The sequence below is a fragment of the Psittacula echo genome, assembly GCF_963264785.1.
Source record: "Psittacula echo genome assembly, chromosome: Z".
In the NCBI taxonomy this organism is placed as follows: Eukaryota; Metazoa; Chordata; class Aves; order Psittaciformes; family Psittacidae; genus Psittacula; species Psittacula echo.
The window spans coordinates 64,847,060-65,135,417 of record NC_137742.1 but is presented as its reverse complement, the minus strand read 5'-3'; the positions used below and the strand labels follow the sequence as shown (position 1 = coordinate 65,135,417).

General features: G+C 38.4%; 4 protein-coding genes across 13 annotated transcripts in view; 1 reads left to right on the top strand and 3 right to left on the bottom strand.

Moving 5' to 3' along the window:
* Window positions 1–7,895: 7,895 nt before the first annotated feature.
* On the bottom strand, window positions 7,896–73,262 carry HSD17B4 (hydroxysteroid 17-beta dehydrogenase 4). 2 transcript variants are annotated; one of them, XM_080636928.1, is made up of 24 exons: window positions 73,153–73,262; window positions 70,446–70,499; window positions 66,038–66,145; window positions 65,451–65,510; window positions 64,411–64,432; window positions 64,249–64,295; window positions 63,396–63,480; window positions 61,277–61,464; window positions 59,154–59,245; window positions 58,541–58,565; window positions 56,821–56,949; window positions 48,385–48,491; window positions 47,491–47,724; window positions 47,006–47,057; window positions 45,760–45,831; window positions 44,184–44,287; window positions 40,403–40,468; window positions 26,348–26,417; window positions 22,911–23,017; window positions 22,516–22,602; window positions 20,041–20,130; window positions 17,985–18,123; window positions 10,230–10,357; window positions 7,896–8,318 (listed from the first exon to the last, which is right to left on the bottom strand). In XM_080636928.1, the coding sequence occupies exons 1-24, from the start codon at window positions 73,208–73,210 to the stop codon at window positions 8,229–8,231; spliced, it is 2,214 nt and encodes a 737-aa protein (XP_080493054.1). In that variant the 5' UTR covers window positions 73,211–73,262; the 3' UTR covers window positions 7,896–8,228. The 2 variants fall into 2 exon arrangements, with proteins under 2 accessions (XP_080493054.1, XP_080493055.1); XM_080636929.1 differs by lacking the exons at window positions 7,896–8,318; window positions 10,230–10,357 and adding an exon at window positions 12,986–13,079.
* Window positions 73,263–86,890: 13,628 nt separating this feature from the next.
* On the bottom strand, window positions 86,891–150,611 carry TNFAIP8 (TNF alpha induced protein 8; the record flags this gene model as incomplete). Its single annotated transcript, XM_080637606.1, has 2 exons — window positions 150,514–150,611; window positions 86,891–87,456 (listed from the first exon to the last, which is right to left on the bottom strand). Coding segments are annotated over exons 1-2 (567 nt in total). The 5' UTR covers window positions 150,515–150,611.
* Window positions 150,612–151,842: 1,231 nt separating this feature from the next.
* DMXL1 (Dmx like 1) lies at window positions 151,843–229,399 on the bottom strand. 9 transcript variants are annotated; one of them, XM_080637794.1, is made up of 45 exons: window positions 229,265–229,399; window positions 220,391–220,516; window positions 215,831–215,908; window positions 213,781–213,859; window positions 213,055–213,187; window positions 210,610–210,676; window positions 208,836–209,011; window positions 207,496–207,685; window positions 205,725–205,893; window positions 202,369–202,581; window positions 201,499–201,752; window positions 200,722–201,406; window positions 200,061–200,182; window positions 199,499–199,588; window positions 199,090–199,192; window positions 196,976–197,092; window positions 195,593–195,814; window positions 193,241–194,929; window positions 192,575–192,685; window positions 191,091–191,260; window positions 189,496–189,593; window positions 188,986–189,151; window positions 187,927–188,179; window positions 185,210–186,297; window positions 184,762–184,953; window positions 183,578–183,654; window positions 183,244–183,371; window positions 181,195–181,443; window positions 180,731–180,844; window positions 173,543–173,706; window positions 171,912–172,051; window positions 171,497–171,582; window positions 169,496–169,697; window positions 168,106–168,223; window positions 166,757–166,819; window positions 165,663–165,749; window positions 164,920–165,041; window positions 164,666–164,807; window positions 160,085–160,145; window positions 159,360–159,487; window positions 158,649–158,741; window positions 158,101–158,192; window positions 157,116–157,168; window positions 155,924–156,141; window positions 151,843–155,547 (listed from the first exon to the last, which is right to left on the bottom strand). In XM_080637794.1, exons 1-45 carry the CDS (start codon window positions 229,349–229,351, stop codon window positions 155,323–155,325), a joined length of 9,240 nt encoding a protein of 3,079 aa, XP_080493920.1. In that variant the 5' UTR covers window positions 229,352–229,399; the 3' UTR covers window positions 151,843–155,322. The 9 variants fall into 9 exon arrangements, with proteins under 9 accessions (XP_080493920.1, XP_080493912.1, XP_080493913.1 ...); XM_080637786.1 differs by lacking the exon at window positions 180,731–180,844; XM_080637787.1 differs by lacking the exon at window positions 180,731–180,844 and having other exon boundaries at window positions 164,669–164,807.
* Window positions 229,400–257,947: 28,548 nt separating this feature from the next.
* DTWD2 (DTW domain containing 2) overlaps window positions 257,948–288,358 on the top strand; it is a gene marked incomplete at its 5' end in the record, with an annotated part of 94,441 nt that continues 64,030 nt past the window's right edge. The window contains 3 exons of the mRNA XM_080638335.1: window positions 257,948–258,043; window positions 258,172–258,300; window positions 287,158–287,195. Coding sequence (XP_080494461.1) covers window positions 257,948–258,043; window positions 258,172–258,300; window positions 287,158–287,195 — 263 coding nt within the window. The remainder of the gene's footprint in view (window positions 258,044–258,171; window positions 258,301–287,157; window positions 287,196–288,358) is intronic.

Sequence of the window (288,358 nt, the reverse complement as noted above, 5' to 3'; positions counted from 1 at the left end):
ACAGCTCTGAAGAGTTCAAACACACTTTTATATACTTTGTTACAAGCTGCAGAGTCCAAAGCTAACTGATGTCTCCATTTTATGAGCGCTATTAAGTATCAGATACATCACAGCCTCTGCTGTCTAAGCCACTGGGAAGAAAAAAAAAAAATAAAATAAAAAAGTTAATTTTTTTGGGTCTCCTTGACCTTCCTGAGAAAGTTCCCCCAAACACATGTGTGCTGCAGGCTCTCAAAGCCTGGCTTAGTAAGTCTGGCTACTATGCTTACAGGAACTGCCATAAACAATCACAAAAACCCTTCACTAATCACAATCCTGCTAGGAAATAGCAAGAGGCCATCGTATGATCTCACGCCACAAGCAGGCACTTGTTCAACAGAGCACTTGACTTCAGAAGTGCAGTTTCACCAGTCCTTTGGGATAGTGAAAAATTAAATAAATGCATGCCATTCTGACTGTAAATGGGTATTCCCTTAGACATCTGAATAGTAAAGATACCTGGATAACAAACAACCTCAGCTCCAGATTTTAGGCTGACCATGAAAACAACAGAAATCGCAGACTCATTAAGTGGCTTGGAATTAATCACCAAGCTTGAAGCTGCAAAAGGCATACCAATAAACACATCTTCTGAAAACACAACAACCCTTCTTCCCCAAAAGTCCAGGCTAACTTTGAATGAATGCAATTGATCAGACATTTGATTTTACTTCAGATGTGAATAAGATTATCAGAAGAAATTCCTAAACCCAAAGTGGAGCTTTGTCAGTGTTGACCATTACCAGCCTCCCTGAAACATGACTTGTGAGCGTTTGCTTAACCCAGCTGAACTGGTGATGTTGCTCACAAACACAAAAGGAGCATATTTCCTGATTTAAAGCTTTTCTTTTTCTCCTCAGAAAATGAATAATACCAGACAGGTCTGATAGCTTCTTTTTTTTTTTTTTTTTTTTTTTTTTTTTTTCACCTTCTTTCCTATATTTATAGATTACCCTGCTGTGCTTGGTCACATATGTGAAAAACAGCACTGAAGAACCAAGTAATCAAAAATTCATTTAAAATACGTTTTGAGCTAGGAAGGTTATATTTTCCCTGATGTAGTCCTCAGGTGGCCTCATTTTATCTTTGTGAAAAAAGAATCACCTAAAACCCCACATGTATTACATTCAGTCAGAAACTCTGCCACCTTTTATTATCATTTCCAACAGGATTATGATGCTCTCAGCACCATAGCTATTACGAGCTCTGATAAGGTTGCAGCAGATATCCAGGACTGCATTGACCATTGTTCACAAAAATGAGGCTGAGCTTCACAGAGCAGAGGGCTGAACTGTGCAGAGCACAGAGCAGTTTAGACCAGGACCGAAACAGACACAAGGGAGCAGAAAACAGGAGGGTCAGGCAACTTCATGAAAAGGTTGGGCAGCTTCATGAATCTTACGGACTCCATCTAAATGGAAAGACTAGTACAAGTAAAGAACAGTACACAAAAAAGCAACAGGCACTGTAGTGACAGGACAAGGGGTAACGGATTAAAACTCAAACAGGGGAAGTTTAGATTGGATATAAGGAGGAAGTTCTTTACTGTGAGGGTGGTGAGGCACTGGAATGGGTTGCCTGAGGAAGTTGTGAATGCTCCATCCTTGGCAGTGTTCAAGGCCAGGTTGGACAAAGCCTTGGGTGGCATGGTTTAGTGTGAGGTGTCCCTGCCCATGGCAGGGCGGTTGGAACTGCATGATCTTAAGGTCCTTTCCAACCCTAACTATTCTATGATTCTAACATAAGAGAAAAATACTTGTACAGTGTTTTGAGATTTAAACTAGGCATGTTGATTGATACAAGCAGCAATTAGTTTTCTATTTCATAAGGCAACCTACTGTTCTAATAACATTGGAAACACAAACCAGACTGCAGACACTTAAGACTCTAGTATGAAATTAATGTATTCTTCTTGTTGTTTTTTTTTTTTTTTCTAATCCTGTAGGAACAGGAAATTATTTGTGTGAAGTTAGAGGACACAATCAAACCTCAGCAATTCACTGAGGTTTTTTAGCATTTATAGGAACATGCTTTTTTGTGTGGGCTGCGTAAAGAAACATAAACTTGGAAAGAAACACAAACTTGGAAAGAAACACAAACTTACATCTACTTATTCTGTTTTTTACTTAATTCACAAAAGTCCTGGAATCTCAACTGTAAGCTTCTTTTAGGGCAGCTTCATTTCTGTCCTGACTGAAGGTTGAGTAAGATCCAGACAAAACCTAGGTGCCACAGTAGACAGCTCATTTGAAATTCAAGCCTTCATAAACTACTGATTTGCTATGCTAACTTATGCTTGTGCTCCTTACGACATGCCTTCACAAACGAACTGGCAAAATAGGAGTCCTGATTTCAGCTGGGATAGAGTTAGTTTTCTTCCTAGTAGCTGGTGCAGTGCTGTTTCAGCTTTAGTCTGTGAACAATGCTGATAACACACAGATGTTTTAGTTGTTGCTGGGCAGCACTTACCCTGATCAAGGACTTTGCAGTCTCATGTTCTGGGAGGAAGCAGAGACAGGACACCTGACCCAAACTAGCTAAAGGGGTATTCCATACCACAGCACATCATGCCCAGTATATTAACTGGGTGAGTCACCTGGAAAGTAATCTCAGGCCAAGCTGGGTAGTGGTCAGCAGGTGCATCACTATTGTGGGTTTTATTGAGTTTTATCTACCTCTTTGTTATCTCCCTCTTCGTTATTACTTAGTGTTACATTGTACTTTAATTATTAAACTGTTCTCACAGGTTTTACCTTTTTTTCACGTCCTCCCCATCCCACTGGCACAGAAGGGGATGGTGAGTGGCTGCATTGTGCTTAGTTGCCAGCTGAGCTTAAACCATGAGAGACTTTTTTGGTGCCCAGCACAGGACACCAAAGGATTGCTGTGGTTTAACCTCAGCTGGCAACTAAGCCCCACAAAGCCATTCATTCACTTCCCTACCAGTGGGACTGGGGAGAGAATCAGAAGGGTAAAAGTGAGAAAATTCATGGGTCAAGATAAAGACCCATGGGTAAAGCAAAAGCCACGTGTGCAAGCTGAGCAGAACAAGGAATTCATTCACCACTTCCCATGGGCAGGCACGTGTTCAGCCATCTCCAGGACAGCACAGCTCCATCACACACAACAGTTACTCGGGAAGACAAATGGCTTAACTGTGAACGTCCCCTCCTTCCTTCTTCTTCCCCAGCTTTCTATGCTGCTCATGAAACCATATGGTATGGGATATTCCCTGGGTCAGCTGGGGTCAGCTGTCCTGGCTGTGTTCCCTCAACTCCTTGTGCACCTCCAGCCTCTTTGCTGGTAGAGTGGGTGAGAGGCAGAAAAGGCCTTGGCTCTGTGTAAGCACTGCTCAGCAGTAATGAAAGCATCCCAGCACAAACTCAGAACATAGCCCCTTACCAGTTACTATGAAGAAAATTAACTCTATCCTAGCCAAAACCAGCACAATGGGAGAGAGCCTAGGTAGAGAAGGGGAAAGAGGAAGCATTGATGGATTCAATACACTGTTTTGCTGAAACTTTAAAAAAATGTTTGAAGATTATATAAGATTATATACTTCTATAATAACTGGAAACTCAAAAAAGTTTAATCTTAAATATTACTTTAAATTTGGGTACTCTCTATTCTTTAAGCTTACATGATGCCCATTTTTTGCTTAAAATAGTATTAATTCTAGCGAAAAAAAAAGATACTTTACAACTTCCTTACGTAGCATAAGGAAACATAAAAGGAATAATGTTCTAAAATAGCCCTTAGCAAGACGCATATGCCTTACACCACGTGATTTGGACAACATTACATATTATTGTAGCTTGCTTGATCCTATCATTAAGACACATTGATTTTAGAACATGTCATTTAAATCTTGCAGACTATGGAAAGTTCAATAGTACTCCGTGAGAGACTTGAAGAAATCCACCTCTTACAGAGCTCAGTCTATCCACCGAGCTAAGATCCTATCATGCTACTCCAATGCACTCATTTTTAGAGATGAAACACTTGAATTATATCATGAGGGTAATCTAGAAGTCACATGCGTGCAACCACATTCATAGTCTAATATACTTTTCCTAATTGACTTCAGACATGCTGATGTCCAATGCTGTCCAGGTCAGTCTGCTGGAGATACAGACAATGGCCTAAAGGATGGAATTTCTTACTGCAGATGAGCCACTGTGGAAAACTCAATGTCACAAGAGAGGAAAAATATCCCACCAAGGAAGTAGAAGGAAAAAAAACCCCATACTGCAGGAATTGAAAGACATCAGTATTTCCTTTCCCCATTTACCCTTTCAAAGATCATGATTGGAAAGAAAACATTTCAGTGAGACTCATCCTTTCTTTACACAAATCTTTGTCAATGCTAGAAGGAGGCAATGTTATGTAAAGACAAATTCAGCACCTTCCAGATGCTGCTTTAACCCCAAGGCTTGTGGACAACAATAGAAGATATAACTTCAGTGACACTGACCTCTCTCAGGGTATATTACATTATATTAAAATACCCTTATGAAAAAAGTACATTAAACTATTAAAAATGCTTATTTATTCATCTTAGAAGACTTTGTTATATCACTGTTATTCCTCCATTTTACAAAGCATTTTAAATTTATCATGGTGACTCTTGTGTGATGAAGTACAGATGCTTTTGCAAGCAGCACAGCCAATGGCTAGAATATAAATAACCCTTAGGAGTATGGTGCTTGTAGGGAGGTGCGAATAAGGCTTAGAGGAGATGGCATGCAAGTTTCTCTGTCTGAAGCTGCTCAAGTTTATCTCTCTCCCATCTCCACTCCTCCCCTCATTTTAATATTCTCTGGCTACGAACATGCCTGTCAACATTTAAAGAGCTGTTATCTGTAGTTACTGATGACAGCCGAAAAGTGTACTGATCTCCTCTGAAATAAACTAATTAAGAACAATTCCAGTGACTAGAAAGTATAAAATTCAGCATAGGCTTTTCTGAAGCCAGACAGAAAGCTTATGTAGCTTTCCCCACCGTTTTTACTGTTCTGCTTTAATTAGAGGACCCATAAGTGGCTGAAGAGGATGTATGTCTGTGGAACTACAATTTAGTTTCTGGAGGATGGACATAATTTCAATCATGCAGGAAGACTGTAATAAATGTAAGGAGAAGAAAAAAGAAATAATACAATACTATGCCCCAATTAAAAAACACACCAATTTACATGACCAGGTTTAGTACTAACCTTATTATTCCAGAAACACAAACAACTGAATTCTTACCTCCAACTGCTACGAAGTCTGATGCCCAGACTTTACACTGATGTTCCAACAGCACCTTTGTTACATGTATAATCAACCAAAACACTATAAAACACACATTGCAATAAACAGCAGATAATCTTGCTTTCCTCTGCATTAAAGTATATGCACCATTAAGGATTTTACTGCTAAGGTGCTTGAAAAAGCCTCCTTATTTGCTAGAGAATTCAGCAATTTCACTGGAGAGCTATCTGAGATGTTTGGCAATGCAAAGTAAAGGTGCTAATCCCTGGCAGAGAAAAAAACATTCAAAGAAGTAGTTACCCCCCCCAAAAAAACCCTGGGGTGCTGCTGTTGCATGCCTCTAGCTCCTCTGTGGAAATGGATGCAACACTATACTGTTACTGGTGCGACTGGATGACAAGAAATGTCCCCAGAAATGCTTCAGACGAAAGATACAAATCTGAGATGAGAGCACCAAAACCAGAATGACACCGTTCTAGTAGCTGAAAATCATCAAGAATGAACCACCACCTTCCAAACTCGCTATGGTCCCTTGCATGAATTCTCCTAAAGATACTTGGGTTTATCCCCTATTTCTGATACAATGCTACCCTTTTAACTACTATGAACAGAAGGTTTTCACGTACTAGGAAGAAAACAAAACCCAAAACTGCCAAATCACAACAAAGTGACCTTACCTTCAAGAGTAACGAAGTTACTAGTTAGTGTGAACTAAATAGAACATTCTGAAGGTAAATACATTGGGATGGAGAGGAAACTAACATGCCAAAATCATTAATAATGGCTATTCAGGACAGAAAGCAGATGAAAGAATCAATAATCTGAATTTTGCTCCTGGGAAGAGTCTGCTACAACACTGAGAGGTGTGCTCCATTAGCCTCAGTAAGGAGAGCAAAAGGAAGAGCCTTTCAATTAAGGCCAGTATCTGGGATGCAACTGAAGCATGTGGATTTTGTGTCCAACTGAAACTCTGCAGGATAGAAATCATCGCAAGAGTACCTATAATTGACATGGTTCTTGGTATATTCTTTGATTCTCACACAACACATTTATTAAATTGATGTTATTTAGTAGACTGAACTCCAGCACGTTAAATCACAATAGGTTTGAACAGCACCAGCTTCCCTTCCTGAATATTTTTGATTCTCAGTTCCAAAAGTGAGGTGAAATAAACCTTAATAACAGTCTGTTCCCTCCTTGCAGAGCACTGCTTTAAGGTTTGAGACAATCTCTGGGACTGCGAAAAAAAATCACCTGTTGTGAATTTTGGAGACCATGTGATCTCAAGTAATTGTCATATTCTTAAATGGATGTATTGATAATTGCTTTCCTAGACTCAAAGTTAGTTCCTCACGGTTCCTTTTCCTTAATACACGATTTTTATGGTATTATATATATAGATTTATAGACAGGTAAGAGATATTTGGTCTAGCACACGCAAGCATAAACATACAAGGCTACAATTAATGTTTCTCATACAATTTCTTAAGAGAAAGTAATAGAAAAGAACTTAATCTATTTGTCACAAAGTTGTTTGGTGAATAGAAGCTGGGTAGTACAGGCAACTATTAGGTCCTACTTATATACAGAATTGACTGCTGTGAAAAAGGTAAATGTTACACAGGTAAAGGACATTTTCAAATACTTGCTGACATAGTTCAGATTCATATTTCTCTGTCTGAATCATGGCAGATGGTACAGATGTGAAGAAATAAATTTTTGGAGAATTTGACTCAGTATTACAACATGTAGAATTTATCCTCAAGCTGTCAAACCCATTGGCAGCTGCAGAAGTCTCTTTAATGGCTACAGTCTACTCACACAGTCAGGGCAGTGATGTATCTCACAAGGTTTTTTTTTTGGGGGGGTTGGGGGGAAAGAGAGGAAATCCATCCTTTAAGATAAAGCAAAATGACTCTGTCATTCTGACTAGGAGACAAGCTTTGTAAGGCCTGAATTTTCAAAAGGTACCAACACAGAACAAGTCTGAACAAGAAAGAAAAAAAAAAAGATACTGAGCACACCAAATGTTGGTCACATTGGTGAAATAAAATTTCCAGGTGTTCATGTGACAATCAGTGATTAAGAGCACACTTTTTTTCAGGAAAACATATGGCCACAGCTGCTATCTCTGTTCTAACCATAGGTACAAAATGACAAATTCACTCTTAGATCCTTCCCTGCTGTCACAGCGCTGGCCCTCGCAAGAATGAATCTACATGAAGAACAACTTGGCTACAGTGACAGCCTTTGGTGCAGTGCTAATACCTCTTAGATGAAAAAACTTTTCCTAAGCAATTAATTCTTACAATTTTCCATGTAATTTATAAGAGTAACTTATATAAAAATGACTGTCTAACTAAGGTGGGCAGAGGCAAAGTTGAAGAGTTTTTTCCTATACAGAAAAAAACCCCATAATGATAAGACATAAATAAATGGAACTGATGGAACTGACCTGGATCTTCCAGTTGTTCTAATGGAATCATGAGAAGTCAAGGCAAAAGATAATGTTAATTTTAATAATAAACCAGCCAGATTCAAAGAAGTTAGACAGTCTGCTTAAGGCGATATAGATGAAGACTGACAGACACACAGAAGGAGATACCAAAGAGGTGTATTGGTTTAATTTTCTTCGTAATTAGTACAGAAATATATGCATCTTTGTAAGAACTACATACATTTTACTCAGATTAAGGTATGTAATGAGAAAAGTATGATTCTCTATCACAGCTGAGATATAAGAAAAGGACAATATTAACAGTTATGTTCATTTCAAAACCTTCTGTCTACAGCAATTAAAACACTTGTATATTAGCAGTATAATAAATCAGTATATTGATGTTAAGTAGCTTGCAATGTTTCAATCATTGGTTTTGAACTAACTGAAGTTTCTGTCTTCTGAAGTTCTTCACTGCTGTGGTAGACGATCAAGCAGTTCAGAGTTTGGCATAATCTTTCAGGATCATTTCCAGTTTCTGGCTCAGCATGATGTTCCCCTTCACTTTTAGTTTACCAGAAAAGAATGCCTACAAAAAGCAGAGAAGGCGAAAAAAAAAGTATTCAACTGTTCACCCACAGAACACCAAACAAGAAGCCAAAGATAGGTGCGACTATTCAGTGCTCAGAAGAAAGCCTTCTGTTCACAATGCTCACTGGATTTTTAACAGAAAACCATCCAAGTTCAATTTTGATAGCATCCAGGATGACAGTTTTCTATCCAGAGTGCAAGATGTAGTCTACCACTTAGGGAAAGAAACCAAATACAAAGCAACTTCATTGGCCTCCACTTCTTTCGTACGTATAGCACAGAAGACTTCTCCTGGTGTAAAAGAAACTTCTTCACAGAAGCTGATGGCAAAACTTCACAAGGGCAGGATAAAAAGCTCTCATTCCTCCCCTCCCTATGCTGTATATATCCACATATCCTTATATGAAAGGAGAAAATGGAAAGCAAAGGTCAGTTACTGAAAATAAAAGCCTTAATGAAAAGGTCAGCTACTCAGTCAAATTCATAACAAATCCAAATATGTACACACATGTTGCAAATAAATGCACCAGCCTTATACATGGCATATTGCTACAAACTGGAACTAAAAAAGACTTCCTTGTGTCTGCAGAATCAAAGATCAACCAGTACTTTCACTGAAATGCTGGTATATTACATTTTTATTGTCCCTGCTTCAAAGAGCTGTATACCCTGTTTGAACCTAGTTCAGTATTTTTTTAAAAATAGTTTTGCTTTGCTGTGGCTTTGCAGTTTGAAAGCTCTTTGAAAGTTGTGAAACAATGTGCTTTTGCATAGTTCCATTAACTTGAAATACATTCATATAAGGAATAGAGAGAGCCAGCATAAAAGAATTTGAATAGATGCTTTGAGCTTCTTTAGATGAAGAACTTCACAGGAACTCAGAGGAAATACTAATGCCTAATAATAGACAATGTTCTTGAATTGCAGTCACTTTTCTTTAGCATTCTGAAGATTACACATCAACAGCTTGTTTGTTTACACTTTATGCCTGCTACATACAGAAGGTCACAAAGGATTTTACTCATGTGGTACGCAGGACTTCTAACAAACAATTGCCATCATTATTAGTCTCAAATTTTACAATCAAAGTCTTCAACAACTTCTGCTTGGGATCAAAGAAAGGGAACTGTTTGATATATGATGAGCTTAATTAATGTTTTCATTTTCTCAAGCTTTAATCTGTAAGCTGACAAATTTATGGCAGTTTAATTTACTTTTACACAAGGCAGTTTTATTAGTAAAATTAGTATTTTCAAGTAGTTGATTAAGCCAAGAAGCTAGAAGTGCAAACCCAGATTATGTAACTTTCTTAAATTGTTCTATCCCTTAAAAATCTACCCAGTTTGGGTGAATTTTGACCATTTTCAATGGATCTACATGCCTGCATTGTCCTAGACTTCTCTTTGCTTCAGTATTAGCAGTAAATCAGAATACTGCAATACCAACTTCCTGCAACATGACCAATCAAAACAGGCTCAATGATCAAACTGACAAACCCTACCCTTGCAAATCACGTATTGTGAAGTGCCAGGAAACAAACAAACAACTAACTTTGTACTGCTGGGCTTTATGTCATTTGAGGTATCTTTGTCTCAAGATGATAAATTCCTCATCCTGTCTTCTGACCTATTCAGTAAAAGGTAATGGATGTGGCTTTGAGTAACCTGGACTAGTGGAAGGTGTCCCTGACCATGGCAGGGAGTTGGAACTAGACAATCTTTAAGGTTCCTTCCAACCCAAACCACTCTATGATTCTACAAATGATGTGCTTATACCTCATCTGATTCTGGTTTGCACTGCCAAACAGCACTGCAGATTTCAGAATGCCAACATTCAGAATCAGAGCTTGATTTAAGGGAAATAGTATGACCCCATGTAAACAAGTATGACTGTGATGCACAGGTTTTACCTTCTGGGGGTTGGTCTTTTGTTGTATCACATCCATGAAATCCTCATCTGACAGTGTGAAGGTGGTATCAGCAGAACTTCTTGCAGGTCCTTGATACACTGCTCCAGAGCCATTCTTTAAGTCAATTGCTGAGAAGAAGCAACAAAGACAGTTTTATTCCAAAATAAAGATAAAATTTTCAGTCTAAAGAACACTACTCTCCTTATCGACTATTATAAAGCATCCAATGTGAACATAAATCTTGAGCTAATAGCCACTTAGAAAATAAAAAGGCTTTAATTTTTCTTCGTTAATGAAAGAAAATAATTGACACTAGAATAGGAAAAAAAAAATTCCATACTAAGGGAGAGGGGGTTTACAGCAAAGACTGACATTTCAAAAAGATTGCAGAGATGGCAAAAACTTTTTAAACAAAACTTGGGATGCACAAGATATTAATTGGTGTAATTACTGCAAAAATGCTATTTAGTAACAAAGCTCTAATGTTTTAAAACAGCACCCTATATTCCGAGAAGACAAATGTGATGTTCAGACATACTGATGCATTTTCTCTGTTCTGCCCCACAGGCAACATAGCCTGTTCTGCTTTACGCAAAGTGCATTTAAAGCCTTGCCAAATAACTGTCTTTCTCTTCTGGAAAGCCAAAAATTCCTCAAAGTGTCTGGAGACTTAGAGTGTTCTTTTCCCACACTCAAATGACCTGCCTAAATAATCTCTTACAAAACTAACACTATCAGGTATTGTGTCATTTAATTAGAAGAGTATTAGAAGGATATTTTGACAGGATGTGCTCTGCCAAATAATTCTCAGATTTGCAAATTCCCAGTCTTTCCCTTTCCTCTGGATGTTCCTGTCTTGATGGCTTCCTCACCCCCCACCTACCCACCCCTGGCTTCTTACACACAAACCAAAATCATTATTCATGTGGATGTTCCCATAAGGACATGGCAACTCTCATCACAGAATCACTGCTGCCTAGCCAGTACTAATACTGTCAGCTGATGTCTCTTTACTGACAAAGACGCTGGCCTAACTGTGGAGACTTATTTCTGCATAAACGATCTTGTATTTTTTTCAAATAATTTTTCTGAAAGGCTAAGGTGAACTACCAGACTGGGAATAGCTTTTGTCTGTTGAAGTCATTCATTTTCTGAAATCTGTTCTAAGTAATATTTATCCAATTATAACAAAACTAGAATCTGGAAATCTCATGTCCCCAATATAAAAAGCCTTCTAGTATCCGCAGGAGGTCTACAAGGATGCCAGAGAGGGTCTCTTCATCAAGGAATGTAGCGATAGGACAAGGGGTAATGGGTTCAAACTTAAACAGGGGAGATTTAGGTTAGATATAAGGAAGAATTTTTTTGCTGTGAGAGTGGTGAGGCACTGGAACAAGCAGCCCAAGGAAACTGTGGCTGCCCCATTCCTGGCAGTGTTCAAGCCCAGGTTGGACAGGGCTGGAAGGCTGGAACCACATGATCTTTAACGTCCTTTCAAACCCAAACCATTCTATGATTCTACAATTCTAATTAAGTATACAATGATGCTCAGACATACTGGATTATTACCCACTTGATTTTAAGGTAAATTTTAATTTCAGGAACAGGTTTAACAGACATCACAAACTTGACGCAATAACAGCAGAAGAAAGAAAAATAAGTACTGATCACCAGATGAACAACCTATACCTTCTGTGTTTGTGGGTAGGAGCTGTGTAACATTCTTTTTACCCAAGCCAGCTACTATATATAGTCTAGGTTATGCAGGCACAGTCTATTATTAAAAAAAAACAAACCAAAACATATATATATAATCTACTGAATCATGAAATGCAAGCTTCACAGTGGATACAAGCTAATCAGATTGAGTTAACCAAGATTAACTGTCAATATGCTTTTAAAATATACCCCTACTCAAATGCTAGATATGTTATGAACCATTCTGGTGTAGCCAAACTTAGCTCCCTTTAAGCCAAACACCACTGGTCAGCAAGCCCCACAAAATGTGACCCAGGCAAATTCTGATAACTCCAATATTTTAATCTAAATATTATAGTACCTACTCAATATCAGTACAATCCCTGTTCTTCTCCTCCATTTCCTATCCCAGTCTCAAAAGCATTGCTTATCAATTCACGTCTGTAACTAACGGCAAACTCTCAAAGTGCTAATACGCCTGTAAATATTGCATAATCATGGTACCATAGGCAAAACTTGCGTTTAATCAAATCCTTAACCCATCTGAAATTAGAACTTATTAGAAATTCTAACAAAAAAACAACAGAGGACCAACCTAACAGTATGTTCTTTACACAAATATATGAGAATACTATTTCCATTTGCTCCTTATTGTTTTCAAAGAGCATTCATATTTTTTCTAAGGAAGAAAAAAAGAAAAAAAGAAAAAAGAACAGAGCAGCCACAAAAGAGAAGAGCACTGTGACAACAAATACTGTCTTTTTTACAAAAACATGATGGACTTTCGACTGTTACTTGACCCATCCTTTTTTTAATTTTTTTAAGCTTTATCGTAAATGTGCTACGAAGAGAAAAAAGACACACAAACCCCCAAAGGAACTAGCAGGAGGAAATGAAAGAAATGAAATCCCTAAACTTGATATGTAAGCCCTACTGGGTTAATTCTGGTGAATCACAAGGGAGAGTGATCCAAAATATACCATATGTTGGTATGTAAAAGAGGGAAAGGAACTTGCCTTGTTATAGAGAGTGGAAAATTTCCCCAAAACATGTTCATTCTTTTTCTTTGCAGGGGGAGCGAGGGGTGGGAATGGGGATGGGAAGGATCAGAAACACATCATTCAATCATTTTTCTTGCCTCTTGATGTATACCTAGCATAGAATAGTCAGATGACAACTGAGACTAAAGTACAGCACTCGCACACAGACAAATGAATATAATCTAGCACTGAAAGAAATGATCCAAACACCAGAACAGATTCCAACCTTCAGAGGAGAAAACTTCTAGCTTTCCAAAATGATCAGTGGATGAAACAGTAAGTATCCTTCAAATTTTTGTTTTTACTTTTATACATGTTACAATACAGTAATTAAATGCCTATGAATTCTTATCATCTGTAAGTGTCCTGTTGTCAGAGATATAATAAAAAGGGCAAAAATTATATATATGCAGGCTAAAACACTAGACTTTGACATGCTATAGCCGGTAGCCAAATAGCCTAAAAATCTAAGATTTGGGGCACAGGTTTTGCTTTGCTTTTGAAGATTGCTTTACAATTTCTAGGAGAGAAATATTAACAGGTCAGACTATTTTCCGTTTTGGTTTGGTTTTAATCCTGCTTTACAGGGGGTAACTGCAAGACAAGACTCATCCTCAATCAAATGAACAAAGTGTCATTCGCTCTTCATTGCCTGAAGTCATATCACATTATAAATTATTAAGCAGTTTGGCTGTAATTTGTCAGATGATCACAATCAACTGCACATAACAATTTCTCTCCAGTTCTCCTTACAAAGTTTTGTTCTTCTGAGAATTGTAAAGGAAGAGAAGTATCTTCTGCCTTCAGCAGTGTCTTCAGAAGCATGATGAAAAGCAGCAGATGGGTACTGCTCTAGACAGCCATTAACTATCAACTAACAAATTTCAGTGGCCAAGTCTTTTCTCTATGGAAAGAGAAGCTGAAATGAAGTAACTTAATTCTAAGGAAAAGATAAATATTTTATAACTATTGAAAACAATGGCATTTCTTGCACAGTGAGAAAGATGCAGAAGAGAGCAAAGCATGCTTTAGATAGTTAAGCAACTGGAGAGGTAAAAGCTGGGGGTTCTCAAGTAAGAATTTTGTTTACAAATAAAAAAGATAGCTCCAGTACTGCTAAACTTACTCCTTAAGTTTTGATAATGCCAAAATCTGTATTACTTTATATTCTTAAAAGGACTGTCAGCATCCTCTTAAATTAGAGCATCTTGTTTCTATAAAGAAACACCACTAAATAAAACCAGTTGTTAGTGGCTATAGTTCAACATTGTTCACACAGCAGATGAGCTGCCCAAAATTTCACATTCTGAGTGCAAGATCAATTGTTCTACACTTCCCCATGGCTTCATACCACCCACACAGAACTACATAAAAGGAAAGGTCATCACTAGGTTAAAAGATTAGCGTTACTGATATTCCTGCTACCATCAAGAAGTGTCTTTGTAACAAAAAAAAGGCTAAATTCAATTCACAAATCCCACTTCATTTAAAGTAACAAACACAAACCTCGGCTTACTGCCAAGATCAAAGGGTTACAGCTGCAATTAAAGCAAAACACTACGAAAAATATTAAATAAATAAAAAGAACCACAAACAAAACAAACAAAAAACCCCCAACCAAACAAAACCCCCAAATATTCTGGTTCCTGAAAGCTTGGAAAGGACCAGAATGACTGCAATGAGAACAAATTTCACAGCGGCCCTTAATACTGCTGCTTTCTCTTCCAACCTCCTCCCAGATACTAAGAGACTCAAGGACATTAGCAGAAGATGCTGGAGCTACAATCATTGAGTAAGACAGCAATGAGCTGCAGGGCCCAGATTGTTTCTAGGACTGTCAATTGCTGCAGTTTTCACAACAGCACAAGCTGTGCAGAAGTGACAAGTCAAAAAATTAAAAGATAAGCCAGCACAACTATGTAACAAATTTAATAAGGGAAAGAGGCTTAGCAGGTAGCCCAAGAGAACCACAAACACCGCCTGTAAAGGCCTGGGAGGCCCTTAAAAAAAGAGATCTAAAAAGAAGATAGAGAATAAAAAAATTATCATCAGCTCAAGGCTTAAAAAAATCCTCCCCAAAATAAACTACTTCCTTACATTTCAGCTGTTTCAATGACAACACGTCAAGAATTCTGATCACACATTGAAGGAGTATGTAATATTTATCCACTGGAACTGAATTCTAAATAAATTTTAATGTTGTCTTTTCCTCCTTGCTTTACTATAGATATGTACGGTATGGGATCTCACTCTCAAAGCAGTAATTTTACTTTAAGAAAAAAAAGATAATTCAAAATTGTTACAATCTAATTTACCATAACATTTACAAAACTGATTCAAAATTATTCTACCCAGAATTTTAGTAATAATCAAGTCACAAATAATTTAGCTATAAGATCAAGTAATAATCAGTGGGCAAAATTTAAATGTAGTGGAGACTGCAATTTCACCATCAGAGTTGACGAATATCAAAATCTGAAGCAGGTTGGAAACTGGTCAAAATAGTGACATAGAATTAAATTTAAGCTATAGCAAAGGTAACATATTACTGTCACCCTCAGTTTTTGAAGTAAAAAAATATATTTTGAAGGCTAAAGTTTCTAATTGTGTACAGAACTTCCATTCCTTTAACAACAGAAAGAGTCAAGCTTTCAAGTCAGCAAATGTCAGTGTTACATATCTAAATTGGTTGTCTAAATCTAATTCTAATCTAAATTGTTCATGTGCATTACAAAAGTCTTGAACATATGAAGATCTGTCAGAAATCTTTTGCAGTTAAGATATTGTCGATAACCCAAGAAAGCTATCTTCCTTTGAACATACTACTCTCTTCTTCCACATTCACCATGCAAAATGAATTATGCTAGCATCTGGTAGAAGAGACAGTACACGATGATGCTCTTGAACACTGAATAATAATGTATGCAAATAAGCAAAAAGAATTAAGTTGGCAATTGCTTAAAGATCTTCAATGCTTGCCTCTGGAAGGTCTTTCTTCTGCTTTGTGTTTCTTTGCATTTTTTGTAATGACCAAAACATGTTCAAGAAAATCCCCAAAATAAAAATTCCATCATGTACATATATATATATACACACACACCTCTCTCATCATTAGAAATTTAACATCAGGGTTAAATAAAAAGCAACAGTAGTATGCTACTAATCAACATAAGGACAAACTGTGAGAGTTGTCACAACTGCTAACACTCTGGTTTTGAGTTTACATAACTATTTTAATATTACAATATTTAGATTATTATGGCCATCACTTATATTACATTTAGTTACACATGTACATGTGACTGATGTCATGTACAAAGTGATCTCTAACAAACACAAGTATCCACTTTGTTTGGAGTTTCATCTATGTGCTTCTAATATATCTGCTAAAAGTTTAAGCAACAACAGAGCAAAGACTATATAAGCCTTCTGCCCAAGTTCTAAGCATGGCCATCACAGCACTGAGTGTTAAAGTGGAAAACTGCAGACATTAGGAATAATTAAGAGCATTAAGAAGTTTTAAGACAGATATTCTGAGTTAAATTATGCAGTATTTGGCCTCCTTCTCATTCTGATGTATAGGTACTCAGCCTGCATAATCTGCACAGGTATACTCAATATATTGATAAACTGCTATCCAAGTGGAAATCCCCCTTTATCCCTCAGAAATTGCTTATGCTATAATTATTATAAATATTATAATAATTATTATTATGCTTATTATTGTTACAATACAGGTAGAACTTATCTTGATAAATCTACATATGGAATTTTCATAGAACTTAACAGCAGTTTTGCTACTCAGAATCACTGCTGGTTAACATTAGGAAAAAAGAAAGTGGAATTATATGTTTCTAAACCTCTCTGTAAAAGAAAGAACAGTTTCTTAACCATAATAATCACTTATTGAGAACAGACATTGCAAAGACTTAACAATAGTTAAAACAAGTCACAGTCTATGGGACAAAGCACTACACAGACCTGTGGACTTACCAAAGTCAGTCTCTTCCCTTAGCTCATCAATGGGCAGCCCACCTCATCTGCATCTACCTCAAAACTATTCTTTTGACTAGATCCAACCATTCAGACCAATCAAAATGAAGCAGTCTCAGTGACACACCTGACCCCAAGACTTGCACTTTTCCACAAATTAAAGGCCTGGTAGTTACAACCTGACTCTACTTAATTCCTTAGGAAAAGCTTTACATTCTACTAACAGATCTTTCAGGACACCTCTGGGGGAAAAAAAATAAATCCCAAAGACAATTAGATTTATTTCATCACTAAAATTAAACTGCTTTTTTCAAAAATACCTGTCCTTAGAAACTGAGCACAGGAGAATTTAAAACAATTTTTGAGGAAGTAATTTTGCCCCCATCAGTACACTTAACTTGTATGATCCATTTCAACAGAACCCCCCCCCCCACAACCCATTGCTATTACAAGCTTCATCATCAGTTCATCAACACAGTTGCATGCTTAAATTATGGGTAAGCATCACTATACCTTCATTAACCCTGATCTCAAAATACTTTATGGGAAGAAACTGGGCTATATTTTAACTGAAATTAGAAAAACAATGCAGTAAAAATAAACACTTTTTTATTAAGATTAGTCAGCATGTACATCACCAGCAGACTGGTTACTGCAACACAGAGCTTCAAGTAGGTTAATTCAGCCTGCTTATCTAAGTGCAGTGATAATGTATTCTGGAAAATGTAAACAGAAATGCACTGAAGTTCTAGAGGATGGTTTGACTCTGCCTACATCTAGATAGGCAAGTTACAGAAGAATGTTCCTACCTAGAAAGGTTAGCAACTGCCATTATAGAACTTTATCTACCTCTTTGTCCCCTGTGCTTTCAGGGTGCATTCAGATTTTTAAGTCCTAGTGAATATTCATCCACTATCTTATGCTTATTTTCAAGGTATCAGCTTAATTAGAATGAGTATTATTACTCTCATGTCATTAAAAAAAAAAAAAGGCATCAGGGTATTATAAAAAATCTACAACTTACTCCACTGCATTGCTGTTTTTCCATCTTTAGTGATGTCCCATTGGAATATGGCATTTACTTTCTTTACCAATTCATTTCCAAGCTCTTTTACACGACGACCGATTTCTTCAAACACAAGGTCACTCTGCAGTCCTGTAGTCTTAAAAAGAGAGTATGAATCATTTAAAATTGAAACTCTGTTTAAACGTACTAAATAGGTTTATTAGTTCAAGCACTGTGTCCATGAAAGTCTTTACTGCAGAATTACTAAATGCAATTGAGATTTCTTCCACCCTAAATAATCACCTCTAGCAACTGCCCGCATTAAAGAAAACATTTAAGCAGAAAATGCTTCATGGACTCTTCTTGAGAATTACTGCAAATCTTGCAGTTCTTGTCATTTGTCACTACAATTTAAGACATGTTTAATAATTAGGGCTCTAAGGGCTTCTATATTGTCCTTTATTCCCCCTGGAGGATAACCATTGCCACTTTTTTCCATGGTGGATGCCATGTTAGTTTTTAGAAACAAAAATGTTTTTATCAGTACACGACTTTAACTTGACATGGAACATGTTGAAAATGTACTGCATTATGAACACAGTCAGAACTCCAGTGTAGACACTGTTTAAGAGTAGGATTAGCTACAGTTACATTTGCATGTATTATTTATTTGCAATGTATTATTTTTCAAGCCTTTCATGTCTTAACAAGTATTTGTACTGGATAAAATGCTACACTTTAAGAAGCTGCTCCAGTGAAGTTTTTCATCTAATTGGAATCGGACAAAAAAGCTCCCACAGCTTTAGTTGCTCCGCTGCACCTACATGTACTCTAACGTGCAATACTCCTCACACTGCTACCTTGCCACCTCTTCGGTTAAGCCTAACATTTTTCCATTACATAACAGAGTTTCCAATGACATCTAAATTTGCCGATCTTCACTCACTCAGGCTCATTTTCCCTGGTTAATGTCTGCCTCTGCCAGCAAACTTTTGCCAAAGCACTTTTTTTTCAGAGTAAGCTTGATGAAAAAAACACCCATGTTAAAAAAAAAAAAAAATCTCTGTAATTATTTCACAAAAAAGCTGTAATGCTTACATGTTTGAACTTCAAATGAAGATCTGGCAACAGTTCAGAATGTTAGAGGACTAAACACAACCAGCAAAAAAACAGAGATTCCAGGAATATATCAGCAGCTTTCTATGAATGTCACTATCTTAGTACCTCATAAACTTCAATCCACTAAAGTTCCATCCTTTGCAGGCAGGAATGAATAGGGGGAAAATGACAGTTTATTAAGGCAATGCATTGTGCACCCCCATCTTTTAGACCACATTAAGAACCCAGCACATCCTTGGCATTACTTGTACCATACCGTCTGTTGTCTCAAATCCCATACCTGAGGCTTAATGAAGGCATGCAGAGGGGTTTTTTAAATATATACAGCATAAAGTGTGTATCATGTGTTAGGCCTATCCCTGTGCACGAACAGCTGTCAGAGTCTTCTTTCAAAGTGATTCAATGACAAAACTGTTCTCTTCTATGGGTACACTAGCTCATTTTCATTTGTTCTGTTATTCTAATGCCTTCCTGCCACTCTCCCCATGTCTCTCTGAAAAAATTAAAAAAAGACCACATGCTGTCACAAGTTACATTGAGTTTGATACTCAACATCTATAAAACAAAACCAAAATGCTCTTTTTACAGGTAGAACCCCAAATTATAGAGACTAATTTCAGTCTTAAGTTATGCCAGTGCTCAAAACTCTCACTGGTGCATGACCTCATTAATTTTGTCACATACATCACAATGCTTATCCTAACAGTTCAACTGGCATCAAGCACTTCAAACATCAACCAACCTGTGTACCTTAAAACATAACTATTTTTCCCAAAGCAGATCTTTCAGCTTCTGTATATACAACCACATGTGTGTTTACATCTCTGAACTTGTATACTCATCTAATTACTGCAAATAAGACTAGAGATCTAAGTATTTTTTAACATGTTTTTTCACGAAAATAAACCTTAACTATTCTGCTTTGCAAGTCAAGACTTTTATTGCTTCTCCCTACCTTCAGAGGCTCCCAAGCAGAAGTTTTATTCATGGCTGGTACTATATCCACATAGCCTCCTGCAATAGCAACTTCTCCAGTCTCTTTGACCTGTGGTGGGGGCAAAAATGCCATTAAAGAGGTAATATATTTGCAAAAAATCACAACAGAATGACAACCAAGGAGTTTGCCTTACATTTTAAAATCGAAGATGAAGACAAGAGCAAACACAAAAGTTCCAGAGTGAAAAAAATCCACACATAAATGTGTTTTAGGCTTCAAGCCAGTCAGTCTACTATGCTTTACAACAGCTCTTCAATGTAATTATTTGCTTCATGAGAAATTATACCAAAATACATTTCTGCTTTTATGTTCACAAAATGGTAGAAAAAAACCTTATTTATCTGAAAATTTACCTCCAGTGTAATAAGTTACTGTTAATGTTATTTCATAAACAGTTTTGAGAAAAATATCGTTTTCCTTGAGGTAAATATGAACTTGTCAAGAGTTCATCTAGACAGTTGCACTATCTCCAGGTGCCTTACACTGCAACTTGCACTAGAAACAATTTTTTAAGCTTTGTAAAAATAGAAATAACAAGAAGATGAAAAATAGCTGAATTAACTTCTGTTTTAATTTTTTAAAATAGTCAAGTCAGAGGAGAAAATGAGTTTCATTTTGGCAGTCATTTTAAAGGGTCTGACAAACCATTCTGACTTACGGCAGCAAAAAGACGATAGCAAAATGATTCATTCACAACACATAGTTACATGATAAATAGCCAAAGCAGATAAATATCCAGTATCACAGCTGACCTTATTGCACAAGTGAAATTAACACAGAAAGACTACATAGTAACAATTACTCAAATAGTGCCTAACAGTTGTCACCTGCTGCCACTGCGCTTCAGACAACAGTGAAAATGCATTTAGACCTGCATATTGAAGTCATGTGTCTACCTGTAGCTTGATTTAACTTGAGTTTATTGCAACTACAATGATAGCTTTACTTCAGACTAATCCAACACGCAGTAAGAAACATTATTCTGAACAATTCATAACTGCTGAAACAAGGCAGTTTTCCATAATCCTGTTTAACATTGCCATTTCTCTCCACCCTTGTGGAAAAAAAAAAAAAAAGTACAAAAATCCTACCGAACTCTACATATTAGCAATTACTAACCAAATCCAGCTTTTAAACACAACAAAACATCCCACTCTTGTTTACAAATTCCAAAGGGCTTGGAATTATATAATGAATTCTGTTAATTTAAACTTCATATGCAAAGCCTCTAAAATAAATACCTGAAGGCTAGAAATTTTGTTAGGACTGAATATGGATATGCCATCTCCAATATACTAATCTCCAAATTTCATTTGAGGCACCAAACTGTCATGTTTACTACTAGTACAGAGAGACAAAAGCTTGTACGCAGCAGCCTTGATGTTACTGTCATTCTGAAATTCTATAGCTGCTAACAATCACCAGGTCTGCAAAGAAAATTTACCTCCTTCAGTCAATCTTATTCTTCAAAGCTGTATTGTCGTGGAAACAGCAACCCCATGTCATTGCAATGACTCTCCTCATTTGATTTTGTCTTCCCAAATCCTGCCTGCAGCTGCAACTATAGCTGCTGCTATACTCATCAACAGCTGGCTAAATTTTTACAGACATAGGGCTGCAAACATTGGCACTCCAAAGCAATGTAAACTGCATCTGCATAAGCCCACACATATTGGCGAATACCCATAGCAAACATAGTTTAAGAAACTGACAGTTTCATAGAATGCTACAACAGAAGCAAAGGGTATTTAACTTTTACTCTGCACAGAGTATTTTACCCTTAGCTTCCAGAAAGTATCCTACTAAATGTAAAAGAGGATTACAGATACCCACACAAAATGCTAACAGCAATGCCAAAAAAACAGAAAAATAAAAAACTGAATTTATAAAACTGTTAATTCTGTTTTCTTGTAGTTACTATATCTAACTGTTATGAAACTTCAATTTTTACGTAGGTTGTTCTGTATCAAGAAGCTTAAGTTTAATTCAATCTAAGCTAAATTTGTAGAAGTTAACCTGGGTAAATTAACTGTCAGGAAATATTTAAGAGAAACAAATATTAAAAAGTATGTATATCCATGGTTATGATTAACTGTAGAAATCAAGTACGAACTATGCTGACCTAGGAATGACTGCTTTTCGCTCATCCACAGGGGAAAATACAGAAAATGCAATATAATAAGTAATATGAGAGCTCATTTCATTGTAAGGAGTGTATGAGTTGTAAGTCGTATGAGTATCATGGTATTTTTATTGGAATCGCAGTGACACCAAAAATAAGTAAGAGTATTTCCCTCTATCCACATAATGTCTTTACAAAACCTTCTCCAATGGTGTCCTTGATAAGCCACTATTTTTGTTTCCCTTCATGCCCCCAAGTCTTTCGACCGGCACATCTTTCTCTTAAACCCACAATGGTGAGTGTGTTCTGACCTTGGTCTGAAAATGGATTCTATTTCCTTCCTTCCACATTTCCGTTTGTAAAGTTTGCCCTGGAAAGACTGGCTTTGCAAAGCGAACCTAAAGAAAGAAACAGAAGTGTGGATGTGAACAAAACTACAATATGCACATGCAAAGGTTAAAAGCACAGGCTCTGCTGAAATGAGAAAAAAGAAAGAGAAAAATCAGGTAACTAGTCAATGTAGAAAACCTAAATATCTAAGTAACCATACTAGAAAGAGGCATTAAAATGCAAGCAGCAATAAATAAAAGCAATTGTGACAGTTAAGACAGTGCAAAAGCCTTTTCCCACCCTGAAGATCTTTTTTTTTTTTTTACACTAAAACCAGAAAAATAAAGAAAATTAACTGCAAAGAATGAACACAGACCTTGATCGCCTTGAATCTATTCACATCATTATTTGCAAACTGCTTCAAAATGTTTCTAGCAGCAAACCCAAAGGAGCATAATCCATGAAGTATAGGTTTCTTAAATCCTATTGAAGAAAAAGTAACATTTGGCATTCTTAATGTTAGGAGTTTGCATGTTGCTTCTCAAACACGAATATTGTATTCATAGTATTTTCCTCCAATAAAGTTCTTAATACTTTTTAACCTAATTTATCTCACTGGAAAAATATCTGTTACCATTTATTGTCTCCTCTACTTTGTGTCAAAGTAAAGTGCTCACTGAGAACTGGCACCCCAATGCTTTGTAAGACTCAGAAGTAGGATTAGGCCCTGTCTATAGAGGTGAGAAAATGGAAAATAAGGAGATTGACCTTTTTAGTATACATGCATAGGCACACCAGATACACAGTTACATGGAAGTATGCATTTCAAGGGTTAAGAGGCACAGTAATGATCAGAAAGTGGTGATACTAAGATTATTTGATGCTTCCCATTTTTAATTCCTATTTATGGTTGCCAAAATTCTTCAAATGTTGTGCACACTTCAGGGTTAACTTTATTAAGGAGTAGAAAGCTTACAAGATTTCAAACATTTTGAACACATCTAATGACAATAAGAAATTTACAGTGTTTATTTATACTGGCATTTTTGGTCAGGTTTTGTTGCAGTTCTGTGCTTTGGAACTGGAGCTGAACCTTGACAGAAGATAATCTTTGTATTAGTGCTGAATCTTTCTCTAGTCCCGTCAAAGTCTGGAACAATAAACCTTTGAAAACTGCCCCGATATTTGCTAAAGTGAAGTGGTTAAATTTTAAAGATTTTGTTGTACAGAGTATGTTCTGATCCCTTAACAGGTTGCTCTGACCTGACAAGGCACATGAACAGTAACTGATCATACTTTCAACAGCCCAGGGATTCAAGACAGGTCTGTTCAGGTTTGGTTCTGAAAGCAGTTCTTTTGCCTGAAACTCATCTGCCACTCTCGGCTGCCAGTCCAACTTTTTCTGAGCTCCAAACAGTACCTCACAACATCTACACAGCATGAAAAGCTGTTCCAAGGGACAACAGCTGGGTGAGAAAAAAGCAGAACCAAAACCAAACCCAAAGAAACAAAAAAGAGGAGACAAGAGAAAGTCTAGCCTGCAGAAAATCAGAAGATGTAGAAGAAGAAAGCACCTTCAAGACAGACCCAAAAACCCACTAGACTTCAGAGCCAGGAAAGATGAGAATTCTGAGACACAGCCCAAAGGGAAGACAAGACTAGCAGGAGAGTAAGGATGAGAAACGAGTATGGGAGAGAAACAGGAATTTTGACTCGTTAGATTAGGATACACAACAGAAGACAGGCTAAAAGAAACATAACTCTGTTTTCTTGCTTTAACTATTCCATTCTGATAATTCTGCCATTTCTCTCCTGCAAGAAATATTTGAATATACACACTTTTAATAGCACTCTGTTTTCTGAACACTGTGCAGAAAGTATTTCTGAAAGCACAAAGGTACCGTGCAGTCAATCTTAAAACAGCTTAGTGGTATTGCTGTAACAATATCACTACTCACTATCTTTCTTACAGAATGTTATAGAGACATTTAGTTCTTTAAAAACCTTTGTTCAATTCACCACGAAGGAACCAAAACCCACCACTATTTCCAGAACTCAGACAAATGCATACAGTCCTATTCTCCCCTCTATTTTCTTTATAAAACTAATGCATACTCAAAGAAAAATCCATAAGGCAATCAAGTTACTTTTTATCTAGACTGACAAGAGAACAAAGTAAATGTTGCCTTCACTTTCTAGTATCTCAGAAATACTCAGAAGCTACAGGCATAAAAGCACAAGAATATAAACAGATGTTTTCATGCAGCGTATCTCCTCTGAAACATTACCCACAGGAAGGCTGAACCGTAATCCGCGAACAACCTGTGTGCATTACACTGATTGGTTGCTTCCAGTGCATGCTGGTGAAAGCCAATCAAAGAGAACATACACAGAGATTAAAGACAAGAAGGTGTGTGAATATGCCCAAAGAAAACAGCTTTTCTATAACTACAAAATATTTGTGGAACATCTTTATAGTAATTGTCTTTCTTTGAACCTACAGTTGGTACAGATATTTGAATAGGATATTGCCAGAGCTCCTATTCCACAAAATCCAGTGCAGCAGTTTTCTGTTCGGACAAAGAGACTACCTCGTCTACAGAGTTAGTTTAATTTTTCACAATGTCTAAGCGCCGGTGCTCTTTGTGTGAGCAGGCAGAAGTTTTCTACTTTTCCTCTTTTATAACATTTTTATAGGATTATCATCATTATTTTATACTCTGCGGTTTCAAATATAATCGTGTATTTTTCTCCTCTACCATCTTCAAGACTAATTGGGTGATTCCATCTAACTATTTACCCAAAATCATCAGATGAACAAACAAATAGAAAGGTTTAATAAACCATGGAAAGCTCTTTACTGACACTCTGGTATTTGGTTATCATTATTTAGTAACACAAATTTACATAGAACTATACAAAACAGTTAACCAAACAATTAGTATGTATTCATGAAAGGAGACTATTTGGGGAAGTACATTAAGCATGATATGAATAAAGAAGCATAACTCTGCTCTATTTATCTTAGTAAGAACATCATACAGTGATAATTCTGTTTTAAAAAGAAGTCAATGGAAAACTGCAGACCAGTTATTACAGATCAGTATTTTCATGTAAAGATTATGATGATAGCACACTTATTCAGGGAAATTTCTTAAGCAAATAAAATTGCTGTCTGCCTGGAGTAATCACACTATACTACTAGCACGGCCTGAAAAGAACTCTGAAAAATACCTTTACAACAGAAATTTGAGAAAACAGACCCTTCTGTAGCAACTAGCAACTCTTCTCGGCAAGAATCAGGTAATGTAGTCTATAGTCAATTGCTCTGGCATGTACAATTACATAAATGACTAAGCTACTGCACTAGCAAGAGAGGCAGCTAAGCAAGCTAAGCATCTAAGACCAACATACTCTCAAAATTATTTACTTAGAATTATCTATCAAATACTCATGCAATTCCATCTGAAGCTTTTGATAGGCAATTATTTCTGCTTATAGGTATTTGAATATTTCTTAAAAAATTAATTTCTTATGAAAGAGAGACTGTAAAGATGGGATAGTGGTAACAAGAAAGGTCTAAAAGGAAAATAGGGTAGGAGGCTGGTTTTCACTGTAGGTAGTGCTTACAGTAAAGTGTCACACAGAACTCTGAAGACATCTAATGGTGACTCTAAGAACAGCTACAGAAAAATCACTGTTTTTTCCAGCTTGTTAAAAGTCATACAGATTAAGTGGGGAAAAAACCAAACTGAAAATAAATTTACATCATCCTTCATCCAAACATTAATGCAATGGTATCCCTCAGCTCACCTCCAAGAGCAGCAAAACTTGGATCAACATGTAAAGGATTCCAATCCCCACTCAGCCGATATAAGGCAGCCTGCAGAAACAGAGAAATAAAAATGAGAGGCTAGCTGTGTTTGGCAGAAATAAGCAAGAGTCACTCAAAAAATAAGGACAGATTAACAAACATCACAATTTACTAGCCCTTAGATAACTTAACCCTAAACCAAAGCAGGTAAAATAGAAATTACTTGTTATTGTGTAGACAAACTGCCAAAACTCCAGGGAAATGTGCCAAGAACTGTGTATGGACTTTGTACACAAGAAAATAATACAACTGCTTAGTGGGAGTTAAAAAATCACCTACTCTGCGGGCATACAAATCCAGCTTCACTAAAATTTGGCAACAGCAAAGTACCGCATTTTCTAGAATTTGCCCACAGGTTCTTTAGCTTGAAAGGTAATTTAAAGGAGTCTTTTACCATGACAGATCCATCCACGGTTTAAATAAAAAATAACAAAAATTTATTTATTTTTTTTTAAACACACATGCAACCATCCTTTTTCAACATGTGATTCATGTTACAGAGATCAGAAATATCCTTATCCCTTGGCAGAGTAACGTGATTGAGCAACATACTTCTCTCATAGCAGTTTCATGGGTAGCTGGTCCCAATATTAAAAACAAACAAACAAAACCTCCAAGTAACAGGCCAAGCTTTCTAGAGGACTTTTGCTTCATGTTAAGTATTCTGTTTCACTAGTAAAAAGTAGAGAAACACAACTTCAGTGTCTTGTATGTACTGTGAATGTGAATAAATCTGAGAAATTATGAAGATTATGGCTACTGTACTTCAGTTTTCTTTGTGTGGTGTTAACATTTTCATTACCGAATTACATTTGCTGTAACAGTGATCAACAGACCACTGGTGTGGCAAGCCACCCTGTGGTTGTCTTTCTGGACTAAAGGCTTATTCATCAGATGCTGTGAAATCCAGTGAATTAATGATTGTAGAGTACTCTCTAGTGTGACATTCCTAAAAGTACAGAGAAAATCAGAACACATTACTAACACTTGTGAAGATTTAAAGAATTTAGTATTTTTGCATGATGGCATATATAAATTGAATGTGAATTTAACCAAAATGAACTTTTAAACTCTTAGTTTAATTGAGTACATTACTGGCCTTTGGAACCACTTATCACTAAAGATTTTCTTCCAGGATTTCAGACTGGGATTGTAAATTATTTTTTATTCTTTTTGCATCATTTTTCCTTTTGAAAAGTAAGATGGCACCACTAGATCTGAAATTTCTAACTGTAATTCTACGTTCACCCAAAACTTTTTTTTTTTTTTTTTTTGTAATTACCTTTCAATTGATCCTATACATTCTTAGGAAAATAGTGAAGTCTGGAAATTTTACATTAATGTAAGACTACAGTTCAAATGGGTCCAAGTTTTCTCCTCCAAATGGGACAAAGAGAGGGAAAATAATTGGCTGAATTAACAGTTAACTTAAATCAATCTTACAACATCACCAAGAAGTAGAAATAGCTAAGGTATCTCACCTGGTGAGAAGAATAAAGTCAAAATCTCCTTAAGGCAGTATCGTCCAGTGCTAGGACTCTACAGCTAGCAATCTACAAGGAAAATCAAGTACAAAAGAGCAAGCCAAACTGACTGGCAAGCAATCCTACGCCACAGAGGACATTCTATGAGGGGCATCCAGGTAGTGTGTGGTGAAACCCAATGCTGGTTGAGGGTGGAACAGGAAAGCTAACTGAGACAATGTAAATATTTACACCCTTGTTGCCACTAAGGCAGCTGGAGCGAAATGATGAGTGGGAAGAGACAGCTACCAATATCAAAGTTATAGCACCATGAAAGAGACTTTTAGCGAGGAACAGACCCTTAGCTCCTTAGGGAAAAAAGAAAAAAAAAAGTAAACTGACAATTTAAAGAGTTGCTCTTGACAGAATTCTGCAAAGTAGAGCTCATTACTGAAGTACTTCATCACTGAAGTTTTCTTTCAAGAGACTCTAAATTTTAACAGCAAATTACCTGTCTTGAGAATGAGAAAATAAAAATTGCCATATATGAAAAAAATAATTAAACGACTTTTAACTAAATTAAAATTCTTAGGTCTTACATTCATTCTTCCATTAATTTTAACTTTTACAAAAGCTGTCAGCAGGCTATTTTCACAAAGAAGCTGTTGCAATAACTTTTAATTCAAACTAGGTATCATTTTGTTTAGTACTGAAAAATTTTATTTATGTTTAACAAAAAAAGGCAAATTTCTGTTTTAAGCTCAAATCTCAACTTAGATCTAGCTATGTAGCTGTTGCTTACTAACTGGCCACTTCTTTGGGAGACAATACTATCAAAAGCTTTTCTAAATTACTGTAGTAAAAAATACTTGTGATTTATTGCTAACAAAATAAACAGCATTTTGGGAAATTATTAAGCTCAGATGACTAAATGTGATCAATGTATTTAACTGAATGTCTGACGTATGAATATGGGAGACAGTATTCGTCTTTTTGTACTTTCAATACTTAGAGTGGCACTGGTCACAGCTAGAAAACACGTAGGCTAAACTGAATTAGCAGTTACGCAGCACATTATTTCAGATTCAGAGCAGCCAAGTCAGGTCTGCCAACAAGCTTCTTTTCATTTACCACAGTCTTTGGTATTATTTCATTATATACATTACATTTCACATGAGAACAGAACTGTTTCAAAGCCTCATTGGCTCTACTTTCTATATTTCTTGAATAAGAACATTTCCTGAAGTCCCGAGTGACAGCATTAAATATAAAAAAATAATTTTTTTTTTTTTTTAAAAAAAAAAAAGGGATGCATCCTTAGAGGTTGACAAGAGTCAATTAATGTGAGATTGTCCTAGGTGCAGCAGTAGCAGTCATTTTTCTCCTTCTCAGCAGCTGGTGCAGTGCTGTGGTTTTGACTTTCAGCCTGGGAACAACGCTGACAACACTGATGTTTTTAGGTGTTGCTAAGTAATGTTTACTCTGACCAAAGACTTTCTGAGTCTCATGCTCTGCCAGGGATGAGGGGAAGCCAGGAGAAAGCAGAGACAAGACACCTGACCCAGACTAGCCAAATGGGTATTCCACACCACAGCATGTTATGCCCAGTATATAAACTGGGGGCAGTTACCCAGAAGGTGTAGATAGCTGCTCAGGTCTGGCTGGGTATCGGTCAGAGGGTGGTGAGCGGTTGTATTCTCTTCCTTTATCATTTTTATTATTGGTGGTAGCAGTAGTGATTTGTGTTATACCTTAGTTACTGGACTGTTGTTATCTCAACCCTTGAGAGTTACATTCTTTCCATTCTCCTGCTCATCCCTCTGGGAGTGGGGGGGGAGAAAGGAGCGGGGAGAGCGAGTGAGCAGCTGCGTGGGTCTGAGTTACCAGCTGGGCTTACACTACAACAGAGGTATTAGATTGAAGTCAGTCATAATGTGGTTAGATTGTTTTCCAATTAATAATACAAACTGCCAAGCCTCATTTCCTAACAATTTAGGAATTCTGCCAGACCACAAAAGAAAAGGCACGATCCAACCTGTCCATGCCAATTTTTCAGTCTTGCCTATGGACTGCAATAAAGGTCAGTAGTCAAGCTAATAAAATAGGAAGCCAACTATCCATGTATTTATTTCCCTTTCTAATGGCGGAAAAAAGAGCTCTTTTTAACCTAAGCCCAAGAGCTTATCTTATCAAGTATTTATATATATATTTATATATATATAAAAATATATATATAAATAATATAAATATATTAATATATATAATTTATATATAAATTATATAATATATTATATTATATTATATATATTTATATATATTATATATAAATATATATAATATTTATATATAATATATATAATATATATAAATATATATTTATATTTATATAATTATATATAAATATATATAAAATTTATATATATAAATTTATATATTCATATATATTATATATATATTTATATAAATATATAAAAAAAATAGGTGTGTGTATATGCATGTGTGTATACTTTACCTTATTTAAGTAAAAGCAAGCAGTCAAGCAATCTTGTGAAGAAAAAACAGCCACAAATCTCATCTACACATTTCAATGAGCTCTGGTTTACATTAAGAACAATTAATGTATCCAGTTAAACTGGCAGCGCTGATGCTTCAAAGGCTCAAATACGGCACACTACTTAAGTAATTCCATGTAGTTAAAATTAAGTAGCAACCATTTGACTATCTGAAAACCCCATTTGTCATATCTTCTTTTTTAATCATTGATTTCTGTGAGGATAAGGAGGGATATTAGGAAAAAGTAATTGGTAAAAAACAACACAGAAAGACACAAGGTTTTATCTGTTCTTGCAGATAAGCAACTATTTTTCTCAAAGATGACATGTGGAAAATAAACAAAACAGGCAGTGTAAGTTGTTCATAATGATTTTCAATGCCTAAACACACTGCGTGCAAATCTGGATCACACATGATTCTATTTTTTAACAAGACTGTCATTAAAAACCACAAGTGTATAGTTTCCTGAACTGCCTCAGGTTTGCAATAATAGAATCTTAGTGGTCTCGACTACACAAACACTACCTTTTTCCCCTACATACCACTGACTCCCTCAAGAATAAGAATTACTAAAATGTTCAATTAAAAAACCTTCACATACATAGCTATAAACAAGAATAGGTATAATAGATATAAAACAGCACTACATCTTTTCTCCTTCCATAGCCCACATTATTCACCTCTTTACTGGTTATCCCTATCACATATTTTTTCAAATTCAAAATCAACATTTATATTCTGGCACTGGCTTCACAGAACATTAGGCATTTTTCAGCAGCACAGCAAATGTACATATAGCCTTTCTTTTAACAGTGCCTCTCTTAACCACTTGGGTTTAGGGAACTTCAGGTGGAGTAACAATGTCTATATCCTTTACTAAGACATGCACAGATATGTAGGAAACAAACTCTTGGTGATGAAAAGTTAAACAAAATGAGTGCCAGACTAGTATTTTTTCCTTCTTTTACCACATTACCACAAAAATTCTAGTATAATCCAAGATTTCAACTATTTTTTCAAAATTGCCATGATCAGAAAATTATATACTGATCTTCTCAACAGGAATAAATATGGACGGGTAGGGGATTGTGTATAAATATTGAAATTAGCATCACAACATCTAACAAACTTTTCATTACTATTACAAATACTCACTATACAATTTCAAGGGCTTTGAAAGTATCATCTCTGCACACTGAAATCTCTAGACAAATTGGGAAAACATTATCAAATCCTTGCAATGTCCTCACATCTATTTGCTTTGCTTGTATCATCCTTTGTTGTTAAGCACTTTTTTTCTGGCATGCTGTCTGTATCTGTGAACCTACTGCAGCACTTCCATTTTCTCTATCAGGAAACAAATTATTTATGCTACAAACAGAGAAAAAGAAATAAAAAATCACCTGAGGCTCTCAGGAGGCTCTCTTGTGCTATTCTCTGAAGTTAATTTAAATTCACATGTTTTCAGGCAATGATGTACTACAAGCTTTACAGAGAAGGACATTAAAACCCCCCATTTGTCCTGTAACCATATTTTCCCCACTCCACATGTAGATGTTGTCATCATCTCTCTCATGACTATATTGCACATATTCAAAAAATAATCTTAACACAAAACACTGACCTCCTCATAACATTTTTCTTCTAATCTGTTTAAAATAAGCATAAAATCTCTACATGGAAATAACCAATTGTTTTTCCCATATAATGTTAACAATTACTTATTATATCTACACATATAGAATCACAGAATCATCCAATAGTTAGGTTGAGAAAAACCTTTATGATCATCAAGTCCAACCATAAACCTAGCACTGACAAATCCACCACTAAACCACAGAATCGTTTGAGTTGGAAGGGATCTGCAAAGGTCATCTGGTCCAACCGCCTTGCTATGAGCAGGGACATATTCAACTGTAACAGGTTGCACAGAACCACATTCAGTCTGGCCTTGAATCCCTTAATGCCACATCTACATGGCTTTTAAATACCTTCAGAGATGATGACTCCACCACTTCCCCGGCCAACCTGTTCTAATGCTTGACAACCCTTTTGGTGAAAAGATTTTTCCTAAAATCCAATCCAAACCTGCCCGGTACAATTTGAGATCATTTCTTCTCATCCTATCACTTCTTACTTGGAGGAAGAGATCGACACCCACCTCACTTAACAACCTCCTCTCACATTGTTGTAGAGAGCCATAAGGTTTCCCCTGAGCCTTCTCTTCTCCAGACTAAACACCCTCAGTTCCCTCAGCCATTCCTCATCAGACTTGTGCTCCAGGCCCTTCTTCATCTTCACTACCCTTCTCTGGACCCACTCCAGCATCTCAATGTCTCTCTTTTGGTGAGGGGCCCAGAACTGAACACAGGATTCAAGGTGTAGCCTCATCAGTGCTGAGTACAGATGGATGACCACTGCCCTGGCCCTGCTGGTCATGCTACTGCTGATACAGGCCAGGATGCTGTTTGCCTTCTTGGCTGTCTGGGTACAAGTTGGATCATGTTCAGCTCCGTCAATCAGCACCACCAGGTCCTTTTCCACTGAGCAGCCTTCCAGATACTCTTCCCCAAGCCTGTACCATTGCATGGGGTTGTTGTGGCCCAGTGGCAGGAGCTCCCCCTTGCTGAACGTCACACCATTGGCCTTGGCCCACTGATCCAGCCTGTCTAGACCGCTCTGTAGAACCCTCCTATCCTCCAGCAGATCAACACTCCTGCTCAATTGGTGTCACATGCAACCTTACTGAGGGTGCACTCAACTCCCTCATCCAGACCACTGATAAAGATACTAAACAGAACTGGCCTCAGTACTGAGACCTGGGGAACACCACTTGTGATCGCCTGCCAAATGAGATTAACTCCGTTCACCACCATTCTTTGGACATCTATTATAGCTATGAGCAGCCAATTTCTCCAGGATAATGCTGTGGGAAAAATGGTATCAAAAGCTTTATGAAGTATAGGTAGACAATGTGCACTTAAGCAGGTCACCTGGTCATACCAGGACACTGGGTTAGTCAAGCAGGACCTGCCTTTCATAAACCTGTGCTGACTGGGCCTGATCACTTGGTTGTGCTGCTTGATGGCACTCAAGATGATCTACTCCATAACTTTCCCCAGCACCACGGTCAGACTGACAGGCTTGTAGTTCCCCAGATTCCTCTTGCAGATGGGCATCACATTTGGTAACTTCCAGTCAACTGGGACCTCTCTGGTGAGAACTGCTGAAAAATGACTGAGTGGCTCAGAGAGCACTTCAACCAGCTGCCTCAGTATCCCACTGTCAGACCTAGCCAGCCCCATAGACTTGTATGTGCCTATGTGGTAAAGCAGGTCTCTGACCATTTCCCTTGGGTTATGGGGGCTTAATTCTGCACCCCATCCACGTCTTCCAGAGAACTGGTCTTACTATTAAAGACTGAGGCAAAGAAGCCATTAAGTTCCTCAGCCTCTTCCGCTATGTTTCCCCCGCATTCAATAAAGGGTAGAGATTCACCTTAGCCCTCCTTCTATTGCTGATGTATTTACAGAAACATCTTTTATTGTCTTTTACAGCAGTAGGCAGATTAAGTTCTAATTGGAGTTTGGCCCTTTTAATTTTCTCTCTGTATAGCCTTATGACATGGTTTAGTGGTGGACTTGGCAGAGTAACAGTTGGACTTGATGATCTTAAAGGTCTTTTCCAACCTAGCCAATTCTATCATTAAGCTTCAGACAATCAAAGCCTAACATACAGGGCTACCCCATCACCTCTCCTTCCTTGCCTATATGTTTTGAAGAGTTTACAGCCATCCACTGCAGCACTGTTAGTTGTGAGAGTCATCCCAGCATGTTTCTATGATGGCAACTACATCATAGTTTTCTTGCTACACAAGGGCTTCCAGCTCCTCCTATTTGGTGCCCATGCTGGATGCATTGGTGTAGATGCACTTCAGCTGGGCTACTGATCACACAACTTTTTTGGGGAGAGAAGCCCTGTTCCTACATGACCATTTTCAGGGGCTTCTGTGGTTTCTAACACATCAGTAACTTTTGCCTCTTTGCTGCTGCATGGGTCTCCATCCCCTACCCTCCACTGAGATTGCAGACCAAAGGTCTTTGCTAGCACGCTGTCCTTCAAACGTCAGTGTGCTGCCCCATGCTTACCTCTAGTGAGGCTGGTTTTATTCCTTTTCCCCTTCAAATCTAGTTTAAAGTTTTTTTCAATGAGCCCTGCCAACTCCTGTGTGACGATCCTTCTCCTCCTTTCAAGTAGGTGCACCCTGCTTGTTGCAAGCAGGCCTAGTGTTGTGTAAAGCACTCCCTGATCAAAACCTCCAACATTCTGCTAGTGACACCAGGCTCAAAGCCAGGTATTGATCTGTTGGCTCTTCCTGTTTCTTCCCTCACCATTGCCCACGTTCTTTACAAAGAGACACAAATATTTACACAAGCTTAAAATGAAAACACAAATGAAACCTGTGTAGAATAAAAGATGAATTTCCATAGAGAAGTATCAACATCCCAATTACACAGAAGCTTGCAAGGGTCTTATCACGACATCCTCAAAGTAGAGTACTAACAGTACTGAACCCATTGACAACAGGCAGAAAACATTTCACAGTAGGTTTTAGTTTCATAATTCATTAGGTTAGGAAATGTTTCTCATGAATCTCTTTCCTCCCACAATGTCATTAGTAAGTTTTTATTCCAAAGTCCACTCTTTCACAACAAACTAAATTTGTGTATAATAGTCTTCACAGTTTTTTCCAGTTACATTAAGAATTGTAGCTTTAACTGAACTTGACACAGTGAAAAACTAAACTCAGGTAGCTAGAAGACTAGTATGAGTGAAAGGACTGAAGGACTAGAGAATTACTCAGGAAGGTAAAGATGCTTCTGCAGTTTTAGTCACAGGATGCTGATGACAGTACTTGAAACATGGCAGGTGCCAATTATTTTCTCCTTTCAGAGAAAACAGAAAAGAACTGTATTTTAGGAAAACAAAAAACCAAAACCACTAAAAGGCAACAATTCCTTCACACCCTGTCAGTAGATGCTTGATCTATACCTGGAACAGAAGGCTTTACATAGCCCGTATATTTTCAACCCTACCAGATTATCTAGGTGTGAATTTACTGAATCTCCATAAAAATATCTGAATGAGTAAAGAACCATCATATTCTCTAAACTGTTGGGTTTTGGGTTTTTTTTTGTGGTTTTTTTTTTTTTTTCATGCTGCTTACCCTATCACATTCTCAAAATCAACATTGGATGCTATATGCCACTCCTTTAAACACTCTGTACAATTAAAATATCTCAAGCATTTATAAACATCCTTACTTTATAAACTGGAAATTATAAGGCAGCAGAAATGGTCATAATTTTCAACAGCACAGACCAATTCTGGCTCTCCAATTTAACATTTGAAGGTTCAATTCTTCAAAGTGCATCACATTTTTGAAGTGCACTGTACAAGTTCACAACAGAGCTCTTATGAATTTCAATTTCAGCCTGTGATGCTCAGACACCCTCCTGCTAGTCTGACTCCCAAATTTCTCCTTCAAAATTCATCCACCTCATCCTCTCCTATCAGTCATTGATTACGAAGCACCCACATCTGAGTACTTTGGGATATCTGGGTAACAGCTGCCTGCAAACCATAAGAATTTTAGGGACAAAACAAATAAAATCCATTGTCAAATAACTGCTCCAACCAGTCAATAACCAAGAGATTATTTTCCTCTCATTACTCACTCCCAGAATACAACTTCTTGCAAAAAATAACATAGGAAAACTGACTTCCTACACTATCTCAGCTCATTCCTCTCTTTGCTTGTGGAAGGAGGTCTTGAAGGAGAAGGAACAAACATCTATGCCTGCATGACTGAAAACTATCATAAAGCATTGCATAAAAACGGGATTAAAACTACATATAAAGAAACCTTTATTTGGAATTTTTATCTTTTTAGAGATTTTGCAACATTTAAAACATTATTGTAGTTTACCAAATGAAAGCAACTTAAACATGACAGGATATAAAAAAGCTGCTTCTCCAATGGATCAGTTATGGGTCTCAGTTTCACCAGCTCTAACATGGAATTTAAAATTCTTGAAAGTAAGGACAGCCAATTTTCCTGACCCTTAAAATGACATAGCAAAATGTATCATATGCTTGAGATACCCAGTTTGAAGCTGAAATAGCTCTGATAAAAATTCACATGTGACAGCTCACATGACAGTGCTATGCAGAGACCTATAGGGGCACAGCTGAATGTACACAGCTGGTCCCAAAACACAATAGGCTGAGACGCCATGTTTTTCAAAATCTATCTAAAAGGTGTTTCTCCCTCTTTGTCATGTCTATTTCTCCCTATTAATGTAACTAACAAATACACAGAGTCAGAATTCAAAGCAGAATGACGTTTTAGTGAAATATACAATAGTGTTGCAAGTAAATAAAATTTTTCAATTGGCAACCATTTCTTAAAATTATTAGACATGTTACTGAAATAAGGTGACATTAACAAAAACCTGGAAGTCCTGCAAATTCAGCTTTAATTTTTCTGTATAGGCAAACTGGACAGAGAGTTTTCAGAAGAAAGAGGGAAGAAACACAGAACAATAAAACTGAAACAAATTCTTGAAAAAAATCTGTTTTACAGGCTACTGCTGTAGTGATTATTTATTGTCACAAGATTGTGTATTCTGAGTATTAATTGTGATATTTGAAGACAGAGAACAACAGTTTATTTCTTGGGAGGCAACCTGCACAGTACCAGAATGCTGTGAGATTTTTCACAAGAAAAAAAAAAAAAAAAAAAAAAAAACAACAAAAAAATCCCACAACCCAAGAAAAAACCACAGAAACTCCCTAGAACCTCAAGGCTCCATATTTGCTTCCTTCCTCAAAAATGATTTGCATCACTTGGACATCATCTACTTTAAACACTCACTGCATCTTATTTTGTGTGTCATCAGAAAATTAATTTCCAAGAAATGAACACACATGGGAAGGGAATGTAAAGAAAAGTCTACAGAGATAAAACTCTTCAGAGATAAAACTCTCCAGAGATACATGTAATTCGCTGCTTGTGATTCTTAATTGCATTATGAACCATTCAGCAAAATCTGTTTGATTAATTTAAGGCTTTGGTTTGAAAACTGGAAGGACTAAAGTAGCCTGGTGATACTAAAGCACTGTAACTACATTAAACATTCCCTACAGGGCTGAAATTGAATGATTCATTTCTTGCTAAATGGCTAATAGTCAAACACCCTCAAACTTCTTGATGTTCTGTCAAAAGGTCTATTTTACTAAAAAGATTTATGGCAGTGTATCTAGTAAAGCATAGCTCAGGTTACAGAGAGAGAGCAAGCTATAAAAATACCGCAGCATAGGCACATCTGTACAGGGCAAAATGGAAAAAATGTCAGCTAGTTCTTTGAGAAAAAGTTAACGAACACAGAAGAAATATTCTATGTCCTTCTTCAGCAGGATGCACATTTTAAGCCTTAAAGCCTTTTCAAAAGGTCAGATACTTCTAAATTTTTTTTAACAATTTTTCATCCTTAAGCAGCTTACACCATGGTACTGCAACTCATTCATAAGCCCTGGTTAGTGTTTAAAAAATTTCTTAGGAAAGGGCACAGATTTTAAAGGGATAAACATTTATTAGGCTATCTGCTATTCATCTTTTACCACTAACCAAAAGGATTAGTTTTTTATGTAAGTGACCATTGTTCTGTCAATGATCACTGGCATAACATGATCATTTTTCATAGAACTGTAGGTGGCTGTACCCTCTATTCTGCCAAACACATGATTAAGGGCAAAAATGGTTATTAGCTCTCTGTTCCCAGTACCCTCTTCACTAAGCAGCACTTCCTCCTGTCTGAATGTACATAAAAAACATTCTTTGTCTTGGAAAAAATTTAATCCAGTGTATGAGTTAGAAGTAAACATAACTTTCAAGATAACCACAGTCATTGACTACAGTAAAAGACAGGAGTCATCATTAAACATTTTTAAAATATGCATGATGCACACCCTAAGCATACCTTGCCTATCAGGAAGGTTACTACCTGATTATGCTATGACAAGTTATGGGGGAAAATGCTAATTATGAAGAGCAGTTTAACCACATAACTGTGGTAACACAAAAACTGAGTGGGGAATGTCACAACTGTCATTGGAAATCAACAGAGTTCAAGTTAACTCAAACGCCATCTGCAAATTTGACTCTTTCCATCTGTCTCATACTCTATACTTATTCAATAGCTGAATGGCAACAGTCATTTCTGCCAGCACCTTTTCCATTTAAACACTTAAGGAAAAAAAAAAAATCAGAAACTTCGATGTAATTTCTGTGCCAGCTTCCATTTTCAAAAGGGATTTTAGGCAGTTATGTGTCATTCCACAGACACACAAATGTAAAATCTAGGTGACATTTCTTCAAGCTGTCCTTCACATGAAAGTCTGTATTCCTGCCCACAAAGTTCCCAAGTTCTACACATTCTCCCTCCTGTACACAGGCACCATCACTTAAGCACAGATGCTACTGAATAATTTGGCAGATAAGACTTGCGCTTCTCAAAGTCCGCTGGCTGTGGCTCCTGCAAGATCTAATTGAAGAAGAATTCTCCTGTCAGAGTAGATCTTAAAAACAGTGGTGGCTACTGTGTCACATCCTTTATTTCCAAAAAATCAATTTTTGCAGTAGCAAAGTTTCCTTATTTCTGCATTATACAGCTACTACCATTTTCTTTTGCCTCATGAACTTAGCACTTTATAAACACTAACAACTCTAGACATAAGAGTTTAAGGCTTAGAAGCTAAGATTAGTGCATTAACAAGGGGATCAAAAATGGCATCTGAAAATTGATGGATCTGGAATCAATTCTGATATAACCACCCAGAGGAGAATCTGAACTAGGGTTCCAACACTGAAAGTAAATTAATAGGCCATTATGGTTGCTGTATCTTATCTAATAAAGAGCCAGCTGCTAGAGTGTACCTTCCTCTACATTTAACTATTCCCAGGAACAAAGTGCTCTTTCAACATTCCCTTCTCCTTGCTCAACTTGCCACCTTTCAGTGAAGCCTATTCAAAAGAATTAGACACCTGTACCTCCTAGACCTATGCTGTGAATTTTAGGATGCAGCAAGTACATCAGTGATAGAAACCAAAATGCTGATCTAAGGTGTCTTTCCTGATTTAAGTGGGTAGGGCTAACTTGGACTTCAAGCACGTAAATCAGCTGGATCAGACTTAAGTTTAATTACTCTGTATATAAACACAGGCTAAGCAGACATCACAATGCCCACATTTCAGCTGATGCTCAACATTTTAACAATCTCCAAAAGCTACAGCCTCCTGCCATAACTGAGTTGCTTTTGAAAATTTTGCTGAGTGTCTTAATACTGGTAGCTTCAGACTTCTGGACTTATTTGTCTGACACCTGCATATGTTTACCTTCAGAAGAGGTTGTATGTATTTCCTCGGGTTTTTGCCTATGATGCCTGTGAACCAGTGGGACTGTGGCCAGATGGAAAGACATCTGTCAGTATTTCAGGTTTCCCTGACTACTACTACACTACAGAAATTTACCTTTTTCAAAACTGTGACTTTCAAGCACTTTTTTCTTTTTTTGGTGTGTTTGCTTCCACCATTTGTTATAAGTTTCATAGATTTTGAACCTCTTAACCACAACAGAATATGAACGTTCATTTCCTCCTTCGATGTATAATTTTGCAATCAACAATTATAAAATTGCATAAGCCTTACAAGAAGAATGTTTTACACAGCACACTGAACACATTGTCATAACTCAATAAATAAATATATACGCACACATATATAGATATACACACCAAATATGCATAAATAAATACCTGAGGTATACAATAAAATTTTAACTGTTAGTGAACATCATATAAGACTCTTTTGTCCAAACAAAACAAACATTTCCACACCAAAAGCACATAAAACTTTACCTGATCAGCTGTTGTTTCATCAAAAATTACAGCATCAGGGGGTCTCTTGGGAGGATTCACTGTTACCTAAAGCAAAAGTAGTAGTAGTATTATTTCACTGCAAAAATCTTTTATCCATGCCCGTGAAAGAATACGCCAGGTATGTATAAAAACCAACAGCATTTAAAAAGCTGCTAAGGTTCCTCCTACCTTTTCTATATTTACAGAAAAACAGAAAAAGATTATTAGGCCTGGAAAAGTCTTTTATCAAAGTTAGCTTTACAAAGATTAGCCAGATTTTATACTAAGATCTGGCTAACAGTTACATGTTGTAGCTGATTAGTTTGATTACATTTATTCCAAATGATTCATAAAAGCTTAAGCAAAAATTACTCAGAAAAAATGATTGTCTCATAAAACATTAGTGTTTTGGAACACAAACATTAAAATTAAGCTTTTAAAATACTTTAAAAAATGCAATGGAGTACAAAATTATTTACAACCTCACTCATGGACTATATCACTTTTGGCCTTCAAGAGTTTCCAGTTCTTTCTCTGTTTTGCACATTTTTCTTTTGGTTTGGGTTCAGAATTTTTTTTTTTTTTTTTTTTTTTTTTTTTTTTTTTTTGGGGGGTGGGTCGTTGGTTTGGGTTTTTTGGCCATTGCATGCCACATATTAAGCTCCACATTATTGTAAAAAAGCCATTCCTTGTGCCATCCACAGCTTCATCCTTCAGGTTTGAAGATACAAACTTTATCAACTGAGTGACAGAGAACATCCTAGATCATAATAAACACTGTCATGGCTTAAGCACAAAGAACACCATAACCAATTAAAATCTATTAAAGTAGCTGAAATCTTTTTCCCCTCTCCTTCCTGGGTTTTCAAAATAATCAATCAAACAAAAAGGCCAAAGAAAGAGCTGGCATAAGCTCTAAAACAGAAGGAAGAAACTTGACTCTCATTTGTAATAGTTCTACTTAATCTTAGTTTGCATAAGCTCTTTACCAAACAAAAGAGACATCAAAAGAAACCGAGTGCTATGTAATTTCACATCTAATAACAGCAAAAGCTCTTTCTTGTTTATTAACAGCAAGGCAAAGCCACCCTCTGAGCAGGAGACCTGGTAACATCACTTCTACTTTCGTCACTTGAGCACCACAACGGACCTACACGTTAATCAGGTTCATAACTACTTAACATGCTTTAAAAACAAGAACAGCTTGACAATCTATTTCCAGTTGGTTAACAGAAATTCAAGCTGACCTACTGAGCCATCCAGATGTTAAAATTAATGAATAATTAAGGAAACCCTTCTGCCAGTAATGCATGAAAACCCCAATCAAGAAGAGAGACAAGAATTACACAACGTGTTGCTCATCATAGAGCTCAATTTGGAAATTTGTTCTTAGTCTGCAGCTATAACGTGCCAAGTGACAAAAAGTCACATTATAAAATATGTCTGATTAGCTTGGGATTTCTCTGTGGCACAGAAGGATGTGAAAGTCTTATGATTGGGAAAGTTTGCAAAGATGAAGCAGGAAAATTTATTGTTTAGAACTGGCCTCTGGCATGCAGAGGCCCCTGTTGAATATGCTGTCACTGTATATGTATGTCTTAACTAGACTACCTTTTGTTTTCTCCTATCACAGGCAGAACTGCTGCCTGAAATAGGTATTTGTCATATTTTAAAATGTAAAATTATTGATATAGTATTCTCATATTTCACTAAATATAGTGAAGAAGTTGCAGTTGACTAAAGTGCAGTGTTTAACTAAAAAAAGCTGAAGCACTACACTGCACTCAGTGATGCCACCACTTTAGATAAGCAACATTTCCTGTGAACCACTGGTTTGGGCTTTTTTCACACGTACTATTGTAAAATCTGACTACAGAAGAATTAAGGGCTCCGGCAAAGACCTTTATACACTGTCTCAAATAACATTCTGTGATTTTTTTATACTGCACAGAGGCTTTTCCTATTTCTGTGTGAAGCAGCATGCATTTCAAGATTTGATCTGTAAAGTTACATAGGGGAAGACTTCTATGTGACTGATAGAGATTTAAGTAAAAAAAACTTGTAAGTTTACATCGAAAAATCCCATAAAAATCCTACAGAACATTACCTACAGTATTACATATATGCTACTTCATGTATCTGGACATACACACTAGGTGTTCATGTGATACTGCCTGTCAGTTGGTAACTTTCTCCCAAAATGCAGGAGTTCCACTTCACCGGAAGTAAGAAGCCATAATGCTCCTTCTCTTTTCCAGTTTATGCTTTCCAAACCTCTTTCTTGCAAACACATAGATTTATGAAGAGCTACACCTAGAGATCTCTCTTAGAAATTGCAAGTTCAAATGTAACATCACACATCTGAGTACTTCTCAGCTTTTTACTAAGCTAGTCTTTCTACTAGAGCAAAAACCTGCAACATTAGCATATTATTACAGTTATTTGCACAAACTTAACACATGAAAAACAAGTTACTAAACAAACATTCACGTAAAATTATCACTAGTATCAATTTATTTTTAAACATTAACAGACCTCCAATCCCTTAAACATAAGCAAAGAAAATGTCTGAGGTGGAGCAGCAGAACACATTATAATGCTAATCTGACGACAAACATTCTCAACTAAAGATGTAAGCACTGAGACAGAAACTGAAAAGTGATCATGTCAAAAGAGACGAGATAGGTTTAAATCAGGACTCTGCTGAGTGATCATTCAACAACTCAGTAGTATGCCCCTACACAAAGTACCTAAAATCTCAACTTGTTTGTCACTTTCCTTGCTGTCCATGATCAAACACATGCAGCCAAAAAATCTGCTCCTCAAGTTATATATGAGAGTTAAAGCTCCCCAAATCTGTTTGAGAAAACCAAGACTTACAAATAAAAGCAATTTTCTGTTCTTGTTCTGATCTTAAAGGTCTCTAAAAATGTTTCACATCAAAAGAAGAATGAGGAAATAAAATCTTCCCAACAAATCAGGAACTTTGCTCATGTGCACATTAATGGAGAGCATGATTTGGAGTAACTAAATAAAAAACAAAACACGAAGTTTCATTTGTTTGCAAAGCTTGTATTTGCGTTTCACAAAACCAAGAGTCAGTAAGACTCTTGCCACAGCATCTTCCATCTGACATAAAGAAGTAGGATTTTAATGAATTTGGCATTGCCCAAAATACAACACAGAACAGATTTTACCACTTCTATTGAATTAATTAGGTCAGTCTAAAGCCTGCTACACTGGTGGCTTCAAAAGATCCTTCTAAAAGATCTAATGCAAATCCTCTAGAGGAGCACTCTGGCCACATCATAATGCATTTTATATGAATTTTAATTTTATTTTAACTTCAGACATCATTTTCTACTTCTAAGTCCACAGATTTTAGATTCTAAACATCTTCCAGAGAATCTCCTTTTCTGTCCATTAGGATATTCCATATCTGTAATTTCAAATATTTGAACATAGGAATACCTCATCAGCTGCACATTTAGCACTTGATTTTTCTCCCCAATTGTCAAAACAAAGCCACTAGTCTCTCAGGCCCTTAACGTACCTTTTCACTTGGGGTCTTCAGGGAACAGAAGAATTTAAAGTCCATTTGAGTTTGCATATCCACACTGCCAGCTGATATAGCAAATGTTTTTTCTAGTGCTGACAGAAGTTTTTACGTGTTTGTGGGGATCTGGTTGGTTGTTTTTTGTCGGCTTGTGGTTTTTTTGTTGTTTTGTTGTTGTTGTTTTGGCGTGTTTTTTTTCTTTTATACGAATATGAATGAATTTACCTTGGCCTTTTCTGATGTTCGTTTTCCACCAAATCCTCCAGCTCCAACAAAAAACAAAGAGAACTGATTATAACACACTAGGTCCTTTCCACAATAGGTATTCACTGAAAGACAACAAAAGAAGGAGGTCAGATATTACCTTTCATCTCCTTTTTCAGATAGCTAGCGTGTGTTGTTACAAGAGAAAAGTTCAGCTTCAGACATAACAAAGCTTATTTTAACAACTGAAGGGACAATGCTCACACTCTCATGTCTCCCTGTTGCAAGTCACTTCCTGACTAGTGACAACTAATGATCTGTTTCAAATAACATTATCATGAATTTTATCTATATGAAAGCACCAAAATTAAAAAATGAACTGTCGAAATGTTGATGACATTAAAGGTACTAAAAATACTTCACAACAGAGTGCTGAAGTTAGTATTTCAGCATCTCACACTACATTAGAATTTAATTCAATATGATAGAACTGTGCTATAAAGTATAATGCATCAGAAGCTATTAACAATCCCTAGTGTGTACAGCACATAACCAATGCATAGAAAAAATGGTACTAGTAACTTGTATGAAAAAAGCTTCAGAGTAAGCTTCAGCTTAAGGTCACCTGTTCCTTCTCTTGAAGAACTTCTTTCACTGAATCAAGGTTCAGATGTAATTTCTAGTTCATGCCTATTCCTCTCCCTTACTCCTTTAGACTGAAATTTATAGTATTGTTAATAATGTTCATTTCCATCTCTGGAAGAAATTGAAAAACCACTAAGACTTTGCTCACAAAAAGAACTTTTGTGTGTTGCGGAAACAGACAGGCTTAATATTAGCCCAGTTTGGAAGTAAAACACAGCTAAGGGAAACACAGAGACAGTGAAGACCTTTTTGAAATTTCATCTGTACACTGAAGGAATAAAAACAACGTTTATAGATTCACTGCCTATTAAACTACTCTTGCAGTCTAATTCTCCCAGGGACCCTAAAAGATAGTAAAAATTCTGAAAAAGACAAATTATCAACTTCTGGAGATAATCTGATCTCTTAACTTAGATACAAGACGAATGAAATGGGGGGTTGTTTTGTTCAGAAAAGAATAACGGAGGCTCAAAAAAAGAATGCAGGACATGCTCTTAAAGATGGCTGCTTTGCAGATGAGTCTAAACAATATACACCTATGACTAACTAGCCTCTGTAAAACCACCCCACAAAACACACATACATGCATACACAATCCCTTGCTGAAGAGCAGTAGAATCTAAAAAGACTGCCTTCAGATAGCACTAAGTACTATTATTAAAGAATTCTGTTCAGATTGCATAGTGCACTACTCTGCCTACATAGGAAATAAATAAACTTTCTCTGATTTTTTTTTCCGAGTGTTCTTATTTCAGTACATTAACTGCCCAAGAACAATTACATTATACATTTACACAGCTATTTCTAATTAGCTAATTTCTCAGCTCTCATTGAGACTTAATAAGCTAATAGTCTTTACTCTGGAAAGGCTGGCAGTTATTGGTACAGCTAGTTAAAAACTGAGCCTGTCAAATTTTAATGCACCCTCCTGCAAAAATTATAAATTTCTTACCATCTATAAGTAAGACTGCTCCTGATCCTTTGTCAAGAATATCAGCAATGGTTGAAACTGAAGTTAGTTGCCCTGTAAGAAAAGAACATCATCTACATGTAAGGTTTTCCTCTGGGAATGAAGTCCACATATCACTCTTTACACTTCCTTACTAAAATAATTGTCATAGTATTTGTGATCATAATGATTATAATTGAAGTGCCTGAGAATCTTTGCAAATACTGGTTTGCAGATGTGAGGAATTTTATTTATTTGTTTGGGGAGGGAGGGTTAATAGAATCTTGCTATAGTTTAGGTATTCAGAGCTAAACACAAATCACATTTCAGACTCAAATACATCTCTAACTTCGAATTTAGCTCAACTTACTTAAGGACTGTTCATAGATTTCAAGAGGGATGAGACAACTACAGTTCTACAGAAGAGAAGCTCAGCTCAGGGCACAGGCCTGCAGCTTTTTGAAGTTTGTGCCTAAAGAGGTTATTGCTCTAGAGGGGCACGTAAGCATATAAGTTTACATAAGCAGCCTATGGAATGGAAAAAACAAAAGGCTTTATGAAGTTATGGCAATCCGTTACTATCAGACCTTTGTGAAGTTAACACAACTTTCAGACATATTTTTGTTTCAACAAGAAGTTATGCCATTTAGCTGTTCTTTTTCTCCCTTCTACAGTCTGGAAAAGCTAGTTTTTAAAACCACTAATGAAGAAAAATGGACACATGCATACATATCCTGTATGCATCTAAGGCGCACCTCTCAAGTGGTGCAAACCCAGAAAAAAAGCTTGCTGCTGCCCTAATTATCTTGAGAATTTTGACAAATCTTTTCATTGAGATGCCCATTCCTCCTTTACATACAACATCTTATCTGCTTATAGGCACACAGATGCAATCAATATTTTTAGGTAAACATCCCAAAAGTTCTATGATACAACCTGACAGAAAGAATTATAGTTTTGCTAGTTAGTACCAAATTATACGCGTAATACACCAGCAATTAGTGTATTTGCTTATTAGATCAAAGATTAGGTAGGAGTTTATCATGTAGAAAAGCAACACCTGATTCCAAGAAGGGAGTTTCAGAATTCTGTCTATAATGCAACAGGTTGCCTCTCTTTTCCCCCACCCCTTGTAAAAACAATGTGCAGAAAATCCAGTGGAAACAGAGCTTCCCTATTACCATTTATAGTATGGCTAGAGAAACTTTTGTCTTACTGGAAATCAAATCTGCAATATAAAAGGACTAACCTGAGGTTGGTAATGGTTTATAAAGTTCCAGATATTGCTCACCATGCAGCATCTGTGTAAAAAAGGCAGTGCTATAATAACAAATCATTACATTCTATTGCTTCCCCCACTGCAGTTGCAAGGAAATATAGTCATTTTAGAAAGAGTTCAGAACAAACAAACAAAAAAAAAAAGCAAGTTTTTTATTTTGTTTTTCCAATTTCACCTCCACAGAAAATATTTTCAAAGAAAGTGTTAAACTTTCATGGTTTAATAAAAGCACAGTGAACACAAATTAACAAAAAATTGATCACTGATAACATCTCAGGAAGACATAGGTTACACAAGTAAGGAAATTAGTGTTTTCTTAGGATGTAAGAATACAAAACACTGAATTTTTCTAATCTACAATAAAAGGAATTTACTAGTATTACAAACATACTAGTTAAAATCACCTTACAGTTATATAAAGCACAAACAAAACTAGATACTTAACTCTTCCATACCTTAGCAAGATCAATATTTAGTCCTGGAAGAGAAGGGATACCATCAAACATTGAAGTCTGAGCAGGAATTACTCCAAAGCTAGGTAAACAGCAGAACTCTTCACTTCCTTCAAAGAGAAATTTTAGATGATCTGGATCCTTAGTTGACATTCCCACACCAAGAGCATACAGAATAGGCTCTAAGTGAGTATATTTATACACGTTGGTAGCCAATTCCCGGCCAACAATGCTTGTCTGGAAATTAAGTCAGGATAAAATAAAACTTCATCATACTTAATATTGCACTTGCATTCTTTGTATAACTCTCATATCAAACAAAATTCATAGTTGAACATTTTATTTATAGTCACATGTAAACATAAAGTATGAGTAATAAAGGCATCATAAAATACGAATATATTTGTTGCAGTACAAGCAAACTTAATGTAATTCATTATATCTTACTGCAAAAACAATTTACTTCAAGAGTAAGTAGTATAACTTCATACATCTCCACTCCCAGCAATGCTTAACAATTTTTCTAAAACAAACCATGTAATAAGATTGAAATGAGGAAAACTTTGTCTATAGAGAAGGAGCCAGAGCAAAGCCACACTGCCCAACAAGACCCATACCCTGCTCATTTTCTGAACAACACCCTAAACGAAAAAGCTTATAGAACTTACAAGCACTTGCATTCTACATTACTCAGTCTATTTAGCCTTAAGTTTTCACATCATCAGTAAGAAAAATAAAGAGTGTAGTCAGAAATCCTTCTTATTCTGCATCCTCACTCAGCTTAAAACCGAACTTTCTTTCTGCAGACAGCAAGCCAGAGTAGAAAGTTGATCAGCAACGTCTCTTTGTTCAAGGCTTTCACCTAACTTTGAGTGCATCTGGTATAGAGCTACTTACTGTGTCAACAGATGAAGAGACCACTGATCCAGAGCTTGTTGAATTCATAGTAACATTCCCTTGAGACTCTATCTGACTAAGAGCATCACTCAATACACTTATGGACTCTAGAGAAAGGAATTGAAAAAAAAATATCACTTACAAATAGCTGTAAATGAGACACTCCAGTTAGACACACAACAAACATGCCATAAAATGAGATACAGCCTGGTACTTCAGCAAATATACATCTGCAAGTTGAGGATAATTTTGCATTTTATAGGCATAAACAGTTGATAAGCGATTTCTACACAGGCTCCGTCAGTTCTGCACTCAGCAGTCAACCATGACACATACATAATTCAACTGCCTGAAACACAACTGGTGCTGTACACCATACACGCCAAGAAGAATATATCAGAAAATATTTTTATTCCCTGAAGTTAAGATAAGCATTAAGTTTGAACTGTCTCAGAAATAAACAACTGAAAATTAGTACTGCCTTACTTATCTGAAAATTCTTTGCAAAACAAGTAACAGGTCTCAACTCCTAGTGGTTGCCTTCTTTCCCAAGTCACATAAACAAACAAATAAGTAGAAAAATAAATAGATAAGTCTGAGGCTTGAACAATGCCAAGATTACGAACAAGACGACACATGGCAGAGATGAAGAACTCAGCTATGGTAAAGGCAGGCCATCAAGAACAGCTTGCTCCTTGAAGCTCTATATGGCTAAAATAAACATTAAACATTTTTGTGTTAGAAAGACTCAAACAGGAAGTGGTGACCCAGAGCTGAATACACTACTCCAGGCAGGGTCTTATGAGAGCAGAGGGGAAGAATCACCTTCTTTTGGTGCAGCCCAGCATATGGTCAGCTTTCTGGGCTGTGAGTGCACACTGCCGGCTCATGTCCAACTTTACATCAACCAATACTCTCAAGCCCTTCTCTACAGGGTTGCTATCACCTCATTCCCCCACCTTGTATCGATACTTAGGGGGTTGCCCTAACCCATTTGCAGAATCTTGCATTTGGCCTTATTGAACCTCATAAGGTTCACACAGGTCTACTTCCCAAACTTGTTCAAGTCCCTCTGAAAGGCATCCCATCCCTCAGATGGGCCAACTGCTCCACTCATCTTGGTGTCACCTGCAAAACTGCTGAGGGTGTGCTCAATCCCACTATGTCCTTGATGAAGATATTAAACAGTACTAGACTCTGTACAGACCCCCGAGGGACACCACTCATCACTGATGTCTACATAGACATTGAGCCACTGACCACTACTGTATGGATGTGAGCAGTACACCCATCAAATCTCTATCTCCCGAATTTACAGAGAACGATGTTGTGAGTGACCACGTGAAAGGCTGTCGTGGTTTAAGCCCAGGCCGTAAATTACAACCACGCAGTTTCTACTCCCCGCCCCCCCCCCCCCCCCCAGAGGGATGGGGAGGAGAATCGAAAGAATGTAACTCCCTCGGGTTGAGATAAAAGCAGTCCAGTAACTAAGGTATAACACAAATCACTACTGCTGCCACCAATAATAATAATGATAAGGGAAATAACAAGGAAAGAGAATACGATACCGCCTTTGGCTAGTTTGGGTCAGGTGTCCTGTCCCTGCTTCCTCCCGGCTTCTCCTCCTCCCTAGCTCAGTCGGTAGAGCATGAGACTCACAAAGTCCTTGGTCAGGGTAAATATTCTGACCAGCAACTGAAAACATCGGCTTTATCAGTATTATTCCCAGGCCAAAAGTCAAAACCACAGCACTGCACCAGCCACCAAGAAGGAGAAAAACTGACTGCTGCTGCCGAACCCAGGACAAAGGCCTTACAAAAATACAGACAGATGACATCCATAGCTCTTCCCTTGTCCACTGATACAGTCACTCCATCACAGAAGGCCAGCAGGTTGGTCAGGCAGGACATGCCCTTGGTGAAGCCATGCTGCTGCCTCAAATCACCTCCCTGCCCTCCATGTGCCTTGACATGTCTTCTGGGACGATCTGTTCCATGATCTTCCCATGAGGCCTACAGGTTGGTAGTTCACAGGGTCCTCCTTTATACCTTTTTTATAACATGAGACATGTTGCTGTTCACCCTTAACATCAACAAAATTGGTTTCAGTTTTTGTTTTTGTTTTAAACTGGCCTACTGTTACATTTGTAATCAGCAACAGCTGATTGACTTGCACCAAACCAGAATTTAGTAACACTTTTACTGATGTTCAAAGCATATATAAGACTAAAAAGCTGTCTTTAAGGACTCTGTTCCTTACTTTTTTATTTTTTCGCATCTATGACAGACACCAACCGCATGAGACAATCCAATGGCTACAGGCCCAAATTTCTTGAGAGGTATCAACAGAAAGTATATTATGTTTCATGTTTTCAGGTGGTTTTGATGCTTTAATATCAAAGTCACTTTTAAGATGTTGCCCCTTCAGATTGCCTGAAAAGCTTAAGCAAGCTAACAGAAAATCACAAAATTCAGGCAGCAGAACTTTTGTTTTTTAGTTTTATCTTCTTTTTTTTTTTTAACTGTCCTGGTTTAGCAGTAGCAGTCAGTTTTTCTACTGGTGCAGTGCTGTGTTTTTGACTTTCCGCCTGGGAACAGGGCTGATAACACCGATGTTTAGACTGACCAAGGACTTTGAGAGTCTCATGCTCTGCCAGGGAGGAGGAGAAGCTGGGAGGAAGCAGGGACAGGACGCCTGACCCAAACTAGCCAAAGAGGTATTCCATACCATAGCACGTCATGCCCAGGATGTAGAACGGAGAGTCCCCGGAAGGGCTGGATCATGGCAGGGTGGGGGTGAGGTACCGGTCGGTGAGCGGTTGTATTCTCTTGCTTGTTATTTCCTTTATCATTATTACTATTAGTGGTAGCAGTAGTGATTTGTGTTATACCTTAGTTATTAAACTGTTCTTATCTCAACCTGTGGGAGTTGCATTCTTTTGATTCTCCTCCCTGTCCCTCCAGAAGCGGAGGGAAGAAAAGTGGGGGGGGGGGGAAGTGGACTTTGTGGTTCTGATTTACGGCCTGGGCTTAAACCACGACAGTTCTTTTTGGCGCCCAACGTGGGGCACGAAGGGTTGAGATAACGACAGATCTGACCAAGGCATAATGCTGATTTATTGGCTCTCAAAGTTGTTCTTTTTGATATCACAGTTTCTGTATGCTGTAGCTTACTTAGAGCTGGTATTTGCTGTGTTAGTGTTTATCAAGTGTGGGCCTTGGGCTAAGGTTCTTGTTTCATTGTATTTTATGGTAATGGCTTGCGATACGGGGGGGCTCTGGCAGCAGGGCGGGATAGACGTGGCCGCGGACTTGTACCTGGCCCTCGTCCTCGCGTCCGTGTTCGTGAGGCTGCAGGGAGCTGAGGGGGAGCGGCCCCGGGAGCTGGCGGCGGCCGAAGCGGCCCGGGAGAGCGGCCCCGGGGACCAAGCTGCGGCGGGAGCGGGGCCGGAGGCCGGAAAGGAGGCAGCTGCCGAGCAGCGGGAGGAGGCGGCGGAGGAGCCGAGCGCCGCGGCCGAGCCCAGCCCCGCGGCGGCCGAGAGCATCCCCCAGCAGCCGTCCGCCGAGCCCCATGAGCCTGAGCCGCAGGAGGATGCAGGAGACCCCGCAGCACTTCCCAGCAAGGCAGAGGAGGAAGATCTGGACTCGGAAAAAGAGAAGCTGGTGGTGAGAGAGCCAGCAAGCATAGCAGCATCATTTGAGAGTTCTGAAGGTTTTGAATGGCCTTTGGGTACCCTTGGAACCTGCCTGCTGATTGTGATGGGGATCACCATGTTGGCACACACACAGAGTGTGTTCTACCCACGACCATTTTGTCTGATCCCGAGAGTTAAGCAGAGTCAGGTTTGGGTCTTGCCTGGGGTTAGACGACGATACAGGGGGACCGAGAGGTTTTCCCCAAGGATGCACAGCCATGAGTGTCACGGTGTGTGGGACAGTATGGGCGAGTATCTAATCCACTGGGCCCCTCCAGTGCTTTGGAAGCGTCGGAGATGGAAGGCAGCTGTGTGGAGTCCCCGACGACAAGTTGCAGAGACTGCTGCAGGGGAGGGTGAATTATTTTGAGCCTGATGGGCCCATGGCACTTCAGGCCATCAGGGCAGAGATGCAACATAGAGATGGACTCATGATCGAAGGGTGGACTTTGCAATGGGCCTCTCCTACTCTGAAAGACTGTTACAAGAGATGGAGCCCACCATCATGGACCGAATGGACTCAGTGCTTTATAGGGATTGGTCTGTGCATGACGATAAGAGTGCACTGAGATGAGAGTGAGGGTATATTGAAAATGTGGGATCTGAGCATGACGTGAATGGTATGGAATAAGGGGTGGATACTGTCCTGGTTTAGCAGTAGCAGTCAGTTTTTCTACTGGTGCAGTGCTGTGTTTTTGACTTTCCGCCTGGGAACAGGGCTGATAACACCGATGTTTAGACTGACCAAGGACTTTGAGAGTCTCATGCTCTGCCAGGGAGGAGGAGAAGCTGGGAGGAAGCAGGGACAGGACGCCTGACCCAAACTAGCCAAAGAGGTATTCCATACCATAGCACGTCATGCCCAGGATGTAGAACGGAGAGTCCCCGGAAGGGCTGGATCATGGCAGGGTGGGGGTGAGGTACCGGTCGGTGAGCGGTTGTATTCTCTTGCTTGTTATCTCCTTTATCATTATTACTATTAGTGGTAGCAGTAGTGATTTGTGTTATACCTTAGTTATTAAACTGTTCTTATCTCAACCCGTGGGAGTTACATTCTTTTGATTCTTCTCCCTGTCCCTCCAGAAGCGGAGGGAAGAAAAGTGGGGGGGGGGAAGTGGACTTTGTGGTTCTGATTTACGGCCTGGGCTTAAACCACGACATTAACAAAGGGAAAAAATGTTAATTTCTCTCACTCGCCTCACCCTAAATCACTATGTTATAGGACTTTTCCAGTTAAGAATCACAGTGATAACATATTCCTTTCCTCTTGAGGGCCTGCTAGAACAGCATGCAAATGAAATATATGAATACATTAATTTACGTCAGTCTTCACTGATCTTCTGCTGCCTGGCATAAAAAATACCTGGACTAGCATAGCATTAAATTTACAGCAATACTGTAGCAGTTGATGACATATGAATCTTTCACATGACACAGGGCCACATCTTCAAAGAAAGAGTAAATTAGATTACTGCATCACAAGTACAAAGGTTATGGTCAAATACACTGTTATGAGGTATCAAAGTGATATGAGATTGCCAAAAAAAGAAAGATTAAAACACTAGAAAAATCACTGATAAATGATATTTGGACACTAATAAGAATGATTTCACCAGTCTTCAGTTTGCATTCATTTTGAGTACTGAAAGTAAAAGAGATGGGGAGGGGAGCAGAGAGTGGTACCTAAGTTTTCAGTCATATGAACACACATGGATGTCTGAAATTAACGTTTCAACAGCAGACTTAATTGCGACAATTTGTACTTTTTAATACATGACCCTAAAAGCTGTAGCAAGGTTCTTTTAAGATCCAAAAAATACCTTAAAGGGCATAAATTTGGCAGAAAGAAACCCAGTAGGATAACTTTCCATTAATATAATTATTTTTAAAAAAATACTCCAAACATTTATGAAGTTGTTATATAACTACATGTATAGCCTTAAATGCCCATTACCACAATATGATATGCTACTAAAATATGGTATTAAATATGCTAATATGGTATTAAAATGACATCATGTAGTGAATGCACAAGTAATTGTATCTTTAGCTAGTTAACAGGACCATACCTGAAACAGTATAGGAGTACAGAAGAACTGCAAGAACTTCTCAAAGTACGTTAAGTACTAAGCTTTTAAAGCTTAGGGAATAACTACAGAGAACATTCAGACACCTGAGGCACTAAGAGGGAAGTGAAAAGGCAGGAACAGTTGGTTACTTTGACTGTCAGGTAGCCTTTGGGATAAGGGGATGAGTTTGGGCAAAAGCCTGTACTGCATCTAGAAACATGTAGGACAACTAACAAGAAAGACTGCTTTACTCAGCACATTTTCTTAATATCTGAGGAACTTCATGAAATTATTGAATCAACATCAACTGCCAAATCAAGTGACAATTACCTATTTCCTATAAACTAAAATTGCACAAACCTTATAAAGTCAAATTCTGGTATACAAGCAAGAGTTTTTTAGCTTGATTCAGTTTATGTACCAAGCTGAATAAGTGCCTAAAAAAAAAAAAAAAAAAAGGCAAAACAACAAAAAGGTGGATCTTTCTACTTAAGCTTGTTTTAAGTAAAAGAATTCAATGTTTTTATTTTTTAAAAGACCACCACTAAAACATAAAGACGAGAGAGTACTTCCATTTAGTTTTGAAGAGTTCAGCAACTCCACAGAACAACCTCGGCTAAAACAGATAACTATGAACATGCTCTAGTTAAATATCAAATAAGTGCTTTGCTAGGCAGGGCTCTAAACGCATGATCATTCATACATTACATGTGGAGCATTTGATTTATTTCTCTTCAAGAACTGCTCTTATCACTATGCCCAATTATGAAAAAGATTAACATCTCCGATTATCGGATTTCTACTGTATTACAAGCAAATACTTTATCTAATTGTTGGGGGTTTTTTATAATCATACATAATGGTTGGTACATGCCGGCTCTTCATAGCATCAAATTACTTAATTAAATCTTCTGGGAGAGTTTTAACTTGCAGATATTGGGTATTGTAGCTTTTCATTTTTAATGCGAGTACTCTAATTAGTTCCCCTTATTTAACAGTTGAATACCTTCAAGCAATACAGTGGAGACTCCAGCAGCAGAAAAGAGACTTTAAATATAGAACTGAAAATCCATTCAGCTAACTTCTATATTTTCCTAAACCCTTCTGCTGATTCTCATACAACAAATTTATGCAATAGTTTTCATTCAGACTGGCAGTATCTACGGCTTGATATCACTGAAAGGTCAATGCTGTATTTTGGCTAAATTCATAACAGAAGCTAAGGTACGTACACTACATGGGAGACTTATGCTAATGTAGTATTTTACAGTTTCCTCACTTCAGAAACATGCCGTGTTTTATTGTAAGCACATTTACTTCAGAATTCCAAAATCTTGTCCAATATTCTCTCATGATAGTGTCAAGAGGTGGATGTAAAATATCGTGTGCAATGCTGAAGCAACTTTCAAAATAAATTCCCATCTACAATTTCTTCCTGCAACATTTTTCTGCTACCAACCCATAAAAATAATATAGTATATGTGACAGGTTGGAGAACAGATGAGAAACTATAAGGCTGGAATTATGTTGCTATAAATACCATTCCATAGCAGGACAGAAAACACTGCTATCAACTGACATACATCCGGAAATAGGACATTTGTAAGCCAAAGATCAGTGAAAATAGTAAGTTAGGAGACACACAACTACTGTATGGCTGGTTACATTTCTCTACCAAGATCTGAAGGCAAGGACAGAGTGTCTCCTATTCTGGATTTGGTTTGGGCATCTAAAATGTAGCCCTAATGGATTTCAGAACCAACAGCTTAAACATCTAGTGTGTTTCTACGTATCTTTGAAACTCAACTGGCACTCTGCTTAAGGATGCCTCTTCCCCTCCTCCACGATGTTGGCATTTCCTAATTTGACAAATTCTCAATCTTTGACTTAATTAACAACATGCATAACTACAAAGCATCCATCAATGTTACTAAGCAAATGTAACTCACACTAACAAACTAAAGGTAACATCTTGAGATATCTTGGATAGCAATTGGGAAATGTATGGTTCGTTTATGACCTATGACAGCTATGGATCTAAACAGAGACAACAACAAGAAAGCTTAGAAGATGAAAGAGAAGCAAGTATGGCAGCAGTAAAGATCAAAGTAATTTTGGCAATTATACATTGTGAAGGAACAAAGGAAGTAAACAAAACATTGGAAGAGACAGCCATCTTGGTCACCAGCCAAGGGGGTCATGTTACCCAGGAACATAAGGCAGTAAGGAAGAACTTCTCTGCTGTGTGACTTCACAAGACTTAACCAGAGAGCTTTTTGGTATGGAGATGTTTATGAAAAAAAAAAGATTCCAGGACTGAAAGGAAAACACTATCTCTCTACTACACTGCTATTACCTGCATGTAGGTGCAATCAAATTAAACACTACCATTAGCCTGGCTGTAGTATATAAAGTGACAGTGTTGTCGCCTCCCTAGAAACCCGTAAGAAGATAAAACTCTTAATTCTACACAGAATTAATTCTTAATTCTACGCAAAAGGCTTATTAACAAGATTCGACCATGCTGAAACAGTACATGTTCAATGCTACATGTTTACAAAAGAATTCACTGGTTCTGCAGTCTTGTAAAGTTTCAGCAAATGTCATAGAAGAAAACATTCTCTCCTAAGCTTTGATTGTCCAAACTATCCACATTATCGCAGCCTCATTTACCTTGGATACTTCTGGGTTTGCTGGCATTATCAAAGTCACAGACCTTTTCCCATTTATCTCTCACTGCTTCAGGTGTCATTGGCTGATTCTTTCCTCTCACAATAGCACCCAAGGATCGCTCCCAGCGCACTAATGGGAAACATGAGCCAGAAAGTTCAAGTAACAAACAAAGACACTTTTAGTTTCTTTAGATCATTTTCATCTAGGTCACTACTTTCAAGACAGCGCAAGAAAAGAAAGGTTATAGGTACCCCAATTTAATTCACCAGTATAATTTCAAGCTGGACTAAAAAGTCTCACTGCTAAATTAACATTTAGTAAAGGAATAGCCCAGGGTTTGTATTTCATTAACGCCATGACAGACTAATAGCTCTCTGAAAATATTACATAATTTTTTAATTCTGCCTAGTGAAAAGCTGTAGTTAGTATATACCTACAGACATTCTCTTCTGACATGATTTTGGCTACTAATGCTTACAAAAGTTATGAAAGCCTTGGAAAACTATAGGGAAAATCTGAAAACTACTTGTTACCTACAAAAGAATGTTCATACTAGTAGACAGCATCTCCAAATGGTCCTTGAAGTTGTAATTCAATACCCCAACTTGAGAGAAGCTGGTAAGGCTAATGTGAAGTGAAATCAGTCCTGGCAGGATACAGACTTCCTGGATTACAATTAATCCTTAATCTGTCATGTTGGTTTTGTCTTAATTAGCAATAGACAATGAATAAGGACATACTGCTACCTCATTAACAACCTGGTTTCATTTTTAAGACTTCAACAGTAGCCATTACAATGATGAAAAGTGGTATTTCATTTTAGCTAGAGAGGAGAAGACACAGATTTTCAGCTGTATTAAAACTCAATTTCTTGTGGAGGGATTCCAGGTTTTACACTCTTGCTCTAATTTGTTTAATTTGTCTAATGCGCTACCTGTGAAAAGCGATCTCAGTGTCACCAGAACACTTACAGTTAGTTAGAAATGTACAAAACCTTTATGAAGTGGGAAAAAAAAAATACTTTGGCAAAGGAGGGAACTATTTCTTGAATTAATGGTCTTACTTCCAACCCACTAGTGATATTCACCCAGGCTGAAAAGTCACTGAACAGTTCAGGAAAATAATGCTGGTATTAGTTTCAATATATTTAGAAGTTAAGACACTTCACACACTGAATTCAGCTTCCTTCAGGATTATCTTCAAGTTTTCTTTATGTTCATATTTCAGCTAGTTACTGGTGTCACCTAACACAAATTACTTAGCTAGCATAGCTACTGGTTATTAAGAAGGCTAATTGCCTTGATACATCAATGCATATTGCTAGTATTTTTATAGAAGTATAAACAAAGATGAAAACCAACTGAAAAGCAGACTGTTTATCAGCATCTGCTACTTTCATACCATGAAAAACTGAAGTTATCAAAAATGATTCTTCTTGACTTCAATTATTTGGCATCCAAGAGCTAAGGTTACTCAGTTACTATTAGTTAGCGAAAAGACATAATAAAGCACACACCTAGTTTACCAGTTTTCCCCCATGCTTAGTGAAATTTGTGACTTTTACTTAAAAGCAGTCTCCTCAGAACCCTAGGCTTTTGCTAATCATCTCTTGACATAAAAATTTCTTGAGCAGAGTTTAACTGCAAAGATGATTTGCACGCTTGACTTGTTGTCAATTCAAAAGACAAAAAAAATCAGTCCTGCAACACAAAGTACTTACATTTTCCAATCCATCCAGCTCCCACCTGCCAAGAAAAAAAAAGAGTATCATCAGCTTACCACATGTCACGAAGTGAAGCTTTGATAATGTAGAGAAAAAAACCTACACTTCAGAACAAACTCAACAGAAATTTCTGAACTACTGCTGGTTGTATTCAACAGTTTTGTTAAGCACTGGAATCTGAGCAACATAAAACTCAAAGATAACTCAATTTATAAGCTAGAAGTTTGACAACAATACTTATAATGTATTCCATAACTAAGTAATTCATCCTTTCTGCAAGTTGCTTTCTATGTTTGAATGATTTAGAAGAAAAGAACTTCTTCTGAAGTACTTGCTTTGGTATCTTTTCAAACTTATAAAGGTACAATAAGAATTGTAACAATCAAATCAGTTGTATTTTCAGCACACACCAGAATTTTACAAGGTTCTTACTGCCTGATGTACTTGTCACATACAGCACAAGAGGGTCAGTAATTCTTCTGTCTATGCTGAGTATATGTAGGACCTCACTTGATAGTTTCAGAAAAAAGGTCAAAACTGGACAAGCTAAAGCAAATTACTGATTTTGGAGTAAGGTAGGGAAAGAGAGGGAAGAAAGGGGAAAAATTACCTCAAACAGACTGCCATTCTCTGCACAGCTCTCATGGCAAAGCCAAATAACTAAGGGAGCAACATACTCTGGTTTGAAAGCATCGACAAGATCTAGAGCAAATTGGAAGGAAGAATCATAAAATAAAAATATTATATTATTTCACCAAATTAGTCTAACACCTTCTGACGAACAGCAGAGCCAGGAAGAATTTAACCAACAGTCTTCTGCCATGAAAAGACAAATTAAATGAAATATTTGAAGATTCATTAAATGCATACAACTCACAAGACACGTGCATGGCTCCAAACTCAATGACACTGGTTCTCAGCCAGACAGATGAAAGACTGTCTAAATGATGGGGACACAAAAATGTGCAGACTGAAAAGCAGGTACCTTCCTAAACTTCCATCTGACAGGCAGCCTGAAACAAGCATAAGCCAGCTAGACATAATCCTGATAGAGACGTACCTGAACAATTTCCCATTTCATTTCCTAGTCAGTTAGAAAGATAAGACAATATGAAAAGAATTGAAGCTGCTGAGTATTTGAGAAACATCCCATTTTAAAATACTGGTATTTCCAAATGTGATATTGGGAACTGTCAGCCCTGCAAAATTTATATATCAGTTGTATTTTGTTGTATATTGTAAGATGCATTTTCACTGTCATCTGGTACAAGAGTTTTCTTGAAGCAGTAACTCAGAGCCACACAGCCACTTGCTCACAACCCTCCTTCTTCCTCCCCACTCCTGGAGGGATGGGGAGGAGAATCAAAAGAATTAGAGGGAGGGAGGGAGGTAAGAAAGAAATTATCAGTGCTGTAACTATCTTACAAGGAGACCAAAGGATCTCACTCTTCTTAAAATTACTAAGAAAGACAATTAGGAAGCAGTTTTATCACTCTAGTAAGTATCTCCAGGAAATTCCAGCTACTCCAGGAAATTCCAGCTAAACTCCATGCCATGCTTCAGGAACTCATGGTTACAAGCTTAATGTATTTGACCCTTCTCTAAGTAAGTGCAATAAATCCCTGGAATCTACAACCTACAGAGGTACCAGATTTCCTGATCGCTTGGATTTTTTAGCCTTAAAACAGGATACTTTAAACAGAACTCAATTAGTCAAATCAAATCATGCATTCAATCCATGCGTAACTGTATAAAATATATTACTTTTCAATATCTTGTATATCAGTCTGGAAAGTTTAATGATCCCCCCGGCTTTGAAATCTGCCTATCACTAGGGAAAAAGAAGAGCAAGAAGGAAATGAAACGGGCTGATCACAGCATCATAGAATGGTTTGGGCTGGAACGGACCTTAAGATCATCCAGTTCCAACCCCCCTGCCATGGGCAGGGACAATTTTCACTAGACTAGGTTGCTCAAGGCCCTGTCCAACCTGGTCCTGAAAACTGCCAAGGATGGAGCATTCACGGCTTTCTTGGGCAGCCTCTTTCACTGCTTCACCATTCTCACAGTAAAGAATTGCTTCCTAGAAGACTTTCTGAGAGCTATTTGCTTTTACAGACTTTTATTTCCAAATCCTTTTTGTTTCTTCTCGCCATTTGCCAAAGTAATTCTGTTTATCCTAAATTTACACTTTATACACAGCTGTCTCCTGATATGTTCTTTATACTGACTTCCTAGTGTAGTGCTCTGTTAAAACATTCAAAGATTAGTATATGTGCAATAAAGTAGAACATATTAGGAAACTCAGTTCACTGTCATCTCCTTCTGATCATGTAACAAAGAAGTACACACATAACATGTTATGAAAAAATAGTATTTTGCAATTAGACAATATTATAACAACTGCAGAGACCTTATGCACATACCCGATTCCACGTCTGATGAAACAAAGTCCTGCCACTACAACAGGAGGATCTTGGAAGAGACTCTAATTAAAAGAGCCTTGCCACATAAAACTGTTTTTGTGAAAAACTGCATCTTATCTTGTGGAAGAAAATAAGAATTCCTTAGGCAACGTAAGTAAGTTGACAATTCAGAGACAAAAAGACAGTAGAAATAATGAACTAACAGTGCATGAAATGTAAAGGATTTGCATTATCTAAGAGACAGGAAAGTTAGCTGTGCTCCAATTCACTGAAAAACATCAGTACATGTAGACCTTAAATAATTCACCTTGTGGCATGACAGTCTGGGTCAGTCTGGATCCAGCAGTAGGAGCAATTGTGTTGCAGTGGATGTTATACTTCCGACCTTCAATTGCAATTGTGTTCGAAAGACCCAAAAGGCCAAGTTTTGCAGCACTGTAGTTTGCCTGACCAAAGTTTCCATATATTCCAGCAGCTGAGGAAGTCATAATGATTCTTAGGGAAGGAAAGGGGAGGGGAGGGGGAGGAAGAAAAGTGCTATTATTTCTCCAAGTTTTTCAGTTCTACACAACAGCATTTTCCAGCTTTGGCGTTACATTCTCCACATCTCGCAAAATAAAATTGTGCAAATAAGAAAACATTACATACTGACTCTGCTAACAAACAGATGCCTTTTTTATGTTTGACTGATAGCAAACATCTGACAAATCCTGAAAGCATTATCACAATAGCAGAAAACTGACACAGTCATGAGCCTTTTTGAGTTATAGAATCATAGAGTAGTTAGGGTTGGAAAGGACCTTAAGATCATCAAGTTCCAAACCCCCTGCCATGGGCAGGGACACCCCACACTAAACCATGTCACCCAAGGCCTCATCCAACCTGGCCTTGAACACCACCAAGGATGGACTATTCACAACCTCCCTGGGCAACCCATTCCAGTGCCTCACCAAGAACAGGCATTCTGTGACAAGTGGGTACAGTATAGAGAAAAGTATTTCCTTTTCATGTTCTAACTGCACTTCAAGTGGCATTATTCTTATAACTATCAATTGGCTTGAGCAGTTAGAAGAATTTATTTTATTGAAAATTACTTCACCTTAATGTCTACCTGGTAATATGTGAAGATACATTCTTATAGAATTCACATTCAGAGAATCCTGATGTGTGTTAAAACACATGAAGGAAGCAGATAGCAAAGTCTTGCCATTTGCTGTCCCCTAACATTAATGCTGTGGAGATAAACGAACTCTTCACAAAGAAGCTCTAAAACTACTGCAGTTCATAGCTGGTTTGAGGCAAGAAAACAGTGTGCTGCATGTCTTCTCATAAATTAGAATTCAAAAGAAAAGAGTCTACACCTTCCTTTTAAGAGAAGGCTTATCAGAATCTGATCCATTTTACTATAAACACCTTGTATAGCTGGGGTAAAAAATCTATTTACTTTTTATTCTTATTTGTCTTACTGTCAACAATCCAATGTTTTTAAACTAAATAAAGAGATGTGCTACAAGCTCAATATGATTAAGATGAAAAAAGCTACAAACTCTATACAAAGCAAGCATTTTGTAGACGGCACACACACATACATAAACTGCAGAAGAACTTGCTACCATTCATCCGAGCAAATACAAAAAAGAAGCCATTTCCTAAATGGATGCAACTCCTAGACTTGAACCATGTATTCTGCCTGCTGATCTCTTCGCTTATCCTTACATTTCAGTTCCCTGGATGAGAATGAATGTCAGTTTGGTCACAGAATCACAAAGCTCATACAGCTTTCAACATGTGGGTATGGCTCTTAAGATTAATATAATCATGTCAGTGGTCTGACAAGGAAAAACAGCAAGAAGTAAAAAAACTTAAAGGTCTGAATTCAGCGCACTTTTTCAGTTAACAGTAACACATAACCAAAATAGACTAAGAGTACTTCTTCTGCTTTTAAGACAAGTACATTTGCGCGAAGGGTGAAGAAAAAAACCAAAAAAAACCTCAACCAAAAACAAACCCCAAGACTCACAAGCAAATTCACATGTACTTGTCATTTGAATAAAAACGAGGAGGCCACAAATCCCTCAGACTTACAGCAGCATACGTGTGTGTGTATTACAACAACATACATTGCAGTACCATACATTGTAAACATTTCTAATCACTCCCCATGAGAAGAAATAGTATTCTACAATCCCAGTGCTCCGGTCTGGGATATTTGCATCCACATGGAAAAAGCTTTTTAACATTTGGCTCGGAAAGCCAAAAGGGGAGCAATATTGAAAGGATAAGGCTTACACATTTGGACTGTTTCATCCCAGCGACAGTGAAAGTAAAGGACACAAAACTCCTCCTTCAGTGAGAGGGCATGCATCAGTCTGTTTTACAGAAAAAGTAAAAAAAAAACGAACAACCAAACAAAACCAATTTTTTACCTGCCAAATTTCTGATTTTTCATATGATTCCATGCAGCTCGGGTGACCAGGAAAGATCCCCTCAAATGGACTCTGTGAATTATATCTAGGAACAAATTAATGTCAGTTTAATAATTCCAGGAATTTGCCTCCCAACATGAAATATACCGTTTGTTTTTTCTTCATGACAGAAACTGCACTCTCTTGAGTGTCTCAAACTGTTACTAAAAAAAGTGGTGGGTGGGCTTTTTTTTTTTTTTCCTCCTTCATTTTTATAGATCATTTTGAAGTGCTTGCCTGAAATACACTGATTGCCTCTTCTTCCTTTTGGACTCTTGCGTATAGAATTCACAAGCATTCATAATTCCTGCACTTAAGCACAGTCAAACAAAGACTACAAAAGGTAGACCATCTTTGCAGAAGTCTGTTCAACAGGCTTATAACGACCTACCATCTCATTGAAAGTTCCCCCTGTTCTTCTGTCCCTTGGCACATCAGCTTTTTTTTCTCTGTTAACCAGTTTTGGGTTTTTTAAGCCTGTTTAGTATTCAGGCAGTCACTAGGAATGTGTTCCTCTCACAAACACTATTGTGCGTGATTCAGATGGCTCTTTTTTGCATTCCACTCAGCAACAAGGAGTGGCAGCTACAGCTCTTCTTCCCCTTTGGAACTACATACACCTACCATGCATCCCAGCAGAGATCTGGTTTGCACGCTGAACACGAGCAGCTTACCACTAAACTGTCATTGCAAAAGATAATTCTCTAATCTGTCATGAAGAGCCTTCCTGCCTTCTCTTGTTCCTTGCATCGATGGAAGGGATGTAAATTTCACCTTTCACACAGAAAGTGCATTTCAAAGTTTATGAACTCACCCCAATCTTCATCACTTATCCGAATAAATGAACGGTCTCTTAGGATCCTAAAATGCATCATTAGGAGAACACAACAAACAAACAAACAAAAAGATGAACAGATGTTTACACAAAAGTTGACAGCCCACAATCAAACAGGAAAAAGCCTTTAAGTTTACTCACCCAGCATTGTTTATAACAATATCTGAAAAAAAAAAGAAAAAAAAGAAGAAAAAAAACCAAAAACTAAGTGAATACACTGATAAAACACAAGCTTGTTTCTTTTTCTCCCACTTCCAAACACACACAGTGTCAAAACCATTGCACACATACATCATATTACTATTCTATGGTTCCTTGTACTTAACGATGGAACTCTACCATTGGACAAAATTAGACAAGAGAAAGTACTTCAGTACGGGCAAGTCTCATCCTCCCAGTGGAACAAAGCCTGACAGGAAGTATAGCTGAGAAACGCTGGCTACCTAGGAACACAATACTTGCAGGATGCAGCCATCCTGCACAGCTGTGCACCTTGTTTTGAATTCCAGAGTGCTCCTGATTATGCAGTTTGTGTCACCATCTTTGCTACAGTAAGCCCAAATGATAACTGGAAGAACCACAGAGTCACCAAGCCACTAAAGCAACCTGGATCATAATTTTTTGTCAAATATTTAAGCTTTGACCACAAGTACTTTTAGCCATTTAACACTGAGTTAAAATCACATATACTTCACAATTAAAGAGTGGCAATCATACGGTAAAGAGGAACATTCCTCGTTAGACAAAATACCTCAAGTTTTTTTTTATTTTTGTTAAAGCAATTCAATCTTCACGTATGCAAAAGAGCTTCAAAAACATGACAGAGCATCTCTGACTCTTCACCAACATTATTTATCCTAATTTTATGAAGCTGCTATAATAATTGATGAACTCTATGCATTAAGACATAAAATGTTTACACTTAAGTATAAAATTCTAAAGGGCAGGAAAACAACAATCATATATTGAGCCTTAAACTTCTGCTAAACACTAGCAGAAAGGCAGTAAAGTTGCTCAGGCAGATTAAAAGTGGAAAGCCCCTGATTTAGGTTTCACTAAGGGCATCAAGGATTGGTGAGTTCGCACTATTATCACGATGTACTTCATATTCTTGTGAATTGCACTGTTTATAATGGCTCTGCACCTGCAAACAAGTTACAACAAGAATTAAGCCATTGTACCTATCCTCCCAAATGCATCAAGTGCTGTCTTTACAAGCTTTTCACCATCTTCCACTGAATCTGTAAGAAAAAAAGTATGATTTTTCAGGTAAAATTACCTTGATACATTGCACTTCCAGGATATTAACAACTAATTCCATGAAGCTAAGAGAAATAAATTGGATACAACCCCAATATAAAATAAATTCAAATTCAGCCACTATTTGCATATGGCCTAAAGCATATCCCACACACTAAGTTTAAATGACACAATGTTTGCCATTGCAAAAAAAACAAGAAGCAAAACTAGTCAGAGTCATCCATTCCCATTTTGCCTCTGACAACTGCTGAGGTACTGTTCCTTAGTACGTCCATGTCAAGAAAGCATATAAAAGGGTATTACTAGACAAGTATTAATTAAAAATGCAATTGATGAACTTGCTTTTAGCATCAATGTCTCCCTACTCCACATCACATTTAACTTATTCAATTTATATACTATTGGCAAGCTGGCAGTAGTCCTTCACTAAACAGTGTCAAAAATTAATTCAACAGGTCCACTATTGCTATAGATAAAGCATTATACTAGTCTGGAAAAAACAACATACCATAATTAGGGACTGCTTTCCCTCCTTTTGCTCTGATTTCATCAACAACTTTGTCAGCAGCTGAGGAGCTCTTCCCATACCCCTTGAAATCACCTCCAAGATCATTCACTGTGCATCACAAAGAAATGTATTCTTATTGTTAACACTCAGACTTAATGGTCTCTTCTTACCTCATTATCACACTGGAAGTTAAAAGGAGTATTAATGAAACCTGCTACATGTGGATCATACTGAGAACTGCATGTGATTATTAAAAAAAACAGTAGGTTGCTTTATTTTTATTTAGTACTACAACACACAGTATCAGTTTTTAAAAGCACCATGGGAAACATATCTCACTTTGTTTTTTCTCTCTCCACCATGCATTCAACTTGCTTGCCCTGCCCAAGCTACCTCTCTAATTGTGTTACTGTAGTTCAGAGATTAAGATCAAGATTACACATCAATCATAGGTGATTAATTCTGGTCTCCTGTCAAACTGCTACAGCTAATTCATGAACCCTAAAGAAGACGGAGAAGACTTTGTTCCTGTTCAACAGCGTAGCTAAAATGTTACTAGTAAACTTCACTAAAGAACAGATCGAGTGGTCAAAGTGTACAAAGTGTAAAGAACCTGCTCCAGATCCTGCTCTGTGGGGTAAGGCCACCTGACACAGAGAGCTGCTTTGCTTCCAGGCTGCTCTCTGTACTGCGACATGCATCATTAACCACAGCAGCACAGGATTGATACACTTTGCTGCAGTGCTCTATTTGCTTGCCCCACAGTTTCATAGAATCCACAGGGGAAAAAAAAAAAAAAATCCCCAAAAAATCCATTCACACATTATATTTAGAGAAAGAATTTTAAAAAAATGGTAAGAAGTATGTTTAAATGGGTGTAAAATGAAGTTGTAAGAAAAATATAATTGACTGTGGATTTACATACGATACTGGCATTTTGCTAAACAGTCTTTTGCTCTAGTGAGCCCTAGCTTTTTGCCTTCTTTTAAGTACTTAAGAAGCCAGCAATAGTGAAATCCTCAGAAATATATGAAACATTCTTGCTGGTCCTAATGGTAAACAGCAACTGTAAGTCTGCTGTATCATCACAAAAGGAAATAAACTCATATCATGCCTCCTTTTTCTTCCTTTTTTACTTTTTTTCCCCCCTGTTGGTTTTTTAGGGGTTTTTTTTGTGGGTTTGTGTTTTTTTACTGTCCATGTTAAGACGAACATAACTTGCAGGACACATGAAGAAAACTGTTCTCTATTACTTAAACCAAAAAGTCTCATCTGAAATCCTGTATTCACATGGCGCACTGCAAGAGAAATGAAGAAAAACTGCAGAAAACCCATACAAGTAAATGAAAATGCCAAAGCCCAGAAGAAGAGTGATCCATGTAAAGAATGCGGAAGGTGGGAGGAGACAGCAACAAACCAAAATCAAGAACCACCTAGCCTGAAGCAGGAAAAATTAAGATAGAATATGATGATACGCTCAAGCACATTAACAGACTGATGCAAAAAAGAAAGAAGACAGAATCTCAAAGCTAAATAGATCAATACGTAACAGTTTGAACATGCAGGTATCACAATTCATGTGAGGCACCAGGGAAAATTTCCAAGTGTAGTGAAGCATTAGAATAGGTAGCATGGGCAGACTGCTCCATTTGCAACATCAAACATCTTCAATACGATATTAAAGAAAAGCAAGTCAGGAAGAGCACCAGGACTTCTAATCTGTCCTGGGAAAGAAGAGTGTACAATTTTGTGGTAAACATTTATGAAAAAAAATTCAGTGAAGTCTTCTTAAGCCGTTAAAATTCTCTATCACAGACATGCTTATATACCTTTATCCTTCAATAGTAATTTACTGAAAAAAGCTTCATTAAGTATTTGGGAAAATAAGCCAAGCACCTTAGGCTGAGTGCAAGCAGTAACAGAGTTGAAGCCGAAGTGAGTACGCAAGAATGAAGACAGCTATTCCAGGCTTTGAAAAAGATAAAATAACTCTGCAAGAATAATTAAAACAAAGAAAAACAAACAAAACAACATATAAATGACATTATTTTAAGATCAAGCTTTACATTATATAATTTCCAGCTGAAAACATCCAGTAGAAAAGAGAGACTGGAGCAGTTGTGGTAGAGCACAGTTAATAGTCTGAACCATAGACAAGAATTTCTCTAAGCCTATGAGTGCATTACTAGCAAGCAGTGCAGAACAGCAGAAGCAAACCTGCAGAGTGAAACAGTTGGTGCTGAGGACCTAATATCTACAGTACATAGTTGGGTTTGGTTTGGTGGTGTTTTTTTTTATAAACCACCTAATTTCATGCTGTAGCCTGGTGCCAAACAGACTGTGAACAATCTCGGTGCACTGCTAAACTGTCTCTTCCAGTTTGGTTTTCAAAGGAACATGCACATCAGTACCATCCCACAACACAAAAATACAGATGCGAATCAGGAGAGACGCTTCAAAAGTACGTCTCTAAACTAAAACAGCAACACAGAAGAGACCTCAGGCAGATTGAAAAAATAAAAAATCAAAAAAAACAGTGAGGTCTGGACATAATACAGGTTGCAAGACAAAACCAAAGCATTCCCTTCCTTCTGCTTCCAGCTTTTTAAAAAAGCATAAAAAAAAAAAAAAAAGCATGAAAGCTTTTTTTAAAAAAGCATGAAAGAGCCAAAGCACCACAAAAAAAAAAAAAAAAAAAAAACCAACAGTGGTAGCAGGCAGCCTGTGGGTGACAAGAAAAGGTGAGTGTAACCACACCAACAGCAACTCACTCAACAAAAGCTTGCACACAGAGATATGGAACCAGACAGAGAAAAGCTCCCTTGTAGGGACACACTGGTCTCAACTTCAGCTACAGTATTTGATCACTGTTCTTTCAGTGTACCTTAAATTCCATAACTTAAAAAAGGGAGCTTGTTTTTAAGAGACAAGATGTGAGTCTTATATCTGCTTGAGTTAAAAAAAAAAAAATCTTTACGCAAGTAACTTCTCAACACTTTTAAGTCAGAATCATAAGAGAACAAGAATAATGAATACAAGCACATAGAGCTTCACTACAAGAAGAGGTGAAGTGCGATTTCCAAAGGGAAACAAGGAGCTTCCCTTACCAAGAGTCAATTCTTAACTTACTGATTTAACTATTGTGCAATGAGGCCACAAGATAAATAAGTACTAGCTGTGATCACCCCACACATTTTCTTTCAGATCATTCTGGAATGTCAGAACACCACTAGCTATACAGAGTCAATATAATTAAACATTTGGGCTGCTTTAGTACCTAATTTTTGTTAAACAAGAACTCAGATACAGTATTCATTTCCCGGTAAATAAGGCATCAAAGGTGGCAACCAGCAGTGTCTTTTTCACCATGGAGACTTTCATATTTAATCAATAAAATAAAAACCAACAATTTTTATGAAATTTTGTACACTAAGATTGTGATTTTTCTTAGAAACCTACTGAAAAATCAGCAAGTAGGTCCTTACTCACTGTTTGAACTTGTAACTTTGAACTCATCAACCACACCTGTACAAAGTAATTCATAGACAGTCAAATCACAGAATCATCAAACTGTTTAGGTTGGAAAAGGCCTTTCAAATCAAGTCCAACTGTTAACCTGTCACTGCCAAGTCCACACTAAACCATGTTCCTAGAGTGCCACATCTACACAGTCTTCTAAGCACCTCCAGGGAAGGTTATTCAACAACTTCCCTGGGCAGTCTGTTCCAGCAATTGACAATGCTTTTGGTGAAGAATCTTTTCCTAACATCCTGTCTAAAAATGGCAATGCTAACTGCTGCAGAGTGCCCAGGAAAGTAATTTAACCTTCAAAATTAGCTTGTGATACAGCACTTTGCACACCTAAGTATTCACTGAAGAAGGTTCAACCAAATGACTATGGAACTATCAGAAATCCTTTACTGAGAGCTATCTGGCACTGTCATTGAGACCAGATGGACCTTCTGTGCAACGCACTGCAGAAACAATGCACTGTACTTTCAGTACATTCTGTGCTTTCTACATTTCCGTAACTTCTGTCCTGGAATAAGGTAACAGAAGATAACATACATTTTCAGACGGTGACATTAAAAGTTTCTGAACCGTATTCACCCAAGATAACACCCTCTCTGGCCACAACCCACAGTAAAGATTGGTATACATGGATGAAAGTTAAGTCCAGCAAACTATTTGATTCAAACTGGCTTTCCAGCAAAAATAAGCCTTTGATCAAACTTGGGCAACTTGTTTCACAAGAAAACAAAGCTCAGAAGCAAAATGCAAATGCAAAAGATAAAATAAATATTAAATAGCAAAGGTTACTGTCTAAAAGGGCATGGACTGTTGAATGCAATACAAAAAGCCAAAGGTTATTGTCTAGATCAAGTTAGTTAACATAAATAAAACTTACCAACTACCGAAGCTCCTCTTTCAGCAAAAGCCAGAGCATATGCTCTGCCCAAACCTAGTTCAAAATAACAAAAGAAAAAGAAAAAAAAAAGGTTAAAAAAAAAGAGTCAATTTGTCTCCTGGATCAGAACTCAAGAGAAAAAGCTACACAAAAATGAACCACTTGAGGAAAAATGCACCAAATCAACACAAACACCTTGAACGTTCAAAGTAAAACACTGATTGCCCCAGGAGTTAAAAGTTTCACATAAGCTCAAAACATGAAAGTAAACAAAACAGACAAATTGTACACAAAAGCCACCAGTCAGAAGAAGGAAAAAAAAAATCCCCATGCTTACTCTTTGTTATTGCACTGGACAGAACCATCAGAGAAAGCTGTCTGCTGCTGACTTTGTGCTTGTGATAGAAAAATACACTTGTAAGGCAGAAAGATTAATGTCTTGATGTAACCTTGAAGAAGCAGGGGATGTTTCAAGTTAATTAATACATTCTAAGTGAATAAGATACATCCCTGGTTAAAGTTTGTCTTTAAGATTTGAAGAAGAAACTGAACAAAATTTAACTGTCAGTGAAGATGTACTGACAAAACTCCTCCAATCATTCGGATATAAAGGAACCACTTAATACCACAGTTAACCAGATGTATCCACAGTTTACCTATCTTAACAGAAGACTCTCATTTTTGCCTCACATTCAAAAGCCAGACTTGTGCATCTCTACTCTGGCTTAGATTCTAGGTGTGTTATACATTAGTTAATTTGTTACGAGAAATAATTTTCCACTGTATCATTCAAATCAATGATAATTTTTTCATTCCAAAGAAACTGAGATTTGACTGATCAAAATATGACTGGTCAGAAAAAAGTTTCTCGAAGTGCAACAATATCTCTTTGGCCTTCATCAAAACATTCAAAGCTAGCTCTTAAAAGAAAAAATGGGGGGAAAAATCAGAACTATATAGCTTGCATTGAAACACACTAATCTCACACCAACAAACTGGAATTTTCCTTAAGACTCCAATGAGTTTCTGCAATGGAGTGTACCACGTGATGTCCAGCCACTGCCTGATGTTAACCAAGTCCAAGAAATTTTTTTTGTTTTGTAAAGCCACACAACTGAGAAGTGCACAAAACCCAGACCGTGTTATATATGCAGCTATTCTCAATTAGCAAGCAAGAAATGAATGCTTAAGAACCAAAATGAATCTTAAAATAAAAATTAGCTTGCAGTAGCAATGCTACATGACAGGCGACAATACTTCACGGGGGATTTGCCCAAACGGAAAAGAAACATGCATTTTCAGATGCTTGTTTATGTGAAAAAAGGCCTCAGTTTGAAACAAACTAATGATCAAGATGTTTCAGATAAATTCCAAGCTCTGAGCTGCCCACTAGCATCCAATTCAAAAATCAGTGTTGACAATGTCTTTGTTTTCCTAATACCTAAGGTCTTAACCTGTTCTTCAGTGAGACTTCTTCCATAGAGAAGCACATAACTCATAGGGCTGGTAAAAGCTGAAAATCACCATGCAAAGATCTGGCCTCAATTATTCTCTGGTTTGTCAGCTGCAGGTGACCTGAGTGCTTCCCACAGAATCTCATATTCATGGTCTTTCTCTGCAAAACATCACATAATCTAGGCCTCCAAAGCGACTTCTCTATATGCAGCCCCACAAAAATAGAGCAAAACTTCACTGTGGTAAGAAAGAACCTTCCTAAAGGATGACAGAACAAGCTCCTTTAGCAGTTTATCACACAACCAATTTTGCTGCACTCTTGACCACACTCAGCTTCTATCTTCACTGGAAGTACCAGAGTAGGCCAAGGTCAAAGCATGCATTCAGAGTAAGAGGGGAAAAATAAATAGAATCAAACAAAACATGAGGAGAAAAAAAAAAAAAGAAAAAACCAAAAAGCACACCACAACAAATACAAACCCAACAATTCCTGGCAAAAACAAGCATTCCACTGCAGAACCACCCTCCCTGTTCCCGGGAGAGGCCAGGCCCACAGCCCACCAACAGCCCAACCCAGCCCTCCTGCTGAAGGAAACCTCCCCCATCCCTTGTCCTCTCCGCTGCCTGCTCCCCTGTGCTTCCAGAAGGCTCCCCCAGGAGGTGGCTGGGAAGGCAGAGGCAGGCTGGAGGCTGCTTTGTGCACTGGCACATGTGAAACCCCTCCTGGAACAGCACTGTGTCAGATCACGCAGATTGCAAGCGCCAGTCACTGGGTCCAAAGCGAAACTCGAAGGAATTAGGGTATCAAAACAGTACGTGCGGCATGACATCCACTGTTGCAAGTGGTGTGACTTCTACCGTGTATTTAAACAACAGAGAGCACGCACAGCGACAGTGCTGGCAAGATCATTTTCAGCAGTATGGAGCTCATCTCGAGCTGCAGCAGCTCAAAGCAAGCTAGGCGGTAACCCCTGTACAGCCTTGGCACCGCCGCGGCAAGGGCCGACACCTGACCGGGCCGCGCGGGCCCAGCTCCCTTGCAGCGCGCCCCTTTCCTGCCGACACGCCTCTGCCTTCCCAGGGAAAACACCCTGGTTGGACGAGCGAGGCCCTCACAGACGTTCCCGGCGGCCAACATCGGGCATAGGGGAGCCTATCCGCAGCCCCCGGCCTCCCACTGGAAGCCCCGTTACGCACTCCACCGCTGCCCGCCACACCGCGCCCTGGGACAAGAAGGCACGGCGCTGCTCACCTCCTCCAGCGCCGGTCACCAACACCACCCGCCCGTCAAACCTCAAGCCCGCCGCCATGACTCTCCGCTGCCCCGCGACCGTCTATCCTGCGCGGCCGCTACAACCTTGCTGTCAGACTACAGCTGGGTAGGATAGGGCAGGGCCGGGAGGCAGGGGCGAGGAGGAGCCTCTCCGCACATGCGCCGCCACCGCCCTCTGGGAAACGTAGTCCGGCTTAAGGGGAGAGAGCGGAAGCGTGGCGCTGAGCGGCGGGCGGTGGCTGACCCGGGGAGCGGTCATCGCATTTGCACACCTTTACAGAGACGCTTGTGAAATGCAGGGCTTGAACAGGGAGGTCGTCTGCCCTGACTCACCGCGGGCACGTCTTCAGGGGTGTCTGAAGGGGCCGCAGCTGTGTTGGGTGGGTTTCAAGGTGAGGCTGCCTGAGTGTAAGCATCACCCCTCCATTTGAAACTCATCTTTGTTTTCTTCATAGAATCATAGAATAGTTACAGTTGGAAAGGACCTTAAGATCATCTGTTTACAACCTCCCTGCCATGGGGTTTTTTTTCTTTACTATTTCCCAGTGCAAATCACTGCTTCCAGCTGTTGCTTCCCTGGTTGTGGGAGTTCATTAAATGGAACAATTAATGTGAAATATACTACCTTTGTTTCCCACGCAGATTTTGCCTCTCTGTGTGTTGAAGGCTGTGCTGGTGCAGGTGCCCAGGGGCTGGCAGAAGGTTGCAGGAAGTGCCCTGCACCAGATGCAGCCACTGACCCACCACAGAGAACAGCTGAGTCCCGCAGCCAAGGTGGTAGGGCCTCTGTGAGAAAAAAGGGTAAAACCCCTGTGCAGCAGCTGTGGGAGACAAGAGTGATAAATCTGTGACAGCGGCAGCCCTGCAGACACCAAGGTCAATGAAGGACAGGAGAAGGTGCTCCAGAGGTTCCTCTGCAGCCTGTAGTGCAGCCCATGATGAGGTAGCTGTGCCCCTGCACCCCATGGGGGTCCACACTGGAGCAGATATCCCCCTGCAGTCCATGGAGGTCCACACTGGAGCAGGGGGATGCCCGAAAGAGGCTGTTACCCCATGGGCACCCCATGCTGGAGCAGGGTCTTGGAAGGAGCTATGGAGCCACAGAGAGAGGGGCCCACACTGGAGCAGGTTTGCTGCAGGACTTGTGACCCCACAGGGACTCATGCTGGAGCAGCCTGTTCCTGAAGGGCTGCACCCCATGGAAGGGACCCATTCTGGAGCAGTTAGTGAAGAAATGCAGCTAGTAGTGACACCAGAGTGGAGCAGGGGTACAGTGCAAGGAGAAAAAATTAGCAGAGATTATGTATTTTGTGGAACCAGCTGGTGGGTTAAGTAGGAATTGAATATGCCTATTCATTATATTATATAAGCATGGTGTGATGTGAGACAATGTCATTTACAATATAACTGTAAGGTATGCCCAGAACTCTGAGCAGCTGACTAGCTTATTTTGCTGGGGGAAATCATCTACATACTCCTTCTGTACAGATGAAATTTAATTCATGATTAACCTTTCTTTTACCATTCATACAGTTTGGATTATTTCTGGAGCTAGTAGAAAGAAAATACGGGTTTGCTGCAGATTATTTTCATGGCTGTTAGTGCTTTACTGTCTACACTAAAAGAGCTGATAGTTACCCAAGCTTTAGCTATTTAGAGGCTTGCAAACTAGGAGAAATTGGCATTTATGACCTCAACTGGTCTGTAACATGAGAAAATTAACATGAGCCAGCAGTGTGTGCTCACAGCCCAGAAAGCCAACCGTATACTGAGCTGCATCAAAAGGAGCGTGACCAGAAGGCAGAAGGAGGTGATCCTGCCCCTCTACTCTGCTCTCGTAAGACCTCACTTGGGGTATTGTGTGCAGTTCTGGTGTCCTCAACATAAAAAAAGGACATGGAACTGTTGGAACAAGTCCAGAGGAGGGCCACGAGGATGATCAGGGGACTGGAGCACCTTCTGTATAAAGACAGGCTAAGAAAGTTGGGGTTGTTCAGCCTGGAGAAGAGAAGGCTGCATGGAGACCTCATAGCAGCCTTCCAGTATTTGACGGGGGTCTATAAGGATGCTGGGGACTTCGTTAGGGACTGTAGTGCTAGGACAAGGGGTAACAGGTTCAAACTTAAACAGGGTAAGTTCAGGTTAGATATAAGGAAGAACTTCTTTATTGTGAGGGTGGTAAGGCACTGGAATGGGTTGCCCAAGGAACTTGTGAATGCTCCATCCCTGGCAGCGTTCAAGGCCAGGTTTGACAAAGCCTTTGGTGACATGGTTTACTGCGAGATGTCCCTGCAGGTGACAGGGGGTTGGAACTAGATGATCTTAAGGTCCTTTCCAACCCTAACTATTCTATGATTAGCAACAGAGATGTATTGCCTGTGATTTTATTACATGCAGTTCTTTTTGAACAGAGAAACGGCATTGACTCCTGTAATTGCAATTGACAGTTTGGACACTAGAGGGAGCACTGTGCTATAGTAAAACTGACAGACAACACACCACAAGAAATTATGTGACAAACCTAAAAAAGGCTTATCCAAGTCAAGTCAAAGGGACACAGCTTTTAGTACACGCTGGTTTTACTTAGCCAATAGATTCACTGTTGGGGTAGCATTTCTTCTGACTGTATAGGCACGTTATGTGTATTCACTGGAAACTACAAAAAAATTGTTCTGGAATTAGGTAAGAGAACACAGGGCAGATAATTAGTGAAAAAAAAGAAAGTATGATAATGTTGAATGCATGCAGAAACAATCCCTTGCACTGGAAGTGTGTGTTATTCTATCATTCTATTAATTGGCACAAATTACCCTCACAACAAGTTACACTTTCAAAGTTTGCCTATTTCATTTGAATGCAGCCCAACATGAGCAAATTTCCCAACAGAGAGTCACTGCAGTTGGCTATGTGTTGCAGAGAGAAGTGATTGTGGTTCGTCTGTACGCAGTGTTCTATAGCAGGAGGAAGCTCTTTCCCGGGAGGGCAGGGCTGTGAGTCAGTTTGCAATTGATCTTCCTGAGGAAGTAAGTGTCTGTTCAGCCTCCACACAGTATTTTGTTTGTTGCTGCTATGCTGTGAGCTAGGGCTCCTGCCTGGGAGAAGACAGGGAGGTCTGCAGGATGAGAGCAGTGCTGGCTGCTGTGAGAGCAGCCTGGCAAAAGGTACAGTGCACACGAGAGCATTTTATGGATGCAGTGTGTAGCCATGGTGCTGTCTGGTGAGCACTCCGTACCCTTATTTGTTCCCATGCGTTTGTTAGGAGTGTTAGGGTCTTGCTTCTGTACTGTGCAGTAAGTTTGGATGTAATTTGTTAGGGTAATTTGTTAGCTTAGTCAGCTGTGCATACACTCCTATAAACATCTAGTTTAGAGTGGAAATACAGGAACTAATGTGGTCAACCCTACACTACCAAATTTATTTCCATGATCCTTTATATAATTGTATCTATCTAAAGCAGCATAATTCTGAGTGCATGGCTATAAAGGAGTCCTAGGAGAGCTTGTTTCATTTTCAGTGCTGGTTCCAGCCTCTTACGTCATCTTGAAGTGGCCATTTTAGCTCTCACCTGTCAGGTTCCATAATCTTCTGTGTCCTGGTTTTGAGTTGAGTTTTTTTAGATGATGGTCAATTCAAGGAAAGAACTCTACATGCTCCAGGTCAGGCCCTGAGGTACTTCTATAGCGCAATTTGTTCTTTAGGTAGCTAACAAACAGGCCTTGTTAACAAGTCACTGTCTTTTACAGCTTCCACATTTTGGCGCATAAACTGGGATTAGAATCAGCAAAGCGCCCACACTTCAAAACAATGAATAAAACTGGAGTTTTCTCAACAGATTTCCCTCCCTCCCTCCCCCCGCTCCGAAAACACAACAGGAAGTGCACTGGAGTGAAAGTATATCACTTTTATGTTTTTTAAACTGAAACCTGCCTGTATTAAAAAGATCCAAAATACAAAGAACCACTCAGAATGGAAAGGGGTTTGATGGGTTTTGTTAACAATTTGAAGTGATTTGTTCCAAAAGTTATACAGTTATCAGAAAATATTTGCATCAGTCTGAAACAAGGTATGAGGGCAAAACAGTGGCACTGTTAACCACAGTGGGGTGACATTAGGTGGAAACTTGAATGGAGTAGGTGTCAAGCCACAAATCCATAGCAGGCGCCAAACTGAGTTTTGAATGGGTGAGCCATTGTGAAAGATTAACTGCAGCATATCCAGATTCCAAACTGAGCCAGACAGGGTTTAAAGTGGTTGAAACTGATAAAGAAATAAATGAGTTAAAAACGAAGACCAAATATACTTTATTTTGTTTCTTAGTGAGAGACTAGGTGTGAACTAACAGCTATTTATTATTAACCCTTTCTGCTCAGCAGGCTTTTTACACCAGAAAACCTTCATCAAAAACCCAAAGCAGTACTGAGTATGATGATGTTTTTTTTCTGTTACACTTCAATGCCTATAGCAGTTCTTTTATAAACAGTGTATTTTCATGTTGTGCACTGAACAAATTAGCTACATGTTCTAAAGGCATTCTTTCAATTGACAGACTAGATAACTGTTTGTTTGGGAGAGGATTTTCTCTTGTAAACTTGAGGTTGCATGTGGTGTGAATACTATAGGAGTCTTAACCTTATTTAAGGTGGTTTCTGCCATCTGCTGTAGTAGATGGTGAGCACCTTTGAAACTTTTATCAGCAGGGGATAAAAGAATTGACTGATTTGCTTTACTCTCTAGTTTTTAATAGCACTGTAAGATCTGTTTGGATCATAAGGTTCATTTTCAAGTGCTTTCTTTGCTTTCTAGATGGTTTTGCTTATGGAGATTTGTAGAGGCCTGTTCACTTGGAACAAAGATTTCCCTACAAATGGAAGTGAGTAGGGCAAGGAGATGGTTTTTGCCATGACCAACAGCTGGATACTGAATCCATATGAAAAACTGTGACGCACTTCACTGAATACTACATGGCCTGCAACAGATGGTATCTCCCCACAGCCTTAGTGCTGGGGAGGGTTTTGAAGGTAGGTGGTTTCTGCCATGACGAAAGAGGCCTCCTTTGCAGCCAGGTCATCGTCCCCATTTTCCCTCTCTCTCTGCAGGCACACTCTGTCTGCCAGTGCAGAGAGTTCATTGGAACGTCTTGGCCCTGAGCTGGTCACAAATGTTCATGGCATACAAAACTGTATGGCCCACCACACTCTACTAATTACTCCCTGAGTAAAGTAGTTAAAGAAAACTACATATTTTGATTAGGTATACAATTTATGTGGTAGAAACCCTGGCTGAGGAATTCTTCATAGGTAGCATATAGTGTTTATATTGATTTCTTTCATCTGAAGGAAGAGCAAATAGTATTCCTTGCCTTCCAGTTCACATTCCCCTGTGTTCTTTTGTTTTTCTGTGAGCCTGTAACAGCTAGTAAGGGGGGATTTTCTTGCCAGTGAATCCACTGTCACCCTCAGAACTTGAAAAGCAGCTTTCCTGATATGACACTGAGGATCAGCCCACTGTATAGTTAACAGTGAATGTCTTCTTATGAACCAACTTCAAGTGTGAATACAAACATTTTTATAGCTCTTGTCAACTACCCACATCACAGGAGGTCTCATGTCCCTGTTTTGGCAAGAAACGTTAATTTTGGCATTTGTAGCACATACCACTCAATTAAGTAGAAAATCCATGCTGGGGGCACAAGCAGAGCACAATGGAAGCTCGCCATTTGATTCCATCAGAGACGTAGAGTTTAAGGGAGACTGAAGCCCTGGGTCAGTCAGGGCTTGGTAGACTGCTGAGCTGGTATGTAGTAACATGTTAGCAGAATGAATTCATTAAGAAGAAACTAGTTGCTTGTGCACGTCTACAGCTTTGAAAATATGTCCTGTGGAGAGATGTTAGGGAGGTGCCAGCAAAGGGTTATGGTGTTTCTCCTGTAACACAACCACTCCATTTTATCCAAACAGAATAAAACCCACATGGACTAAAATAAGAAGTAAAAAGACTAACCGAAATAAACGAATAACCATATGTCACAGTCTGTGGAAATCAGATGCATATCGGCACTACTACCGAGTTACGGGTAAATAAATTTTGCAGATGAGCTGAATCTTTAATGAATAGATGGAAGACTTGAAATGTCTCCTGAGAAAACTGATTCAGTGTAGTTGCTTTCTGAGTTAACAGCCATACTAAGCTTTCAAACAGCCAAAAATTCCAAGAGGTTCTGCTCATAGAATAAATTCAGGTGGCTCCTTTAATAAACAAAAAACATGCACAAAAGATAGATAAGCTACTTTTAAATTGTGCCTCCTAAAATGGCTTCTTCCCTCAAGCTGCCACCAACGGCATTCTACAGTGCTGAATCCTGACGTTACAGCAGCTTTCTCTGCACAACAGCACACATTAATTACCCCAAATAAAGAGCAGACTCCTAGTTGTGTCTCTCAGAAATACCCACTTTGCCAGATTCCATTCCAACCACCCCAAAAATGCAAATACAAGGCAAACACCACAGATTCAGATAGACTGTGGCAAGAATTCCTCCCCAGCCTGCAGTAAAGAGCAATTTTATTCAAGAATATATGCATCATGGAGTATCTCACTAACTGAGAAGCAAAATGGAGAACAGCTACTTAACTAAGTAACAAGATAAACACTTTTTCCTGTAGAAGGTTGTACTCCTTTTCAGCATTTGCTTTGCTAATCAGGTGGCAAGTCTGAATTCCCCAGTCACGGTTCTTCCATCTCGAAACAGTACCAAAAACTAGTTTTCATCAATACTGTTCTGTACAGGGCCTCCTTCCCTGTTTCCATATTGTTGAACTGATCTTCTCAGTTCTAGCTTTGGGGTAAACTGTAGATTGCAGTGTCATAGGATACTGGAACTGTAATCTTAAATATATTGTCTGACTTAAAGTCAAATGCCTATGCTTACAGTAGGCAGTAGACCTTATCAGAGTGAGGATGGCAAAGCAAACTTTGTTTGATCACAGCCCTTTCTCCCAGAAAAGTGCTGAAATTTCCTTTTTTCCCTAATAGTTTCTCGTATGATGGCACATCAAAAACACCTTTGGGAGTGTCCATACCACTGAAATCAAATTAGGCAGCCTGTAACTGAGACAGCTTTTCATTTGGGCAAAGAGTCACTTTAGTTGCAAGGGTGAGATAATTTTTCTGTTGCTGAGTTATCAAGATCCTTGAGATACAGAACCAGCTTTCTTGAGAGTAACAGCTGATCTCATGTCATGTCCCAGGTCGCACTCCCCCCACCTCTGCTTAAAGCACTGCCTCAGTCTGTTTTATTTCTGCAATCTCTTAGCAAGCTCAGCAGATGATACACAGTTGTAAGTCTTGACTCTCCACAAAAAGAAACCAAATCCCAAATAAATAAAGAACAAATCCCACAGTATCTCAAGTCCAGTCAGTGAAGTAATCTGAAAGCATCAGCTGAGCACTTCAGGAATGGGGAAAGGCTGGCCTTTCATGTCACAGGAACCCTTAATTAACAATAGTCTATCAACAGCCAGGGGACTTTCTTCTCAGGACTGAAGCCAAGCCCAGCTACTGAAATAGATTCCTGGAGTAAAAGGAGACTAAATTCTGCTCAAGAAAGCCAAATAATTTTTCAACTGTATTTCATAATGCCATAGAACTGTTGCACTGCCATTCCCATCCAAGAAAAGAATGGTTGGTGGTATATGGGCCCTACCTGGACTCACTTATTCCATATATACCACCATGCTCTCCGCATTAAAAAAATTTAACACAACTTAAATGCAACAGTATTTTTCATCCAGTATTAGCTGTGGCTTGGCCTATACAATCAGCTTTAAATGTATTCTGAAAAATGTAATTTGAGTGTACCACAGATGTGTTGCTAATAAAGAGCTATAGGTTGCCATGCTTAAAGACCAGTGGGGCTGATACTCTGGAAAGGTGCCAGCAGGAACTGAAAAACTAGTGGGCGAAAAGCCAACTATTTTATCTTGGAACAACCTGCACTTACCAAACCTTCAGAATTATACCCACCAAGAAGGTTCTTTATAGCATCCAGAAACACTTACTGACTGAAGAAAACAAAAATTATCTAGGAAGAAAGATAGGGTGCACAAGACTAACTTCTATTTTGTTTCAGCTCATATTTATGTGCTTAATAAACACTGAAACAAAATAGAAGTCAGCCTTGTGAACCCTATCTTTCTTCCTACATATTGAATACAGACTGAAATAGGAATTGTCATTAAACCAATTGAAAATATGATTTTAAAATTCAATGTTAAGATTTTCAGAGCAGACAAGTGGAAGGTCTTACATGTGATGGTAAAAAATAATTTATATCTAAATCACAGTAACTGTAGGAAGCTCCACCTTTGTCCTCCACCTACCACACCAAGACTTTCCCACAGGGGAGGACAACAAATAGCAAACAGGTTTCGGTTGCTTGGGAAAGCTGGGCAAGTAATGTGCCTCCTAAATTCCATTATTCTTAATCATTATAGTCTGCTTCTCTGCTTGATACTGTGTAACTATGGGATATCCCAAAGCTGTCAGCTGCTTCTTTTCACTTTGCTCCCTAATAGAAAGAAATGCCGTAAGGTATATTTCTCCAGGAACTAGTTTTGTGTTAGCAAGTAGAAATTTACAGATCGTTAGAAGATATGTCAGTTCCTGTATTTCTCAAGCTCCCAAGAAAAAGTGATTCAGGAATGTCCTGCTCATAAATATCAGCTTTAAGATTGGAAAACAGAACTGTAAATATTAATCTGAGTACTAAGGAATGAAAGCACAGCAATTTGTGGTTTAAAAATTAAGAAATCTTCATATGTGATATAGACCAAGCATTGCTGTAACAGAGGGAGCTCTTAAGCACAGCCTGTAAGAAGATACTACTCCTTTATTTTTGTAGAGGGAAAATAAATCACATGGTAGCTACCAATATGAATGACAAAGCTGCAATATAATTTTAGCTTCACTGTGCAGACTTCAGCACAAATAGATTAATTCAGCATGGATCAGGTTTTTATAACTTCTTTCTCTATAACAACAAATGCAAGGGTGGGGATTTTTTAACAAATTGGAAATAACAACTACATTACTTAGTCTAAACTTTCTGAGTAACAGCCACAGTGTAGGTTTGGGTAGCTTTTTTTGTTTGGTTTTTTTTTTTTTTTTTTTTTTGAAGATAGACAGGAAACTTTCGCAGTATCACATGTTATATGTTAGATAGCACTAATAATAATAGATAACATTAGTATGTTAGAGATTGGAAGGGACCTCAAAAGATCATCTAGTCCAATCCCCCTGCCGGAGCAGGAACACCTAGATAAGGTTACACAGGAATGTGTCCAGGCGGGTTTTGAATTTCCTCTCACAAAAGAATTTTCATTTATGTGCAAAACATAAAAATAAGGTATTACAGAACTTTTCTGGACAGCTATAATCTCCTTTGATGGTTGTTTAATCCAGAGCACAGACTTTTGCCACTTAACCATGCATGTTGGCTGACCTTGCCCAAATCTCAATAAAAAATAGTTGTAAGAAGGTTTCTCTGCAAATGCTTACACAAATGGCAATCTTCATTTCATGTTCATGCTGAAGTACAACCTCGGTAATGCATTCAAAAGCACTATTTTTTTTAAGGTTCAAAAGTACATTTAGCTGGAATCACATTAGTATGAATTAGTATGCTTACTAATACTGATGAGGGTATAGATTATATCCTAAACAGTATTAGCAACTAGATCAGGATATAGATTATTCTTTCAGGTTTAAAATTACATTAAAAAAAAAAAAAAACAAAAACAAACCAAAACCAAAAACTGGTATTTAGCTCTGTTTTAGGTTTTTTGGTTTGTTGTTGGCTTTTTTTTCCCCATTAGGTGAAGTGGGTAACATATTCTATCTACTGCTCTCTTTAGGCGCATATTCAATGTAGTATTATCATGGAAACTAAAATGGTAAGGAGTGGACCTGTCTGAAGAGTAGTTCTGCTATTTGGAAGGGCAAAAAAAGCACATAAGGCCAAAGAAAAACTGTGCCAGCAGGTCACTAGATGCTGAATACTCAGATCATCTATGCCCATGCAATGTGCAGCTTATCCATCCCGCTCATAACACTGGCATCTTTGACAGTGAGGGACTTATGAGTAGTGTGGATTTCTCTTTGCTAGAGCATAAAAACAAGCATGTTCTGGTCCCTTGAAGAGTTACACGCATAATTCCAGTTTACCTTTAAGTAGCCATTTTATAAGTGTTACAGCTGTAACAAGGGGCTGGAAGCAACTGAAGCCAAATGCCATCAAAATCACATCTCTACTTTACTGGACTAATGCAATCTTTGTACAAAGAGATGTAAGAAAGCAATTGGCCATCTCCTCACTCCTTTATTTTATAGGAATTTGCTTTATGGGTGGGGGTTGAATCTTTTTTTAGAAGAAATGTAATTTGCATTTTTTCCTAAAGAAAATAAAATAAAAACCAACCAAAAAAATCAATGAAGACCACACCAGTTGTTGAAAGCCTCCAGTCTCTTGATGATCTCCTACATTCTAACTAGAGGTAAATCTCAAGAGGTCTTAAGGACAAGAATAATGCTCATAACTTACCCAATTGTGTCTTTTTGTTTGTCTATGCACACACACAAATGAATACAAACATAATTAAGGAGTAGCCAAAAGTTCTAGTGAATCTCTTCTAAAGCGGCACAAAGTGGCTGTGAGAACCTCCCTGTTTTTTTCTTTATGTGGCTTATATCACAGCTGTTTAGGTCTTGCAAAAGCTATCCAAAGTCTGACTTTCCATTTTTTCAACCCATCTAGAAGGCTGTAACACTAGTTTTAACTTCCACAACTTCATCAACATACATTCTGATTGCAGTAGATACTACATATTAACTGAACATTGAAAGAACATTACAAATATGAAACACCTAAGGTACTGAGATTAAAAAGCCTATTTTAAAATTAATCCATGATGATTGGACTTTTAACATATTATTAATTTTTACCTTATTAAAACACCGTGTTGCCTCAGTTTTACAGCACAGAATAAGAGCATTACTCTACCTATACTTAAACAGTAATTTTGTAGCCTTTCTGAAACTCTGGACTACATCAAGTTTCTGCTGGAGGGTCAATGTTTTAATACAAGTGTATTACAAAGAAAAATGCTATCAATTTATTTCTGAATTTTTTGAATAAAAGCCACTATTTATGTATGCTGCAGGAAAAATAAACTAACTGCAAAAGTATACAGCTTGAGTCGAGTTACTTATAAAGGTAGGTCTTTGGAAGTCCAATACAGTTCCTTTCTTTGATCATTACAGAAGTCACTTCTTGGACTGAAAATAAATGCCAGAGAAGAACTATTGTTACAGCATCTCAGAAGAATGTAGCTAGATGGTAAGCTAAATATAGCTTCTCCCAGTTTTAAAGTTTTTAGGTTTATAATCAAATCACCATGAGCCGGTTTCACTTTTTAAGAAATGTAAATGGCCAGATAATGCAACTGAGTAAAGTTACTCTGTTACCGAAAATACAGAGTTTGATGACAGTTTGGCTCATATACATGCAAGTAGGTGTTTGTTAACAGTGTACAAAGGCCAGTTAAGCAATTTTTGTCCCACAGAAAATTCAAAGTTGCACAGTCAAAATATTCTGGGCCATGGCTAAAGAAAATCTTTTGTGGTTTACACAGCAAATGTATATATTATACCTGCTTCTAAACAAGATACTGTCCTGTCCTCCATGCAGTAACTGTTACCGTTCATTCTAAACTATGCCATTTTGGAAAATGAGAATATGATTTAGAAACAGGATTTGTAAAGAAAACTGTTTTCAGTTTCTAGAAGTTGTCTCTTAAGAGGTGTGAAAAGAAAAGAAATAGGTGGAGCAAATACATCAGAAACTATACTCTGCAACGTGCAAGATTTTCTTCATGATGTTGTATTCCATATATGACTTTTGAGGGACCCAAGTACAATGAATCTTCCATTTAAGTAAAACATGGGAAAGGATCTTAAATTATATTCCTTCAGATGTCAACCTAATGTTTTCCTTGGCAAATTCTAGTATATTATCCTTACATCAGCTTCCAGTTGTTCCAGCGCAGTAGTACATTAGTCTTCTCCCTCAGCTGGACACTAGAGGCTTGTATAAAATAAAGTCACATTTTGGATACACATTTCTCTGGCATATTGCTGGTAATATTCAGAGCCTAGTGACGAAACAAACATGAAAAAAAGCTTGTGGTTTTTTCTTAAAATATCACAAGTAATGCTGAAGCTGTATGTCAGGGGCTGCAATGCTTTCTTTGCTGGCACAGGCCAAGTCTGCTTTTTTGTAATGCAAAATGTAACAAGGGGGAAAAAAAAAAAAAAAAAAAGACATGGCAAGTTCAGAGTGCAAATATTCTTTGGTTTACTCATTAAAACAAAAGGACACACCAAACAGCAAAAACACTGGCAATTAAATAAACAGCAAATTCCTTATATGCATCCTAACAAAAAGTCTTTGGGTGTTTGAAATGTATTAACTTCATGCTTTTAAGTACATTACAGTGTCTATAAAGTCACATTTTTTTTTTTTATCCCCAAGGGTAAGGCAGGAATGAAGGAGAAAAAGAAGGACAAAAGGTAGGAGGGAAGAAAAGAAGAGGGAAAAAAATCATTAAAAGATTCCATTTTTCTATTAGTTAAATAGTATATAGCACTATGATAAAACTAATCTCTATTTCTAGTTTCATAGTACACAAAGCGAATTGGCCTAGAATTTATTTTCAGATGATCAAGCTTTCTGAATTCACATCATCATACACATTAGCCTAGTGTACAAAATAGACTGACTTGCAGCTTTTCAAAAAAGAATCATGAACCTTCCAAACCAAGTGACTGATTCTGTGATCATATTAGCAGGATTCTAAATACCTAAAGGAATTGCACAGATACGTCACTATGTTTTACCTCATCATAGGCAGAGTTAAAACCACATACCACAAGTGGTTTATAGGGAATATACTTCCCAAGTTAGGCTATCTTACTGTAGCTTATTCCTAAATAATCCCCATATAATCAAAGGAAGCAAGCATCTGTGCAGATCTGTGAGGATCTGGACTTGACAGATCCTTCCTTGCAGACAGGAAGTTTTTACTACTGAGCTGGAGATGAACAAGCCAGTTAAGACTCTAAGTGATGGCATCACTGATCTTATTTAAAACTGAATGCTTCATAAGGGCAACACTAGGAAGCTGTGATCTGTGCAGAGAGCATTAAAGACTATAAATGAGTCAAACATATTTTACAAATAAGTCAAAGAAATTATAGACTGTACCATCACCATAGTAATCTGTTACCAACATTCCTGGACTCTGATAGTTTAGAAATAATTCTATAAATCTATGAAAGATATGGATTGTCTGATAACATACTGTTTTATGTATCTATCTTGCAAGACTCACTCTACTTGGACCATTCTTTTTTATTGCTGTTATCCAGCTGTTTCTGTAGGCAAAGCACAGTAAAAAAAAAAAAAGGCATGTGCAGTATTCTTCCAGGTAGACTGTGAATAGCAACAAATAGCTCATAATAAGGAAGCAATTTAATAAAGATATTTTGGAAATATTTTTCATAAGGTAAAAAACCCTGTTTCACATGCTCCCTTATTCCTTCATAAATCAACAGTGTTCCATCTACAAAATAATGCATAGGCAACCAACTTTAATACACATACTTATATGTTTCCCTCATCTAGCATTTTGTTGACACCATCACAAAGTTTCTGCAAATGGAGTTTATAAGGTCCAAAGGGATTGTACAAGGCAGCCAAAAATTCACAATCAGAGAAGTGATCAAACACATTGTTGACACGTCCATGTGACTTCGCAGTTAGGTGACGCTGAATGATTTCATGAAGCAGCTCTCTACAGTCATTTAACAGTTTGGACAAAAAATTCCTGTCAAAGGTGTAATCCACCTGATGGAAACTGACCACGGTCTTAGCCAGCTGATGAACTTTCTTCTTGAATTTCTCCATCAATGCTATTTCATCCTGATTAAACTGGTTGTTCCTGTAGAGAATGGCCAACTTGAGGACTATCTTAATGAGGTTTTTGATTATTTTCTCTGCTTCCTTTTTATTTTGTGTATATTCCTTTGTCACTCTGTAGAGCTCATCTAAAACATCACTGCTTGTATCATCGATCAAAGTAGTTGCTATTGATTTGGATACCATTTTTCCAAGGATCTTCTTCTGGGCCTGAATGGCCAGGCTTTTGGAGTTGAAGACATCTGTGGCCACTGGAGGGGGAGAAAGAAAAACAGCATGTAGTCAATAGTTCATAACGAACACACCATAGAGAGTAAGTTGAGGAATATTTCCATATCTACCCATTCATGTCAGTCCTACTAAATGCCACAAAAAACCACAAACAACAAAGCACGTTGTTGCAGAATAACCCATTTTTTCAATCCCTAAAATGCTGTTGTCTTTAGGTTTACATTTTTTTAGACCTTTGCCTTTGAGAAAACACAAAATGAGACAGAACTTGCTCAAAAGTGGTTTAAAACATGCCTTCACATATGGATTGATGTGATTTCAAACTAAGGCAATAAACCTGCCCTATTTGATTATACGAATCATAAGCCTGATCCAATTCTCACATTCATAATGAAATCTGAAACCCCGACTATCCTAACATCATGACAATTACCACAGCTACTCAATTAGACACCAATTCCATGAACTGACTGTTGCAAAACTTTCTCCTGCTTAACGTTCACATCCCACACATCATTTTTTTCAATAATAGGAACACAAAAATCTTTTATCAGCAAACAATACAAAGATTCTCTGAATGCAGTCTGAAGTTAGTTTTCGGAAGGGAAGCAAGTATAAATGAACACTTCTATGTCTTACACAGACATGCAGAAATAGCCAAAAATAGGGATTGCCATAATACTTGCTAGCATAATTTCATAAAGAAATCCTCTGTGACCAAAAAAGTAGATTCTAGAACACATTTCCACCTCCAAAACTATGCCTGCTTGCACCAATATACCAAATGACTGGTTTGCAATTTCTTCAAATACTTAAGAAACTTGTTTTGTGGAATGTTTCCGTTCATATTCGGTTTCCAATGACAACTATTTACAGCACATTTCCTTTGCAGCACCTTCTCCACTGAAGCTGATGTGAATTTGTATTTCCATGTTGAACTGCCTGGGAGACAGCTGCCTCAACACTGCAGCTTTCCTGGAGGCTCAGACAGGCTGAAGGAAAGCTTCATCTGTTTATATTCACTTTGCATATGGAAGGTTTGCTTTGCAGACACAGGGCCTGGAAACTTTTTTTTTTCTTTTAATGAAAACATAAACCCTGCAGATGCAAAACAGTGAGACCCTGAATTTGGAAAGGGTTTCCCTTTAACTGTTTGTATTTGGGCAGCTGGGTGTGTTCAAACAATGGGTGCCTCTGGGGTTCCAGCAAATAGAAAGGGCTTGTCCTTCAGGACAGGAGATAAAAATCTGTATTTTTTTTTTCTCTTTAACAGCACTTTTGATAAACTTAGTAACAAGGTCCTTTTCTGTCACCTCAGAAACTTTCAAGCATGTTTGTTTGTTAAAACTTTCAGTGCATTCCTGTATTTTGCTTTGAAGCACGAACTGTCTGAGTGCATTTCTTAAAATCTTTATTACTCAAGGACACTCAAAAACCAAAGAAACCATTGTTAACCATCTTGGGCAAAGCACTCAAGATCACGAGACAGACACACTTCTCAACCACAAAGATACAGGAAGACGTTAAAGATGCTAAGCAGTCAATCTGAACTGAAAATATTCAATTCACTTTGCATTTTTAAGAAAAAAAAACTGCAACTGTTACTAATCAAATAAAGCTAATCAAAGTATTTCACAGACTGGTCAAATACTAGAACTTTGCAGCCAATGCTTTAGAAAAATCTACAGATGATGATAGCTTTTTTCTCCAAGACAGGAATATTGATTGCTCTTTCATATGTTTCATTTCTTAAAGCCGTCCAATATACTAATTGCTCGTGATGTCTTCTTTCTGACACTTCACAAAGATACACAGACGTTCATACTATTAGCAGTTGCTGTATCTTCAGGTACAGTTCTAACAGTTTACACATAACAACCTGCAAAGCATCAACTTCAAGAAACTGAAAACATGGGCATTTTTCTAAAAATTTTAGGTTTTCAACAAAAATCAAAACAAAACAAATACCTTAGAGTATGTAATTTAGTATATGACAAAGCGCAGCTTGACCTGTAATTACCATTGCTAAGCAAAACAGAAATTGTTCACTTACAAGAAGCGTTAAACTCTTAAAGGAATTTCTCTAAAAACTGTCCAAGTTTTGGGACTACTCAGCATGGCCCATTTTCTACCTGCTTTGCAATATGCTTGAAGTCAGCTTCTTTCCCCCTGTGTTATTACATGGCTTCTAACTTAACAGCACATTATGTAAAGTTCATATTTCAGTATTTCAGTCAATCCAAAAAGAAACTTACAAGCTATTTGTATTTTATAATCAGAATTTTTCCTCACTGCTCATGACAGAAAGACCTAAAATGTATTTCACAGCCTACTTCTTGAATAAAACTAAGTTTAAGCAGTAAGATTATAGAACTTCTTCAGATGGAACACACACACTTCATTAAAACACAGTAAAATTACTACTTACTTGTTCATCAAATGGAATTGCAATTGTTAATGCTGACAGCAGAGAGGCAAAGTAACCTGAGCTGAAGACTGGCCTGAGGCTTATTTGTTCCGCTAAATCCAGCGCACACTTTATCATGCACTTTGAAATGCCATCAGAAGCTATCACAGAGTGAACACGGGTTTTTCCCCCTGACCGTAACAGCAGCTCTTCTCGGCTACCTTGCTCTACTGCCTGCAGTGCTTCATTTTGTTTTGGCACCTCAGAATGCAAAAATACATCACAGTGGTTTCACTTCCTTGAAAAGAGAGCTGAAAGGAAATTGCATTGCTGAGCAAGCAGTGCAACACCAATAGCTGTTATCAGACAACTGGAACAATTAGCAGAAGGGGAGAGAGAAGAAGGTCCTGTGATTCTTAAGGGTAGGGGATGTGTCAAGAAGAAGTTAAAACATTAACCTGGTATCTGCAGATGCAGATACTCTAATGTATTGGAGACGCCTGATTCACGGGTCACAGGGTGCCTGCACCTCCAAGCCCCCTGTTCCCAACATGAGGACAGCCCAACATCTGCTTCCAAACTGCTGACCTGAATTTCAGGCACAAGCATCTGAACACAAGCCTGTAAATCAACGTTTAGACAACTACTTAATGCAGCTTCATTTTCTTAGGGTTGATTGTATGTAGTCACTTTTTAAGTGATTACAGTGATTACAGTAACCTTACCAGGATGTATAAATCTCTGACCACACATATGGTATTGACAAGCCCATCCCTGCACTTTAAACTGAAGTAGTGCTGTTTCTCCAGTGGCCTGCATCGACCCAGAATTTGGGCAGGTAATTCCACTAATTTTAAGCATCTCAAATATAGTTTTTCCTCATGACAACTCTTTATAGCTCCTATTTCTTTCCTGTGCAGTTTTACACTTCACTTTTCTAAGGTGTATCATAAAAAAAAATACCCTTCTGAAATCAATGGGATGTCATTTTTCTGTACAAATCTATGCAAATAAACATGATTATGTTTAGTAAAGCTACCCATCCCCAAAGGAGAGGACTCCAAGGGGAAAGTCTCTCAGAGGAAATCCTGCCTCCATTATGTGGAAATTCACAGATCTTAGGAAAGATGAAGACATTTGCAAAGTCTTATAATTTATTATTTAGAAGAGCAAACAAGTTGTTGGAGGCTGCCTCCTGTGAAAGCTGGGAGCTTAGTAATTATGAAACATCTTAATTTTTCCAACCAACAATATGTGTGTTTAACAGTATCTTGTGTTAGAGTCAAACAAACATTGGACACATGAGCATTCTGGGTGTGTTTTCCCCAGAATATTTTACCTTACACGTATTTTCCTTAAAACTGTAGCAGAAGCATAAATTTTCAGCGGAAATTTGGAATTGTGGGGTTAAAAAGCTCTCAGGAGACTAGTATAAAAGAAGGCTACTACTTATGGCTGTGATGCTGTCTTTTCCTTGACATGGCAGCTAGTACACCTCCATTCATATTGTGGCATTTGCCTCTTACCAAATACCCTATTTCTCAAGTCTATTTAAACTAAAAACAAACAAAACAAAACCAAAAAACAACCCACACACAAACCAACCTAAAAAAAAAACCTCAAACAAACAAACAAACAAAAAACCCTACCAAACAAAACAAAAACAAAACAAAAAACCAACAAAACAAGCCAGTAATATGGGAGGGATTGAATCAGGTTAATTCACTGCCTTAAATCAAGGCAAAATGTTTTTTTCTACAAGATAACAGTTGATGGTAGATTCAGTATCACTTGCAGTTGAGTACATTCAATCTCGTGTACATTGACAATGAATACTTGAGTCACTGAGTAGTTTTAAGCTTGTTGAAATAAAGAAGAACCAGGAAAAAAAAAAAATCCAGTAAAAACTTCCATCATAAATGCCATCCGCATATTTCCAGTATGGCATCGTAAATGCCATCAGCAAGTCAAGAGTTGAGCTTTCTGACTATGAGTTGCATTTCTAGTGTACATACTTGGTATGTTGATACAACAGTCCCAGCGGAAGAGAAAATGTGACTGTAGAGCCATTAATAACAATGCTGCTTCATGAGACAGTTCTCATTTTAGTGACTGGCATGCCACATACTGCACCAGTACCTGGTGAGCACAAGGTCCGAAAACGAAAGGGGGATTTGGGCAAGGCACAAAGAATGCTTATATGGGATTAGGAGGAAAGAGACAGCACCGAATGCTCCATGCGGCATTTAACAGACTGGCTCAAAACAGCTTTGAGAAATGTGGCAACCTATTTCCTGCCAGGCATCCTGTGTGGACGAGTGTGTTTGCCTCTCTACAGACTGTGGGTGAGAGCTACAGCTAAAAGCCCACACACTGTATGAACTGCATGTTCAGTCAGACTCAGAGTGAGAGAGAAGAGCGAGAGAGGGAGGCAACCTGAAATGAAGTGGGATTGACAGAACTCTTCACGAGCACGACATACGCTCTCTGAGTGTATGTGACCGTAACCTGTGCACCTTCAAAATCATGAGATCACCCAGATAAAGGGATAAAAAAATTAATGATTTCTTACTTTTTCTTGGGCCCTCTTCTTTCTCAGTCTTTACTGAGCTATCCTAGTTTTCAATACTGATAAAGGACAGAAACTTAAAAAAAAAAAAAAAAAAAAAAAAAAAAAAAATACACTGAGGCCTATAAATATATGACTTCATGTATAAACACATGACTTCAGTAAGGTAAAACTGTGACAGACTGCAAGAGCTAGCACCAGTGAATGAACAAGTCCTGAAGTACAGAACAGGCAAAAATAGTCATAAACCTGTTACCAGGCCTGTAACTATTTTCACAACGTACTTACTACATGACAATAAGATTTTAAAAAAACCAAAAAAACAAAAAAAACCCCAACAAAACACAGTGGTAGGACTCAGACTATGAATTCTTCAGATATGAATAATATCAGCTGATTTTTCTAGCTGCCACCACAATTTATAGCTTCTTCTAAACTGAGTGAATCATGGTTTCAGAGTGGGGTTTGTCGGTATTTTGTTGTTGTGTTTTGTTTTGGGGCTTTTTTAACATAAGTATCAATTTTTCGATTCTTATCTAAGTGTTACAAAGTTTCCTGGGCAAAAGCTGTATTAAATTTAAAGCTTTTAAAAGCACAGATAAAAGTCCTTGCAATGTAGAAATAGTTCCAAAATCACAGCAGTACCCACATGGCCACTTCAGTATACTGGCCAGTCTTTGGGTTTGTGAGTCTTTGTCCATTTGTTGGCTTTTTAGATGGTGATGAAAACCAAAGCTTGTACCAGGCATGCAAGACATGCACTCTGTCAGCTTTCACTCTTCAGCCTCAGACACTGGGACTGCAACTTCTATGCTGGTGAGAAGAGGCCAGGGCAGCCACAGGGTTTGCTGGGAAAAGGACTACAACAGGGCAGATAGCTTGGGCAAGCACCATCAGGCAGTGGAAAACCCAGAGGGCAAACAGCTAAGCACAGAAGGAGGGAAAGAAAAAAAAAAAGGCAACAAACCAACAAAAAACCACAAGAGCGCTATATGGTACTTATTTCTTCCACATATGCCTCAACTTTTTTGATTCAGGTACATAGGGTCCTTATTTGAAGAGCAAATGTTTTATTTGGCACCTTGTTTTTAAAAAGGGAGATTTACGTGAATATAAATTTTAACTACAGAACAGTTTGAACTGAAAGTTTTAATGCATACAAAGCATTCGTTCATGAAGGTAACTAACCTTTTCCTACCATTCTGTTAATGGTTTCAGTAAATTGTACTGAATTCTCACTCACCATAATCTTTACCAACTGAGCTCACTATGAGAAAGTTAATTAGTCAAGCAATGTGTACTAATTTTAACATTCACACTGGAAGACCTTCAAAAGAAAAAATACCCAATCTGAAGCCAAGCCTAATGCATGTCAAATATTACATGAGCAGGATTACTGGATTTGTAAGCCAGCTCTGAGGCTGAAAGTCACTCTGAAGCAACAGTTAATCAAGCAATTTTGGAAAAAAAATCTGGCTAATCACACATTTTTTAAAAAATATAGAGCATGTCTAATTTGCATATTCTTACCCAAAAGCAGCACAAAGCCAACAATAAGATCACAGGACAGATTAAAAGAAAAGCTACCAAGCACCACTGGGAACAGCTTTTTTTACTTAATGAAGTGCTGAAGAAGTAATTCTCAATAGGTTTGCAAAATGCATATGATACTGCTATATGCTTCCTCATTTTGATATTTATTCTAGCTTTAGTGTATTAAAATGTCCAAAATTTGACCATCAGCAAAAGATGACATATATTGTAGCCACAAAACCAAAAACAGACCATGAAAAACACAAAACAAAATACTTTTTTTGATCAAAAGATGAGAAGAATTGCCAAAAAAGTACCTGGAGGTTAAAGCTGTGTAGTGTGGCAAGGAAAGACGCTATTAGCAACAAGAATGTATGAGCAGAGTTTTGTACTCCCATGAGAGCAGCCTGTGCCAACAAGTTATTCTGGTTTTACATGCCTGTGCTTCCCACAGCCACCCTGTGCCTCACATGATACATACTGTAGCTGATTTAGAAATTTTAAAAGCCTTCCGAAAGCCCTTCTTTCTAGAGCCTCTGCATGTATTGTAATTAACAGTGGAGCTTTAATAATAAGGAAAAAAAAATCAAAACAACAGATGAACTTCTAATGGCTTCTTAGAGAAGCATATTTTCAAATGTGTTGAATATTAAACAGAGAAAATGACAGTCACACAGAGCAGGGTCACGAACTTGAATTTCACTGCTTTGCCACCATTTGTTATCATTGCTGGAATGTAACAACAGGTGCTGTGGTATGAAATATGCAGCCTGTGTATTTCAGCTGTTGGCCGCTTCAGGGCTGTATCAAGTTCCTGGTTATCTACCAGGTGTCCATGCACAATCAAGGGTAATACTGCACAAATCTCTTCATAGCAAATTAAGTGTATCTTTGGTCGTTCCTTTGAATCAAACAAATGGAAAGCAGGTACTGCATTTTTTGTCTAGCCCTAGAGACATATTATCAAACTGCAGCAAGACAATAGTGCCAAGCTCTCTAAATCAGGTCACACTTGCAATAAAATAATCGGTCCATTACACCTGAATGTTTTACCGAAAGCTGCACTCTGAAGAGGTATCTAATTGCCCTTACAACCATCCTTACAAACAGAATGTCTCCTCTCCAAAAAAACCTTAGCTGTAGGCACAGGGCCTAGGATAATAATGAAAAAGCTTCTGGCTTGAATGCAGAAGGAAAAGCCCTGAGACCAGCAGCCCTGAGGAACTTTGAATCCATTGGAGAGACTCAAAATTTGACGTGGGGACAGGGTAAGGAAGTTAAAAGGAAGCTTAAGACACATGTGATAAAACTGTAAGGAACTGGAGGGTTGAGACAAGATGGCAATCTGGCATGAAAGGAACAGAGAACTAATTACAAGGACAAGATAGCAACCTGGCTGTCAAAATGCAAAGGACATGTATTTTGAATAGCACATAAAGAAAGCCACAGAAGAGGCTTCAGAGAGCTCAAATCAGAGAGTTCAAGTGGTAGAAGGGTTTGTGAGTGATCTTACAATGGCTTTGAAAGTAGTTAATAATGTTTTTCCCGTATTTCTAGTCCTGTTCTTCTCAGTGCCAATCCGTACACCACCCTGTCTGCTCCCTGCAGACAAGAGAGGAGTCCCTTGGTATCTCAGTGTAATGCTGAAAGAAGGCTAGACTGCTAGTCTACACTTTGTTTATATACATACAAAAGTTTTTTATACATATATATATTTATATATGTATCTTCCACTGGATGCCCTGAGAAACTAAATGAAATGTTCCCCATACACACATAATGCAATTCTGTCTTCTCCTTTCCAAAGAAACTCCTGAGGCACTGAAGATTGCCACAGCTACAGGCCAGATACACAATAAAAATCAGTAGTGATTCTCAGGACACTCAATTCTCACATGTCAGGCCAGCATATTCCTTTTTTCAATATCAGCACTGAAATGCAGATTATAAAACACAAGAAAATATGCCATCTAAGAATTTTACTTATCACTTACTGGCTTTTTCTTTAGGCCTTGAACACTAATGACACCCTTCATCTCTTTTGCAGTTTTTAATATTTCACTACCTTTTTCCTGTTTTATAGCACAAAGGGTAAGTTTACTGGCACTAACAGAATGGCTGTACATAGAATATATGCTTTGTCTATGCTTTTGCACCAACCATTCCTGGTACCATGTATATGCTGGAGGATTACACTTGGTGGCCATAGTGGTCTTTTCCATTGCCACTGCTAACATGCATTTCCCCTACATTCCCCTTCCACAAGGAGCAAATTTTTTTCTCCCAATATTTAGTAGCCACAGCTACTAAAGGCTAGTCTCTGTATCCATGCTACAACTACCAGGACTTTCACCCAAACTTCCAGCCATGAAATAGGATTATAACAACATATCTCTAACTCACTGCTACTGCCTTTTCTTTGTATTCAGTCTGCATGCTAGGTTGGATGGGGCTTTGAGCAACATGGTCTAGTGGAACATGTTCCTGCCCATGGCAGGGGCTTGGAACTAGATGATCTTTAACAATTTTTCCAAACCACACCATTCTATGATTCTAAATCAATGATTGAGAGTATTACCTCTCCTTCATTCCTTTACTCCCTTGCTGTTTGTCCTGAACAAGATTCAAATGCACACTCTGCCTTCTGGGTGCTTTTCTTTGACTCCTGTTTGTTTCCACTTTATTTGCTTTATTCCTGGCATATCCCATTCAAAACCAATGCTCAAAACAGCTGAAAAGTATGAGAAGTATTTCTATACATGACACTTACTGGAAAAAAGAAAACCCACCGATCTTTGACTTGACAACACCCAAACTTTCAAGCACGAACTAAGACTGTCAAAACACAGGTCCACCTTCCCACATATCCAAAAAGTTTGGTTTTCCCTTCAAAGTCAGAAAATTCTAGTCAAATATAAAGCACAAGAGAAAAATTAGGCCTTTAATGCTGTTAGTAACTTGTTCTTCCGTAAAATTAAATCTTCTGGTTAAACACCATTGTGTATGACACTGCCATTTTCTTTTATGTCAGGAAGTAGTATTATTTGGATACAAAACTTTGATACCTAGCAAAGCACTAGCAATCCTATTTATTTTTAAATGTGGCAAATATATTTACTGACTAAAGGTAGGCAGTCTCCAGAGATCCCTCTCAGCCTCAGCTCCTCTTTCGTAGTTCACTCCTTGGGGCAAGGTGTGGGAGACTGAGTACACTGGTTTTTCCAGCTGTTGATTACTGCAGAATTTAAATGTCCATATTCTTTATTTTGCACTGGTATCAAAGGGTACCTTTAAGTAGGCGATTGAGAGCACTGATGAAGGGATTTCCACCATCAGAAAAGGCTGTTTTAGCTTGAAATTTTCAGGACTATTACCCAAAAAAAGTAAGACGGAGGGAATGCAAATCTGAACCTGGAGAAGAAAAGGCCTCATGTGGTGAAAATAAACACCATTAATGCAAATTTCAAATTAGTTAGATTCTGTTTTGGCACGTTTAAAAACGTCAACAGTTTCTCTTCACATTATGGTGATACTGCTCTACTCCCACAACAAACAGGCTGGCATCTAAACGCACTGTAGCTTACATCTGTTTCAACTGATTAGAATACCAGCTGCTTGTTGCAAAGAAAGGTAAGTTTGAACGCACCTACTGGAGAGTGATGCCTTGCATCCCAGACTTCAGCAACTCTAACCTCCAGCACTGAGGACAAGGCTGCAAGCTTGGTGAAGACATCACAGCTGTAGACACCAGAGCTGAACTTTATTCTTACTCCTTCCTGAAACATCCACTACTTCTGATCATAGCTGCTCAAATTCACAATTCACTGTTTCAAATTCTTAGTTTCTGAAGTAAAGTCTATCTCTCTATTTCTCAATGAATATTTTCAATATAAATGCTTGTAAGTGAACAGAAACATTTATTCATTTTCTCTTTTTGCAAGTAGGAAAAAGCAGCCCTTGGAATCAGCAGCTGAAATACTCACCAGCGTCATTTACTTCTTTTTGCTAATATTAAACAAAATTTTTTTCCTTCTACAGATAGTTCTGTCTTGTAGAATAGTTTGGTAAAGTGGACATAGTAAAGGAAAAACCAAATCTCATGAAAGCTTTAAGTTTCAAAACAGTGGCATTTCTGCATATTTCTAAGTCAAAGCTCGCTACACACCTCAATGAAGTTAATGAAGTGGAAGCTTGTCTGTGCATGCAATGATTCAGTGCTTTAATTCCTGTATGAAGTGAAATGCAAACATTTTGAGATCAAGACTCAAAGGTATCACATTTTTAGAGGTCCACTGAAATCACAGCTACCAAGCCCTTAGAGAAACCTTCAAGTACTGACCTTCATAGAGACGTAAAATATACGTCAGAGTGCATCCTTGGATCTCAAATTACAAAATTTTCAGGGATAAACATTTTCAAATAAATAAAATGGTAACTCCCACTTTACTGCAATTTATTCTCATTACTGTAAACTGCCAGCAGGAACAGGACTCCCTGCAGACACCCCAACATTTGTGTGCCATATGTCAAACTGAAATACAGGTTTCCCCTACTGCTATGCAAAACAGATCTCTGATGTTTCATTACTAATCTGTATAATTACAAATACTGATAATACCAAATTCAGCAAAAGGTAGGAAAAATAGATTAACTTATACAGTACGTATTCAAACATTGCTTCTGCTTCTGTGGTGAAGATTCCAGATCTCAAGTTCTCCACACTGAATTTGCCATGCCATGACGTGTGCTCTCTACTTCTCATTGCTAGCCAATCAAGCACTAGAAGTAAACCACAAAATAGAATCCTGACAGGGAATCAACTGATGAAATTGAACCAAGCCACACCTCAACCCAGGCAGGGAATCTTACGAAGCAAAACAAAATTCATGAGAAAACATCCCAAAAGGATGAATGTAGAATAAAATTCTCAGCTGACAGGTTTTCCAGTTTCTATCCTCCTTGCTCAAAACAATGTGCCCAAATGAGAGCAGACTGAAGGCCTGTTCAGTAGTCATGATGGTGATGTGTCCACAAAACTGTGCACCTAACATTAAAAAACACTAGTAACTCAGCAAATCTACTGATGCAGACAGAAAACATGAAGACCTGTGACTTCCAGATTTCCCACAGTACAAAAAGTTAATGTCAATATACATGAGTAATGTTCAGATTGGTGGTATTTATTAATGCAGAAACAGTTTGAGCACTCAAAAGTTCTTACGAAGTCATATACAGCAACTGTTACTGCTAACAGTATGACCACTGAATACTACTAGATCTATGAAATACATATCCAGTACACAAAAATAAAAAATTAATCCTTAAACATGAAAAAAAGTAATTTTTTGCTTTAAAGCCGGTATGAAGTAGATGAAACTATTTTTAGCCTGCTACTTCTTCTATTGAGAATGATGCATGGAAAAACAAAACCAGAAGCTGTTTTATAAAGCAGCAGAAAAATCAGTAGCTCTTTCACACCTCTTTATGAAATGCTCTCCTCTTACCATATTTCGTAATTTAATTGTAATAAAATATCAGTCCAGAAGGCTGAAATAAGACCTCCAGTACAGTTTTTATCTGCTTTATTTTTTTAAATGTGTTTATAGACTCTAAATACCTGAGGAGAGAGGGGGAATGGGAAGCAATTTGCTTTTCAAACTGTCAAAAAAGTGAGAGTTTCCCTTTTAAAACTGTCACATTTAACAGAAGATTTGACCAAAAGAGAAACTGTTGCTGATTAAAAGAACGATGTGTGGTTGTAAATAAAAATTACAAATTACAATTAGTATTTGAGTGTTATATTTTCCTTATCCTTGGGACATGCATTAGAAAATACTCATTATTCTTAGAAGCCATTTGTTTAGCCTTTTGCTATACTTGGAAATAATGCTGATAAAGAATACAGCCTTCCCAAACGTAGGTGCAAGGCCCTTCTCTTACCCAAACAGTTCTTTTGATTCTCCAGAGATTCACAGACCTTTGCTCCCTGATCTCTAACCTCTGCCTCATTTGTAACAGTGCATAGTTTGCAAATTCCTCAAGGAAAGTAACCCGAGGGTCTAAGAAGTACTATAATACAGCAAATGCTGTCATCAACCAATAAAGAGGAGGAAGGCTAGTAAACTAGGTCTTCAGTAAAACAACCAATTCTGTGAGATGAAAAAAAAAGACTGGTAGAATTTGAGAACAAAGCCACCAAGTGAGCTGTAGCACATGACAGAGGCTGAGAGGACTAGGCTGGCTCAACCTGGAGACTAACAGTGGACCCAACCAATACAGCTAACTAGTTACTGGGCAATTACAGAAAAAATAGAGCCAGCTCTTTTTGAGGATACACAGCAAAAGAGCAAAGGGCCACAGACACAAGCAGCAGCAAGGGAAATTCTGATTAGGAATGACCACTTGAAGGTGGTCAAATATTGCAGTATGTTGCTAAAGAAGTTGTGAGACCACCACTCTTAAAGGCACTATTAATTTGACTGTAAAAAGCCTAAGCAACATCATTTAACTTTGGATCCAACTTCAAAGCTGGCTCTGCCTCAAATGGAAGGCTGTGCCCAATGACCTCTAGAAGTTTCCTGCAGCCTCAATTACTCTATGATTCTATCAACTAGATAGCTCAACAGACTGTCTTATTTGAAATTAAATGCACGAGTCTTCTAGTTCACTATGAATTAAAAGATTTGATTGCGTGAGTATAATAAATGGATCAAGCAAGCTAGCATTCAATCCAACAACCGCAGCTAAATGATTAACTTAAGAGTTTTAGTGATTCTCTGAAGTAACCTACCAGCTACAGCTAGCGCTTACTCCATACCCTCTGCTCAAATTACCACCTACCTTCCTGATCTGCTCCAACTGTACGAGGAAGAGATTGCTAAATACAAAGTGTTCTGCTGACGATAATTACTCCATATGGACTTCCAAATGTGGTATACAACAAAAAAAAACAACGGTTCTCCCACTTAATTCTGAGCCTGCAAAAGCAGCAAGGAGAGTAGCCACCTAACACCTTCACAGAGAGGTTATCTCAAATGCAACCCTGATTTTGCCAGGAAAAAGACACCCAAACATTCTTTTGACTTTTTAAGGGGAGAAACAAAGAGCTGCTTCCAGAGTCTTACACTTCAACAGCCTTAAGCCAATGCTCTTATCAAGACAGCCAAGTGCCTGCATCTTGCTGGAGCTCCAGCAGCTGTACTACAAACCATGGTAACTGTATTCCTGTTCTCAAAACGCTTTATTCATTTCCTGTATCTTACTTCATTAGACATACAATCCTACAAACGACATTAAAAATCTAGCAGTTCTGCCTTGCCTGTGTACTGTGGCTGTCTTTCCTCCAGATTTTCCATTGCTCCTTCTTCACTAAAGTGTTAGCTTCTTGCTTTTCCTTCCACCCCTACTATTTGCACCACTGGCAGTGCTTTCTCTGTGCATATGTTCCACAGTATTACAGTATCTGGTTAGTAACAATTCTTCCTTTATGATTTCTCATAAGCTTACTTGATTTTTTTCCTTCCTTCCTGTACTAAAGTGAAATATTTTGCCTTCAACTTGTCCTATTACATGAAATGCAAAATTGTTAAGCATTGCTCTGATTTATAGAGCTGCATACATAGTATGTACAGCCACAGAAATCTTTTGATTCTTTTCATCAGCAGCAAGTTAATTGTGAAATAAAAAAGCCTCAAACTGACTACTCTGGATTTCTGACACATCCACTGAGGCCAGATGCTGCTTCCTGCTCCTTAACTGAACTTTTTAGACTACTCTCAACAAAAGGCTTCTGTTTCACTGGCTTTAATGTTCTATGGAGATTGTTGTTTTGAGAAGGGAGAGCAGACAAAGAGCAGGTGAAACAAAGGAAGCCCACAGCCCATGTTTTGTAGTCTTCGGGGTGAGAGCAGAAGATGGGGTCTCTTATGTGGGGGCAAGTACTAACTGACTGTATGGGTAACTCTCCACTTGCATAGTTTGGATCTCTCTGTTCACTGTCACAAAAGCACAAAAGGTTCTAACAAATGCTAGTTTCAGACACGATGGAGTTCCATCAACGTTTTGGATAAAATAAGTGGCCTGTAGGAGCATGACAGCAGAAAATTTTCTATCTAATGAACGTGAATCCACCCTGGAAAACCTTCACACAATGAGAGGTGACTGAAAAATGTCAAAGCAAATCCATGACTACGTACAGGAGGGAGTACTGACTTCTCAAATCTATGAGCGCTCTGTGATTTTATAACCTCTATGTCTCTGTTCTGAGCTCTAAAAGGAACAAAACAGGTGAGTTCATACCTCAGTACTCTCATTCGGATTAACAAATGCTAATTGTTTCTAAAAAAACTCTGAGCACTTGGTAGGAATGCAGAAATCTCTCTCACTAAATGTGTTACTTAAACCTAAGTATGATAAAGGTGCAATGCAGGCTCTCACTGCTTCCGAGTTCGTAATACAATATCCATCACTTCATAGGCTACTACATTCACTCTGATATCTGCTACTATTTAACTTTTCCTTTTAGACATGAGATTTATCTCCTGTTGTTTTCTAAATATACAACATGAAACCTGTAGAATGAAGCTGAAGTTTTCTAGAGCTTTACATAAATTAACTATTTCCTTCTACTGAAGGAATGCTATGTAAGGAATCCACTACCACCGCAATAATTTTAACCTGCATTGGCATGTACTTAAAAAAGTGTATTTATGACACATTCTTAACATGACAGTATTTCCTTCAGATCTCAGAAACCAAGTAAATCAAATAACAGTTTGAAACAATTCGGTACCTTCCTTGGTACATGACATGCCACCATGGTAATTTCAACACCAAGCTGAAAATACACTGTACAGTTAAATGCTATAACCATCTTCTTGACTTTATCATGCTCTTTGTTTCATCCAGGGCAAAAGTAACTACAGGAAAATGTTCCAGGGTTATTTATATCATGACAGTTGCTGGGATCTGTAAATGCAATACAGATTGATACCATACACACACACGCACATATTTACCACAGCATTGTGGTATACAGATGAATACAGAGATTGTTCTAATGTTACCAAGCAGCATGATGGGAAGAAAAAAAAAAAAAAAAGGGCAAAACTGTTTCATGTTACCATTCTAATACAGACCATGCAGAGATCAAAAGCAGAAGCTGAAAAGCCCTGATACACTGCTGCATACCCCCATATCCACCAATTAGTACAAAATACAGTGAAGTAATGATTATCTTCTAACAACATCCTTTTACTCCCAGTTCCTGCTAAAAAAACTAAGATTAGACTTTAGGTCAAAGACACTAACTTTATTTTATATATATATATATATATATATATATATATATATATATATATAAAATCTTCAGGAGTTGCCATTCAAAATTGACTGATTTTTGGTTTCACTGTAAAAGTGAGTATAGTTTTGATCTTGTTATGCAAATTATTTTAAAATAATCATCCATATTAACCCATAAAATCTACTCTTATAGACATCTCAGTGTTTTTCAGATACTGCGACCAACTTGTGTAATAAAGTGGCTGGAAGTGAAGTATTGCTCACTTCAGCAACAGACCACTGCCAGAACATACATGACATTCTGTGTTACTATGCCCTCAACCTTCCTTTTCATTCCAGCTGACCTTCCAATACATAGTCCAAGAGACATGCCTAGCAGCTGCAACCGGATTTCAGAGCTCCTTATACAAGCCTTCACTATCATCCAGTCAGTGATGCTTCCCTGGCAACCTGAGCATCTCTCTCCTTTAAGGAAAACAGAAAAATTCTGCCTTTGCTTACAAACAACAATAACATAACATTTTTTTTTCCCCTGTAGCTTTCTCTTCTTTTCACTTTTTAATATGCAGATGAACCACTATGCTTTCATCACTAGCCTTGGCCTTGAAATGTACAGAATCACAGATTCTAGTAAAACAAATATGTAGTTGAACTGTACCCTCTACCCCTTCTGCAATCAGTCACAGACCTTTGTCTACTAATTCCCCTGACTAAATCTCATAAACTGTGGGTAATCACTTTTTTTTTTTTTTTTTTTTAGAGTGACATTCAGTGTTGTACCTAAAGGAAAAATAAACCACCCTCCCCTCTGGTAAACCACTTCAAAGTTTACATATCCTTAGTGTCAATAATCTGAGCCTCAAATTCAGTTTGAATAAGTGAAGCATTCATCTTCCTTATGCAAAAACCTTACTTTGTTGATCAAACAGAGACTCTGGATGCCTATTTTATGCCACATACAGTAGACCGCTACTAATCCACAGGTATTTTCCTGTATTTTTCAGTATTTTAATCAGTGATCTTTCATGCCATGTTCAATCAGACAAGACAAAGCTGCAGTTCTACATATTTAACTGTCTTTATTCACCTACACACTAATTCCGTTTTCTCATGCGTCTTCTAAATTATACTTCTGCTGATTGGAGTATATTACCAGGAATACACCTACAGACTGACTAAAAAACATTCTCAATGACATCACTTTCCCATAATGGCTACTGTTTTTATTTGCCATTCTAACCTATTAATAGATTCTCACAGAATCACAGAATGGTTTGAGTTGGAAGAAACCTTGAAGATCATCCAGTTTCAACCCCACTGCCACAGGCAAGGGCACCTTCCACTAGACCAGCATGAAGATCCTGGCATCTCAAATTGTTTCAAAAGAAATTAACAGAAAGATATTATCTTCAGAGAATTTTAAGAATCTGAGTCATCTAAGAAGGTAAGAGGTTTCTTTAAACAAGAAAATCCACATTTCAAATATAACCAACTTGGTAAAATTGTCTGGAGCTTCCTGGATAAAACCAGAGGATCTTTCATGCTATGGCAAGCATCCTGATCTCTCCTGCTGTAAAACTAAGAGAGGACACTCACATTGCCATATTGTTACTCACATACTCTCTTTTCAAACAGTTTCTATAGATTTTTTTTTTTCAGTTCTGTTTTTCAATAAATCTGTCCTACAGAATTTTCTTGGGAAACAGAAAGAAAAGTTGCCTTCTAGCTCATCTGTTCTTTTGATAAGAAGAAATAAAAAAACAGGTATCACTGCTGTAATTCTTATCAAAACTTAGGCTATCATGCTTCATTCCTAATCAGGTTCTATCAGCACTATTAACATTCAGTTTGATTCAGTCCAAGCAGACCTTTCTGCAAAATACTTTTTCACGCAAGTAAGCAGAAAGAGATCCCTGATAATGTTATTCTTCAAATGGGGGAAGTTGTACAGAACGTGAGGGGAAAACCACCTGAAACATTCTGAGTTCTTTTCACCAAATACAGAATGCTTTGGTTGCCTTACACTGCTTGCGTATCTGCTGGGGGCTTTTTTAACTACTTTTCTGAGCCATACTGGACCTCTGTACATTCGAGTCTCCCTAAGGACTATTCGCAACCATGAAACATCAATTCCATTCTAAGAAATCCAGTGTATAACCCCACCGATGCCCCGTTCCCTGTTCAGTATAAATGCTCTTTTGTATATCAGCACTTTCAGGAAATTGCCCTCCTCCTCCCCCGCTTGCTCCCTACTGTCCTGCTCCAGCTCGCACACACACACGCTCCCCCCCCCCATCCACACTAGGGAATAACTGTATTTTTCTTGGAGCGCCGCCAGCTTCTCCACACCTTCCACTCCAGCAGCAGTAAATGAAAACCTGTAGCTCTAGCACACTTCTCGCACACATGCACACACACGCATGCACGGCACACTCATTCGGGCAGGGAAGTAAGTGGCATCAAGCTGATTCCCAAAATAATGGCCTTTCACTTCTCCTCCATGCAGCTTCCTCTTTTGCTGAAAAATACAGTGCTTCCAAATTCAAGAAACCTTCCTCTTTTGATATTCTCCTACTGGTGTTTTGAAACACCGCTCCTTCCACTTATTTGTATTCCACGTGTGAGTAAATTACCACTTGGCGAGGCAGACACATAGCCCTGCGTGCCAACACTTGGGTCATTTCATACCCAGCGAAATCCGGAGGACTTCAGCTGATTTCCCCAAGGCGTTTTCCCCTCCCCTCCGAATACCCAAAAGCTAAAGTGAGCAGAAACTCTCCTCCATGCTCACAAAAGCAGCGCTGGCAATGCGAGCGTGCTCGTTTTCCTCTCCTGTGAAAACAGTTAAAATCCCTACCTTCCTTGGGTTCATCAGCCTCCAAACTCATGGTGTCAGCGCAAGGCACTGGGGACCAGACTGCAGCTGACCTGCACACCAAGTAGCTGCTGCTGTCGAGAACCAGCCGCAAGTTAAGCTCCCAAAAACAAGTAACTAAACCCTGGGGTGGGTCAAGGCGAAGAGTGAGCGAGGGCTGGGATTTTAAGGGGAAAAGTCTACGAATTCAGCAAATCACAACTGAGCTACTTGAAAAGGATCCCGCCCCTTTCTCAGCTGCACACCAGCGGCTGTCTGGAAAACCAGCAGCTTTACAGAAACCCTCATTTTACTCGCCAGCAGTCACCGTTTATGCATTTTATTCTCCCCAGTCCGTAGGAAGGGTGGAGTTTCACTTGTTGCAGCTTGCCAGCGTGGTATGAGAAAGTAAGCAGGGGAGACCGAAAAAGCCCTGAGCGCGGAGCAATGTCTGATTGCGGCAGCCGGCAATCAGATTGGAGCTCTCTTAACTTGCACGAAAATCTAATTTAAACCAATTATTTTTTAAGCCTAAATTGTGCATTTCAACACTGGTTACTATCTGGAATTAGTTCTGTAGGCTGCGTAATTATACTGAGTAATACAGGATGACTAAATACATGCTTAAAGGATGAGAAGCAGCAGCTTTCTTTCAGGTAGTTTAATTTTTTTTTTTTCTTTCACCTTTGCTCAGTGCATACTGCCGCCTTCCCTGAAAGGAGCAATTCACCTTTCCTTCGGAAAAGCTATCCGGTTTCTCTGTGCTACAGACCACCCTTCATCCTAGATTTTTTTAGATAACTATTACACAGCCTTGTTTTACAGCACAGCAAGAGAACAGGGGTCGTTTGCAGCCACCCCACAACTTGCCGTGCATCTTTCATGCATGCCCTCAGAGCAAAATCAGGGGGATTACTTGGAAGCGTCTTCTCAGATTGGCACAGCTTTCAGTAAAATCACCCTCAAAAGGAACCACCTTTTCCTACTTGTTTAATACATTTTTAGCACAGTGAACACGACAAAACCTCCGTGGAAACGTGACTGCTCAGACAAAAGGGAGAGGCGTGATTTCCCTAGAGAAGTCCTGATGGCGCTGCCAGATCTGACATGCAACCAAATTGGCACCGACCTCCCCCTCACAGGGTTACACGTGTGCACCTGAAGGGTTGTGAGGGGCTTTGTGGAAGAAACGCTATTAACAGCTATTAACAGTCAGCAAGCCTGTTACTGGAGTCAAGTAGAAATAAATATCTTTCAAGATTGTCATGGTTTAAACCCACAAAATGACAGAATGACTGCTACTGCTGAACCCAGGACAAAGATGAAGTCAGAAAGAGTCAAAGCTTGTCAGCGGCACAAAATTGGGGCACATAGAAAAAGAAAACAACACAGCCCCCCCAAAAAAAAGCATTTTAGATTGTAGCATTCAGCTGTATTCACTAATGCTCATGGGAAGACTTAAGTTGGTAGAATCGTCTTGTAAGTAAAAGGTACAGAGTCAGGAAACATGGTATGAAATCTTCAGCCCTGGAAAAGTTGTTTTGAGACTGGGGTAAATAATACTTTAGAATGTGAGCAACTTTTGTCCTATTCTGAATGATTTTTTTCATGATAAAGGCTGTCCTTTGCCACATACTTCTCCCATGCCTAAGAAAGACAGATCTCATTTTAGTTAAAGGCTCTTGGTGACACCAGCAGTTTTTTATTTTGCAACATGCGCAATTCCATGAGTCCCTTAAAAACATTCCTCGAGAAGCTAGATACCTTCTACAGGCCTCATCATCTCTTGCAGTGTAGCAAAGCACAGCAGCTGCATCCTTCAAAGAACAGAGTATAAAAGTATTACCCTAATTACAACACTGGACTAGTTAAAGAAGCCACATTTTCAAGTTAAAAAACAAAATAAAATTACTGTTTTAGGGTAATTACTGTTTAGTAGATTGAAACCACTCAAAAAATCCCACACAGAGTAGAGGAACAGGAAGAAACATAATGCTAGTCAAGATGAACTGCGATAGCCTTTGGGGTCCTTTAATCAAAGGGAATGTTGGTAGAGAGATAAAATAGCCAGAATATATTTAAGAATATATATAAGAATACAAAAGCCAGTATCAAGAGAACTGCAGAACAGATTTACACAATAGATGGATTCATTTAGATGACACACAGAGAGAGATTAAAAGCCTTGTGGTTAAATATCAGCAAGTTCTGCAAATTAAGATTTCTCAAATCTCTCAGAAACTTCAGACTTCTCTGGACAGATAAGAAAAACTTGATGATTTTGTATGGTTTCTCCCCTGCAGACTCGAAATTGAATCTCCTCACTCAGCCCTGTTCCTTCTGCACACAGGGTCTCAATTCAGACTCTAGAAATGTTGGTTTATGTTTGATTGTTGTGCTTCTCGAAAACACATGCATCAGCTGAAAAGACTCCAACCAGACCAAAGACTGTTTAGGTAGGTAATTTTCTGATCTTAGGTTAAGCAGTGACTTTTAATGGTATTTAATCATGAGGATATTATCACCTTCTTCAGAGTCTTCACCCAATGAACTCCAATAATTTTACTTCCAATCTAAAACTTGAACAGAGGAAGTTTAGATTGGATATAAGGAGGAGTTCTTTACTGTAAAGGTGGTGAGGCACTGGAATGGGTTGCCTAGGGAAGTTGTGAATGCTCCATCCCTGGTGGTGTTCAAGGCCAGGTTGGACAAAGCCTTGGGTGACATGGTTTAGTGTGAGGTGTCCCTGCCCATGGGAGGGGGTTGGAACTAGATGATCTTGAGGTCCTTTCTATTCTATGATTCTATGATTCTAATTAGAAGGCCAGTAAAAGTAACGGAATAAGGCAGGTGAAAATTAAACGGAGCTCATGGACAACACCAGTGCCCAGTGATGTAAACAGCCTGAAAGTTTAAAAAAATCCTCTTCAATCGTAAATTGCTCATATGATATGGCATAGGAAGGACAAAAAAACAGTGACAAAACCTCTAAAAACAGAATCAGTAGATACAGCTAAATTTCATAGGGCAGATTCTCATAGGGAAAAGTAACTTTGTAAAGTGAAGGGCTTAAAACCCACCCTGCATTTTGGATGGATCCTGTCTCAGAGGGAAGGCCAGACTTCCCAGAGGAAAATTAAATCTTTTGTGTAGCATATACAAAAAAAAAAAAAAGAAAAAAAGAAAAAACAAGTTTTTACATACTAAGTTTCAGCGGCTAAAAGTCACAAAGCTGGGTAGGACCAAGGGGTGGTGTGAAGTATAACCCTTTAGAATCTGAAACAAAAAACTTCTGGTTTTACTTTATGAAAAGTTTTGGTTTTGGTTTGGTTTGGGTTTTAGCACATAATTTATAAATTGTTCTAATTTCTACTAACAGTAAGGCAGGGTTACCATAGAAAGAACAGGCTGTAGTCAGGCCTTGGCTTACTACAGCAACACACAGGACATTGTGAAAGGATGGGCAGCTGTGTCAGCACATCCCAAGCCCAGCTCAGAACCTTGCTCCTGTTTCGTGTCTCATTGCATGCTGAAACAGCTCTGTTTACAGAAGCATTTTCTTATTAGATACACAGGTGACAAATCCTATTATATGTAAGTATTTTAAATAAATAATAACTATAATAGTAGTCAATAAAATGGTGCTAAAATTACTGCCAGCAAGATTCTGAAGCTCAATGCCAAAATGTCAAAAAGGACTAATGTTTTGGTTTACAAAAAAGAGGAAGCAGGACTACTACATGAAAAGTACCAGGAGGAAACTTTCAAGAGGAGGCAGCTGTCATGGAATCAAGAATACATCTCCTACTGAAAAAAACACCAAACCAAAACCTGCACAGCCTTAGAACAGTTCTAGAGAAGAAAGTGATAATGTAAGGCTTCAGACATTACATATTAATAGAGTTTTTCAAAAAAGAAAAAAAATCTCCCCATGTTTGGCTAACATAATTAAAGTTGTCTGGTAATAAGTTCTGCTTTTCCAGGATGTCACATTCAATGGATTGCAAACCTATACACAATAAAAAGAAGGTCCATGATAACTTCATGTATAAGATATGGATTATGTTAACTTTTCTTTTTAGCAATCATTCAGTAATATAAGGAAAGCTTATGCCATCTCTCTTCTCTAGCCCAATCAATTTGTCCCCATTTCTGAAGCAAGGGGTTGGAGTTGACAAATATTCAATTTATGACACTCTTCAGTGGGTGTGGATTACAGGCACACAATGCAAGTTTTCACCCAGGACAAGGAGAACATTGGATACATAGTTATGGCACACTACTCACATGTATTATTTCTTCGCATGTATCATCTGCAAAATGTACTATGATGTGATACACCCATCACTGTAAATGCATTTCACCAATTCACAAATATTTGAGTTTTTATCAAACTAATGTTCTGAAAGGGAACAAGATGTAAGCTTGTTATATTTTAATTTCCCAAGCAGAAATAAGTGCAGCATGTCTGGTCTGCACACTTTCATGGCATCCCCAAATACGCTGCCCTGTCATAAGGTCAATGAGACATTTATACAGTACCTCTGGAAAAAGATATAAAATAATAGTTCATGGAAGAAAGAGGACAAATGGTTAAATTCAAATGCCTGGAAGCCACCTTGAAATAAAGTTGGGAAACTAACTGCAGCTACCTCTTCTGCAGGTGATGCCTTGTTAACTTGTAGGTTTTACCAGAAATACCTTTTTACAAAAGTTACTGTTTGAGTAAACAAAGACAGCATACAAGCCTGCCCCCGATTTGCTCCACTGGTCATTTTCTGCATCTATTCCAGTACCACTACAACCTTTTATTTTTCTTTTAGGAAGGCAGAGCATAACTGTACTGAGTTTCAAGGTGCACAAGTTTATAAAGCAGGAGACAATTTTGTTTTCTAGCCTTTCCCTATTAGTTTAGACAGGTGGATGAGCTCTTTGTCATCTCTACAGAGCACTGAGACCTTGCAGCACAAGGCAAGGAGCCGCTGCCTCCTCCAGCGCTGCTTATGTCCTAGGATGCAGAAATCCACCAGCCAGGCATCCTCCCAGGTGCCAGACAGCACAGCCCTGACCTGCTGAAAGTGCCTTCTGCTGCTGCCACATACAGACAGCACATGCACAGGGACACAAGTGTAGGCAGTGGTGCACAGGGAGAGGAATGGTGTGAAAGAGGGGTACAGAGTCACAGAAAACAGTAAAATACCTGTTTTCTTGCATTGTGTTCAAGTTGTTCTGCTTTCAGTTATGCACTTCAACAGTTACACACAGACATTCAAATTAGCAAACCAAGAAGCTATTTTAAAGTTATTTCCTAACCCAGAGGTAGAGCAACACCATCTGTAGTTGTGTTACTTCAGTTATTGCACAAGAGAGTGCAATAGGCACTGTCTGTGCAGCGAGTGCAGCAAAAACAAACTTGAGCTCTTATGCAACTTTGTTAATTTGGTGCTTAATATTATTTTACAGTAAAAGAGAACTTTTGATTAGCCCTGTGATTTTAATAGTACTGTTTATACAGTTATGTAACTAAAAGGATTAGGTATAACAAGCCCATCTGTTGTTGCTGCAGCCAGACTTCACTCCTGATTACTATTTAATATTTTCTACCATAAAGTGCACAAAGGTCAAGATAACCTAGACAGTGCTTAGGTTTTGATTGATGTCAGAAATACTGTTTTCAGCATACAGCATTCAGGGTTTTCACGTAACAGCATAACTCTAACATCTCAGTTAGAGATGTCATCTACAAATGTAAAGCTTTTATTTATGCAAATGCAGGCACTGTTTTCCACTTAGGAAAATTCAGTCCACTGAAAGCCAGACAGCCAAAATAAACCACAACATTAGCAGGTTGATCTATGAGCTGGACCTGAAAAATACAAGTTTTGGCTGGATTGTCACCACTTGGCATTCCTTATCCTAAAGTCATGTTTTCCCCTTTGCAAAACAAGCTTCAGACTAATCAGACGATAATGCTTGAGGCACTTGTTGAAGCACTCATTGTGCTTCCACCTGTTGGCAGACCCATAAAAGATACTCTAGTGTATACTCTACCTTGTGATTCAAGAATTATAAGAAGTCCAGCCCAAGGGACTGGGTGACCCTCAACTGCTGCTGCGCCATGCTTGGCATCCAGCACTTCATCCTATTCTCCCCCCTTCCTTGTGCTGTCCTTGCCTGTTTCTGTACCCTCCTGTTCAGCATCCATTCTCCACCCTGCCAGTGGTTTATTCAGGCCTGCCCATTTGTTTAATTTCCAAATGGCAAGAGCAATATGTAGGAAATTTAATATTGTAGGAACCTACACCACACTGCCAGTGCAGCCTTCAAAGTAAGCAAAACCTAGGCTTCACCATAGAGTAAGCTGTGCAGAAGTATGTGTAAAGACTTTGTTTCTGGTAATGAACTGGCAGAATAAGCAGCAGTATGGGGTGACAAACAGATTCACTGTGACTCAACCAAGTCAGGGCTAAGAACAAGCAGCATGTAAGGAACAGATCCTCATTTTGGCCTCAAGATAAGCATCCTTTGTCACAGAACCGCACAATGCTGGGAATGGAACGGCTCTCAGCTCAGAATGAGTGTCACAGGCTTACCTTTTTTCTTTCAGAACAGCTCTGCAAATTCACACACAGAGCAACGCCATGACTTCTGAGATGTGAACTGTGATATAACTCTGTTGCCTTGACTGTAGGTATCATGTTGCACAAATCCACTAATAATAACAATGGTTTTATCATACCATGCACTTAGAGGCACTTACTTATCTAGCAGCTACAAGTTACTGAAGACAAGGTTTCAGTGCAGGTGCAAGTATAAAACAATTTCTTATCAGCAAACATGACAAATAAAATTCAAGGATGTGGCTGCTATCCACAAATACATGATAATCAATGATGGTTGCTGAACGTTCAGGAATTCATCAAGGACATGATGGAAGTTAAAGACAGTCAAGGTTAGCTTGTGCTATCTTGCACCAAGGACAGCAACAGATACTGATACAGGCTTATCGCACTGTTTCTCCAGATACCAAAACTTTCACTTTTTTTTTTTTTTTTGGGGGGGGGGGGCAGATGGCCAAATATATAAACATGAAGAAAACCCTGCATCAGAAACAGAACTCGTACAAAAGCATCACACAGAGGACGGGGGCAGTTAATATGCTACACAGAAACTGACAGCATCACCACAGGCCATGGGAAGAGATACCCCAGATCCACTCTCAGCAAGACATAAGAAAAGAGGTATTGCCAGATACTTACGCATCGAAACACAGTGCTGGAGCAATTTCAATTTAAAAGGGGTATTTTAATTAAAACCAGAAAATCTACTATCATATTGCCAAAAAGAGCTTGAAAACAAACAGCATGAACTAATGTTAAATACAGTATGTTTTAAACAGTGCTGCTGGAGATATATGGCTAATAAGGTATGGGGGGGTTTGGTTGGTTGGTTAGTTGGTTGGTTGATTGGTTGGTTGTTTAAAAAGGTATGGCAGTGATGCTGACATAACACAAAATTGAATATTACCTTCAAAAAGGAAGATTTTTATTCATATAAAAGCAGTGTACATATGCAAAAACACGTGTCTCAGTTTGCAAGGGCTGTGTTCCAGTCCCAAGCAAACAATCCAAGTGTTTGGATATAACACATAACAAACTATGCTCTTTTTCTTTAAGACTCCAAAGCCATTAATCATGCAAACAGCCAAACACCACTTGCATATCAAATGCAAACCTTATCTAGATAAAATTTCAAATCAAACAAAGCTAGAAAATACCAAGCTATGAGAATAATCTCCTTTTGTTCAAACTTAATTAAAAGAGATTAAAAGGGGAATTTAAATGGATATTAAACCTAAGCAGAGTTTGCTCTTAAAAATTCAGTTTAGCTATAGTTTACATTCACAAGCCAGATGTACCTAATTATGTGGTGTACATTCAAAGAACCATATTGATTTCTGCATGTTCCAGATAGGTTTTAAATCAGTTTATTATTTGCCTAAAGCTCTGACTTAAGCCACATTAAGACTCTGGAATAGTACTTGCAAGAACTGGATTTCTTTGGGGGAAAATATTAACTAACACTGTGCTAAACAAGTGCTGAAAGTTAGTTCCCAATACCAAAACACATTTAAAAACTCACTGTTTATGTCTTAGATGAAAGATTTTTAGTACTTGCTTTCCCTGGCCTATGGTAACATTTTCGTAATCAAAGCACACTTTGGGGATCAGCACTTGAGGCTGGTGGAAGTGAGAGCAGCAACATCTCGTTTTCCACCTCCAGTGCTAGCACAGGCATGTAGAGTCAGCTTAAGGAAGATCCCAGTTATAGCTAACATTTAATATTTATTTTTTGGCTAGGACAATTTTAACGTAAAATACCTCCAATTCTTTTTTTATTCTTATTTTATAATAAATATCTAATAAATTAATTGCAGCTAAAAGCATTTCCCTGAGAAAATAAGGGCTTGGATGATGTAGTTATGACAACTCAAATCTATACCTTGGTCATTCTCCCCTGTATTAAGCAGGCTTATGCTAGTGAGCAATGCAGGCAAAATCCAGGTGTAAGCTCTTTAGCATTACATTAGAAACTCAGTGCTGGGGTTTTCTTGATTGCTATGAATTCGAATTAAAAATACAAACAAACAGAGAATTTTTGCTGGAGCCCAAATGAGTTTATTTAGTAGAGGCACGTCTAACCTTTCAAGTATTTTATCTACAGGAAATTCTCAGCTCTTAGAATGCTTTAGCAACAGTAACAGCTGAGTCTGTACTCTGAGATAAGGCCAAACTGAATATCACTTCACAGGGTTCAGGGTTGTTGCGAGACTTTCATAAAACTATTTCAAGTATTCATTTTCAAACAAAAAAGGAGGGGAGAGAGAGAAGGAGAGGTGAATATGTGATAAGATCTGAACAAGACTTCTCACTCTTTTTGCTCAGCATCTCGTTTGCTGAAAGCTGAATCATGGCACATGCTTCAGATGATTTATTATTGAGGCTCTGGTCTGCTGGGGCTACTGCAGTTCTCCTAAAGGCTGACAACTCTGCAGTGTTCCAAAATCTGAGGCTCTGTAGGGACAACAGCTAGCACCATCTTTGCCCACTTTAGAAAACAAATGGAGCAAGACAAAAAATAAAGGCTACCAGTGACTCTTCCACCGTTGGCACAGAAGGGATGAGGCACTTTAATCAGAAATCCCACGTAACAAACTTCTTAGAGTTGCACAGAGGCAAAGCCTCAAACGAGATCCCACCCCCCACGCGTCCCATGTCCGTCTCAGCAACGACATCTATCGGCGACTGATGCAAATCACGGCGCATTCGTTGCTTGTTTTGGCCAATGCCACGAGGTGGCAACAGCGCTCTGAGCTAAAAAGAGCAGGTCTGCGGGATGTTTTGCGCAGGACCAGGAGCAGAGGCAGGGGAGCAGAGGCAGAGAAAAAACCAGGGCGGCTACACGTGTGCCCCCCGTGTTAACATTTCATACTGCAATTCACACAAAAAGGTTGAACTCGTGCTTTGTCCGTACGTGCTGTAATGGAGAATCTGGACAAAGAGACGCTTCTGACGCAGTGGCTGTTGCCTGAAATCGGCCATCAACACACAGGCAGCAGCAGAAAATGTCTATCATTTTTTCCAATCCAAACCCAAGATGTGCTTGAAAAAAGGCTTAGATCTACCTAGAAGATGCTTACGTTTTTAAAACAAGTTTTTCTATCTGGAGTCCAGGAAAGCCTGTGGTAAGGGGTTAAACAGAAAAGAATTATTTCGAGTTGAAAGGATGCAGATCAGTGAAAAAATAAAGATACAAAAAAGGTAAAGAGGCTGCTACAACAGTCTGGAATAAAAACAGGAGTCCAGCTTCAGGCTAGACATGAGGAAGAAGTTTTTTACAAGGCGGGTCGTAAAATACTGGCAGATGTGCCACCCCTGGAGACATTCAAGGCCAGGTTGGATGTGGTTCTGGGCAACCCGATCTCGTTGAAGGTGTCCCTGCTCACTGCAGGAGGGTTGGAACTAATGACCTTTGAAGGTCCCTTCCAAACTCTTCTATGATTCTGTATTAAGACAGCAGTATAACGGACGGTATAGTGGTAACAACTTAGCTCCATGAATTAAAGCCATGCTAAAATTTTCAGTATCACTTCAAGGTATGGATACACCTGTGCTGCTCATGATGCTCGGTCCCTGCCCCCAGTTTCTGCCTGCAATGACTTGGTTCAGCCCTGCTATGCCCATATGTTTTTCCCTTCCCTATCTTTCCAATGCCTTGCCAGAAATGGGATAATGCAACCTTCTCTTTCCTTCCCGCACAGAGAGGATATTTTGAGATACCTATAATGCACTTTCCCAGCTCTCAAGTCCATGGCAGCCTTTTTGCTCACCAGACATGCAGGATTGTTTTGTGTGTGGAGAAAGTAGAAAATCAGGGGATAGCAGATAATTCAGGAGAATAGTGGGTGAAAGAGGAATGTGGATATAAGTAAGTCCCCCTAATTTCAGAAATTCAAATAGAATAATGGGGACTCTTGATGCTGTAGTCATCTCTGTGAAGAGGAGGTCATGCCGAAGCAGGTCCAAGGTCCCCAGCAAGGTACAGGCAGGGTGAAAGAGCAGTGGAGAGGTCAGTGTGGGAAGGAAGAGATGAACCCCAGGCCTCAACTAATCATCGGGAATTCTGACAACTTCTCACTTGATGTGTAGCAGTGATACTAGGTCCGATGCAAAGAAGCACAAATACCACTGCCACACAGAGTTAAAATAACCAAGGAATGCCACGGATAAAGACTGCACATAGAATCTGCACTAAGCCTGCAAAATATCCCCAAGCCTGCAAAAAGTACCCCATTTTCTCTGTGTCAGTGTGAAGAAAACACAAAGTCTCAGTAATTCTGTGAGAATTCAGAAATTCAAAAGTTTTTTTTTCTGTTGAAAATTAAAAGCAACTCAAATGGTGGAGAAAGGATAGTTTACCTAAGATTAGATAATATTAGACATTTCTGTGTACACTAAAACAACAATTATCTGGGAACTAACCTTTCCATAATATTTTTTCCCAAGTATTAGTCACTGACATTCTTCTGCATGCCAATTAAAACCTTAGCTGACATTAAAAGAAAATGCAGTTAATATGTAGTAACAGAGATGCAATAGACTAAGAAGGATATTCTAGTTTAATCAGTGTTGGGTAGATATACCTGCCTATCATGTTTTCAAAAGTCTAAAACAATAGAGCAAATACTGAATCTACATTTCTACTTCCTGGTTGCCTTAAAACATTTCATCCTAAATGCATGTACAAATGTGTTCACATTCCTCCTGAAAAAAGATGAAGCAGGAATTGCCACCACTGAAAACATTCTCATTACTCTAATAAATGCTACCTAAGCAGCTAAGATTTCCTCCAACATTCTTGATCCATATTTTGAGCCAATGTACATTTATCAAGTTTTTCATCTCTAAGTGAAATTGAATAAATAAATGTCCATTCTTTCTCAAATACCAAATATAACATGTTTCTCTTAACTATGAAACTAGAAGAATGGTACTAAAGTACACATTAACTGAAAGCAGTAAAACATCAACTCAGAAGAAAGCTCGTATGTATACTTGGCTATAAAGCTGCTCCATCAAAATTTTATTTCCAAACAGGCTTACTTGATCTCAGTGCGGCGGACTGCGGGTAGAAAACAGTAGCAAGTCTGGTCGATGAACGGAAAAGTAGAGGTGAAATGTAGCATTATGAGGTCAGACTACAAATATATTTGACTCAAAGATAATGCAACGCCTTCCCAAAACAGATCGTTTCAGCATCTACATAACATAACTTATTTTTAACATCAGGAAAAAGCCAGCAGAAGCTTACCTCACAGTAAACAGTGAACATGTTTGGGCAACATAATACCAAAGCCATCATGTTTCCCCATTTCCTGAGAGTTTGGTTTCACAATCCTCTGTGGTTTTTACTCCACAGTTTGTACTGTAAGTGCATACTGACCTTCAAGCTTGTGACCAATTCAAGATAGCTCTTCAGCAGTGCAAAAATAATCTAATTTCTTTTCAAAATTCCTATGGAATTCAAACGGCACACACCATGTGGAAATACCTGGAAATCTAGAAAGGTATCAGTCTATCAAAGCAAATCAGGGGTAAAGAAAAGTTCACTGCAAAAAGCACAGGCATGACAAAAAACCACAGGGATAGCCATCTCATCAGTAGTAACTACTGTAGTTACTGACTAGTTTGTCATACTGGGTTTCTGGCATTTATTCCAATACTAATCAGAAATAGGTGAAATACAAATACTTACTAGTGTGTGATTAGGGAAATAATGAAAAGAAATAAAGAACCACTGCACTAAAATACCCAAGTATCTAACACCAATATTGAAATATAAGTTAATATAATGTTTGGGGAAAAAGAGTCATAAGTTTAAAAAAAAAAACAACAAACCAAACAACAGTTGCTAATCAAAACTGGTATTTTTGGTGACAAACACTGCTGCCTTGGCTAGATTAATTTTCTTATTTCTCTAGTTTTTAAGAAGCATGCAAGTACACTCAACATGAAGTGCTGGATCTTTAAGTGATAAGGTATACCAAATGTCAGTATCCCTTGCATGACTGGGAGACATAGGATTCTTGGAGTCTTATCTTAATGATGTATACATTCTTGCACACACAGAGCACCTGTGGCGTACCTACTGTCTACCTGTTTTTCCATATCCTTTGAAATATGGCATTTATGAATATTTAAATTTCAGAAAATGTTACACATCAATGCCACCTCCTTCCTTTAGATACAGCTTAAAAATTCTTTGCAGAACTGCAGATGTACAGAGGCCAATGTGCACATCAAAAACTAGAAACCATAGTTAATAATGTTTGTGCAACAATGATCTGAAAGAAAGTAATGTGTACAACATGACCACAGGGACTTCTGCTGATCTTACCTGATTCCAGCTCAGATCTACTTACAGCTTTTCACCAAATAGTTTCTAAATGAAATTGGAATTGAACTGAGTTTGAGATGCTGAACCTTGACTTGAGAAATAAGAATTTTTCTATCATCTTGAAACTTTACCTAACTTGAGCACATGACACCCACCCCCCAAAAAAATAAACCAACCAAACAAAGCAGCAACAAACCCCACCACAGATATTTAGTCTGAATTCATATATTAGCAACTTCTGTGCATTGAAAGGCCTTGTTTCAGAGATGAAAGCTCCAGGATATGAATTTTGGGGTGAAACAGGTACTGCCTTCCATTTGAAGTAGGGCGTTTCTCTCCAGAGAGGAACTAGTACCTCATGCATGATAGCTTCTCCTACAGATGCTCCAGGAAGCCCTTACCTAACCTACTGGTGGTTGTGAATCCCACATAAGTTAGCCAGCAATCTTCAGCTGTTCTGACGTCTGACCCAGGGCTACATGATGAAATCTTTCAGTGAACGAGACAGCAGCTTTTTCCTCCTCAAATCTCTTATGGTAAAACCCTCAGGTATAAAGCAACAGATTTCACCTAGTACTGGTTTCATAGGGTGTAACCACAAATACCAACTACAGTTGGCTGTACAGGAAAGGTAATTATTTGCAGGTGTTTTATACAAAAACTCAAACTAGATATAAATCTTATTTTGGCTAAATATGACAAATGAAACTGTATCTTCTGTATCTGAGCAGAACTGCCAATCCCAACAAATAAATAGTACCTGTTTCTGCTCTGAACCAGAGACTAGCTGTTGATCAAAGTGTCTGATATGCCTCCATTAAAAACAAGGTTAGCAACATTGTGAAAGATAAAAGTCCATGTAGTGACAAAAATCATCAACAGTTCGCATCTGTGAAGTCACTTGCAAGGCTCTTGCTTACCTGCACTTCTGATGCCTGATACTTCCTCGACATGAAATAGGTATTTCTATTTGTGGTGAGGTGATTCTCCCCGTCTGCTCTGCTCTCATGAGAGCCCACCTGCAGTACTGTGTTCAGCTCTGGGGCCCCCAACACGAAATGGACATAGAGCTGCTCGAGTGAGTCCAGAGGAGGACCACAAAGAGCGCTGGAGCACTTCTCTTCCAGAGACAGGATGAGAGAGCTGGGCTTGTTTAGCCTGGAGAAGAGAAGTTTCCAGAGAGACCTTGTAACAGTCTTCTAGTGCCTAAAAGGGGCCTATAACAAATTTGTAGAGGAACTTTTTATGAGGGCCTGTAGTGACAAGACAAGGAAGAATAGCTTTAAGCTGAAAGAGGGTAGATTTAGACTAGATATAAGGAAGAAATTCTTCGTTTTGAAGGTGATCAGGCACTGGCACAGTTTGCACAGGGAAGCTGCGGATGCCCCATCCCTGGCAGTTTTCAAGGCCAGGTTGGACGGGGCTTTGAGCAACCTGCTCTAGTGGAAGGTATCCCTGCCCATGGCAGGGAGGGTGGAACTAGATGAGCTTTCAGGTCTCTTCCAGCCCGAACCATCCCATGATCCTGTTCTATGATTGTGTTTTTACATGCATTTTAGTGCTTACCGAGTTTTGGGGACCAGTTTCATAGCAAAAATTAAGGAAATTTCTTTTTGGACAAATGCATGTTTTGAATGGTAACATTCAATGAGTATATTCAGCACCCTGTCCCAAGCCTGTGCTATAATTATGGTCTGAATAAACTTTGATTTACTATAAAATGAGACAGAACTGCCTACCTGGTATACAGTTCAAAAATATTCCTAAAACATGCACACTTCATCCACAAATCACAGTGCTTTCCAAATCCAACTCTGCTATATTTCTGAATATGTATGCTACCAGTAACCAATAACTTTAAGAGATACTGTCAGTCACATCATGACTAAGCATGACTGGAGCTGCTGGGACAGATGTGCTCACATGTCCTCCCTCCAGGGGAACACAAACAGCTGGAACATGCTGCCACAGTTTCAGTTGCTTTACAATATTTGAATCTCAAAATCAGTTGACAGCACTTGAGGCAGAAAGATAGAGGATTGTGAATGTGAATACAGAATATATCTGGAATAACCTCTAGTGAATAATAAACAGCCTTCATGTCTCCTTTAGGCAAGTGCTCCTGCGTGTTTGCTCTCCTTGTACTCCAGAAGAAACCAGAGGCCACTTAGGGTTGCAGCCTTGAAAGGCTCCTTTTCAAAAGACATAAGGATGCCCTGTGAAACACTATCCTGATCAAAGGAAAGTACTAAGGAACCCAACTGAGGCCTGATAGGAAGACCTAGGATATCATCTGCATAGACTAACACCACATTTAAAACTGACAAGTGCACCTCATGGGGCTTAGGAACCCACACGTTTATATGGCTGAAACTGTCCAGATGACAAAAGGGGAAGGATTCAGGATGGAAAGCTGTCCCAGCACTCCAGGGATTCCTGAGCTTTTCTGAAGAGGAAGAAATGCTGAGTAGAAACACCCACCTCGAACTGAGAGGGGAGGAAGGCATCCAATTACGATGCTGGGACTCAGGAATGGAAAAGCCATCACTTCTTAAAGTGAAAAGAAAGGTAAGCCTTAGGAATTCTTCACTCAAAATGTGTTATCTTGAACCTTTTGTCCTACGCCTCTCACTAGCAGCCCAGTTGTTTAACCAAACTGAGTTATCTTGTAAGACAACCTCCCAAAAGCCAATGACTTCCTTATATGAGAAAGATCTCATACTTCTGTTTATATGATACATCATGGTTGTTAACTGTTAACACTAAAGCGTGACAGCTCCTGATTCAGCGGGAAAATGCTAGACATCCCTCTGTACCACATGGAGCTCCTGTGCAGAGATATTCAGAAATGCTGTGCCTTAGCCATACAAGCGTGCTACCACGCTGACGAGAACATCTGAGTCTGGATGGATAGTTCCCAAAAAAACTGGTCTAGCTTTGCATTGTTCAGACAGAATTCAAAATTCTCAGAAGGCTGTGATCACAGCTATCTTCAGGGATTGTTGATGTCTTGCATTAGTTTATGTGAAATATGGCATGGAATACTATGTCAGTTGATGGAATCACACATTCCACTATATTTAGGCAGGATATCATAAACCTACCAAGTGATGTTCATGATGATACTGCTGCAGGTGAAGTGGAAAGTGCACATTCTGTGTCCAAATGCAGAAAAGAGGAAGAAGAAAAAAAACCCAACATACTACTTCTGGCAGGTGCTGAAACACTTGTTGGTGAGATACAGTTGGAGGCAAAGACAGGAAGACAGTATCTATAAGCAACAGCACTGCTTCCTTTTCTGAATATATGCATGAGTATGAGTAGTCGCAATGTTAAACCAACAGGCAGAGTTTGCAGTTCTAGAGAAGGTTAAATTCTGTTCTACCTGCCTTCAGACACAGTGCAGGGAAATCAGTTCAAGATGGATAAAGAAGAAACCAGAGTTAAAATAATAAATAAATTTAAAAAAAATTATTTTAAACTTGTGTTTTCCTAGAATTTTGTATAGGTGGAATATGATGATATTCATTGCTTCTGACATCTGGCAGCAGCTGGCCCCCACCTCTGTAGCAATCACATAGATCAGGAGAAAATCTCAGAGCCTTCATCAAGTTCGTCAGACATTCCAACAACTTCAGGAAAGGCCCCAAGATCTTCCATGATAGCAGCAGATGCTGGAGCAGTATGCCACCCTCAACTGAGGCAGCAGGGAGGACACTATTTGAGATACCACTGTAGTGCAGCAGGTGGAGAGCAAAAGCATGGTTACATCCTTTCTTGTCCCTATATAAGGGAAAGCATCTTGAGGTTGTATGAGTAAAACTGAATTAATTTTTTTTTTTTTTTTTTTTTTTACTATTTTTAAACGGAGCAAGGCTGCCATACATCAGTAAGGATCAATCACCTCTGGGCCTGGCTGTTTGGCTGGTTTTCAAACCTTCTCACTATGCACTCATTCAAGTGGTACTTTGTCAGTTTGTCCAGGAGGGTGTTATGGGAGACTGAGTGTCAAAAGCCTTACCAAAGTTGAGGTGAACAACATTCGCTGCTTTTCCCTCACCTACCAAGTCACCCCACTGTAAAAGACCATCAGATTGGGTAAGCATGGTTTCTGCTCTGTAAATCCATGCTGACTGCTCCTCATTCCCTTCTTGTCCTTCATGTGTTTGGAAATGCTTTACAGGATTTCCTCCATCATCTGTCCAGGAACTAAGATGATGATGACCTGCCTGTTTCCCCAGATCTTCCTCCCTGCAGCCAGCAGTGATATTTGCTTTCTTCCAGTCTTCAGGAATCTCTTTGTGTTGCCATGAAAGAAGTTAGGTGAGACTGGCCTCAAAATGGCATTAGCCAGCTTTCTTAGCACGAGTGTGCAAATTCCCAGGTCTCACAGACTTCTGTGCATTCAGTTTGTTTAAGTGCTCCCTAACCTAAGTCTGGAGTGAGAGTACATTACCTCAGCCTTTTCTTTGTCACCAGTTCCTCTGCCCCATTCAGTAGTGGACTCACATATTCCCTGACTTTCCTTTTGCTGTTTAGGTACTTGCAGAAGCCTTTCTTATCGCCTTTCACATCCCTTACCAGATTAAACTCCAGGACAGCCTTGGCTTTCCTAATGCTATCCCTGTATGCTCGCGCAGTAGCTCTGTATACCTCCTGGGTCACCTGTCCCTATTTCCATCTCTTGTACACTTCTTTTTTTAAGTCAGTTTAATCTAGAGCTCTGGGGTCATCTTTGCAGGCCTCCTGCTGTCTCTGCTGATTTCCTGCTTGTTGGGATGGGTCTTCCCTGAGTTTGGAGATGATCCTTGAATATAAGCCAACTTTCCTGGACAGCTTTTCTCTTTATGGCCACATTCTGTGGGAATCCTCCAAGCATATCCTTGAAGAGGCTGAAGTCTGCTCTCCAGAAATACAGGACTATGTTCTTACCTTTTTTCTCTGTTCTTTCTTCTTACGATCCTTAACTCCACCATCTCTCATGGTAACTGCAGCCAAAGCTGCCCCTGACCATGAAGGGGGGATGCCAAATACCCTGAGGTTAGTAAGGATCTCGGGAGCTTTTGGCTGCACGCACTTACCAATTTCTCAGGCAGTTCTTACTTACCACCATCATCTGTAGGACTGACAGGATTTGTAACAAGGTGCTCTAATACAGTTTGCGACATAGGACAAGTCAGGGTACTCTGCTGTCCAAGTTTATCTTGCCTGTCCTTGAAGGAGCTGGAGAATCTTCTTCATGCACAATTTTTATTTTTATTTTCTCTCCTCATGATAGTAAAAGATCCAGTGGTATCTGTCAGTCAGCATCTGTACGACACTGCTAGGAGGCAGGCTTTCCTTCAGAGTTTGCTTACCCAACCTTTAAACCTCAGAATGCATAAGGCTTTTCATTAGAAAAACCAGACATTGCTTACAGTACTAGAAACCTTCCATTTCATGCTCTGTCTCAAGCTGGAGGGTCTGTCTGGGTGATTGAGAAGTTGAGGCTACTAGTGAAGCATATGTATAGTGGCTTTTGCTACTGTGAACTTAACTTTACTTAAAATGCAGCTAAAAGCTTTCCTTGCTTTAAGTAATCACCTGCAAACATAAAGAGCAGCTGCAGCAGACCAGACCGAAGATTTTCTCAGAACTCTGCCTTCAACAGTAGCCAAAATGAGGAGGACCACAAGACATCTGCAGTAGTACTGCCACCAGCCACCCTCCCTACCATCTGCAGGTCAGGACCCACTGGAGGCAGAGACGGCTGGTAGATAATCACATACAACACAAAAGAATTTGATAAAACAGTGGAGTCAATAAAAAAAAAATAGAGTAAAATATAAACAGGAAGGATCACAAACACATTTAAGAGTTCATAAATCTGTAACTTGGGAAATACATTTCATAACTCATACATTTCATAAGCTCATAAGGCTTTTAGCTTGTATAACTAGTGTGTAAATAACAGGACAAAATTATATCGATCACTAAGAATTATGACAACGTTTGCTTAAAGGATTTAGATGGGAACTACTTGTATACTCAAATATCTGCCACCTGCAAATTCGTTGTGTTTTAAAGTTATAAATGCTTTATTTGTTATTTGCTGGATCCAGTCCTAGTGTCAACCTATTTACATTCCTTAAATATTACTCCTTTGTGGAATTAAGCAGAACTACCTATTAGAAGACTAGACCAAATTTATTCTTAGCCTTTACGGACTAGTAGTTAATAATTTGCTTTAATTTCCAGGAATTGAGGGTCCTAAAAAAATAGGAGTTATCACTTTATACTGTAAAAGTAAACCCGAAATTAGAACAAAAGTTATATTAATTCCTAAAGCATTCAAAAGATCTACTTTTGTTCATTTATGTAAGCCAAAAGACAAAGGAAGCTATCAAAACTACTATGGTCTTGACTGGTCCAGACACTATCATGATATTATATATTAACTCAGTTTCTCAGAGGACTGTGCAGCAATTGTTATAATTGTTATATCTAGCTATCTCTCCTAACTACTGATTAAACACTGTGGACCTCCACAGTGTCGCCGTATTTGCCTTGCCCATGCTTCTGAAAGGCTCCAACAACCTTCCATCAACCCTCTTTGATGGGTAACAAACAAACCTGAATCTATTCTGCTCAGATCTACTTTTCAGAAACAGCACTGAAAAATAATTCTGGGTCCCATGAACTTTGGGGTAATTCACTGACAAATCACCTGGGATCTCTGAACCCCTGAAGTAGAGATACATAAATGCTCAACCACCCTACCATGAAAGTGCAGTGAAAAAGCACCACCGACACTCCAAATACATCTTCAGTTGCTAAAAATAACAGGCAAAACATTTTCATTGGATAAGTGGGGGCTTCTGTTTCCCATGAGTTTCAAGGCATCTTGGGGGACAGCAAGTAAACCATCAGATTTCTTTTGAAACTGACTTGGTGCTTCAGCTAGCTCTGGGACTAAAGGCTCCAAAACACGTCCCCATAGACTGAGTATATAGTCTCTTCATAAGAACCAATTGTTAATCACAGAAATCTGTCAACAGCTTGTAAAACAATATGGACTGTACTATTGTAAGACACTTCTCATAGGGCTTGTTAATTCCAGCTTTTGCGCCAAACCAGGCTTACATCCTGTCACTTTGGAGGATGATACGTGCTTGTTTGCTTACAACTGAACCCCTCTATGGAAATCCTTCACGATAGTCAGAGATAAGAGATATTTTATGGAGGTTTTATACTGTCAATCAGATACAAGTTTCCAAAGACACAACTAGAGTTTGGATCCAATTCACAAAGCTGTTGTTTCACTTGCATTTCTGCATTTTCTTTGTATTATGAGACAGCCTACATGAAGGGTTTTGTAATGCAGAAGAAGGTTGAGGGTTCACACTCTAAGAATAATTTTTCCTTTAACAAATTTCAGTTGGTCTGTTTACAGAACAGTACAAAGTGGTAGATAATGGAAGGTTAGTAGTTCAAGCCCTCAGTACAACACTGCATTGGAAAGTCATTAGTTATTTACTCAGAAAAAGGTAAGTAATTTAGAAAGACAGAATGTACTCAACATTTTAAAGAAGAACTTGAACCAGAGAAATAGGTTAAGCTTCTCCAAGAACCATTAATTAATGAGCAAGAAAATAGAAAGTGTAATTTTTAGAAGGAGGATTCAGATACTTCATTCACATCAATTTTCATTGGTTTAATTTCATGAGGCTTCAGATGGGAGGCTTGAGTTTAAGGAGAAATTAACTGGTAATTGATGATAAGCTCTACAGAAATCTACTTTGGGAATTAGAATTTAATCCTTAATTTGGAAAGTAAAATTAAAAAGTTTGTCATACAGAGTGCTACCTTTACCATGAATCTATAGAAGATTTGGGTTACCAGAGCAAAGTTAGCAAACCCATCAAGATGTACTGTTCTTGCTGCCTCACAAGTGAGTCAATACAAGTGTTCTGGATCTGGCTGAGGTGGAGGTAACCTTCTTAGTACCCCTTATGGTGTTTTGGGATTTGTGACCAGAACAGTGTTGATAACACCAATGTTTCAGCTGTTGATGAGCAGCATCAAGGCCTCCTCTGCCTCTCACTCTGCTCCCCTACTGATGTGTGAGTTGGGAGTGGCAAGCGGTCATGAGTTGTCACAGTCTAAACAGCTGACTCCAGGTGACCAGAGGTATTTTCCATACTACATAACACAGTGATCAGCATTAAAACTGGAGTAAGGGGAAAGTTTTTCCAAAGCAGACATTGTTCTGGGACTGGCTGAGCATTGGTATGCTCGCGGTAAATTCCTGGTTTTGCAATACCTGTTTCTTTTTCTCTTCCCTGCCCCGCCCCTCCTTCCCTTTTACCTACTAAACTGACTTCATCTTGACCAGTCAGAGTTTTTTCCACACTTCTGTCCTTCTGGTCCTCTTCCCTCTCACTGGGGAGTGAGCAAGTGACTAGGTGGTGACTCACCTGCTGGCCAGGGTCACCCCACATCAAGACGGAAAGCCCAAAGAGCTCCATTAGTAGGAATTAATTTTATTACTGCTATCTTGATCCACTTCAGCTGCTACAGATCAGATCCTCAAGGCTATGCTTTCTGCACCAAAATTCATCCAGTGGAAATCTCCACTGCTTTCCTTCCAGGGCATATGTCCTCCTTAATATTTTTGACAAATAAGTTTAGGTCAAGGTAGATCAGGATTGTTAAGATAAATTAAGTTTGTAATTTATTTTGTCCCTTTGTAAAAAAGGGGAGAATTTTTTCAGTACAATGTTACGTACTACCAGATAACTGTTCTTAAGAATTAGGAAGAAAAAATCCACAGGACAACACCTAAAAAATCCCAGACTGTTCTAATTATCTAAAACAATTCCTGTTATGTCATTTATTTTTTTATTTTACCTGAGTAGTGATAGATGAGGAAACTAGCAATGCAAGTCTATGCAGCAGCATGAAAAAGTACATACATTAATCCCACTTGTTGTTCTGTACATTACATACTTTCTACCTTCTTTTCTACCCAAGAATATCAGGTCAGAAAACATTAATTCTTGAGTTTGATTACAGATGGTATGACCTAGATATTCACTGTTAGTTACAACTGTGTTTGCAGTCACACACCTCTTTTTTTATGACTATCATCAGCAAATACCTTAGCCTGCTCAATAAAAATGTGTTACAAATCCCTAAACAACACACTCTCCAGCTTTCTCTTGAAGAAGTTGAAAAAATCCTAAACAGTAAAATCAGACATCTACGACTACCAAATTTTCACTACCATGGTTCAGCAAGTAATAAAATACAGCTGTAATAGGGAAAGCAAGTCACAGCATCTTGGCTTCTGTATATTGTCCTGATTTATTCAAGTACCTCTGTCACAACTAGTGCTTTTTTAAGGGATCTTCTGTATTACGGCTTTTAGAGAAGCAGAGAATGCAGCAGATAACTCAAGATTCAGTCTACTGAAAATTATTTCTTTCAGGCTTAAGAAATAATATCATTTCAACTTTTTCAAGTATTTTGAAAAAGGAACTGCAGATTAGGATTAAATACTACCAGTTTTCTTCCCTTAATTAATATTTCAAATATTTTTTTAAATCCCAATGCTTCACTGACTTGCCATTTGCGTTGAAAAGCTATGCAGAAACATACAACTGCTAAAGAAGCAGATTTTTAAAACTCTGTATGGTTACTAGTATAAACATAAGAATATTCTGACTCGCATATGTATGTCAGCTACACATTTATTTACTGAGATGTTTATACAGCAAAGGATTTATCTAAAACACAATACACACACATGTGGATTGCAGATGCTACATCGGCCCTTCTCATATGCATCCTGGAATGCAACCCTGCTGCTGCTGACACACTGAGAAGACAGATATTCATAAGACTTAACCACAACATTAAATCACTGAGTTTAGCTAAAGAAATGCTAAAATTAATGAAAAAATATCTGTCCACCATCTTTTCTTTTCTGTACTGTACTTAAGACATTCCTGAGTCAAATTTCCTTGTGTTCCAAGGAAAATCTCTCACTTTAGTGTGGCAGACTGCACTAACAAATGCCAAACACTACACTGGCACAACATACATGTTATGGATAATAAGCATTACTCAAAGGCAGCTTTTTCAGGTATGCAAGTTTACATTTGAGAAACAAAGCCAAGCTGTTTTTAAATACTCAACGCTCCAACAAAACATAACTTTAAAAACTGTCTTAAAGAGAATGAAACATTTCCTAATTTCTTCTGATCCTAATTTCCTGAGAATATTGCAGAATCTGAACACCCTACAAAATTTCCTAAAAAATTCTTGTACACAGATGTTGATTACATTAAGGCTGAATAAATTACACCTGTAATTTAGGAAAACTGCAAAACAGCAAATAACAAAACGGAGCAGAAAAAGGAAAAAGTGACCTGACTGACTACAAGCCTCATAGTTTACAGCAGCATTCTGGGTTATGGAAAGCTCTTTAAAGAAAGAGAAGTTAAAGAAACTGAAGTGTAATTCAGAAACAGTTATCTCAAAAGTAGATAATGTGAAAATAGCCTGCTACCTTCCTCATCAAGACTTACTATATAGAAAGCTACCAGTGAATGACTGAATGACTATTAGACATTGTTGGGCAATGGACTTGATAAAGGAAAAATGATTAACAGGGAGTACTGGAAGGGTAAACATCAGGCTAAAAGAAGGTTTCTTCAACTCCTCAGGTAAGGCTAATCATTGCAACATATTTAGCCAAAACTTCAGTAATAAAACTTGTCTCAAAAGAATGTGAGAGTTTGTGCGCTGCCTCCCACAAAGCTGAGAGACATCCTTAACCCAGAAACAGTGATCAAATCTGGGCAGGGTTAGTGCCAGTTAAATGGCATACAAACTGGTATTTCTAAGTGCAAAGTCAGACTGATAAAATGCAATGTATAATTCCCAACCCTCAGACACGTTACACCGACTCTGTCTTCTCTTCCCACCCCAGCCTGAGAGGAATCCGTGGTAGCATAAGCATTTGTTCAGCTGTACAGCACACCAGATTGCAGAACTGATTCACAGGAAAAAACTGCTGGGTGGGGGGAACAAAAAAAAAGCTAACTGATCTCATGATCGAGTTCCTCAGTCTGATGAACATGAATGTTTCTGCTGACACAAGGAAGAAAATAGTATGAGCATGGGAGCAGGACTGAATGACATTTTTGGCAGGCAAAATGTGTGTGAAATTTGTGCTTACTCACTTGCAGCCTTCAGCAAAGAGAGGATATCATCAACTGGAAACAAAAGGAAAAGGTACTGTGCCACCAGATCATGACAAATCTGTTACTGTTTGAGAAAAGATAAGACAACAATGGTGGGATCCACACTCTTATCTGCATACAAAGGATGACACAGACACTTGGTATGTAATTAAACAATAAAGCACAGCTTCAGCTCTTCTACAAAAGGGCATGAACTCTGTGGGCTTGAGGATGCCTTGTTTCTTATCCCATACCAGTGATAAGTGAGTATCATAATCTTTTTAACCAAATAAAGACCACATACATCAAAGGACCAAAAGTTTCCAATCATCTCTTTCTGTTCTAGTGTTAAAATTTATTAGCTCGCATTACAGTATTTCCTTCAGTTATTCAGCCCTTGACCACAGCTACCAGTCTCGTGCTTCAGTGGTATCTGTCATGCCTAATCCTTCACTGCTTTGATTACACAGGGACTCCTGCATTTGAAGTGACACTCACACACCACACTTCTCCAAAAATGCCACTCTTGGATAGTCTATTTCTCAGCCCAAATTTCCATTACATTCCCTCAGGATGCTTGCTAAGTAAGGGTCATCACCAACCCTCAATAGCTTTCCTAGGTGTACCACATTCCTTTCTATCTACTCCCCCTGCAGCCAACCTGCCAGCATTTTGACCGCCTCACAACCCAAATTGAGGCCTGCCCTGACAATGCCCCTAGCATGGCTGTCATTGCATCTTACCTGCCTTGTCAGCATTGGTGTCTGATCCCATTTACTCCAGCAACTACCTCTTCATTGCACAGCACCCAGTTCTTGTGGTGGAAAAAGGCAACAAGATGACACCAGAACCACTCCTCACAACAGCCTGGAATCACACCAGCGTGAGGCTCACCCCACAGACTTCATTTGAGGCCCACATACCCACAACCCTGACACCTACTGATGCTTGAAATGTTGTATTTTTCAGTATAACCAAATATCACTGAGCTTTTCTCCTGTTGCCTGTGTATTTATCTTACTGAACTGGGACATCTTCACCCTCAAGCTAGCTCTAGATGAGCAGCTACCTCAGCAGCATGTGCTCAGACCAAATGCTGTTTAACCTTCTTTGCCTGACACAAGGATAACTTCACCTGCCCACAGATTTTCCATCATTCTTGTGATTAGCTCAAATAGATGTATCCTGCCAATGTTTGGTAACGAAGTGGTCTGTACTGCTTCTCACACACAGAAAGAGAAAGGTCCTAGCACAGTGAGTCACTTTTCACGTCATTCAGGACTTCACAGCCTTGAGTGCGCCAGGGCTCATTCAGGACCTCACAGCCCCACATGGCCTTGAACTTGAAAAGCATTAGCTATGCTATCACATGCACTGCACAGGCCGCTTTCACAACTAAGCACAAAGAAAACCATGTCTTGCCATATGTTTGCTAATAAAGTGCACAACAATCCAATTGTAACAGCCAGATGAGCCTCGTATGTTGATGATTAGACTTAGAATCATAGAATCGTTTAGTTTGGAAAAGACCATTAAGAACATTGAGTCCAACCGTCTTCCAAGCTGTACTAGAAATGCTGCCGCAATACAGTGACAGTTAACACTAAGGTGTATCTACATCTGTGGCACCATGAAACCGTGAGCAGAAGAGCGCATCAGTCTGTCTCCAGTAAGAAGAGAAAATTAAGTCGTGAGAGGTAATTCCCACAGTCAGAACTCTATCTAGAGATGCTATTTAGACACGTATGTATGTATATAAACAAAAGTATGTCCCTACACTGTTCAGGAGAGCAGAACTCAAACCAGAGGAAATGCAAAGGAAGAGTGTAGCAGTTGAGGGGAGGGAGTGCCCATCCTGCAGCAGCAGCCAGAAGTTTGGCATATTTACTCTTTCAACAAGGAAGCTTATTACAGAAGACCTCAGTCTGTAAAAACATCCGGGGCTAGACAGCAGGTAACGGAAGGGATTATTTCAGCTCACAGACTGATATGAAAGCAAGTGAGAACAGACCAGCCACAAAACCTCATATAAAACTTTAAACATCAGAAGCCTCCGATGCTGCTGCAGTCCTCCCCCAACCTCTGTAGAGGGTGCAAGCACCTGTGTAGAATTAAAATAAGGTTTGACCGCAACAGGAGATGCAGTTACTAGCTAGGGGGACTGGGAGCCCATTATTAGTTTGTTCCTGATTAACTTAATATTATGAGTATCACCTTTTTAACTTTATCTTCCTACTAAAAATAAATAAATAAATAAATAAAAATAAGAATTTAAAAAAAATCAACATTTAGTAAAGTCATAGACACTCTTCTATGTCTGCCATGTCAAAAAATATTTTAATAGGCTTCAAATATTATAAATTTTGTTTCTTTTTTGGGGAAAGAAGCAAGGGAAGTGATTTTTTTTTTACACTTCCTATTTGCAAAAGAATGGAAGAGAAGAACCTGAGTGAAAGTGGGAGAGGACGGCAGCATGAGAGCTGGTTTCTGTCTGTGACTGGAAAAGCTTATGCTGGTTTTAACATGCATCAGCTGAAGCAGTTTCTTAACAGTTCAGATTCCTGTCTCCAAGCTCTCCAGCAAGGAAAGCAGTATCAGTCACATCATTCGTGTCCTTGCACAGTCTCTACAACAAATGTATTCATTATTTTGCAAGAGGGCAAACAGCTGCACTTCCTGGAATGTGCTGTAACTAGTCACCTTTAATGCCAGGTAACATTAGCAAAGCTCAATAGATCTTAAACAAAAAATTACATTATCCAAAGGACATACTGTAAAATCTCCTTATTATATGGCTATTGACAAATTATGCTCCCTTACAGCTATCTTGTGCCAGATGTTGTAGTTAACACAGGAGGTGCTTTGATTGCTACTCTGAGTTAATGTTAGAATTGCATTCTAGGCTACGCAAACAACTTGTCAGAAGGGTTACAGATTTCCATAATTTTACCTCTGAAAAACAGGTTCCCAATCTACATATGCTACTCAAGCAAGCATGTAAGGACTGGAAACTGCGCACTTCCTATGGCTGACAAACGAAAAAGGCGTCCTTGCAAGGCGAGACAGGTGCATTCCCTGAACCAGCACCTCCCTATCAAGACTATAAAGGAGAACCTGTGAATGTTATACTTCAGGAGTCACTGCCTGTGTTTCTGCAGTCAAGCTGTGCTTTACATGTAAACAGGAATTGCAGAAAAAAACCACATGAAAATAAGTAATACTTATAAAAATACACAGAACTGATCCAAAAATACATTTTCTGAATAGAAATCTAAAAAAACAGTTCCTTTGAAAGTTGTAGTATTCTACACAGAATTGTTTCTTCTAAATTATCTCAGTGGATGACAATTTTCTATTCAAAGTTTCTGGAAGTCTGATGCAGATTTGATCCCCCCCACAAAAGAAAAAAAAAAACAAAAAAAACCCCAACAAAACTCTTAAGCATTGGCATGATACCAGAGGGATCTGGAAATTTTTTAGCTGAATGTTAGATTAATTAATCCTCATTCAACCTCCATCTTCTTTGCATTAGCTAGGAATATCTCTTTTTGGAAATGGGACTCTATTCCACATACAGGTATGTAACTCTAAACAGGTAAAAATCATAAATACGATAAATTTTTCCTTTTAAAATTCTTACAGCACTGGGTTATAGTCAAAGCCATTGGGGCTGTCACCTGGCAGAGTTAAATGCCCACTTTCACTGTTCTTACCTTGTCTTTCCTAGAGGATTAAGGCCATGCATTGCTTTTCATGAAATTAAGCATGCCTTCTCTGAAAATAATGCAGAATGGCAGGTTTTAAAGTAGAGTAACTTGTGACTTTCATTACAGGACCCTTCTTTCTTTCTTTCTTTCTTTTTGGAAACTATGGCCTATCTGTAACATTTTAGCTGCACGGATTAAGGACAGAGGTGGTAACTGCAAATACGTTGATGTGCATGCAAGGGAATCTAAAAAACACTGAATAGGAAAAATGGGGAAATGCAAGCTGGTTTGCACTTTCTTCACTATGATAAAGCAGTTACAAAAACAGCTGAAACAATCAGACAGCTCCTGTGTATTTTGAACTCCAGAATAAACCATCTGTAAGTACCACTTAGTACTGCCACCAGAAATAAGGATGAAGAATTTAAAGGTAACATTATCTACTTACAAATACTAGAAATATGACAAAATGATATTTGGATTTTTAAATACTAAATGAGGATACCTAAAACTACTAAATACTATTAAGGGGATTCCTACCTAAGCTATAGTAGGATAAAAGATAAAGACTTAGGGGCTGAAAAATCGGACATGAGCCAGCAATGTGCACTTGCAGCCCAGAAATACAAATATAGCTGGGCTGCATCGAAAGGATGAGGAGGAGATTCTACCACTCTACTGTGCTTTCATGAGACCCCATCTCCAGTACTGTGTTCAGCTCTGGAGCTCCCAATACGAGAGGGACGCGGACCTGCTCAAGTGAGTCCAGAGGAGGGCCATAAAGATGATGAGATGCCTTGGAGCACCTCTGGTATGAAGGCAGGCTGGGAGAATTGGGCTTGTTCAGCCTGGAGAGAGAAAGCTTCAGAGACAACATTTTGCAGCCTTTCAATTCTTAAAGGGGGCTTAAAAGAAAGACACAGAGAGACTTCTTATCAGAGCCTGTAGTGACAGGACAAGGGGTAACATTTTTAAACTAAAAGAAGGTAGATTTAAAGTAGATATAAGGAAGAAATTTTTTATGACACTGGGACTGGTTGCCCAGAAAAGTGTTCAAGGCCAGGTTGGATAGGGTGGATAGGGCTTCAAGAGCAACCTGGTCAAGTAGAAGGTGTCCCTCCCCTAGTGGCATGGGGATTGGACCTAGATGATCTTTGAAGGTCCCTTCTAGCCCTAACCATTCAATGATTCTGATAAAAATGGAAGCACATGATCAAGTTAAAAAAATATAATAGAATGCTAGGGTGCTGCAATTATCTCTATACTTAAGCATTTCCAAGAAAAATCAGAGTTAAAATTTTGCTAAAAAAAAAAAAAAAAGAGTAAATATATATATATATATATAAAAAAATTAAAGAGTTAAGAATAAAAATGGAGGTCTGGATATCTCTAGCCACTTTCTTCACAGTATCAGAGTATCACAGTATGTTAGAGATTGGAAGGGACCTCAAAAGATCATCTAGTCCAATCAAAAGATCTACTTCAGTCCTGTAGTGCTACATTGAAAGAACAAGAGGGAAAAAATAGGTTTATAGAAGTAATTTAACTTGTGGTCCTAAGCACTGAAAAGCTGTAATCACAGTAATTTCTGTGTATTATTAATGCAGACTAAAACACTGTTCAGACATACTACCCTTACTTAGTGTACGTGTAACTACATGCAGCTGTTAAGAGACAGAGAAACCTGTCTGGATTTGGCACTCTGCAAATAAAATCAAGAGAAAAGATATGAATTGTAGGGAGAAAAACAGCTTTTAAAGTACCTTGCATTAAATGAATCAATTCAGTAAACCAGCATTAAACCCAGGTATCTGATAAACATTCCTGTATATAACAGGGTTTAGCTTTTATGAATTACCTCTTAAACTGTGTACAAAAAGGGATGTGCGTTATGCAAGAAAACCATCCCAAATTATACTCTTGATCAACTATTAAGAGCTACTGAAAACTCCTCATCTAAGTTACTGCACAATGCAGTAAAAGCCAAGTCCTTCTATTTCACAATAGGAAATTAAGTTTTTTATCCAGCTAGGAAAGCCTGAACACTTCCACTCATATTGAGCAAAAGGAGCTTTTAATTTTACAGACAATGCTTTCCTCCACCAGACTTTCTTCAGCTTGGTTAAGATTTATTCAAAACAACACTTCATCATCCACAAATAGATTTAGCCTGGATCACTCTGTAGGGACCAGCAATAACTTGCACACCTCTACTGTCAGTAAGTTTTTGTGTACTCATAGAGGAACCCATTTTCCGTCTGTGATGATTATTTCTTACTGCGTCATCTTGGGCTGCTTTCATCTTGCACTATTCAAATATCCCCAGAGGTTTTCTGAAGAAGAGCAGTACAGGAAAGAAGAATTCACTATGAGTCCTGTATGGAAGGATCACACAAACAAGAGGAACTACAAAACTTGCTAATCAGCGTAAACATCTATATGTATATATGTACACGGATAGTGACAGAGGTACTAGAAGAATAGATGGGTGTAGAACTAATTAGTCTGCTTCCTTTGGAGCATGGGAAAAAAAAAACCCAGGGTACTAAGGGAGCAGGCAAGTTGTTGCCTAGAGTCTTTCCACAGTTTTTTGATTTCATCTTCTTATTTCACTACCTCATGTCAGAATAACTTCATTAGTTTATCTTCCTGTTTTCTCTCGGTTGTTAAGCTGAGTTGTTCAGTTGGGCTGGCAAAATGACATCACTCTTTTTTTCTTAAACTACCCAGTTTTCCGAACAGCCTCAGAATTGCTGTTTTAAGTACCACAACTACTCCATCATTGCCTTTTTGCAGCTAAAAATTAAATTATGCATAAATACCATACCTAGAAATAATTTTAAACAAAAACCCTCAATCTTGCATTGGAAGTTTTATTTCCAGATTCAAATCCAAAACAGGAGTTAGTTTTGGTACAAGCTGCCACACTAAGTATTACAGAGTAACTCCTGCACAAAAACTGTGTTCATATAGACAGCTGTTTCTTATTTCAATCTTTACTGTATTCATCCAAAGTTTTCAGATACAGATGCGTAACTTTCAGGACAAGACTGCTCCGCTCCAGGCCTGGGACATTCCAAGAGTCCCAGAAGTCAGAAGCAACAGGAGTTGTAGGAGTTTGTGACCCTTAGACATACCCCATCGTCTGCTGTTGTCACCTACCATAAACCTCTGTCCGTGTTCAACAGCACATGTCCTAAAACTGTAATCAGACAAAATGGATGCTCCAGCTCTCAAACTAACTACACATACATACAACTTTTGTATAGCAAGTTCAGAGAGCTAATTACTCCACCGCCACACTATCTGGACAGACACAGAAAGGGATGTACCAGCCAGGGAAATACCATCAAACTGTTGTTTGTGAGTTATTTGTTCTTCAGGCAGATCCATTTAAGTGATTTGGTCTCGTAAAGGACTGTATTGCCAAACTAAGGTGCCCAGCACTGGTGACTTGAACAAGCAGTCAAATGGCTCTGTGGCCACATAGGGAGAATAGAGCAGATAATGTCACAATGTGCTTTTTAACTGAAAATTCTATCAGGGTCTGACAGGTCTTTGTATGTTTAATTTTGGAGGAAGTTATTATTTTCCTAGTATTTTGTATCAATAAAAGGGGTTGAGAGTGGGATAGGAGTTGTCCAGGGAACAGGATCTCCCCAGCTCTGAGTGTGAAGGGCTTCTGCTAGCAGGATGCATAGCTTTTAGTAAGCAGCTCTTGCTCCATAGCTTGAAAATCGTAATTACAATACAGTTTTGTTTAAGATATAAACAAGCTTAAGGCATGTTATTTTCATGGTTACACTGCAGCAACGCTAAGCACCTCAACAAACTGCCGCCAAATTAGTCAGGCACAGTAGCGTTGCCCTTGAGGGAACTTCAGCTGAATTTACCTGAGCAGAGAAAATTAGGCAATGGTCACTGCTCTTCATGCCATCTGTGTAGCATAAATTGACAAAATCTTTATTTCCCTCAGTTGTGCAGCATAACCTCAGAAGACTTATCTTTGGTCATCTGCTTGAATAGGGGAGACACAAATACCCATGTCTACCACCGAAGCATTACTGAAGGCAGACGGTTACTCCAGGTAGGTAACCACAATCTTGTGACATAGTAAGGGCTTTGCAAGGCACTTTATATGATGTGCCTGCCCCGCTGCTGGCCATGCCCAGATGTCAGCTGCTCACAACAGTCACTGTATGTGGGGTATTCCTGCTCCACTCGTCTCTGTGCCCCAGTTGTGACCTTCAGTTAATGGTACAGATGGGGTCTGCCAGCTTTTCCTGATGCAAGCGTATGCTCTAAAACCAACAGGCCTTCAACATGTTTTTACTGTGGTGAAATTCCCTGAAGTGTTTTCAGCTCATATCCACCCAAAACAGAAATAATATCTATAAAAGCTTTAGTTCACTGATTCTACCACTTTCACGTCACAAGCCTGAGCACAGAAAAAAACTGCATTGTCAGGCAGTTAACAGACTATCATATTAGGTATCTAAACTGCTTTCTTTGTAGCATAAAGAAGCTTTGAAAAAGACCTCTCTTTTGCCTGGCACTGCTGTCACATGTTTTTGATGACTGTTAGTTTACTTTATCATGATGTTATTCAGCTTTCATATTACTAATAAAAAAAAAAACAACCAAACACCCCAAACACTTTAGCGTACATCAATTCTTTACTTTCAGTCTTTTGGGTTTTAGTCTTAAGCTGATAGGAGCTTCATTTAAGCTCCTATCCCAGTATTTGATCAAGTTCTAAATTTACTCCTGCTAATTATTTAATTATGGCTTTGCCCATCTGTTAACTGCCATTTTTCTCCATCAATGTATTTACTGCCATCAAGACACAGAACACCTATTTCCAGATTTGTGTTGTAACTCTTCACTTCTTATACAGCGTGGTTGTAAGGCAAATAAAGGTAAAATTGGTCATAACTGCATTTTTAGCTTTTCTCATATACAGCTGTAAAACTAACAGATTGTTAAATGATGCATTCTGCATTTAAGCTTGGCCAGTACACAGGTCTGCTTTCCTGTAATTTTAAAACTAAATTTCAAAGTCCACTGTAACGATACACTCTCCTTCATCTATCATCTCTGTCATCTATATATGCTTGAGAAAAAAAAAGGGTTGGTTTTGTGACATGGTTTCCTACGTATGTAACAGTAGCACCTACTTTGGTTTCAGACCCTTGCAGGTTTTATAGGTCTCAGATGCTAACTCCACATCAGTTGGACACAAACACTCTGCAAATGTTTTCAATATATGTTCTATGATCGATCAAAGTACATAACTGGCTTGATATGTAGAACTGGGTACCTGTGGTAAAGCAGAATCTTTACACAAATATGAGGTTTGATTTTTTTAAAGGTCTTGCATTTTAATGCAAGTGATTAGAAAATGAGTATGCTGAAATACTGAGAGACTTCTAAAAAGCTACAGGTAACTAAAATCCCCTAACACAAAGCTTATTTGAAAACACAGGCAAACAAACAGTGTGTAGGAATGCCAGACAAGATGGACAGCGTGGTATAAACTGCAATTAATAGCAAAGGTCTTGTTCTGTGCTTTTCACATTCTGGTATCACCTAGAACATGTTTTCAACACATGGATCTTTTTGTAATAATCAAGACTTCTATTACTCTCTCCTAATCACCCTAATATCTGAAGCAGAAGAAATGTATAGGATGCTAATCATCTGAGATGACATCTGAACACCATGCAGGAATAAATAAATAAAAACGTACACTGTATTTTATCACCCATCATTGACTTCACATTCAGTATTCCTCCTCACACATTCCCCAGTTATCCTCGTGATATTAACAACAAAGTTCACATTTCAAGTGACTTTTAAACTATCCACCTGCATACTCAAAACCACTCATACAGCAAACACTGCTAGCAAAAATGCACAAAAGCATTTGGTCATAATCAGCATACTTTCTGCATCACTGACAAGTGTGGTGTTCCGCAGACCAGTACTACACAAATTCATAGGTTGGATTACACAGATTTCTCTAGAATTGAAAGGTTAATCACATTTCCACTATTATACAGTGCTACATGTAACTTTAAATGTTTCCAAAAGCTCCAAGCAAAAATGTATTTGCAGATTTCTTTATCTTTAGCATGAGGCAAATCTAATACACCAAAGTACTAAAATATTTCAGTGGATAACAAAGTCAGTGGAAGTACCTGGAAATAATCAGTTGAATTCAGATAAAGTAGGAGATTAAGACCTTGATATGAAATTCATGGAAATACAGACATATCACATAAACTGTTTCTAGAATGACATTTTCAAATTAGAAACCATTCCACCTTTCGTCAGTATGCTGTCAACTACTAGGTGAAAAAAAGGCTGGCAACTAAAACAAAATTCTCAAGGTTCCCATTTCACTGTTTATAGTAACAGATATCATTATGTAAGTATTTCATGAGTCAGAAGGCTGAAGAATTCTGTCATTTATCCACATTATTATTAACATTAAACACTACTCAAAGATACAAAAAAAGAAAACTGTAGAAAAACAGAGAAAAAACATTAGGTTCCCCTCAGTGTGTGTAAATTACTCTGAAACTGCTGGAAACCACAGGAAGATGTTCAGAAAAACTTTTCTGCACTCATTCTGAATCCACTTGAGACTTCAGTAGGAGATATGCCTACAAATGAACCTCACTTATTTTGGCACAAGCAACCCAGGAGATTCCTCAACTGTGTGGAAGACAATTTCCTTCTGCAAGTAATAGAGGAGCCAACAAGGAGAGGTGCCATGCTTGACCTCGTGCTCACCAACAGGGAAGGGCTGGTTGGAAATGTAACGATCCAGGGCAGCCTTGGATGCAGCAATCACGAGATGGTCGAGTTTGAGATCCTCAGGACAGTGAGAAGAGCGTGCAGCAAGCTCACTGCCCTGGACTTCAAGAGAGCAGACTTTGGCCTCTTCAGGAGCCTGCTTAGTAAGGTTCCATGGGATACAGCCCTAGAGGGCAGGGGGGCCCAAGGCTGTTGGTTGATATTCAAGGATCACCTACTACAAGCTCAGGAGTGTTGTGTCCTGACTAGAAGAAGTGCAGCAGGAGGGCCAGGAGACCTCCTTGGACAGATAAGGAGCTGCTCAGGAAAATTCAAAGGAAAAAAGGGGCTTATAAAAGGTGGAAGCAGGACCAGGCGGCCTGGGAAGAATACAGGGATGCTGTCCGGGAAGCTAGGGACCAGGTTAGGAAAGCTAAGGCCCAGTTAGAATTGAACTTGGCTAGGGATGTGAAGGATAACAGGAAGGGATTCTATAGGTATGTAGTGAATAAAAGACAGACTAGGGACAACGTAGGCCCCCTCTGGAAGCTATGAGGAGAACTGGCTACCCTGGATTTGGAGAAGGCTGAGGTTCTTCATGACTTCTTTGCCTTGGTCTTCACTGGCAAATGTTTTGACCACACCACCCAATTCTTGGAAGGCGGATGCAGGGACTGTGAGAATTAAGACCTTAGGCCTACTGTAGGAGAGGATCTGGTTCAAAAGCGTCTTAAGAACCTGAACACGCACAAGTCCATGGGACCTGATGAAATCCATCCGTTGGTCCTGAAGGAGCTGGCAAATGAAGTTGCTAAGCCACTGGCCATCATATTTGAAAAATCATGGCAGTCAGGTGAAGTTCCTGATGACTGGAAAAAGGGAAATATAACCCCCATTTTTAAGAAGGGAAAATGGATGACCCAGGGAACTACAGACCAGTCAGTCTCACCTCTGTGCCTGGCAAAATCTTGGAGCAGATTCTCCTGGAAGGCATGCTAAGGCACATGAAAAACAAGGAGGTGCTTGGTGACAGCCAGCATGGCTTGACTAAGGGGAAATCCTGCCTGACCAATTTGGTGGCCTTCTATGATGGGGCTACGAAACTGATGGGACAGAGGTAGAGCAGTTGACGTCATCTACCTGGACTTGTGCAAAGCGTTGGACACTGTCCCACATGACATCCTTGTCTCTAAATTGGAGAGACATCAATTTGATGGGTGGACCACTCGGTGGATAAAGAACTGGCTGGATGGCCGCACACAAAGAGTTGTGATCAATGGCTCAGTGTGCAGCTGAAGACTGGTAACGAGTGGTGTCCCTCAGGGATTGGTGTTGGGACCGGTCTTGTTCAACGTCTTTGTCAGTGACATGGACAGTGAGATTGAGTGTGCTCTCAGCAAGTTTGCCGATGACACCAAGCTGTGTGGTTCAGTTGATATGCTGGAGGGAAGGGATGCCATCCAGAGGGACCTGGACATGCTTGTGAGGTGGGCTGATGCCAACCTTATCAAGTTTAACCATGACAAATGCAAGGTCCTACACCTGGGTCGGAGCAATCCCAGGCACAGCTACAGGTTGGGCAGAGAAGAGATTCAGAGCAGCCCTGCGGAGAAGGACTTGGGGGTGTTGGTCAATGAGAAAATGAACATAAGCCGGCTTCAGTGTGCGCTCGCAGCCCAGAAAGCCAACCATATCCTGGGCTGCATCAAGAGGAGCGTGACCAGCAGGTCGAAGGAGGTGATCCTGCCCCTCTACTCTGCTCTCGTGAGACCTCACTTGGAGTATTGTGTGCAGTTCTGGTGTCCTCAACTTAAAACGGACATGGAGCTGTTGGAACAAGTCCAGAGCAGGGCCACGAGGATGATCAGGGGACTGGAGCACGTTCCGTATGAAGACAGGCTGAGAAAGTTGAGGCTGTTCAGCCTGGAGAAGAGAAGGCTGCGTGGAGACCTCATAGCAGCCTTCCAGTATCTGAAGGGGGCCTACAAGGATGCTGGGGATGGACTATTCATCAGGGACTGTAGTGACAGGACAAGGGGTAACGGGTTAAAACTTAAACAGGGGAAGTTTAGATTGGATATAAGGAAGAAGTTCTTTACTGTGAGGGTGGTGAGGCACTGGAATGGGTTGTCCAGTGAATGCTCCATCCCTGGTGGTGGTGGTGGTGGTTCAGGGCCAGGTTGGACAAAGCCTTGGGTGACATGGTTTAGTGTGGTGTGTCCCTGCCCATGGTGGGGGGGTTGAAACTAGATGATTTTAAGGTCCTTTCCAACCCTAATTATTCTAGGATTCTACAATATAATTGCCTCTATTAATTTGCAAGAAGTTTGGGGGGGAAATATGAAATATTAAAACTGTTATCCCAGCAATGCAGATTTGTCCATTAGCTAAAATGCAAGAGTCAGTTTGCATCACAGTGTTAACAAAACAACACAGATTCTCAATTTTGTTCCAGAAAAACATGGGGATGGTTTTTGTTATGCAATAATTTCAAGAACAGGACAGATCTAAAAAGTCTTTGAGCTGTATTATTCCACCTTTCACTGTAATGATAGCCATAACTAAATTGCTAAAAATATAGGTTATCAACTGCTTTCTTTGAACTTGACTTTCAATGTTTTGGACAGCTAAGCAAAGACTCTTAAAATAAGCTTGGCTTTGTCTCTTGTCCAACCCTCTATTTACATTCTTCTCCTCCCTGTATCTTTCGCAAAAGGCTTTTTGATCTCATAAAGAGCATAATTAAGCTTCACATGCCACAAAACACCACCCCCCCCAAGCTGTTTACAAAATCATTCCAATCATACCAAAAAGATAACAGCTAGAAGTGCTACCAATACTACAAATAAGACCAAGTCTACACTACCTGAGAGACAGGTTTTATGTCTGGAATCCCAAACACTGCAAGCTGGAGGCCCAGAGTAGCAAAATTTTTCTTAATATAAACTCAATTATAAAAAAATATATCAAGGAGATAAACCTCTAAGTGAGTTGGCAAGGTAACCTGAGAAGGAGAATTTCTTTTAAAAATTAAAACAATTCTGCAGCTCACAGTCATAAAGATGCTACTATACACAGGAGGATTAGCTAAAATCTTAATGTCAACATTTGTTCATCTTAAAACATGAAGATGAGCTGGAATTTTAGATATATATATATTTGCTAAACAATATTTGTTGATTATTCCTTCATCTTGGAACAAAGCATGAAATGCAAAATTCAGCTGAAGTACAGCTGATAAAATGCAGTTTGTGTTCCCAGTTGAGGAGAGAAGATGTAGGATAAGCTGAAGGTAGAGAAAGGTTCCTCCACAAGACTTGAAAATCACTTTACTACACTAAAGAAAATAGACTAAGTATATGCAAACCAAACAGTCTTCCACTAAAAAGTGGAAGGATAAAAATGTGTATCTAACTCTGTATTGGCTCAAAAATCAGGGCTTAATTACAGGCTATTCAAGTACTCCTACCTTATCTAAGATTTTTTATGCCTACACACACTTACCACTTGGAGAGTATTTTCTGCAGTAGATGAGTCAGAAGGTCACAGGTACCTTCAAGTACCAACATTGTTTTACCACATTCCAAAAACACGGCATCTAAATAATCCCAAAAGGTACAAAACATTTTGCAAAAGATGGAGAATGGGTTTACAACGTATTTCATATTAGTTAACCAATATACCACAGAGCTCTAAAAACTGACTGCTTCATATAAAACCATGATGCTTTATTAACAGTAATTAACAGAGCAGCAAATTCCTCTTCATTCCTCAGAGCAAAGCAGCAGCAAAACCCCCTTCATAACTATTTGTATAAACACAACACAAGAATGCTTTCAGTAAGTCAAGAGGCATGATTCAACAAAAAAATTGAGTCATATTTTAGGAGCATTTCCCTATTTATGACCACTGGTGATAACACCCATTTATGGATAAAAAGGTGCTGCTGCATAACCCACATTCTGAAATCAGAACCGCACAGTGGAAGATTTATGAGCCCAGACAAATCTTTTGTTAGTGGCCACCTTCCAATATAAATAAAGGTTGACATATTCAATGCCCATGTCCGTAATAAAACAGTACAGATGACTTTATCCACCACACCACACACCCCCCCCCAACAGTATTACAGAGATACTATAACTTGGTTATGCCTTAGATTACTGCAGAACTGGCAAAAGCAGGAAGTTAAGGTTTTGTTTCTTTTAGGACTGACAGCAGCAATATATTTACACACATGTAAAATGCCAGACAGCACACCTACCCAACAGACTTCTGACAAAGAATGTTTCTCATCACCTGAAACCTAATTTTTACTATCTAATTTTCAGGATTTCCAGAGTAACTTCCAGAACTTCAGCTGTACTTGTAAGTAAAAGTTCTACAGGCAAGTATAATATTCTGCAGTAATGCCAACATACTTGTGATAGCTCTGTACTACTTGTCAGATTGGAAGTGGCTGACACTGCTATATGGGAACAGGGTCCAAAGCAACTTACTTCAGCTAGAAACTCAAGAGAATTCATCTTCATGGAGAATCAGAGTAGTCAGAGACATCATATTTCCCAGTCAGTCACTGAAATGTGATGGCATTTTCTTTGATAAACTCCACTTTCACATGCCTTTAAATAAAATAATGGTCTCCTTCTAAACCATTTATTTTTCCCTAACAGATTAGAGATTTTCTTTGCCTTCTCGGATCACTTATTACTTCATTAGTTAAAATGTCTTTCAAAACACCTAGTTTTGTGGCATTATCTGTGTGTTGTACGTATGCTGGAGAGGATAGAGGGCTTGAAAATCAGTTACTGGTAACAAGAGATTTTTATTTCCTTCACAAATTAGGTATTCAACTTCAAAGCTCAAGAGACAAACATATCTGAAGATAACAACATGCAGGTATGCTTTCTCAGTTTAAAGCTTATTTTCCCACTTCCTGGTACCTTACAGGTTAATACACTCTATCTAGTTATGCCTGCCCCATCTCTGGCAGTGTTCAAGGCCAGGTTGGATGGGGCTTTGAGCAACCTGGTGTAGTCCTTGCCCATGGCAGGGGTGTTGGAACTAGATGACCTTTAAGGTCCCTTCCATCCCAAACCATTCTATAATTCTATGATCCTTTTACACACATTTGCCACATAAATTAATAACATGGACTATAGTTACAGGTCTTTATTCATTTCAGCTATTTAGGACAACCAATCCTGAATATATTTGAGCCTCATTAACTTTTACAAACACCAAACAAGAAAAACAATAATGTCTTTATAAAAATATCTGATTAACATATTAGGAGGTATGCTTTTAATTAATGAGAAACCATTTGAAAGAAATGCGTATTTGGTACTGATATCTTCTGGGCTTACTCCTCAACATACATCTTATTAACAATGCCAACTAATGGTTTTATCATCTGAAAGTCATGTTACACCTCTGATGCCCCTATGAGGTTTGCTCAAGAAGCTGAGACATTTACTTTTCACCATCTGGGTTTCTAAACAAAAACAGAATTTAAATTAAATAATAGCTTTAACCTGCATCATTTAAAGGGAACACATGCCTTACTAAATGCAAGGCTGCTGCAGAGATCCCAGGAGCTGCCACAGTGAAATAAAGAAAAATAAAGGAGTGATGTTTTGGCTCCTAGCAATAGTGTCAATAATCAGTTCGGAAAATGGCACCTGAAGCACAGGACTCTCAGCTCCTCATTTAAAGTGGGTAGTCTGTACTCTTACCCTTTTTTCATATGTGTTAAGAGCTGCTAATGAAATGTGCATGTGCTACTGCTCTGCAAATTACATACCTCAGTCTCAGGGTACAGAGCTCACACTTCTCAGTGGGGGTGCGGCCACTCTATCTTCAAGTTATAAAAGGAAATTCTGGTTTGAGCAAAGCATTACTTGATAAAGAGAGTGTAAAAATGTTGAGTGAAACTTCTTGACCGCTTGCCTAATGGACAAATGCCATCTTAAGGTCTACTTGACCCCATATAACATTCATTCTGGGTCTTATGATCTGAAGATGCTGGAGGCAGCAGGGAAAAAAAAAAAGCCAAAACAACCCGGAACTAATTTCAAGCCATACTCACTTTCTCTGAATAAAGACTCTCAAATAAAGAGGACGAGATTTTCCACTACATCACAGTTGAAAAATGCAGTGATCGTTTCTATTACAGATCAAATAATGTGACTGCTCATGGCTGTGAACATATAGACACAAAAACCCCTCCAAAACCCTGAACCAACCCTGAAAAGTCCCTAAGTTACTTTGCTATTAAATCATCAGCTCCTGGAGCAAGACATTCTGTGTAACGATACTCCAAACAGAAGTCAAGACCGCTAGAGCTTGTTGAGATACACATCACTGGAAAATGTCTTGACGCTTGCTCAAGATATATTGTATACTTTCTCTGTGAGAAGGTTATCCCTATGCACTTAATTTTCAGTTAAATTTTGTTTTGTTCATCAGATTAATCTGACCCACAAAACCTAACTTGAAGCAGAAGAAATTTGTCAATGCGGGAAGATGAAAGTAGTTTGAATGATCTGACTAACTGGGAAAATAAACAGAATGGCAAGAAACGTACGTACAAAGGCTCAAAAAGAGACAAAAAGAAAGGAATCAAAGCACAGTCCAATCACCTTGTATAATATATCAGTGCTGTAAGAAGCTTAAACCAAATTTATACAGATAGTAGTTGAAGCTGCTAGAAGGTAATCAGTACAGTAAAAACTATGGAAAATACACTACAAACCATTCAGATTAAGAAAGTAATTCAAGTGGACATATACAATGTTAAGATCACAGCTATCATTTGCTAGCTTTTTTTTCCTCACTGTTTACATATGAGAATTAACAGAAAAATTAAGGGAAATTCTAGACCAAAACCTCTATTAAGAGATAAACTCAAGGGTGAACATCTGCAAGCTGGAAGAAAAATTAACCTGAAGATGTAACTTTCATAGAACATAATCATAGAATCATAGAATAGTTAAGAGTTGGAAAGGACCTTAAGATCATCTAGTTCCAACCGCCCTGCCATGGGCACGGACACCTCACACTAAACCACGCCACCCAAGGCCTCATCCAACCTGGCCTTGAACACCGCCAAGGATGGAGCATTCACAACCTCCCTGGGCAACCCATTCCAGTGCCTCACCACCCTAACAGTAAAGAATTTCTTGAAGCATCTGCTGTTTACATACCATGCTCTGTTCTTCAGTTCTTTTGTTATCTGTATAACAGTAATCTGCAAGGACACATTATCTGCTTTAAAGATCATTAGGTATTTTATGATCTATCACTGGGAGGACTTGATGTATTGAGAGTCTTGATGCACTGAAATAAGAGTTTGACCAAGGCTGAGATTTCTCAACCATTTGATTATTTCCTCAGCCATTTGAAGCAGCAATTATTATTGTTTACCTAGCAGCAATATTTAAAGAAATCTCAAAATAGGCAAATTAAGCCACAAAGTATACTGAAATCTCTGTTTAGTCAGGTTATGCTAGTTACTATTTAACGGAAATGAGCAGCTTCCTGTTGACAGGGGAAATAGCGAGCAATTTCCATTTCAAGCCTCAGTATTTTGTGCTCCTGCAAAGATCTGTGCCACAACTTTTGCTTTTGATAATATTCCACATGAAATTTGCTTCCAGGTGATATAATAATAAGTATGTAAATGTACTGGAACATTTCAGTTCCTTCTTCCTGCTTCTGAGCATATTCCAAATTCACCAAGTTTTGCCTACCAAATAGTGGTCTTGGACTTCCTTCCCCTGCAAAACTCTTCCTCTTTGGTTTCTCTGCCTACCTCCCTGCCCCCTAAAAAAAACCGAAAACCCCAAACAATTCCCGTTTAGAGCCTCATTAAACTTTTACATAGTTCATTTGACAGCAGACGATTCCTACCTCTTAGACCGCTGGGATGAAGCAGTGAGGAACATCAAAACACCTTCTAATGCTCAAGTAGCTGATTCCTTTAAGGATGTTTTTCTCTCCTCCCCATTCTCTTGCTTTAAATGAGGCAAAGGTAAAAATGTATACTGTTTATGTAACATGCAGCCCATGCATGTTTAAGCTAAAACTGAGGTCTGCAAAACACATGATGTTACATTTTTGCACTACTAATACATGGTAACAACAATACAGGCAGCATGATGAGATAAGGAACTTAACCTAAATTCAAGTTACAGTAACTTGCACTGCCTCCAAAGTTTACTGAAGTCACAACTTTAAAAGTTTACTTGAAGTTACAATAACTTGCACTGAGGCTCAAAAGTTTACTGAAATGCTCATAAAACATTACAAGGTCGAAATAATAACCAGAAACTTCCACCACAAAGGAAAAAAGATTCCCTCCAAAAACCAGTAACTGGAAGAGTTATAAGCAATACACAGTGTCAAGGGCTTTTCCTACGTTTTTAAACAGCATTCATGTAATGTAATGTGCTCCCCCACCACGGGAACAGGGACAGCGTGCAGACCAGGACTTTGTCCAGGCAGAGTGCCTTTACGCATCTGGTGCAGCCTGACCTGTGCTGCCCCGGCAACCCCCGCCTTGGGTTTGCCAAAAGACAACAGTTACTGGACCTCGCAAGTGACGAGGTTCAGCCCAAAGGCGCTTTTCAGACCAGACCTGCAGTCTGTGGCAACTGACGGGCTAATCGGCCGTCGCAAGGGCTCCGATACCAGTGCTCTTTCAAAGCAAATATCCTATTCAGAGCTTACAGGAGATAAGCAGCGCTGTTAGGAGCCAGCGAGTGCAACCCACAGCTGCTCATCCGCCGCATCCGGCGGCTGGGAGAGTTCTGGGCGGGCGGTTGGTAACGTGGGCAGTTTCACAAAGCAGTTACACCAAGTGTTTTGCAAAGGAGCACAGCCGAAACCAGACACGTGCAGAGCGGAACATCACTTGGGCTGCGTTTTGCTTTACGGATGCGGATGTGTGCTCAAAACAGTTGTGAGCGTGCACCTCCAGAGACGCACAGACCTCCACCGTGGAAAGCCTGACCATCCTGCCTCCTGAAGGGGAGGAGCCCACCCTGAACCGTGATCCCTCTTGCTCAGCAGTATGTAAGCAAGAAACAAGCTAACTTTGTGGCAGAACTTCTGCTAGTCGTAGTTCAAAACCAAACTCTCAGAGAAGTTTGTCCTTTACCAGCGCCGCGCAACACTCGGCTGCGTCACCACACTTGTCGCCTCTGCCTCAAGAGCTACAGATGTGCTGTGCGGGCTCAAGCACACCCCAGCGACGGCTCGCCCGGACCAAAAGCACCAACATTTCTGAGAAAAGCAGAAATCTGCCCCGCCGCCCGGGGGGAGCGCCCGAGGGAAGACAGGCGGAGCGGCTTCCCGATGGAAACCCCCGTGCAGCTTTCACCCTACTGTCCTCCTACGTGTCGGAGCTCTCAAGGCCGGCGCTTTCGGGCAGCCCCCACGGGGACAGCCGCTCCGAGGCGGGCCGGGACTTCGCAACGACTACACCCGCCGGGGCAGGAGGCGGCAGCGCTCTGACCCCGGCTCCAGCCCCGGCCCGACGGGGACTCCTTGAGCTCCCTCCGCCCCAGCCACCGCACTTCGGCCCCCATGTCGAGCCCTGCGTAACTCGGGGGCAGCCCAGCTCCGCTTCCCACTTGCAGCGCAGGGCCGCTACAGCTGTCCCCTCGGCTGTGAGGCTGCGGGGGCACCGCCAGGCCCCGGTGTTAGCGGTGGCACTTACTGTGTGGGAGCGGGGCGGCGGCGGCGCCTCCTCGGGGCTGGCGGCGGGAGCTGCGGGCGCGGCGATGCTGAGGCGGTGCGGGCGCGGCTGAGGCACCCCGGCTCTCCGCGCCAGGGGGCGGGGCGGTGCGCGGCCCGGGCTAGCAGGATGTGCTCCCGGCCTCCTGCCCCCGGGGCGCACACCGGGGAGAGCATCGGGGAAGGAGAGAGAGTGAACACAACTCTGAGGGAACGCGCGGTCGCGGTGCTGGGCTGCTGGGCCATCTTTTCTTCGCTTCTTTCCCTGCGGTGGAACTTGAGGAGTTCTAACTGTTGCAAGAGCAAGCCCCGAAGAAAACTGTTCCTTCGTTCCAGTGAGCTCAATGTGATAGAATCATGATGTGGTTAGGGTTGGAAAGGACCTTAAGATCAAATAGCCCCAACTCCCTGCCATGGGCAGGGACGCCTCACACCAGACCATGTCACCCAAGGCTCTGTCAAACGTGGCCTTGAACACCGCCAAGGATGGAGCATTTACCATTTCTTTGGGCAACCTGTTCCAGTGCCTCACCAGCCTCACAGTGAAGAATTTCCATATATGAAACCTGAATCTACCCTCTTTCAGCATAAAACCATTCCTTCTTGTCCTATTCCTGTAGCCTCCACTGAAGAGTCCCTCTTTGGTATCCTTATAGCCCCCCTTCAGATACTGGAAGGCTGCTATGAGGTCTCCACGCAGCCTTCTCTTCTCCAGGCTGAACAGCCTCAACTTTCTCAGCCTGTCTTCATATGGGAGGTGCTCCAGTCCCCTGATCATCCTCGTGGCCCTGCTCTGGACTTGTTCCAACAGTTCCATGTCCTTTTTATGCTGAGGACACCAGAACTGTACACAATACCCCAAGTGAGGTCTCACAAGAGCAGAGGGGAAGGATCACCTCCTTTGACCTGCTGGTTACACATTGTAGTGTTAATTTTGGCAGCAGGCTGCTGCTTGGTGTATGAGTAGGGGCACCCATCTTTGTGCCTCTTCTAGAGGTGGGACAGTTAAGAGGTGAGGTTCCCAATAACTATCACAGGCTTTCAAGTTTAGAAAAGCAGAAAAGGGTTAAAAGTTAGTTGTGGAAGAAAATAACAGAAACATCAGCCTTATTCCCATGAGAAATGACTTGGAACTGACTACAACTGATATGCATTGAACAAAAAGAACAATAAAAAAAACTCCAAACTCAGAACCACACTACACACCACTCCCCAAAAAAAACCCTAAAAAAAACCCAAAACCAACCAAAGACCAAAAAAACATTGTTAAAGCTAATTTACTTAAAATAAAATAAGAAAAGACAGAAAAGGAGAAAGGCCAAACCCATGCAGATTTTATAGCTAGAAATAGGGAGGAATAAGACACGCCAAGAAACTTAGTAAATCAATCTTTTTATTTTATAGAAAGTAGTTTGATCAGTGTGCTGAACCTGCCATTAGAGGTGGTTTTGCTATTTTTAGTAAAAATAAACATTTGAAAAAATTACCTTGGAGAAGATACCATCTCCAAGCTTATTTCCTTTTAATCACTTTTTTTTATACCTATTGCAACTAATCTAATACTCAGTGCTCTTAAGAGGGAGAGAGCGGTACCTAATGTAGCATATCTCAACAAGTTTATTTCCTGTAACTGGTAGTGAGGTTTCTAAAATGCAGTAGAACATGTATAAGCTCACCTTGCGCCACAGCAGCATGGTACAAAATCTGCATCTATTCCACTATCCATCTTTGTCCATAAACATCACACAACATCAGCTGTCAGCTGAGAATTTTCTGGTTGAAAGTCACACAGCAAGCCAGTTTAAGTACCCAGATGGCCAGTTTTAACTCTCACAGGTTATGAAGTAATCGTAAAGAACTGGGACAGTATACCTGTTTGAGATAACTGAATTGGCAACACAAGAATGACACGCTCTGATTGTATTATGTATTGCTACATAGACAAACACATCACAGCTGCTAATCTATGATATTTTGAAAGGGACATTATCAACTACAAGCTATTTTGCCTGGACATGGAATTACTGTTGACTAAGCACTGGCAAACAAAAAGTTTAAGCTCAGTTTGTGCACATGGCTACTTCAAGCACACAATCCAATCCCTCTGCGCAGCTGCTGTTACCCTTCTGTTTGAGTAACCTGCATAGCAACAGGGAGAATGCATTAACTGCTGGAGGACAGAAGTCACTGGAAAAGTTTAAGGGCTGCAGCTGAAAGACTGCTGAGTTTAGTTTCTCCCCAATGACTAGATTTAAAGTTGAGAGTGTCCCTTTAAAAGTTTCATATGCAACAGAAGTTAACTAATTGATTCCATCATTACAAGAAAGTTACCAGTAATTTGACTTACAATAATTGTTAAACACCAATAAACATTATACAAGCAAACAACTAATTTTTAAATGAAGTAGCAGCAACATGGAACTCTAGAAGGTTGAGTTTCTGCAGGATTTATTGGGTAGATTAGGAAGGTGTGGCAAATACATCTTGATTTTACATAATTTCATTTTGAGAGTAGCTTATGGCAACTATAAACATTATTGAAAAATGCCTGCTCACCGTCAGTACTTTTCTGGTATAAGCCTAAGTTTGCCAGGATTATTCACAGTGCAGCTCTACTCAGAAAAAATGACAACATTGTATGTCTTGGCAAACTACATATAAAATCTGCTTAGTTAGCAGATGATAAGACAGCTTTTTGTGATTGCCAGTACAATAAACTGAGCTTGAAATACTAAAGCTAATGAGATATAAATATTTAAGGACAAAACATTAGGACATCATAATTATATAATATTGCCATGATTTTTGCACATTTTTTTCTTGTTTTGAATGTAACTTTATTAGTTCAGTAGGTGCATAAAACTAATGCATGTAAATAAGCAGCAATATAGTCAGGGTTTCAGTCGATTCTCAAGGAGTGTGCTAGTGTTAATTCCATTGTTTTCCTTCTTTGATAAGAATAAGGAATATTAGAAACTCAGCCACTGAGCAGATATGACATACACATTGGGCAAGTCTGGTAAGGTGGTATCACTTTTAGTCAGTCACTTTTCTGGTCCACCACTGTACTTAAACTGCTTTGATATCAATATTTATTTCAATGTGTAATTGTGGTAGAACAATTACAATTACACTGAACAGCTGTACCAGTTTGAAATGCTGTCACATGTTTCTTCATGGCAAAATATTCACATTCTTTTTATTGCACAATCTGAAAATTTAGGTTATGTGCATAAAAACCTTCATAGTGTTTGCACTGCAACTTGTGAAACATACATTTAAAATGACCTTAATACATTTTACAAAATCTTTTTAAACAATTTTATATTCTTAAGAGAAAAGCATCCTGAGAATGTTACAAAGTTCGGTTTGCAAGCCCTTCATTTCTGCTATGCTTTATTTATCCCCATAGTTTCTAATTTGACAAGTTTATTTTACAGTTAATATCTTGGTGCTATATTTCACAAAATATCTTTTAGCAAAAAGTACACCATCGGCATTCAAGTAATCCAGCCTCACATGTAATTTACAAATTAAACCTTTGTCAGGCTCTCAAGTCAGGAAAAGTAAACCAAAATACTTACAGAAACAGTTTTAAGCTAATAAAACAAAAAATAAAAGGCTTTGTGCATTAATAATTTGGTCAAACATTTAAGTTATGCAGTTTAATATTTTGGCAAAAAAAACCCCAAAAAACAAAAAACAACCCATCTATCCTTTCCAAACTATTTTGTCTTTCATTTTACACCAGATGTAAACATACAGTACAGAGACAGTATTAAAGTACTTTGCTGTTGAAGTTTTTTACTTTTTCCTTTTTTGTAAAGTACTTAGGAAAAGCAGACAAACAAAAACGTAAGTGCTAAGTATGAACTGAGTATCTTTGGGCTAAATAAAAGTCTTACTGGAAAAAAATGTAAAAATAAATTATTATTTTATTCCCCATCTACAGACATGTAAATAAATAGTCTTTGAAGAAATTCTAGTGACATATCCTAAAGCGTATCTTCCTGCATCTTTTCGATCAAGACTGAAACTTCACACAATCTTGACTATTTTACTAGGAAGATATACGTTAATATTTACAGATATTTGTAAAGGGAGTGTTCAGGGTAAAAAATATATTTCTTTTTAAAAGGTAAGCCTGCCATCCTGATGGCAGTGATTCAAGCTATAGAACAGAAGACAAGTTACAGAACATCCTTCAGTTTCTTATACCCTAGATCAGAGGAAGGAGATCAGGCAAGTTAGAGAGGTAAACAGCCTGGATTCCAGGAATGGGGACAGATAGTGGCTTATTATATGAATGCTTGCATGGCCAGGACTATCTATTCATACAGGCTTTCTCTTCTACACATAGGTAAAATTTTTTAACGTCAGCTGACTAGAGTTGAGAAGAGAGACAATTGTTAATAGTTGCCACAGTGAAAGAGTAACATTTTCTGGTTTCCGTCTGGACAGAGGCCATGCCCAAGGTGGGAGTGTAACTACCTCAAAAGGAAGAGTAAACTACTTCAGCAACATCTTAATAGTATTATAACTATATAATTTGGAGCCATATATAGTTTTTATTTTAGGCAACAATCAAAATCTGAAGAACTTTGTTAATCCTTAAGGCATCAGTGCAGAAGGGACTAAAGTTTCAGGGTAATAAATATGGGGGCAAAAAACCCAAAAAGTGCATCTTTGTGGCACAAGCTATCATTGTGTATCTGCTTTGTTGGCTAGTTCCAGGGAAAGTATTTTCAGGGATGGTAGAAGGGGAATGTTATACACTGTTCTGAGAAAAATATTACATCATAAATTTCACATCATTTTTTACCACATCATTTAAAGGGCTTAATCTATCAGGCAAGATCCTCATCTTTACTGTTCCATCAGCACCACAAGAGAATATGTGATTTGCTGGTCCTGTCTCAATTTGCATGACTCCCGTCCCAATGTTTCTGAAGAGAGACTGTCGAGCATGCTCATTGACGAAAGTGTGAAGAAGATTAAATGTAGACAGACTCCATACCTGAAAAAGCATCAAAACATCAACTTCTTATAAGAATAATTACTGTGATCTTAAAATTCACCAGTAATGAGTCATACAGAAATTGGTCTACATTTTGCATTAATTTTTCTGACACTAACTGTAAATGAAAAGAGAGGTAGCAATCTGTAATGACACAGTTATAGAATATTAATACTCATTTCCTTTAATGAGTATATATAAGAACTAAAGTAAGACTAACAAGGGGGACTGTGAGATTAAAATTTCATAATTACATTAGCAATAGTGAAAAGTCAGAGTTGAGAAGACATGACATATCTGATTATTCCACACCTATGCAAGACTCTTTTTGAATTTACACCTCCATCACCATCTGTTCTCTTCCCCTCATTAATACCTTTATGTTGCCTTCAGCAGATCCTGTGACAAAATACTCTTCTGTGGGATCAACAGCAATTGCTTTGACTGGAGAATCATGACTCTGGAGTAACTGTTGCTGCTGTTTTTGTCGAAGATCAATTATACATGTAAAGCCTTTTCTGCCTCCAGAGATTAACAGCTGATGTTTTGGAGCATATGCTAGCACAGTCGCTCCACTATCATGACAGATAAAAGCTGAAAACCAAAGCAAAGTAATTTAAATAAAACACACAGTACTAACTTCAATTTTCTATCAAGCTGCAATGTTTCAAGACAGTAGCAACAGTTACTTTGGTAATCCAATTGACCACAACCAGTCCATTAATTGTAGTACTGTATATATTAAAACCTAGGTTTCACGTCAGACATCTTGAAGTTTCAGTATTCTCAAGCAGTTGCAAACTGTATGAAAAAAAAAATTATATCCTTTTCTCTATCCCTATGTAATCATAAATTATTAAGCCTTGACCAGAAACAGATACTTTTCAAACTCTCTAATGCTTGATAATTTAAGGCATATGTTTCCCGTAAAAGATGTCCTCCTAAATCACTTGTCCAAGTATCTTGTAAGTTTCAAACGTCTGTTTTAGGTTCATAAAAAACAAGTCCTCACACATTTTCCAAACACATAATGTAACTGCAAGTGCTCAATGCTATCTTTATAGTACCAGTATTCGGTCTAACACTTAACTAATAAAATTTGAGTGGGGCCTCTCTCACTTATGAATACAGAGACAGCCATAGGAACCTTAAATTGAAGGGTGTGAATGCATATCCTGAAAATACGTATCTCATAACTATGCTAAAAACTATAGCTTCTACAATGTTACAGCTATTGTCTTCTCAACATGCTAGTCACTACAAGCAGGAGTTGCTCACAATCCTTTAAAAAGGAACAGAAGTCACAGATGTCTGGTTGTCAGGGGCTGCAATTGTGGTGCAAATGTACAAGCTATGCAAAGGAAGGTGCACATGTCCATAAAACTAACCACTTGCATAAAGCACTGTTTCTCAAAAATCTGTTTTTATATTCCTGCTGGTACACTCAGGACTGTGAAAGATGTTTCACTTCCAATATTAAAATTACTTTCTACAATAACTTTTCCATAAATACAGACACAATCACAGTGTGATTAAATATTTTGATGGCTTTATTTAGTTTTACTTACCATGCACCAAGCTATTTGTAGGCGAAACCAAAGTATCCCAAAGGCAAATATTTCTGCAGGAAAAGAAAAAAAAAACAACAAACCCCAAACAAAAAAATCAACAAGAAAAAACCAAAACATTTTAATTCAGGAACAAATGCTCTGAAGTATTTTAACACTCTAAAAGTCATTTGAACCTTAAAGATTGTTTCAGGCATAAAAGCACTGTAAGCAGACTTTCAATAATAACTTTTGAGCAGACTCCAAAATACTTTCGTAGTTGTACAAATACTGCAAGAGCATGCACCGTACACAATCATTCCAGGACTAATTTTTCTCATAAAGGATTCATACTGAGACTACAATTTTTTTGTAGCTGAATTCACCTGAATGTTAGCAGGTTTTGCCATTTCTTGATCAAAACTTACTTAGTAAGTGTGAAATGTAAACCTATGCCAACTCTCTACATCTATAAAAGTACTTTAAGACAGGCTTGTATGAATAGAACAGTTCAGTTGGAAGGGACCTATAATTATCCAACTGCCTAACCCTTTCAGGGCTTACCAGAAGTTACAGCCTGTTATTAAGGACATTGTCCAAATGCGTCTTAGACACTGACAGGCTTGGCACATAGTCCTTGACCACCCTCTCAGTAAAGAAATTCTTCCTGAAGTCCAGTCTGAACCTTCCTGGCACAGCTTTGAACCAGTTCCACATGTCCTGTCACTGGATACCAGCAAAAGAGATCAGCACCTCCTCTCTACTTTCCCTACTCATATGGCACATGTACGGAGGATTTGTGCTTCCCTATGGAACCTCCTTTAACAGGCACATGGAATTTAGCTGCAAACATTGCTTCTCTCCCCCTCCCACAAAAAAGTAAAAAGAGCAGGAGTATTCATATTTCTTTTAAACTGCTTAAGCAGAGTCATCAAATAAAAAAAAGAAGGAAGAAGAAAAAACATAGTACCACTTAATTTTTATGCATTATCACAGCAGTTCTTACCTGTTGTCAGAAGATGATCCTGCTGTGGCTATCAGAGATGAAGAACTGATGAAAACGAAGTCATTGGCTGTCTTATTATGACACTGCCAAGTCTGAAAAATTGCAGTTTAAAAATTAATTACAAAAGTAATTGATTTTGTGCAAGTATAAAATCTAGAGCTTCCTCAAGAATGTAAGCTGTTTAGAAAACAATTTAAAGAATGCAGACTTATAAAGGGATGTGAATGCCTTCTGATACTCTTAATTTTTCATATACTTTCTAGTCCTGCATTTTTGATAATTAACAATTGACAATTATTAACAAGTCTCAAAAAACAAAATTATTTTAGATCTAACATTGCATTTTCTTCTTTCCAACCTAGTAAGTATGACTAGGATTTAAGAACTCAGTCATAATATGGATCACAAGATGTCAACATTATATTGCCAAATCTTGATTAATACTGGTTATCAACACAGTCCGTGCCCTCTTCTAACTATTCCAAAGGAGGAAGGAAATAAGAGGGCACAACACAAGTTTATAGAAGTAAATTTACGTTTCAGCTTACCAAATATGGTTTAGGTGAAGTTCCAGTAAGTGGACAACATTTCCAGTTTGTTTGATATAAACTTATATATCCATCAGCATCAACAATTCCAAACTGAAAAAGAGATATTAATTGTAAATACGTATGTATCCTTGGGTGGCATGGTTTAGTGTGGGGTGTCCCTGCCCATGGCAGGGGGGTTGGAACTAGATGATCTTAAGGTCCTTTCCAACCCTAACGATTGATTGATTCTATGATTGATTCTATGATTGATTCTATGATTGATTCTATGATTGATTCTATGATTGATTCTATGATTGATTCTATGATTGATTCTATGATTGATTCTATGATTGATTCTATGATTGATTCTATGATTGATTCTATGATTGATTCTATGATTGATTCTATGATTGATTCTATGATTGATTCTATGATTGATTCTATGATTGATTCTATGATTGATTCTATGATTGATTCTATGATTGATTCTATGATTGATTCTATGATTGATTCTATGATTGATTCTATGATTGATTCTATGATTGATTCTATGATTGATTCTATGATTGATTCTATGATTGATTCTATGATTCTATGTATATATTATAGAGGAATTACCCACAATTCAGAGAAACACCTTAGATTTGAAGCATGTATTGTTTCTGCTAGTTTGCAATTATATTAGAAGAGGAGGGAAAGAGGGCAAGTACAGCGCTTTCCATCAGTTACCTTATTTCCTTGGTAATTGAATCTCATTCGAGTTACCCTTGAGTTGCCACCAGACCGAAAACATGTGATTTGCTGTGCATGACCCCATTCAAACATTCTTACACTTCCATCTTGAGCACCTGTCAGGTCTGCAACAGAAAATATTTACATGATTTTTCACAGATGTTGTAGCAGTTGAGCAGGAAGGTTGCTTCCAAAATGTTAAGAAATCTCACATCAGCCCATAACATCCTCAAAATAACTAGTTCCATACTATGTGCCATAGTATATGGCATAATATAGTAATGTGTACCACTGAAACTTAAAAACTGTTTTGTTGTCTAATGTATTCAAACATTATTGAACTGTACTTATTGTTTAAGAACAGTATTTAGATGGTACTGAAATAAAAAGCTATTTACTTGGGATATAGTAATGTATCTTTTTCATGCTATTTTTTACCTATTTTCATGCTATCTTTTACCCAAGTCACAAATAAAACAGAAGTACTTTTTGTTCATTGGGGGAAAAAAAAAAAAAATCACTTTTTCTAAAGGCTATTCTATATCCCCCATACTTTCTTTGGGGGAAAGGAAAAGCCGTTTCAGTAAAATAGGGCTTACAATCAACTTTTAAAACATATAATAGATTGCTGTGCTAGTACAAAATAGCATACTAAGAAACAGAGCCAGTAAGTTTATCATCTTTAGCTAACCTCTCTTTTTTTGTGGCAAAACTGAACTTACAATATGGTAATGTTGGATGAGAAGCCATTCTTCTGACATTATTAATAGCCTTCTTGAGCATCTGAGAATAGAAGAAAATTAAACAATACTACTGAAAAAGAATCTACTGAACTAGAATAATTACTGATCACATAGAATTGTTTCCTATGAAAATTCCTACTGAAAGGAAGTATTGGGTTTAAAAATGCAGATAAAAGTCAATTTCTTCAAGACTAGTGTAGATCTTAATACTTCTGCAGCTTTATACATCTAGGTAAATATTAACTTTTTCCTTCAGAGATTTATGGATCCAAATATAAACACTCCTTAGACTGCAGTCTTACCTCTTTTCTTGCCAATTCCTTTCTGATTCCATTAAATTTATTGGAATATTCCTGAATATTGTAAGATAAGCAAGAGAGAGGCAGAAGCATGTAAAGAAAGAGGTAAACAAACTTTAAAAGAAGTAAAAAATAGGAAGGAATATATTTGTTTTCAAGTCTAGTTAATTCATTGTCATTGACTGAAAAGTGATTATTTGCAGCCATCCAGAATAAGCAATATATCTGACAACTGGTAAATCAAAGATTGTTCAAGAGCGTTTATAATTTGCTAGTACAGATCCAATGGACTTTCAGTAGTACTTTTGTTCCTAAATTCCAAACTTTGCTTAGAGCAAGGTAATGTACCAAGAATGCTGATTCTTAGCTGATTAATCCGTAACTGGAAAGAGTTAAATAAACAGAGTAGAGACATTAGACAGTTAAGATAAAAACTTCATCTAATTAAGTAAGTCCAACCCACAATAGGAAAGAATTGGTAGAGGTTTTTCATCAGGGAAATTTATCCGTATTTTCCTTGCATGTCTCTTCCCTTCTTTCTATTAATGTACGTCAAGTTAAGTTTTCATTCTTTTATTTCCTGTCAGTTCTCATCTGGCTACTTTGAGGGCTCTCTTCAGAAAACTGTTGGATTCAGTTTGCTCATGCACATACTATTTACACGACATTTGGAGGAGAAGAGGGCATAAATTCATATTTGTGCTAGGTTTTAACTTTAAATGATAGCACAAATAAAAGCTGGTTGCCAGAGCACTCAATACAGCAGTATACCACCTTCTATGCATCAGTTAACTAGTTGGCAGTGAACTTTCACAGAATCATTTAGGTTGGAAAAGACCTTTTAAGATCATCAAGTCTAACCCTGATTTTCAACTGCTTGAATTTTATACAGCATTTTGCCACTATTTTGTCACTGAAACAGTAGATAACAGATCAAGTATTTCAAGTATGCATTCTCTCCTGGCCTCTGGTTATATCAGGGTGTGAACTGGAAGACTGGTATGAATAAAAAATTTTTACTTGCTTCATATTACTAAATATGTTCAAAAGAATTGAAAAGCAATGTTTTCCAAACTTTCAGTTTGCAAACAAAAAGGACGAAAGAAACGCTTTTAGGGAAATAATTTATTTTCTTGTTAAAGTTTCCTGGTATTTGGATTAGTGGAGTAATTGCAATCCTCTCAATCGTATTTTGGCTGAATGTGGTTCTGTGTAACCTGATCTAGTTGAAGATATCCTTCCTCATTGCAGGGGGGTTGGACTAGATGACCTTTGAAAGTCCCTTCTGACCCAACCCATTCTAGGACTCTATGATTTTGGAAGAAGATTTAGACAATATATGCATTATAAGACTTATGACAACAGAGGATTATATTCTTCAAACATTAGTCTATACACAAATCAGTAAATAATTGCAATACTTGGCTCTCTAAACTTACAGTTTATCTCTGTGTAAGTGAAAGAACAATTATTCATGCTCATTCTCTTTCTTCCTCAAAATGAAGGGCTGTGTTGAGTTTTATACCTACTAACTTTTACCCAGAAGTCAATGGAAGTAATGTTCCTTCATTCAACAAACAAGCATGCATCATGATCACATAATGCTTTGGAAAAATGCAAGCATACAGAAATGTGCCTTTGAAAGCCTACACTAACATAATTCTCTGGTGCAGTGTCTCTGATTTAGAATCAAATCATTATCAAATGCAAATACTTCCAATTACCAATATTACTGGCATTTGATACTGCTAGCCTTCAGTCTCTCCTTAACAATAGCTGATGCCTAGAACACCGACTGCTTTGTTAGACAGTTAGGTGCTTTGGGCCTAATGTACAGTAAAACTGAAGAATAAAAAAGCTTAAAATTCAACCCACCTATTATTAAACTGCTGATTATTGGTATCAGTCATACTGGCTTGGAAGACAAACTGTTGGACATTACCTGAGTTTCAAAGCTGACAGAATGCACTATTTACTTCAGTACCCTCTTAGAAACACCTAACGTAAGAACTGTGCAATCACACAGAAGGATCTTGTGCTAAGCCACCTTACTTACCTTGTATGAACTGCGCAAGAGGAAACAGTGAAGAACAGTAACAGAAAAACCTTAGAGATAATGAAATATTTACTGCCCGAGTATTGTAAGTCCAATAGTTTCCCTTGCTGATGGAAGTGAAGCAAGACTGAAAAGCCAGTAATGGTAAAGAACAGTGGGCTGTATTTATTAAATGGTCTGCCAATTATGGAAAAGCAAAGATCAGAAGAAGGATCAAAAGCAGTACCTGAAGGAACAAAGTAACAAATAGCAGCAAAAGAAAGATTTTGGAGAAGCTAGTTCTCCTCCAGATTTGAGTCCTTCAACAGTAAATATATTTCCTCCCAAGAATCCTTGTATCTTCCTTCATTTACTTTGTCCTTCATTCAGTATCTTTGCTGCTCTCCCTGGTGGGCAGGTGTCATCATATGCTATGGCTAGTTCTCTACTCTGCTGAAGTCAAGCAGCATGCCACATAGAATTTAGGTCTGAAGCCTGATGTCAGACACATTCAACACAAGCACAGCCGTATTTCCTTAGGTAAAGTTTTACTACGTATAAAAGGTCATGTAAGAATAGATTACGTTAACAGATTATGTAATTACTTTGTTAAGGAACACACACACAAAAATTCTGTACATCTCTCTGTGTGTATACATACATAACACATACATGAATATATAAAAATAGAAGAGAGAGGAGAAAGTGGCAAAAGCATTCAAAGAATACTTGCAGAAGAGGCCCAACTGTAAAACCAGAGCTGCAAAACTGGCAATGAGGATCAGTAGTTCCTAAACAGAAGGGAGAGATGTAGGTACTGGCACAATACCCACTTCCATGTGTGGGTAACATCATTGCTCTTATAATGCTCATTCCTTATTTACTACTCCTAATCACCAAATCATTTCAAAAATCAACTACAGTATGAATTCACATTTCATTCTTCTACCACTTATGGACTTCCTGTGAGCTGTTAAAATACCACAAAGAGCAGTCAAGTCACAAGACTTAATGTATTCGGTTATCCAGGAAAACTCCACATCTATGTGCAGACATGACGCGAGATATAGGTGTCTTGTCTGACCATTTCAGTTAAGTGGCTCAAAATAAGCATCTCCCAGCTAACTAATCAACAGATCTGCATTACTAGAGAGCATCTATGGTGCATAGTAACCAAGTATGTCAATGGCCAGTCTAGAATTATCATTTTATCTGAATTAAATCTGAGCTAAGAGGTTTTTGCTCAGGGGAAGGCTTCACTCCAGAGACAGAATTTATTTCTAGAAGTAAGAGTTCCCCTTGTGCTCACAGAGATATCATCTGTATGAAAAGAAGGATCAATTTACTCATGTGGACATAGTCACACTTCACCGAGTGTCCCTCACTCTAGTGTATTTCAGAAATGCTGAGCAATGAAATTGATTGTCTCATCTAAACCATGATCTTCAGAAATGAGATATTTAATAACGCTACTAAGCAGGGTTATGGCAAAACTACACAGCACTTCAAAGACAACAGAGCTGACAACAGCTTTGGAGATAAACAGTCATACATCAGCACGATGTGAAGTTCAAGCTACACATGATGTTTGGAGCTGGTCCTGTTTTTGCAGTCCTGTCTTCCCTATTTTTATGAAAACCAAGGACCCCATTTTCCTCAGGTTCAAGCTGCTCAGTTTCCAGAGTTTAACTCATTTCTTTAGAAGCCTCTGTCCTGCCAGTGAAATCTGCTTTAGGATTTCATTCACTGTCCTTTCAACAATACACAATAGTCTGGAACTCAGAATAAAACTTAAGATTATGCTTAAAATGAAAATCTAGCTCAATATTTTACACAAACATTTCTACCTAATCTTTACAAATTTACATCCTGAAATCCCCTGAATATATGCTTTTTAGATACAGCATTGGCTTCAAGTCATTAGAGAACAATTTATGCTACAAACTCTTACCTGAACCCTGATTCTTTATTTTTAAGCAACGTATCTTAAGTAAAGAAAGCAAATATGGCTTCACTAAAAAGTCTGGCTTGCTTAGTTGGTGTATCTTGAATTCTGTGCAGTGTTTTAACTTATTAATTAGATAAAAATTCCAGCTCACCTTGGTGACACACACAAAAGAAGCATCTACTTACATGCTAACTGTAAAATAAAACCAGCAACACTGAGCAAACAAAAGGAGAGAAGTAGACAGAGTACATAAGGCTAATCTTTGACAAGCAACTTACCACAGATGCACCCCTGCCAGTTTGTGTACTACCAAGCCAAGGCATATTGATAGGTGTGCCGGGATTGCTATGAGTATAGGGAGTGGTTCCCTGAACATTTACCAGATCATCACGAGCATGTATAACTAAGAAATCATCAGCCCTATAAATGAAACAACATAAGTTAGATTCCAAACAGAAACATTAAATACCATGCTTTGTTACACCAATTTAAACACAGTCAAGCTGTAATTTTAGAAACAGAAGAAGTATACCCTTTATTTTCTATTTCCACATCATCATCAACCCAGGTATAGATTTGTGTAGCTAAAATTGCAGAAACATCTAATTCTTGTATGTCATGACTCGATGCTATTGCAATGCAGTTCCGATTAGCCTGGAAAAAAATGTAGCACACACAAAGGCAGTTATAAAAGGAATACTCAAAAGGGTGCTTTTTTGAAAGATTTTCTCGTTATGGTACAGTTGTTTGCAAAAACATACACAATCAATTTACAAAACCCAAATATTTATATCTTGACACTTCCTTTCTAAAAGTCTATTTACATTCAGGATAGCATCACACACTATCTGTATTATACACCTATCTCAAACAGTTCTAGTTTCTTCTTGCTTACAAGAGGTCACTATACTACAATGCTTGAAAACAAGCTCCTCTTCTCCACTTCTTCAGGCTGAAATGGTTAAACAGGAGAAGAAAAGATGAATTCCTAGTTGTCTTCAATAGAAGAAAAATACTCCTACACACAAGCTTAAAAAAAGAGGCCACCTCTCCCTTCTCTCAATCCACTGCACAAGAGAAAAAAGACAATCTGTAGTAGAACTGTTTAATTATGAAAAGATAATTACAAAGTGCTTTAGAGAAGGAAGTGCTAAGAGTCAAATCTGCAGCAGCATGGCTGGTAAAGGACCTCTCACCCATGCACAACAGGACTACTATCTGTTTATCAGGTGGAAGTACAACACAATTAGATTATCCTACATCCTTTACACTCACCTTATTGACTGCAAAAGCAGTAATGATGTCAGACTCTTTATGGATTATTCTTGCCTTGCTTCCTGGGTATCCCATATCTGTTTCTACCTGTATTTAAATGCAAAGCATGTTTAAATGCAAGCGTCTAAACAACAGTGCTTTTAACTGGAAGAACAGAGACCAAACACCAGATCATACGAACTTTCATTTTTTTTTTCTCAATTTTAATTCTAAGAAAATATGACAAATATAACCTGCAAACACCTCTTTCATTTGTAATAATGTAGCTTCCCAGTGCCATGCTGGGTTTGCCACAGCAACACAGAAATGTCATTTGTCACAGAACTCACAGTACTGTGTCCATTCTCAAGTTTTTCAACTTAAGAACACTAAAAACCAGTGAGACTCCCTGCACACTTGGGGTGCTAATGACAAAAGATTGATTCCAATTTCTTGCTAATACTGTTTTACTGCATAGTTAATAACAAGGTAGCCCACAAACACCACAGTGTCTTCATTTGTATCTTCTCACCAGTTTTGTAAAAGAATACTGAAGAATAAAGTGTTTGCAATTCTAGGCATCATATTGTACCTTTTTCATCTTTCAAACCAATCTTTCAAGAAAGTTACTATAAAACTGTTACACAGTTCACTTTCAACCATCTTAAAACTAAGGCTCAGCAAAAATTTTTAGTAGCAAACTACTATCATACTAACAAACTGCTCTGACTTCAGTTAACTACCTCTACTTACAGGCAACTATGCTAGCCAGCTCATACTGGTGAAAGGTCCTGTATGTACTATGTTCCCACAGTACTACTAAATTTTTGTCACATAGGCAAATCTCAATCTCAGCTCTCCAACTGGTATAGCTGTGGAGTTTGATAGTAGATATTGTTCTTCCCTGGTTGTTTAATCTAGCTTTCTAAGATACATTTAGCTTCAGATAGGCTCTATAACAACAATAGTTTAACTGAATCTCTTGCAAAACTGTATTTTTATGTCTTTTTCTATGTCAGCAAAGATATTTTAAGGGAGATTAGATCAGCACCATTTCAAAATGGAAATATTTCATGATGTAAGATCTAACTAACTTGAGCATTACTACTGTGTACCTTATTGATGATGGGCTCCTCCACCACAGAATTTTTCATGGTTTCACTGTGCTCCTCTAATGACTTCATCAAGGAAAGAACAACCACAGAACAGAAAATATAGATAAGACATAACATGCAAGGTATCAAGGAAAGCTTTAATTCCTCTTCATTTACACCAACACAGAACAACTAAAACACAACAGTATGTCTGCATTCACATACACCCTTATTTTATACAGTAACAGTAATTAGATTCTAAATGCTATATTCAGTACAGAAGACACTGATTTACCTATTCTCTATTGGAACAGCACCTTAACCATTTCAAAAGTATAATTTACTGAAAAATAAGTGATCTCCACTGACATTTTATCAGTGACAAGAGGATACAAAATATAGCCAACACAACTATGCTGTGTAAGACTGCCAATGATCCTATTTGAAAACATATGAAGCACATCTAAAATACTGCAAAATACCTTTCCATACAGCATAGCAACATGGCTGCATTAACATAGGACATGACCAGAAATGGTGCATTTTTAAAGGACAAGAAAAAATGAACAATTTTCCTTTTAACTGCAGCGTGAACACAATTAGCCACAAATAAACAAGCTAATATTCTAGTTGTGACAGGACAAAGTCTATAATAGTTCTCACTAATCACACTGTACTCTTTGTTGCCATGGCTTTACTAGTCATTAATACTTTCTCCTGCATTATGAACTTGCTCAGATCTTGTTTCTCCTATTTTTTTTTGCTACTCCATATTTTTCTGTAATACAAGTGATTCATTCAAATTATTGGGAGTAAATAGAAACGGAGCAACTAAAGAAAGAGTGGGGAAAAACAAAACAACAAAAAACTCCATTACAGAGCCACAACTGTAAAAGATTTAACTGAATCTGGAACCTGGAATCTAGCTAGACACTGGAACAAGTTATCAGAGACAGAAACGTTAACTGTTCTATGACCATTTTTCTTACTAAAATTGAATCATAACACAACAGAAACCAATGGATAAACCCAGGATGTTCTACTTCTAGAACTTTGATTAGATTATTAGTTTTAATCAGTGATATTTTAAAGTTTGTAATTCTTTTGAGGCAGCTTTTATACTGATTTTAATGAAGACTATGACTGTAGCTAAGTGGTACTAGCTATCCGTCTACTGTTGAAGACAGATTATTTTTGTTTTCAGTGAAACAATGGACAAATATTTTCAATATGGAATACCGCCAATTTAGAGTCACAGCCAAGTGGATATCTAATTGTGCTCTAGAAAGTAAACAGATCAGACAAATAACTTCAGTAAAACCTTACAGATTGACCTGCAATATTTTATGCATCTTATATGAGATACTAACCTCATTAAGGCATCGCTTCTTTGTAAAAATGTTTCTGATAAAGGTTTCCTGGATTTCTTCCTGTTTAACCAGATACTGCCAGAGCCTCTTCACTGATAGTGCAACATGACTGTTAGATCTAAAGAGCCAAGTTAAAATAAATATTTACATCACAATCATAAGACTGCAGTATCTTCTAGTCTAATCAAGCTTCTAGTCAGAAGAAATGCTGAAGCAAAACTACAGGTCTCTAAACTCTGCACAGGACCTATTTCAGAAGCATTCTGATACCATCTTCCTGGCAAACCTACGTGTGAGATGAAATGCAAAAGAGAGATAGAAAAGAACATGTAGCATTTTTACCTCCTATCTTGAGACAAGTGAAAAAAATCTCTTCAAGAGATTACAGAACAATAAGGTCAGCATAAAGATAATTTGTTAGCCCACCTCATTCTTTACAGTATGGATCATTTTTGTTTATGGCTAATAAGTACTTCAGTCACATGGAAAATGAATGACTAACACTTCCTGCTAGGAACACATCAATTACGTACCATTTCTGAAACAATCATGACTCTTCAGTAACAAAATTGGAAGGATTGTAGAATCAGATCAGGCTTCAAATATTTATGCTTATCCATATAAACTGTATATTCAAGCGTAATTGTAAATACAAATATAACTGCTTATGGTAGGCCAAAAAATATCAAACCCTGAACCACTTTAAATCACAATTTAAAAACAATGCCAGCCAGCAGATCATGTTAAACTGTTCCTTTTTCATCAACTCAAGTTACTGAAACAGTGACAACTGTGTCGTATTTTACAACAGAAAGACAAACTTTCTGTTGATTCTGTAACCACAAGTGATAACACTATTACAAAAAAAAAAAAAGTTGTAAAAAAAAAAAAAAAAAAAAAAAAAGAGAAATCTATTTAAAATTGACAATTTAAGAAACTGAGCACTTTTCTGGCTGAACATGCAACTAGGTGAAGTCACAGCTATGCAAATATTATATAGAGTAAATATCTCTTCTCTGATTTTAGGAAAATATACTGATAAGTACCTACTTCTATTCCTTCCAGAGACAGGCCACTTATTTTATTAATTTTCACTCATCCTTAATTATCTCTCAAGGCAAATTTGCTATTATTTTATTGTGAACCATAGCTCTTCCACAGAGATATCAAATCCAGTACATTCAGCTTCAATAAAAGAACTTTAAAAAAAATTGTAAACTGTGATTTTTTTTTTTTCCTAATCTTGCTTTGGAACAGTGATACATGAGTTCTGATGTGTACCCACAATTCCAGAAACTGGAATTATATTGTTATCAAAGTTATGGTTTATCACATGCATTAACAGTATATTAAAGATACTATAGTCACTGTTTATAGAAATTAGGCACACCTGAATGGAGTGTTTGTAGGCTCAAGTAAAGTTTTGTGGCGAAGCAATGCAGGACCAGCAGCTAGGACATCTTCAGAAGCATGAACTGAAATATAGTGTTGAGGTGGACCCCCATATAGCTCAAGACGTCGAAGAAGAACTTGTTCCCAGCGCTGTAGTGTTTTCAATACTGCATGGCATATTGGGGAGCTAACTGGAAGCTCTAGAAAAACAAGAATAATAAAAGACCTTCCTTCTTCCTTATAACCTTGACAAAGACAATTCCAGAGGTGAAGGCTGAAGTGTACTTCAAATATCTCAAAAAATAAGCTTTATTCAAACTTCAACTTGGTATTTGCAAGTTAAAAAAAAAAATAAAAATGAACTGCTCTGTGCTAAAGAGGGGAGCAGACTTCTCCAGTGCCGACGTATTAAATATCATGGAACAGATCCTCCTGGAGGTTATGTTAATGCATGTGGATGACAGGCAGCTGACAGGAGAAAACCAGTATGGCTTCATAAAGGGCAAATTGTGCCTGACTAACCTGGTAGCATTCTATGATGGACTGCCTGCACTGGTGGGCAAGGGAAGCGCAACTGATGTCCTTCACTTTTGACTTCTGTAAGGCCTTGGACATGGTCCCACACAACATCCTCACCTCGAAATTGGAACAATATGGATTTGATGGGTGGACTATTTGATGGATAAGGGAACTGGCTGAATGACTGCAAAGAGTTTGAATTAATGGTTCTATGTCAAATGTAAATCAGCAACAAGTGGCATCCCTCATGGGTGCATATCGGGATCTGTACTCTTCAATATCTTTGGTAATGATATAGGCAGTGGTAGCGAGTGAAGCAAGTTTGCAGGTAACACCAGGATGAGTGATGCAGTTGACTTACTAGAGTGAAGGGATGCCACTCAGAGGGACCTTGACAGGCTTGAGGAGTGGGACCCTTGGGAACCTCCTGAAGCTCATTCACAGGAACAAGTGCACCTGGATCAGGGCAATTCCCAGTATCAATACAGGCTAGGGGTGGGGGTGAAAGACTTACGGATACCAGTGGATGAAAAATTGTACCTGAGAAAGCAAATCTGCATTTGCAGACCAGAAAGCAGATTGCATCCCGGGCTGCATAAAAAGATGGGCACCCAGTAGGGTGAGGGAGGTGATTCACCCCCTCTAACTCATTCTCATGAGACCTTTTCTGGAGTATTGCATCTAGGTCTGGGGTCCACAGTACAAGATAGTCATGGACCTATTAGAGCAGGTCAGAAGGTTGGAACACCCATTCTATGAAGAAAGGCTGACAGAGTTGGAGTTGTTCAGTCTTGAGAAGAAAGTCTCCAGAGAGACCTTATTTCAATACTTAGAGGGGACTTACAAGAACAACGGAGAAAGACTTTACCAAGGCCTGTACTGACAGCAGAAGAAATAATGGTTTCAAATTAGAAGAGAGTAGATTTAGACAGAAGGAAGACTTTTTTTGCGATGAGGATGGTGAGAAACTGGAGCAAGTTGCCAGAGAATTTGCAAATGCCCCATCCCTGAAAGTGTTAGACGGGGTTTTGGCCAGGTTAGATGGGGTTTTGAGAAACACAATTTAGTGAAAGATGTCCCCTGCCCATGACAGATGGGTTGGACCTCTCTTTAAAGGTCTCTTCCAACACAAATTATTCCACAATTCTATGAAAAAAGGAATAATGTAACTTGAATTACAAAAAAATATAAGGTTTTCACCAAGAAATAAATACTGCAAACATTCTTGTGCAATTAACAGGCAAAACAATCCCTACATATGCAGACTTCTGCTAACTACTGAGTATTCCTTCTCACACAGACATCTTGTCCACCCATCATGTTATTTCATAGACATACCTATGTGATACATATTATTCCAAGATCATAAAAAGATTAAGAACTTTTGAGCTAAAAATAAAGCTATGACATACATATTATTCAACACATTAGTGATTTTAAGTGTGGTTAAGTATAAAAAGACAACTCTGCTGCTTATTACCTGAAAGATCATGTCCAGCCAAAGGGTAGAAAGTCTTCAAATTGTGAAGTACCAGCTGAACCATTGCCAATCTCATCAGTGACCAACTAACAAGAAAGCACTAGTAAGTCATTTACTAACAGGAAAATAAACTCTCATTTATTCATGGTTAGGATTTAAATTTAGAGCTTTAAATCCTCATTATAAACTGCTGACAACTACAAACTGTGTTTCAGAATACTATAATTACTCTGAATTTAGAAGTCACTATACCCAGTATTAATAAAATTATTATTATTGTGAAATATTAACTACTAAGTCTGGATAATGCACTGCCATGAAAAACGAAGTAACTGGTTTATTATCTCAAAAGTAAAAGGCCAGAAATGCAAGTCTAGCCATTACAGAACATCTTGCATTCTAAAGAGTTACTTACCTGTATGAATTTGAATTAGAATGCTCTTGATTATGTGAATTTGATGCAAACACATCGCCATCAATATCTTCATCATCTTCACCACTTTCCTGACTTTCTTCTGAATCATATTCCACTCTACTTTGTGATGGAAGAAAAGGCTAAAAATTTAAACAATATTCCTTGAGTATCTTTTACCAATATTTAGTTTTAAATTATCTTTTAAAAAATACATCATTATAATATGTAATCTTTAAAAAAATACAGCATTGTAATATCTAATGCCTTTTACAAAAAAAGCAGACAGAATATCTTACAGTTAGTAACATTTGGAGTTTGTACCTCACGAGAGGATAACTGTCCATGAGCATTGCCTACTTTAACAGTTCTTTTACATTACTCAAAACTTGAATGCTGACAATGAAATTACTAGCAGTTTTCTAATTTATATTTTGCTTTAGATTCGCATCAGATATATCAAATAACAAATAAAACACACAAGCTTGTTATTTGTCAGAGAAGCCAAAACCCCCAGTGTATATTCTGTAGTTCTTCTAATGGCTCAGAGGACTAAACAACGAGAAAATCCTATCCTCTGCCTATACTGTTCAACATTTACAAGCCCACTATGAGGGACTCACTGAGTTATTAAGTATTTGCAATTTCCTTGCTCCTAAATTACTGCTTATGTATTTATTTTGCTGATACAGAATCATAGAATAGTTAAGGTTGGAAAGAACCTTAAGATCATCTCGTTTCAACCTCCCTGCCATGGGCAGGGACGCCTCACACCAGACCATGTCACCCAAGGCTCTGTCAAACGTGGCCTTGAACACCGTCAGGGATGGAGCATTTACCACCTCTTTGGGCAACCTGTTCCAGTGCCTCACCACCCTCACAGTAAAGAATTTCTTCCTTATATCTAACCTGAACTTCCTCTGTGTAAGTTTTAACCCGTTACCCCTAGTTCTATTAGTACAGTTCCTAATGAAGAGCATTAGCATCCTTTTAGGTCCCCCCTTCAGATACTGGAAAGCTGCTATGAGGTCTCCACGCAGCCTCCTCTTCTCCAGGCTGAACAGCCCCAACTTTCTCAGCCTGTCTTCATAGGGGTGGTGCTCCAGCCCCCTGATCATCCTTGTGGCCCTCTTCTGGACTTGCTCCAACAGCTCCATACGGCTAATATTTAATACAGAAATGTACCATACAACTGCATGCAATTATGTAGTTTTCTGCAAAGGAAAATCTGCCACAGCAGACTTGACAAATGGCAACATAATTTGATTTCTAGTAAGTACACGTATTCATTTCACCTATTTGAAATAGACTATAAAAACCTACTCACATTTCCCTGTTCATCTATATATCTGATCCATAATTAACTATTCATTTATATTCTGCAACTGTAAAAAGCAACATGTTTTGTTCATACAATTATCTGAAAATAAATTATTTTTGTAACAACAGTTTTTAAAACAGCTGTTTCAAAAATACCTATAGTCAGTGTGTTAGAAAAAGCTAAAGATGAGTAATAAAAACAGGCAGCTTATCAGACATGTAAATTGATACCCAGAATAAAGACAAGAAGAAACAAAATCATCATTCCATGAGTGACAGAAGAAAATTAACTATCATAAAAGCAAAAAAATTACCTTTGCAATGAAATAATCCCAGATGCTAAGCTCAGGAGGAATAAATCTTTCTTTGTAAGACGGAGATTCTTGGTCTACCAATGGCAATGCAGGCAACTGAGAACTCTCTTTTGGAGATGTTTTTGATGACAGTCTGTAACGTTTTTGCTGTTTGTCTCCATCATCTACAGAGGAAGAAAATACAGTATGTTGCTTTAAATTGTCTGCTCCACCTTCCTACTGTTTTTAATAAAGGGGTTTATAATGGAAAATAAAAATATTCCTTATTACATTTTTCAGAATTTTATCTTAACATTTGTGTAGCAAATAAGCATAGATAATGTTAATTCCCCAAATATGCGAAACTAATGCATAACTAGAACTCTAGAAGGGGAAAATCCCCCCCTCCAAATAGTACAGTAGAATACACGCATAACTGTGGGAGAAGCATTCTTCCTAACAAAGATGACAAATATTGTTGCTCGAGTAACAATACCGCAAAACTAAATTACTTTAATAAGCACTACTGAATACCGATTATGCTTGGTTTTTAAGACGAGGTACAAATTTTGTCTTTCATAATTTATACTGCAAATATCCAAGACTGTCACTCCTAATCCAAGTTTTAACTCCACGTCTCCTTCCACAGAAGTGTGTACTTTTTTTCTACATTGTACAATTTTGATAAATCTGTATGTCCTGAGAATATATTTCTCCAGCAAATACAGAAGATTCCTAGGGAGATTATGGAGTGAATACTTCCTAAACCCTCCATATGGGGCTATCACAAGTCAAATCAAGCACGTGATCGGGAAAAGCCAGCACCAATTCACTAGGTGCAAACTGTGCTTGACAAACCTGATCACCTTCCACAACAAAGTAATTTGCTCAGCTGATGCTGGGTGGGCAGTGGACATGTCTACCTGCATTTCTCCAAGTTTTTAAACACAGTTTCTTACACCCTCCTCCTAGCGAAGCATTATGGTCTCAATGAATGGACTGGGCAGTGGGGCGTGAATTGGCTGACTGGCTGCACCCAGAGGGAGGTGGTGAACAGCTTCCTTTCCAGCTGGTGACTTGTCACTAATGGGGTCCCCCAGGGATTGATATTAGGCCCAATGTTGATCAGTGTCTTCATAAATGATCTGGATGAAGCTGGGCGATGATACCGAACTGCACGGGGAACTGGACACTTCAGAGAGGAGAGCCACCCTGCAGGATGACCTGGACAGGCTGGAAGAGTGGGCTAACAAGAACCTTATGAAATTCAGCAAGGACAAGGGTAAGTCTAAGTCCTGGAAAAACACAATCCAGGATTGCACTGGACTGGGATCTGCCTGGTTGGGGAGCAGCTCTGTGGAAAGGGACCTGGGGGTCCTAATGGACAACGAGCTCATTATGGGTGAACAGTGTGCAGCAAAGAAAGCCAACAGGATGCTGGGTTACATCAACAATGAAAGCCAACAGGATGCTGGGTTATATTCACAAGGGCATCACCAAAAGAGATAAAGATGTAACTGTCCCACTCTACTCAGCGCTTGTCAGGCCACATCTGAAACACTGTGTCCAGTTTTGGTCCCTGCTATACAAAAAAAATGTGTCTAGAGAAGGACCAGGAAGATTATCCAAGGGCTGGGAAGCTGCACAAGAAAAGCCTGAGACACCTGAGTTTGTTCAGCCTGGAGAAAAGGCTCAGGAGACACCTCATCACCATGTTCCAGTATTTAAAGGAAAGCTACAGAGAAGATGAAGATCGCCTTTTAAAAAGGAGTCACATAAAAAAGATATGGGGCAATGGGTACAAGTAATTTTAGAGAGATTCCAAGTGGACACAAAAGGAAAATTTTTCATTGAGAACAATCAGTCACTGGAATAATCTTCTCTTGGAAGTGGTGGATTTACCAGCATTGAATACTTGTAAGATTCAGCTAGGCAGGGGGATATGCCACGTAGTCTAGGTCATGCTTTGCCTAGAAAGGTTGGACCAGATGATCCTTGAGGTCTTCTACAACCTGGCATTGTATGATTTTATTTTAACTAATAACTGTTCCAGTAGACCAGGTTGCTCAAAGCCCTGTCCAGCCTGGCCTTGAACATGCCAGGGACGGGGCAGCCACAGCTTCTCTGGGTAACTTGTTCCAGCGCCTCACCACCCTTACAGTAAAGAATTTCTCCTGAATGTCTAATCTAAACCTTGCTTATTTCAGTTTAAAGCCATTCCCCCTTGTCCTGTCACAACCTGCCTTGTAAAAAATCCCTCTCCAGATTTCTTGTGGGCCCCTTTAGGTACTGGAAGGCCGCACTAAGGTTTCCCCTGAGCCTCTCTTCTCCAGGCTAAGCAAACCCAACTCTCTCAGCCTTCCTTCATAGGAGAGGTGAACTATAAAATCATTTATATATAGAAGCTAATAAAACCTGAAGACAACATCGTATCTTTCATCTTGAAATTTGGGTATTTTAAAAGTCTTTGTTGCGCTACTATTCTGATTTTCCTACACACGCTGTTAAGGATATTATTGAAATCCACTTACCTGTACTAAAAGTTGCAAATATAATAGCTGCAGTAAAATGCATTTTCATTTCATTATCTAAAGGTCATCAGCTAAGAAAGAGCATGCACATGCATCACTATGAAATTTTAGCAATTGCTTAAAAAAAAAAAAAAAAAAAAAAGGAAAAATTCACTGAGCATGAAAGAAGGAGCAATTGTTGCATGATAGAGAAATAAGCAAATATATGCTTGCAGGTTGTTTTTCTAAACAAAATTGAAAAAGCAAATGATTTTAAAACAGGGCTTTTTTCCATTTTGTTGGATTATTCTTGGCATTTTTAATAATACTGCACGCTAGACATTGAAAAAAAAATCAATACTTAGGGCAAATGAAAGTACAACCTTCTAGATGGTTTGAAATTCAGTACTACTAATGCCATTTTTTTCATTCTAAAAATCTTTGCATAAATTAAAAAATCATTAAAAAAAATCTGACTTTGTCATTTGGGATTTCAGATTACCAATTATATTCACTTTCAAGTTTCTCATATTTCTAGTTAAAATTTTTACATGCTTTTTGCATTCAAAACATTTATCTTTGGTATAAATGGAAGATTTATCTTAATTTCTGTGAATATTGGAATTTTTCAGACATTGGAAATGCTTGTATTTCTGCCAAGATCTAACACATGCAGTGATATTCAAAAAGCCTGTTGCCCATGTCACCTTCCTTCCACCTTCCGAAGAAGACCTAAAAGGCAGATATCTTACAATTTCCTCATAACTTAAAAATCAAGTCAGTTACTCTGTTTTACTGAAGGCTCTATACAGGCATGAAGCTTCAACACCCCAACGCCCAATGAAAAATGCAATTCTTCATTAGGAGATGTAAAGTTACAGAAAGCATCACCCTTGACTGCAGGCATCAACAAGGATCAGCACTGCTGAAGCCCAGAACAGAGTGGAATGGTAGAGACATGACAAAGAAATACTGATTTTTATCACATCTCAAATCATTTTAGCAAATGCAAAGCCCTGAAAAGATATCTAATTTTTGGGAAGCTACGAAAGCCAATGGAAACAACAGCGTGGTGAAAATCTACACTACTGGACATCTTGATTTTAAATCTAAACAGAATTTGCATTTTGCAAGGTTACTAATCCTGAAATTTTCAACACGATGTCCTGCTTACTCATGGGCAATAGCTTGTGTGGCCAAGGTGATGAATTTAATGAATTAGGACTCAACATCAGCAACTGCAATTAAGCTGGAGTTTGATTACTGTATGTGCACAAGACTGTAAAATCTTTGTTCTATTTATGCACATTTAATGACTAGTGCAATTCGCTGAAAAGCTCAAAGCGAGTATAGCCCTCAATAGCTCAAATAGCTCTCAGCTGTTTCTGAAGACATTGTATATCAGGTGTCCCTGACCCTGGCAGAGGGCTTGAAACTAGATGATCTTTAAGGTCCCTTCCAACCCAAATCATTTTATGACTCTGATTTGAGGCATTTCAGCAAGTTGTGGATGGACACTTCTCCAAAATTAAGCATAATGAAAATACTTGGTGGCATACACAAACTTTGTCGACACTTCCTGCTCTGATCATCTTAGGTTCCTTCTACTGAGCCAAAAAGCCCCTCTCCACCTTTCACAGTGCAAACACTTCAAGTCAAACTTCTGTTTTAATGGTTGACTTAACTAAGAATCTGACAGTAATGGTGAGAAGATAAAGACTTCAATGTAGAATAGAAAGGCCACACAAGTAATGAAGTATGCAGTACTCCAAAGTACCATTAGAAAATAAGCCCACCATTGCAGTCTCTAATTCTGAGTTAGAATTTAAGGCAATTATTCTCACATTGATGTCAAAGTTCCATTACTAATGGTATCATAGGGAATTCTGCATTAAAAAGGAGCAGTTTGACATGGCTGTTGTAGGTCTTGCACAAGCTGGAAGGCTTTAAAAAAAAAAAAAAATTAATATAAATTTTTTTTTTTTTTTTTTTTAAAATCTGCCTTCTGAGATTAAGCCATTCCTGGAGACAAAGTCTATATATGAAGATTTTTACTGTTGTTTCTGATTTGATGGTGAAACTGAGTAGCAGATACATAGTACACTGGAAGCCCAAAGCAGAAAGCTTCTAGTCCAAAGCATTATTAATGCAAGTTCAGGTTTTGTTGTTGTTAGTTTGTTTTAGATTCTGGATCAAACCTACCCAATAGTAGGTACAGCATGCAGATAAATGCAAGAGTGCCAAGGGTTTGGATTTTCTTTACAATTGCCTAAGCAAACTTAGCCAAATGCTAAATTCATATTCCACTTAGATGCTCTGTTACTTTAAGCAACATTAAGATTTATAAAAATCTGTAATGACAGTATATTTTCTAGGTGGTCATCAGCAAGCAAAAGCTACAAATTAATTCAGAGGATCTAACGAGAAATATGTGCATAAGATGACACCAGAACTGCACATCCTTCTAAAATTTAACCACGTATGGATAAATTTTACATGCACGTCCTCATTATCAAGGCATCTATTTCTCAAAACCTATGGCATGTTAGGCAAAACTAAGCTGTTAAAGAAACAGCTGAGAGTGTTTTTATTTCTCTCTACCAAAGTACTCAGAAATAATAATTTCTGTTAAAACTTTTTTTTAATTGCTTGGGAAGTTAGGACAATCAGTGGAGAAAAATAACTTGTCATAATAGTCAAGTATTAGTAGATTTCTGATTTTCTACATCTGAAACCCAAAATGATGACTTTAAGTCTATAAAGTGTTCTTGCAAAATACTCAAGTTTAGGAAGTAGTTCTGCATGTAATTTACTTTTGTAGCATGGAATAATTGAATGTATGAAATGAGATTATTGATTTCTAAGTGGTAAAGCCAAATTGAAACTTTTCCTTAAAAACCCTCCGGATTATAGAAAACTTACCATCTCTATATAGAGTTCAGTTATGAAAAAGTTTTCCAAGGCAGTTTTGAAGAGAAACTATATGGTAAATACAATTCTGAAAAGGACTACTATGATCAACAATAAGGTTATTTTTCAGGTGCTAATTGCCTTTTTAAAAACAAAACATATCCGTAGTATTAAGAAATAATGTAAATTTTCAAATGCTAATTCAGTTTGCCAAAATGCATCCACAAAACCAAGAAACACAGCTGGAAAGTATAACATGTTAGGCAGCTCTAAAAAGCATTCAAACTGCTGTGCTTTATTTGAGCTTTACTGTGAAAAAGGCAATAAACCATGGTTTTTTTACTCAGAATAATTCCTAACAAAGGTCAGCATTTTCCAAGACTACCAGGAACTATTTTTATATTCCTGTTATTCAGTTTTTGTCTAAAAGAAAGATTACATTGTTGGAAGGGGCCTGATCCAACCCCTTCCTCAGAACAGGGCTAGTTTAGGTGATGACCTAGTTTGTTCATGTTTTGAACAACCCCAAAGATGGAAACTCCACAACCCCTCCAAAACCCTCTTCCAGTGTTTAATTATTGCTACATATTAGAATTTAAGAAGGTCCTTTCTTCCCTTAAATTTTCAGTTTCAGCTTCTTGATTCTTCCAGCAACAGTTCTACTAACTCTGCGATCAAAAAGCTAGCATTCATTTTTAAGAAAAATATGCATTACAGAATTCAGTATACATTTCAAAATACTGTTCTATGTAAAGACAATTATTTTATCACTTTGAAACAATAGCAGCAGCAGTATTGATACAACTCAGTATACAGTTACCAACACCTAAGAAACTTAGAATTGCCAACAACAGCCAGTTACAGCTCCCAACAATTCCAATATGGCAAATATATTTACCTTAAAGTACTAATGAGAAATATTTATTCAATACCACAGTGAAAACTCATCAGATCTAGAATAAGAACCAATTTTGATTAAAGATCTCTTAGAAAAGTATTCTCAGAGTAATGTCTGACAAAGTCCGTATTTAAACAGACTATTTTCAGTTTGTCTTAAAAGCAAGGTAAGACACTTTTATATATAGCACACATCCAATAGCAATAGTAATGATATAATAATAAAAAATAGTTTGTTACATTTTATATATATGTTCAGATGTGATGTACTAAGTCACCATAGCTTAAGTAAATTTATCTTTACTAAACTTTCCTCTTTAAAAGTATCTGTAGGAACATTCCTCCTGGTTTTATACAAGTCTATAGAAATCTATGCCAAAAAGAAAAGCATTACAGAATTAATTCTGGGCCTCAGGATAATTTGCCATCATCTGAATATAAAACTTGAGGATTGTTTGCTTTCCTAAAGGCTTTTTAGACTACCAAACTGAGTAGCAACAAGACAACGTTTCTTTGTAAGGTCTAGAACAAACACTTAGAAATCCACATGCATAATAATGCTTATATTGAAAAAGCAAAACAAGCAGCTTTCCAACGAAGATATGAAACACTTCTGATCCTTTCAAACCATGGTCAAAGTAATTTTATATTGAATATTGATTTCAAATTAAGTGTAGTAAAAGTACAACACCACTGCAAATTTTTTTTTAAAAAGGCCAAATTCAACTGCTGCTTTAATTAAAAAATTTCACATTGAATTTGATGTCATGGCTTGCAAACAGAAGTTTTTCCGTCTTTCTACATATGCAAAAAAAAAAAAAAAAAAAAAAAAAAAAAAAATCACACATAGCAAACTGCATGTAAAGGCCTAGTACTAAATCTAGTATCTTGCCTGAAAATTTGGTAGGACTATGAGTACTGAAGGTGGTAAGGGATTTGGAAAACCCCACACATTCCATGGAGAACACTACTACCTGATGTGGGCTAGGCATTGGGAAGTGCCTACCTGCCAAAGAGAGAAAACATACTGTATTTGTAAAATGGGAATATACTCCTGTTATGAGAGAATTGGAAAGCTTAAAAATTAGCATTAAAATGAGGCTGTAACAGTATTGAAAATTTTTTCTTTAAGATTAACTTAATCTCATCACATTACAGCAGTTGTGCTACTTGGAAATGTTATTCCAAAAGGATTCACTCCTGTTTCCTAGTCTATTCTACACAGTATCTATGCCATTTTTACTGAATTTTTACTGAATATGAACTATTTAAAGCAATTACTCTTAAGCTTTCAGTAGTCACATCATTTTCTTAAGAAATCCAGAAAACAAATATAAATAAACAAATACAACTAACCAGGTTTTGTCTTTAATTGAAGTTGTCCTCTGCTGGGTCTATGAGCTCCTCCTCCAAAGACAGCAGACCACATCTTATTGTTAAGTGGATGAGCCATAATTCTATACAACTCATTGCTAGAATGTGTAGCTAGGCCATGAATGAACAGACTCAGGTATACTGCAGTTACAATTTCACAGAGTAAAACGGTGAGACCCGGCTGAGCTTCCTCACCAGCAGAATTCAAGAGATGTACTAGAGCTGTTATTCCTGTTTATAAAAAAAAAAGAAATTGGGGGGGAAAAAAGCATATATAAGTGTGTGAACATATTCCAGTTATCATGGTTATCTTGATTGGCAAACTTACATTATTTAGTACCTTCTACTGTAGAAAAATTCTACTGTTTAGAGGAAAACTCCAGAAAGTGACAAGCCGTTTATTTTCAACAGTTTATTTTAGCTTTTCAGCTTCATGTTTTGGACTAACAGTTACGGAAATACGTAGCAATTTTTCAAGGATAAGGGGAAGGAGGGAGGGAAGTCACACAAAACCAATAAAATTTGGAGATACGTCTTAAATAAAAACCTGGCAACTTTAGTTAAACTCCTTAGTACTGAACCTCTATGATACATTTGGTTACATTACTTAGATGAATCTTTCTTCCCTTCAAGTCTCAAGCTCTCTCTTTTCTCTTTAATTCTTTGAGTAGGGGGTTAGCTGTTTACTATTCTCTACTTTGAATTCAGTGCCTTACAGTATATTCAGTACATAGCATCCAAATCTTATATTTAAAATACTAATTTCTCATTGACTTTCTTGTGGTGCTTGTTTCACCAGTTCGGTTTGTAACTCCAGTATAACACTGAAAGTTGAAATGTTAAGATTTTCACTTTACAGTGATAAAAATCAACCAAAAATCATGAGCATGAACTTCAGCTAAACATTTTCTGACAAGCGTTCTTTCACTCAAGTACTAAATATCTTGTAGTGTTTTTATGCTCCCAACAATTGCTGTAGATTTTCAGACCTGGCTCTGACTGTGCTACTTTGTGCATCTAAGTGAAAACACAAATAGCAGTGGCCAAAGAACTATGTTGTGTGTCATATTCTGCCACTTGCACATAGTATTGCGGGAAGCTTTGAAAAGAAAAAAACAGTTCAAGGTGATTTCACCCGTAAGCACAACTGCTAACAATCTCTTGTCTCATTCATTGAAATTTAACTCTGCGACTAATGAAATAAGGAGCAAACAGATGACAATCTGATTTCTTTCTAAAATCTGTAGATTCAGTGACAGAATACTATGCAGAAAAAAAATCAACAGTGGAGCATCAACCACAAAGACTGCTTAAGGTCTCTAAAAGATTTTTTTCATGTGAAATGTTCTTACTGAAAAAAGAAATCCCGTAACTTGAAAGTGTGTTTCTTGGAAACACACTAAAGTTAGTAGTGTAAACTGAAACTCATATAGACATGTATTACATAGTTTACACTCCCTCTAATGTGATCAGTGTAGCTTCATTAGCACAAACTTCAGCACACATTGAGAATTACTTGAAGTAATTCTTTGTAATCAGCTGCAAACTTGAACTTTTACAGCTACTTCAGAAGAGCATAACTCATTATAAACTCCTCATTTTCAACAGTTTCAAGTTAGTTCAAAAATTGTACACATGCAACAATCATTCTGAGATGCAGCACAAACTAAGATAGTCTTTCAAGTCCTTTCCAAGTGAAATGGAGTAACAGCGAGACTCATCTGTTGCCGCCAGAGGGAGGAAGTACAGCACAGGACTCCATCCTGCTTTCTGTTTACCTGCCCTTTATGAGAGCCGCACTAGCGTTTTTTAGCAAGAGAAAGCAATCTAAGTAACTCTGACTTTGTGAATAACCAGAACTACTAGCTCACAGCTTTTGAAAAATGAAGATAAAATTTTATTGTAAGAACTTACTTTTACCATGCAGCTTTTATGAATACTACTAGAAAGTCCAGAGCATAGCTACATGCTCTTACAGCAGATCCAAACAATTTTTCCTTAAGGGTAAAGAAACAAACCAATGCTAGATACCTGGCCACTCAGCAGGTGATGTATTGGGAGTCACTGTTTCTTCTAAGCTTGCTGTTCTTAGAGAATGGCGCTGAGTTAATAGCAATGTCTGATACACTGTTCCAGTGAACTGATTTGCTTGAAATGAGCTGTGAAACAGAAAAGTGGGATGTCATATTAAAAAAAAAAAGAAAAGAAAAAAAAAGTTGTGTTTAAAACTATTTAAGTGATAGCCCTTTCTTCTAGATGTAGGCAAGTGTGAGCACTGCCTTTTGATGCACTATATATTATACCATCACTATAGTAAGACAATGTGTTGACCATTCTCTAAAAAGTACCTTTCATAGACCTTTACCTGTAGCTGTGACCATCACAAAGACATTGGTAGATGCAGGCAGAGAGTGATGCTGCTAAGGTATGCATTACGTATATCTGTAAGAAAGTTTTTATAGAACATATTACACTTGAACAGTGGTTAGTAATCACAGCCTTTCATACAGATTTGTAACAGTGGAACAAGTACTGAATATGAAAAGTGTAAGTATTTATGGCAAAACCTCATAACTTTTTCTTCAGAATTTATTTCAGATACATTAATTCACTTTGCAATGATAAGGATGGGGAAGCACTCATTCACCCCACCAACCCATAATGACAGATCAGCTCTAACAGCAATGTTATAAATTAAGAAACAGCAACATGTTAAGCCTCTACACAACAGTCATGAGTAATTATACACTAAGACAGCAGCAATGTTCTGGTTCAGAATAAAAAGGTTTAGCTTCAGAACAAAAATTACAACACAGCTTATTTTTAGAAATGAGTTTATTATATTTATTTTTCTGTCTGCTCTGAAAAGAAGCACTGACTAGGAACTGAGCAATCTCTTGAGCGTTCTCTAAGGAATCCTTAGTAAAAGCAAACATGATTTGGGACCCAACACATGGAAAAGTTCAGGAAAAATCTAACCTAACAGCTTAAGTTTGGTTTCCAGTCCAAGGCTGAATACAGAAGAAATCTTACAGAGATATAACTTTAAAAACCCAGACTATATTTGACTGTATGAACATATATACTCTTCCACAAAAAAGTCTTGAGTTTACTGCACTTTGCTGACAATTAGTTTTTATACTTTAAAACTTAGTTTTATTTAGGTTTAGGACTGAAACACAGTTTACCATTAATGTAAAAAAAAGTAATGATCACACTGTCATAAAGACAAATGTGACACTGAAAGTGTAGTAGTACAGCATGTTTCCCATAACAGATGCCATCTTGGACAAATATCCAGTCCAAAGAGAGGACAATTTAATTCAGCTTGTTGAAGCAGACGCTCAGCACCTCAAAGGAAGTAAAAATCAGTGGACATTACTTCAGCTCAAGATAACTACTACAGAAAATATTTATATTCCACAGTTTTATTACTTGTCACAGGTATGCACACCAGAAAGTTTTCATGTTGTCAGAAAAGGTTTGTTATTTTAGCAAATTTGACAGTGACAACAGCAACAAACCCAAAAAAGTAAAAGAAATACATACCTTGTTGTTCTGAGTATCTGGATGAGGTGGTGAATCAAGGTTTACTACGGTATGCAATATATCATGAGTTAAGTTACCAAGATGTAACAATGGATTAGCCACCACTGTTTTGGCACTCGCTGTGCAAGCAAATAGGAGAGGTATGGAACCTCGCTCTGGCAGAGGGCTGGAAGGTATCTGTATTGACTGCTCCTAAAAACGAGCAAAACCACATATAAAGTGATAGCACAGATTCCTAAAGGGAACAGAACATTTGAAAGACAAGAAGGGGATTTGAAACAACAAAACCCCCATAAGCTAGAGAAAACATAACATGTAAAAAGCAGTGTTATTTATACAGAACAGGTGCATACTACTGTAGGAAAACTTCAAAATAATATTAAGCACGTTCCGAAAAATCTGTAAAAAACTTAAAGCAGAGAAAACACAAACTAAGCCCCACACACACCTGCTGAGATTCTTGCAGTAGCAGAATTAATTCCATTCTGACTGATGCCAAACCTCCACCATGAGAGCCATGAAGTATACAGTAACTAAGAAACATTCTTAGGAGAGACTGGTATTTCAGGAGCCATTGTCGTGTCTTCTGAAAGTCTTCTTTCTGTAGTATATGTTTTTGCTGGTCAGTTAAGTCTTCAGTGTTTTCATGTAATGTAGCTTCCTCTGGCATCACACTAATTTCTGAGTAGGTATCTTCTACTTCAACACTATAATCACATGTCTTTTGAAGAGCTACCACTTCTCTTTCAAGCCACTGATAAAGCTGATACCTCAACTTCCCACCATCTATTTCATAACCAGTGGACAGTGTACGAAGCTCTACAGTAAGAATTTTAAGGCATGCTCTAAACTTCAGTTGTGCTGAAATTATATCTTCTGATTGACTTAGGATATCTTTGGCATCACCTACACTGAAAGATTCTGTATAGCTAGAACTTGCTTCATATAATTTTTCAGTTTTCTTCAGAGGTTTTAGCTCTTTCATTACCAGGGAAGAATCTTCACTCTCACTTCCATCACTGTCTGACTGTAGTTTTAAGGGCTCGTCTTGGAATACCACACTTGGCTGGCTCCAGTCAAAGGAAAGAGTTGAATTTGAATGTTTCCCTGATGAACAATTTGAAGAGGAACCTAGACCATTCAGCACTGGCTGTGACCAATCAACACTGGAAGACCGGTCTTTTGTTTCTAACTCTTTAACGGGAGAAGATGGTGAGAAATCTTTACTAGTATCCATTAAACTAGGGGATCTACAGAATGACTTTGACCTCATGACAACTTTGGGCATCTTTGATAACACTTCTAAGGCCAGCATAGGACAACCAGCTTTTAGATGAGCATATGCAGTGGTAAAAAACAGCCGTCTTTCACCCACGTTGATTTTGTCAGCTAATCCATTTTCTACTGTTAGGCAAATGTGTGTGGAGGATGTATCAGAAGAGCCAAAATGACGTCTCAACAAGAGAGGATGTGTTCTTAAGTAGTTATAGAAGTTAAACACTGCAGGGTTACAACTTGATGAGCCATCTCCTTCACCTGAAAAGATATTGAATCATGAGGAAAAAGATACCATTCTGTATGAAATAATCCAGCTGCAAGGTTCTGAGTTCAGAAGGCTATTAAGGTCTTAATGTTCATTCTATAATTTACTTCATTGCACCCCCCTTTCCACCTTCCTTTGTACCTTTATCATTTAAGTATCTTGGGAGGGAGGACACTGCCAAACCTAATCACTACTAAAAAAAGAAACTTGAGTGGGAGAGCACATAAAACCATTAGAACAGCTGCATTTATTTTCCTTGCATTCAGGCCAGCCAGATCTACTGCAGTCAAACAAGACCACACTCTTGTTCAGCTTAGATTTCTCAAGTCCCCACCACTAAATAACAATACAATATTACATCTTACTACGGACTTTTACTTTAAAAAGTTTTCTTTACAAATTTTGGATTAGTATTTACTTTGTCTACCTCTTAACAAAAATGAAATTTATAATAAAACTAGGCAATCCATAACATTTATACATATTGTTATCAGTATTACGTACAAATAAATTATACAGCAATTCATCACCTAAACAGTTTGTTTTCATGTCCAAAACCTCAAGACTAAAAACCCTAAAAATATACAAGCATCAGCATAGGATCATTCACACAGCCTCCTGAGTCTTAGCCAAGTCAAGCCTCTGAGATTAGCCAAGACATGATAGCCTTACTGTCCCATCTTTTGGGAGTGATAGCACAAGTAACTACAAATAATAGGAAAAGGTATATGAAAGAGAACCTTTAAAGTAAGAAAATGCAGCAAACCACCACAAATAAACCACTGAACTGATTAAAGAAGTAACATTTAAAAATTATTTTACACGGGAGGATGTGACCAAGATGGAAACAACCGAGCATTATGTCCCTTGTTTGCTCAAAAGTATCCTGAGTCATCCAGCTTCTACTGAAATCAGATTTTAAAATTAATTACACAGCTCTGGGGATTTAAGTCTTCATTTATCACCATAAAATTTCTCTCAGTAGCCGGGAATGAAAACTAGCTAGCCAGGGCTAGCATGCTAACTACTAGGGACTCGAAACATTTAACTTCCTTGAGAACATTAAGTAATATCACAACTGATTCTGAGAAGGCCTATAAAGTGAACAGGGAAAAAAACCACTTTAGGAGATTTACATGCTATTTCAGGCATCACATGGACCTCTTTGTATGACAGCAAATATCAAAAATCTTTTCAATGGCAGTTTATCATTGTGGTCAACAATTCCTTCCAATGACTAAAAGCTACAAAACACCATTTCTTCTATACTTTGCTATGTAACTGTACAATCAGAAATTTTTCCCTAAGTTATGATGGAGTCAAATTAGCTACTTTGTGTCTTCATCTTGAAGTTGCTGCTGGAAAAACAGCTGCATCACTTCAGAGCCATTCTCATTATCCTGATACTCACTTCCTTAAAGGATAAATTCACTATACATTCATTGGATACAGGATTACAACACAGTCACCACATTTACTACAAAAGCCACATACACTGTCGTAGCAAGCTATTTAGTAGCAACGGCGAGGAACTGTGCAGTACTTGGCCTTCTTCAGACTACACTTTAAGAAACTACTACTTAAATGAACAAATAGTTAAAGCCAACCTAACGTATTCTTACCTCCTTCATCTTCAACAGAATGTTTAATTAAAGTCTCAAGAGCCTTGCTATAATCTTCCAAAATCCAGTAAGCCATACTTCGCAGAAAAGGGTCACAGTGCATGTTTCCTAAGCTCTCTTTTCCAGGACACATACTTCCCAGAATTCTCTTCTGTAGTACAGATTTGTAAGTACTAGATACTTCAAACTCGGATTCATAAAGTCTTGATATTACAAGAGCCAACTGAATGTCATTCAGTTTTTCAAGGCAGACCTAATTGAAAATAAATATATTCACAAGAACAAACATTACAATTTCTCCTCTGGCATTTAAAATGATCACAAGACAGGAAGTGACAAAAAACTGTTCAGACTGAGATAAGTGGGTCTATTAATTCCATAAAAAATTAGCAGGAACTATGCAGAATAGCTGTAGCTAACTGTTATATATAAATTCTGATTTGCAATTTCTTCAATTTAAGTCTGACATGACAATAGATCTTTGAAATTAATTGGCATCAATAAATCATCATCAGCATGCATACGAAACCTCTAACCTCTTGAAGCTGGATGCTTTTGTTACAAAGCTTTACAGAACAAATCCTTCGTTAGCAAAGAGATTAGTTTCCTCCAATTTTTTCTGTTCAAACAGATCCAGAAAACAATTCTGGTTTGTGAAGGGATTCTAGAAGCCCACCCGTATTACTGCCAACAAGCCTTCATTTTCAGATCTGTTATCTTTCTAATGAGAAACTGTGTTGTCTTCATATATGGCAGGTAGACAAACTGAAAGCAAGTTAATGGTAGGTAGGCCTCTTATTATTACAGGGAAATTAAGCATGGGACTTTTTAGCATCACCAATATGAGAGCTAAAATAGAAAACATACAGACCAAGGATTTCTATTTGTCGTTAATTTGGGGGTGTGGGGGAGGGAAGGGAGGAGCAGGGAGGGAAAGAGCACAAAACCTGCAGAATCTTCAGGGGTCATACTAGAGCAAAAAAAAGTCACATTCAATATATTTGTAAGCTTGGGACAATTTAGCAGTCTTAAACATTAAAAAGTTAATTAGTTTATTACCTCCACTGCATCTTTTAAGTGTCCTGCCAACAAGAAAAATGCTGCAGAATGTTCAAAACGCTGTTTGCCTAGCAAAGAAAAAGCATTCTTCAATGCTGCTTTACGCCATCTATCCTCAGTAAAGTTGTTTCCAAAAAACTGTGTCATTTTAGTGTCTTTTTGGGACCTGCACATTGAACATAATTGATAAAAATATTATACATTTTCCTAGATGCATTATGGTTTTCATTTCCTCAAAAGTAAAGCAGAATTAAGCGGTCATTGAAATTACAATATATTTGAGACTAAAACTTGAAGCATCTATTTTTAGGAACAGCAACTAAATCACCTCAGTAAATACAGGAAGCTTAAAAACTACTAATTCTAGGTAGTGACTAATTAAGAAATTGAATCTCAGCTTTCAATGGTAATATTTATACTTCTTTTGGACCACCATCACTTTTAACTTTTTTCCCTGAAATTATACCAGACAGTATGAAATTTTATGTAAAAGCTTGTGTGTTCCCCTACCTGTATAGTCCCCAGATCACAGCCTTCTTTTTCATTGCAAGGTAAAAAATGGCCGCATCAAGTGGATCATTGTTTCGCTGAAAGGCTGCTTTAGCCACCTGTGAAGACAATTCAACAGCAAAAAAAAATCAACCAAATTTGAAATTAATCTAAAATGGAATTCTTAGTGCTTCTGGTATCCCATGTCCTGTAGTGCTTGGAAGTTCTCTTCAATCTAGGAGCCCTCCTCTAACTAGAAGCCTGACATAAAGACCCGTGAAAATACCACAGCTGAAACTCTTTGTTTTGATATCACTTAGCTAATGCTTTTCCAGTTTTAGAAGCTTTTTGGTAGATCAAACAGGAATTCCTACATCTGAATTCATAAAAAAAAATTATTATTTGCTTTGGTAATCAAAGCACAGATGGAGTCTATCAACAGAAGAAAAGTTGTTTACCAAGCCCTACGAGGAGCGACTGAGAGAGTTGGAGTTGTTTAGCCTGGAGAAAAGGAGACTTAGAGGTGACCTTATCACTCTCTACAACCTCCTGAAAGGAGGTTGTAGACAGGTGGGGGTTGGTCTCTTTTATCAGGCAACAACTGATAGAACGAGAGGACACAGTCTCAAACTGCGCCAAGGAAGGTACAGGTTGGATATTAGGAAGAAATTTTTCACAGAAAGAATAATAAAATATTGGAACGGTCTGCCCAGGGTGGTGGTGGAGTCTCCATCCCTGGATGTGTTTAAAAAGAGATTGGATGTGATACTTGGTGATATGGTTTAGTCGAGGTATAAGGCATGGGTTGGACTCGATGATCTTGAAGGTCCCTTCCAACCTGGTAATTCTGATTCTGATTCAGATTACTTTTGGAGGTTGGAAAGGAAAAAGGGGTAAGTGGCAGAAAGAATAGTCCAAGACCCATGTAAGGTAACTTTAAATGCAGGCCCAGAATACTTGGATTTTTTTAAATGCAAGGCAGGTAAGTTTCACAAAGGGATGATTAATTGCTGAAGATTGAAATATAAAAGTAGAGACAGGCATTTTACCACTTTGTGCCTTGTAGTCAAAGTATCCTGTGCATGTCATTTTCTAGCTCAACACACTTGGATTTTCCAAGAGCTTAAAACAAGTGATAATGAGGTTAGGCTTAAGTGATAATTAAAATACATTAAAAAAAAAAAAAAAAAGAAGCCAAACCAACAGATAGTTTTGTTACTGTGAAAATGCATCAATTTGCAAGACAGATGTCCAATATCTTAGTTGACCCCACTTCTGATAGGTTTCTAAGGAGATCCTTTTACCAAATTTTGCTATAAAAACAACTATATGCTCAATCTGTATCTTGAACATCCACAATAAGCACTGTACACTGCCACCTTCAAAATGGAATATCTAAAAGGCTATAGTATACTTCACACTATAATTTGAAACCTAAAAACTAAAAAAAGTTACATAGGAAAGTTCGTAACTACATGTACAACAAAATACAGCACAAAATATTCAAAACCACAGAACGTACCTAAAAATTTAAACCCACACAAATAGAAGGTAAATGCCAGAGGACAGCTGTTTAAAAAACATTTGGCAATTTTGTTTCAGAATGCTATGTTTACCTTTTCTATGCATTTCCGCAGGCTATGGATATTCCGAACCCACCATCCTATACCCATAGCTCTGAGTTCTGACCATGCTGGATCTCCTTTCTGCACTGCAGGCAGCATGCTCAGTAGCTCTTCTTCTGCTACTGAATGAAACGCCCAGGCAAAATGACTAGTAGATAAGCCTACATAATAAGCCATTAAAAAAAGAGATTCACTAATAAAATAATGGAGAATATAAAGTCAGTGGGGTGGGAAAGGGAGACGAGAAGAAGGTTGAAATGCTTGTTTTAGATTTAAGTGCATTGCTGCTAAGACAACAGAAATTTAAGAATATTTTTAAGCACTGTATACCACATATTAAAAAAAGCTCATAAAACATTTTTTCACCTGCAAACTCTCTGTGGAAGTTGTCAAAGAACAGAATTATTGACTGAAGCTCAAAATATACTTATAGGGGGCTACATTAAAATTAGCCATAATACAAAGTGCAACATACCGATTAAACTTTTCAGAGTTTTGAAAGGTAGATTCACTATTTTGACTCTTTTGACTTGGATTAGAAAATGCAAAGTTTCAGATGATCAAAACAGAAAACAGTTTTGAGGCCAGAGATACAAAATAAAATGAAGGAAAAAAAATAACATGAGAAAGATGGCAGTTACTAAGCAGCAGCATAGCTGGCTAAGGGTAATTGCAACTGTGGTGACAGTCAGGAGATGTTTCTTTATACAGAAGCACACTCAACTGCGTTTCCGCAGATGCCTTAGAAGTATTTCTTACTCCTGACAATTCCTGAGTATCTCAACTAAAAGTATTTCATCAGAGAGTTAATTCAGCAGTACTCTGTTGTGGCAGGCAAATTCCAATCTCTGACACAGCTAAGGGCTGATGTGCCATGAGACTGGAAGTGCAATCAACTTTCATGATGACCAGTGAAAGGGTAAAGAAGCAATTACAGCTAGTCCTTTAGATTTGATTTGACCTAATCAAATCCATCTCATTCTGATGTCTGCAATATAAGGTTGGAACTACTTAAAACTGCATCATATAATACTACTTGAAATAGATCCATGGATAATTCCAGTATGCATGTAAAAAGACATTTAAAATCTGGCAGACTGTCAGATTTTTTTTTTTTTTTCCTCCAAATATGTACTAAAAACCTAAATAAATAGGTACTCTATTTTCTACTACATTATTCCTGAAGACTGTTATTAGAACAACATGGTACTAGAAATACAGAACAGTTCTATATTTCTCTTGGGGAAACAGAAATTAAAACTAAAAAACTGTTACGGAGGAAAAAAAAAAAGTTTCAAAGTTCCAAGACCTTTACATAAAATAAAATAGACATTTTCTGCTTTGTCATATATTCATATTGAACAAAAACCAACAAAATAACTCACTAAGGCATGTCAACAGCACAGCAATGATACGTACCATATGTACATCTATGTCACTAAGATTCACCTCATTTAAGAAAATACATCAGTTACCTTGGTGAAGCAGTTGAGCTCGATGTACAGGAGGAAGTGCAGTTGTTAGGAATGTGTGAAGCCGAACAGCCAATACAAATTTTAAACCACATTCATCAAGAGTTTCTCCACCTGGAATTAAGAATCTTCGTAAGTACTTTAGAGAAACTACTAGGAGTAGCTATTGGGTGTCTTAAAAGAAGAAATACTTCACAATTCTTTGACTACTATTGCTTTAAATTCATAAATATAATAGCTTAATTAGTAATTTTTCCCTTCAAGGAATGGGAAAGAAGAAAATGTCAAAGTTTTGAAGTTATTTGTTCTTAATGCACAAAACATAAAAAGTGTTATCATATAAACAAATCCATAAATTTATTTCTCTACATAGTGCAACAAATATTGGCTATTAAGAAGTTGCCTCTTCAAAAGTGAATTAGAAATATTTATGGATTGATGGACTAACACTGGTATTAATACTTAGCAATGAAAAATTTGATTTCATGAAAAAGTCTTGAAACTTTATTTAAACAGTAAATACTGTGACGGCACAGTAAATACAGGCTAAACTAAGAAACAAAGCAATGACATGCTTTCATAAGCCACAAAACCATTCCAAAACAGTAAAAACTCCACAAAAAGGTTGTGAAGCACAGTAAGACATTTAACTTGGAAGAGACAGCTTACCCTGATTTCTGTCTCTGCTTTCTCCAATTTCAGTACTGGTAGTAGCAATTGTATCTGCCAAGGCCATCAATGACATTTGCTCCATTCTAGTCAGACCTGGCAAGCTTGAATGAAGCAAGTGACGAGAAAGAACTTGGGCATGCTCTGGTCCGAAGTAAGTTGGACTATACTGAGAAAGATCGATGACTTTTGGCTTCGAACTGTCTTCATCTGCATCAAATATAACTAGTTCATCTGTACTTATAGCAGTATTTTGAAAGAGATCTTCATAATTGTCACTGGGCTTATCTTTTTTATTTTGATTATTAGACTTCTCAGAACAGGAATGAGATGAATCCTCATCTGCAGCAAGCAGAGCATACAAAGGCAATGGTGGAACAGAGTCTATTTCAATATAGTCTGTAGTCTCAGTTTTGCTGAATGTTTTGGGATCTCTTGCAGTACTTCCACTAGCACTGATGGTCAGGGATCTGAGCCTCTTATCATGATTAGGTTCAGATTCATTTATAGCAACAACTTCTCCAGCAATGCACTTTACCAGATGGGACAGAATGGCTTTTGCTCTACGTACTTTACCAAGATCCATGAGTTCCAACAGTTGATATGGATGGTACTGAGGTAAAGTGGGAGATAATGCATGAGCTGCTTCAAAAAGACCAGAATCTTCCATTTCCGTAGAAAGACCATAGGCAGATCTTTTCCCACTAAGTTTCTGTGCAAGGCTGGTCATAGATCTGGTCAATGTTCGTTTTGGTGGATGCAGACCTGAGATGGCTGACAGGCTTTGTTTCATTAAGCCAGTTATAGATGGCATACTTCCACTGTAGGAATCTGTACTAACTAGCTCCTGCTTGGAAGGAGATTGCCACTGGGAGTAAACATGCATTTCACAATCCATTCCAACTACAAGAATGCCATCACGCACCCAAGACAAGGAGACTGGAAAAGGAGGCGAACCCTCTACAGATGAAACCAAGTCGACAGAGCGCAGCAGAACAAACCCAGAAAGAGCTGTAGCCTTCATACTGCCACTATGTGAGAATGCTACAATCTCCTTGCCATTTTGCTCTTGCATTCTCCCAGACAGCTGACCAAACATGTAAAGTTTGGATCCAATTCCCACTGTTAGAATATGTGAACCATCTTCCCTAGACATCCAATCTAAGTGTACCAAGTGCTTAGTGCTGAGACTAATATTCCCACCATGAGACAGAGAAACATCTTGCTGGTTATATGCCACTAAATTACCATCAATACTAACACCAGAGTCTAACATGGTGCCTATCTCATCTAAATGAAGAGTCTGTTCTAGAACCCAGGAAGAACCCCCTGTAGATTCACATTCAAAAATACTAACATGCATTATAAAATCTTGAGAAAGATTACTATTTTTAGATGTTACCTGCTTGTATGCTACTGCTAATCTGTTCGTGTGTGCACAGCTAACTTCGGTTGGCCTTCCTGGAACATTAATAGCACTACTACTAAGAAGTCCATCCTCAATCAGCAATGGCCACTCTTCCCATACATAAGTGACATCACTTTGTCCACTACACTCTGGCATGGAAGAAGCTGATGATTCAGTAGTAACCCTGCATCTCCAGAATCGAACTTTTCCATCAGAGCATGAAGTAGCCAGCAGATACGGTGCACGACAAACAGGGTATATGGAAGAAGAACTCAGATGTCCTAAAATTAAATAAAATACACCTTTACTGGGAGAAATAATAAAAAGTAAGCAAAAAAGTAAAGATGTCTTTATTCAGTTACTTTATTATTCTGAAACAAAAAAATACTACTGCTTCCTCAAAAAGGTTGTTTCCAGGGAACAAAGTGAACTGTGAAAAAATACTATGAAACCTTTACCCTTTACTATTTCATGCTCTAGAAAGGAGTCAAATCATATGATTTAAACCTCTATAAACTCTCCCAAACAAACAAACATTTCTTATTCAGAAATCTGAAAATCTTTATAAAATACTTTTTGGATTACTGGTGGTAGCCTTATAATTAAATCATGCATCCTACAAAAAATTTCATGAGTGGCTGCAAAATCAAATTTGTGGTTATATAATTCCTTTTATTATAAGAATCTGGAATTAAACAAACATTATACCTTAAATAAGAGCTTTATTTTAGTATTAGTTCCAGTATCAAGATTTAAAGTCAGAGGAGCAAGTTTTAGCAAGCCTTTTGGATCCACATATAGGCATTTTAATTTGAACAACAAATATCAAACTGACTATTACTTTGTTTCTATTTTAAGCCCAAAGTCAGAAAGGCAAGAATTCCTTATTTTATTCCTAAGAACATAAAAAAGCCAGACAAATAAAGAAACAGAACATTACAAACCTGCTGATGGCTTTACACTTATTATCTCTACTCCTTCTGGCAAATTCAACTTTTGACTATATACCATTTCAGAAGACAGTGAGAGCCAGCTGGTGCTCTGAAGGTTTGCTCTACAGGCCTGATACTTTTGAGTGAAAGGTGATTGGATCTTCTCTAGATCTGGTGAAGAATACACTTCTGTTTGTGTTGCCGATCCAGCTGTAGTTGAATCAATCTTTTCATCTAAAAAAAGTTTGCATTTTTAATTTTAAAAAGTCAGATTTAAAAAGAAATGATTGCAAGCCTCAGATTAAATACTTCCAAAATTCTAGAATGGCTGAGAAGTTATAACTTTTAACTCCTCAGACTTAAACCAATCAAACGACAAGCAGAAACACCAAAACTGACAACAAAAGTGTTGTAAGTATGGTAATCCACTGAAATTAATGCTCATGAAGCGCAAAATACCTGCCACCTGAGAAGATTAAATGAAGACCTCGAAGTATTACCTTACAAACTAGAGAGAAGTATTTTTCAGTAGTTTTGTTCATATTGCTTAAAATGCAGTATCTCAGATTACATGATACAAATGCTTTATTACTTTAATAAAATTCAGCACTTGAAGTACAAATTCTGTGGATTTGGAACAAGAAAACTGCCAATAGGTTGGCTGAAAAGACTTATCAGTAATGTCCTCATAGTACAAGTAGATCAGAAAAATTGGATCTTTCATCTTCTCACCAACTTACAAAGTAATTGCAGTAATACTGTTGCTTCAGTTATTTCAAGTAAGACAAATACCAATTTGGTTTTCATGTAGAAACATGCATTGTAACAGATTCCTCTGGTAAGTAGTGAACACCTGATTTATGTTTGCTTAAAATATTTAATATTAACAAAAAACTAGTGAAGTGTATCTTAGATTAGTTAAAAGGGTCTATAATTCTGGAAGTACTTTCGTAGTCTGAAAAAGAACCAGCAGAGCTCAGAACTTCAAAACTGTTCTTAACTGCAATTGTATCTCTGATGTTTAAGTACTTCAGACTATGGACAAATTTAGAACTTCTGTATAAAGTCAAAAACTGCACAAAAAAAGTTTTGAGAAGCAAACAGTCTGAACTGTTAGGCTGTATTAAAACCAGATAAATATATTTGCCCTTAGAATGCACAAAAAATAACAAGCTTTGGGCTAAGGCTGAACTCAAAAAACTTCAGCATTCTGAAGATTAAGAAGTAATCAAGAAAGAACAGGTAGTGATGAAAGTTAGTAATCAAAGAATTGCAGCTGCTTTTTAAAAAGCTGAAATACAATTCAGAATACGCCAAATAGCAGATACATTCAAGAGATAGTGACATTTTTTATTTTTTATTTTTTTTAAGGAAACTATAGGAAACAGGGCTTACCTACTGAGACAGGAATTGACTTCAGATGTAAATGCCACATATGTAGCAATGAACAGTTTTGCGTATACTCCACTACTATTAAGTAGAATTTTTCAGAGAATCCATTCTGCTGGTTTCCTGATGAAATACAAAACAGAAAGATCTTAAGAGATCGCTCACCAGAAAGCAGAACTAAATTTTGCTGGCTAGCAAATAATCACATTAAGCTACTGCAACCTATTAATGAAATGCAATGGTCTGACTATATTCAATTGTGGTTTACTAGTCTTCTCAGTATTTTATCACAAGCAATAACCTCTATAGGTACACATATGAAAAATTGCCAGTCTTATCTTTTAGAGAGTAGTACATATTTGTTTGAAGTTTAAAGTTAAATCCCAGATTGTACTCTCAGCTCTACATCTTTGTTTTTCACATGCTCATCTCTTTCAGTTTCTTACTGAAACAGTTTCTTCAACTGTAACAGTTAAGATGGGGAGTTAGAGGACTAGCTTTTAAGGTGTAAGTATACAAGTTACATCTACAGAAGAAATGCCACTTCAACAGTTAGAAAAGTCACAGCCTGGTCTAATGGATAGGCTTAATTGATCATAACCCAGTAAGCTCAACTACGTTGTCTGGAATGCACAGGAAGTACCATGCCTCTTTCCTAATTGATTATTTGCTATAGCTTCGCCCCAGGAAAAGGTGACATGAACTGTAATATTAGTAGGAGCCCATTTCTGGAGAGTGCACCCAGCCGTTCTCCTTCCCTAGCACAAAATAAACCCATTAAGACCAAGAAGGAATAGTTAGTTTAGTGACCATCTACATAAAACATGATCAAGAATAAGCTGGATTTTCCCTCTGGGTTTGACATTGGGTTGCTTATAGTACTACAGAAAAACGTAAGTGAATTTGTTCCTTTTTTTAAAATAACATGAGCTAACTACTTACATGTTTTAAAGAAGAAAGAGCAAGAGGTTTTAAAACTTAAGATCTTTGAAGTACTAAAAAATGCTTTCAAATTAGAATGTATGCAAAGATGCTTGAAGTTTACTGTTTTTTAAAGGGTCCATTTAGCCCTATTTCTTACACAGCAGCAACCCATGCAGACATTTAGAACACATACAGATGAATACAGTAGCCCTTTTCTAAGGCCAAACCGCTTCAATATTTTTCTTAAAGTCCTTTCTGTATCTCATACTCAAGATGCAAACGTACAACAAATTTATGCTGCAGAGTAACACTTCTTTTTGTTCTCTATTTGATCCTATTTTTCAACAACCCATTTATGGTTTTGACTTCTACTAAGAGTTGAGTTGACATTTGCATAGATTATTGCCATTACTCCAAATCATTCAGAATTTACTTCTATGAATATACAGTGCAGGCAGTATTTCACTAGGTGTCTCCCTTCTAACAAAAATTGTGTACCAAGTTATTATGCAACATTCTGACACTGTTGCACAAATCTGCTTGTTTTATTTAGCATTCCTTTCACTATTACAGATGACTTGGCATCACAAACTTTATTCCAACCAATTTTTTCACATTATTTCATTGGAACAGAACAAAACAAAATGGAGATGCCCATATACTACCATCCCTGACACTCTCCATCAAGGAAAACTGTAATTTATTCCACAGCAATTCAGACCTGCCCATCCACACACTATTCACAGATTGTATTTTATAGTTATGTTTTGAAGCATTTTATTATACCACACAAGGCCTGAAGAGCTGTATTTAGCTGATATAAAGAATGAACATCTATTATGAAAGAACGCAATAAGCTTTTCTATGTCATACCCTACAACTACAGGATCTACATTTAAAACCCCTTCCCCCGCCTGTAAGAAAAGTATCAGCAGTGGAATGTCTAATACAGCACACGATGGGTGTTTCACGACTTAAGCTACTTAATCTAAAATTTGGTTGCACATTACTCAAAGGAAGTGAAACACCCACGAGTTTCACTAGACCAGATTTTCTCCTTTAGTATATAAAGAACTCAGAGTATTTGACCTTAAAAGGCTGAAAGCTATATAGCAAGTTCTTTTTCCTTTGTGGGATTAAAAAAAAAAAAATAATACTACTTTGTCTTCAGTGTTCCAAGAAAAAGATTTCTTTACCAGAGTCTGATGAATTGGTCTTCTTTTCAGGTATTTCCTTCTCCTGGTTACTTAAGATGAAGTCTTCTTGAAAAACATGGAATAACTGTGTTTTCCTGCCATGCTAAGAAAATTAAAACATACACAAGGAGTGAACATCATGGAGTATACTAAATAGAGCTGTCTAAAATGGAAACTTTTAGCTTGGTAATTTGAACATATCAATGGAAGATTTCTCAAGAAAATGCACCATCATTACTCCCATTCTTTTCATTTACAGGTACTATGAAACCAAAAGCAAGAATATGTTAGTATCAATTTTTAAATACCTCATCTTTTCCTGATTAAGGGTTACAGGTATAGTCTTTATTATTAATACCTTTCAACCAGGCCAATTATGGTATAAAATCAGCACAGAAAAAGATCTTACTAGCTCTGTGATGGCATCCAGTTCAATGATACATCCTGGGCGAGCTGTAGATTGCTGACTTACGATGTTAAAAACTTCACCAACATATTTCTGTCCAAAAAGAGTCAGGGAGTGGTCTTGTTAACTCAGTTTTGTGAATTTCTGTGGCACAGCATGCTAGGTAGGTGCAACATCATTAAAAACATTAACTAAAGCATTAAATACACACTGTTTGCAATCTATCAGGGACACAGGTAAATCCCCAATTTTATCAAGAGCCACATTTGGTTTCAGTGGCTGAAAGGTGACGAGAACATCTGGAAAGACTAGCATTCAGCAGTTGTCCTTTCCTCAAACTGCTTTGTCCTCTTAACTTTTCCTTAGAATGGACATGCAAACACAGTTTGTTGCACACTGCAAGTATTTCAGAGGTATTTATCATATCTGTTTTTACAAGCAGAAATAACCCACCACAATCCATGAAATGCTTAGCAGCCAGTTTAGTCAATTACCAACAAGTCTGAAAGTAGTGCTACTAAATAAGGTTCCAACCTCCAAAAACTTGAGACAGCTTTTCACTAACCGAAATTTCTGGATTGGAGAGCTCACACAAAAGTTTCTTAGCATCTATTACAGCTTGATATAATCTCAAATGCTGTCCATCGCTAGCCACAAAGCAGGCACTTGGAGAATTACAGTACGCACCTGAAAAACAGGAATTCAAAAAGTGCTCAAATATTCAAACACCAACTTACCTTTTTTTTTGTAAAAGGCAATTTTGGTATTATGAAAGAAAACAACGTAGCATAAGAAAAATTCTCTCTTGAATTCTCTCTTGTTAATTTCTGTTCAGTACCAAGAACTACAAAGTTTACTGCTACATTCAGCAACCAAACTGAAGTATATGAAAGGAAAATAAGAATCCCCTCTGCAAACCAGAGCAAAATCTACCTCAGCTTTTAAGTGTTCAACACGCTCTGAAGTATGCCCCAGCATCTAAGAATTTTACTGCATTAGCTCCTAAAACATCAACTACATAAAAGAAGGCAGAACACCACAGCAATTCTTCATACAGGAATAAACAATCTCCAAGTATCAGCTGCTTGGAAATTTGTGAAATAAAAGGATCGTGCTTTACATTTTTCCAATATATTCAAATATATCTACATTATCTATTTAATAGCATTATAAGCTTATATTACTCTTATTCTAGAACACTTCACAAATCAGGAAACGGAACTCACCAAGGCAGTAGCTGGGTATAAGTGTGGGCAGCCATGCAACATTAGAAAAAGCCGAAACATGGAGAGAATTGATCCGAGCAAGTTCAGAAACTCCACCAGAAAAGGACAAAGGCCCAACAGGGTCAACTCTCCAAAGAATAAGTTCACTGTAAACTGCATTGGGATCCTGGGATGTTACATTTGCATTGCCTCTACTTTGAAATCTTACTGGTGACTCCTGAGACTTTAAAAAATCATTTGCCTGTTTTGCATTCTCAATATCTGGTGAAATTAGAGCATTGTGATGTGAGGTTGTAAGCAGCAGTGGTAATACTGAGTGGCAAGCCAAGTCATTAAGATGAAAACGGTGACCACAATATCGGGATTTATGTGAAATACTGAGTACAGTTGAAAAAGCAGATTCCTCAGCAAAACTCACAAGCCACTGGTTCAATGACCCATCTGCATGTTTGGAAATCATCATAACATTAGGTGTGAAGATACTTAGTTTTAAACTGTTGGTGGATTTACTGTGTCCAGAAGAGATAAGCATAGATGAAGATCGTGTAAGGCCAGGAGGCTTTTGTTTGCCTTGCTGGATAGCTAAGTCGACATTCTTGGTACAAGCGTACATCACTATGCTTCTGCAAAGAGAGTTTGCATCACCCGTCGGAAATGCAACAGGAATTCTTGAGACAAATGACACCTGGAATTTTAAGAAAAAGAGAAAGAATAAGTTATTTTCACATCACACTTCTCACTGAATAGTGATGCATAACTGATGCAAAAATAAAGTACCTGCACCTGGCGAAACATGCCAGGCTGGTATTCATCTAGCCAGTCCACATGCCATACCAGCAGTGAACCATCCATCGGATGTATACTGAAGAGCATGTCAGCATTTTTACTCCATTCAGAAAGTAGTATTTCAATTTCATGATCAATAATAGCAGAAGATAAAGGAACCAAGCTTGAATTTGCAGTTTTCTCATCACCCAGATCCTTCTTTTCTTGGTTTCCTTTTTTTTGTTCATCTCCATTTTCATTAACTTCTAGAACACACACAGACATATATGTAAATATTATATTCAAAAGCATAAACATAGCAAGCAATGTTATTCAGGCACTGAAGCATCTTTCAGGGCCTTTGCAAACCACTCATAAAAGCACAATTTAAAAATAATTAAAGTTTTAACTAGAAATCCTCTAGTGGACCTTAGTCAATGACTAAGAAACCAAAACAGTTTATATTGTGCTTTAATACTTCGATTTTTCCCCATTTTATGCAAATTTTTGCATGCACAGGCAGAACAAAAGCAATCATCTCCATATTATGTTATACACTAAAGCTATTTAAATTAGGTGTACATTAGTATAAAAAAAGACTTACTTCTAAGGTTGTACCTACTTCCTTAATATTAAGAAAAAACATACTTTCATGCAAATGCCTGAGTGCCAGCTTAAGTAAATAATAGTTTCCACCATGATAAACTCAAAATCTAAGGAACAACCATAAACGGATTAATAATTTCTAGATAGATTTTTAAAGTCACCTGGGTACTTCTAGCGTAACGAAAGGAAACAGAAAGAAATGCTACTGTAATCTGCATTCTTACATGACAAGTTGCTTTGTAAAATGAAAGCCTATGTGTATGATAAGACTTTTACCTTCTTCTGATCTGCCATCCATTTGATTAGATTCCTCAGTGTTAGTCTCAGGGGAATGATGCTCAAAACTCTTTTTAAGTTGCTGCAAAAATACTTCCATGGATAAGGTAAAATGAAGTTCTTTATTGTTCAGCCAGTGCACAACAAAAGGTCCACTTGTTTCTTCATTTTCACCAAGACTCAGAGATGTTATAGAAGGGAGTAGAGGAATATCTACAAAAAAAGGAAAAAAAAAAATTACATTTTTTAAAACCAAGTAGTTTGGTCAAAAAAGCAATTTTAGAGAATTTTATTTTCTTAAGCAGAAACCCTACCATGAAAAATACATACTAAGTGTATTGCCACTTGTCTTTCCTTTCATCAACATCATCTCCCTTCAGTATTAAATTGTGCAACTTCTACCACAAGAAAAGTTCCACAGGAAGGCTCTTTGGGATGTTTACATTAGGATTACATTGTGGGCCTGCACTGTTATGTTTTCATGATCTAATACTGTTGTACAGGTTAATTTACCTTGTATTTTGCCACTACAGCTCAGTATGAACCAAATAATAAAAGCATAATTTCACAACATTTAGTACACAACAGAGGCTGCAGGAGGTATACACTGCAATCAAGGACCACATATGACAGGGCTTACACTAGCAAAAACCAGTACACTGACCAGATGATCACATAAAGACAGGATTTCTGATTCCTACATATTCCATTATTCTTTTACATTGCCTTGTGAGGCTAGCTGGTGTCCCATATGGCCATGAAAAATAAAGCAATAATTGCACAGTTAAGTGCAGAACCTAGTATCCGACTGCTGCAGAGTAACATCTAAGTTACGGGTGGAAGCTACGTGATTTACTGCGATTTCTTTAAATGAGCCATACAGCAACATGCCAAAAGCTCAACCTGTATTTAATTCCCATCAAGAAGATTTCGTGCATATTTTTATTTCCTTCTGCCCCTATTTATGAAGCATAAAATCCCATGCCCTGAGAGACAAAATACTTTTTACTTAAAACCTGGTTTGTTTGGGGTTTTTTTCCAAAGACAGTGATGGCTTTGAATTACTTAGCCTCCAGTCTAGCCTAAGAAAATGATAACTAAGAACACAAATATAGAAGACCACCAGGACTAGCAGCAATTTTGTTGTGGTAAAGGGACATAGTAGGAGAAGGGAGCAAGAAGAGCACAGAGTATATAAGAAATGCAGTCTGTCTTCCTAAAGAGACCAATCAATATCAGCCTCAAAAATGTCATAATGCATTTGACAATAACAGAACCTGAAAGGAAGAACTCTGTTGATATCTCTTTGGAAGATGAAGCTAAAGTAAACATGAATAAGATGATGAGCTGGAAAGATGACTTTTCAGATCAGATTATAAATCTATGTTCTTTGAGTATATATCAAAAGGTCACTAAAATAAAAACAACTTGTTCTTCCCCATACTCCTACCACAAAACTACCAAATTCTAACTGATCCTCAGCTCTGGACAAAATTCTTAGTGAATTCCTTTTTGCTTCATAAATCACACTCTTCCCAGAAAACTCTTAAGTTTTCTTAGTCAATATTTTCTTTTCAACATTTTCTACAGTCAATGACTTTGTCTGGATTCACCTAGAGATAATTTTGCCCTAACAACCAGTGTTTATTCCTTTCACTGAACTGCACCTTAAACTGAATACCAGTTTAAATAACACTCTGGTATAAAAGAAGGTCTCAAGGATTTTGTTGCTATAAGAAAATGTTTCAAAATGAGCAACAGAACACAAACCAAATAAAAATTAGACATTTTTTGTTACATATGACCACATTATTCTTCTTCTGAAAGAGAAGTGAATGAGAGATAAAGCTGCTTTGACCTTAATTTTTATTAATCACTGTTGTAATAAGGGCAAATTTTCAAGTAACAGATCATAAACCAATTTGCTTCAAATTAAACAAAAACCAATTAGGTTTTCAGACACAATTTCATTTCAAAACAGCAAACTAAAGGGACTACTTAGAGAATCTGGTTAGACTGAGGTACTTAACTAAGTGGCTGTAAGGGAAAACACTTCTTCAAATTAAGATTTAAGATACTAAAGTCACTTAGAACAGAGGTCATGCATTAAAAAATAACCTGTTATCCTTCTACCTACTGAGTTAAAGACCAAGCATCAAGCTAGATAATATTAACAGAGGTAACACAGAAAGAATACAAGATTGAAAGGCCAAACACAAGTGATGACATCTAGGAAAAAACTTTTACCACTCTTCCAAAATTTCTGTGAGTTTGCTGTTGGGCATTTATATTGCAAAGCCTATTAAAAGCAAAATTGAAATTTACTTGGTTATTATGTAAAATTATAGATGGGACGGCACAAAACAGCAAGAAATTTCCTTCTCATAGGCTAGCTGTGACTCTAGTCACATCTGTTAACAGCAACATGAACCAAAACTAAGAAAGGTGAAGAGTAACTCTACTCTTACAGGACAAAGTGTTTACAGCTTGCTTAGCTCAGAAATGGTAATGGAAACCAATGATTCTTTTTAATCATACCAAAGACTACACAGCTACAAATATGAACTAACCATGAATGCCTTTCGGTCAAAACTGGCCTTTCAAACAAGGCTAAGTAGGAACAAAAAAATAATTTCAAAATACTGTAAGACAGAGTTTAACTAGTTTAAGAAAAGGGTTTCATCGTATTTGTTCATTAAGTCTAGACACTGAAAAATCACATCACAACAGTAAAAACTAAACAAAAGGCCATTCAATATTGCATTTCTGTTCAGTTTTTCAATAAGCAGACATGCATTTCATTTTCAGCATACCCAAATGATCATGAAGACAGAAATATTAATATCCCTCTAGTTACTCCTTAATGCCTATCAACCTATTCCGTGAGTGCAAGAAAATATTACAATTTATGGAAGACAAGATAAAGGCATGTTTTGCTTGGCTCAGACACAGAACAGAAGCACAGGGATGTAAAGTTACTTCAGACACTTTGGGTCAGGTACTCATTTTCAGAAACATGGAAATTTTTGATTTATCAGTGTGCTCCTACTATGACACACAATTCCTAGTAAATCTGTAGCTCCAGTTACAGATATTTAGCCTTCTGCATCTCAGACCACTGTGAATTAACAGTTTAAAGATGAGCAAAAATGAAAGACAGGATTACTATAGAGGAAATCTATTCAAACCACTTCATTACCATAGTCCTTTCATGTATTAAATCAACATGCTAGTAATTTTGCATGATCATGTAAATACAGTACAAATACATCTGAGCCCATTGAGCTTACACAGACAACACAGACCTAGCAGAAATCATAGCTTACCCTTTAGCAAGGATTTACCACATTGCTTACCTGTGGCTGGATTGATACTAGCAGCAATATGGAAATGACAAAGTGCATTTGCATGAGGAAGGACGTTCCTGTGAACTTCATGGGCATCTCGCTGATGTGGAGCATATCCAGTATGTGCTACAACAGCACCTGTTCTCCTCCTTCCTCGTCGGAAGTGCCTCAGGTTTAACTGCATGAAGAATAAGATGTCATTAAAAATTCCTTTCAAAAAGAAAAAGCAGATTTCCAATGCAAGTAGTTTTCTAGGTACTAATGAATGACTATTTTTTTTTTTCCATTTTAAAAGCTACTTCAAAGCATCAGTGGAGTTTCTAGCAAAAATCACACTGTTCAAGTTGTGTCTGCAGTAGAGATACCAGTGCCTTCAGATTCATTTATGAAGATCTATACAGTCCCTTGACATAGTAATTGTTTCATTATTTCAGTGAGCAAACAATATTCATACAGTTTTTATACTTAAACGGAAAATACTATTGTGTTCCATACACATGCTTATTTAAGCATATCATGCTTATTTAAGATTCTGAACAAACAAAGCAGCAAATCTACGGAATCTCACTTCAAAGACTAAAAAACTGGATCAGTCCTTTGGATCAAATTAGATCAGTATTTCCACCCCCATCATAAGGGCCCACTGAGTTTTAAGGTCTTCCTCCTTGTATGCAAATACATATTTCCAACTAAAAAATACTATTCAATTTTTAAGACTATCCCAGTATTGAAAAGTCTCTCTTCATACACTGCACAGTTCAAGCCCATTGTGCTGTAGTTATCTATACAGGTACCAAAAGGCACAAGAAGGTACACAATTTATATTAAAGATGTATTACACTCTTGGCATTCCTTTTCACTTGTTGTCATTTGCATCTTACCGCAGCATGCTCATGTGAAAAAGTTTTCCTCATTTTTCTGTAATTATTAGTTCTCTTATTTTCAACAGGAACACAGAACTGTCTTCAACTTCCTTTCCTCTCCCTCCTTTGAATATTTTTCTTTGCTGCATTGTGCCTTTCAACCTGTCATATTTTTTAATCTATACCACATATGCTAAGAAAGCACCATGAGCATGCTAAATACATCACTGCGTTAAGATAAAAGCACAATGTTCACATCCTCTCTACACAGCTTTGTAGGATATCACTAATGCTTTACCTTCCCCCTGCTTCCCATTGGTTAGAAAACATCAACTGGTAAGGACCATTTGCCTTAAATACAGCTTGTGAGCAGTCCACTCTGCTTGAGGACTACAGCAGTAAGGCAACAGAGGCTGTCTTCCCTCCATCTTATCTGTTCTTCCAATTGCAGAAGACTGAAGTTGTGGAATGTTCTCCAAGGTAGCAAATGAGCCCCTAACATACATTTTAAGGCAGCATCATTAGTATGTTTCACATAACCCATAGCATATGCTCCAGACTGTTCCTAGCTCTTTGAACTAGATACTGCAAAGCACTTTGAACTAGATATTGCAAAGCACTTAGTTTCAGTCACCAGGGCAAAATGGGCAGCAGGGATGCAAGAGCAGTGTGTCTTCCTATCTGAAAACTCAGTAGGATAGCTGTCAGTTTAACCTTCCAAAGGAAGATTTCAATTAAATTCACTGTTTTGTAACATGCTAAGCATGTCTACGGTATAAAGGATTTCAACTTATGTCTATGGTATAAAGGATTTCAGCTTATGCTCCATGTGAGTTACTAATTACAATCCTGGCTAAAACTGCATGTTGCTGTAAAATTGCATGTATGCATTCTCATCATTCATTTTCACTTCTTACCTCTAAGGCATTTTGCACTTTTTCCTTACTTGAAGTATTTCTCTTGAAGTTACTTGTGAAGTTTGCTGCTTCACTCCAATTGTTGTATCCTCCCCCATTCAACAGACTATCATTGGGTAACAAAGTCTCTGCCCAGATACGACAAACATTATCCTTACAGCAAGTCAGAAGTACATTGCAGACAGCACCACTAATGAAAGAAAATTTAAGGTGTGAAGAAGCTGCTTACTATCACATAGCATCAAAATAAAGCAACAGTTCCAAACAGTTTTCCATTACCACCTTTCAGAATTGCACCAAGTAACTTAAAGATATTAAGGAAAGAAAAACTCAACAATACATTCTTCAGAAAACAAATTATGTACAAAAGGCTTTCGTATTTATTCAAGTATCTGAATATAAATTACCTCAAACTTCATTACACAACTGTGCTACATCAAATCACTGATTTCAATTTACAGAATTAGTCAAAGCTGGAATAGCAGAATGTATGCTGTTCTTTTTAAAGGTCTTCACATAAAAAGCTAATTGTATTCTGGATTCCTGTTCTCAATTCCCCAGATCTTACAGCTATACAGAATTTAGAAATTATATATCCAAAATGGAGAAACCAAGGTAATATCAGAAATACAACAACCAAATTTAAAACTTTTCTCCATTTGGTCAAGCACACAAAGACGTACAGAATTCAAATTACTACTATATCAAAGAATACAGCAAAAGGATGGTTGGCTGCAGGGCACAAAATTCCTAATGCAACTTCATTTGAGATTACAATTACTGGTGAAAACAGTATGAGACAAATAATCTAGGAATTCTTGGGGCAGGGGGAAGGGCGGAAATGAAACTGAAAATATCAGTTCCAAATGATCACTTTAATTCAAGTTCCAGATACTGTTTGTGATCAAGGACTGGTTTTGTACTAGGTAGAGAAATAAATAAAAAGACAGAATTATTTGAATGTTTAAGAAAGATGATGTAAAGTGACAGGACTTTTGAATTGTTCTGATTCCATTAGGACAGAAAAACAAACAAGCTGGGATCAAAATGCACAAATAGTCACTTAAGTGCAATGAAAAAGATGCAAAGAGATAATTTTGCAAAAGCCAGTTTTATATTTACTCCAATCTCTAAACCAGTCTGTGGGACTCTATCTTTCCAGTTCCTCCCCAGGTAAGAGAGTGCTTACAATGTTCTCAAGAACTTCAGTGTGCCAGAATTATATAAACACACAACCAACCTACAAACTATGCAAACTCAATTATTAATCGAAGTAAGCCATACACATAACTTGTGTGACTGTTGACTGTACACAGAATCAGGTTCTTAGAACTACTGACCGTGGCATGAATTTACTGGTCTTCCTCCATGAAAATGCATTTACTGATCGAGGATGAGCCAAATAAACAAATGAAAAATCAACTTCTTTTGCATGTTTTTCTGGACTTGCACCAGGTGGTGTTATGGCTGATCGCCAGCTGTCTGTATTGTACCATACCTTCACGAGACAATCATCCTGGGAAAGAAAAAGACAGTAAATAAGACTACCTTGCATAAGAATATGATGCACTTCAGGTATTTCTGGGTACATCTTCTGTGGTTTTGTTTTTCTTCTACGTAAACTACTTTTCTGATGACAAGAAGTCAATTCATAAGTAGAACTTCAAAACTTGATCTTAAACAAAATACAGTAGCAGAGTTTAATTTTAATATCTCTTGTCATTACTAACTTTGATTTGATTTTGCTTCTTCTGATCAGCTGCCAGTTTCAACCACAAAAATGCAGGCTGTACTGGCTTGACTAGTATCCCAATGTTAATTCAACTAATTGTACTTTGACAGAAAACCACCGAAACATACATATATAAATTTAAGTGTTTAGGAATACACAGGTCAAAGACATATCTATCTCAAAAAATCAAGCTCAGTACTACTCAGCCTGCTTTTCGTAAACATACATGTACATAAGTTGAAAAAATCCCATTTCTAGTGTCCCTATCCTTATGTGTTTAAGCACCAGATAAATTAATCCAGATTTGCAAGTTGTTGATCAAACTATTGAATATGAATGGTACTGAAATATTGTATTGACCTGGGTATGTTTAACATGACCCTGCTGGGTGGAAGGAAGAGTTGTTTTGCTGACCAAAAAAATTTTAAAAAGATGCATTTTGAAGATTCTGGAGGCATGTAATTAACTTACTCGTTTAGGGTAAAAATATCCATCACTGATTTCCTACTTAGTAATTCTTTCTACTTATTCCTACTTATATAGTAATTGTGCTTTCCATGAGTTTATAGTGTAAGAAAACAAAACAGAACATAAGGCATTCCAGTCAAAAACTCTGCAAATGTATTACCCCACAGAAGTTATTTACAGATTAACTTTTTCTATTATTTAATCATATTATGACATTAAAATCCTTTAAAACTTGACTTTTAAAATAAATATCAACTCAGACCCACTAAAAAAAAGTAAAATACATAGTATTTATCACCAACAATGACAAATCACTTTTCTCTTTTAATAAAAGTAATCCATAACATTGGCCACAAATACACCTATGAAGAGGAATGTGAACGTCTATGTACACAATATGAATATGAATGTCTATGTACACAAACAGGCACACAGATATATTTACACACAGTAAAGAGCTAATTTTGATTAACAATGTCATAGTAGTGAAATACCAAATATATTTTCTCATTAGAAAGATATCCAGCACTGAGCTCATCCACTGATCTCTCCCATTCACAAAACTCTTCCCTTTCTGATGTCTTATAATTTGGTACTAACAGCTTTAAAATAGCCATTTTTAATCAGTACTGAATATTTATTGGGTCGTGTCCCCCCGAACCACCTTTCTCACAGATTCTTTTTTACCAAAACATAAAGATGCACAGAGGGATTACTGGAAATACTGAAAAAAAAAAACCAAACCCCAAAACCAAAACAATATATATATATATACACACATATATACATAAATTCACTAAAAAGATTTAAAAAAAAAAAAAAACCAAACCAAAACATGAAAGTGGTTTTACTTTGTCTGTTTGCTTTAATAGCTTACCTGAATTAGTACAAAACAATTAGAAGAAAATCCTTACCTTTCCAGCAGTAGCAAAAAACTCCCCATCTGGTGAGAATTTCATTAAACAAACTTGAGAAGCAGTTCTATGAAATAAAGAATTAAAAATAGAAAATAAGTTTCAGGAACTTTTTTAGAAATCTAAACAGTTTTTCCCTCTTGAACTCATGAAAGTGTTTAAATTCCTATATGTAAGTGTCTATTAACAAATTCCAGAAGGACTAAAAGGCAAACCTCTGTCCAACATACGGCTGCGGTCACCAGAAAAAAGTGAAAACAAGAAACCTGTAGCTAAAGACACCATAATATCCCATATTCCAAAACATCATAAGAGAAAAATAGCTGCTAACAGATTACACTGTGCACAGATATGCTCTCTACTTCCACTTCACAATCGTTTGGATTTCAAAGTGACTTCTGTTGTCCCATATTATCCTCCAACTTATTTGAAAAATACCTCAGTTTCTCATACTTCCTACAGTTCTAACTCAAAAAGCCCAAAAGGTGTAAAAATAATAATGTGGTTAGAAGTATCTGAAAGTAATTTTTACATAAATGGTCACACTGGTAAAAGATGCCACATCAAAATAATCTCAGCTAAGTATGTGGTTCATTTTTGTTGTGTTTTACTTTCCTTGGAAATACAATAAATTATATCCTTTTACAGGTTTTGAAGTACTGAGCTATTGCTTAACTGACAAACTCATTAATGGCAGCAAAAACATACAAGAATTTAATTGCGCAGCACAAATGAAGTGTACATTTTCATCCTGAATTCATTAAACATGTGTATCATGTAAGGCCTAACATTCACGAAGAATTAAGCCATCAGATCATTAAAGAGCATGATGTATTTAGCGTGCTGTAACAGCAGGAAGTCAATTACAAAAGCTATGCAACAAACAAAGTAAATTTCCAGCTAACTTTCAGCAAGATCCTCCTAATAAAGCCAATGTGAAGACAACTGGGAATGCCTCCTTCAGACATCACAAGTTACTCTGGCAAAGGCTAGTACTGCAAGATCACAATCTTCGAAACTCTTCCTTAAGAAAAGCCCATTCTAAATGTAACTGAACTACAAGTGCCAGAAGACATACAGACATAAACAGACAAAGCAAGTGCTGTTGACCCTTTACAAGAACTACTAATTCAAAGTATAAAACACTCAGTCCTCTTTCCTCCATAAAAGAGTTTGAGAGATGGAAACAGGCAGAGAGCTGTGAAGCTTTCTGTAAGGTTTATGATACAGATGCAAAACATATTATTGAACGGACAGAGGAAAAGCAGTATCTGTATGATCCTGACCACTGCTATCACAGTCCCAGATTGTCATTGCATTCGATCTACAGGCTGACTCCTCCTTTTATTAGGCTGAGAGATGACAGTCCAAAGGTGACTCAATAAATTGAGTAAGTCTTCAACTTTTTTTTATTTAGAAAGTTCACTGTATTCAAAGGAGATCTTTTCAGTTGTCATTTGGAGGATCTTGGGATTTAAAACACATCCTTGGTAAATGTTAGTGTACACAGAAAAAGCAACAACCAAAGGATTACAAAAAGGTGCTTTGGCTTTAGTGGTTGTCTTTTTTTTTTTTTTTTTTTTTTTTTTTTTTTTTGGCGGGGGGGGGTGTTGGTTGGTTGGGTGTGTGCATGTTGGTTTTTGGTTGGGGTTTTTTTTGCCTAATTTTTTTTAAATACATCCAGAGAACTGCCTAAGCAATGCTAAGTGCTTCATAAAGAATAATTTCAAGTAAGGATCTCCCACCCAGCCAGCCACATTGGGAGATTTCTTTCAGGAAATTGCCATAAAGTACAGTGATCTGAAGTGAACAGTGCACCTAATGTACTAGGAAAGTCTTCCTACGGCAGGAAGGACGGTGATTTAAATTCTTATAAAGTACTAAATTAAAACTCTTCTGAATACACCAATACACAGACACAAAGATTAAAATCTACATCCATACAAAAAGAGCATTCAAAGGTGCAGGAAAGCAGAATACATCCATCTTTGCATGACAGTTCCAAATATCCAGAATAAACACAGAAAAAGTAAAATATGTATGTAAGGGGAGAGATATGTGAGAAAGAAAGGTGCATTACACTGGACATAGAAGGAAGTTTCTTTCAATTAGTCCTGCAAGTATAATAATTTTGAAATATGCAGCTTTCACTTTACATCTTGTACAGGCAACAAAGCCTATGGGGACAATAGCAGCCTTCCCTCAGTAATTTACTAGCGTTTCAGTGTAACTGAAGAACTGCCTAAGAACATAAAATATCCCCAAAACCAGCTGAAAGGAAAGAAATGTATTCAAGGGCAATATGATTCAAGTTTATCACTGCCAATAAATACTATTAAGTAACAGTATACTAAGGAATTCAACCTAACAACATTAAATATTTCATCTGAAAGGCACAAATCAGCAAGAAAAAAGGAATTACATGTCTTTAAAGAAGTTGCTTACTTGCACTGCCAGATACACCTCCATTCACCAAGTCCAACATCTGTTCTTTCAGTATTGTCATTGTCAGAAGGGTTTTCCAAAGGAACATTGGACCAAAGCTGAAGGTAACTGGAACCAGTCAAAAGGCGAGTGCCTAGAAGAAATGTTTTTAACAATGTAACTACAAGATAAGTAGCAAAATACAGACTTCTATGACAGAAGAGGAAAACAAGCAGTTTTTCAAAGCTGAAACTGCAGAACAAAACACACCCGATATTAACATCTTTTGTATAGTAAAGTTACTGCAATAGCAGTGTGCCTTTTACACATTTCTCTAACCAATATAGATCAGTTCAACCTTGCAAGAAGATATTCTCATGTAAGACATTTTGATTTGAACACCTACAGTTCAAAATGTGAAAATTAAGTAAATTTTCAAAGTAGCTATCCTCTATACAAAACACCTAGAACTATTGTAGACATCACTCTTTCACAAAAAATACTTCACTGCTTAAACCATGTTTTTAAACATTAAATACTGATGAGATTAGGATAATCAATTAAGACCTTACGCAGAAGCACCTAATATTTTGGCTTTCCTATAACAAGAAACAAAAGGTAGATTTCACTCAAGTTTTTTGTTTTGTCTTAGAATTATAGAGAACACCTTGTACCCAAAGGACAGTGAAATTTAAATAAAAAATTAGTTGCTATATCAAGTTCATGTTTCTTTTATTCAATTCTCACCTGTGGGATCCCATGTTAGATTATGTGCTATGGCTTCCAGTAAGATTTGAGCATTCTTCTGCCACTGATAATGTAATGTCTGAAATGTTAAGCATTCACAAACATTAATATGAAAACACTTCCTTCCCTTCCTTTTTTATAATAGCAAAAGTACATCTCCACTGCATCCTCCAATTTTTAGGAAAGATGTGTTTAAAATAAATTACCAATTATCTAATAAAAATTGATTACTTCTGATTTTTAAACAAAGCAGCTTTCCATTAATCTGACCATAAAAATAGAAGTTTCTAACTTTTTGTTTGAAAAATATAGCTAGAAAAAATAAAAATTAAAAAATATAAATCAGTATGTAAAATCATCACCAGAATCAGAGATTTTTTTTTTTTTTAAGAGGAAATCTGGGTTCTTTTTTTTTTAAAAAAAAAAGAAATTATCAAAAATTAAGTACACTAAATATACTTGATGTTTGATACCAGCAGTATTGTTGAATTAAAGGCTTTCTATAAGGCCAAGATAACATATGATACTTCCCTCCCCCCTTGTTCTTCAATAGACAGGACAGTCTACAGATTTTGCATCATTTCTTCATTCACTGGAACAAGCTGAGGACTAAATTCACAAAATATTTATCTGTTTTTTTTTCATAATAGATTGCAAAGTTTTGATGCCTTGAATTATAAGAGAAACTGAAATCATTACTGGAAATAATACAAAGAGCCAAAATGTTTCTTAATTCACAAATACAGACATTTTTAAAGTAATCATCCCCCACTCCAAAAATATCAAGCCAAGAGATGTAAAAGTTAAAATATAACAACTAAATCTTTCAGAAGTTTAGTAGAAAACAGTAATAACTACCTCCAGATAAGATCCTGAACATTCTAGTAATTGGAAACAGAGAATCTTACAACAATCTAAATCTGTTGGAAATTATTGCATAGAGGTTAACTGTGAGAATGAAGTAACACAGTACTTCAATTATAAATATTTAAAAGCAAATAATGGGTGGAGAGTGCTTCCCCTACTGCTTACAGTTACTACACTAACGAAGTTCAAGGATAAGTGTAGTTTACCATAGAGAAAAACATTCAGCATGGATTAAGTGGCTCCAATGATAAAAAGAGAGAACAGTACTTCTGAAAATTTCATATGAGCATAGGTTGTCACATTTAACCATTATTTTATTCCACTGCTTTCCAGTGGTATAAATTATTACATATATTCAATACCAGCTATTTAATTAATACACAAAATATAGCTGGTTTACAGGTACACCAGCAACCATATGACTGAGCTATGACTGGTTACTATAGAGAAGGGAATCCACTATAAGGCTCCATAAACAATTTATTAGTACAAAAGGAGACACCAAACACGTGCAGGGGTCAACTATCATCAAAGCTTTCCTATCATCAAATTGACTTTAATTAGACTCCAACACTTCTAATTATTAATCTTTTCCCTGTAAGCAGCATGGTTAAATAATTTGCTTTAAATCAAACTATTAGCCAGAAATCAAGATTCTAGCCACTAATTTACTAAACTCCTGTCAGCGAAACTAAGCCATACAATCAAGAGAAAAATCACTACTCTCATTCACTATTATAATACTGAAGCATAAGCAAGCATTTGGTCAGATATTCAAAAAAAAAAAAAACAAAACATAGAATTTTTGAAACTGTTACAGATTTGACCAAAATTATGCAGTTTCATAAACCGAAGTTAAAATAAGGACTGTAAAACACATCAGGCTACACAGGATGGTTCAAAAAGTGCCCACTTTTTTAGGCTCTGGAATATTTCAGTTATGAATTACAGAGTTAGCTAAATCAGTAATATGAAGCATTATAGCAAAATCTATTTCTTTAAAGAACATTTCAAATAACATGTCTGCCTCCCTCCTATCATTTTTACTTTCCAAGGGCCACCTTACCTTTCAATTTTATTTTAGCATTAGAAGACATCAAATCAATCTTCAACTTTAAAGCAAACCAGAAAAAATAAAGCTTCATAACTAAGCAAATTAATTAAAAAGTGATGAATTACTTACATTACGATTACCACTGTTCTGCTTCACGAGGCTAACTGGCTCAAAGATACAAATCACTTCTCCATAAGAAGCTGCAATCTAAAGCAAATTCATATTTATATGTATATATACAAACAGAGAAAAAATAAACCATAGAACAAACAAGAAAGTACTGCAAATTGTTGATTCTACTCTTAATCCTCCTTTTAAATACATCTGAAGCTCACATCCATACTCCCTTGTATTGATGATAAAAATACAATTCTTTATTTACACATTAGTCCTGGTGAACTACTGAAAGTGGATATGAGCTTTTTTTTTTTATTTTACTTTTTCAAAGTTAGATCTACTATCAATATTATTTCCACATTTAATTAGGTAAATAATCAAAGGAGTCTGCAAAGTTCACGTTCTCAAAAATGGAATCAACATTGATTTAGGGTACTTTTGTTCCCTGGCCTGAGAACATGCTACATTATAAAAAGTTAATTCAAGACTCAAGCTATGCAAGCTAAACACCCAATGCAGAGAGCTGCAAAACAGGAAAACTACTGAATGCCAATGCAAAATACTTCAAAAAAAGTTGCAGCATAGTCAGCTTTAATTGGTATTTCAAAGTCTTATTCCACCAGTGGTATCAGTCACCCAAAAGCTGCATTAAGAGAAAATTAAGAGTATTTTATCTCAAGATATCTGTATAAAAAGCAAGCTTAAAAGAAAGGTCAAAACAATCCAAGTGAATCTTAAAGACCACAATACGGCCATACCTAAGTTGTTATTATTTATGGATCCATTAACTACTGATGTACATGATCTGTATAAATGTACAGATCCATACAGATTCTAAAATCCACAGATCTGTAGCTTCAAGAGAAATCCTCTGCATTAAAAATTATAGTTAAATAAATTTCTATTACAGTAACAACCTGAACACCAGCATGGCCCAAAAATGCCAAGAATAATTTTGTCATAATTGCAAAATGCCTGAAGATACTTTACATCTCAGACTAATACTTGCCCTCTCTGATTCTCTTTACCTCACTTTTCTGATAATTCTATTTCACATCCCAATAGCAAGGAGTTTATGTAAACTCATATTGATTAGATTTTTCCTTTCTTCCAAGCATGGACAGTTCTTCAGTTTTTATTGTTAAGTGGGTTTTTAACGCAAACTAACATCAGCCTGCAGAATTACTAAACTAGTAGTGTCCAGAGCATCAGCTACCCTCTGAATGTTTCCACAGGCTTCCATAATGATACAGTTACTCAAGCCAGCCCTCACTGAACAGCATCCTGCCAAAAAGAATAATGCAAATTTGTGTGTTGAAGAAATTTCCAAACTACCTGCAGCAGGTTGCCCAGTGAAGCTGTGGCTGCCCCATCCCCAGCAGTGTTTCAGGTCAGGTCAAATGGGGCTTTAAGCAACATGATTTATGGCAGGGTGGGACTAAATCATCTTTAAAGGTCCCTTCCAACCCAAACTATTTAATGACTAGCCCTTGCACCACTGTATAAGAATGAGTCCTAGGGGCAACAACATTGTTCATCCTCACCACTCTGTCCAAACCAAGAATATAACTAGCAGCTTCAGGTTCTTATTTCATAAAGTTTTCGTATAATCCAAATCATTTCTTGATACACTTATGTTTTTCTCCACTACACCTCAACATTGCGCAGAAACTCTCAGAATTTCTCATTCATCAAAATATCTGTAACTCATACTAAGATACATTATTACTCACTACTGAACAGTGGAAAAATCAATCACAGTTCCTTTGAAAAGAACCTACAGACTGTGTACTAAAAAAACCAAACAACAAAAAACCACCATCAATTACAACAAAACACACAAAAAAGAAAGAAAACCCAACGAAAAACAAACAAAAACCCAGAAACACATAACAAAAATAATCCCCTGCAGTATAATTAATGAAATTTTAAACCCTGGATTCAAAGCTGAGCTTTCAATACTCAAAATAATTAGTAGTTCTGAGAAAACAAACAAAAAACCAAGTCTTTATTTAAAAACGAATAATTTAGCAAGCTTACTGGTTTTACCTACCAACTTTATACAGGTATCTTATTAGCATGAAATTTTTAATTATACCTACATTTTCCTTTGACATTAGTAAAATAGTTTGTTCCATAAAGAAAACACCTTATATACATAGTAACACTGCTGTCAGCAGTCAAATACAATCAATTTTTATTAAACATTTCAAATTATCTGAAGGACCACATTCTTGCACCCCTTAGCTATTTCTACAAGCCAAACCATGAAAACAATTAAAGTTTTGTCAGGTTATGATTAAAAGTTTTGACCTTAATTCTTACATTCACTAGAGGAAGCACAAAGAGGCTTACACTCTCTGGGAGGAGATCAAGTACTGCACCCACTTACAAAGAAGTTTTCATTACCAAGCTGCCTAAAACCAGAAGCAAGAGACTGGATTCAGTGGCCTAAGATTAAATTGACCTGTTTGTGAAATTAGTCCTTGCAAATCTATGGGACACTTTTTAAAAAGTTCATATGCATACACATATAAACACATGTAAATATAAATATATTCATACATGCATTCTTGGGATGATTAAAAGTTTTCATCCATTTTTTCTCCCCTCATCTCCTTTTTGGAGACAGATAGTTAAGTTTATCTCAAAAAACAGACCGGTAACAGAAAAGATGGCACCATTTGCCCCCCACCCTTCAAAGCCAGGGGAGAGATGGGTGATACATGAACTTCCAAGCTGCTGTTACTTCAAAGTAGCTTCACAAAGCACTAGTTTCCCCATAAACTAAAAATTAGATTCAGGGGTCAAGAATGAAGAAAAATTTAAATGCCTTACTTTCGTAACTAGAAAATGACTCTTTTACGAACCAATTCTGTCACCCAAAGGAAGAATGATGGAGATCATTCAAAGAGAGTAAGGCCAGCTGTCATGGAGAAAATGCTTGACAGCAGCTCTCCATAAAGGTAAAAATTAAAAGGGTACATAATTCATAAACTAGAAACTGTAATTGGACACTTTCCAGAAAGATTCAAAATTGCAACCTAAATAAGATGCATTATTTATATCTTATTTTTCTTCTTCTTGTAGATTTTGAACAAAGAATAATCTGAATATAAACTAAAGAGAAATCTGTGTAAATATAGATGAAGCAGCTGCAAGAAAAAATTCCACCCTTGCAGCAGTGAACTAGAAATGTATTGACTGGTCCAGTTAAGAAGCAGATTCCTAGACATTCACTGCTTACTATTTTCATCACTCTGCAAACACATCTAGTTTAATTGCTAACAGCAAACAACTTGCAGAATCAAACTGACCCCACAGGTCTACTTAAGAAACTGCAAAAATCTAAAGTTCAGTAAGCTTGATAGTTTGATATATTCCCATGTGTTTACAGCTCAAGGACAGTTTATATTTAAATACATACAGAACTGGTATTATGCAGTCAAGATGACCTCACAAATTTGCAGAAAAATTTTAAAATATTAACATGATCTGCATGTTCATGTAACCATCTGTTATTATACAGTCAGTGAATTAAAAAAACACTTTCCACTTAACAGCTGCCAATGGAGCAAGACATGCAGTCTTTACGGCTAAGAGGTATCAGAAACACAGACAAGCATTTCCTCATTTTCATTTATGTTCTTCACTATCACTGCAAGAGTTCACCCCTGAAATATTAAAATGCAGGAACATAGAGTGGCTGAGGATCATGATCACAGACTTCACATGTAACCATGAACTAGCTTCCATACAGAGGTCTTGTCTCAAGATGGACACCAAAATGTAACCAAAGCTCTCAACTCATAAGGCTTGTACTGATATGCAGAAGGCTCACATGATCTCCTGGCTAGCATAAGCTTAAAGAACGTAACAAAGTTAAAAAAATGCTCTTACCTACCCAGACACAGTTTCTACTGAACTGAATAGCTTAATCACACTGTAATATCCTAATGGACAGAGCTACCTGGTTATATATTTGCTACTGTGACAGAACTATTATCAAAGATCTCTGTAAAAAGCACTTGAATCCTAGTAGCATCTAAAATACAACATTTCTGATCCAGTTTTCCTACTTAAGAAAAAGAAAAGCTGAGAAATCAAGCAAGAAAAACCCTGTCAAAGAGCAATTTTAGAGCCTTTATTAATTGCTTGACAAGGATGTCAAGTTTTCTGGATGATCTAAAAGTGATTTTTGTGGAAGCACTCTCTACTGTCAGCCACTAACATGTCAAAGCACATTAATGATACACCCAATAGTGTGAAGCTCTAGTGAAAAAATTACTTTTGCTTCCACTTCACTCATCTTTTAGCCGAATTCTTGATATCTCTTCTTTGCAGCCCTGTGCACATCTCTATCTTCCTGTACAGCCCTCCATATCTTCTACAATCTTATTATCCATGCTTACTATTTCACATGCACTGTGCTGCTTACCACAAAGACATGAAGCAATCAGCATTTCACTATTCACTCCTGTGTATTTGCTGTAACTTACAAGTATCTATACTCTTGAGAAGGTGCTTAACATGCCATTGCTAGAACATTATTAGAAATGCTGCTCTACATACCTTCCCCTGTTGCATTGAACAGTCCACACATCCCACTTGTATGTTTCCATGTTTTGCACCAGGGATTATCTGTAATCTTTCAAAGTCAGTCCCCAGTACCACAATATCACATCCTGATGCGTATGCCTAAAAAAGAAAAACAATAATTAAGTAAAACTTTGGCTACTTTCAGCTTATTGGTGAAATAAGAACAGGTATAGTCCATGTATCCCGCAGTGAGAGAACGATAAAAGGGCCAAAAATGCCATTTTAGTTGGCCAAAAAATTCAAGAGCAGAACAGTCTCACAAAAACTGCAGATGGATGACTTCCGTTTACTGACATAAATGATTCTGCCTTACAGCTAACCCTACCATTTCTAGTATAGTAACCAAAAACACTTTTGACTTGAAAAAGGGCAGTAAAATGGAATGCTAGATTTGCAGAACTGAAATCTGATGATCATGCTTTCATGTGTAAGAGTATTTTTACCAAGACTGACCTAGACTATCATACCATTACATACATTAAAATAAATAAATAAAAACCATGGAGATTTTGGTCCAAAGACGATTTTCCCCACAAAAAGGTTCAGAGACATTTCACAAAACAGTCTTACTAAGAACACTCTGACTACCATTCTCAGCCAATATTCAGTTATTGCTTTCCAACCAACAGACCACCAGCCGTCCTTAAAATAACCTGATAATTGGAAATGCTGCCCATAATGCCTTTTCAGACTGAATATAACCATTCATTTATTAATGATCATTTATTATTGCTCAGGTTTTTGAGTCCCTTCCTATTCTGTCCTCTCTTTAGCTTCAAGAAGTGGTTCAAGCAGTGTAACTGCTCCTATCAAAAGAACGGCATTTATTATGAATTGACATCTTAATTGCAGGTTCCAAAGCAGTCCAATTTAAAACTAATTTGAAAAGAGGAGATTGAGTACTGTTTTTGTTCAAACGTTAAAGTGATTATTTTAATATCACAATAACACAAACTCTGGACCTGTTCGTCACAGAACATTTTTTTCTTTAGTTAAAAACCATCTCAACTGGTGACTCACTGATTAAGTCCACAGTCCACCAGGCAAACATTATTCAGAAGTACCATATTATAATTTTTTCCCAAGGCCATCTTGTGGAAGTCAGTGTTCCATATGGAGGCAGTTTTAAGGAAAAAAAATAAAAAAAAAAAAAAAAAAAAAAAAAAGGTATTTGGCTTTACCAAAAATGTCTTTAAAAGACTGAAGTGCCAAAGTATGAAGCCCACCTGCTCTTCTGCAGAGGCCCTGTAGGCCTCATCAGATCTTGATTTAGTGAATTTCTCCCATCAGGTTCTCTCCACTTCTCAATTCACAGGCAAACCTGCCTCAATTCACAGGCAAGCCTGAGAGCACATACTATCACAACACTACAATATTTCCATCACAGTGAGCAAGAACTAGCATATAAAGTAATACACACTGTTAGCAGTGATCCTAAAGTTCAAAAATTAGCAATTTCAATGTGATCAAGAACTCAACCAACTTCAACATATAAAAAAGTCCTGAGAACACCTGGCATTTTGCACTGTAAAAACTCTAAAGTAATAATCAAACACTACACATTGGAGTCTCTAAAAACTGGTATATCAGAACTGGTGTATCAGAAGGCTGTCTCCTGCTAACCCAGGCTGTGCTGGACAGCAGTAGCTCAGAGGTATGCAAACATTCTAGATTTGCTGTTTCCTAAAAATGTCCTCTTTGTCCAAGAGCTATATAGCTCCTCCTTCCTTTTGCTATGCTTGAACATGGCTATTATTTTAAGTTTGATACTTATTTCTTGCCTAACTTCATATGCTGTGTGTTTAAAAAAGAAGACTGTCAAATTGGGGATAAACTTTCTGAAGTTGGGGAATATCTTCTTATCCTAGCAGCTCTCAGTTCTAACAACTATAAATAGACTTGTGAGAATCCAGACCAGGGTGACAACAAAAGGAGTGCCCTTATAAAATCTTGTTCCTGGAAGAAAAATATAGTCTTTTCATCCTCTCATTCTGGTAATTCTCAACATTACCTGAAAAAAGAAGTCACCCTTGGTCACATTGATTTCCCAATCCTCAGTAAGCTGCAAAACCACTGACTAGCACTTAAAACTGCAGAGATGATCTGTCCCCAAAGAGGTAAAAAGGGGAAGAAGGGGGGGGGCGGGGGGGGGAAGGCATTGTCAAAGAGCTTCCAAATATAACTACAGCCAAGCAGAAGGATAACGACTTGGAGGTTATTTTTGAGGTTTAGCCAATGTTTGCCTGCAGGAGAATTACAATTTCAAAGACAAACAGCAAGGGATGCAGAGGGGAAGGAAGCTATGTATTTCAAAGATCAGAAGTTTCTCAATAGAAGGTAACTAGGCTGTCTGGCATATGAAACTGCAAAAACCTCCCTTTTCTACTGTTGCCTACCATCCCAATCCCATTACACCTCTCACTGACCAGACACTTCAGGAGAGAAGCTTGAGTGCTCCCCTTTTCCTAAGGCCTCTTTCCTTTGGTTCTCTGCTGTTCTCCTGCAACTTGTCCATTAGACTGTCTCTGTGTAGCGGTCACATTTTCATACGCGCTCTCTGGAACCCAGGCTCCAGTTCCGAATGAGATTTCTAAGCAACTGTATCCTATAAAAATATTTCTCAAAAACAAGAGCACAAAAGTAACTGCTGGACTAGCTAAAAAATTAGTTTTTTCCACCTCAGAAAATCACGTGGTATTTTAGCATAGTACAATGGAAGTCAGTACTCAGGAACAAAGGATACTTTCTAGATCCTAACATCTCTTAGATACAACAAAAATTAATTCTGCCTATCAGCCAACTTTATCTTTTCACTGCATGAATTGTCCACAATTGGTCATATGTCACTCGTTTTCATTTTGACAGAAGCTATGGAAACTAAGCCAAAAGGTAATTCAAGTGTCTGTTCTATAACATGCAGGGCAAGAAGCAATTTCAGAATATAAGCCTTTCTTGTACCCATACTTGTGTCTACATTACCCAGCCCTTGGGGGTTATTGGAAGGGGGACACAAAATGCTGCCATACACTTCAACTAGGAAAGAATTCCTAAATAATAGTAATTAAAGAAATAATTAATAAAACCTCAATGCCTTTTTAAAGCAAGCAGAGCCTCCAAGTCTGATTTTAGCAAGCCGTAAAAGTCTTTCACCTTAAGAATGCCCTAAAGTATTTACAAGAAAGTTGTCTTTGCCCAAGGAGACAAGCAGGTAATGTTGACATTATCATGCTCTTGGAATGTTTATTAAACAATGATTTGTTCTTCTGGTACACAAATAAACAAGATTGAACTAGTTCAAGCTGCTTGGACACGGATTTCACTAGCTGTTAACATAGCAAAACAAGCATGAAATTAGGAAGTGAAAGATGTATGAGGCCTGTGAAAATAAATGTAATTTTGCATACAATACTGTTTCCACAAAATTTCTACCTATTCTTTTAACCAGATGTCAGCCCTTATTTCTAAAATAATACTTCTTTTCCAAAGATTAACAAATATTTTTACAATAATAGTACGTTAAAACCACGTTAGTTTTAACAAAGTAGTACAGACATTTATATGAACTACTCTAATTTATTTCTATTCTAATTTATTTCTGAAGTGAAAGCCTGAAATACACAACTCAAAAATAGAGAACGGTACTGGCAAATCACTACTCTCAACAGAACAAAACCAAATGACCAGAGGTCTTGACCTCTTATATAGCACAGCATCTCTAAAACAGCCATTTTGCTTTTATCAACCCTCTATACATTTCTTCTATGTACTGACATACAAAATTTTTGCTGTAATTTCTGCTACAGCTATATAAGGACTGACGCATGATCTTGTACAACTTGCACAAACTTTATTTAACCTACATCTCTCACATGAAGGGGACAATTGCCATGAATTACCAGCTATTATCCACAGGTGAATGCACTAGATATGTGTGTACATATGCATTTATAAAGTAATATAAATAGCAGCACATGCAAACATATACGGGATGAACATACAGACTAAAAAGCTAACCTAGAATGCTGTGCTGAGGTCAAGGTAAATCAGAACCTCCTAGAAGAAGCAGACTAAGGGACCACACAGCAGTCCACAGGAATTTATTTGGAGTTCTCTTTCCCTGCTATAGCTATACTGGAAGCTTTCCAATATAGTGACCCACAATCTTTTGCTTCTTTTGTTCTGCAGTTGATTTTGTTACTGTATCAAAGGTAATTCTCAAGCCACATCAATGCCATTTTTATGGCTGATGGGCCTCAAGGGCTCTTATGTCCCTTGCAAATGAAATGAAGCAAGTCCCAAAGGTCAGGATGCCACGGTTCACAATCAAATTGACCAACTAAAAAGATATTATCAAAAAACATTTAATGTCCCCGCTCATTGCAGGGGGGTTGGACTAGATGACCTTTGAGGGTCCCTTCCAGCCTAAACTATGATTATACCTTTAGAAAAGAGCCATTTCCTATTGAAAAACAAAAACAAACAAATAAACAAACCCAAAAAAACCTCAAACAAAACAACACACAAAAACCAAAAAACACACACAAAACCAAAGCAAGCTATTCCAAGGAAAAGCATTGCATAGAAACAAAAACTTAATACTAGAAAACCAGAAAAATCTCATCGTTATTAATTACATAAGGTACCTGTTTCTTCTGCTGCACTGAGCACACACACATAATATATTCTCAGCCAGTGATGACTAAATACTGGTTATATGCAACATAAATAGGCACAGGTGGGAGAAAAGTACTTCCTTGTGTCTCACTTCTCCTATTTTTCCCCTCCTTCTCATTCCTTCCACTTTGAAGAAAAATTTACAACAAAGGTCATTCTTAAGAAAAGTGAAGATAAAAAAAAAATTTAAAGGCAAATAGATCTATCAAGTAGGTGATACTGCAGTAACATCTGTATTTTATTCCTTTGCACAGAACTGTCAAAACCAAAAAACAGTCACCATGAGCCACATCTGAATTACCCTAGTTTAAAAACAAACAACCCACCACCAAAAAACCCCCCAAAAAACCCTCTCACCTGTGCAGATATAAATTTGCACTTATCTTTTTAGTATGGTCTCACCTCCACCCCCACTATTAGATTAGTGCAAGCTTTGATACAAGCATTATATTTAAATATGTCTATTTTTAAAATCTTTCATTACAAAGATTAAATTTAAAGAAATACTCTTCCATCACACCTGAGGGAAAAAAAAACCAACAACAACCCAACAAAATAAAAAAAAAAAACACCAAGCCTACAACCAAGCTTTCTAATCTATCAAAAGTAGTTGAACTAATGTACTTCTGTAAGTGTCAAATTCATTGGCCATGCATGTAAAAATCAAGTCTCACAGAAATGCCACTTTTCATTGAAGTGCAAAGAGGGTTTTTTTGTTTGTTTCAATTTAGTTTTTTTAGATAAATCCTGTTAAGAAATGAATTAGTTTAAGTTCAGAATAGGTTAACTGGAATATGGAGGAAAAAAAAGAATAAAAATAAAAGTTATCTAGAAGGTTTCCTTCCCATCTCTAAATGACAATCACAACACTGCGTAACTTCTTGAGTGACTCTTATGACCAGTTAATTTTGTTCATTACAGCTATGATGGAGCTCTAAATACAAACAAAATGTTCAGTGCTTTCTAGACAGACAGCTAACAATTTTACTGAGCCACAGAATATACTTTTATTTATGAAAAAAATAAAATAGAAAGCTGGAAATCCTTATATCACAACTTAATTCCTTTGGAAAATTTGGTGTGGTCTTGACCAGACTATCCAAAACATGTTTTCCAAATACTTTTCAACTCAGCATTTGGAGCTCGTAGCTTCATCAATCATACAAAGCATGTCTCAAGTCCAGGATGAGAATAATCACACGCACAGGAAATCTGTCCAGAAAAGATTCTGATTGAATTTAAATAAACCATGCAATTTATCTTTCATTCCCAAATTTTTACCCCTACAAATCATTGCTCTTTTGTGATTTCCATTACCACTCTTGGGCCTTGTGCCTGTGCAGTTGCTCACAATGATTCTCCCCCCCCACCCTTCTGATACTTGGGGGAAAAAAAAAATAAAAATATTGCAGAAGCAGAAATGAACAAGCAAAAATGCACAAAACCAGGCAATCACAAAAATGGTAACAGTGCTGGTTATCCAGTAACTTAAATACAGCTTCACTAATAACTGCTACTGCAGTACCCTACATGATGACCTCCATGAACTTATTAAACTGAAATATTTCAGACCTGGAAAAAAAACACCCAAAAATAAAGTAAAGATGTATTACACTGCTGACAAGCACAGAGTAAATAGAACAATTAACTTTCACAAGAAGCATACAGATTTAACAAACATTTAAATTCTGATTTCTGAGGGCTGAGTTCTCATTCACTGTACCACACGTTATTACCGCCTGCTGTCAGCAGATAAACAACAGGCATGCTTCTTGTGATATCTTGATGCTCATGAGTCTTCTTCTATATATAAATAAAACACACGTCAAACACTCTTTTTATCAGTGTTCTCTCCAATGAAGCTCATGCTCCACTTGACACTTCACATCCTAAAAAAAGAAGGCCAGAACAACAAACCTGCATACCGCTTGCACAAGTATTTCAAATACCATCTTAAAACAGCATGTATTCAAAAAAGTGCATGCAATTTAGTGGGTACATGCACTTTTCACTAGTTTTGCTTCCAATTTTTCTGAGTTTAGGAGAAGAATCTGTTGATTATAGCTTAAAAAACATTTAAAACTTCCCACCTTAAATATTCAGTACAGCATATCAGATAATATTCTGAAGCATATTGTAGCCAAAAGAAAAAAAAAATTAAAAAAAAAAATCAAGGTATTAAAGCTCTCTTGTCAAAGACAACTCATCCCACCTGTACAGTACATAACCCTGAAACATCAACTCCTATGAGTTCTCAGCCACAAAAACTGGAACCACAGAAGTCTGGTGAAACATGGTTTGGTTTGGGTTTTTTTTTTTTTCCATATGTAATATATCATCCAACAGTATTTGCACTTATTAATGCTTATTCATGACTTCAGATACGGGAAAACAATTGGCCATTTTTCTTATTGGATTTTCTAAGGGTTAAGACCACCATTTCTTTCTAAAAGAGCAGAAATTGCCTTTAGTACCTTCACTCCTTAACCCTCTATGCAATCTCATGAGCTCAATATGGCACTGTAAAATGAGTAACAGCAACAACAACAAAAAAAACCCAACCAAACACCAAAAAAACAACCAACCAACCAAAAAGAAAAAGGGGGGGGGGGGGAGCAAAAAAACCAATCCAACCCAAATCTGAAGCAGTTGAGGATATTTCTGTTAGAAGTTTTAAATCCCCCTCCTGGGAAAAAGGACAAAACAAAGGAAGATGAATGTGTCTATAGGAAACATTGTTACTGTATTTACATCTATTTATGCCATCTTGCAAGACAGAGACCACAGAAACAGTTACTGAAAACTGCACTCCAATCACTTTCCTCCAAGCGAGATTCTTAACTCTTCTTATCCATTGAGGAGCTCTAACATTTTGAACAAGTTAGGCCATAACAGGCAGAGAGCCCTTCAGCGACATTAGTAACTCAAACTATTTCCCTCAAAACAGAATTACATCAAAGTAGAAAACTTACAAGTATATAGTTTGAAAGTTTTCTAGCACTTCACTAAAGCAAACCCCCTTGTCACATCTCAAATGGTTTCCCACCACTTATGGGCCTTTAAGATTTCTGGATATGTAAAATAGTAAGTTTTGCACAGTTGAAGTCAGAAGAACCAATTGCTGTAGTTTAAGAAATCCTCCAACACGAACTTAGCACACAATTGACTTTGTTGGAAGCAAGCACGTTGCCGAACGAGGCTGTAGGTAAATGGACGCTGCAGAAGCAGCCTAACTCCGGAGAAGCAGCTCTAGAGTGCTGCGCTGTGAACGCAGACTGTATCCCACTTTCCAGCACCGACACTGCGCCGCTGCCGCAGAGCGAAGCTGCAGGTAGACACCTGATTTTAGCTGCGTACACCAGATGGAACAGCAAAATACAAGTTTAACTTCTGCATTCTATCTATCTTTCCACAAACAAGCTCGAAACCACACTACGCTGTAATTAGGGGCGGCCAGAAAACGTAAGGTAAAAAATAGTCACTGTTCCTTATTTCATGCCTCTACAGCTCAAAACGGACGGCAGGAAAGGTGTATTTCAAGGAAGGATGGGAAGAAAAACACAAGAGAAGCCTGTTTACAAAACAAGAGTGAAAGGGAGAAAACCAAACACTAATAAAAGGTTTTGGCCTTATTAAATACTGCGGAGCTTCTCCCCTCTTAAACATAACTATCGGCAGGGAGTTCAGAAATGGTTTTAAACCCGTAACACTAAGAAACACACGTATTTCAAGCTCTCCTTCAGCTAGCCGCAGCCAGGACACCAGTCACCTCTCCTGCAGAAAGCGAGCAAAGAAACTCCCCTCTGCAGCAGCAGCCGCCCGTACCGGCCGCGTTTATGTAATCTTTTATCACAGCCACCATGTTCCCGCGTTCGCAAGAACCTCCGAGCGGCACGGCACGGCCGGGCCCTGCCCGCGCCCCTCACCACTGCCCAGGCAGCAAGGCCGCCCCGCACGACACAGCACGGCCCGCACCGCCGCGCTCAGCAAAGTTGTCCGCGGCCCCAAGCAGGCCCCGGGGAGGTGTGCCGAAGGGAAGCGCTCCCACAGCGGCGGGCACTGCTGCTACCGCGCGTCGACCGTACCGGAGCCGCCACGCTCCAAGGGGCCGGCTGCAGCCGCGGCGCCTGACGCAGCCGCTTTCGGCGCCCGCGTCCCGGCGAGGGGACTCACCGTGAAGGGCTGGTCGTGCAGGCTGCCCACCGAGAAGCAGTAGTCGCCGGGGTTCACGGCCCCCGTCAGCACCTGGTGCAGGTTCATGACGAGAGGCCACCCCGGCCCTCGCCGCTCAGCCTTGGTTAGTCCTCGGGCGCCGAGGAGGCGGTGCCGGCGCAGCCCGCGGGGCGTGGGCTGCCCGCGCATGTCTGCACAGGCCGGGAGCGGGGGGCGGTCGCTGGGCCCGGTGCGGGACTCAGCGGGGAATGTGTTTTCCTCGTTGAGCTAGCCTCGCAAGATGTTACCTCGGGCTGGGGGCGAGAGGAGTGGCGTGGCTGATCCCGGGCCGGGCTGTGCTGTGCTGAGCTAGGCTGAACTGATCTGAGGGAGGGGGACGCCAAACGTGTCCAGCCGGCCGCTCCATCCCGCTGAAGTAGGCACGGAGTAGGTAGCCCTTGCAAGAGAGACAACATTCCCGAACATGTCCCCTTCTAACTCGTGTTACTTCACAGGTGGAGGGACTCAGCCCCAGCCTGTTCACAGGACGTGACAGCAGGAAGTGTCTGGCAAAGGGAAATGTGATTCTCCGAGATTTGGGAAACGAAGAGGACATTTTCCTGGGATACCAGATCAGCTGTAGACAGCTGGATTTTTCACCTTCCTCGCGACATGAGGAAAAAGGAAGTGAGAGCCATCTAGGATGGGTGTTGCTTTACGCACAGTTTAAGAGTAGGATTAATGAAAACTGGTTTGTTCCAACGACACCAAAGGTCAAGACATAAAGTCAAGTTGGGCACAAGTGCCACAGCAGAGAACCCTGCATGTCCTGATGCAGGAGGGTCTTCAGATCCACCCTCTCAGGGCACCTCGTCATTTACATAGCTCTTCACCTGTAAAAGGACTGAAAGATTGAGGCGTCTCCTAGTTGCGAGAAAGCACAACTACACTGAAAGCACATTATAACTTGTTACTAATCTTCACGCTGTAATTACTTTTTAGTTTTCCATCAGTTTCTCATGCAGACTTCAGCGTTACTTGTGTTTTCCATTGTAAATTACAGCTCCTACATCCATTTGCATTTTTACATTATCCCGATATTGGATATTAGAGCTTCTTTCTGCCCACCAGCTGTTCCGAGAAATAACACAAAATAGTTTCATGATGTATAGGCAGAACTTTTTGTATCACATCCCACAGTATTTATAAGGTGATACCATGTATCTGTACATGGAAATGCCTTTTCTTCCTGTGTTGCTTAGCAGTCCTGTGTAAGCAAGGTCAACCTCATACCCTTTCGGGTGTGATGTCTCACACATTGTTTTAGTGAATACAAGCCTCACATGCTTTGAAAAGCAGATTGAAAAGCACTGGTTGCTGCACTATTTCATGCAAAGGAAATAAAGATTTCTCCTATTTTCTAAAACCTTCTGATGTGAGAAAGATCCATCCAATTTGGCACTCTGTATAGACATTCCTTCAATGTCTGGTTATAAACTCCTACCACCCTAATTGTTTTTGTTTTGAAAAGGATTAAAAAGCTTCTCAAACTATCTTATCAATGAATAGTGCTCTTACCCTTGCCGGAAGCACTGATTGCTGATAAGTGATCTTATTCTTCTGCCAGCTGCAGAATCTCATAAAACAACCTTAGGGGATTTTTAAGTTAAAAATTATTTTCATTAGGTTCTAGGAAAGAACATGAATTATGGCTGAAAACAGCAAGAGGCCTTTATTTGTGACTTTCAGCACAGCCACCTACTTCTGGGCTCAGGCTGTGAACTGCTGCAGCTTTGGCTGCAGACAGCTGATACTCCTTCCCACAGAGAATTGCTCCAGAATGCATTGAGCAGAAAAGGTCAGAGATCCTGCAGAACCATATTGGCTCTTCAAATCTTATTCACTCCAGGTGTAAAGCACACAGGATGTGCAGTATGATGAGACAGCAGGGTGACAGTAGACAGCAATCGCAGATCCCAGTCTGAGGAAGGTGGGGAATTCAGGAAGAAGGGGAAATTCAGGACACCAAGTAAAAGAATGAAAGGAAGAGTTTTACTGATAACTTTATTCTATTCTTTATCTAATTAGAACACAATATGATACATTTACAACTGACGTACCCTAATATGCTGGTTTGTTAAGAAAATATGGAACTTCTCATTTCCCTACTAACTAGATTTGGTCTTTGTGACTATTCAGTTGAATATGTTTGAAAGGACATTATCTTTCAGAGTGACAGCCTATGTAATGACATGCCAGGCACATGTATCCATATCCTGGCCCCCATCCCCATGGGGCTGGGACGCTACCTTCTCCTTCCCACATTTGCTGCCAGCAGTGAGCTGTAGTGTAGGAGCTCTCACTCCTCACTGCTGATTCCTGACATTTCTACTGTGCCTCTTCCACTTAACAGCCTGGGGGATGGCAACGGCAGCCACAGAAGTGGGACTTGGGCAGACGTCCTTCATTCTGGTGCCCCTTCCCACTTCTCTTGCAACATCTGTGAATTTAGCTGCGGACAGATTATGAACTGTACATTTTGTTATGACATCAAAGTGAATACACAGTTGGAAACTGACAAATTTCAGCTCTGGTCTGTGCAGTTACATACTGCAGGCATTTTTAAAAAATACCTGAAAATTTTTCATACATTTAAAGATTTATAAATTGTGTTGTTGACAAAAACACAGAGGTTGCTTTTGCTCAGAATTATAAAACTTGACAGTTATTGAAAGGTAGAAAAAAAAAAATCTCAGAAAGCTAATAACCTCCACAAAGTTGTTTCCTGTGCTTTTTGTTAATTTTGCATGTTTACCACCTTCTCAGTAAATTGCTTTTTTACAAAAAGCCCTTCATCTCACTTTTCACTTGGACACATCTAAAAATAACCAGGAAAAGCACTGAGTTTGTCCTACAGGATTACAGAATACCGTCACAAGCTCCTTTCTGTTGTTTTGCCGCTAACCTCAGTAAATCTTCTTTCTTTGAATCTTTGAGGAGCTGTAATTCTTCTCAAAACCTGCAGACTCCAGTCATTCACAACTGGTGCTGAACATGCTTGCTCAGTCTTTGCCTTTGGCTTTTTGAAGGAGCACTAATCAAAATATTCTAGATATCAGAATAGCAGAAGACAGGAAAGACTATCACTTCCCAATATTTTAATGTGGAGTGATTGTGGCTATTCTGAGTCTGCCAGAATGTCAGCATTTGTGCACACATAAGAAGGGCTTCGAAGTGAATGATTCACTGATGTTTGGTTATTGACCAAAGTCTTACTTTTTCAATAACAACGTGGCCTTTGATGCTCCAAAAAAGCAATATCAAATATACATAGGCATTTTTCATTAGGAAATCCTGCTTGTATTTCCCTAATAATGTTTGAGGAAAGTCCAAATAAGAATTTTACATCACACTCACAAGTCTCTTCTAAATTCAAAATTGCACCTCTGCAAAGCAAATCCACATTAGCCAGTGCAATTCAGTAGAAAAGCGATCTATGTTTTCAAATTATTTCACTTGCACAACTTTGTATTCTTTCTGTACAATAATCATCCATCATTAACAGCAGTGAGCTTGCTTATATCAATGATATACAGGCAGCTTTGAAAGAAGCTGGCATTGTAAGTGGCATGTTTAATGTTTGTCTACAGTGAGGAAATGTCGCTTGCTTCCCTGATTTCTTAATAATAGGCTGCAGGCAGGTAGCAGGCATTCCCCCTCCCCCCCCCCCCCCCCCCCGAAATGACTTACATTATGGAATTCATTACATTTTAACTTGCTTCCTATGAGAACACACTGCAGCTAGGAACAACTGTTCCACCTCTCTTTGTTGCCCTTTATCTTTTGCAGGGTTTCTTTGGTTTGTGAATACCCAAGGCAAAAGTCTGACCTTTGTAATGTCAAGAGAAAAACCCCTTACTGATCTCCCCAGGATCTGGATTTCACCTGGTGCCCACACTGGGAGTCACATGAAGAAGTACTTGATTCTCGTCTTGAGCTTTTATAACTTTTAACAGCGTAAAAAGAGTCAAAACACAATGTGGCATCTTGGGAAAACATGAAATGAATAAGTACATAAACACTGACATTTAGTAGTACTGTCCTAAACAGCTGACCGCTTTGTGAAACCTTTCCTCGCAAAAAGCTTTCTTTGTTCATGTCTTCAGTATCCCATGTTTTGTATCTGTAGCCTGCAGGTTAGACTGATATTTGCTTCCTTTTTTGTACTGTTCTCATTTGGTGAAAGACATTTTGTAACAGCTCATGTTGCTGTCACATCTCTTAATATGTGCGGTGCAGTACATTCTTTTTCACTTCAGTGATCTGATACAACTTTTTACTCAGTGAAGGAGATACAGGCTGACTGGTATCCCTTTTTGTAAGAGATTAGTAAAGATGTTTTGTTTTATTCAATTCATGGTTTCTTTGGCTTTTAGCAATACTTCCATTTTATAAGCTCCAAGTATCTTCAGTGGTTGTTTCCAAGGTAAAAGGTAAATGCTTCAGACTTGTGAATTAACAAGCAAGTTAACAATTAACAAGCTTTTACATTCATTTCACAGGTCAAGCTATAAAATATAAAGCTATATTTGAAAAAAATCATGAAAGGGCTGCTGGATAATACATTAACTGTCCACTCCTTCCGTGTGTATTTATGAAATACTCTGTGATCACCAACAGTTGAGGATCCCGAGCACAATTTTATCTCTCAAGCAGGAGCAGCGGATTGGACCTGGGGAGGTTTCTTACAGGTCTCCCATTACTTCCCCATCCTGTGTGTCTGTGAGAGCCAGGCAGGCTGCTTTGCCATGGAGCTGATGTGCAAAATACCCACTGGTGAACTCTGTGGCACGTGGTTGAGAGTGATGGCATGGCACGTGGGAGTCCTGTCTTACTGCAAATGATAAACAGTGCCAAATTCCAGATGTATTGGTCAATATTCAGATGTGCACAGCACACTTTTCATGCCATGGTGCAACAGTCAGTATCCTGGAAATGACTGAGCCAGGCTTTCTCCATCCATGAAAAGATGCCCTTTCAGTTGGTTGTTTTTTTGTGTATACCTGGGGCTCTCCATCTGGCCTTGGAGAAGTTACTCTGACGGCTCACCTGCTGGTGCTGACCTCTGATTAAGCTGCTTATCTATAGTCTGTTACTTGTAATTCACATGAAAGGCTACTGAAATATGTATTATGCAGTAGAATTTACCAGAACATATTTGTACTTTTTATGCAAACCCTGAATTATTAAGTACATCTATTCTTTTCTGAGTTACTGTTGATTTCAGATTGAGTATAATAGAATCATAGAATTATAGAATAGTTAGGGTTAGAAAGGACCTTAAGATCATCTAGTTCCAACCTCCCTGCCATGGGCAGGGACACCTCACACTAAAACATGCCACCCAAGGCTTTGTCCAACCTGGCCTTGAACACCGCCAAGGATGGAGCATTCACAACCTCCCTGGGCAACCCATTCCAGTGCCTCACCACCCTTACAGTAAAGAATTTCTTCCTTATATCCAATCTAAACTTCCCCTGTTTAAGTTTGAACCCATTACCCCTTGTCCGGTCACTACAGTCCCTGATGAATAGTCCATCCCCAGCATCCTTGTAGGCCCCCTTCAGATACTGGAAGGCTGCTATGAGGTCTCCACACAGCCTTCTCTTCTCCAGGCTGAACAGCCCCAACTTTCTCAGCCTGTCTTCATACGGGAGGTGCTTCAGTCCCCTGATCATCCTCGTGGCCCTCCTCTGGACTTGTTCCAACAGTTCCATGTCCTTTTTATGTTGAGGACACCAGAACTGCACACAATACTCCAAGTGAGGTCTCATGAGAGCAGAGTAGAGGGGCAGGATCACCTCCTTCGACCTGCTGGTCACGCTCCTTTTGATGCAGCCCAGGATACGGTTGGCTTTCTGAGCTGCGAGCGCACACTGAAGCCGGCTCATGTTACGTTTCTCATCAACTGACACCCCCAAGTCCTTCTCTGCAGGGCTGCTCTGAATCTCTTCTTTGCCCAACCTGTAGCTGTGCCTGGGATTGCTCCGACCCAAGTGCATGACCTTGCACTTGTTATGGTTAAACTTGATAAGGTTGCCATCAGCCCTCCTTACAAACATGTCAAGGTCCCTCTGGATGGCATTCCTTCCCTCCAGCGTATCAACTGAAACACACACCTTGGTGTCATCGGCAAACTTGCTGAGGGTGCACTCAATCCCACTGTCCATGTCACCAACAAAGATGTTGAACAAGACCGGTCCCAACACCGATCCCTGAGGGACACCACTCATTGCTGGTCTTCAGCTGGACATCGAGCCATTGATCACAACTCTTGGTGTGCAGCCATCCAGCCAGTTCTTTATCCACCGAGTGGTCCACCCATCAAATTGATGTCTCTCCAATTTAGAGACAAGGATGTCCTGTGGGACAGTGCTGAACGCTTTGCACAAGTCCAGGTAGATGACGTCAACTGCTCTGCCCCTGTCCATCAGTTTTGTAGCCCCATCATAGAAGGTCACCAAATTGGTCAGGCAGGATTTCCCCTTAGTGAAGCCATGCTGGCTGTCACCAACCACCTCCTTGTTTTTCATGTGCCTTAGCATGCCTTCCAGGAGAATCTGCTCCAAGAGTTTGCCAGGCACAGAGGTGGGACTGACTGGTCTGTTATAATACCAAAATATGTAATAATACCAAATATTTCTTTTTTTTAGTTTATTGTGAAATGTTAAATGATATGAAAATAAATGCTTTTCACATTCATGTAACAAATAGTCTATTCCTACTGCCAGTCTATTCTAATAAAATATATTCCATTATATATTTTGAAATTTCATGTATGTTTATGTCATGCTTAAAAGAGTGAAGCCCTTTATAGTTGTCCCTACCAAACTTACCTGAGTTATAGTGTTGTAACTTTACTGTTCCTTTTATGTTTATATGAAGTATTTGAGCATACACGTTTTAAAATTCTGTATCAGCATGTCTCCACAAACCTATTATGTACAGATGTTTATATTTAGGCATTTAAAATGGCTTAAGATTCTCAGCGGCTAGCCTGAAAAAAAAAGAAAATTACTTTGTGCTATTTTTTCAACCTTCTGCCTCTTTAAGGTTCTTTCTGGTTAGGTTTTAACCTCACAGAAGGGTGGTGTGAGCTTGTGACAAAGGACTGGTTATAACCCTATATTTGTACACAGGTTTAAACAGATGGCTATTTATGTACTGGGAAAGAATAATTCGAAAGACAGCGGCCTTTTGTTCTCTCCTGTTGCAGTATAACTACAATATAAACCATTTTCCCCTCAAATGCATACACCCCCTCTTATCTCACAGCCACTTTGTGAAGTAATCTCACTTTTCGTTCTTTTGACAGAAGTTTTAATTGTATACAGTGAAAGCTCACGAGTTGTTTCTCTTTCTGCTTGCTGCATTTCAATAATTGAGCCATGTTCCTCTGCTCAGGCACTCATACACACATATACAGGGTGCCTGACTTGTTAGGCGGACTCGCTTGTTTAATATTAACATTACCTTCTTTATACTGTTTTTTCCCCTGAAATAGAGAAGAGAAAGCAAGAGCAACCAAATGAAGGAGAGTTCATCTCTGTGTTACTGCAAATTCCTTCTACCATTTAATGGTATATTCATAGCTCTGGAGAAACACAAAACCCAAAGGTGCTCAGACTAATTGACATTTCAGATGGTGGTAGATTCACAATTGATTGTTTTATGCTGAGCAGAAAATGGAGTTGCAGTTACTGATTTTGAGCGTAAATAGCCACACTTAATGAGGCTTGAAAAGGAGTTGTTAAACTCGCTTTCTTATCACTTGATCACCTGTATGTAATCTTTTCTTTCTATGTTCTTTTTTTTTTTTTAACCAATAAAAAAATGTTTGTGTTTGTATAGGAGAGAATGTTATTGAAATCCATTTTATAAGTAACAAATTGTGACAATTTTTTAACATAGCTGTGGGCACAGTCTAAAATTTACAAATCACATTTTAAGACACAGTGAAGGGTGGTGGGTTGTCCATCAGGAGTACAGTTCATCTGTTTTGCAACTATAAAATAACTTCTTGACTATATTAAAAAAATAAAAGAACATGCAATTTCCTTGTTTAAATTTTGATGTGAGTATGAAGTTTCACTCTGTTTTATGGAGTCTGTGACTTTCCTGAAACAACATGTGGTTTTGTGATGTAAACTGTTTAATCTGCTGAAGAGCAATAACGCTTTATCATGACTTTTCCTCCACCACATACGGTACACTCCACCTCAATGGACTGATTTTATTTACTGCTGAGTCAATATTTACCACTTTGCTACTGCCTGCAGCAGTTTTAATACCTGCCTGATAATCCCTGCCTGAACAACTGAATGATACCAGGAGCTTTTTAAAGCTTTAAGCCTTAATTCTGTCATACTCAATAAGTTTCTAGTGAAAATTAAGGGTGCTCAACACCCCAAAGTGCTACAATGAAAGTCTGATTGCAGAAACCATGTGAAGTATAATTCTTCTTGTAGCACATTATTTGTTTCTATGTGAATTTTAATATTGCATTGCGGAGGCGCTTCAGGAAATGTTTTTGCTGTATAAAACACTTGATTTCACAGATGAGAGCTGGCACAGGCAACAGCAGGATTTCCTTGTTTGTCCTAGCTCCTGTTAGCAGGTGGAATTGCAAAAGTACCTTTAAATGTAATGTGGCAGAGAATTATCTCAGGTGTTTTGATAAGATAAACGGCTATTTGGTGTAGCTGATAATCACACATCAATAGCTGTTTGGTGGGGGAGGCAGCAGTGTCACTGAAAGTGGGGAAATACACTGTCATGTGTACTGGGGCAGATGCCAGCAGCAGAGACAGCTGCCTGTGTGGCAGGTTATGCAGGGAAGACACCAGGGAATGTTTTCCTGTCGTGTATGTATGGTGTTTTTGAAGGATGCTGGCAATATTTTATTTGCCCAGGCCTTGGTTATTACTGTTTATTGCTTGTACTGAAATAGTGCTGTGGCACTTGTTCAAGAATGCGGAAATAGTGTGTGAGGCAGGGCATGTGTGAAACCTAGAAGCTGCATTTTCCACAGTGTTGTTTTACGCCTACGAGACAAGTAGTAGGATTTTTTCACGTGTGTGTGAACAGAGGGGATCCTCTTGTACCAGAAGCATCCACCACAGAAGGAAACAAACCTAAGGGAATGTAAGAAAGAAAAATGAAGAAACAGCCATTAAGAAGCTAAGGTCCTGCTCTGCTTTGGTGCACTAAATTGCTTTGTAATTACAGTCTCAGATCTAGGCAAGGCTGTTTCAGTCTTTTCTTCCAGGTTAGAGATTTTTTTTTTTTTTTGTAAGCCATTTACTCTGCCGGATAATCTGGCAATGATTTAAAAACACAAACCCTGCTTGAACCATACAGGTATTAAAATTCCAACAAGGCAAATAAAAAACAGCTGTGCAAAGCTTTATTCAATAAATACAGTTAGCTTGCATACAAAAAATTGCAACTGTTTGGGGTAGACTGTCAGCTGTACTGTAGAGATGATGCCCTTAAATATGTTTTGGATGAAAAGAAATAAACTTGTGTTCTGCAGTTCCAGTGTCTTATGTTAACTGCTGAGCTTCCATTGCAAAGGCCACTGTTACACAGTGTCCCTGATAAATAAACTGTAGTGCTTTAATCGATACCAATGACTACAGGGAATTTTTGTTAGAACTTTACATTGAGTATTTTATTTCTACTTTTTCTGGGGGACTTTGCAAGGAAGCAGGTAGCAAATGTAACTACAAGGCAATAGAGAAGCATAATATGTATTCTGTGTTCGCTTTTTCAGCTTACTCTATCTTTTCCCTAAATAAAAATAGAAAGACCCAGCCTCGCCCCAGGAGGAGAGAGAAATAAGCTTGATAGTAATCAGATATAATCTAAAATTAGATTCTGTGTTCAAATATACCCATCCAGAGAGGAAAATAGCCAAATAACTAAATAAATACATAATCAGCACTCAAAAGCCAAAACCTGGCACTTCAGTCTGGGAATTGTTTCCTGCTCCTGAATTCCATCTAAACATTAAACATTAAACAGTCCTCTTTAGCTTTTTGGGAGTCTGTGTGTGCATATGTATATGTCCATATGTATGGGGTTTTGTGTGAGAGAAAGAAAGAGATTATGAATAATTACTAATACATGCTACTTGTTATGTTTTCAGAATGCATAGCAATCAGCAATGATTACTTGAAATATGAGAAGATATGAATTTTTAATTATTTCATTGCAAGCTGATTCAACCAAAAGCTCACAACCCTTTGTTCCACAAGATACTTCCTGTTCTAAGAATTGACAGTGTTTTCATATTATATAAGAAAACATAAAGTGGATTTTTTTTTCCCTAGATGTATCACTACAGGTTTTGTGTTCACACCAAATGACTGTTTGACAAATCCTTATTTTAATGTGCTATATAATAAGCAACAGGAAATATGAAACAACATATCAAACCCATTAAAATCACCAATTTTGTTTTCTATCATAGCTAGGTGAAATTTACTGTGACAACTGCAATTTTCTATTGGATGGTTGATACACATGTGATTAAACATAACTGTCCTCAGGAAAGTGCCACTGAAGTATTGTATCTTGGTTTCCATACTGCTTGCACAGTTTTAAAACTGTTGTCTTCAATAAATTACAAAAGTGTAAGCAAAAGAGGGCTCACAAAATACTGAAAACCCGTAGAACTCTTTAACAAAGTAATGCACCCATTTCATAAAAGGATATAGGTATTTCTGGGGGAAAAAATCAAGTGTTCTGGTTTCATATTCTGTAACTTACATGTTAATTCCAAACTGGTTTTAGTTATGCAAGCTTTGAATTTATGGGGTTCCAACTTACATGTTATCACTGCATTTTATTTTTTTAAATGAAGATACATTGCATAAAGAACATGAATGCATTTTAGGCTCTGAAAATAGCAATCATCATAAGGCCACTTTGCCAAACATTACATTTACTAGAATAATTGAATTGGAAGAAATTTAGATTTTCATAAAAGAAGAACAAATTAGCAGAGTTGCTGCAGAACTTTGTATTGCCCACTAGTCAGATGATGGGAAGAAGAATGGAAATTAAAGCACAATGCAAATCACGTACTAAATGTATAAGCTGCTAATTTGATCAGTTTGGGAGAAATCTAATGAGAAGAATGTCTACAAGTAATTTAATTTCTTCCTAAAGCAAATGATCTAAGTTTCAGTGCATTTTATTTACTGATGAGAGGAAGGGACTGAGAGAGTTGGGGTTGATTCGCCTTGAGAAGGCTCCAGGGAGACCTTATTGTCACCATCCAGTACTTAAAAGGGGCCTGTAAGAAAGATGTGGAGAGACTTTTTAGCAGGGCCTGTTGCAATAGGGCAAGGATAATGGTTTTAAACTAAAAGAAGGGAGATTCAGGCTGGATGTGAGGAAAAAATTCTTTACAATGAGGAGAGTAAAACACTGGCACGGGTTGCCCAGAGAGCTGTTGGATACACCATTCTTGTAGACATTCAAGGCCAGGTTGGATGTGGTTCTGGGCAACTTGATCAAGTTGAAGGTGTCCCTGCTCACTGCAGAGGGGTTGGACCAGATGACATTTGAAGGTCCCTTCCAAACCCAAACTATTCTGTGATTCTATGATTCTATGAGATGGACTTGGGAATTTTTTTAGATACTAAATGCACACAAAACAAGAATGTGATCCTCTTTGATGTAAATCAGATAAGTGATATCTGACTTGGGGTGTGAACTTGTGTAATACTAAAGTATACAAATATTGGTGAAATACCTAGCCAGGCAATATGCCTGGGAACCTGCCAGTGGAGCGGTGTGAGAAGGTCACTAGTGCCCTCTAAAGATGGCATTTGACACCCATCTATTGCAAAGATCTTGCAATAGCCCCAGTGAGAGGCCAGCACAATTGAACAGGAATAAATTAACTGAGTAAAAAGAGAAGTGTGCCCCTTCTTCTCCATTACCACTGAGAAGCCTGTGAGCTCTTGACCTAAGATGGCTGGGACACTATATTTATTCTCAGGCGCCATTATTTAGTGTTTTTAAACATACCTTCCAGTGCTTTGCTGACAGGCCCTACTGCAGCAGCAGTCAGCAGCATAAACCTGCCTACGATGTCTGTTTCATGCTCACATGCAGCTCCCCTCCTTGCTGCTTTCAATCTCTTTACAAATGGGCCATGGGCACAGGACAAATCAGGTGAGGTACAGATTATTTTTATATATATATATATATTTTTATATATATATATAACCAGGTTATTTACAGTTAGCTGCTCTCTATTAAAAACTGCTTACATTTCTCCACCTCTGCACAAAGGAGTTTATTCAGTGCTGTGAAAAATTTAATGTACTCCTTAATGTGCACCTTTCTGACTTTGCAGTGTACACATCACACCAACAAAATTCGGGTTGCACTTTAGTGAACAAGCTATGTACAGATCAAGGTAATCTGAAGGTAAACCCTTTACAAGCTACCTAAGAATTTGTCACTTATCAGCGCACACTTTTTAATATACAGCCTATTTATTAATTTTACGCTTGAGAATGGCATACGAAACTGACAAACTTCTCCCTTTCTCTTTTGTAGCTTTCAGCGGCAGCACCATAACAAAGACCTTTGCTGCACATGATCATATAGATACACAACAGCAAAATCAGTGCCAGATGCAGCTCATACTACAGAAAACTCTAAAATGTGCAGTTTTGCATAATATTGTGCACCCACAAGATGCACTGATTGCAATATTTCTGTCATTTGGCTGTGAAGTGACTTTTCTTTCAGCACTGCATAGAGACAGTACAGTTGCTTTGTGGTATTTTTTCCCCATGTGGATGTCACCTTAGCTGGCCTTGAACATGCAGGAGGTTTACTCCTTCCATAATATTTTTCACTCTTCACTGAAGTGCATGTCGAGTTTTCTTACTGATCTCGGTGCAAGAGCATTGAGCCATCTTTTCCTATTAGCTCACAGCAGTTCTCATTACTCTTCAGGCTACAGTGTTGTAGCATGCGACTTTGAATTCCTCTGTGCTCCAGATCCTACTTGTCATGGGAAATGATAGGATGTAATTATTTAAGGTCTATTCAGCAAGGTGCTTCCAAGTCTCTATATGCACAGGGTTAATACCATAAAAAAAACCCAAACAACAAAACAAAACAAAAAACAAACAAACAAACAAACAAAACCAACAAAAAAACCCAAACAGTATTATATATTACTTTTGCCCTTTGGGTTTTCTTTTTTCCACAAAACTTTCAGCATTTTCCCTGCCCATGGTAGGGGGATTGGAACTGGATGATCTTAAGGTCCTTTTCAACCCTAACTATTCTATGATTCTATGATTCTATGATTTAGAAGGGGAATATGCGGATGCTTCAGGCTTCTTACGGAAGCAGAACGATAGCTGGCTCACAGTTCAAGCGTGCCTGAGCACACTACAGCAGATGTGAGAGACTCTGTGGACATGACCTACATCCACAGAGGATTCTCAGCCTGCTCCAGCACTGTGCACAAAGGCTGGAGTACCAGGGCTGATTTCAGCTTGGACAGCTGGGGGTTGGGGCACCACAGCAGCCTCCAGTGCCTACGAGGGACTGCTGGGGAGCTGGGATGTTCTCAGCAGGGTATGGTGGGTGGGCAAGTGGAAGGACAGGCTGAGACTGGCTGGAGGGAAACCTTTCCCTGGGAAGAGAGGCGAGCTGTGTCACAGGCTGCCCCAAGGCTGTGCAGTCTCCCTCCCTCCTTAGGCAGCCTGGCCTGACCCTGCTAGGAGCAACCTCTTCCACTAGGTACCTCCCAACATCCCTCATCTGGATTATCCTATGGCAACGTAGTCCTTTGAACCTAGATCATGCTCACTTTTAATGATAGTGAGCCTATCCTTGACATCAGCGTAAAAATATTTAAGTTTGCAATTTTATATTACAACTTTTTATATTACAAACTCTTTCAATACTAATCAATGTGAAAGTGCTTAGGAACCCCTTCAAGAGTGTGTCTGATGAAGTGTATCTGTAAGAGTCTCTTCTTTCTCCCTCCTGCTTGCTATAGCTGCTCACTTCTTTTTCCATGTGAGAGCTAGTAGAAGATTTCTACACTTGTTCCACTTCATCTTTATTTTGCTGCTACATGTTCCTCCTTCATATCTCCCACTAAAGATAAAGGAGAAATGGCAGCTCTTCCTGAAAGATTGCTATTCAAAAGCTTATGTTTCACAGGGATATGAGCAGTTTCCTCAGTAACGATAGCGCTCAGAGCCTACCGCATGCTGCTGCGCATGTGAAAATCATCTCAAAGCTTTAGCATACTGGAAGCCCAGCCATTTTATTTTTCTTTGTATTGCTATGATGGTTTTAATTAATTGAGATCAATTACGCTTTTTGCTGGTTTTGGTTAAAGAAAGATTTCTGGCTATTATTTCACGTTAATTAACAGCTTTCTTGGAGACTATCTACTTTTTAAAGCACTGTTCTGAAGTTCAGCAGAGCCAAGCTCAGATCCTTTGTTAAAGGCTAGACTTTAGAAAATCATTTTGCACTTTCCATTAAACAGTGCAGTGGATAATGCCTGGGAATGCATGTTTCTCATTCAACTCTTTAATCTTCCTCTAGTTCTTTAAAATCCTGGTCACTTACAATGAATAATTAGTAGACACATAAATTTTAATATTTTATGTTTGACAAATACAGATTTATGGTGTACCGTAGCATGATTTGTTATTAGTCTCTGATAATGTAATTTCAGGCTAATGACACAACATTGTAACATCATCTTTGCCAGAATGTACTTACTTTAGAGACTGGCTTCTGCATGTCCAGAACTGAATTCACTCACTTCACTATTTTTTACAGGTTTCATTCTTATATTTTTTTCTCTCTCTATAGACTTGTGTTTTACAGTTTGCGATATCATGTAACCACATATTTTTCTGAAGCCTGCTATCATACTTGTGCTGGCACCATTTTACTACCTTAAGTGGTGAGTCATCAATGATATGTACTTCTGAATTGAGCTGGTAATGAGAGGGTCAGTGTGTACTTCCCTGGCTGCTTATTGGGATGACGTTCATGAGTTTCTGCAATGTCTCATCTTTTGCTGTGATTGTTGCAGATTTATGTCTTGTTATTTCTGAGACTGGATAATCCACAAACAAATATTGAGGTATAAAAGCCTATAATTTTCAAATACAATTCTCAAATACTATTGACAATATTCATCTTATCATATGCTTCATTAATCTTTATTTCCCTGTTTACACTCTATTATTGAATCACGAGAGTAGTATCTTAAGGAAAAAACCCAGTCATTGTATTTTGGGAGGCATGCTCATTTATTTGTTTATTTCTCCTTTCCTATGGATATTGTGAGTTTCTAATTTGCTTCAATCACAAGAATATCTCAAAATAACCCAACATATATTTGATTAACCTCAACCACTACAGTGTACAACTATAGTTGTATCTTTTCTAACATTTCATTTCCAGTCAATTTCTTTATTTCACCTAGAAAGCTTGATAAAGGTGAAACTTATCTTCTACCAATCTTTTCTGCATTTTGTATTCTTGATTTTGATTACTGTATGATATCAAGCAAGTATAATTAAGATAAATATAAGGAATATAATTGTGTCTGAATCATTATTTAAAGTTCAGTCAAAACATTCTTCACAGAATTCTCCTCCCTGCTGCAGTCTGGTGTGAAATCTGTATTTCTAATTTTTCCTAGGAATGAAGGTAACCTTCAGTTTACTGTCTATATAATCTCACTACTTGCCTTCTCATCCTGATTTGTTAAAAACTCCAGAAATATTCAAGAAAATCAGTAGTTTCAATGAGTCTCCTTTCTCCTTGGATACAGCTTGTTAAAAGCCTTGTTACCTTTTCCCCAGAATTCCCAATATTGTGAGTAGTTTTCAAGCCTTCTAATTTTTTATTTTTATTTTTTTCATCCCCAAAGTCCTCTTGGAGGATTCCACTACTGCCAGTGAACAGCGGTTGGGATTCCTCAGATCTGGGGGCTGAACAGGGATGTAGATCAGGAAAGGCTTAATGGTGTTATATTCAAAGAGGAGAGTGGTACATGTGGTCCACTGCCAGCCTTTCCAAAATCTGCACAGGTCATACAGCCTATGACAGTTCTGTGACAGCCTATTCCTTACACATGCACTTCTTGTAATTGTTTTAAGCTATTTTTAGGGTTTTTTTCAGACTAGGTCAAATGACTAGTTCAGCACAAAATCAGCTCTTGGTCTTGGAAAGAAAATGATGCCAGTAGGGTATTTGAGATACCCTACTCCCACTGCATCTGGTTCTCCTGAGAACACACTTGTTACTGGAGTGTCTGCCCAAAACCATGAGTGACCATTCTCCCTCTTGCCAGACAATACCATAAGATGCAAACACACTTTTAAATTCACAGCCAGGGAGGTCCTTAAGCAGGGTGCTACCTCATAATAACCATATATCCTCCTGCATCTTGTGTCCTTATACTATATTTAGTGATTTTGCTGGCATGGCATCTACAGTGCTACATAAAACAGACTTTCTCTCCTTTTCTGTCTTCCCCATTCCTCCTGCAGCCTCACAACTAAAAACATAGCATGCCTGAAGGAACACATCTGGTGCTTGCACAGAGGCAGCTCTGTTTAGGTGTGCAAGCACACTCCCTCACTCCATTTAACCTCTGCACAGTTAGCTTTCCTTGCAGAGACAATGTCAGGGAGAAACAGACCCAGCATCCTTTCAAAAAAATCCTGTCATGACTTGTTACAAGGCCAGAGGGGTTTTGTAGACTGACAGAAGTCAGGCTTAGGTTGAAAAGACAGTACAGATGCCATGTCTTTGTCTGACAACTGCCCCAGGAAATGTACTGAAGTTCCATTATGTCTATGCTACATCAAGGTTTCTACTAATATAATTATTTTAGGCATTGATCTTACCTACTTCATTACTTATCAAGCAGATGGTAGAGCTGCACTAACACAAAATTATCCACACTACCACAACTATTTACTGTGCAAGGCCACCCCATGGAACTACATATTTAGGTTATTTAGCTTTGTTCGTCTTCCCTTGGAGTTAAAACTTTTTGGGAAAAGAGATTTAGGCCCGTCTGTGGAAAAGAAGTTGATCGGGGTGGGGGCAAAGAGTTCAAATAAGGCTATTAAAAAGGAAACTGACTGCTCAGCAGAATAGAAAGACTTCTAAAATAAAGCAGTTTATTTTTACTAACTCTGATTTACTAACTACTAGAAGAAAAAGTATGTTTTGCCTGACAGTGCTTTTTTTTATGTAAACAACTCTTTGTAGGGGAAACGAATCAATGAACTTCAACTTAACTTCCGTAAATGCCTGATATCATTAATGACATTGTTGGGGTGATGAAGGATTAGCAAGTATTTTGCCAGACTAAGCAAAATGATCAGAAGCAAAGCAAAAACAGAATGTCAAGACTCAAGATGTTTCAGCAGAGGTAACTGCTGAAACATTATTACATCATGCATGACTGATAACATTTTGTCTAAAAATAATTTTATGTTCATATGCATCCATTTAACAATTTGAGCTTAACCATAAGAATAAATACAAACTAAAGATATGGCTGTGATAGATGTAGTGTGTCTCAACAGGGAAGAGAGGATAAGAAAACTGTAACTGAGTAAGTACCAGCAGACATGTATGCTGGTAGATACAGAGTGAGAGGACTGAACTGCCCTGTGATAATGAGCAGGAAGCATTCAAGAAAGGTCCCATCTGGGACCAGCTGGCACCCTGAATCATTCCTCATAGCCAAGACTTGCTAGAACAGAGAAGAAAATGATCTGCTGTGTTGTATGCTTTGCTGTCTAAGTTATAGCTTTGTTCAAAGTTCCTTCTGCTAGAAATACGTCTCTCTGTAAACAGACCTTTCTTTCCATGCCACATCCTATTTCATCCTATTTTACTACCCAGGATAAAAATCTGGTTTCATAATTGCCCCTCTCACACTTTGCTGTCATTTGTATTCAAACTACACTCTAGTCCTACAGCAGAGTGGCAGATACCCACAAATATTATTTAATACTAGTTTAGGGTCTGGTCTATGAATACAGGACAATTGTGCTGCATAAATGCCACTTTGTAAGAAGAGAGATTTTCTGGCTTGCTTTATGCTTTCACATCTCTCAATAATTTTCTTAAGCAGTCTAGAGATGAAACTGTAGGATTCTCCCATTTTACAGACCTATAGCATTATTTTCTTGTTCTTTAAAGGAAATTTCAGTTGAAACTCCTGTGCTATTGCTTTAACATGAGGTTTTTACTCCATTCGATGTGGAGTTGTCTAGGAGACTGTTTACAGAACCAGAAAAATTGATGTTATGGTATGTATTGTGCATTTGGTCTGTTAAACTGTCCCTACAAAGTGAGGGCAAGACACTGCTAAGCACGTGGGCATCAGTAAAATTTGCCATGACACTTCCCCTCTGCATTGTCACGTTTTCCAAATGACCAGATCCTCTTGGGTTAAAAGAGAGAGGTACTTCTCCTTTTTGGAGGTGCATTCTTGTAGCTAAGAATAAATCACGTTGGTCATCTCTGTTAGTTGCATATACTATTCTGATAGAAGGACAAGTGAACAAGCTGAATGTTGTATCGCAAGACAGGTACAGATTACAATTCTTTCATTCCTAAAGCTTTTTGCTTGTTTGTTTGCTAAGACCAAAAGTAATGGAGCTACACTTACTGTGTGTGAGGTGAGTTAAAGAACAGGGAGTAGTTCCCACACGTGTGGAACCTGCCTCCTTTGACCACCTAGGGTAGGGTATAACATTACTGACACTGGAACAGGAAACACTGAAGGAATAATGTAATCATGATGTTTGACCAGATTGCCAACACAGGTTTGTGAAACATACTCAGGGGATATTTTTGTTGCAACTTGAACTGACTGGCTGAATGCTAAGCTTCTAAAGTGACTGGAAAAAGGGTCTCTGACATCCCAGAGTCCCCTGTAAAAGTACAGCTGAATGGAACACTGGTTTTCAGAGGCCTTTAATGAAAGCTCCCACTTAAAGATGTCTGTCAGGATTCCTTAACCAGTGTAGTCACAAACTTTCCTCTCCCTATGACACACCACCGCTGCACCAGCAGCGCAAGCTGACGCAAGTGAATTCCCTGTACACGCTTGTCAGCTTCCCAGAGATATTCAATGTACAGGAGTCTCCACAGGGTAGTCCTGAAAACAGAAGCTGTCTAGTGTAGCTCTAAAGACACAAAGCCATGGAGGACACACTGACCTTACCTACAGTATTGTAGCAGATACTGCCTCAAAGGTTTTCTGTCTGCTGTTTGGTTTAACCTCCCCACCACTGAATTTAACCTGTTTTGTGTTGCACCTGCTTTTTGTATTTTCAACTGTGTTTTACAGATAACAAATGACATACAAAGTATATGGAGATTATGTGACCAACTATACTTGTATCTATCCAATGCATAGATTTTTATGTTTTTATGAATCTGATTTTAGGCAAGGATTTTCATATTAGCAGGAGTTCTCAGTTACCTATTACTGTAATGTGCTCCAGGCCATCAGAGATGCAATCACAGGCTGCAATTACAGGTTTGGCGATTAGAATTACCTCTGTTATTAGCCCAGTGTCGTAAGCGAGGCCATGATGCAATCAGAAGCCTTGTTATCAGACTTTCAGATCACTGCTGAAAAGACTGAGCTTGAAAATGTGTTTACATTTTACAAATGTTAACTTTTTTTTTTTTTTTAATAAAAGAAGTGAATGGAAGTGAATGATCTGCCACATGATGCACCTAATTTACCACAGATGTTCAGTGTAAACTGTTTGAAAAACAGAGATGGCACTTGCATGTAAGTACTTTATAAAATTCCATGTGAGTTTCTTACACAAAATACAAGACCTACTTACAAGAGATAAAACTAAAAGTAACTGAGAAGGCAGTTAATTTTTAACAATGTAAAACCAACCACACTCATGAGCCAACTTTTGCAACTGAAACAGTACTTTAATGCATTTTCCAGAGTATGATCTCTTCCACATCTTTTGCAACTAACCACTAACAGCAAAATGAGGAATAGAGCACACAGAGATTTTCCAAATCACGGAAACACAGCACTTTGTGATGTGGCATGCTAGCAGCGAGTGTAGCAGGGTGGCATATTACTTCACAGCTCTAGTGCCTGCCTACCCACAGAGTAAACTAAGCTGGTCTTTCTGAGAATAAACAAGAGACAGAAACTTGCAGGGTGGTTGTGTGGCACATGATGACTCGCACTAGCAACAGGGGAGATGTGGAGGGTGAGAAGAAATGCAAAATCATCACCTTCAGCAGCAGTAACAATTTGTGTACACCTTCATATTATTTGTCACACTTAGAAATATGCTGTGACTTTCAGAGTTTGCTAAATATATGTATGCTTGAACAACATGCTTATTTGAACGTGATGGAAACTGGCTGAAGGCAGCCTGCAGCAGCATTGTCTAACACCTGCTACACTGCCAGCCCTAACCAGTGTCTGAGCTAGAACAAAAAAATGTTATTTTATAAGAACTCTATATGCACATATTTGTTGACAGTTCTCATTAGAAGAATCCACTATTAAAAGTGACTCTATGAGGCATAAATGTCTGCATTTTGTCATTGCTATTGCATTGCAATATTGCACTGCAATAGCATTCAATGCCATTGGCATCTTCTGCTCATCATATGCAGACTGCTGAACTCCAAGCTCAGATAGACTGCGAACAGCTATGAAAGCACTCCAGTATTAATTAAATTCATTTGGTGTAACAAACTTGGTCTAATTAGTAACATTTTAGAGTAACAAATATCACCCAAATGATCAAAAGCTGCCTCTCGGTATCAACTGCCATAATTGTATCTATGCCAGGGGCTTTGGACTCTGCTAATAGACCTGCGTTTGGTAAAATGTTTTTGTAAGTGATGAATCATCATCATCATGGCTTGATTTCACGAGCAAAGACTTGGGAAGGGCTTTACCCACGCTTACTACAAGCGCGCTGATGATGAAGTATGTAGTTCATAAAATCATAGAATCATAGAATAGCTAGGGTTGGAAAGGACCTTAAGATCATCCAGTTTCAGCACCCTCATCATGGGCAGGGATGCCTCACACTAGACCCTATCACCCAACGCTCTGTCCAACCTGGCCTTGAACACTGCCAGGGATGAATGCCAGCCTTTGTTGGGCAACTTGTTCCAGTGCCTCACCACCCTAACAGTAAAGAATTTCTTCCTTATATCTAACCTGAACTTCACCTGTTTTAGGTTGAATACATTACTCCTTGCCCTATCACTACAGTTCCCAATGAAGAGTCCCTCCCCAGCATCCTTGTAGGCCCTCTTCAGGTCTCCATGCAGCCTTCTCTTCTCCAGGCTGAACAGCCCCAACTTTCTCAGCCTGTCTTCATACGGGAGGTGCTCCAGTCCCCTGATCATCCTCGTGGCTCTCCTCTGGACTTGTTCCAACAGTTCCATGTCCTTTTTATGTTGAGGACACCAGAACTGCACACAATACTCCAAGTGAGGTCTCATGAGAGCAGAGTAGAGGGGTAGGATCACCTCCTTTGACCTGCTGGTCATGCTTCTTCTGATGCAGCCTAGGATACAGTTGGTTTTCTGGGCTGCGAGTGCACACTGAAGCCAGCTCATGTTCAGCTTCCCATCAACAAAAACCCCCAAATCCTTCTCCACAGAGCTGCTCTGAATCTCTTCTCTGCTCAACCTGTAGCTGTGCCTGGGATTGCTCTGACCCAAGTGTAGGACCTTGCACTTGGCTTGGTTGAACTTCATGACGTTGGCATTGGCCCACCTCACAAGCATGTCGAAGTCCCTCAGGATGGCGTCCCTTCCCTCCAGCGTATCAAAGCACCACATAACTTCATGTCATCAGTAAACTTGCTGAGGGTGTATCAATCCCACTGTCCATGTGGCTGACAAAGATGTTGAACAGGATCAGTCCCAACACCGACCGCTGAGGGACACTGCTCATTACTGGTCTCCAATTGGACATTGAGCCATTGACCACAACTCTTTGTGTGCAGCCATCCAGCCCATTCTTTATCCACCAAGTGGTCCATCCACCAAATCCATGTCTTTCCTGTTTAGAGACAAGGATGTCATGCAGGACAGTGTCAAACACTTTGCACAAGTCCAGGTAGATGACGTCAACTGCTTTGCCCCATCCATCAGTTCTGTAGCCCCATCATAGAAGGCCACCAGATTGGTCAGGTGTGAATTGCCCTTAGTGAAGCCATGTTGGCTGTCACCAAACAGTTGTTTTTCATGTGCTTTAGCACAATTTCCAGGACAATCTGCTCCATTATCCTGCCAGGCACAGAGGTGAGACTGACTGGTCTGCAGTTTCCTAGGTCTTCCATTTTCTCCTTCTTAATAATTGGGGTTATATTTCCATTTTTCCAGTTGTCAGGAACTTCACCTGACTGCCATGATTTTTCAGATAAGATGGACAGTGGCTTACCAACTTCATTCGCCAGCTCCTTCAGGACACGCAGATGGATTTCATTGGGTCACATGGACTTGTTGTGCACTTTCAGGTCCTTAAGATGATCTCGAATCTGATCCTTCCCTACAGTGGGCCTAAGGTATCTGTTCTCAAAGTTCCTGCATCTGCCTTCCAAGACTTGGGTGGTGTGGTCAGAGCATTTGCCAGTGAAGACTGAAGCAATGAGTCATTGAGAACCTCAGCCTTCTCCAAATCCAGGGTAGCCAGTTCTCCTGATAGCTCCCGGAGAGGGCCCACGTTGTCCCTAGTCTGTCTTTTGGTGGTGACATACCTATAAGAAGTCCTTCCTGTTGTCCTTGACATCCCTAATTGCAGATCAATCTTCAGCCTCCTAAGGGATTATCACTTCAAAATGGGACTAAAGTATCTAAACCACTTAGCCTAACCTGGGTGATACTTTGAAAGCAAAGCTGCACTCTGTATTGATATTCATCCTGCCTCAGTACTTTCCACCTTCTTGGAAGACAAATACTACAATGTAAGTACCTTTATCTAACTCATTGGAAATTCATTCCAATGCAGATTCCCAGAAAGGTTTCAGTGTTGTAAGACTGAGTAAAGAAATATGGTTTTACTCATGATATGTATCGTCTACACTTTTATGTTTGAAAATGACACGTAATTATCCTGAAGTGAAAGGGAGAAAGAAGAGGAACACCTCCTGGTATGAAGAGCATGTGACAACACGCACACTGGCAGTTTTGTGATGTAGTAGTTACCTTGAAAATCAGATGCTCATTATTTCACAGTAACTCATTTGTGTAGTTTTAAGCAAAAATAAAGGTGTATATATGGAAGCTAGCACAAGACAGCTGGGATGGAACAGTTACTTTGGGCTATTTCATCACATAGAAATAGTTCTCAACAGTGCTTCCTTACAGGGTATCTTAAGGGTGTGGAGAAAAAAAGTTTTAAAGGATGAAAATTATTAACCCCCAATAAAAATCCTGTGATTCTGAGAAGAAAATGATGTTTCAGAGAGTGTCCCTCTTTCAGTGAACACTGTAAACAAGAGGCACTAAAGAACAACAGTTAGTGCTGCAGAAGAATTTTCATTAGACAAGACTGAATGCAAAATCACTTCAAGCATTTTGGACAGTATTGCACAAATTTTAGCTCTTATGTCAACACAAAAAATGCAGATGAAGATTAAGCAACATGCAGACTGTTTCTGTCACTCCTGTTGTTTCACCCTGTAGTGAATAAAATGTCTGAAATTAATTCTGTGTTTTTCAAGTTACCTGCTGTCAGTTCTTACAAAGCAGTTTAGTGTAATGGATAGGAACCTAGCTGAGAGTTGATTCCCTCTCATGACTGAGAGACATAACAAAACATGTTTTTGGCAAAGTGTACTTGGTAGGGTATGTATGTTTGTGTTCATCGTGACTGTGGGAAAGAGGCAGGAAAACATAGATGTGCAGCTCTTCTGTGACCTTCCTACTTGGCCACACTGGGGCACCTGGCCAACACTCTCAGAGTGGACAACAAAGATCATGAGAAACTGCACAGCCCCACGAGTAAACAATTACAGATCTGGCATAAAGCCAGTTGTTTCCTAAGGGTACAAAAGCAAGACCCTCTTGTAGCCAAATCCGAAGCCTCACCTGTAGCTGGACACACCACGAAGGAGTTTTCCCAATTACCTTAGACTCCTGCCAATTGTCACACTCCTGAAAGTGTGGGCCTGGATCATGATTCACTTGTAATTGGTGATGTTTTTCTGATGTTTTTCTTCTTAATCTGTGTCTCTCTGTGCAGTAATCATTAGATGAATTGCTAATTTTCTTCCCTACTTTACTTATATATATATATATTTGATTTGCTTTGTTGTATTTATTTACTACATATAGAGACATATATACCTGATTCGGGTTAGTGTGCTTGTTTAATAAACTGGGCATGTTATACAGCTAGTGACAGCAATGATAGGACAAGGGGTAATGGGTTCAAACTGAAACTGAACCAGGGGAAGTTCAAGACAGAGATAAGGAAGAAGCTCTTTACCATGAGGGTGGTGAGGCACTGGAACAGGTTGGCCAAAGAAACGGTAAATGCTCTGTCCCTGGCAGTGTTCAAGGCCAGGTTGGACAGAGCCTTGGGTGACATGGTCTAGTGTGAGGTGTCCCTGCCCATGGCAGGAGGGCTGGAACTGGATGATCTTAAGATCCTTTCCAACTCTAACTATTCTAGGATACTAGTGTGTGGTTGTTTTGTTGTGTACCCCGTCTGTCAGCAGAATAGTAAGTTATCATAAATGACGGACAAATTCAAAGACTAAATAGAATGTCTCAAGTAATGTCTGAAGCCAACAGGTTCAACAGGTCAGGAAACAACATTATGCACTGTGCATCACTGCTACAGTATCAATACCCTGCAATCAATTTTTCAGTACTGGATGGCTAAAACCTTATTACTGTGTGGTTTTTTTTTTTTTTTTTTTTGGGTGGTGTTTTTAATTTTATTTGGTTTTGCTTTTTTGTTTGTTTGGGTTTTTTTTGGGGGGGGTTTCTTTTCTTTTTTTTTTTTTTTTTGGGGGGGGTGGTTTGGTTTTGTTTGGTTTTTTTCAATTTTTTTCCCTCTTATTATAATCCTTAGCAAGCTAGGATGTCTTACTCTCAGCTTTTGTGTTGTAAAACAATTATAGCATGGCATCTTCCAGAACAGAGACAGTCAAAAGACAGCTTTTTCCCTTACAGCATCAATGTGCATGTTTGAAAAATACAGCACCTCTAGCAGGGTCTTGGCAGGAGGCTGGAGTTTTATTATTTTGGCCAGCTTCTCCAAACACAGCAGCTCCTGGTTTTGAGTTCAGACACCTCCAAACTTAGCCTGCACAGAGCTCTATTGCCACCCATAGTGGTATTTACCAACATTGCTCATGAACCCCCTTATCTACAATACTGGCTACCATATGTGCACAGAGGCTTCTGCTGACACACATCGCCAGCTTAGGTGCTTTAGTAATACTATTCTTCCATACAAATACAAGTTGTCTGTCTTCTGCTTTGAAGAACTGAGGCAGAAATAGATGAAAACAAACCAACCCATCATCTCTTCTTTTTTTCACTGCAGCCTTCATATGAACATCTCCTAGCGCACCTGCCACCAACCCTGTTTCCCCTCAGCTCACAATCAGTGCTAGTCAGCAATCCAAGCTCCCTTGGAGTGGGCTGAAACACCAGCTCAGCCTCTCATGACTTCCAAGCTTCCAGCTCTGCCTCCACTTCCACAGCCTACACCTTATGATGACACCAGTGACTGTGCAGTGAGCACGTTCAGGCAGTTCATCCAGCTTAACAGCTGGCTTTTGGATCAACCCCCTGAGTGTATGGCCAAGTATGGAGGTGGACAGGAAAGAATCACAGCTGGCCAGAATTCAACATTTGTGAGCTGCCATGAATGCACACTCTGTAGAAGGGTATCATATTTGTAAAAAAAAAAAACCCAAAACAACCAAACAAAAACATCACAGATCCAGGAGGATTTTTAATTACTTTGTTGGTATTTTAAATCATGAGTCAAGCCAGGGTCTAGAAACATGGCTGTTGTTTAACAAGCTGCCATTTAAATATGCTTGTTTGAGAACTGCCACTCTGACAGCTTCCTTCTATCTCTTAAACCAAACATATATTAAATTTGAACTTCTCAGGGTGGGGACACACATGACTTTTCTGGATACACCACTTTTAAGAGTAAGAAATGAAACTTGTTCTTACTTAACACGGACTCACCCTAGAATAAAGGAGAAATAGTTTATGCGAAGATGCTGAAAAGACTTGACTTCCGGAGGGATGGTACTTTCCATAAAATTTAATGGACTTTCCATACTATAGTGAGTCTACACCTAGTCACTAAACATGTGATTATTCATCACCCCAAAAAAGGGAAGTGCACTACATCAAAGGATATTAAATGCAAGTAAGAAGCTCCCAGTCACACCATCATTTAGGTCTGTAAATTTACAAATTGAAAACACTGATCCAAAGAGATGCTGCGAGTGCCGCAGGTACCTATTAACCTGCAAAAGATTACCAAGATCTGCCATAAAACTATTTTATTTTTTGCCTCAATCTTCAATATTCAGGCATTTCTTCTCTTAAGCTTCTTCTGTTGTTTAACACTCCTTGGCCTAGATATCAGGCTTCCAAATTCTTTTAAAGAATACTTAGTGTCAGATTTATACTTTACTGGCATGTAGTGAAAGAAGTTGCTGGTCTGTTAAGCTCTGCATCAACATGCATACAGCAAATACTAGCTCTGTTCCAAGAAACTCTAGGGTTGAGCTGGCTTTTAATCCCTTTCTGCTTTTGTTGTTAGCAATGTTTTGATAACAGGAATCCTTATTTTCAAGCCTGCATTTTAGCCATGGACAGTTTATCCTAACCTGATGTCATGCTAATATTTTCCTTCAGTTTAACTGCTCGCTTTACTCTTCAGACATGTTTAGAGAAGAGCTACAGCATGCACTCTCTGGGTAGCCTCTAGCTATTCCCTGCTACATTTGCCTAACCCTTACCAACCAAATTACTTCATGTCATTACTACATTTATTTTAGGCATCTATCTGCACATCAGTCTTCTTCTGTGTAGTCAGGCCACAATGGTCTGTAATAGTTTACTTTTACGCTTATGACTGAAGCCAATTATTCTTACCAGGCCAGATAAAAAACTCATTCTTTGAAGACTTTCATGGGAAGCTGTGAAGGCACACCTTTGCTCCTGTCAGTAGCACTGCCTGGGGACTCCTTTCAGTAAGGTGGAAGCAGGAAAGTGACCCTGGATTAAGTTATCAACACTCCTCCTGTCCACTACAACTGTGTTACTTCTAATAATCAGCCTAAATGAGCTTTTTGTCATTTATACCAATTTATCTCCTGAAAAGATTTTTGGCTTAATAGTCTTCCCATTCACTGCATCCCCCATCCTAAGTTAGGTGACATACAATACTAGCCCTAAATAACTTTGTAATTTAAAATTTGTGTATCAGTGTTTTCCTTTTGTCTTTTTTTCTTTTTTTTGCATTTACATTGTGTAATTTTACAGCCAGATTCAGAATCATTGGTCTAGTATTTTTAATCTTGTGACTAAAATGCATTCTAGTGGCTATAAAAGAGAACAAATTCATTTGTGGCTTGAGCTACAAATACTATAGTAGAAAAATACAAAAGCAAAACAATCTTAATACTGCACATGTTGCTAGTGCTGTTAGGCCTAAACATCAAATGGCTCAGAAGATTTTAAGTATGCGAACCCAACATATTTGGGATGCAAAACAGAAAACAGGAGATAACACAACTGGCCAACTCATCTGCAGTTGCTAATTTCAGAGAGGATCTCTTGTGCAGATTCCCTAGTTACTGTGTTTCAGTATGTTTCTATGGTAAACTGAAGCCTGGTGCTGAATTTCATTTCACTGTATAATAAGACTCCAGTATATTGTTTATTACTGTATCTGGCCTAACGCAGCTAAATCCTGGTGTGCATCTACATTTCTTAAGAGCAGACTCTATTGAGGTTGGAAAAGACTGTCAGAGACGTTATTTTACTGCCCCCCTGCCAGCATGGCTTGCGCTGCAGCCTCTCCTGTAGTTGTGTGCACTTGTGTAAAGTATACCTATGGACACGGAAATTCCAAACGTCTACTCAAAACCAAACAAAACAGCAACTAAAACCGTCAGATATGTACGCAACGACCTGCAGTGGGGTTTTTTTTCTGGGACCCTTTCTCTCCCGCACACACATACACAACGGCACGAAGCCACCCAGTGCCCCAGTCCTCTGCTGGGTTTTCTCGCACCCCGTGGTCGATCAAGCGGCTGATATCCACAGATCCGAGCTAGGCTCCGGCTGGGCCCGCAGCCTGTATTCCGCTTCTACGCGGCCGGGCCGAGCAGCCCAGGCTGTGCCGTAGTTCCTCCGCGGGCGAGGCCGAGGCCTGCCGTGAGGCATTAGGCCAGGTCCCGCTGCTGTGACGGGCGAGGTGCTAGCGCCGCTCCTGCCGCCTACAGCCACCCGCATCCCTTCGGGCGGAGGACACCCCGACCTCCCGAGGCCCCAGCCTGGGCCTGGGCCGCAGACAGCTCCCCGACGAGGCCGATGGGAAAAGCCCGGAGAACGGGAGAGCCACACCCCGTCAGCGACCTGCGCCAACAGCACCCCCTACTGGCCACGCCGCTCCCCACCGGGCCGGATGTCCGGCTCTCTGCGCCCCGATTGGACGAACTCCCGCGAAGGGGCAGGGCTGCCTCACTGCGGCCGGGGCGGCGGGCTTTGCTGCCTGCCGGCGCCCCCTGCTGGAAACGGGCTATTCCTGCCCCCAGCATGGAGGAGGGCAGCGTGGCTGCCCCGGCCACAGCCCCAGTCCTGGGAGAGGAAGGAGAGGGCTGCGCGGGTCTGTGGGAGCTGCCGGTGGAGCGCTGCGAGCGGCGGCCGGAGTGTGGGCGCTGCAGGTGACGCGGGCAGAAGGGACCCGGGGCTGCCGGGCCCGACAGCTCTCGCTCCGCCCCGGTGTGCGGGAGGCTGCGCTGAGGGCCCGGGGCGGTGCGTCGTGACGGTGGCTGGGCGGGGGGCGAACGGGGCTTGTTACTTAGCAACGGGCCAGGCAGTGGCAGGCGGCTTGGCTGGGAAGAGGTGGTTCTCGTAGGGTGAGGTAAAGGCTCGAGTTTAGCCTGCATCTCGCTTGCCTGTGTGTGAGGCAGGCTATGCCTGTCTGTGTTTTACATATGTCGAGGTATACACACACATCAGGATATGCGTCCGTACTTGGGCGGCGGAGTTGGCGGTTGGTCAGAGTTTCGGGCCCTCTTCACCTCAGGAAGCCGCCGTCCCCGCGGCTGGGTGGGGAAACCGCTTCGGCTGGACTCTGCCGCGAAAGTGTTGGACAGCAGGAGAGTGGGAAGGGCTTGTGGGGGGCTTACAGAGGCTGGTAGTGAGCTCCTGTGAAGTGTGTGGGTTTTTTTATCTTGTTTTGGGTTTGTGGTTTTGTTTTTTAAAGTCTATGCTTGTCACCAAGCGTGTGGATTTACCCCAGGGCTCCCTTTTCCAAGCACAGCCTGCCTCTGTCACTCCTGCACAAGGTGGAAAAGGTGACCTCGCATCTGTGGGAGTGAGGTGGGGAGAGGAGGGTGTGGTGATAGCGACTTTTGATCATACAGCAATATCTTGTAACCTGATTATATACTTTATCCTGAATGATAAAACCTGATTGTATACCTCTTTTCCTTCAAGGCCAGCCTGGGCTTTGAGCAACCTGGTCTAGTGGAAGGTGTCCTTATCCATGGGAGGGGGCTGGAACTAGGTGATCTTTAAGGCTCCTTCCAACCATTCTGTGATTCTATGATATGTCTGCCTATCTATTTCCTTTTAATGGAGTGAGTTGGCAGTAAGTCAGTTGTTCCTGAACTGAAAAGTTTGCACAAAACCGCCAAAGATAATTTTCCGATATATATAGTGATTTTATCCATTTCTGTTGATTGCTAAGTAGAAGGCATGTAATTTTATTAACAGTGTAGTTGTAGTCTCCATAAAGGGTCAGAGTTCAGGAGCATATGTTTGATGAGGTCATAAAAAAACACATGTATCGTGGAAGTCATAACGTGTGTGAATGTTACCTGTTAAAAACAAATAGTCGTGGGTAATAGTTGATGCTTAAAGATGAAAACCAGGAAGATGCATGACACCTCCCTTTTGCTGCTCTCTTTTTCTCCAGTGAGTTTTAGTTCAGGGGACTTCCTGAACCGGATGTGGTTTTCTGTTTATTTACTATGCACCAGTAGATTTTTCTTTTTCCTTCTGGCAATTTGGCCAGTCCCCCTTGAACCTATGTAAAGTTTTCATATTTTGAACAAATGGCTGGCAAGACGGCACCTCAGGCCTACAAACCCTGGGTAGGAAGCACTATCTTTTATTTTACTTTGGTGTTGTGGTTTAAGCCCAGCCGGTAACTCAGCACCACACAGCTGCTTGCTCACTTCCCTCTTCCCCCTGCCGCCAGTGGAATGGGGAGGAGAATCAAAAGAATAAACCCCACAGGTTGAGATAAGAACAGTTAATTAAAGTGCAATATAGTGATAATAGTAAGAATACCAACAGTAATGATAATAATAGGAAACAACAAAACAAGGAATGAAAGCTCAGAAAACAGCAGTGGTGCACAGCACAATTGCTCACCACCCGTTGACCAATACCAAGTCCAACCTGAGCAGTGATCAGTCCCTTCTGGGTTACTCACCTCTGTTTATATACTAGGCATGATGTCATGGGGTGTGGAATACCCCTTTGGCTAGTTTGGGTCAGGAGTCCTGTCCGTGCTCTCTCCTGGTTTCCCCTTGTCCCTGGCAGAGCATAAGAGACTGAAAAGTCCTTGATCAGGATAAGCGCTGCTCAGCAACAACTAAAACATCAATGTGTTATCAGCACTGTTCTCAGACTAAAGCCAAACCACAGCCCTGTGCCAGCTACTAGGAAGAAAAATAACTGTTACAGCTGAAACCAGGACGTTTGATTATTGCTTCCACCTTCCTCTTTCACATATGGTATTCAAGTGAGCAAGCCTTGGCTAGTGTGTTTCTTCTTATTCTCATAAGGACCCTTCCTAATGCCAAGGCTGCTTACTTTCTTAGTAATCTTCTGGTAAGGAATTTTTTTAAAAGTCTTTTGGAAAACCCAAGTTGATTTTTGACAGCTATGGCACCTTCACTTGCATGTTTGTTGAATCTTTCAGAGATCTTAAATAGTTTTGAAAAGCAGAGTTTCCTCTTGCAAAAGCCATGCCAATTCTTCTTGTGTAATTATGTATTTTATAACTGTTCACTAACCATATTTTCAGTTGTAGTTTCTGCTTACGTTAACAGTTTTATTTGTTGCAGATTTTGATTTTTTAGAGTTGTTTCACGTTTGCCATTTGTAGTCCTGAACTAAAAAGTTCCTGAACAAAAGGAACTGCTGAATGAGAGTTAATCCACTGTTGTTCATTATTCAGCTATTTAACCTTGAGTTCTTTTAAAATGCCCATAGGTTATTGCTGATTACTGTTGCTTGTTTTGTCAGTGTGTTTTGTAACCTTTGCTCTAGTTCCTTCAATTCTGGACAGATTCTCTGAGGAGTCACTTACAAAAATGATTTCCAGATTAGGAAATTTGGAAATTTTTTCTTTCGTATTAAAACCCAGTGGAAAGTATTTACTCAGCTTCTCATCACCATGTAATATTGAAACACCAGCTTCCTAAATGAATTACACTTGCTGTGAAGAGCATGGGTTCAATGAGCACAGACATGGGAAGAAATGTAGGGGCAGAGAAACCAAGGAGGATAAAAAAAGCCACAGACTGGCTTGCTTTTTAATAAACAAGGAAAGTGGCTTTATGGTTGTGTTTGTTTTTTTTTTTTTTTTTTTTTTTTTTTTAACATTTTGATGGAGATTATGATGCAAGACTGAATTGTGCACTTGATCTGTTTTTGTGGTGTATCCTCTCTAACCTCTTCCTCAGGAATATAACTAAATTATGCTTGTCATTAAGCACAGCATTCTGTGGCATGACTTGAAATAAAAATGAGTAAGTCAGTGGGACTTAGGGGACCTCCTTGGCAGAAATATTATGAAACTTGATTATTACGCTGAACATTATTGTGATGGTGATGATTTGGGGCAGGTATCTTTAACTGAATCCTTTGGTTTTCTAAATTATGTAATAGGTTTTTGTGTTAAGGCACCTTAATGCATGTGAAATCAATGTTTATAGTGGTGATGGCCTGAATTCAGTACAAAAGCACGGAAAAATGTGTTCTTTTTATCATCATTTGGTGATTCCTCATGGGGACCAACTTCAGGTTTTGGCGCTTTTTTTTTTCTTTAAATAAGGCAGGACAGCTGAATTACAGCATTCTGGCAAGTACTCAATCAGTCAAGATGTAAAACAGAAATATAGCAGCAAGGTAGATAAGTTTATTTTGGATAATGTAAATGACTTGATTGTCCTGAAGGAACAGAATATTTCTGAGTATTATGTGTTTGAGACTTTCTTTTGCCTATGGTGGTCATGGAGAAAATGCTACCATTTGCAATAGCTTATGGTGAAGTTTTTGAATGAAACGATGTAATTACAATTTTACATTTTAAAGGTTTGTGTGTCTGTTGCATGTGTGTGTACGGTTTAGTTTAAAGAGAAAGATTGTGGAAAATGATCCTAGTCATAGTTGGTGTTTGAGATGGCAAATGGCTGATGCGAATGAAGTATATGCAGTTGACTTTATGCTGTTTTATTCTTGAGGCTACAGTTTAATACATATTCTGCTTGTCTGCCAAAACCAAAAGGTCAGTGATGATAAGCTTTGAGTCACCAGTGGTTGGGTGATCACTTCTTAAGGCTTTCTCAGCTGACTTAAATGATGAACTGGCTTTCGGAAGTTAAAACACCACACCCAAACATTTAAATTGGAGAGTAAGATCAATACAGTTTCTAAGTTGCTGTTATCATGGAAAATAAAATAGGCAGGCCTCACAACTGAAGCCATGTAAAACAACAATTTGATTTTGTAGTGTGGCACTCTGAAAGCAGTGTAATATTTTTAAATTGTGTCCTTGTGTGAGCGTTCACTGTTTTTTGGATACTTGGTGTGCTGTTAGAGTAAAAGCTTTTTGGTACCACAAAAGCAATAAATGCACAATGACTTGTAACCACAGATCTTAACTGTGCATGTGCAGAGTTTTACTGTAGTAGGAGAATTTCTGAGGAGTGTTGAAGAAGGAATAACTTTAATCCTTTAATACAAATGCCTCCTTTGCCTGTATTTAAAATATTACAGATACTATACTTAATCTGGGTACCGTCTGAGTGCTCTTGATAACACTGATAGATTGATAGTGACATGGTGGCATAGTGCTGCTTCATATTTAGAGGAGAAACACGGTGTTTTTACATAAATAAGACCCATATTTGTTAATAATCCTGTTAAGTCTTATAAAGTCTGAGTCTGAAGAAGCAGTGTGGTTTTTCTTCAACACAGTAAATATATGTAGTTGCTTTATAACACATTGATATGATATTTAATTGTAAATGTGAATTTTAAAGTTTAATTAACCATCAAAGAAAGTGAAATAAACATCTAGGGGAGATGTTATGCGAGGCAGAGACACTGTCAGAAGCCTTACTAAAATTGAGGTAAACAACATCCACCACTCTCCCCTCATCCACCAGGCTAGTCAGGTCGCTGTAGAAGGCCATCAAGTTGGTCAAGCATGATTGTAGATCCATATGACTATTCTAAATCACCTTCTTATCCTTCATGTGTTTGGAAATGGTTTTCCTGAGGATTTTATCTACTACCTTACCAGGGGTTGAGGTGAAGTTGGCTGACCTGCAGTTTTCTCGATCTTGCCCTTCAGACAGGAGTAACATTTGCTTTCTTTTAGTCTTCAGCAACCTCTCTCACTATCCAAAGATAATAAAAATTGGCCTCACAAAGGCATCAGCCAGCAGATACTAGGATGGGTAAAGCTGTCCATGAGGACCAAGGCCAGTATAGGCTTAAAAGCCTTCTCCATTAGATTGTTCTGCAGGTACCTCTTTCTTCACATGCCTGTCCTCACTTCACCTCTGTTTTTTTGGTTGCTATATGCTTTCTGTTTCTGTCACTGTGAGGCTTGGCTACACAATTTCCTTGTTTGTTGAGGAATCTCTACCTTCCCTATAATTTCTACTTTAAAACTCTTCCTAACAATACTTTAGCCAGCCTGTTTGCTAAGTTACTTTTACCCCATTTGGAAAATGCATCCCATATCTTTCAAGTAGCTTTTCAAGTCTCTGAGGGTCAACTCAGAGATAATCCCTTGGCTGTAAAAACCAAAACCTGCTGCTGACACCAGCTGTACAACCAGTTGTTAACCTACATCAGGTCCTTCTGAGACCCTTGCCCTCACCAGCAGGGTTGAGCACATCACCTTTTTCCCAGACTGCCACCCCCAGAGCTCTGTAGTCACACTTGATACTTCTCAGGTAACCCCAACAGAGTCATTAGTGCCTACATGGAAGAGCACCAGAGGGTAGTAGTCAGAGGGCTAGATGTGCCTTGGTAGTTTTTCCACAATAACCCAAATATGAAACCCCAACATGCAGCAAACTTCTCTAAAAGACATCATGGAGATTTTCATCCCCTGCAGTGGGGAGTCTTTTACCACTATCACTTCCTGCTTCCTTCTGCTGGTCCTGAATGGGCCATACCAAGCCATCAGAGATGCTCCATGGAACAAGTGGGACAGCACTTCCAGCTTCTCATCAGGTGTGAAGACAGCGAACATAATGTGTAACTGCAAGTCATTGGTGGGGCAGGATCCTTCCTCTTGGTGTGAGCGCTCACCACCTTCCAGCCTTCATTATAATGGGAGTTTTGACTGATCAGCTTCATTGGCACTGGTTGTTTGTGCCCCTCTGCTGCAGCTTGAATGTTGGGGGTCTCAGAAGAGATCCAGCTGATCTCTTACGCTTTTTCGTGCTGTACAAGGTGACCTCCTCGCGCAGCTCTTTCACAGTGTAGCACAGCTAGTGGACAACTGCACGCTTCCTGCAGGCCAGAAGACTAAACGCCGCAGTGATAGACCCCGAGCACTCCCTGCAGCTTCGGACTTGCAGAGGTGTGTCCTCCTTCTAAAGCTCCATGTGGGTCTTGGAGTCTAATAGCAAAGGCATGGTTACTTCAGTGGTGGCTAAGAACTGGACTCTGTGGCTACCATTACTGAGAGCAATGTTCTAATTCAACATAGATTAATTATTATAGAATATCTCAAATTGGAAGGGACCAATAAGGATCACTTGGTTCAACTCCCTGCTCCTCTCAGGACTACCTAAAACTAAACTATATGGCCAAGAGCACTTGAACTTGAACAAGAGCCAGACACTCCTTGAACTGTGACAGGCTTGGTGCCGTGACCACTTTCCTAGGGAGCCTGTTCCAGTGATCAACCCCCCTCTCAGTGAAGAAGCTTTTTCTGATATCCAATCTGAACTTCCCCTGGTGCAGCTCATTCCATTTCCTGACACTGGTCACCAGAGAGAGGAGATCAGCACTACCTTCCCCTCCATGCCCCCCGTGAGGAAGTTGCAGACTGCCATGAAGTCACCCCTCAGCCTTCTCTTCTCCAAGTTGAGCAAATAAATTGGCTGTTCTGTGGCGTGAGTTTTCTGCTGGACAGGCTTTTACCAGCTTTCTACTTGCTGTGGGTGTATCTTTGGAGATACAGAACATAATAATGTAACCACTGTTAATGAGGTTATACTAATACTGTCATTCCTGGCCGTTTGACCCAAAGCTGTCAGAAAGAAGCAATGGACAGAAAAAGAGAGGAGTTGGTCTTGGTGAAGTAATAGGATGGTAATGAGACATTGGCAAATTGGAGATCTGCCAGAAGAGCACAAGTAGCTGGTCATAAAATTTTAATTCTGAGATGATGTGAAAGCTTCTAAAAAGAACTGGAAAGTTCTTAGTTGCAATCAAGGTTGCGTTGGGAGATGCCACATATTGTAGTTTACATGGCAACATCTCAAGACTGAACCATCAGCATTTGCAATTTTTTGGTTGGTAGTATTCAGTATTTTGCAGATATGTCTAACAGAGCATGTGTGAAGAGTGATTATGTTGAAATCAAATCTTTAATCTGCCACTGGATTTGTGTGGAAGGGCTTTGTCAGTGACAAAGCCACAAAGCCTCAAAGCCAGTTTGAGGCTGGAGAAGAAGGGAGTGCCTAGCAGGGAAACACTGGGGAGATGGAATTACTTTTTTAACAGAGTTGTATTCAGCTGTTGCTGTTAATAGCAAAGTGGCTAAATTGTTCTGTGTTGTACTATAGCTGAAGGAATCAGAAATGATATCTCTTAATGTATTTTTGCCTGTGGAACTGAATTTTGTGTCTTATAACTTTTAAAATATATTTCTTTTCCAAAAACTTGGTTCATTTGTAATTCGGTCATACCCTTGTGTTGGCACATTAATGGCATGCATAGGTTTTTCAGAAACTCTTTGAACTGGTGAATTGATGAGACTTTTGTAAGCTAGTTTCAACACAGATGAACCTGATAAAATAGTTACAGGCCTTGTCACCTGTAAGTTTTATTTCTTTGAAAAAATAAATGGAAGTATTGACAAAGATGTTTCATCTCCTTATTGTGAATGTAAAATAAGTGTTCATTCCTGATATTTAGTGATTTTTATATAAATATATATATATAATTAATACAGAAGGGTGGAGATGTAAATGTATTTCAGTCCATAAACATAGGAATACAGGCAGCTGAGAAGGTAAGAGAGACCTTGGTGTTAATCAGATGTCTGACCGTGCTGTGGGACATTGTCAACTCCGTAGCAAACATGAGTGGCATGAAGAAGAGCTCTGTTGTGATGACTGTGTTCATTTTAATTCTTTTGCCTTCACAGCCAGCTTGAATATATTCAAATAGAAGGATATATTCACTGAAGCACTGCTGTTAGAAACCTAGAAGGTGAGTGAAGTTCTTTAGACAGGAGGTGCTATGAGTCTGTGTGCTCCCAGACTTGGAGTTAATTATACTTCACTTGCAAGCAAAGAATCCAGCTGCAAGGCCACAGAAACATTACTGTTGTGAGTTTTACATTTAAACACGTGAAATTATATACTTAATAGTAAAACAAATATAGAATTTACCTACTGCAGATGAAAGATGTAACTTGTTTGAAGTTAATGAACTAAGATGTATGTTATCTGCACTACATTTTATGAAGGGAAGCTAAAGTAAAAAAATTATCAAGTGTTAGCTTTCAAGTTCAGTGCCTCTTATTATATTAGCATACTTTCATTAATGTTGCTCTGAATGATTGTAGTCTACACACTAAAATCTGTGGTTTCTATTGCTTAGAATTATAAATATTAAGCTAAACACTTGTCAGTGGGTTTCAATTTATTTTTGCTCTGCATTTAGTGGTTGCTATATCTGGAGTAGTTTCTCATGCTGTTGTTTCCTTGGCCTTTATTGGCAGTAATGAGTGGTGCCGGAACTGTTGATGTATTAAAATTGTTAGTGACTTGAATGTTACTTTTTTCTGCTGGGCTAATTTTCAAAAGCAGTTGTTCATTTTCTGTTATATTATGATCAGATTAATGAGTAGTGACCTTTTTAGGCCACTTATTTTGTGCTTGGTTGACCTGGTTAGCATCCATTTTGATCTGCTGGCATTAAAATTAAAAAAAAAAGGGTGTTTGTGTGTGTATGTCAGGCTGGCTACTTAACTGTGGACAACTATGGGCTAATAGGAGCATGACCAGAGAGAAGTGAGATAATATTTTTAATTAAAGCAGCTCTAGTACCTTTGATCTGCTTGTTTTCTGTAATCACACCAAGCGCGACTTTATGTTGGGGGTAGTAGTGCATTGTAAGACAAGACAAAGATATTTCTACATTGTTCAAGCCTTCCCAACTTAATCATAAGGAATACTAAAAATACCAATGTGGTTCCTTTACAAGAATTGCTGTTGATTTTTATAAACAAAACACAAAGCAAAACCCTAAAAAATTAAAAAAAGAAAAAAGAAAAAGATAAAAATATTTATATTTCGTGCTGTGCAAAAGTAGGTGAGAACTGAAGACTGTTATCCATATACCCAAAGAAGCACAGCCAATTCCATGATTTTTCTTATAATTTCTTCAGCTTGCATCTGAGGTTGGCATAAGTGAATTTCACCTGGAGTGTGTTGCTATGGAACAGAACAGTATTTGCTTTTGAGGAAAGACAGCCCTGACATATCCCAGAGTTATTTTTGACATAGAAGTACTGTAGAGTTTGCCTGAACATCCTGTGACTGATATGTTCTTATGTCACTCAGATTCTTCTTCAGTTGCCCCATCTTCTTTCCCTGCCTTCTTTTGTTTTCCACACAGCCTAGTTTCATTTTTATAAACCCAAGCTTTCCTGTCACTTTGCACCACTCTTGTCCACTTCCTATCAGATGCACCAGTCAAACCTCTTTCCCTTACAGAATCTGTATGCTTAGAATTTCTTTGTAGTTTTTGTTTGGTTGGGTTTTTTTAATAATTTCTCTAAAAAAGAGTTATCAGAGTAAGCTGACTTCTTCCATCCCTAGTTTTTTGGCTGCCTTTCATTTACGATATCTTTTTTTTTTTTTTTTTTTTTTTTTTTGTCTTCCATTTAAGTTGTGGGAGGTGGTTGTTGAAGTCTTCTCTCCTCCTTTTAGTGACTGCATTTCATTCCACCATCTGATCTCCCATCCAGATTTATCCCTTGCAATGCACGTGTGTGTCACTTTCTTATATAAGTCAAATCTGTCTTCTGAGCACTGGATTCAGTTTTCTCTTGGCTCTTTTATAGCTTTATGAAGATCATACTTTTGCTCTACAAACTCTGTTGAAATGTTTTTTTGTTAGTCTCTAATGCTTTCTTCTGCTTGGAGCAAATAACCCCACTTCAAGCTCCTGGATATATCAACCTGGTAGTTAGTTGCCTGTGTTATTACTGGAAGCATAGCTCTCCTTTGGCTTCTAGGACGTAGTCCTCAGCTTTTTTTTTTTTTTTTTTTTGTTTTGTTTTGTTTATTTTTCTACACACCATTTCTGAGTTGCATCAATGATGCCTATCATTTTTGGTAAGAGTTTTGTTTTAAATTCTTGCCTCAGTTCCTAAAGCCATTAAACATCTATGTCCAATATTAAGACCTACAAACTGTCTGTTAACAGGTGTTTCTTGTTTGATGTCAAGTTTGTCTTCTTTTGAATGTCCAAGCTGTATCAGCTTAGTTGTGTGAAGGAGAATACATCCTTGCTGTGCTTAATTTTTGTCTTGCTGGGCACTGTGTAAAGAAAACATACAAAATGAGTCCTGGAGGCCTCATCCTATGGCTTTTCTGGCACAACAGTAGTAGATAATACATGGTTTATGTTGTAAAGTTAACTGGAATTTTTCTTACCTAATGAGTATCTAAATAGATACTGTTGCTGATCTTTGTACATGTTTTTCTTAATTGTTTCTATATTGAGAGTGCATGCTCCTTAGGTTTTGGAAGGAACACCTTAAACACGAGTGGGTGGTTTTTTTTTTTTTAAATTAATTGATAATATCTACTTATATACCCTCTCAGTGTTTATTACAAATTATTTTCATTTTCTTAGGGTGCCATAGTGTAGGCGTTTTCTCTATACTTCTGTTTAGTGCCAGCACTTCTATTTGTTTCAAAAGTCCAGTTAAATGAAATTGAAAATAGGTGAATCATGCACTAGGGAGTCAATAAATGGAGGAAATTGGAAGGAATGTAAAATGTTCAGGAATTATGTATTTTGGTGCTCACATCAGATAGTGAAAAGAAAATGATCCTTACTTTAAATAAAGTACCTACAGTTTGTGGGTTTATTAAGAAAGCCAATTTGGAGAAATCCATTGCCAGAAAAGTTAATCAGAGGTAAGGTCAGACTGTTACAAGGAAACAGTGACTAACTGTGTCTAGTTCTGTTAATGCTAGTTTATATTTTTAACTGCTAGAAAACAGTAAACCAAGAGAGTTGTATTTTGTAAAGAAGGATGCTCAAAAAGGATGATTTGCAGGTTCCTATGGTTTGCTATGTGTATGAGACAACAATAGTATCACAGTATGCTAGAGATTGGAAGGGACCTCAAAATATCATCTAGTCCAGTCCCTCTGCCGGAGCAGGAACACCTAGATGAGGTTACACAGGAATGTGTCCAGGCAGGTTTTGAATGTCTCCAGAGAAGGAGACTCCACAACCTCCCTAGGCAGCCTGTTCCAGTGTTCTGTCACCCTCACTGAGAAAAAGTTCCTTCTCAAGTTTAAGTGGAACCTCGTGTGTTCCGGTTTGTACCCATTACCCCTTGTCCTGTCATTGTTTGCCATTGAGAAGAGCCTGGCTCCATCCTCGTGACACTCCCCCTTTATACATTTATAGACACTAATAAGGTCACCCCTCAGTCTCCTCCAAACTATAGAGACCCAGCTCCCTCAGTCTTTCCTCATAAGGGAGATGCTCCACTCCCTTAATCATCTTAGTTGCCCTGCGCTGGACTCTCTCCAGCAGGTCCCTGCCCTTCTTGAACTGAGGGGCCCAGAACTGGACACAATATTCCAGATGCGGTCTCACCAGGGCAGAGTAGAGGGGAAGGAGGACCTCTCTCGACCTACTGACCACCCCCTTCTAATATACCCCAAGATGCCATTGGCCTTTTTGGCCACAAGGGCACAGTGTTGGCTCATGGTCATCCTGCCGTCCACTAGGACCCCCAGGTCCCTCTCCCCTACACTGCTCTCTAACAGGTCGTTCCCCAACCTATATTGGAACCTGGGGTTGTTCCTGCCCAGATGCAGGACTCTACGCTTTCCCTTGTTATATTTCATTAAGTTACTCCCTGCCCAACTCTCCAGCCTGTCCAGGTCCCGCTGGATGGCAGCACAGCCTTCTGGCGTGTCAGCCACTCCTCCCAGCTTAGTGTCATCAGCAAACTTGCTGACAGTACACTCAATTCCCTCATCTAAATCATTGATGAATATATTAAATAATACTGGTCCCAATACTGACCCTTGAGGCACTCCACTAGATACAGGCCTCCAACTAGACTCTGCCCCATAGACTACAACTCTCTGGCTTCTGTCCTTCAGCCAGTTTGCAGTCCACCTCACTACCTGATCATCCAGACCACACTTCCTCAATTTAGCTATGAGGATGCTGTGGGAGACTGTGTCAAATGCTTTGCTGAAGTCAAGGTGGACCACATCCACCGCTCTGCCATCATCTATCCACAATGTTATTTCCTCATAAAAGGGTATGAGGTTGGTCAAGCATGACTTCCCCTTGGTAAAGCCATGTTGACTGCCCCTCATAACCCTCTTATCCTTGATATGCCTTAAGATGGCACCAAGGATAAGGTGTTCCATCACTTTCCCAGGGATGGAGGTGAGGCTGACCGGTCTATAGTTACCCGGGTCAAATGGTTGGAAAAGACCTTAAGATCATCAAGTTTCAACCCCCCTGCCATGGGCAGGGACACCTCACACTAAACCATGTCACCCAAGGCTCTGTCCAACCCCGCCTTGAACACAGCCAGGGATGGAGCATTCACAATTTCCTTGGGCAACCCATTCGTGTGCCTCACCACCCTCACAGTAAAGAACTTCCTCCTTATATACAATCTAAACCTCCCCTGTTTAAGTTTTAACCCGCTACCCCTTGTCCTGTCACTACAGTCCCTGATGAATAGTCCATCCCCAGCATCCTTGTAGGCCCCCTTCAGATACTGGAAGGCTGCTATGAGGTCTCCACGCAGCCTTCTCTTCTCCAGGCTGAACAGCACCAACTTTCTCAGCTTGTCTTCATACGGGAGGTGCTCCAGTCCCCTGATCATCCTTGTGGCCCTCCTCTGGACTTGTTCCAACAGTTCCATGAACATGTCCTTGAAGATACTCATTTACAACCCTGTTCTTCAATGAATTCCATTCTTCACCATATTAGAAATTTGGCATGGGCTCTGGCTGCCTAAATCAGGTTTAAGGAGGAAGTTATCTGGTCTGACATGTTCTCAGACAAATAACCCCTAAAGAGGTTTGTTAAGATCCACCCTCAGTGGATCTCCTAAGACCTTCAAGCTGGTTTTGAGGTCTGAGTGAACTTGCACCCATCATGGTTGAAAACAGAAAGGGCTTTGAAGTTTAGACAGCTTTATGCCTCAAATCCATACCAATCATTACTTATGCCATAGAAGCACTAAACAGCCTCACAAGCCAACCATATGTAGCTTGGACTTTGTGTAATCTCTGTTCAGAAGAACACACTAAAGCCAGCTGCTTCACCCAGGAGCTGTGAGGGCAATTAGCAGGGCTGCCAGTTAATGGGTAAAATAATCCTTTCATCTGTAAATGTGTCTGACTTCCACATCAATTGTGCGACAGGGGGTAACAGAATGTCATTGCACCATTTCATTTTAGTTTTGAAGAGAGATGACAAGCAAAATTGGATTTTGAAATCACATATTTTGAGGCAAGTCTGTGTAATAACAGCTGCTCTCTCATTGTCAACTGTATTTTCCATCGAGTGCACTACTCTTTCCCAAGCTCACTGCCCATTACATGAAATGTTTGATGGCTGCATAAGGAAAACACCCCTAGGTGTGTTTTTCCAAGAGATTCCCAATAGACCCAAGTTCCCAAAGCTAACAGACTCTTCAGCCAACGTGAAGAGCTGACACACAAAAAACCCCTTTGAATCAAGTCCAACAAATGCTTCATCCTGTGCCTCATTACAGCCATTTGCAGGCACTCTGGAGTGACTAGTGTTTCATTCCAGTTTTATAATGTATGGAACTTGTTTTTCCAGTAGCTCTGAATTCAGTATTACACTTATGAGAATAATTGGTTTAATTTTTCCTCAGTGCCTATTAGGATTTGATTTAGAAACTTGATAATTTCTCTCTCTTTGTTAGAGTTTTCATCAAATGGAGTTGTGAGCCTGTAAAATCATTGGAGTTTACACATATTTTGATATTTTTAATAAAAGGGCTTGGTAATTGTACCCTCTGATAGGAATTTTCTTACATTCCCTATCAAATTAAAATAACAAAGAGATGAGCAATTAAATCCAGATGTACTGTTTCTCTTGGAGACCTACATCTGATACTTCATGAACATCGAAGTTCTTTAAAAAAACCCCTAATGTATGAAAAAGCAGGCGGCTAATGCAGTGCATTGTTGATTTTAAATGCCTTTTAGAATATATCATCTCTAAGTAGATTAAAAACATTAAAAATTCCACAACAAGTGTATATAGCCGGTTCATGACTTATGAAACTGAAACAGAGATTCTAATGGATATGTATGTGTTTTAATCTCAGATATTTTCAAAGGGATCTAGACACCTAAATATCTTAGAGCTTCAGTTTCTAAAACTATTTGATAATGTCTTTGACATTTGTAACAGTACAGTGGATATAACCTGTCAAACGCTATTAAGTTAGTTATCCTTTAATATCATTTGGTTATGAGCCATTGCTTTCATTTTGTATTCTGTTAATGTTTGCAGATACAGATTATGTATGTGTTTGGAGAAGGGTCAGGGAATAAATTTAATAAAAGCACTATCAGAGGACTAATGGAGTGATGTAAAAACAAGTGGGAGTAGGGGCAGAAAGAACAGCATGGCCACCTTCTCTGCCAGACTGGTTAATGGATCTAATAGTATCTAACCATGATGACAGGGTCTGGAATAGTAGTGGATGCATTTGTCTGATTGGATAAGAATACTAGGGAGGCATTTGACAATGTTGCACTGTATCCTGATAATCAAGCTGATAAGATACAGACTAAATGAGTGGAGCTACAAAATGAACAAAGAGCTGGCTGGATTGATGAGCCCAAATGATTGACTTGAGAGAGTCTCTTGAGAGAGCTGTTTGAGAGAGCTGTTTAAGAAAGATTTCCATGCAGGTTTATGCTGTGTGCAAAGCTGATGAACATGTTCCTATTGAACAGGTTGGTACCGTGGAAGGCATGCATGGCAAGCTGGCAGGTGGCACCAATGTGGAAGGAGCAGTTGCTGTACTGCAGGATAGAGCTGCCATTCAGAGACACAAGGACAGTTTGTCATTAGGAATATCACAAAATTCAGCAAATGCAAAGCCCTGCGCCCAGGACGCAGAAGAAGCCCTGGCAGTATTACAAGTCTGTGTACTGACTGGCGCGGGAGCTGCTCTAAGCAAAGAACGAGGGCACTGAAGTGGGCAGGGGGCTGAGCAGGGACTAGCAGGGAGCCCTGGGGCAGAAGAAATCCAGTCTGTCCAGGCTGTTTCAAAGTCTATTCTAGCTGTTCAATCCTAGCTTTGTTTCAACTTAAATGCAGATTACTCTCTGTGAGAGTGGTTAAATGCTACAGTTAGTTGCTTGCCTGGTGAGACTGTGGAGTCAGTCTTGGAAGTGCTCAGACCAGGTTGCTCAAAGCTTTTGAAATTATTGCTCTGAAGCTGGCCTAGATGACCTCCAGAGGTCTTTCCCAATTTCAGTTATTTTCTGAGTATGTTTTTAGCTTTGTACTGTTGTGCTCTGAGTGATTTCTCTGTGCAACAGACTTCTAGCATTCCTTTTTAATATGAAAGTATTATTGTGAGATATTTTTCCTAAGAAATGCTGCCTGCAGAGCATCTTGAGTGGTTGTTAGGTTACAAATCAGTATGATTCTGGGGTTTGATGTTGTGACTGCATTTAAAAGCACTTGTGCTTAATTGGTTGTATACTTTAAAAGCAGCATCTTACAGTATCCCCGAAAAGCTTTAGAATAACTTAATGAACTTGATGCCTGGTTAAATAGATATTCATATTCAGTAAAAATCAATATCCCTTAATAAAATAATTACTGTTTAATAACAGGTATACTATTTAAAAATACGTTATTTCTTTGTATTAAACCATGAAACTGGTTGACCTCTCTTAATAAGAGTGATGCTAGATCAAAACCAGTGTTCGACAGAAGTGGCTGCTATTCAGAAAAGGGACGCTAGAGTGTAGTGTAGCACTTTACAGTACTCTTGCAGGTAAGCGGTGTCAGGAAGTCTGAACAGAAGATTGCTTGCATACAGCGTTTTTTCATATGGTGTTATAATGTGAAGTTATACTGAAGTTCCGTGAATGCATAAACACAACTCCATTCTTCTACCATCTAGAGCAGAAGAAGTGAGTAGTAAACTAAAATACTTTAATTGAAGAGTCTATTAAATATTCAGCCATTTTCCTAACCTTGGTTATGCAGCATATGAAGCTCTGTTAACTGTATGTTTTGCTTACAGTTAGTTAAAGATAAATAGCAGAGAATGGTAGATTCTTCTTTTAACAGGACTATGTACTTTTTTAAAAGAAATTTTGTCTGGTAGAAAGTATCCATTTTCATGTTAATGCTAAATATAGATTAGAATGGGCTTTGTATTATGTATTCATCTGTTTTACCAAAATATAGCAATACCTTAATTTCATTGCATATTTCTTCCTTTTTTTTTTTCTGTTTTGCTTATTTTTTTATTTGTGGAAGGAAGAAAGCTTAAATTCTTAGCTCTAAGTGACAGGATATATGGCATTGTTGCATGGATTGAGAGATACAAAAACCTAGCTTTACTTTTAACTTCTGAGAGATGCGTGGGTACTGAGCTTGCTTTCATTAAAAATCAGTGGCTGAATTTGGTTCTGACTTCATTTGGTGCAGAACTGAGCTTTTAATTTAAGTCCCCTTTCTCATCTGCTTGTTTCAAAGTAGCGTTCAGACTTGTTTTGCTGTTAGCAAATAAAGTGTATGTGCCGATAGACTCTGTTTTTAAAATACTATATTAAATAAGGTAAAGTTGCGTAGGTAGACCTAAATTTCAAATATTAAAAGAACTATTTGCTTTTGTGTAGATAGAAGAGTCAGCTTTGTTGATACTTGGTCTGGTCTTGGAACAAGAGAATGCTGTGGGTGTAACTTTAACCTCAAAGCAAAACTGAAAAATATCATAAACGTTTTACATGGAAAGTTAGTGTCAGAAGTCTTTATTCTTGCAAAGATTCTTGCAAGGTTACCCTTAATGACAGGTTGTAGTTACCCTTTTTAATCAAGAAATCAACAGCAAAACAACAGTGGAGGAAGCTAGGTAATTTATCTTCAGATTTGTAGACTGTATTTACACAGGTTCAGTTGAACTAGTGGATGCAGCTGAAATCTACTGTTCCTAGCTCCAGCTAGCGTGTCTTTATCCCTAGGCTTCTCAAGCTGCTTTTCCACTGAGTCATTACAAAATTCACTATGGCCTTTTATGTGCATGGGGTGCAAAAGAGCCTGTGTTCTGTCAAGCCAAGGTACCAGCCTGAGAAGGAGAGGGGAAGAAGGGCTTGTTAGCCACAATTTCTGAGAGCCCTCTCCAGGGAGGCTCTTTGAGCAAGTATGCGAGGGCTAGCAAGTCTACAGGACCTGAGGCTAAAGAGAGGACCATTGCAGGTCAGAAGAGGTCATCTGTTGTACAGAAGTCCAGATTCCATGTGTAATATATTTTTGGTCCTGTTCTGGATTATAATGAAAGCTTGGTGCTAGCAGAGAATCAGCACTGAGGTCTGTGTGTGGTGGCTTTTATTGCTTTGGAAGAACCCTGAAGTTCTGAAAACAGGCTTAGTAGGAGGCAGAAGCAAACTTCCTTTAGGCTGTGCTAATGTGCTCTGAATTATCTCCTATGTATTTTCTTGTGTGTGGGGATAGAGATGTTACTAGTGCACTGGACTGATTTGACTTGCAAATGCATATAAAAATGTAATAAGATTTGTGATCAATGTGTACATATGCAGTTAAGACTTACATAATTTGTCAATAACCTAAACAGATGATGGAATACTGCTAAAAATGGTAATTGCTGGTGAGTGTATTAAAGCTTGCTAAAATGCCATTCCACAATATTAAATAAAACATAACGTTGAATGGAATTTTTTATTTTGAAGCTAGCTGAAATCAGAGTGGCTGAGGAGCAGGTGCAGTGGTGGTGGGTGGCTGGGTGCTGCCTGGTGAGGGCCCCCAGTGCCTGCAAGGAGCAGCCTTGCTCCCATTTTGGCTTTAAAGCCCTTGCTAACAAACCACGTACCTTCTATCTAATGATAATTTTTTCTTCTCTAGACTGTTAGACTCTGTTGGTGTCTGCGCTGTTCCAGTCCATGCCTTAAGATAGTTTTCAGCTTTTATTTTCCGTTCTAGTCAAGACAAAAAAAGATAATGGAAACATTTGGGGCCAGGCTAGGACAGACCTTCCTAACACATTATGTTGTTGCAGGTATATAAGCAAAAACTTTAATTCTGGTCAAGTAACTGCTCACATCTTTTCTCCTACTTCATGTATAATCCTTTAGAAATGAGAATAGGTCAGATTGTATAACTGCTATTCATATAACTGCCTACACAAAGTTCAGATTCTGTGTCTCTTCAGTTAAAATTGATGGAGAGACATAAACTAAGAAAGGGTTAGAAATGAAAACTTTCTGTAAGAGAGTATGTTTGCCAGGCTTTATTTTTATGATGGAAATTATTTGGTGCAGCATTTTCAGATGTAGACACTTCTTAACCATCTTTTAAACAAGCTGCGTGTCAACTTAAACCATAGTTGGACTGAACTCTATCACATGAAGCCAATGGCACAGTTTCTCATTCTGTAATTATTATTTCAAAGGCTAAGATAATAACAAGCATTTGCACAAACACAGCTTTTCAGTTTGAAGCAAACATTTAAACAAACGTACTTCCATAGCATTGAAAAAAAATTATCTTCTGCCAGTAGTGTCCACAGATCTCATTAAGTTAAAAAGTATTAATTTTAATATGCTCTTTAAAAAATATACTTCTGGTTTTACTTTATGCTGTTAACTGAAGTGTTTTCTGCATATATTCAAATGGATGAAAAATCTTGGCCGCACGCAAAGAGTTGTGGTCAATGGCTCGATGTCCAGCTGGAGACAGGTAACGAGTGGCATCCCTCAGGGATCGGTGTTGGGACCAGTCTTGTTCAACATCTTTGTCGGTGACATGGACAGTGGGATTGAGTGCACCCTCAGCTAGTTTGCCGATGACACCAAGCTGTGTGGTTCGATTGATACACCGGAGGGAAGGGATGCCATCCAGAGGGACCTCGACACGCTTGTGAGGTGGGCTGATGCCAACCTTATGAAGTTTAACCACGCCAAGTGCAAGATCCTACACCTGTGTCGGAGCAATCCCAGGCACAGCTGCAGATTGGGCAATGAAGAGATTCAGAGCAGCCCTGTGGATAAGGACTTGGGGGTGTTGGTCAATGAGAAAATGAACATGAGCTGGCTTCAGTGTGCGCTCGCAGCTCAGAAAGCCAACTGTATCCTGGGCTGCATCAAGAGGAGCATGACCAGCAGGTCGGAGGAGGTGATCCTGCCCCTCTACTCTGCTCTCATGAGACCTCACTTGGAGTAGTGTGTGCAGTTCTGGTGTCCTCAACATAAAAAGGACATGGAACTGTTGGAGCAAGTCCAGAGGAGGGCCACGAGGATGATCAGGGGACTGGAGCACCTCCCATATGAAGACAGACTGAGAAAGTTGGGGCTGTTCAGCCTGGAGAAGAGAAGGCTGCGTGGAGACCTCATAGCAGCCTTCCAGTATCTGAAGGGGGCCTACAAGGATGCTGGGGATGGACTATTCATCAGGGACTGTAGTGACAGGACAAGGGGTAGCGGGTTCAAACTTAAACAGGGGAAGTTTAGATTGGATATAAGGAAGAAATTCTTTACTGTGAGGGTGGTGAGGCACTGGAATGGGTTGCCCAGGGAGGCTGTGAGAGCTCCATCCTTGGCGGTGTTCAAGGCCAGGTTGGATGAGGCCTTGGGTGTCATGGTTTAGTGTGAGGTGTCCCTGCCCATGGCAGGGGGGTTGGAACTAGATGATCTTAAGGTCCTTTCCAACCCTAAGTATCCTATGATTCTATGATTCTAAGATGCTGAGTCTGTATTATTGGATTTCTTTTTTTAATTTATTTTTCTTTCTTGGATTGGGGGTGGGAGAGGAGGGGGGAGTCTTCTTTTCCCTGGAAAATTCTGAGCTTTTCCACAATACCTTTTTATTAAAGATTTTTTCTGGTTAGTCTTTTCTTGTGACAGCCTCAAAACTTCTGAGACGTGGGGAATTATAAAGCTGGCAATGTAAAACTTCATTTTAACTTCTTAATCATAATGTCTTGATGGCCCGCTTTTTTAAATGCCATTGCGACTTCACCTTTTTCAACAAATTTAAATCTCTACTAACTGTCTGACATCAAGCTTGTCGGACTGCCAGCTACTTTGCCAGATTGTAGAACCAAGATGCATGAAAATGTCAACAATTTCAGGCTCATTAGTTTTTGGCTTACCTGGCCTTTCTGTAATGACTGCAGTGCTGCATAAGCTAAATGATATGTATTTTTTTATTTACTTCTATTAGTTACAGTGGAAACCACAGCCAACTTTAATGTAAACAGTTGAAAGAGTGTTCTCCTATTGATTTGTTAATTTAAATTATTTGCAAGGAAAGCTGCTTGCCAAGGTCTGCTTCCATATAAGAAGTTAAGAAAGTATGCAGTGTGGGTATTTTATTCTTTTTTGTATCCTTTCGATAGCATTGGAAGATATTTGTTGTTTTTAATATGCCTAGGTTAGACTTGTAAAGCTGCCATGAATATTTCAGGCAAAAAAAATCTCCTTACCTGTTTGTCTTTTATATGTTATGTAATTGGTAAGGCAAAAAGGTTATTCGTCTTGGAAAATGGTCACATGAGAACTCTGCACAACTTAGAGCCTGTAATAAAGGCAGCATGGACCTTGTCTACATTTCTGAAATATATTAATTTTTTTCTGTATACCTTCAATGTAACAATACGGGAAAGAAAACTCCTTGAGGATGTATACATGTAACATATAGCATTCATACAGATTCTGTACTAATGAATCTACTAATTTTGTTGGGTAACCTGTTACCATCTATTTAAAGTCAAAGTTTAAAGGAAATGTCAAAATTAAATTAAAATACTTCTAATGTAATAGCCTGTTACTGTAGCATTAGAAACTTCTCTGTTAAAAGCCACCTCATCCTTAAGTGGTACTTCTCTAAATACAACTATATCTTCAATAAATAATAATATCTCTTGTACTATTTTAGTGTTCAACACCACTGTGAAAAACATGGCAATGAATAGAAAGAAAGTTTGGAATGACACATAAACTCCCAAATACTTGAAAGGAAAGGTTTTTTTCTTTACTAATTTTAGATGTTTTTACAGATACATGTTTTCTGGAGGAAAAAAAAAATAAAAAAGTAGGTTTACTTATTTGCCTGATTTTTCAAGAAACACATGAGTTTTCAGAATGACAAGAATGTTGTTGTCAATGACAACTCTGAGCTTGTCATGAAATAAATGGCTGCTTCCATCCCTTACCTCAGGAGAATTGCATTTTGTCCAGTTTTAGTCTTAAATCTAGAAAGAATGATGTCATGTAATCTCTATAAGTAAGGCTTTTCAAATGTTTTGCTGCAGTTGTTAAAATCCAGACCAGCTGAGCTTTGACTGAAAATCATTGCTAACTGCTAGCTTTTTGGTGCTGTAAAAAAAAATTAGTTGGTGATGAAAATCCCATTTCCAGTGGCTGGGTGTCAACAATAGAAAACTCCAGGCTTAAAATCAGGACTGGCATAACAGCTTCTGTAAGACTTGCGTTGAGGATAGATTTGATGCTTTTGAGTTACATTTTGCTACTTTTTTTTCCAGTAAGAGCTAAAGACATAGTTCCTGAAATGTTTTGGGTTATTCTGCAAGTAAATGTTAAAATAGGGCCACATGTAGTCTGTGTTTGTTCCAAACACTTATTTTGCTGAAGTTTATTTTCTTGGTTTTTTTTTTTTTTGAGATCTGTGACTCAACCGTTTGTATTGTTCAGTAACAGTAAACCATGCACTCATGCTTAATATACTGATGAAGACTGAAAGACCTGAGAGCTGCTTGTGCATGGCCTTACAGCTGTATTCTTTTAGGTAGTGATTTGTGCCAGTAAACTGTACTCAGAACAAATGGGTCAGACCCAAGGTCTGTGTTGTAGAGATTGAACAGTGGTGAGCAATAGGTGCCTTGGGATGAGCATAAATACAGAGTAACTCTTGAGTGATATTTTGTATTTCTGGGATTTTCTGAACCAAAAAGCTTGCCTTCATTCTTTAGTAGTTCTTGAAAATGGATACTTTTTTTCCTGCTGTGTTTGTTACCATGATAATAAGATGTACAATGTAGCTATTCATGAAACAGATGCAAATTTGTGTTTCCTTTTGAACTGAACTCTGCTGATATTGCTTGACACCTTTATCAATTAACAGCGTTATTCTTTCTTTGGATTTTCTGAAGTCTGTTGCTCTGGGCAGTGGTACAGGATTGTTTCACATTTGCAGGAGAGCAGTAATTTTCAAACTGATGGAGAAGTCTTGATTACAGATGATGGAAAATGTAACTGGGGTGTTGATCAGGAGGGTTGTAAGCCATATTGTTGAGAGTTAAGTGGAAAATGAAATGAAGGGCAAGGGATATATCTTCTCACCATAGCACACAGAAGCAGGAGAACTGCTGAGAGCTGGTGCCAAAGGAATCTGAATGCTGGGAAATAGTGCTGTGATCCCTTAGCTGCTCAGTAGTAGTGCATTCCTTGTTGAGAGGCAGAGAGATGGATCTGTCTACTTGTTCTCCTTTCTGAACCTCTTTCTGTACCTCTTTACACCTAAAGGCAGTTTGCAAAGTAGTTCATGCATGTTAATGAATAACATAGAAATAAGATTTTCCTGTTGTGTGTGATCTTTTCTTTGGGCAGAATATCTTTTCTCTGTACGTTTTTACAGAGAAGGTTAGCCAAATAATTAGTCTTGTGCTCTTTAAATGCTTCTAGGGCTGATGAAGAGGTTGAGGGGCTGGATATGAGAAGGAGTATTTGTGTGGTTTGTCCAGGAATGCAGGTTCACTAATCAGTAGATATCATCATCAGTTTTGGAAGTTAGGTTTTAATTAATATACATATATAATTAATCACCCTTTAAGTTATATATTTGAAATTCAAAATGCACTAATAAAAAGTTTTTATTTCTGGATCTTATTAGTGGGAGTCAGTCTTCTGTAGGCTAGTTGATTTCAGTGGTTCTGAGGATAGTAGTAGACATCTTAAAAATACAGTCATGCAAGCTTGAGAGTTAAAACAACAAAAGACTATGACCATAAATTTCATAATTAAATCTGAAGTATGACAAAGATAATATTTTGTTTTTTTCTGTGTTCACGGGTAACTAAGCATAAGACTAAAGGACGTCTAGCACTACAATGGTGACAAATTACTTACATACTCATCTTGCAGTGCCTTAAAATTGCCCAGCAACATGGCTAACAAACTGCCTGCTACTGAGAAAATAAGTCCAGTGTATAATAATTGAAGCAGTGGTAAGGGTTGAATTGGCTCATCCCCTCCAATTTTAAAATAAGAGGGAGAACTCCAAGTAGTTCCTTCATTTATTATTTTAGTATTATAGCTCACAGTTTTCCTCTCACTATTTAAAAAGAATGTGAGAGTTTCAGTTAACAAAACAAATGAGCAGAGCTTGTATGTGTAAGGCAGCAGTGATGGTGTTCTAGTTTAAATCTGACTATAATTATTAGGATCGATGCATAGGTAAGTTTTCAGAAATCTCAAGTCTTCTGAGTAGACTTAGCTAGAGTGAACTTTAAGCCTGTCTTTAATGTACAGTTCAGCTGGTGACCATGGCAGTTTGGCTCTTCTTGCAGGATCTATGCTTATCAGCAGAATTACAGTGAATACGAAATCTTCCTCATGGCTACACTGGCTAAATGACTAAACCTCTAGGTTTGTAGTGGATGAGGTAATCCATTATTTCAGTTCCGTTCAGTGCAAGAGAGAGTGGTTTTCACTTAACAGGTTTGGCTTCTTATCTTCCTTGAAAGTTGTGGCAATGGCGTCTAGTCACATTATGTGTAGCTTAAAGTGAGGGAAAGCTGAAATGTAATATACTCAGCAAATTCTTTTTAAGATGGCAGTAAGGCCTGTCAATGACAGAAGACTACCCCAAAGGAGCTGTAAGATTTTGCCCAGGGAAATGCAGAAGTACATACAGACAAATTTTAGAGCTAAAATACAGAAAGTAAAAAATTACAGCTAGGTAATCTCAAGGCACTGCAACTGGCATTATACACATTCATTTTAAATTGTGCAGCATGACTGAGAATAGAAAAATGGCCATACTAGAGCATGTCAGGAGTTCCACAGCAAAGGGTAAGCATACACTGATATTTCTCTGCTTTTAGCTCAAGGAACTTCACATGTTGGCTTTTGCTTTTTCAGTAGTGGTCATTCCCTGTCTGATGGATTCTTATTTCACAAATTTTCCCATTTTCCCTTGAAACCGTGTAAAGTTGTAAAGTTCTTTTATCCACAACACAGTCATCAAGGAGATCTGTGGGTCTTGACATGAGGAATTACTCCTTGTGTTTTATTTTTTGACCTGGGTTCTCCAACCTTTTTTGGGCTCAGAGTGCAAACCAAAGGTTATTTAGTGGCATAGTAATGTTCCCTTTTTAATTCTTTCATCCTTTCCTAGTGACAATATCTGATCTGCATTTTTGAGAACTGCCAGGAATTAAACTGCCATTTGCACAGAACTGCTTATCATAAGGTCTTACTCCTGAATGTCATGCCACATTAACCTCAGACTGTGGGGTTTTCTTGAGTCAGGGTTATTACCTCCTAAGTGCATCACTTTATGTTTATCTATGTTAATCCACTCCTTCTTTTAAGGTCCTTCTGCAGCTGTAGTGCCCAAGGTGGAGGCTGCAACATTTAATCTTAAAACCATTTTTAATTTGTGTTTGTCCTCTAACATAAAGCTAGCAAAAATAAAATTTGTTCTTAAATTTTATAAAATATATGGGCTTATGCCTTTAAACTTTCAACACAGCTTTGTAAAACTCCTGAGTGTTGTTTTAATGCATGTGTGTAATGAGCTTGTGTTAGTATAAAATCTGTATTAAACCATCAGTATAAACCAAACATATGCTAACTTTGTGGCTTTACTCCAGACTTCTTAGGTGGGTTTTGACCTTGAAACCCTGAGTTTTTTGGCCTAAACAATAGAGGAATCTAATTTATTTGAAGCAGCCATTTCTCTTTGGGCAGGCATGTTTCTTTGAATGTACAGTGTCTGGGGCCTGACCTTGGCAATATGTGTTGTAACATAAAAATGTTGCCACAAGTGACAGTAGTTTAAAAACATCAGCTTCCTTTTTATTTTAATATTCCAAGAGTTGTTTCTAGAACATCTGCTTGGCACAATTAACATCTTTATACCCGTCCCTAGAAACCTCTACAAATGCTGAGCATGAAATTGTGACTGTCGTGGTTTAAGGCCAGGCCGTAAATTAGAACCACGCAGTTTCTACTCCCGCGCCCCCCCCCCCCCCCGAGGGATGGGGAGGAGAATCGAAAGAATGTAACTCCCTTGGGTTGAGATAAAAACAGTCCAGTAACTAAGGTATAACACAAATCACTACTGCTACTAGTAGTAGTAATAACAAAGTATATATATATATAAAGTATATATATAAATAATATATATATAATATATAAATAATTATAAATATATATAAATATATATAATATATAAATAATAAAATATATATATAAAGTATATATAGACAAAGTTATATATATATATGTAACAAAATAGTAGGAAATAACAAGGGAAGAGAATACAACCACTCACTGACCGGTACCTTGCCCCCATCCCACAGCGTTCCAGCCCTTCTGGGCACTCTCAGTTCCATCCTGGGCATGACGTGCTATGGTATGGAATACCTCTTTGGGTAGTTTGGGTCAGGTGTCCTGTCTCTGCTTCCTCCTGGCTCCCCCTCCTCCCTGGCAGAGCATGAGACTCACAAAGTCCTTGGTCAGGGTAAACATTCTGACCAGCAACGGAAAACATCGGCTTTATCAGTATTATTCCCAGGCCGAAAGTCAAAACCACAGCCCTGCACCAGCTACTAAGAAGGAGAAAAAATGACTGCTACTGCTGAACCCAGGACAGTGACATGGTTATTCTTTGCTTACTCTGGGTTTAAATCCACAAATTACCTGCCTTTAGTTCTCTGAATATGGGTGAAAGACTACTCTTATTCGTATTCCCCAAATGGTTCCTTTTTTTGGAAACCCTTTGAATATGTTGTAACAAGGTAAAAGTCTTGAAACAAATGAAGATGCTTATATTTGCAGGAAAATCATACAGAGGCTTGGAAAGAGTTTCAGAATTAGCTCACTACTTTCCAGACTGCTGCATATTCACTTTCAGAGTATCTTTGCCCAGAAACTAGTAAATACACTAACCTGACACCACAGTACAGCACAGTCCATTGTCTGGTTCTGCTGAGAGAATAGACTAAGTGTTATTCTGAACCTGAACATCATTAATTTAAATGTGAATAATGGAGAGAAAACTATGAGAAGTCTGTGCATGGCTGTCTTTTGCATATGGAGCATTTTTTCATAAGCTTTTAAACTAGCAGTGCTATATTGAGAAACAGGTAAGAACCCACTGGACAGCTTTGAGTCTTAGTGAAATAACATACAGGTGAAAAATGCTGCAAAAATTATCCTTCTTCAAACCCTAATCCCCACCCACAAACCTTTTCCTTAATATTCTGAACACTGCTGTTCCTGCCTGGAGCGGATTGCTACTTTCCTCTACATGGGAGAAAATGATGTTCATCATGAAATAATGTTTTCTGGTGCTGCCCCTACTCTTCCGTTACATCAGATGTGTATGCGGGGCAAGACTGTAGCAGAATCTTAAAACAAAAGAAAAAGACAAAAATCCTTTTGGGTCTATGTAGGCTTTCTCAGAGGAAAGGTGGCTTTTGTGGTGGTGAAACAGAACTTCTGTTGTTCTGCAGTGCTTCCTAGCCTAATATTGTAGGCTGATAATGTCAATTTCATGTAGGAATATTTTTCTTGTTGGGGCACGGTAACCCCAAAGCGGAAGTACAGAAATAAGTTTTGTGCCCCCAGGGTGGGGTTGTAAAAGTACATATTCAACATAATTACGTACCTAATTGGGTGCTTAAAGTTAAGTAATATATGCACATATGTAAGTAATTAAGTTATATTGGAAAGTATTTTATTTGCCATGGTTTGTGCTCTACTCCTTACAAATCAACTTATAGGTAGATTTTATTCTGTAACTACTTGAAAGTGCTTGCTTTCTGGGTAATTTCCTTTTTTGGTTTGGGCTTTGTGTTGGTTTTTTTGTTTGTTTCTTTCTTTTTTTTTTTTTGTTTTTTTTTTTTTTTTTTTTGAGTTTAACAAAGCTTAAAAAACTACCCGTGAAAAATCCAAGCCAGTGTGGAAAACACAAAAGGCATTTGCAAAAGGGAGACTTGAAAATAAGTGAGTTTTGTCTAGCCAGATTTGTTATAGTTAAACACCCTGAGGTCAGAAATCACCAGAAACTGTTTCCGTCTTCTTATAAAAGCTAGTGAACAATGCTGCTCTTTGATTTCAGTCACCAGCTAACTGTTTCGGAACAGCTTTGTGTAGCAGATTTTCATGCCTTAATCTCTTGTCAGTAGAAAATACAGTAATGGGGAAAACTTTATCAACTTCTCTTGTTAGTGAAACCAGCCATTTAATAACAGGGAGAACTTAATGAATCACATTTAGTACAAAACTGTGTTTTGACTAAGTCTGATGATCAAAAAGAGGATGAGCTTCTACTTAACAGTTGGGGCATGGGCAACAAACAGTCTCTGGGGGCATTTGCTGCTTCCAGGTTGTTAACAAAACTGTTACCAGAACGTTCTGTTTAAATTGGTTACATGTGAGAAAATTTTGGCAAAAAGGCACTGGTAGCGCACTGGAAAACAACCAACCAGACCTGGAAGCGAGGTTGGTTTCAGTTTGTTCACAGTAAAGGTCCTCAGAATAGCCCACCAGATAGAAAAATTAATGAATACCTAATTTTAGGCTAAAGCCTGTCCATTAATAAAGCAGAATGTGCCAGATTTCTTCAGGATTAGCAACGGGAAGATGCCAGCACTAGAAGGGCAAAGGAAAGACAGCAGGCTACTGGAACAGTCTAGCAGAAGAGTTTAAGAGAAAAACTTCCATTTTGTCATTCAGCTAATTTCCTGGCCATGAGCCTTTTATTCTAAATATTTTAAAATACTTTTTTCAGTGCTTATTTTTAATCAGTACCAATTCCTGCTCTTGCATCAACACTACTTTGAATTTAGAATGTTGCTGAGTAACCTTTAACTATATACCCTATGGAGAATGGAATAGTCTCAGTGTCTCAGTAGCTGGGGCTAGAAGCAGGGAGTTCAAATTAGCACAACCTGTCAGCTGTTGAAGAGGAGCTTATGTATTATTGTCTTCTTATAATGCTGCCATTTACTGGTAAGTACTAATGTTTGACGAGGTAACATTTGTACTGGCTTGGATTACTGTAACATTATTTAATGCATTTGTGTGGGTGCATGCTTTTGTGAATGAGCAAGCGCAGTGTCAGTTGGGCTTGATCTGAGCCTGTCTTCAGAATTCATTTCTATAAATCATAGTAATTACTTACTGTCTGTTATGTGTGATCAACCTACAAACTGTTGCCAATAAAGATTATAAGGAGAATGCAGGTGAAGTTGTGCTCTGAATCTTTAGCATTCTGCTGAAAATTCTAACTTTTTTTTTTTTTTTCAGCTCAGAGAACTTTGTTTGCAGGAGCCGAATGATTTTAGGTGGTAATAGCTTCATGTTAATGAAATCCTTAGTTTTTCTGAGTTACTGAATGAAAAATATGAGTAGCTGTAGTGACTGAAATATGCCAAGAAATCTTTGAGTTAATTTCTCTAGATACAGTTCTCCTAGTAATTTGAACAGCTACATGCAGTACAGCAAAAAATTTTAAATAATTTTTTCTTTTCTTTTTCAGATTTAAATTAGAAGTTTCTGATAATTTTTTTTTGTTTGTTTTCATGCTATATGTCTACTACTTCAGAATATTATAAAAAATTAACACAATCATAGACTCATAGAATCACAGAATAGTTAAGGTTAGAAAGGACCTTAAGATCATCTAGTTCCAACCCCCCAGCTATGGGTAGGGACACCTCACACTAAACCATGTCACCCAAGGCTCTGTCCAACCTGGCCTTGAGCACTGCCATGGATGGAGCATTCACTACTTCCTTGGGCAACCCATTTGTGTGCCTCACCACCCTCACAGTAAAGAACTTCCTCCTTATATCCAATCTAAACTTCCCCTGTTTAAGTTTTAACCTGTTACCCCTTGTCCTATCACTACAGTCTGTAATGAAGAGTCCTTCTCTAGCATCTTTATGGGCCCCCTTCAGATACTGGAAGGCTGCTATGAGGTCTCCACGCAGCCTTCTCTTCTCCAGGCTGAACAGCCCCAACTTTCTCAGCCTGTTTTCATATGGGAGGTGCTTCAGTCCCCTGATCATCCTTGTGGCCCTCCTCTGGACTTGTTCCAACATTTCCATGTCCTTTTTATGTTGAGGACACCAGAACTGCACACAATACTCCAAGTGAGATCTCATGAAGAGCAGAGTAGAGGGGCATAAATAAAATAAATAAATAAAGCATTATGAGGTTTCATATGTGTATACTTCTAAAATTATCTTTTTTAATTAATCTATTATAAATTAATCAATTATAAATGTTATATATTCTATTATTTTTTTTCAAATTGTTGAAACATTCTCTTGATATGAAAAGCAGTAGCAGACTTCTCTGGTTGCGGTGTGGATGCTAGTAAGTTGCTCCTCTTGAAGATGATGAAAGGATTTTTGGAGTGCTTTAATCCTAGCCAGATCACAGGAGAGATCTGGACACTTTTCTCAAAACTCCATTTCAACGAAAATCCTGCTTCTTTATTTTT

Excerpts from the sequence above, each read along its gene's own strand:
- HSD17B4 (XM_080636928.1), bottom strand. The coding sequence starts at position 73,210 with ATGGCGGCGGGCTTGAGGTTTGACGGGCGGGTGGTGTTGGTGACCGGC. Across the intron at positions 66,146-70,445 it reads AAGAGGAGCTTCGGTAGTTG|TGAATGATCTTGGAGGTGAT; the intron begins GTAAGTTTTATT and ends TGTGATGCACAG. Across the intron at positions 64,296-64,410 it reads ATTGTTATAAACAATGCTGG|GATCCTAAGAGACCGTTCAT; the intron begins GTGAGTAAACTT and ends GATGCATTTTAG.
- DMXL1 (XM_080637794.1), bottom strand. The coding sequence starts at position 229,351 with ATGAACCTGCACCAGGTGCTGACGGGGGCCGTGAACCCCGGCGACTAC. Across the intron at positions 183,655-184,761 it reads CAGATACTCAGAACAACAAG|ATATACGTAATGCATACCTT; the intron begins GTATGTATTTCT and ends ACTTTCTTACAG. Across the intron at positions 160,146-164,665 it reads CTGGCAGGGGTGCATCTGTG|ATGCTCAAGAAGGCTATTAA; the intron begins GTAAGTTGCTTG and ends TTCTATTCTCAG.